Source organism: Geotrypetes seraphini, chromosome 8 (genome assembly GCF_902459505.1).
Source record: "Geotrypetes seraphini chromosome 8, aGeoSer1.1, whole genome shotgun sequence".
NCBI lineage: Eukaryota > Metazoa > Chordata > Amphibia > Gymnophiona > Dermophiidae > Geotrypetes > Geotrypetes seraphini.
Window position 1 is genome coordinate 125,704,097 of NC_047091.1, and position 246,674 is coordinate 125,950,770.

At 45.5% G+C, this 246,674-nt stretch overlaps 1 protein-coding gene across 7 annotated transcripts; it reads left to right on the plus strand.

The window, feature by feature from the left end:
• Positions 1–6,963: 6,963 nt before the first annotated feature.
• On the plus strand, positions 6,964–240,175 carry DAZAP1 (DAZ associated protein 1). Of its 7 annotated transcripts, none has more exons than XM_033953997.1 (13): positions 6,966–7,162; positions 68,357–68,397; positions 92,822–92,988; positions 93,344–93,409; positions 99,265–99,372; positions 129,060–129,108; positions 149,820–149,902; positions 163,904–164,054; positions 164,475–164,504; positions 166,708–166,848; positions 205,937–206,110; positions 206,612–206,678; positions 238,706–238,838. In XM_033953997.1, the coding sequence occupies exons 1-12, from the start codon at positions 7,134–7,136 to the stop codon at positions 206,647–206,649; spliced, it is 1,077 nt and encodes a 358-aa protein (XP_033809888.1). In that variant the 5' UTR covers positions 6,966–7,133; the 3' UTR covers positions 206,650–206,678; positions 238,706–238,838. The 7 variants fall into 7 exon arrangements, with proteins under 7 accessions (XP_033809885.1, XP_033809886.1, XP_033809888.1 ...); XM_033953998.1 differs by having other exon boundaries at positions 206,612–206,688; positions 238,703–238,744; XM_033953996.1 differs by having other exon boundaries at positions 6,967–7,162; positions 238,703–238,845.
• Positions 240,176–246,674: the final 6,499 nt, after the last annotated feature.

Sequence of the window (246,674 nt, forward strand, 5' to 3'; positions counted from 1 at the left end):
CCTCAAAAAATACTCTGATGTCTGGTCACTGAAATATTGCTCCGCTGATGCAATCACCTCTGAGTCACTTGGAAAATTGTCACCATTTCAAACTCTTTTTAAGGTTTGGAAACAGAAAATAGTCAGATGGAGCAAGATCTGGTGAGTAGGGTGGATGGTATATGCACTGAAACTCCACCTGTGTCAAAACATCCATCGTTTTGCAAGTCTTGTGAACAGGTGCATTGTCTTGCAATAATAGAACTCATTTCTGCAACTTCTCTCTCCTTTTTTCTTTCAATACCTCCTTTAATCAGAACAGGAAGTTACAATAGTATTCTATATTAACTGTTTGGCCCCTTGGAAGATAGTAAGTCATTACACCTTCCTGATCCCAAAACACGGTGGCCATGAACATTTCTGCTGACTTTTGGGTCTTGAATTTTTTTGGCTTTGGAGAATCATTGACTAGACCAGGGGTGTCAAAATCCCTCCTCAAGGGCCGTAATCCAGTTGGGTTTTCAGGATTTCCCCAATGAATATGCATGAGATCTATTAGCATACAATGAAAGCAGTGCATGCATATTCATTGGGGGAAATCCTGAAAACCCGACTGGATTGCGGCCCTCGAGGAGAGAATTTGACACCCCTGGCCTAGACTGTTGTTTTGTCTCATGATCATAGCGGTGTGACTATGTTTCATCAAAAGTAACTAGTTGTTCCAAAACGTTGTCACCAGCTCACTGAAAATGCTGTAAAATCAAATTGGAATTGTCCGCTCAATGTCGTTTATCATCAGCATTCAAATATTTGGGCACCCACTTGGCTGACAGCTTCTGTATATACAGCTTCTCATGGATTATACACCCAGCACATTCCCTGGATATCTGTAGTGTCTAAGCAATTGTTGTAGCTGATATTCGCTGATCTGCCAAAATCAGGTCATGGACATGGTCAACATCTTCAGTCTCAAAATCTCCACGCTGAAAGTTTGCACAGCATTTGTCACTCAATATTTGCATCATACATTCATGGATTTCCTTTGGAGTTTTCTTCTGCAAGAATAGGAATTTCATGATAGGCTCAGAATTCCACACTTTTCGTTGACAAGGTTCATTAATGATCTCCAAACAAACTATGTAGGCTACTGTAGAGTCACCAAACTAAGAACCCATTAAATCAAATAGCTTATAGCATTCTTAATGGATCTCAAGTGTTCACAGTCATAGCGCCACTAGATCATGTCCTGGTGTATGACCAAATAGTGAACTATCATCGGTCCATACACTAGTTCACTATTTGGTCATACGCCGGGACATGATCTAGTGGCGCTATGACTGTGAACACTTGAGATCCATTAAGAATGCTATAAGCTATTTGATTTAATGAGTTCTTAGTTTGGTGACTCTACAGCAGCCTACATAGTTTGTTTGGAGAAGTGGGTGCGTAGCACATTAACTTTGAAGAAGAGTTTATTCAATTAATAATCTGAAATAATGTCAAAACAGCATTATGATTCTGCAAATTTGCACTTTGCAAAATAAAATCACACACTTTTCACCTACAGTGGCAAAATAATGCTCAGAATTTAGGAAGTTGGTTTGGCTGAGAACTTTTCAGCTCCCCTTTGTAAATGAGCCTTTAACTGACATTAAATACAGGCAATGTTGAGATAATATGCATAGCCTTGGGAAACTGGTTCCAATACACAGGGACCACCACAGACCATAACGTATCCCTAAAGGTCGAACTGGGAACCTGACAAACAGAAGGCAGTAAACATTGCTGAGAAGAGTGCAATGAACATGATAGGACATATGATAAAATATATTGAAATAGAAGGGAAGTCTCCCTATACAATTCTTAGCTGACACAGTAAAATGGGGAGACAAGACATTTTTTAGATATATTAGTGACAGGAAGAAGTGCAAAAATGGCATTGTGAGACTTAAAGGTGAAGGGGAGAAATATGTTGAATCTGATAAAGAAAAGTCTGAATTGCTTAACAAATATTTCTGTTGTGTTCGTGGACGAAGCGCTTGGAGCGGAGTCGCAGAAGACAAACATGAATAGGGATGGAGGAATGGTAGACCCTGATCGATTTTCAGAGGGTTGTGTTCATGAGGAGCTAGCTAAAATAAAGTTAGACAAAGCAATGGGGCCAGATGGTGTATATCCAAGAGTGCTGAAGGAACTTAGGGAAGTTCTGGTGACTCCGTTGACTGACGTTTTCAATGAGTCTCTAGAGTCGGGAGTGGTACTGGATGACTGGAGAAGGGAGGATGTGGTCCCTCTCCACAAAAGTGGAAGGAAGAAGTAGGGAATTACAGGCCGGTAAATCTGACTTTTGTGGTAAACAAATTAATGGAAACGCTTTTAAAACAGAGAATGGTGAAGTTTCTGGAATCCTATGGATTACAGGACTGGAGCCAACATGGATTCACTAGAGGTAGGTCTTGTCAGACAAATCTGATCAAGTTATTTGACTGGGTGACTAGAGAATTGGACAGAGGGAGAGCACTAGATGTGGTGTACAGTCAAACCTTGGTTTGTGAGTAACACAGTTTGAGAGTGTTTTGCAAGACGAGCAAAACACTTGAGCAAACTTTAACTTGCAAAATGAGCGTTGACTCGATAAACGAGCGCAGTCCACTCCCAAACCCTTACCTCTAGCAGACATAACCAACCCACACCAGCACCACTGCCTTGCCCATGCTGCATCCAGCTCTGCCGGAAACAGAAAGTGCAATCAAAAGGGGATAGAGCTTGGCTGAGGGAATGGATGCAATGGCAGACTGGGATACAGAGAGCGACGAGGAAGACAGGTGCTGGGGGTCCACCGTGGGAGAGAGATCTTCATTGTCCATCTGGAGAGGCAGCGAACAGCAGCAGAGTCCTCCCTGAGAGAATTGGAGGAGCCATGCGGATAGGTTCGAGGCAGCGGTGGAGGTGTTGCCTGCGAATTTCAGAGGTCCCAGAACAGATCCCTGCAGCACTCCACTGTTTATTCTCCTTCGTTGAGAAAAATGACCATGTAACCTACTCTGTTTTCTATCCGATAACCAATTCCTAATCCACAACTGAACTTTGCCACCTATCCCATGACTCTTTAATCTTCTCAGGAGCCTCTCATGAGGAACTTTGTCAAAAGCGTTCTGAAAATCTAGATACACTACATCAACCGAATCACCTTTATCCACGTTTGTCCATACCTTCAAAGAAGTCAAGCAAATTGGTGAGGCAAGATCTCCCTCGGCTGAACCCATGCTGACTCTGTCTCATTAAATCATGTGTCTACATGTTCCACAATTTTATTTTTTATAATTTTTTCCACCATTTTGCCCGGCACTGAAGTCAGGCTTACCGGTCTATAAATTCCTGGATCTCCTCTGGAACCCTTTTTAAAAATTGGCGTAACATTGGCTACCCTCAAATCTTCAGGTACTACAGACGATTTTAGCGACAGGTTACAGATCACTAACAGCAGGTCAGCAATTTCATGTTTAAGTTCTTTTAGTACCCTGGGATATATACCATCTGGTCCAGGTGATTTATCACTTTTTAACTTGTTGATTTGGCTTAGTACATCTTCCAGATTCACCAAGATTTCTTTCAGTTCCTCCGCATCATCACCCTTGAAAACCATTTCCAGTTCAGGTAGATTTCTTACATCTTCTTCCGTAAAGACCGAAACAAATAATTAATTCAGTCTCTCCGCTATGGCCTTATCGTCCCTGAGTGCCCCTTATGCTCCTTGATAATCCAAAAGTCCCACAGATTCCCTCACAGGTTTTCTGCTTCTGATCATATACCTAAAAAAAAATGTTATGAGTTTTTTCCTCTTTTGCAAGTTTCTCTTCATATTCTTTCTTAGCCTTCTTTATCAATGCTTTGCATCTAACTTGCCAGTGTTTGTGTCTCTTCTTATTTTCTTCATTTGGATCCTTTTTCCATTCTTTAAAGGATGTTTTATTTTGCTCTAATAGCCTCTTTCACTTCACCTTTTAACCATATCCAGCTTATGGCCTGCCTCATGTGTTGGGGCATTAACATGCAGCATAAAATTGTTATCCTCTAAGAACTGATGAATTTATGCTATTGCTGAAGACTGCCCATCATGGAGTCTGACGTGGCATTTGGGAGGAGCTGTAGCTGGGGAAATTTTACATGCGGCAGAACCTGACCTGGAGTTTAGCTCAGTTTTACTGTTGGATAGCAATGCAGAAAGGGTCTCCAAAAACTCTCACCACAATTCCATTTAAATTCATGCAAATGCAGTGGATTTGCTATTCCATGGCATGCCCCCCCAAACAAAAAAAATAAATTTAGCTATGCAATTTCCACATAAAATATATGCCAGGGTCCAGGGCAGCATAGAAGAGTTGGTTGAGAAGAGTGGATGTCTACCAACACCTATCTCTCCTACCTAACCGAACACCCTACTCCATCTACCTGCATTGCTCTCTCTAATGGTCTAGCCACTCCTCTCAATTGATATAACGCCCCCCCCCCCATCCAACTTCCATGGCAGTCTGCATCATCCTCCTCCCATTCCCCCAAGCAATATCCCTGGTAGTCTAGTGGCCCTTTACCCACCTCTCTAAAAAAGTCCACTCACTCTTGCCTGGTGGTATGGGCTCTGGTGAACTGGAGGAGAGGGTGGGACGGTACCATTAGACACCAGGGATTATTTTTTTTTAATTGAAGATTTGGGTCCTGGTGGGATGGGTGTGGTACTAGACCAGAGGTAGGCAATTCCAGTCCTCGAGAACCAGAGCCAGGTCAGGTTTTCAGGCTATCCACAATGAATATGTATGAAATGGATTTGCATGCACTGCCTCCTTGATATGCAAATCTATCTCATATTTATTGTGGATAGCCTGAAAACCTGATCTGGAAACGGCTCTTGAGGACCAGAATTGCCTACCCCTGTACTAGGCCATCATTGGAAATTTTGAATTGCTACTAGACTGACAGAACAATTTTTTTAATTGTGGGCCGAGGCAGTGGTGAAGGCCAGTAGACTACCAGGAATATTGTTCAGGGAGCTGGGAGGAGTCGTTGACAGGGTAATTTTACAGTTTTTTTTATTTTTTAAATATCACCCTTTCTGTCAGTGCCTGAGCCAATCACGGCTAATAACCATAGCTATATTTATAAATGCATTGATTTCTGCATGTTGTTATTACCCATACGTTATAAGGATATCCTGAATATCCTAACCAGCAAGTGAATATCACTATTCCTGAGATGCCGAGGTGAGATTTGCCAGGCCAACGAGTGAGATTTTTCAGATAGTATACCCAAGGTATAAATTTAGAATGATTTAAGTGTAGTATTGCTTTGCAAATTAATTGAGGCAGCATTAAATGATATTGGCTTTTCTTTGGATCCTCTAAAATAATAGAGTGGAGAGCAATTTGGGTAAATTTTGGAGCAAGTAGTTAAAAGTATGTACATCAGTTTCTGAGCAGTGTACTTGCAATAAAGGGAAAAGGGGCAGGACAAGAGAAAGGAAGCAGTAGGCAGGAAGATGTGCTCAGATTTATTTTTACTAGTTGGACCACTTGGTTTACTTCTTTAAGGATTCCCTCTTATGAAAGCAGTGACCAAGATCAGTGCACTGGTACTGAAGCTCTGATGATAAGTGACAAAGCTCAAAGAGTGTGAGAGCGACAAAGCTTTCAAATGAGTGTGACACTTGGCATCTCTGCTATTCTGGAGCAAGCAAGTTTGTTTTTTGAAATCCAACTGAACACTTGTGAATTTGCATCATCAAACTGTTCTGGTGGTGTTTGAGATTTACCACCACACCACCAGTTTGTTTACGAAATGTTCTAAATGTACTGTAATATAAAAGCTGTTTTCTATCTGTCACCTACCCTGGCCTTTTAGCTAAGATCAACCTTAGAATCAAACATGGCTTTCAATTGTGCTCTGAGGGGATCTTCAAAAAGTTTCTGCACTTTTATTTTTTAAACACTATTTATTAAATACTTCAAAAACAAATTACATCACTTTTCCATATAATCACCCTGTTTTGTGATACATTTTCCCCAGCATCCTACTAACTTCTTAATGATTGTTTTTGGTTGAGCACATAGCCACTGATGCATCGCTGCTTTCACATCATTGTCACAGGAAAATCTACCTAGTTTAGAGCTTCTTTGAGGGATCCAAAAAGGTGGAAATCAGATGGTGCTAAATATAGACTATATTCTGGATGTTTCATGACTTCCCATTTCAATTTTCTAAGTGTTTCAAATTGGGCTGCAGTGTTGGGGGGTGCATTAGGGAACAAATATCTAAGCGCTTACACTTATGCTCCTCTGTCAGTTACTTTGGCACCCCCCTAGCACCCACTTTATGGAAATGAAGGCTGTCATGAATTAGGGAATATGCAGATCCAACACTGACATTCAGCTTTTCTGCCATCTGATCAACTGTAATTCTTCTGTTTTTGTGAATCAGTTTCAGGGTTCTTTCTTCATTCTGCAAGGTAGTGGCTTTTGCTGGACGTCCAGAACGCTCTGCATCAGTAACATTTGTACGGCCATTTTCAAACATTTCTATCCACTCATAGACGACTCTACGAGAGAGAACTTTGTCCCCGTATTGAGCATACATGCGGCGATGAATTTCTGCTCCCAGTACACCTTCTGCCCACAAAAAACGTACGACAGATCGTTGTTCCTCTTTGGTGCAAACTGTAAGTTTAGCAGCCATCTTCAACACAACACACTAACAGCTCTCCTGCTATCTGCAAGGGCAGCCGGCTCGCCTGACTGACTAGTCACAAGACATTCTACCACACGCCCTCTTACCACGTCTCCCGCCCCATCCATTTACCGAAACTTTTTTGAAGAACCCTCGTACAATTTCATCACAGCTCTTTCCAGTGACATCGTCTGGCACTGCATTTCCCAGGTGCACCGCGAAAGGCTACACGCTGCTGTGCGCGTTGACATCACAGCCCCATGGCTGGGAGACCCCGTAGCACGCCGGCGCGGTGCCGTTAGGCTGGCGCTGCCGTTGCGCAGATTCAGTTGGTGAGGGCGCGCGCGGGAGGCGGGTGGACCGACGGACGGGGTTGCGGCGGTGACCGTGACCTTCCCAGACCACGGCGGGGCCTAGAGCAGCCATACCCCGCCGCCATGAACAGCGTGGGAGGAGACGAGGTCGGGTGAGTGTCGGCGGGGGTTGGGTTTGAGTCCCTGGCCGCCCTTGCTTAGAGTTAGGGAGTGGGGGCCTGACGGCTAATCGGCGTGGTCTAGGGTATGTAGCGGATGGTGACGGGAAATGGATGGGGCCTGGGGGTATGGAGTGCAGAATGGGTTTGAGAAGGTGAGTGTTCGGCAGTTGGAGGTAGGCATTTGGGCAACGAGGTCCTAGTGGTGCAGATGCTGATGTTGGGCGAGGAGTTCGGGAACGGGCCTAGATTGCCCTTGCGTATAGTAGGGATCATTGGGCAAGGGGTTGATTGGGCTCGGGATCTGGGCCTTAGGTGGTGAGGATGGAGTTGGGAGTGAGCTCCGGGATGCCCTTACTTAAAGGAGGGGTAATGTTTGGGATCGGAGCATTGTATGGTGGGGGTTGGGATTTTGCTACCGGCTGCACTTGTTTAAAATGGAGGGAGGTTTGGGCTCGGATCCTTGGGTGGTGGAGTGATTTCAGACTCCGGGCTGCTCTTACTTGGAGGTGGGGAGAGCTGGACGTCGTTGAGGGACGCGGGACTTGACTTGGATTCCTTTGCTTAGAGTATGGAGTAGTGGGGTAGGGGAGAAGTTTGGGAACGGGTTCTGATCTCCCCACCCCCCCTCATTTGCAGTAGGAGGGACTTTGTGGGCAGGAACCTTTTAATATTCTTTTTCCTTGTACACCCCCCCTCCCCCCCCCCTGTAGTCTGCTGGTTTTCTTCCAGTTTGTTTCTTTGTGTTTCTCTTTCAACGGAACTGTATTACTTTTGTTGCTTGCTCAAGTAAGATCTCAGTTCTACAGAGTGCACCTTTTGTAGGTTGTAGCTCTCAGAGGAATCACAAAGAAATGATCAATGGCAAGCCCCCTACTTAGAGTATTAATGTGCTCCAAAAAAAGCTGTTGACTTTAATCAGATGTCAAGTTTGAGTCTTGATAAATGAAGAAAATGAAATGCTAATACTACTTCCACTTATCATTTCTATAACACTACTAAACATAGAGCTCAAAATAGCTTACAATCTAGTCAAGACAAACTGGACAAGAAGCTCTGCTCTGGACACTGCTCTGGTGGGGGAATTACAGAGGGAATAAGACAGGTATTGATTTTTAGTAGGTGGGTTGGAATTTGGATTTGGGAAAGCAACTTGTGAATTGAATCTTGTGAATATTGCCTGTTAGGCCTTATTTCAAGTATTTCAAATGTGAATGTTTGAAGCATATAGGTAAAAAAGATTAAACAAAATATTTATCTGAATAGTACCGTTTGCTGTACTGTTGTAGAAATATTATATTAGGTCTGTTGAAGAAACCAAGCTGAAACTGTCAGCTGTTTATATTTTAAACCTATACTTGTGAACAAAGTTTATTTTTTCCTGATTGAAGGCTATGGGATTTATTATGGTATGTTGCAGAATATTGATGGTAGGTAAAGATAAAAAGAATAGCTCATGTAGTCTTCTCAGCAGGAATTTTGTCCTCTGAATAGATGTGCATGCATATTTTCAGGTGGAATGGAGGAGTAGCAGGCTGAGCACCAAGGAAGCCAGATAATCCCCTGCCACTCCTTGTGATCTTGGGCAGGTCACTTACTCATCCAGTACTTCAGATACAGACGTACACACAACGATAATCCTGAAATGTACAAATTAACACTGAACAGAAATGTATATGAAAAAAATGTGGTTGAATATGTGTAGGAGCTCTCCTATCCTGAACTTAAGCATCAGTGCAATCTTAGTTTTAGGCTGCTACTTGGCTTGTAAGTCAATGATATATAATTATAGGGCACCCTTCTAAGCAATAATGTGCTTAACTAGGGTCCAAATAAACCTTATGTGCACAGCACTCAAAATTATATATAAAGTGATAATTCCATATCTTTCTGCTAGAAAATAGTACTAATCTAACGCAGCTCTTCACAACTGATAGTCCTTCACTCCAAAAGCAATTCAATTAACAAAGTTCTCAGAACTCAACACATCCAAATTTAGTTAAAGTATTGCATTGAGGGTTATGGAAAACACTAACTTTTTTAAATCAATGCTTTATTGAAATTTTAAACATATAATAACGATACTTCACACTATAGCAACTTACAAAAGACATACCCCAAAAACAGAAGCCCAATCCCCCACCCCCCTAAATCTGTCCTCCCCCCCAAAAAAAACAACAAAACAACAGGCATATAGGACAATACTGGAGCTTGACACATATTCCCAGATGACCTCAAAGCATTCTCCTTCTACTTTCCCACTCTCCAAGCACTATACATATCCCAAATTTTATGATAGAAGCAGCATTTTCTTGCACCTAGCTGTAAGTTTACACTTCAATTGTATCTGATCAAGCCTCTTTAACAACCTCTCGTGGTCAGATAACTTTGCTGAGCATCACAGGTATGCCAGCGCCAGTCGAGCCACTGTGAATATAAAAATTGCCAATCTGTGTTTGTATTTATCATACCATTTATCATATCATCCGGAGGTGATTTATTCAATAAACAAGAAGCAAGTAATTCTGGAAAATGTTTCCCTGTGATACACACCAAAAGTTTACTCACCATATGCCAAAAGCCCTGCACCAAGGGACATTCCCACCAAATATGCTTGAAATCGCCTCATTGAAAACACTAACTTGAATGGTGCTACATGAGAACTTCTGTTGAAGACTTGCTTAAATAAGAACATAAGAATAGCCTTACTGGGTCAGACCAATGGTCCCTCAAGCCTAGTAGCTCATTCTCACGGTGACCAATCCAGGTCACTAATACCTGGCCAAAACTCAAGGAGTAGCAATATTCCATGATATCAATCCAGGGCAAGCAGTGGCTTCCTCCATGTCTTTCTCAAAAACAAACTATGGACTTTTCCTCCAGGAACTTGTCCAAACCTTTCTTAAAACCAGCTACGCTATCCGCTCTTACCACAACCTCTGGCAATGCATTCCAGAGCTTAATTATTCTCCGAGTGAAAATTTTGTTTCCTCATATTGGTTTTAAAAGTATTTCCCTGTAACTTCGAGTGTCCCCTACTCTTTGTAATTTTTGACAGAGTGAAAAATCGATCCACTTGTACCCGTTCTACTCCACTCAGGATTTTGTAGACTTCAATCGTATCTCCCCTCAGCCATCTCTTTTCCAAACTGAAGAGCCCTAACCGTTTTACTCTTTCCTTATACGAGAGAAGTACCATCCCTTTTTTCATCTTGGTCACTCTTCTTTGAACCTTTTCTAGCGCCATTATATCTTTCTTGAGATAAGGAGACCAGAATTGAACGCAATACTCCACAAGAGGTCGCACAAGAGGTCGCACCATGGAGTGATACAGGAGCAGTATAACATTCTTAGTCTTGTTTAACCATCCCTTTTTTAATTCCTAGCATCCTGTTTGCTTTTTTGGCCGCCACTGCACATTGGGCGGAAGGTTTCATCATATTGTCTACAATGACACCCAGATCCTTTTCTTGGGTGCTAATTCCCAAGGTGGACCCTACAGTCCAGTAACTGTGATTCAAGTTATTCTTCCAAATGTACATCACTTTGCATTTGTCCACATTAAATTTTATCTGCAATTTGGACTCCCAGTCTTCCAATTTCCTAAGGTCCGCCTGCAATTTTTCACACTCCGCATGCGTTTTAACAACTTTGAACATCTGTTTAGTGTCATCTGCAATTTAATCACCTCACTCGTCCCAATTTACAGATCATTTATAAATAAGTTAAATAGCATCGGTCCTAATACATACCTCTGCGGCACTCCACTATTTACTCTCCTCCATTGAGAAAAATGACCATTTAACCTCTTCCCTCTGTTTTCTATCCGATAGCCAATTCCTAATCCACAACTGAACTTTGCCACCTATCCCATGACACTTTAATTTTCTCAGGAGCCTCTTGTGAGAAACTTTATCAAAAGCTTCCTCAAAATCTAGATACACTACATCAGGGATGTCCAATGTTGGTCCTCGAGGGCCGCAATCCAGTCGGGTTTTCAGGATTTCCCCAATGAATATGCATGAGATCTATGTGCATGCACTGCTTTCAATGCATATTCATTGGGGAAATCCTGAAAACCCGACTGGAGGACCGACATTGGACACCCCTGCACTACATCAACCGGCTCACCTTTATCTACATGTTTATTTACACCTTCAAAGAAGTCAAGCAAATTAGTGAGGCATGATCGCCCTTGTTTGAACCCATGCTGACTCTGTCTCATTAAATCATGTTTGTCTACGTGTTCCTCAATTTTATTTTTTATGATAGTTTCTACCATTTTGCCCAGCACTGTAGCATGAAAACTCTGCAATGATAAAATTATTTTATTCTAGTCACAATGGTCAACATTGACTCCCATCTTCATGCACAATTATTGGTGTTTAATGCTGTCAAATCAACATGATCCCAATAGAAAGCTCACATCTTTCTTAATTCTATAAAATAGTGTTCCACTCAATTTCCTCATTAAAGCCATAGTGTCTAAGAATGGGTTTAAAAAAAATTCCAAAATGTAGAGATCTTGATCATCACCCCTTAAAAGTTTGATCGTATTGATGATGCTGTGAAATAAATGGAGCTATAAGTGTATGGTTATTTATAGTAGCTCTTGTGTTTAGGGAATCTAATTCTCACAAATCACTGTGCAGCCAACAAAGTTTTTGACTTAGTATATCACATCACAAATGAAGTATAGTAATCACGTGTGTGTTAGAGAGTGTTGAGTGAGTTCTCCGTAATATCCAAATAAACCTTTATGGTGTGCTCGTTATCACATGGAAGGGTGCTTTATGATTATGTATTAGTGACATATAGACTGCAGTTTGGCTCAAACACTAGTTGCATCACTTTATATGAGAGCTGCTCTACATATTTATTCACCTTTTTTCATATATATTTCTGTTTGTATATCAAGATTGTTTTGTGATAGTTTGTGCATTAATCCTGAGTTTGAGGTATGTTGTTTTTTAGCTACAAATTTAACTACGTAAGCATTGCCATTATAATGAGACAGCTGAAGGTTCATAATGCCCAGTATCGTGTTTTTTTCAGCAGTGGCCAATCTAAGTCACAAGAACATTAAACTTAAGAATAAGCCTTCTTGGGACAGGAAAATACAACTGCTTTAATGAAGAGTGCCACCTACTGTGCCTGAATGTAACTTTACTTGAGTTTAGTACTGAAAAAGACATGAGTTTAATTAAGGATTGAACCCTGGTCCCGTGTTCTGTTATGAGTTTTATCATCATTGTTATGGTTTATACTGCAGCAGAATCAGATGGTTCCGTCATTTCATCTGTGAGTTCATGCTTACCGTATTTTCACGCATATAACGCGCGCGTTATACGCGTTTTTACCTACCGCGCATACCCCTCGCGCGTTATATGCGTGAGCGCGGTATACGAAAGTTTTAAAACATAGTTCCCACCCCGCCCGACGCCCGATTCACCCCCCCAGCAGGACCACTCGCACCCCCACCCCCGAACGACCACTCGCACGCGCTCCCACCCGCACCCGCATCCACGATCGGAGCAAGAGGGAGCCCAAGCCCTCTTGCCCGGCCGACTCCCCGACGTCCGATACATCCCCCCCCCCCCCGGCAGGACCACTCGCACCCCCACCCCGAAGGACCGCCGACTTCCCGACAATATCGGGCCAGAAGGGAGCCCAAACCCTCCTGGCCACGGCGACCCCCTAACCCCACCCCGCACTACATTACGGGCAGGAGGGATCCCAGGCCCTCCTGCCCTCGACGCAAACCCCCCTCCCCCCCAACGACCGTCCCCCCCAAGAACCTCCGACCGCCCCCCAGCCGACCCGCGATCCCCCTGGCGACCCCCACGACCCCCCCACCCCCCTTCCCCGTACCTTTGGTAGTTGGCCGGACAGACGGGAGCCAAACCCGCCTGTCCGGCAGGCAGCCAACGAAGGAATGAGGCCGGATTGGCCCATCCATCCTAAAGCTCCGCCTACTGGTGGGGCCTAAGGCGCGTGGGCCAATCAGAATAGGCCCTGGAGCCTTAGGTCCCACCTGGGGGCGCGGCCTGAGGCACATGGGCCCAACCCGACCATGTGCCTCAGGCCGCGCCCCCAGGTGGGACCTAAGGCTCCAGGGCCTATTCTGATTGGCCCACGCGCCTTAGGCCCCACCAGTAGGCGGAGCTTTAGGATGGATGGGCCAATCCGGCCTCATTCCTTCGTTGGCTGCCTGCCGGACAGGCGGGTTTGGCTCCCGTCTGTCCGGCCAACTACCAAAGGTACGGGGAAGGGGGGTGGGGGGGTCGTGGGGGTCGCCAGGGGGATCGCGGGTCGGCTGGGGGGCGGTCGGAGGTTCTTGGGGGGGACGGTCGTTGGGGGGGGAGGGGGGTTTGCGTCGAGGACAGGAGGGCCTGGGATCCCTCCTGCCCGTAATGTAGTGCGGGGTGGGGTTAGGGGGTCGCCGTGGCCAGGAGGGTTTGGGCTCCCTTCTGGCCCAACTACCAAAGGTACGGGGAAGGGGGGTGGGGGGGGTCGTGGGGGTCGCCAGGGGGGGTCGCGGGTCGGCTGGGGGGGCGGTCGGAGGGTCTTGGGGGGGGCGGGCGTTGGGGGGGGGGGGGTTTGCGTCGAGGGCAGGAGGGCCTGGGATCCCTCCTGCCCGTAATGTAGTGCGGGGTGGGGTTAGGGGGTCGCCGTGGCCAGGAGGGTTTGGGCTCCCTCCTGGCCCGATATTGTTGGGGAATCGGCGGTCCTTCGGGGGGAGGGATGTATCGGACGTCGGGGGGGGGCATCAGGCTTTCAGGATGGGGACAGACCTTCAAGGGGGGACAGTGCACGGAAGTCAGGGGGGGTGAACGGAGAGTCGGGACAGCGCACGGAAAGTCAGGGCGGGCGAAAGGAGCGTCGAGCAGCATGCGTGGTATACCCGTGAGCGCGGTATACCAAAGTTTTTGTACATATCATCGTGGTTTCTGCGCGCTATACCCGTGTGCGCGTTTTATACGGGTGCGCGTTATTTGCGTGAAAATACGGTAGTGTTGCAGGCTTCCACTTTCTGTATCTCAAAGATTTGCATCAGAAATTAAAAAAAGTTTCTTAAAACATACCTATTTCAGATAGTGTATGAATGTTGATTCTTTGAATCTTGAAGGTAATGGTGGCCAAGGTGTGGCATTGGAGATGCTGACAATTGTGAATGTATTAAAGAAGTAACCTTCTCCTTTCTTCTTTTCTATTTGAAATTGTAGTTAATCTTTTACTTATATTAATTATAAATTTATTTTTTATTGTAAATCACCTTGATGGCATGTCTGTATGGCAGTATTAAATAAAAATGAAACTTGAGCATGATGACCTAGTTGAGAAGCAGAAGTATGTTACTATTCACAAGATTGGGAGCAAGCGGGAAGGTGAAAATACATACTAGGTAAACATTAGTGATGACCAAGAACCACTGAAAGGCAGAATAATGCAATACCTAATCATATCCATTTAATATGCAAAAAACATACATCCAAGCTTAAACATCTATAATAATAAAACCCTAGAGCGCGCATGCGCTCTTGAAACTGCGTGATTCCTGGCGCCGTGAGGTGTGCTTCTGTGGCAGTATTCTATTTGACACCTCACGGCGCTTGCAGGGGCTAGAGGCGTGCAACTGTGCAGCTGTGTCAGCGCGGTCAACTTCAGGCGCGTTTGGCGGTTTATCGGACCGGCAGGAGAGTGGTGGTTGTGGTGGTGGTTTAGGGGCTGGAGAGTGTCGGTTCCGGTGCTGAAAATGGTACAATCCTATACATAAGTGCGTCTGTGCCTGGGAGTCCCTGCAGATGAATAAGCGCAGACTAATGTCACTCAGAAGAATGCAAGCACCCAGTCAACTACTCCCTACAGAAAACCAAATTCAACACGTAGATTTCAGGTCCCCTCTTTTGCTATTCTGCGCAAGTTACAAAAGAGCTCTTAGCTTTAGTAGTAGTCAATACTCATGCGCTTGGTTGTCCGTGCACATTCTGGGGAAATACACACGCCCGCCTCACACTACAAGAGAAAACTGTCCGCGATCGTCCTACAAAGGGAAACATGCAAAGCTTAACAAGAATAAAACCGATTCATACAAGCGCCACACACAGAAGAACTCAGAGCCGGAAACTGGGCTGTACCACCCACTCCCCTTAGGGGCGAACCGACAAAAGCCATAGCAGCTCGGAAGCTCCAGCTCGGATTATATTCTCACTTCGGCACGTGCAGGGCTGAAAGGTCATGTAAAAGCTCAGGCCCTGCTCTCAGGTGTGGTCTGCTGGATTTGTCCTAGAGCCCGAAGGTTAACGAGCATGAATTGCATGTAGCCGGCAGTGAGGCCTCTTCTGCACCGCACCGTCCTGTGCTGACAGCTCCTGCTGCTGGGAAATCGGGAAGGGGAGCTACAGGATTCGCTTCCGAGGCCACAACAACGGCCCTAGCTCTGATTTTCGCTTCTGGCATCTACAGTACACGCTTTCTCACACATGCATACTCAAACCATACTCTCACTTTCTTATATCCTATATAATAAAACTCTAGGCGTGCAAGTGCACTTAGGGTTTCGTGTTCCCTGCCTCTGTGGTGTGTGATTCGTGGCCGGATTCTATTTTAGAACGCAGCGGCAGGGAACACTCTGGAGCTTCCCCCCTCACTCACTGCGAAAGAAACCGCTGTCGCCACCGCCGTTCCTTCTGCTCCCCTCTTTGGGAGTGTGCAGTGCAGGCCGTACACGTGGACCCGAAGGCGCACCGAGAGTGTAACGGGGTTCGTGGGCAGCTGAACGCAGTCTCCGGGCGGCCACAGCCTCAGCAAACGCCGGTCTTCCTCCCAGCTCGCGTCCAGAGCCTTTCCGCCCCCAGCGAGAGGTTGAGTGTCGTCGTCTTCGCCTCCCCTCCCCCCCTCCCCGGCGCACCCGATCCCCCGTTGAACCTCCCATCCGACCCTCCAACCGCGGTCTTTCTGACTCTCTTAGTCCCTTGCCGCTGCCCCCCTTCCCTTCCCATGGTCCCAACAAACCTCTTGACTATAGCAGCGGCCGCAGCACACTAAACACGCTTCGTGGCCTTCTACTGCATTGATTTGCTCTGCCAGTGATGCGGCAGAGGGAATCGCGGGCAGGAGAAGGCAGCGTGTTTAGAGTGCTGCAGCTGCTGCTCGAGCCGGGAGGTTTCTGGTCATCTCGCGATGGGAGGGTAAGTGGGGTCGGCTGCACTTCGGCAGTAATGGGGGGGTGGGGGGAGATGAAAACATGCTGCTCAAGGGTTCTACTGCACAGGGGGATGGGAGGGAGGGATAGAAAAATGATAGGTTCTACTGTACAGGGGGGAAGGGAGGGAGGCAGGCAGGCATGCTGGCTGGATTTTGGGGTGGGGGGGCACTGAGGGCACTAAAGACATAGGAGGCACTAAAGGACATAGGAAGGAGGCACTAAGGTCATAGGAGGCACTGAGGGCACTAAGGTCATAGGCATTGAGGGCACTAAGGACATAGGAAGGGGCATTAAGGACATAGGAAGGAGGCAATGAAGGCACTAAGGACATAAGATGGGACACTAAGGACAGGAAGGAGGCACTGGGGGCATAGGATGGGACACTAAGGACATAGGAAGGGGGCACTGAGGACATAGGAGGCATTGAAGGCACTAAGGACATAGGAAGGGGCACTGAGGTCACTAAGGACATAGGATGGGACACTAAGGACATAGGAAGGTGGCACTGGGGGCACTAAGGACATAAGATGGGACACTAAGGACATAGGAAGGGGTCACAGAGAGTCAGGCAGGCATGGCACAACAGAGAAATACAGGCAGGCAGGGGGCCAGGGAGACAAAGACAAAAAGAAAGACAGACAGGGGGCCAGGGAGAGACACAGACAGAAAGAATGACAGACAGCGTACACGGAGAGAGAGAGACAAAGAAAAAAAAAGATAGACATCTACTCTAGCACCCGTTAATGTAACGGGCTTAAACACTAGTTTCATATATTTCTCCAACTACAAACAACATTAGGCTGCTTACAGCACATTAAGGGAACATTGTTCTGTACCATTAATTTTTTTTATTACTATTAACTCCCTCCCTTTCCCCCATATTCTTCCTACTCTCCTCTTTCCAAAAGAGGAGAAAAGCCATGACTTTTTAAGGCCTAATGAGATTTGGCTCTTGCATCAACCTCGTCCTCTTCTACCAGACTTGTCCACCTTTGTATACATGTACAATATCAATGACTACAAAAACAAATATCTGAACATAATTCAGATTAGAACAGGTTTCTGACAATGCTTCCCAATCCCCGTCCTCCCCCTCCATCTAATTAACAGCCCTCTTGTTTCCATTTTGCCATTTAAGGTAGGTTGCTCTTTCCAGTTGAGATTTTGCATCTAGCAGCTACAAGACACAATGAGAACTGCCCTCTTGTCTGCTCCCCATTCCATATATTCATAATTCAGTAAGCATAGAGAGGTTAAAAAAAGTGCAATCAGTCCAGATATTTTTTTGAATCTCCACTTCTGTTTGATGCCAAAAAAGGTTGCAAAATAGGCCCTTTCTTGACATGCCATTAAACCTGGGGCTGCTGCTGCTCCTAGTTGTGATAATCTGGGCTGTATATTCAAATATAAACCTAGATTTTTGTGCCAAAAAAATGGCCCCCCAAAAGGGAGTCTGTTATATTTGATTCCTCCCCTCTCAGACCCATCACAAGCCTCCCTGGGCCTACCTTAAGCCCTGCTGATCCGATGGTGAGCAAAGGGTAAGAGTGATCCTCCTAAAATGGTCATTTAAGTTTAAGTTGGATTTATTAGCTACTTTTCATAAAAAATTAACCCGAAGTGGTTACAATAAATTGAATTGTACACAGGCTCACAATCTAACATTTGGTACCTGGGGTAATAGTGTGTTAAGTGACTTGCTTAGAGTCACAAAGAGCATGTCGGGATTGAACGCTCAACCTCAGGGTGCTGAGGCAGCAGCTCTAACCACTAGCCCTCCCCTCCACTCAACAGTAACCTCACAAGACTGCCATGGGTTTGGTTTATATTTGAGTCAACCGTCCTCGCCCGCCCCCCCAGTTTATATTTGGATGGGTTTATATTTGAGTACCGTAGTATATACTTGAATATAAGCTGAGGTTTTTGGGCTGAAAAAGGCCTAAAAATGGGTTTCTCGGCTTACATTCGGGCCATTGCCTACCCACCCCCATCCCGGCCGAATCTAAACACCCCGCGTACCCCCTATTCCTCGGCGGCTTCGCAGTGGGCGAGACAGGAGGAATCCCTTCTGCCTCCTGTGCCTGCCAAAATTGGCCATCCCCACCTCCCCCATGTACCTTTTGGGTCCCATGTAGCCAGCTGGTGCACAGAGCAGGTGTTATCTTCCTGCCCTCCTCCATTTGAAGCCGCTGGCTGATTCCACCTCCCCCGTGTTCCTTTCGGGTCCCTTGTAGCCAGCCGGTGCACGGAGCGGGAGCAATCTTCTGGTTCTCCTGCTCATTCTTGAGAACTCGTAGCAGCCAATCAGCCAGCGGCTCGAATGGAGTGGCAGAGAGAGAGTGAGGGGGGACAGGGTGCAGAGCCTGGCAAGGAGGGAAGGGGGCTGGGTGCAGATCCTGGCATGGCACTTGAATATTAAGTTCCTGTCTTATATTCGAGTCAACCATTTTCCTCCTTTTTGGGGGGGAAAAATGGGTGTCTCAACTTATATTTGAGTATATATGGTACTTTGCTTCCCAGAGCTTATACTGGGCTGTAACAGTATGTAGTTGCAAGTCGTGGAAATATTTCAAGCACAGAAAACCTTCAATGCCATGCTGAAAAGAGAATGAAGACCCCATCAGTTCTAAGAAAAAAGTAAAAACATTTTTTTGCTCTCGTTGATGGACTTAATTTGATGAAGGATAGTCCCCAATAAAAGAAATGCTGAAACAGGATACTTTGTCACATGCATATAAGTGACCCTTGTTGGTTTAAAGCTGATTTTGGACTTCTAGTTTAGCAGATTTGTTTTTGTAACATTAATTGGGTCTTGCTTATTACAGATTTTGGATAGTTAATATATAGGGGAATTATTTATACAGTAAAAACATTAAACTTCAGTGTGTGCACTTTTCACAGGATAATAATGGCAATGGAGCTGTTATGAGTAGTTCATTTCTGATCAGTTTTATATTATGTAGCTCCAGATCCATGACAGTGGCCTTGTTTACTGAACATCCTCTCCTTCAAGTGTAATCATTTACAGTATATACTCCACCTGCATATAATTTTGTTTCTTGGGATTAGTTTTTTTGTATTTTGCACTAGTGATGGAAATACTGCAATATGAGTGACAGAGACATTATCCCAGGACAAGCAGGCAGGTATTCTCACAAGTGGGTGATGTAATCCAACGGAGCCCCAATGCGGACGTCTCACAAGCAGTCTTGCTTGACGAAACTCGAAGTTTCGAGTCGCCCGCACCACACATGCACGAGTGCCTTCCCGCCCAGTGCAGGGCGCGTCTCCTCAGTTCTTACTTTTCTGCGGAGCCATCTTCGACTCTCTGCGTGAAGTTTTTCACTTGTGCCTTCTGAAGTCCACGGTTTGGGTTCTTTTTCTCTTAATCGCTGATTTTCGTCGTACTTTTATTGTTTTTCAAAAAAAAAAAAAAAAAAATTATTTCATCCGTTCGACCGGGCAGGCCATGTGGCCGCAGCCCCGTGGCTTCGATTTGCGGCGGAGCTTTTCTGGTCTATGTCCCGGCCTGCTACTGGTTTTAAAAATTGTTCCAAGTGCCAGCACGCGATTTCACTGACGGACCCTCATCGACGCTGTCTTCGGTGTCTTGGGCCTCAACACCTTCTGAAATCGTGCCGGCCTTGCTCAACACTTACTGCCCGTGCTTTCAAGTGTCGTTGCATCTTGTGGGAGCAGCTATACAGCATGGATCTTCGAGGGAGTTTTCATCTTCGAAGGGCCCTTCACCATCGGCCTCTCCCGAGGCTCCCCAGGCTTCCACATCTTCTGCTCCGAGCCTCATCAAACCGGCCTCGTTTGTACCGGCTCTTTCTTCGACACAGGCTGCGGTGCCTTCCTCTGTCTCTTCAGGTCAGATAGCGCAGCAGCCCATTCCCCCGGTGGTGCTTAAAGTGCCCAAGGCTTCTAAGTCCAAGCAGTCTCACACTGCCTCGAGGGAGCACGACGCTGTACAGGTGGTCCCGTTGGTGACGCGGATCCATCCTTGCCGGCTTCGTTCCAGACCTTGCTTGAGAAGCAATTCATTCAGCTCTTCACCACGATGGGGCCTAAGCTTCTCTCTCAAATCCAGCCTTGGCACGCGGAGGCCTCCCGCGAGGTCGAGCCGCCTCCAGTGCCTCAACCGTACGCACACTCTCTACAGGGAGCAGAGTCTCTGCGAGTGTCTGGTCTGACATTGATGAATGCATCACAAGGAGCAGAGTCTTTGCCCATGCCTCCATTGGAACCGATTCACTCGATGCAAGGAGTAGAGTCTTTGCGAGTGCCTCTATTGGAACCGATTCACTCGATGCATGGACTCGAGTCTTTGCGAGTGCCTCGTGGTTCTTCTAGTCAACCACCTCTGCTTCGATCCACCGCTTCCAGCCCCATCCACTCTCTGGGGGCCTCAGCGAAGACACATTCGCCTCGTTTATCGAGGCCTGCTTCGAGGCACGACTCGAATCATCGATCGAGGCATTCTTCGAAGCACTCCTCCAGGCATGCCTCACCTCATCGGAAGCAGCCTTTTCTTCAGTATTCTCCACTGTCTACTTCACCTCCTCTGATGCCGGATCTCGAGGACACGGTGGGGTTTTTTTCTCCAGCTCGATCCCCGTCCTCATTGGATCAGGAGTCCTCGAGTCCCTCTCGAGGCCCTGTTTTGGCTGACCAGCTGTCTTTTTCTTCTTTTCTCCGTCAGATGGCAGCTGATTTGGACATTCAACTGGACACTGGGTCCAAATTCTCAAAGGAGTATCTCGAGACAATGCATCTCCCTCAACCTCCTGCTGAATTCCTCAAACTTCCTCTTCATAAGCTGTTGGATCATATCTTTGTCCGCTGTCTGGAGACTCCGTATTCCATCCCCGCTGTTCCAGGAAAATTGAATGCCAGATACCGCACGGTTCATCATAAGGGGTTTGACGGTGCCCAGTTATCGCATCAATCCCTTTTAGTGGAGTCTTCATTGAAGCGGTCTCACCCCTCTCAGGTATATGCCTCTGTTCCACCTGGCAGGGAGGGCAAGACGATGGACAGGTTTGGCAGGCGAATTTACCAGAACTCTATGATGACATCCAGAGTTCTCAACTACAATTTTCATTTTATTAAATATTTTGAGTTTTTCTTGTCCGTCCATCCCAAGTTCATGGTCTACTTGGATCCTCGGGCCCATTTTGAATTCCAAGAAGTTCTGGCCTCATTGTCCCAACTCCGGTTGCAACTGATGCAGTCCTCATACGATGCCTTTGAGTTGTCTGCTCGGGCTACTGCTTGCTCGGTGGCCATGCGACGGCTTGCGTGGCTCCGGACCATCGACATGGACCCCAATCTGCAGGACAGGCTGGCTAATGTCCCGTGTGCTTGTACCAACCTCTTCGATGAGTCCATTGAGGCGGCGACCAAGAAGCTTTCAGACCACGAGAAGTCTTTCCAATCGATTCTCTGTCCGAAGTCCAAGCCAGCTCCTCCTCGGCCTTCACGCCCGCCTTTGATCTACCAGTGGCGTTTCCCACCTAAACAGGCTCCTGCCATCTGTCAGCCTGTTAAAGAGGCAGCATCCACAGAAGCAGCAACAAAAGCCTCAGCCGTCTGCTGTCCCTAAGGCTCCTCAGCCTTTTTGACTGTCTCTCTCAAAGCATAACGTCATTCGTTCTGCCTTTCCCCGTTTTTCCCCCTATCGGAGGTCGTCTCCATCATTTTTACCACCGATGAACGACTATCACCTCCGACCTCTGGGTCCTTTCCATCGTAAGGGAGGGATACTCTCTTCAGTTCCATCAAGTTCCTCTGGAACATCCTCCAAGAGAGTATCCTTCCTCCTCTGCCCAGACAGCCCTTCTTCTTCAGGAAGCTCAGGCTTTGCTGCAGCTCCGGGCTGTTGAGCCGGTTCCTTTGGCTCAACAGAACAAGGGTTTTTACTCCCGGTACTTCCTTGTTCCGAAGAAGACGGGCGATCTGTGTCCTATTTTGGATCTCAGGGTGCTCAACAAATATCTGGTCAAAGAAAAGTTTTGCATGCTGACCCTGGCATCTCTGTATCCCCTCTTCGAGCAGAACGACTGGTTATGCTCTCTGGATCTCAAGGAGGCCTACACTCACATTCCCATTCATCCGGCCTCCCGTCAATACCTCAGATTTCGGGTGGGACATTTTCATCTTCAATACCGAGTGCTCCCTTTCGGCCTGGCCTTGTCTCCCAGAGTTTTCACCAAGTGTCTGATTGTGGTGGCCACAGCGCTCAGGAACCATGGTCTTCAGGTGTTTCCCTACCTGGACGACTGGCTCATAAAGAATTCCACGTATCAGGGAGTCATCCTGGCGACTCAGCGCACTATCTGGATCCTGCAGAGTCTGGGGTTCGAGATCAACTTTCCAAAATCACATCTGCAACTTTCCCAGACTCTTCCCTTCATCGGAGCTGTTCTGGATACTACCCAACTCAGAGCGTTCTTACCTCCACAACGTCTGGAAGCTCTTCTCCGCCTCTGTCATTCAGTGTCCTCTCGCCCGTCCATCTCGGCGAGACTCATGATGGTTCTTCTGGGCCACATGGCCTCTACAGTACACGTGACTCCTTTTGCCAGACTTCACCTCGGAATTCCTCAGTGGACCCTGGCATCTCAATGGACACAGGTTTCCGACCCTCTGACTCGACACATCCAGGTCACTCCTGCTCTGACACAGTCTCTTTGCTGGTGGATGCTCTCTTCCAATCTATCCAGAGGCTTAATGTTTCACACGCCTCCCCATCAGAAGGTTCTCACGACCAACTCTTCGACTTGCGCTTGGGGGGCTCATCTAGATGGTCTTCGCACTTAAGGCTATTGGACCAGTACAGATCGCCAGTGCCACATCAATCTCCTGGAACTCAGGGCGATTTTCAATGCTCTCAATGCTTTTCAACATCTGTTTCACAACCGTGTTGTCCTCATTCGCACAGACAATCAAGTCGCCATGTATTATCCCAGGACAAGCAGGCATGATATTCTCACACATGGGTGACGTCATCTACGGAGCCCCGGCGCGGACAGCTTTTCAAGCAAACTTGATAGAAGTTTCAAGTTTGCATACTGCACCACGCATGTGCTAGCCTTCTTGCCCACTAGAGGGCGCATCTCCACCTCGTGGTCCTCAGTTCAATTTCATCCGCGGAGCCAGAAGCCCTGTGGATAATTGTGCTTGTATTTTGCCTTCTGTCGCCGCGGCTGTGTGCGGAATTTCGACGCGGTCGCTGCGTTTTCTGTGTTTTCTTTCTTTGTTTTCTTCTTTTCTCAAAAAAAAAAATAAATTTATTTTCGTCCGTTCGCTCCGGGGGCTCCCGGTAGCCGTGGCCGAGGAACCTCGGTTGTTCCCGGCCTTGTTTTGGGCCCATGTCCCGGCCCGTAACGGGATTTAAGAAGTGTGGTAGGTGTGACCGGCTTTTGTCGATCACTGACCCTCACAGGTGCTGCCTTAGGTGCTTGGGGCCCCAACACCCGACAGCATCGTGCCCTAAGTGTGCCACCTTCCAGAAACGGGCCCTTACACGTCGCAAGGCCCGTATGGCGGATCTGTTTGCCGTCGAGACCCCGACGGGGAAGGCCTCGAGCTCGGCCTCGGCTCCGGCCCCGACCTCGGCCTCGACCTCGGCATCGGGTCCCTCGGCTACCTCGAAGCCGGTTGCCTCGCAGAAACAAGCCTCGGGTAAGTCTCCGCTTCCTTCCTCAGTTTCAGGATCGACCAGGAAGCCATCCTCGGGCTCTTCGTCGGCGGGACCGTCGACCTCTGCCCAACCCAAGGTGTCTAAGGGGATAGCCCCGAGGGAATACTCGAGACCGAGGTCGCCCTCTGAGGAGCATCCCCAGGTGTTGCCGCCGGGTCTGATGATCCCGGCATTCCAGGACTTGCTCCGAGCGTTAATTTCCTCGGAGTTGTCCGGGGCCATTGAGACCCTGCAGCAGGCTTCGGCCTCGACGCCTTCGGTCTCCGCGGCCCCGCAGTTGGCGACCTCGGCCTCGGGCACCGGCCTTTCAGCGGCCGAAGCTCCCTCGGCCTCGACCTCGACGCTCCCCTCGGACCCGACCTCGATGAGACAGCCTGAGGTTAGTGTGCGTCCCCGAGACAAGCAGCGCCGGGTATGCCGGATTTCCTCGTCCTCGTCCGCGAGGTCTTCCCGGGGTTCCTCGCCCTCGAGCAAGCCTCGGGCGAAGCACCGCCTGAAGAAGGCCAAACGGTCTCGGGCCTCGCCTCGTAGGCGTCGTCGGTCGACGCCGCCCGAGGGCGGGGCTTTGCGGGTCGAGGAACTCCGCCTCGACAACCCCGATCTCTTGCGGTCCCCGTTCCGGGAGAGTTCCCGAGCCTCCTCGCCGGGGCGGAAGGGACGGGCCTCCATACCCCGTACCCCGGGGGGTTCCCCCAAGGGGTCTTTCAGGCGGGATGTGTCCCCAACCCCTTCGAGGTCACGGGACCGTGCCTCGTGGGGATCGGGATCCGGTGTGGAGATGAGGTATTCTCGCCAAGCCTCTCCTTTCGGCTCCGTTGGGAAGTCTCGGACACCCTCTCCGCCCGCACGGACATCTTCTTTTTCAAAATTTGTCCATGACATGGCGAAGGCTCTGGGGGTGGACCTGTTAGCGGGGTCACACTATACAAAAGAATTTTTGGAGGAGCAGGATCTTCCTGCCCCTCCGCGGGAATCCCCCCGCTTGCCGCTGAACAAGGTCCTCCTTCAGACCTTGCTGCGGAACCTTGAGACCCCTCTTACAGTTGCGGTAGTGCCCACCAAGATGGAATCAAAATACCGGACACTTCCCCCTAAAGGTTTTGACAAGGGGCAGCTCTCCCATCAGTCGCTCCTGGTGGAGTCGGCTCTCAAGCGTTCGCAGCCTTCTAGGGTCTCTGCTGCGGTCCCCCCTGGGAGAGAGGGTCGGACCCTCGATAAATTCGGCCGTCGTCTATATGCTAATTCCCAGATGGCCACGAGGGTCCTCAACTATGCTTTCGCCTATTCTTCTTACCTCAGATCAATGGTGAAGGATCTGCTAGACTTTCAGGGGGTGATCCCGGATTCGCACAGGGATAGGTTTGCCACTTTTGTGTCAAACCTGTCCCAACTGCGTCTCTATCTGTTTCATGTGGTATATGACGCATTTGAGCTTGCCTCGAGGGTATCGGCATGTGCGGTAGCCATGCGCCGGTTGGCGTGGCTGCGTACCCTCGAGATGGACCCCAACCTGCAGGAGCGATTGGCCAATCTACCCTGCGTCGGGTCGGAGTTATTCGACGACTCCTTGGAGGCGGCTACCAAGCGGCTTTCTGACCAAGAGCGTTCTCTAGCGTCTCTGGTGCGCCCGAAGCCTAAGCCGTCGCCTCAGAGACCATTTAGACAGCCACCTAGGCGGTATCCTCAAAAATCGACACCGGCCTTTTCGAGACCTCCACCCCGACGTCCACCCCAACAGGGTAGGGGGGGTCCCTCCAAGCCCGCTGCGCAGGGGGCATCCAAGCCAGCGCCGTCCTTTTGACGGGATGGGCGGCTGGGGGCTGGCCCCCGCCGCGATGTCGTCCAACCCCCTTCCCATCGGGGGTCGGCTCACGGCTTTTGCCAGGGCTTGGTCAGGGATTACGTCAGACGCATGGGTGCTCCGGACCGTCTCAGAGGGCTATTCACTCAACTTCTCCAGGCAGCCTCCAGACATGCCTCCCGGGGCGTGCCCGCCCAATCGGAGCCAGCTGGCCCTTCTCCGAGACGAAGCCAGGGCCTTGTTGAGCCTCCGGGCAGTCGAATTGGTTCCCCGCGATCAGAAGGGCAGGGGGTTTTACTCCCGTTACTTTTTGGTCCCAAAGAAGACCGGGGACTTGCGCCCCATTTTGGACCTCCGGAAGCTCAACAAGTTCCTGGTCAGGGAGAAGTTCCGTATGTTATCGCTTCCGATCCTGTATCCCCTATTGGACGAGGGGGACTGGATGTGCTCCCTAGATTTAAAGGAAGCGTACACCCATGTTCCGGTACATCCCAACTTTCGGAAGTTTTTAAGATTTCAAGTCGGGGAGTTGCACCTGCAGTACCGAGTACTACCCTTCGGTCTGGCTTCATCCCCTCGGGTGTTCACGAAGTGTATGGTGGTGGTCGCGGCTGCTCTACGCTCCCGGGGGTTACAGGTCTTTCCCTATCTGGACGATTGGCTGATCAAGGCCCCGACCAGGGAAGGAGTTATTTCAGCGACCCAACAGACTATCACGCTTCTTCAGGGTCTAGGGTTCGAGGTGAACTTTCCCAAGTCTCACTTGCGCCCGACTCAGTCCCTCCAGTTTATAGGAGCCGTGCTGGGCACTGTTCTCCTCCGTGCCTTCCTCCCTTCTCCACGGCTGGAGGCACTGCTTCACTTGGGCCGGCAGGTTTCGCAACTGCAGGTAGTGTCGGCTCAACGCATGATGGTGCTTTTGGGGCACATGGCATCTACGGTCCAAGTGACCCCATTTGCCCGGTTGCATCTGAGGATACCTCAGTGGACTTTGGCCTCGCAATGGCGTCAGGACCGCGACCCAGTATCTCGACGCTTGACTGTGACTCCGTCTTTCAGACGCTCGCTCCGTTGGTGGACCAACTCTACCAATCTGTCCGGGGGCTTGCTCTTTCGCGTTCCTCCGCATCGCAAGGTCCTGACGACGGACTCTTCGGAATATGCGTGGGGGGCTCATCTCGACGGTCTTCGAACGCAGGGCCTATGGTCGGCTGCGGATCGACGATGTCACATCAACGTGCTGGAGCTTCGTGCCATTTTTCTGGCTGCTCGGGCCTTCTGTCATCTCCTGCGAGATCAAGTGGTGCTCGTCCGGACAGACAACCAAGTGGCCATGTATTACGTCAACAAGCAGGGGGGGACCGGCTCGTGGCCTCTGTGCCAGGAAGCCCTGCGCCTTTGGAAATGGGCTGTCTCTCAGAACATATTCTTCCGTGCGGTTTACATTCAAGGAGAGATGAATTGTCTGGCAGACAAACTCAGTCGTCTGCTGCAACCGCACGAGTGGTCACTGAACTCCCGGGTGTTGCGCGAGGTCTTCGACCGTTGGGGATTGCCTCAGGTGGATCTGTTTGCCTCGCCCGAGACTCACAAACTGCCCCTTTACTGCTCTCGGATGTACTCCCGGGATCGTCTCGAGGCCGATGCCTTTCTTCTTGACTGGGAAGGGAGGTTCCTTTATGCGTTCCCTCCTTTTCCTCTGATCTTGAGAACGTTGGTGCATCTCAAATCGACGGGAGCCACTATGATTCTCATTGCTCCTCGGTGGCCCAGACAACATTGGTTTTCCCTGCTGCTTCAACTCAGCAACAGGGAACCTCTGCTTCTGCCGGTCTTTCCCTCTCTGCTTTCTCAGAGTCGGGGTTCGCTGTTACATCCCAATCTTCAGTCCTTACATCTGACGGCTTGGTTCCTTTCTCCCTGACTTCGGTCCCGGTCTCTCAGCCAGTGCGGGAGATTTTGGAGGCCTCGCGGAAGGTCTCGACTAGGCTGTGTTATTCCCAGAAGTGGACCAGATTTTCATCCTGGTGCTTCTCGAATCATCTGGACCCGATTTCGGTTCCCGTGTCTTCGGTGCTGGACTATCTGTTGCATCTGTCGAATTCTGGTCTGAAGACGACTTCCGTTAGAGTGCATCTCAGTGCCATTGCAGCGTTTCATCGGCATCTCGAGGGGCGTTCCCTCTCTTTGCATCCTCTGGTATCTCGTTTCATGAGGGGCCTTGTGAACGTTCATCCTCCTCTGAAACCTCCTCCTGTGGTGTGGGATCTTAATGTGGTCTTGGCTCACCTGATGAAACCCCCTTTTGAGCCGATCGACAAATCTTCTCTTAAGTTTCTCACTTGGAAAGTGGTCTTCTTGATTGCACTCACGTCCGCCCGTAGGATTAGTGAGTTGCAAGCTTTGGTTGCGGACCCTCCTTTCACGGTGTTTCATCATGACAAGGTGGTTCTTCGCACCCATCCCAAATTTCTACCTAAGGTTGTCTCTGATTTCCACCTCAATCAGTCTATTGTTCTTCCGGTGTTTTTTCCGAAGCCCCACTCTCATCCTGGTGAGGCGGCGCTTCACTCGCTTGACTGTAAGAGGGCGTTGGCTTTTTATCTCCAACGTACTAAGTCTCATCGGAAGGTTCCTCAATTGTTTTTGTCCTTTGATCCTAATCGGGTAGGACATCCGGTTTCCAAGCGTACCTTGTCCAACTGGTTAGCTGCTTGTATCTCTTTTTGCTACGCTCAGGCTGGTCTCCCGCTCTTGGGTCGAGTCACGGGGCATAAGGTCCGGGTGATGGCAGCTTCGGTTGCTTTCCTCCGATCCACTCCTATGGAGGACATATGTAAAGCTGCCACCTGGTCTTCGGTTCATACGTTCACCTCCCACTACTGCCTGGACACCTTGTCCAGAAGCGACGGCCGGTTTGGCCAGTCGGTGTTACGTAACCTATTTTCCTAAATTGCCATCCTCCCACCTGCCCTTTTTTCTGGTTGGCTTGGAGGTCACCCATGTGTGAGAATATCATGCCTGCTTGTCCTGGGATAAAGCACAGTTACTTACCGTAACAGGTGTTATCCAGGGACAGCAGGCATATATTCTCACAACCCGCCCACCTCCCCGGGGATGGCTTTCTTTGCTTGATATGGAACTGAGGACCACGAGGTGGAGATGCGCCCTCTAGTGGGCAAGAAGGCTAGCACATGCGTGGTGCAGTGTGCAAACTTGAAACTTCTATCAAGTTTGCTTGAAAAGCTGTCCGCGCCGGGGCTCCGTAGATGACGTCACCCATGTGTGAGAATATATGCCTGCTGTCCCTGGATAACACCTGTTACGGTAAGTAACTGTGCTTTATGTCAACAAGCAGGGAGGCACGGGATCGGCCTCCCTCTGTCAGGAAGCTCTGAAAGTTTGGGATTGGGGGCGGACAATGCCTTAGCGGACAACTTGAGTCGTCTTCTGCAGCCTCACGAGTGGACTCTCCATTCCACGCCCCTTCATCACATTTTCTCTCTGTGGAGAACGCCTCAGATAGACCTCTTTGCAGCCCCCCACAACTTCAAACTGCCTCAGTTCTGCTCCAGGATCTACACTCCTCATTGCCTCGAGGCAGATGCTTTTCTTCTGGACTGGACAAATCTTTCTATATGCGTTTCCTCCATTTCCTCTCATTCAAAAGACTCTAGTCAAGCTGAAGTCCGACCATGCCACCATGATTCTGATTGCTCCTCGGTGGCCCAGATAGTCTTGGTACTCCCTTCTACTTCAACACAGCAGCAGGGAGCCCTTCCTTCTGCCAGTGTTTCCAACACTTGCTACACAGCATCAGGGATCTCTGCTTCATCCCAACCTGCAGTCTCTCCACCTGACAGCTTGGTTCCTCTCAACGTAACTCCTCTCCAGTTTTCACAACCTGTGAGTGATGTTTTGAAAGTTTCACGGAAGCCTGCTACTAGTCAATGCTATACCCAAAAATGGACTAGATTCTCTATTTGGTGTTTTTCTCATCATCAAGAGCCTCAACATTCCTCTTTATCTTCTGTTTTGGACTATCTTTTGCACCTTTCTCATTCTGGCCTCAAGTCTACATCGATACGAGTCCCTCTTAGTGCAATTGCTGCTTTCCATCAGCCGCTTCAAGGGAAACCTCTCTCTGCTTATCCTGTGGTTTCCAGATTCATGAAAGGACTTTTCCATATCAATCCTCCTCTCAATCCGCCTTCTGTGGTTTGGGACCTCAATATTGTTCTTTCTCAACTTATGAAACCTCCATTTGAACCTATTGACAAGGCTCATCTGAAGTATCTCACTTGGAAAGTTGTGTTTCTCATTGGCCTCACTTCTGCTCGTCGAGTTAGTGAGCTTCAAGTATTGGTTGCGGATCCACCTTTTACAGTGTTCCATCATGACAAGGTGGTTCTTCGCACTCATCCAAAATTCCTTCCTAAAATTGTCTCGGAATTTCATCTCAATCAATCCATTGTTCTTCCAGTGTTCTTTCCAAAGCCTCATTCTCATCCTGGAGAATCAGCTCTTCATACTCTGGATTGCAAGCGTGCTTTGGCTTTCTATCTGGAACACACCAAACCGCACAGAACTGCTCCGCAACTTTTCATCTCCTTTGATCCGAACAAGTTGGGACGTCCTATCTCTAAGCGTACCATCTCCAACTCGATGGCGGCTTGTAACTCTTTCTGCTATGCCCAGGCTGGATTGCCCCTTCACAATAAAGTCACAACCCATAAGGTCAGAGCAATGGCAGCTTCTGTAGCTTTCCTCAGATCTACACCTATTGAGGAAATTTGTAGAGCTGCTACATTGTCCACAGTTCATACCTTCACTTCTCACTATTGTCTGGATGCTTTCTTCAGACGGAATGGACAGTTTGGCCAAACAGTATTACAAAATTTATTCTCCTAAGTTGCCAACTCTCCCACCATCCCACTTTGGTTAGCTTGGAGGTCACCCACTTGTGAGAATACTTGCCTGCTTGTCCTGGGATAAAGCACAGTTACTTACCGTAGCAGTTGTTATCCAGGGACAGCAGGCAGCTATTCTCACATCCCACCCACCTCCCCTGGGTTGGCTTCTCTGCTAGCTATCTGAACTGAGGAGACGCACCCTGCACTGGGCGGGAAGGCAGTCACGCATGCGCGGTGCGGGCGACTCGAAACTTCGAGTTTCTTCAAGCAAAACTGCTTGTGAGACGTCCACATCGGGGCTCCGTTGGATCACGTCACCCACTCCTGAGAATAGCTGCCTGCTGTCCCTGGATAACAACTGTTAAGGTAAGTAACTGTGCTTTTTGAGCCTATTAATATGCTTGGATACATAAATTGGTATTATCCCAGGACAAGCAGGCAGCATATTCTTACAAATAGGTGACATCATCCATGGAGCCCAGTTTGGATAGTGTTAAAGTGTATTGTCATTTTAAACTTTTAGCAAAGCTTTGAGACTGCCCGCACTGCACAATTGCGAGTATCTTCCCACCTTATGCTAGCTTGCGAGGTAATCAGTTTTTCATTTTCTGTGGAGTGAAGATGTATCTGGAATACATTCTGTCAAGTTTGCCTTCCCTCTTCCATTTTTCATTTATACTTACCACTGTTTTCTTTTTAACTTTGTGGCCATACTCTTTCGTATCAAACCTTTATCCTGTTTTTAATTTTGGGCTTATTGCAATTTTCTACCTTCCCCCTTACCGAGGGTATCGACAGGTTTTTGGCATAACTTTAACTCGACGCTCAATTCTAACCTTGTTTTTCAAGGGTTCTTCCTACCTGTCATAGTTTTTTCTTCACAATACAATCTTTATATATTTTTTCTGTCTGAAAATGCTAAACTAAACCTTAGGCTTATATACCGCATCTTCTCTATAATAATAGAGCTTGACACGGTTTACAAAAAATTAGAAAAGAGAACAAGTACAATATGAATTTGGAATAGTATGGAGAGGAGTGGAATTTACAACTTTCAAAATAGCCAAGTTTTCAGATGTTTTCAAAATACAGTCAAACTTGGTTTACGAGTGCTGCGGTTTGCGAGTATTTTGCAATACGAGCAAAAGATTTGTAAAATCTGTGCCTCGGAAACCGAGCTTACCTCGATTTGCGAGCCTCCCCCCCCCCCTGTGATCCGGCATCCCCCACTCACCCACCTACCCGCCCAAACACAATCGCTTGCCCTGCTCTGACACCAGCTGTCATCTCCGAAGCTTGTCTCTTTCTTGGGGTTACCAATGCTTCGTCACCCTGCTGCACCTTAGTATCAGCTTCATAGCACACAGTACTGGTGTGTCTACTCCAGCCGGAGCTATACTATGGAATGATAGCCCCAAGCTGCATTGATGCCCTTCCCATCTACATCGGTACCTGCCTAGCTTAAATATAGCTTCCCTAGCAACAGCAGCAGATGAATCCAGAGACCAGTGGGATAGCTCACATCTACCAGCAGGCGGAGATAGAGAAACTGATTAACAGGTGGTCCTATTGGCTGGCACTCCTCCTGTTTATCCAGTATTCTCTATCTCCCAGCAGGAAAAGGTCGCTATTCAACTAGCTCCTGAATTCTGGCTGTGACTGGAACTTTATTTTCTCCTGTTGAGGTTTCTCTTCAGTGAGACTGCCATTCTGTTTCTCCTGTTGAGGTTTCTCTTCAGTGAGACTGCCATTCTGTTTCTCCTGTTGAGGTTTCTCTTCAGTGAGCTGGCAATGCTATTTCTCCTGTTGAGATTTTCTCTTCAGTGAGACAGGGGTGTCTGGCTGAACGGTGCCGGCTTTAGGGGTTACACCTGGGCCCCCCCAGGTCCCTGCCTCACCCTCCCTCCATTGCTAGAGGGTCTGACTGGGTCTCAATTTTTTTCTTCTTTCCCTTCTCTGTAAAAAAAAAAAAAAAAAAAAGAGACCACAGTTGCTACATTCTGCCATGCTTTTGCTGCAAACTGGCTTCAACCGGCCCTAACAACTAGCTTGTGAGTATGTCTGGCTTTTACGGTTGTTTGAACTTCAGGTTCTGTTTGGGAGTCTTAGTACTGTGGGTTCGGTCATCGTACATTTAAGGTATGGATATTTTATTGAGGCTAAGTTTTATGACTAGAAATCCGTGGAGGGAGCCGGGACTTCCCGCCCTTTGCATGCACGCGCTTGGTTTCCTTGTTGGTTACAGCGCGGCAGTAGCAATGCAATTTCATGCTCGTACTTGTTCTCATTGTTGGGTTTCAGTGCAGCAGTAGTCCTGTTTATTCTGAGGCTCTCTTTCATCGGTGTTTGTCACGGCCATGTGCTGCTGATTGTGCAGGTGCCGGTTTATAGCAGCATGAGATGGGACATGTTTTTTCCGGCGCTGTGGGCCGTCGTTTTGGTTATTCCCTGAGTCTGATTTTATTTCTATGCAAGCCGCGGCAGGGTAAATTTTGCGGGGCTTGAATCCAATTATGTTTCTAGGAGCGTTGATGCAGCGGCCACGTGTCAGTGAGAATCCGGCGTGCGCTTGGGTCTCCGGCGATGGCGGGAGAGCTGCAGCGTTCCGGTAGTTTGTTTCCAGCTGACTTTGGTCAGGGTATGCCGGGGCTTCTCTCCTTTCCGGGTTCAGACAAGTTGTATGTGTTTCACCAGCTTTGGGACAAGCTTGGGCAGATTTATATGTCTATGTCTGTGTTCCTGCTGTACTCCCTTGAAGGAAGCTGCTTGTTTAATCGGACTCTGGGGTTAGCACTCAAGGGGTTTACCAGAGAGACTCTGCCCTGTGCTGGGTCACCGTATGTCGCCCCAGTCTCGGTTTGTTTCCGGACTGGGGTGACATACGGCAACTCACGGCACTATGAGATCAGCAGTAAGATTGTGCCCTGTATTTCACACAGGTATCTCATTGTCTCTCTTGGGGTCCCTGCAGATTGAGCCTTTGTCTGTTGGTAACTGTCCTTATTTGGGCCTCTGTGTTGAGCTGCATGTGTCTAGTAGTGGCACAGGATATTTATGCTTAAAGGTAGTACAAACAGTTTCCAAGTTCGGGCTGTCTCTATGGGCATAATGACACTGCGCATCTTCCTGCGGCCAGGACTCTCTTTCTCTATTTCTGAGGGAGCCTGGACTTCAGATTTCCATGCTTATCACGCTGGTTTCTCCTGTCACCATTTTCTCATGGCACATGCTAGACGGGCCCCCCGACCAGACAGGAAGGGCTGTACAGCTCCTTTTAACCAGGAGCCAGTTTCCTATTCTATCAAACCCGCGGAGGATCACGCGCTATATGGCTGTTAGCCTCATCCCTGAAGCTCTCATTAGCGATGTGAGCTTTGTCTGATACCTGTAAGGATGCTGTTGTTTTCCACAAGGCGGTAGATGCAGCATCTTGATTGAGTCTAGTACGTATTCACTTTAAAGGACATACGTATTTTGCTCATGTTGCATGGGGTTAGTACTGTTTTCATGGTTCCAGTATATTCCTCTTTACATTGTGAAACTTGAATTTTCCTAGGAGAATCTTCTTGCAGATCCTACAGTCTCATCCTGCCATTCCCTGACCTTCTGCACTTCATTCTGAGGGGATCTTGACTTCTTTCAATGACTCTTCAGGCTTTCTCATGAGGGAGAAGACGCTTTAATGTCAGGTCAGGGGGCTGTGAAGATTTTTCAGGATGCTTGCATCTTTGCATCCTCCTCAGGTTTCCAGTTCGTTCTTGGAGTCTCTATGTTTTGTGTTTCCCTTTTCAGTGTTACTGGTCCTCAGGACAGTTCTTGTAGTTCTTTGGGAACTAAGGGACGTTGTTCCACTTACTGCATGGTGCCCGAGACGGGGGCATTGGGCAGGCTGGATCCCATTCTTCTGAATTAGTTTCTCGGGGTTACACATTTCTGCAGACAACATGGTAGTATATTTACATTTTCTCTATGGACTCCGAATCGGCACTTGGTTTGCCTGCCTCCCTTGGAGCAGCGCGTTCGGTTTTGGCACATGCCAAAGCCTACCCAAGGCTTCACGAACGTTTTAGGTGATGTGGGCGATGGTACCGTTTTGTTGCTACCAGGCGATTCATCTAATTTCTTCTTGACTGCCTGCTTGATTCGGACGACTTCCAGTCGGGCCATTTGACTGACACGAAAAGGGTGGTATCTTTTCCTCAGTTCTTTACACGTGCATCTTCGAATTTGCACAGCGCTCTTTTCTCCTGTACTATTTATAGGTATATCGGGGTAATGTTTTTATTCATATAGGAGAGACATGTGTTTCTTTCCGGAGACTTGGGCGTGAGGTCTCGGTCTCAGATTGGTATTCTTCTTCGCTTACCATGACCAAGAGTATGGGATTCTGTACAGTTTCTGTGATCCCAATTGCTGACTCCACTGGGAACTTCGGCTTGCTTTCCCCTTCTTACGCTACAGCAGTCGCTTTTGTTCCGGTGGTTCCCGGTATCCCAGGGCTCCAATTATTTGGTATGCTCCTCCTGCATCGCTCTGTATGATTTGGTGGCTCAGCGCGATTTCTCTTTTCAAGGCATGCCTCGGTCTTTGCTGGACTAGCTCATGACCACCGACCATCCCGGGCTGTCGGGTTGGGGAGCTCGGTGGCTTCCATCCTCAGCTCCAGGAGTCTGGTCTTCAGAGGCGACTCGGTACTTGTTCATTCTTCGATTCTTGAGCAGGGTCAGGCTACCTTTCTGGAGCTTTCAGATCACTCTTCCGGATTGCCGCTGAGGGTCCTTTTGGTCATTATTAGGATGGGGGTATTTCTCTACAGCTTGGGCAGTAGGTGTTGTACTCAGTTGGCAGGTGAAGTTGGTCTGCTTCAATGGGTGGACTCTCATCTTCGTCTTCTGTTGGCAGATCCTTTTATGGATCAGGATAAGAGTTTGGATAGACTTTCTCTCCGCGGAATCTGAGCATGGCCCATTTCTTATATGTTACAGTGTACAGCGCTGTGTACACTCTGGAAAGTGTGCATGTTAGTAATAGTGTAATCTTCTGCATCCTGGATATTGAGATTTGTGGCTCAGGCGTTCTAGCTCTTTTTATGGATGTGAGATCTCCTTGATCTAGACCTCATGGCCTCGTCTCTCAATTCTAAGCTTCCTAGCTTCTTCGGCGGGCCCAGGGAGTGGGAGTTAGAGGGGGTAGCTGCATGGCTCCTTTCTCGCCTCTGCCTTCTCTTTTTCAGTGTTTTCCGCTGGCTGATGATGGCTTGGATTTGCCATCTCGAGCTCGCTTTCCAGGCACAGTATTTGTAGAATCTCTGGATTGGCGGCGCCATCCTTACTATGCGGATTTGATGAGTCTTTCGACAGCCGGACTAAGAAGTTTCCTGGTATCTCCGGCTTTGCTCGCCTAGGGTCCGATCAACATGGATATTTGTACTACTTTAGTATTACGACCTAGTTTTTTGAAAAATCTTGGTTGACGTGTAAGGATTATGCGAAGCAGGTTGTTTCTTCTCTTATCCAGGTGCTACGGACGTCTTCTCCTGTGGCTTCTGCTTCCTTTTGGAGGTTTTTCCTTTCTTGGGTGCTTCTTAACGTTTGAAACACTCCAGAGTTTCTTTTTGGCACAAGTGTATTGCCGAGGGCTTAGCTTTCAATTCCCTTCAGCTTCTAGTGCCATTCTTGGCTTGTTACAAGGGCTAGGTATATTGCTCTTCGCTTACTTCTCAGCTTCATGTAGTTCAGTTCCTAAACAGAGTGCGGTATATTCATGCGCCTCTTAGAAAGTCCGGTTTGGAGTACGATCTTCACGTACTTCTTCTCAGTTTACCGAAGGCTTCATTTCATCCTTGTCTTTTGGGACTCTAAAGGGCTGTGCCGTTGAACATGGGGTTTCTTGTGGCCATGGCTTCAGCTCTGCAGTTTTCTATGTTGCAGGCCTTGTTCAACGGGGATTCCTATTTCTGATTTCCGAAATATGGGGTATCAGTTTGGATGGTACCACTATTTCTTTCTAGGGGGGTGTCATCCTTTCTTTTATGTCATGCTCTCTTTTCCTTCCTTCTTCCTGGGAGGAGAAATTGGGAGCAGTGCTTTTATTCACTGCATTTTTTGATACGTACGTAGTGTTCTCTGCGAGCTCGGTTTCTAACGACTTTTAGTTGTTTATATCTCCTTTTTGTATTCTTCACGGGACGCCTCAAACGTATGGCGGCGTCCGAAGCCTCTATCGCTCAATGGGGCCAGGAGGACATTCTTTATGCTTGCTTGCTGGCAGGGAAGCGGTTGGCGAAAAAACTTCATGATCATTCCGCCGGAGCGATGGCTACTTCTTGGGCTTGGCCCAGAGGTTTTTTCCTTGGAGGAGATTTGTCTCGCGGCTAATTGGTCTTCCGAGAGTGCTTTCTCTCCGCATTTCTGCTTGGATGTGGGGGCACATGTGGTAGGGGCGTTTTGTGCTTCGGTTGTTGCGGAGGCGGCATTTGCTTCCCACCAAGATTGAGGATTGCTTTGCTACATCCCATTGGTCTCTGGATTCATCTGCTGCTGTTGCTAGGGAAGGAAAAATTATGTTCTTACCTGTTAATTTTCTTTCCCTTAGACGCAGCAGATGAATCCAGAGCCCCACCCTTTCTGGATATTGTCTCTCGTTTTTTTCTTTTGCAACTTTCGCAGTTTGTTATTATGGCAGGTTGTTTTCTGTATTATTGCATTTTGAGATTTGTTATGGGAAATAAGTTTTTTACATGCTATGCCTATTGATGATTACGGATGCTTGGGCAAGGAGCTATACTGGATAAACAGGAGGAGTGCCAGCCGATAGGACCACCTGTTAATCAGTTTCTCTATCTCCGCCTGCTGGTAGATGTGAGCTATCCCATTGGTCTCTGAATTCATCTGCTGCGTCTAAGGGAAAGAAAATTAACAGGTAAGAACATAATTTTTCCTTTTTGAGACCTTCTGGTATCAGATATTGCTTCCTCTCTGTTTAGCCAATATACCGAGCCAATATGCTCGGTACTGATTATTTCTCGGTACCGTCATTTTTCTCAGTATTGATGAATCAATCCTACATAATAGAGGAACCTACTGCAGCCCAGGCGCAGATCACCTCCTGAAGGATTGTCTTTCACGCAATTAATCCGGCAGATTAGGAAAGCTTTACCTGTTAAATTGGAAGCAAGCTCTGATCTGAGACTGGTACTGTTTTTTTCCATAAGATGTTCCTCGGTACCGTTCCTATTAGATACCTAACGGTCCTTCCTTTAGATCAGGGGTACCTACACTTTTTTGGGCGTCGGCATCAGGTAAGTCCCCTCTTTCTTCAGGGTCTGTGCCGGCAAGGAAGCCAACCTCGGAGTCTCCGGCCGTCCATGGTCGGAGTGCTCTTCCTCCGGCCTCGTCGAAACAGTCTAAGCCCTCCAATCATGCTTCCGCCTCAAGGGAATACTCATCCTCGAGGTCACCCTCGGTGGAATGCACTGCTGTGCCTGACTTGCCCGCTGTGGTTTCGGCACCGGGGTTCCAGGATATGCTTCCAGCCTTAATATCCTTGGAGCTTTCCTCAGCTTTGGCCCACTTGACTCTGGCCTCAACCTCGCGAGCGATGGACCAGCCTGAGCGTTGCGTCGAGGCCTTTTCCTCTTCAGATTCTTTGTCTTGGACCTCGAGGAGTTCCTCACCCTCGGGCTGCCCTAAGTCGAAGTGCAGGTTGGAGCGTGCCCCGACCCTGTCTCGCCACTTGGCGAAGCGACCCCAGGACTCCCCTCCGAGACGGGGCTGGTCCCCGGGCGTTCACTCTACCGAGGTTCTCCGGGCCTCGGAGTTGTCCTTGTCCAACCCTCGGTTGTTCAAGTCGCCACTCAGGGAGGCCCCAGTTTCGGGTAGGTCCCCTTCTTTTTCCCAAGACATTGCTCCTCGGTGCCAGGGGGCCTCGGTGCCTCGACCCTGCCGGCGCCTCGAGTGTCCTCGAGGTGCCGGTAGTCCTCGACCCTGCCGCGTTCTTTTAGTGGAGCATCCTGGGGCTCGGGGCAGGGGGACACTGATCTGCCTCCTCATTACTCTAGGGAGGCTTCTCCTTCCTTCTCGGCAGCGCCTCGGTTTCGTTCGACCACCCTCCGTGAGGGTCGGTCGGATAGTCGTCCGTCCTCTTTCACGAGGACATGGGGATGGCGCTCCACCTCAACCTCCAATCTGTCTCCAAATACACAAAGGAGTTCTTGGAGGAGTTGGACCAGCCTTGTCCTCCTCGGGAATCCCTGTGGCTTCCTTTGAATCCGGTGCTGCGCCAAACTTTCATCCGGAATTTGGAAACCCCCCTATGCGGTCCCGGCCATCCCATCCAAAATGGAGTCGAAGTACAGGACCGTCCCTTGTCCGGGGTTTTAAAAGGCACAACTTTCCCACCAGTCCTTGCTGGTGGAGTTTTCCCTAAAGAAGTCTCACCCCTCCAGGGTCTCGGCAGCGGTGCCGCTTGGCCGGGAGGGGAGGACGATGGACAAATTTGGCAGGCGGCTCTACCAAAATTCTATGATGGCCAATCGGGTCTTGAACTATAACTTCACCTTTACCTCATACCTTAAGGTGCTGATCAAGTCCTTGCCCGCCTTTCAGGGTGACTTGCCCGCCTCCCATCAGGCGGATTTTGGGTGCCTGGTGGACTCCCTTTCGCAGCTGCGTATGCACCTGTTTCATGCGGCTTACGATGCTTTTGAACTGTCCTCCCGGGTCTCCGCCTTTGTGGTAGCCATGCGCCGTTTGGCGTGGCTCCACATTGTGGACATGGACCCTAACCTCCAGGATCGTCTGGCGAATCTTCCCTGTTTGGGGAATGAGCTTTTCGACGACTCAATCGAGGCAGCCACTAAGCGCCTCTCGGAGCATGAGCGATCCTTCACTTCTTTGGTGCGGCCCAAGCCGAAGCTCACTCCTCCTAAGGCTTATCGGCTGCCGCCCCGGCAGTACCTGCAGAAGTCTACAACGGCCTTTTCTCGCCCACCTCCTCGCCGCCAGCAACAGCAGCGGGCTCCTAAGCCTCAGACCCCTGCGGTGTCTAAGCACACGCCGTCTTTTTGATGGGCTGAGCGGGTGGGGGCTGGCCCCCTCCGCGCTGAACGCCCCTTTGCCTATCGGGGGCCGTCTTAAGGATTTCTACCCGAGTTGGACCCGCATAACCTCGGACGCATGGGTCCTCACCGTTATGAGAGAGGGGTATTCACTGAACTTCCGGGAGTTACTGCAAGACAGTCCTCCCGGCGGGTCTCTTTCGAATCGTGCGCAGCTTCCCTTGCTCCTTCTGGAGGCTCAGGCTCTCCTTCACCTACTTGCAGTGGAGGAGGTTCCCCCTTGTCAGCGGGGGGCGGGGGTTTTACTCCTGGTACTTCCTGGTCTCCAAAAAGACCAGGGATCTCCAGCCTATCCTGGACCTCAGGAAGCTGAACAAATTTCTTGTTCGGGAGAAGTTCCGGATGCTCTCGCTTCCCGTTCTGTATCCCTTGCTGGACGAGCGAGTCTGGTTATGTTCCCTCGATCTGAAAGAAGCTTACACTCACGTTCCGGTGCATCCAGCTTGTCGCCGGTTCCTTCGCTTTCAGGTGGGGGACCTGCATCTTCAATACAGGGTCCTCCCGTTCGGGCTGGCTTCATCCCCACGAGTCTTCACAAAGTGTCTCATGGTGGTGGCTGCGGTCCCAGGGTCTCCAAGTCTTCCTGTACCTCGACGACTGGCTGATCAAAGTCCCGTCGAGGGAGGGGGTTATTTCAGCGACCCGTCGGACTATTATATTCCTTCAGAGCCTGGGGTTCAAGGTAAACTTCCCAAAGTCCCAGTTGTGTCCCTCTCAGTCTCTACAGTTCATCGGGGCCGTGCTGGACACGGTTCACCTCCGATCATTCCTGCCTCCCTCTCGGCAGGCCATGCTCGTGCGGCTGAGCCGGCAGGTTTCCCTGCGGACTTCGGTCTCGGCCAAGCAGATGATGGTCCTCTTGGGACACATGGCCTCCATTGTACATGTCACGCCATTCGCGAGGCTGCATCTGAGGGTACCCCAGTGGACTCTGGTCTCTCAGTGGCGACAGGATCGGGATCCCGCTTCTCATCTCATTGCGGTGACTCCTTCCTTGGCACGATCGCTCCGTTGGTGGACCAACTCTTCCAATCTTTCCAGAGGGTTGCTCTTTCTCGCTCTTCCGCATCACAAGGTCCTGACGACGGACTCCTCGGCGTATGCTTGGGGGGGCACATCTCGACGGGCTGCGTATGCAGGGCCTTTGGTCGAGTGCGGACCGTCGTTGCCACATCAACTTGTTGGAGCTTCGGGCCATTTACAATGCCATGGTGGCCTTCCGCCATTTGCTTCGGGATTAGGTGGTCCTGGTACGCACGGACAACCAGGTGGCAATGTATTACGTCAACAAGCAGGGGGGTACGGGTTCCCTACCCTTCTGCAAGGAGGCTCTTCGTCTTTGGGATTGGGCATTCCGCCGCAACATCTTTCTTCGTACGGTCTACATCCAGGCGAACACAACTGCCTGGTAGACAAGTTATGTCGCCTCCTGCAGCCGCACGAATGGTCTCTCCATTCCCAGACTCTACGTCAGGTATTTCTTCGGTGGGGGACTCGGCAGATAGAACTCTTCACCTCGCCCTTCAATTACAAGTTGCCTCTTTTCTGCTCCAGGGTGTTCTACCCGGATCGGCTCGAGGCCGATGCGTTCGTCTTGGATTGGACGGGCAGGTTCCTGTATGTGTTTCCTCCCTTTCCGTTGATTCTGAGGACGCTTGTCCATCTCAAGTTGACCCACGCCACCATGATTCTGATCGCTCCTCGGTGGCCTCGACAGCCGTGGTTTTCCCTGTTTCTTCATCAGGGATCTTCTGCTTCTGCCTGTGTTTCCTTCTCTGCTGTCTCAGAGTCGGGGTTCGCTGTTGCATCCCAATCTGCAGTCTCTGCATCTGACGGCTTGGTTCCTTTCCACCTGACTCCTTCCCTTGAGTTGTCCCAGTCGGTGTTCTGGAAGCTTCTAGGAAAGCTTCCACTAGACAGTATTATGCCCAGAAGTGGACTAGATTCGCCACGTGGTGTGCTGTGAATCGGGTGGAACCCTCGTCTGCTTCTTTATCATCGGTTTTGGATTATTTGCTTCATTTGTCTAGGTCTGGTCTCAAGACCAATTCTGTTCATGTACATCTTAGTGCGATTGCCGCCTTCCATCGGCAGCTTGATGGGAAGTCGTTCGTTTCATGCGGGTCTTTTGAATGTCCATCCTCCTCTCAAGCCTCCCCCTGTGGTTTGGGATCTCAATGTGGTTCTCGCTCAGTTGATGAAACCCCTCTTTGAGCCCATGGATAAAGCTCATCTGAAGTTCTTTACTTGGAAGGTGATCTTCCTGCTTGCCCTCAAGTCTACTCACAGGGTTAGTGAGCTGCAGGCTTTGGTTGCGGACCCACCTTTTACTGTTTTTCATCATGACAAGGTGGTTCTGTGCACTCATCTCAAGTTCTTGCCTAAGGTGGTGTCAGATTTTCATCTTAATCAGCCCATTGTCCTTCCGGTGTTCTTCCCTAAGCCACATTCTCATCCTGGTGAGGTGGCGCTTCACACTCTTGATTGGAAGCGGGCGTTGGCTTTCTATCTCCAACGAACCCGGTCTAATCGGATGGTTCCTCAACTTTTCTTGTCTTTTGATCCTAATCGGTTGGGACGTCCTGTTTCCAAGCGCACCTTGTCCAACTGGTTGGCTGCTTGTATTTCCTTCTGCTACGCTCAGGCTGGTCTCTCGCTGCATGGTTGGGTCAAGGGACATAAAATCCAAGCGATGGCGGCTTCTGTCGCTTTCCTCAGGTCCACGCCAATTGAGGAGATCTGCAAGGCTGCCACTTGGTCTTCGATTCATACCTTCACCTCACACTACTGTCTGGATACTTTGTCCAGGAGCGACGGCTGATTTGTCCAGTCGGTTTTGCGTAATCTGTTTTCCTAAATTGCCAACTTCCCTCCGTCCCTTTTTTGGTTAGCTTGGCGGTCACCCACATGTAGAGAATATGCTTGCTGCTTGTCCTGGGATAAAGCATAGTTACTTACCGTAACAGGTGTTATCCCAGGACAAGCAGGCAGGTATTCTCACTAGTGGGTGAAGTCATCCGATGGAGCCCCGATGCGGAAAAGTAAGATGACGTCACCCACTAGTGAGAATAGCTGCCTGCTGTCCCTGGATAACAACTGTTAACGGTAAGTAACATTGCTTTATCCAGGGACAGCAGGCAGATATTCTCGCAACCCTCCCACCTCCCCGGGGTTGGCTTCTTTGCTAGCTATCTGAACTAAAGACCACGAGGAGGGGATGCGCCCTCTAGTGGAGCGGGAAGGCACACACATGCGTGGTGCAGCATCAGCAAACTTGAAATCTTCAATCAAGTTTGCTTGAAAAGCTGTCCGCGTCGGGGCTCCGTGGATGACGTCACCCACATGTAGAGAATATCTGCCTGCTGTCCCTAGATAACACCTGTTACGGTAAGTAACTGTGCTTTTTCTGGGTCACATGGCTTCAACTGTCCATGTTACACATCTGGCAAGGCTACATCTTCACAATCTGCAGTGGACCCTGGCTTCTCAGTGGTCTCAAGCGACGGATCATCTCTCACAACATATATCTGTGACATCATCTCTTCTGCAGTCGCTTCAATGGTGGATGACCTCTTTCAATCTCTCCAGAGGTCTTCTTTTTCACTAACCCCATCATCACAAGGTCATCACGACACATGCTTCCCCTTATGGTTCGGGAGCTCATATGGACGATCTGCAGACTCAGGGTTTCTGGACCGCCTGGGAGTGGAAGCCCACCCACCTACCCGAATTGACTTCTTCACTTGGACATAGAACTGACGACCTCATGAGCTAGCGGGCGAGAAGGCACTTGTACATGCCCAGTGCGGTCAATCTCAAAGCTTAGTCGATTTAGAAGACTGCGCTCGTTTGTGCATAGTATTTTGTTGTGTTTTTTTCACAATTCTTAAGCTTGTGGTTCATAACAGTACCGGACCCTGGAAGAAGGTTGTTTCACGACCAAAACACTACCTGTGTTGGGTTTATACCTCAAATTATATACTGTGTTTGTGTTTTATATTTTGTTACTTTCAACACCTTGTTCCAATAAAAGTTTTTATTAAGATCATCAGTTCCACAGTTTTTTTTTTTGCCTTTTGCACCAATAAAAATGGTGCATGGTCTTGCACTATGAGCCATGTGGAGAAATAGTCTGCAGAAGAAAAAATGGGGAGGGTTGATGTACAAGCCTTAAATATCCAGCATTCGTTATTCTACTGCGACAGACACTCTGTTCCTGAACCTATGGGTAGTCGATCTCTTTTCATGAGAATTCTTGTAGAGAACCTTGTTAGGAATTCTTTTGCTCTACCTCCTATCCTTCTGGGCTGTCCTCCAATTCCTCAATTGTCTCTACAACTGAGATGGGCCTGGAGGCACAAAAGGTTTCCTTGAAAGTATTTCCTTGAAAGTGTTGGCTCAGCACTGAGCCGGCAGGGGAAGCCCTGAAGCTGCGGTGGATTGGGGAGTCATGCTGGCACTGATTGGCAGGCAGAGAGTGCAACAAAAAAATTTGACAGGAGGGATAGGGAGGCGCTGTATCTAGCGATTGCTCTTCCAAACCAGGACTTTCTATACATTTGGACTTTTTATGTGGATTTTATGTGAATTTATGTGTATTATAATTGAGTTGATTTATACAAATAAAGTTTAAAGGTTGACATGGTCTATCCCACTACCCACTTGCTCTTCTGTTGTTTGGCTTTACATGGGGTTTATGTTCCCTATTTTTTGCTCTGTATCTGCTAAAATTGCTACTGCAGTGGCCATCTTGGATTTACGATTTGTGAATGTATCTGCTGCTGAATACCTCAATTTTGCTTAAAAGCAGGTGTGATGGACTCTTCAGTCCAGACTAGATTGGATTTATGCCAAGTTTGCAGTGGATGTCTGAGGATTGTTCGTGTTCCATGTGGCGTGTGTGTGGGGAGAATAGGAACCACAGGCTTAGTCTCCTCTGGTCTCTGGGGGGGGGGGGGGGTTAATGCACAGTTGGTGCAAGGGCTGCTCCTGGTGGAATTCTGTGTAACCTCCCAAATCAGAATTTGTGCAGAATTGTGCACACACAGAATTCCTCCTATCCCGTGCAGAATCTTAGACGGTATCAACTGTTGGATCGCAGTATCGGCAGCAATTCACACCCAGAAGTCTCTTCGCGGCAGAGAGGAGGCTTCTGGGTTAGTGACAGGCAACATATGTGAATTGCTGCCGATATTGCGACCTGATGAAGCAAGCCTTAGGGCAGGAAGAAAAGCTGTTGGCACGGGGAGAGGGGTGAGAGGAAGGAACGTTGGCAGGGGGGGATAGGGGTGAAAGGAAGGAACGTTAGAAAGGGGGGAAAGGGGTGAGAGGAAGGAACTTTGGTGGGGGGAGGGGATTGAGAAGAAGGAACTTTGGCGGTGGGGGAGGGGGTGAGAGGTAGGAACTTTGGTGGCTGGGGGACAGGGATGAGAGGAAGGAACTTTGGCGGCTGGGGGGGTGAGAGGAAGGAATGTTGGTGGTAGGGGGAGGGGAGGGAAGGGGTGGGGTGAGAGGAAGTAATGTTGCCGGTATGGGGGAGGGAAGGGGTGTGGTGAGTAGAAGGAACGTTGCTGGCATGGGGGTGGGGTGAGAGGAAGGAATGTTGCCAGCTTGGGGAGACATGCATGGTGAGGGGTGAGGATGAAATGTTCACATGATGATGGAGAGGAGGAAGGAATAAATAGTGCATGGAGGGGCATAGAGAGGGTTGACCCAGGGCACAAGGCAAGGGGAGTGAGAGATGGTAGACAGTGGGAAAGAAACAGAAATGTTGGATACGGCAGTGGGAAGGGAGAGAATGCTATATGGGGGAAGGATGCAAGGAGTGAGAGAGGTGTTGGACATGGGATGGGAGGGAGGGAGAAATACATGGGAGTTCGAAGGGGAGGAGGAGATTTTGGATCCAGGAGCAGAATGGAAAGATGCCTGGGAATGGGTAGTGAGGGTATAAAGTGGGAGAAATGCTGGACCATGGGGGAGAGTGATGGAGGGAAGAGAGAGAGAGATGTCAGGCTACGAGGGTGGGGAGAGGAAGGAAGAGGGAGCAGATGTTGGGTTATAAGGGTGGAGGATGGAATATGCTGAGAATGGTAGAATCCTGAGGGGGAGGAGAGGGTGACAATGAAACAGAAAGGATAAATATTACAGAGGGTAGAAATATGACAATGGGGGGTACGTTGAAGATGAAATGGAGGGCTTAGGAAGGAATGAGATGGGGAATGGGGTATTTGCTCTGTAATATGAAGACTAGCATTTGGTAAAATGTTTTGGGCCTTAAAGGCAATCAGCCTTTCTTAATTTTTGTGTGTGCATATTTTTGCAATCCGCTTTGGATAAAGGCAGACTAGAAATAAAGATAAACTAAACTAAAAGATGGAAATTTGATAGGTAGCAAAAAAGCCAAAATGAGGTAGAAAAGAGCTAAAAATGAAATGATGAATATGTCAGAGGCAGGTGTAGTGAGGTAATAGGAGAGAGGAGAAAAGACAAATGGGTAGCAGCCACTTGAAGGGCTCGGCTGATATACAGGCCTCCTTCACAGATGGAAGAAGTGGACAAATTTAATAGACATTCAGAATATATCTAAAAAAAAGGGGGAAGTTTTACTAATAGGTGATTTTAACATGCCGGATGTTGATTGGAGTATCCCTATTGCAGGGTCTTCTAGAAGAAGGGAGATCCTGGATTCTCTGCAAGGAGAACTGTTCCAGCAGTTGGTAATAGAACCCACGCATGATGGGATCATATTGGGCTTAGTGCTTACAAACGGGGAAAGTGTTTCTCATGTTACACTGGGTGGTCATCTGGCATCCAGTGATCACTGCATGGTACGGTTTAATATTAAGATGGGTATAGGGGGGAGGGCTCATTCAAAAGTAAAGGTACTAGACTAAAAAAAAAAAAAACTTGTTCAGATGGGGGATTATGTCAAGGAATTATCTGTATGGTAATGTCTAAAAAGAGGAGAAATGCAGTGGGCAGAACTGAAAGGAGTTATTGTAAGGGTGCTGTGGTTCTCAAAAGTAGTAGCTGAGAAGGTAAGGAATAAGAGGTTAGCGTTCATAAACCACAAAACATCGCAGAAAGAGGAAGACAGGAAAAAATATCTAGAAAAGTTAAGAGAAGCTAGTTGAAGTCACGAAAGCAAAGATACAGATGGAAGAAAAAATAGCTGACACAGTAAAACAGGGATATAAAACATTTTTTTAGATATAACAGTGATAGGAAGAAGTACAAAAGTGGCATTGTGAGACTCAAAAGTGAAGAGGAGGAATATGTAGAAGCTGATAAAGAAAAGGCTGAATTGCTTAACAAATATTTCTGTTCTGTGTTCACGGCTGAAGATCCGGGAGAAGACAAATGTGAATAGGGATGGTGGAGTGGTAGACCCCGATCGATTTTCAGAGGGTTTTTGTTTGTGAGGAGCTAGCTAAATTACTGAACAGGGGCAAACCTCTGCTTGTTAAGTAAAATCGTAGAACATGGTTTTAGGACAGCTCCAGGATTACATTGAGACAAGCAGGTTTCCGCAAATGCCATAGTAAGGAAACGCTTATGGCTTGTTTTCTTAGTGAAACATTAGAGATCCTGGATAATGGATATCTGGCTCTGGCGATATCGCTAGACTTGACGGCAGCATTCGACCTAGTGGATCATGATCTTTTATTCAGAAGACTATATGACATAAGGGGTTATTCACCACGGTATTGAAATGGTTCATATCATACCTACAATTTAGGACCTTTTTCAGTCAAAGGAAAAAAAGGAATCTCAAGAACTTTTCAGTTATTATGCGGGGTACCACAGAGATCAGCTTTGTCCCCAATACTATTTAACATCATTATTTCTCCATTGATCTCGGTTATTCAAGAGTTGGGATTCCGAGTATACTGTTATGCAGATGATATTTTGTGGGTGGCTAAAATTAACTCATCTTACATAGATCTGAACCCTATCGCAGATGGTTTAGTGCTTATCAATGAATGGATTAATAATCAGAGGTTAATCTTGAATGTTGAAAAATGTACATCTTGCTGTATTACAGATCACTCTCCTCAACCAAAAGAGGAAATTTACATCTTAGGACAGAGAATTCCTCTAGTCTCAACCTTTAAATATTTAGGAGTAACAATTGACTATCAAATGATTTTTGATTGCCAAGTCTCTAATCATGTTTTTATACCATGAGAAGGTTATGGTCAATTAGGGGACTATTTTTGGAACATAATTTGCATACTTTTATCCTTGCTTTACTGATCTCCAAGTTGGATTATTAAAATAATATATACATGAGCATTACTAAAAGTAATCTAAAGAGATTACAAATAATTCAAAATACTGCGATTGAAATACTGGGCTTTAAAAAGAAATTCGACAGGGTTACTTACACCTTTATATCTAAAATTCCTTTGGTTGCCAATTCATTCTAGGATACAATTCAAAATACTAACTCTACTTCATCAGGTCCTGTATCATCAGCAACCTGAATGTTTACGTTATCTAATAGATTAGAAGTAATCACAAAGGCATTCAAAACTAGGCTTAAGACCTACTTTAAGGAGTCATTTGGAACTGACGTATCCTTATCAGATATTTCCCATATTTATTGATTGAACTTGATTCAGCGGCATGACTCTTAGAGCGTGTGATGGATAGTGGAATTTGGGTTAATATGGAAACTTTTTTTTTTTTACTCCTACACAACCTCAACTACCATGATCCCATCTCCCCAGCACTCCGCGCTGAACACTGGCTCCCAATTAACCAACGCTGTGCATTCAAGGCCCTGGCAATAGCACACAAAAGAATTTATGCCACCACCCCCTCCTACATAAAATCCGGCAGTGCAAGGTGATCTGGTGGAACTTGTCCACTTATGGTAGGAGGGAATAACTTTATTTCTTTCCTATGCTTTTCATGTTCTTACGCTGTTGCACAGGCCTTTATGGCGTCCCCTTATTTCATGACAAATGCTACTCTGCTCCGATTCTTTTTGTAGCTGCGCAGCATGCAGGCTCTCTTTTCAGATCTGGCCCATAAGTGAGGAAGTCTGCGTGGTGATGCTGGCGAATATTGTATTGGATATATTTCCATTGGATTGATAACGCCTCACTCTTGGCAACCTGTTATTGCAGTGGTGTCCCAGATGGCCTCTTTTCCGGTTTCTATTCAAGAAGTTTGTCACATGATCTCACTAATCCTGATTGACCCTCCCTGATCCCCCCACATACTTAATCTATTAACCATGTATTCTCCATGGACATGCCTAGGCTAACTCTTGTAAACCGCCTAGAACTGAAAGGTATTGGGATAGACGGCATCAATTTAATATGATATAATAATGAAGGGGTGACAATCATGGATTCAATGACTTGGCAGTTAGTTCCATCTAGGATTTTTCTTTGGGTTTGGGTTCTTGCTGTTGTAGGTGGCGAAGTGCAGCTCATTGGCCTTTGGGCGGCGGAGGCATTTCTAGCTTTCATATAGTGCGCTTTTCCTTTTAGGGACATATGGGTTGGACAAGTTCCTTTCCGTCCCCTCCATCCTGCCTATATTTTCCGGTATAGGCCGGGTGGGCTCTTTTATTCTCCTATTGGTCTCATATCTTTCACCGCTAAAGCTAAATTTTGCGCAGAGAAGTTATTTTCTTGTCTCCCTCTGCTAGCTCTTTAGGACTTCTCGAAAATGGACTTTGGACTTTATTCGGGTTGATCACAATTTGAATACACTTTTCCTCTCACAGATTCTTTCTGGGGGGCACCGTATATTTCAAGATTCCTACATTGGGTCAACTGGGAGAATTCTCTTAAACACTCAATCTCAAATATAATTGCTTACATATTCCTGTGTGGTCACCGTATCTGCGGTATCTTCGCTTTGAACCCCTTGGCCAGGTGCTATCGCTTTCGGCGGATGCCATTTGTCCTAGCAATGGCTCCAAGGACGGGTTCAGAGGTGATGGTAGTGGTTGTGGCGTTTCGTCGCAACATGGGGACTCAAATACATCCTTCATCGTCCAGTTAATTCAGGTGCCTTCCAGGCAAGTCAGTTTGGTGGTGACACAAATGAGTGATTTATCTATTTCAATCTTTGAATTCCCAACATGACTCTCTTGTCCTGTGATAATCATTGGACCATCTTGTAGGGTTATTCGACATGCAGGGTGACCACTTCCAGTCTCAGGTTTGTCTTTTTTCTTCAGTCACTCAGACCGAGAGTATAGGATTATATACAGGTTCTAGAATCCATGTTGGCATTTCTGAAAATGGGGCCTTCGGCTGGATTTCACGTCAGCATGCTGCAGCTGTGGCTTCTGTGCTGGTAGAAGGCCGGTGTAGGAGGCTGCACCCATAGTGTCTAATGGACTCCTTATCCATAGTTCAGTATAAGTTGGTGGCTCAGCGAAATGATTTTTTCAAAGGTGTGCCACAATTGTCCCCCCCATGGTAATCTGAGTTTCAACAATTGTCAATGGGCCATCTTATAGTCACCAAGGTTTCCAGTCTTTGTAGTTAGGAGGCTCAGTTCCTTCCAGGCTCAGCGTTAGGAATCTAGTCTCAGTAAGAGGCTCAGTGTTCACTTGCTCTTCTGGAATTATGGACGTTCAGTGTAGCGCTTCCAGGGTTTCAGGCTATCCTTCAATGAGGGAATTGTAGGATAGTGTCTTAGCGGTTGCATTTTTATTCAGCCGCCGCAGAAGTGTGCGGATTCTTTGGTTGCTGTTCAACGCAATGGTCCTGTTTCAGTAGGTGGTACCTTATCTTCCTGTTCTCTCAATGACTCGCATTGCGAGATCAAAAACAAAAAGAAAATACATTTCACATGTTTCTACATACTTACTCAGCAAGGGTCTTCTACGTCCCGGGCATTGCGAACTCTCCGCTCAGGAGCTCCAGCTTCTTGTGTAGAGATAACATCTCTTTGAACTATACTTCCTCACCTTATATTGAAATGCCAGCTTTTCACTTCTTCAACGGGCTCAATGAGTGGGAGTCCGAGGGAGTCAGAGTGTGTAGCTGCGTTCGCTCTTTTCTGACCTCTGGGTACTCTTCTTTAAGTGTTTCCCTTGAACAATGCTTGCATACTTCCTTCTCATGGCTCACTTTCACAAAATGATGATATTCGTAGCTCTGGTTTTGCCGCACCGTCCATGGTATGCGGGTCGGAGGGGTTTGTTGGTGGGCGAGCCGTTGTAGTTCTCAGTATCTTCGGGTTTGTTCACCCAGGTATTCATCGACATGAACATTTGTCTCACTGTCGTATTCAGGCCTTGCTCTTCGTCACAGCCGAGGCGTACAAATTATTTCTCCTTTATTCCAGGCAAAACAGATGTCTATATCTGCGGCTTACACTAGTGTCTGGAGGGGTTCTTTTGAGTCTTAGGCAGTTCTGGTATTTAGCCCTTCTATACTTCTATATTTCTATGTCTTGTGTTTTCTTTTTTCATCAAGGGTGTGACCACGAGCTTAGCGTTTACTTCCCTTCTTTGGTTGGCGACCTATCATGTTTTAAGCAGACAGGTGTCTCATTCTTCGCTTCCTTATCAGTCAGCTGTAGTTCGGTTCCTGATAATAGTACAGCATATTCATTCATCGGTGTTGATACCCTATTTAGGGTAGACACTTAAGATAGTTATTCAAAATTTCAAACACATACCCAGTGTTCTCCCTAGAGCCTTTTAGCCGGGCGCTCCGCCCAGCTAATTTAGATGACCGCCCAGCTGTCATTTAAGTCGCAAATCCTGCTACTCCCGCTCAAACATTAAAAAACAAACAAACAACAAAACCTCACCGGTTTAGGGATTCCCCGGGCTGACTCAGCACAGCCTGAAGAGTCGTCAGAAGTTCAATGTTTGACTCCTGCCTCAGCCTGACTTTTTTAATATTGCAGAGCGGTGCACAGGCGGTGTACTGTGGCTTCGATTCCACAGCTGACTCCTTACATGTGGGCGCTTTAAGCGCGCAGGCCACCACACCATTGCACTCATCGGCGGGGCCACTGCAAGCATTGGAGACCCCAGAGGACAAATAGGCTTACGTGAGCCACTTTCACTTGAGCAACTGGTGTAGAACGTGTGCGGGCAGCGTGAGAGTTTGCAGCATTTGTGCGCCAACGGGGAGCTTTTGTATGGGGGAAAGTCTGAGTATCCTGAACAACTCCGCCTGGTATGAGGAACGTAGAGCCATGGAGTTTCTGGCCTCGGTGGGTCGCCATTTTTGCATGGGCACGCTGCTAAGCCGGCATAGTTTGCAGTCTCGCCTACAGAGCTCCGAGAGCATGAGCCTAAGGCTGGGAGATAGGGATGTGAGGAGGGGAGCTTACAACTTGCTGCTTTTACTTGCTTTGGGCCTTCTTCGCTGCCGGGTCCTGCCTACTTTTTGTTTCCGCGAAGGCAGGACCCGGCAGCGAGGAAGGCCCGAAACAAGCAAGAGCAGCTAGTTGTAAGCTTCCCTCCTCACTTCTCTATCTCCCGCCTTAGCCTGTAAAGAATTGTGAATGCTGCGCTGCGGGAGGGGGAGGAGAAGAAATGCTGCACTCAGTGCACTGTGGCCAATTGGAGGGGGGAGAGAAAGAGAAATGATGCTGCTGGCTCTGCAGGGGGGAAAGAAATGCTGGCACTACGGAGGAGGGGGGAAGAAATGCTGCAGTGTGGCCAAGTGGAGGGGGGAGAGAAATGCTGCAGCAGCACCCAATGGAGGGAAGAGAAATGCTGCTGCACCCAACTGGGGGGGAGAGGGAAATAGGGAGGGATGGAGAAAGAAGACCAGGGAAGGGAGAGGAGAGGAAAGAGAGATTCCAAGACCATGGGAGGGAAAGGAAAGGAGATACCAGACCATGGAGGGAAGGGAGAGATATCAGGGCATATAAGGGGGAGGGGGGAAGAAACAGATGCCAGACCAGGGGGAAGGATGGAAGGAGAGGAAAGAAATGTCAGGGCATGGAGGGAGGGAAGGGAAACTACTTAGTTTCCTTAAGGAAACAAATGCCAGACCACAGGGAAAGGAAGGAAAGGAGGTCTCAGAGAAAAGAGAGATGCCAGGGCATGGGGGGAGGGAAGGGAATGAGATAGAGATGCCAGACCATGGGATGGAGTGGGAAGTAAGGAAAGGAGAAGAGATATGCTAGAGCATAGTGGAGGGGGTGGAGACAGAAAAAAGGAGATGGGGTGAAGCTGAAATGAATCATGTACAAAGGATATACAGTTTATTGAAGGACATAAAAAGAGGGAACATGCCATATGGAAGAGAGAGAGGGTGGACAGTAGATGGAAGGGATGGGTAGAGAGAGGGCAGAGGCTGGGTGGAAGGGGCAAAGAGAGAGGGCAGATAGATGTTGCATGGAAGGGATAAAGGACAAATGCTGTATAGAAAGAAGAGAGTGATGAGAAGATGAAGCAGAAACGAAAAAAGGTAAAAAAAAATTTTGTTGCTTTACGTATAGATAAAAGTTTATAAATAGGAAATGGAAATGAAGCAATTTTTATGGGGACTAAACCCCCTTTCCTCAGGTCAGGACAGGATACCATAATAACAGTATACTGTACTGTCTTGAAGAAAGATTTGGCCTCTGAAAGCTAATTGAAAAATGGATTAGTCCAATAAAATTGTATTTTCTTATTTCTCATTATTTGTTTTACTTCTATTTGTTAATTTGTAAAGTGGTGATTATGTATCAGGTTTTTTTTCAAATTTACATCTACTGTCTATATTTTGCACAGTATTAGGGGACATGTGTCACTGTTTCTGGGTGTTGCATTGTATGCAGTCTGATTTCTTGGCGTTTTCAGTTTAACTTTTGTCTACATATTTCTATTTTTAGTTTGTGATTATTCCATATTGGGCGAGTGTGTTTCTGTGTTCTTTGTGTATGAAAAGGACATGGTTTTCTGTTAGCATTGACTGTACAAAATCAATTGCCTGTGCAGGATTAGGCTTATTTAGATTTACAATTCGTGTGATGTTCTAGTGCTCACTGCAATGTTTAAGATGCTGCCTTTTCCTAGGTGCACCCTTGTTGTGTGACTCGTGGATTATTGCTAAATATAACTTTTTTTTATATAGAGGAGGGGGTTGTTAAAAAAATAATCAGCACTGGCTGTCATATATACTAGGTACGCCACTGGATTTAATGACCCTATTCTAACCACCAAATTTCCCTGTCCCGTCCCACCCCACCCAGCTACTTTATCATGCCACCCATGGAGAGAGATGGGGTGGGGGCAGTTGGGAAGAGAAAGGGAGAGAAGTTGGATCTGGGGATGGAAGGGAGGTAGGGAAAAATTTTAGGCCTGTGGATGGAAGGCAGAGAGATGCAGCATCTCTCTTTTTTTCCCCCTCCATCTCATTGTTCAGCATCAAAGGGGGAGGGAAGAAGAAAAACAGAAAAGAGAGGGAGCAAAATGTTGGACCATGGGGATAGATGAGGAGAGATGGACCCATGGGAGGGCAGGAGGGATGAGAAAAGGGACAGGGAGTTATAGCCTGACCAGTGGGGAGAGGGATGAGATTCTGAAAGTGGTGAGCCATTTGGATGAGGTCAAAACGGAGATGACAAGATGAGAGAGAGCAGTGAGTGGTAGAAATGTGATAATGGGGAGTAGAAAGAAAGAAATAGGAGGCTGGGAAAGGAGTGAGATGGGAAATGGGAGAGCTAGGGACTGAGAGAAGATGGAGAATTGAGAGGTAGTTGAACATTTAAAATGAAGAAAGGCGAGAAAGAAGGCAAGATTTGCATGGACAGAGGCAGAAAAGAAAAAGTTAAGAAAGCTGAAAAGAAAAAATCAATACATTGGAGACAGGCATAAGAAGGAAATGGAACAAGAGAAGAGGAGAAAATAATAGACAGCAGACACTGGAAAGAGAACTAGTTGAAGATAGACAAAAAGCAGAAAGAGAAACTGAGACCAAGAGGATGGAAAAACAAAATATCCAGACAACAAGGTAGAAAAAAATGTTTTATTTTGGGATATGTGCATCACAATTATTTTTATATTCAGTGGCGTAGTCATATACTGTACAGCTGATTTGGGGGAAGGACTGGAGCCCCAAATTAGTAGATGGGCACCAAAGTTTCTCCCCGCCTGAGTGCAATTTGCAAATACTATAGAGCTATTGGGGATCCCCAAGCTCTGCCACCTGAAGACATCTTCCTCCAGTCTGACAACCCAAAATCTCCAAGCTTTACAGCCAGTGGCAATATCCTCAAGCTGCCACTGCTTTCAAGCATGCATGAAAGCCAAGGTGGGGAGGGAAGGGAGGAGGGAAGGCAGCAGCTCTGCAATATTGCTGCCACCTGCAGAACTTGAGAAGTTGGAGAGGGAGGAAGTGGCCGTCAGTTGGTGAGATTTGAGAATCCCTACTAGCTACAGCAGGGGAGATGTTCATTTTGAGGGAGCCTAAGCTCAAAGTGGGAGGCTCAAAAAAACAGTAATATTTACCCTGACTGAACGATCCTCCACATGCATCGATGACAGCTGATGCAGCATCCCTGCTCTGATGAGGCTCACCTCTGAAGAGGCTCACCGTAGCTGTAATAGAAGTGAATGGGAAAACCAGGAGTGTGCATCCCTGCTCATCAGAGTGGAGATGCGGAAGCCTGTGGCGGCTTCCACTGTCAGCGGTGTACATGGAGGATCACTCAGTCAGGGTAAGTATTACTGCTTTTTGGGGTTCCTCTCCACAGTGTTCTTTTAATGAAGGTTTATTACACTGCACAACAAAGTTTTTGCTTCCTGAACACTGCTGGGTGTTTCTTATAGAATTTTGGGTGCTGATCATGAATATTACATCAAAAATTACCCATCACGTACCATTTCAGAGAAATCTTCAATTTTGTCGTGATTTTTTCTTATATTTGGATGCAAACAATTTTTTCTCCCATAAGTGTCTTATCAACAACGGTTTGTGCCGCCTGGGTATGTCCATGCATAAAATCTAGCCAGGTTGGAAGCTGTTTTATGGAAGATGACATCCTGGGCATGTCTGGGCAGGTCTGAACGAGCTTGCGCTGTCTCACCATGCTATAATGGTGGCTTCCATACACCGATCCTGCTCATTTGGTTAATATAGATAGTCCGTGTGTGTATATAGTATCAGTATAGTAAAGTATAGTAGTATAGTAGCTGTAGCAATATAACAGTAAGTAAGCTTGATGCTATAGACGTTTTGGTGTCGGGCAATATGTCTCGTCGACACATTCTGCTATATCTGTGGGGAATATACACTTACGCCTCAGAGACGTTCGATGACTGCCCTTGTAAAGAAAGCCTATCATCTGTATTTTGGCTGCAAAATAGGTGATCAAGACAAGCAATGGGCGCCTCACATTTGCTGTGCGACATGTGCTGTTAGTCTGAGAGCCTGGCTCAGAGGTACTCGAAAGACGATGCCATTTGCTGTTCCGATGATATGGCGAGAACAGAAAGACCATGTGACGGACTGTTATTTCTGTTTGACTAATGTGTCTGGTTTCTCTGCCAAAAACAAGAAGTCAATTGAATATCCTAATCTGCCTTCAGCAATGAGACCCATGCCACATGATGACAGTCTTCCAGTTCCGAAACCACCAGAGGATTGGACCTTAGACGAACCAGATGAAGAAACTGCAGTGCAGGGTTCTAACAGTGACATTGACCCGGATTTTGAACCATCCTCATCAGGCGATCCACATCTGATAACACAGTCCGAATTGAACGATTTGGTCAGAGATTTGGGTCTGTCAAAAGCAAAAGCTGAGCTGCTAGGTTCGAGACTGCAGGAATGGTGTTTGCTATCACCAGGTACGAAAATTTCTGTGTTTCGAGACCGGCATCATGATATAACCAAATTTTTTGCACAAGTCGACAGTCTCTGTTTCTGTTGTGACATTGAAGGATTGTTCTCGGTCTTTGGTTGTGATCACAACCCGGAAGAGTGGCGTCTTTTCATTGATTCGTCAATGTTAAGCCTGAAAGCTGTTCTGTTGCACAATGGCAACGTTTATCCTTCAGTACCTGTTGGCTATGCAGCACATATGAAAGAAACATATGAGAATATGGAAATGTTACTAAAGTATGTCCAGTATACCAGGTATAACTGGAATATCTGTGGAGACCTCAAAGTCGTTGCTCTGTTACTAGGACTGCAGCTTGGCTATACAAAGTACTGCTGTTTCATCTGCGAATGGGACAGCCGAGACAGAGAGTCGCACTATTCTAGAAAGAACTGGCCACTCCGTAAAAAGTTAGTTCCAGGACAGAAAAATGTAGCACATGAATCGCTTGTTGACCCGACAAAGATATTTTTGCCTCCTCTTCACATTAAACTGGGACTCATGAAGAATTTTGTGAAAGCAATGAACAAGGAAGGGGAAGGTTTTCGTTATTTAAGACAGATGTTCCCAAGAATAACTGATGCCAAGATCAAAGAGGGTATTTTTGTTGGCCCCCAGATCAGACATGTTATGAGTGACAAGCGATTTGAAGATCTGTTAGTTGGGCCGGAAAAAATTGGCTGGAAAGCCTTGAAAGACGTTGTTGACAATTTTCTGGGCAATTACAGAGCCCCAAACTACATTCAGCTGGTAGACAAACTTCTCAAAGCATACAAGAGAATGAAGTGCAATATGTCACTCAAGATTCATTTCCTCCATTCACACTTGGACTTCTTCCCCGCAAATCTCGGTGCTGTGAGTGACGAGCACGGTGAAAGGTTTCATCAAGACATAGCTACGATGGAGAAACGATACCAGGGCAATTGGAATCCGTCAATGCTTGCCGACTATTGTTGGATGCTACAACGTGATGCACCAGACACTGAATATAAAAGAAACTCGGGAGCAAAACACTTTTAATTCTGTTTCATTTAGTCGCTTGTGCGAAACGTAAACTTGACTATATATTTTATTGTCAGTAAACATAAAAATGTCTATTTCTCATAGTTCTTACGTGATGCAGTAAAACCAAAACCATATTTGAGCATACCAAGTTGGTACCTGTCATAATCACCAAAAACTTTTCAGGAATCAAGACTTAACCAAAAAATTGTTGTGCAGTGTTATTAGATACGTACATCTTCTATATTAGTGATTGCAAATTTGGGACCTGCTCGGCCTTTTTTTTTTTTTTTTTTTGCTCATGAGCTAGTGTTAGTTTATCCCAGGACAAGCAGGCAGCATATTCTTGACTGATGGGTGACGGCACCGACGGAGCCCCGGTACGGACAATTTTAGAGTGATTGCACTCTAAGAACTTGGAAAGTTCTAGTAGGCCGCACCGCGCACGCGCGAGTGCCTTCCCGCCCGACAGAGGCGCGCGGTCCCCAGTTTCTTAGTTTCCGCGGAGCTAAGAAGTCGCATTTTTCAACGGCTGTTGAAAACTTTTCTTATTCGCCTTCCCGCTCGCGAAACCTTTTTGGGAAAATTTTTTTCTTTATTTCTTTTCTTTTTTTCTAAAAAAAAAAAACAAAAACCCAGAGTATTTTTCGTTATTTTTCTTCATTTCGGTTTTGCCCCGGCGGGGCCTGCTGCCACCATCGAGGCCTCGGCCTTCGATTTGGCAGAAGCCGTTTTTACATTCATGCCCTCCCAGCCAGGTTTTAAAAAGTGCCAGCGGTGTGCACGGCCTATATCCCTCACGGACCCGCACAACTGGTGCTTACTGTGCCTAGGTCCTGAGCATCAGGCTTCCACCTGCACCCGCTGTGCCAAGTTAAAAAAACGTACCTTAAAAAATCGCCAGATACAGCAGCGCTTGCTTTTCGGTGCCGATATGTCCGATCCTGCGGCATTGACACCGGTATCGGCCCCATCTCAGTCGGCACCCACTTCGTCGACACCGCGCTAAGAAGCCTTCCCCGCTGGAGCGCCCTCCGGTCTCGATTGCAGCGAGCCCAGTCCTGCCGACCGTGAGGCGCCAGCGGAAGCGCTCCGCCCCTATCGAGGTGAGTCCCTCGACTTCGGGCTCCTCATCTCCGGGTCGTCGAGCGGCACCGCAGGTACCGCAAGAGAAAAAGGCGGTACCGGTGCCTTCTTTGGATGAGCGCATTGCAGCCGTCCTACAGGTGCAGCTCAAGGAGCAGTTACAGCAACTCCTTCCTGCTCTATTGGCACCAAGCCTTCCAGTCCCATTCCGGTCTGAGCCACTGGTACCGGCAGTGGAGCAACCTCTATTGTCTGCATCCACTGCTTCGGTACCGGTGCACTCTGCCTCATCGATATCGATGCCACTCCTCGCACCGGAACCGAGGGCCCAACATCAATCGGTGCAGACTTCAGCACCGTTACAGTCGGTAACATCACCCGGTACCGTATCTATGCGGTCTGGTAAGTCGGCTTTGCAAATCCCGACACCTAGAACCCTCTACTCCGGAGTCTCGAGACCGTAGCTCCCATATTAGGGACCCTGATCTGTGGGGTGACTCCGAAGAGCCTTTTCTTTCTGAGGGTGAGTGTTCCTCGGATGTGGATGATCCTGCTGCTCCAGATCCATCCTCAAAACAGGATTCTACATCATTCACTTCCTTCCTGAAAGAGATGTGTGAATCTCTTTCCATTCCTTTGGAGGCTGAGTCTAAAAAATCCAAGGCCTTCCTTGATGCCCTTGACTTCGATCAGCCTCCAAAGGAATTTTTGAAACTCCCTCTTCATGACATCCTGAGGGAAACTTTCTATAAGAACCTAGAGACTCCTTTGACCATCCCAGGAGCTCCCCGTAAATTAGATTCATTATATAAAGTAATCCCTATTCCTGGATTCGATAAACCATAGCTTCCACATGAATCTCTGCTTGTGGAATCTACACTTAAGAAGTCCACGGGAGCCAGTGTATATGCTTCTGTCCCTCCTGGCAGAGAGGGCAAAGCCATGGACAAATTCGGTAAGAGGTTATACCAGAATGCAATGTTAGCTAATAGATCTGGTAATTATGCTTTTCACTTTTCTTTTTATCTCAAGCATCTCCTTACCACCATGGCTTCCTTTGAAAGGTACCTTCCTCAGCGGAAACGACAGGCTTTCCACCACTGCTCGTCTTCTCTTTTCCAACTCCGTAAATTTATGGTAAGATCAATTTATGACACGTTTGAGCTTACCACTAGAGCCACGGCCATGTCTGTCGCCATGCGCCGCCTTGCCTGGCTTAGAGTATCCGAGCTTGATGTCAACCATCAAGATCGGTTGGCTAATGCCCCATGCCTGGGGGATGAGCTCTTTGGGGAATCCATGGACTCGACCACCCAAAAGCTCTCCGCCCATGAGACTCGATGGGACACTCTGCTCAAAACGAAAAAGAAAGCTCCACCGGCACGACCTTTCAGACAGCAGTCGGCCTATCAACGCCGTTATGTGGCTCGTCCATTGCCATCAGCTCCCCAGCAACCTAGGCGTCAACGTCAGCAACAACGACAGACTCCTAGGCCACAGCAACAGCAACCTGTGAAGCCACCTCCACAGCAAAAATCTACGCAGCCCTTTTGACTTGATTCTCCAGGGCATAGCCAGCGTCCAAACATCTACCCACCTACCTCAACCTATAGGTGGCCGTCTCACTTTTTTCCTCAGCCGGTGGGAAGTTATCACTTCGGACCAATGGGTCCTCAACATAATCCGCCATGGCTACTCTCTCAACTTTCAGACCCTGCCTGCCCAAAGTCTACCAAGAGAGTCTGCTTCGAACACTCCTCAGTCTTCCCTCCTTCTCCAGGAGGTTCAATCCCTCCTCCTTTTGAACGCCATAGAGGAAGTTCCTCTAGATCAAAAGGGACAGGGATTCTACTCCCGTTACTTTTTAGTCCCCAAAAAAACAGGAGGTCTCAGACCAATTCTAGATCTTCGCGATCTCAACAAATGCTTAGTCAAAGAAAAATTCAAGATGCTTTCTTTAGCCACTTTCTACCCTCTTTTAAATCAAGACGACTGGCTATGCTCCCTCGATCTCAAAGAGGCATACACTCACATACCGGTCAATCTGACCTCCAGACAGTACCTCCGTTTCATGATCAATCACTGTCATTACCAATACAAGGTGCTGCCCTTCGGCCTTGCCTCCTCTCCAAGAGTGTTCACCAAATGTCTGATTGTGGTGGCGGCCTTTTTACGCTCTCACCACCTTCAGGTCTTTCCTTACCTGGACGATTGGTTGATAAAGGCCAATTCATCTCAGACAGTACTCCTGGCCACCAACCAAACCATCCTGTTTCTCCAACTTCTGGGGTTCGAGATCAATCTACCCAAATCTCATCTCATCCCCACTCAGAGACTTCAATTCATTGGAGCGGTGTTAGACACAGTCCTCATGAGAGCGTTCCTGCCGTCCAACCGTCTTCAAACTCTTCAGTCTCTATGTCAGCAGGTGCTTCCACAACGTTCCATCTCTGCCAAGCAAATGATGATACTCTTGGGTCACATGGCCTCCACAGTTCATGTCACACCCTTTGCACGTCTTCACCTGCGCACTCCTCAATGGACCCTAGCTACCCAGTGGTCCCAAGCGACGGATCCCTGCTCACGACACATATCTGTGACATCGTCTCTTCGTCAGTCTCTACAATGGTGGTTGATATCCTCAAATCTCTCCAGAGGTCTTCTGTTCCATCTACCTCCTCATCAACTTGTCATCACCACCGACGCCTCCCCTTATGCCTGGGGAGCTCATTTGAACGAATTCCAAACTCAAGGTCTTTGGACAGCCCAGGAAATGAAGCGTCACATCAATTTCCTGGAACTCAGAGTGATGTTTTATGCCCTCAAAGCCTTCCAACATCTTCTCTTTCTTCAAGTCCTCCTGCTGTGCACAGACAATCAAGTTGCGATGTACTACATCAACAAGCAGGGGGGGACAGGCTCTCGCCTCTTGTGCCAGGAAGCCCAGAAGATTTGGGCTTGGGCCACAGATCACCGACTTTTTCTGAAAGCTATCTACATTCAGGGAGAACAGAATTCTTTAGCTGACAAGCTCAGCAGAATTCTTCAGCCTCACGAGTGGACACTCGATCCTTTAACTCTACAGTCCATCTTCGCTCAGTGGGGCACTCCTCAGATAGACCTCTTTGCAGCTCCTCACAATCACCAGCTGCCCCTATTCTGCTCCAGACTCTACTCTCCTCACCGTCTGGCAGCGGATGCATTTCTCCTCGATTGGTCCAATCTGTTCCTGTACGCTTTCCCTCCTCTGCCTCTCATGTTGCGAACCTTGTTCAAGCTCAAGAGGGAAAGAGCCACCATGATTCTGATTGCTCCACGGTGGCCCAGGCAACATTGGTTCTCCCTTCTACTTCAACTCAGTGCCAGGGAGCCTTTTCTTCTTCCGCTGTTTCCTTCTCTGCTTACGCAACATCAGGAGACACTTCTGCATCCCAACCTTCCGTCTCTGCACCTGACAGCTTGGTTTCTCTCGGGCTGACTTCTCATGATACTTCTTTGTCTCAGCCCGTTCGTTCCATTCTGGATGCCTCCAGGAAACCGGCCACTCTGCAATGTTACCATCAGAAGTGGACACGATTTTCTTCCTGGTGTCTTCTTCATCAACATGATCCCACTTCCCTTGCTGTGGAGACTTTGTTGGATTATCTACTTTCTTTGTCTGACTCTGGCCTTAAGTCTACTTCCATCAGAGTCCACCTTAGTGCTATTGCTGCTTTTCATGAGCCAGTTCATGGAAAACTTCTCTCGGCTCATCCCTTGGTGTCCAGATTCATGCGGGGTCTTTTCAATGTGAAACCACCTCTTAAAGCCCCTCCTGTAATCTGGGATCTCAATGTGGTTCTTTCCGCCTTAATGAAGCCTCCATTTTAACCTTTGGCTACCACTCCTTTCAAGTTTCTCACTTGGAAAGTACTTTTCCTTATTGCTCTTACCTCTGCCAGGAGGGTCAGTGAGCTACATGCACTAGTTGCAGATCCACCTTTTATGGTCTTTCATCATGACAAGGTGGTTCTGCGTACACATCCAAAGTTTCTCTCTAAGGTTGTCTCTGAATTCCATCTCAACCAATCTATTGTTCTGCCTGTCTTCTTTCCGAAACCTCACTCTCATTCTGGAGAACAGGCTCTACATACTTTGGACTGTAAGAGGGCTCTAGCTTACTATTTAGAGCGTACTAAGCCCCACAGATCAGCTCCCCAACTCTTTCTGTCCTTTGATCCGAATAAATTGGGACGTCTGTTTCTAAACGTACGTTGTCTAATTGGCTGGCAGCGTGCATTTCATTCTGTTATGCTCAGACCGGACTGATACTGGAGGGTTCTGTCACGGCCCATAGAGTTCGAGCTATGGCAGCATCTGTAGCTTTCCTCCGTTCCACTCCTATTGAGGAAATCTGCAAGGCTGCTACTTGGTCCTCAGTTCATACTTTTACATCTCACTATTGTCTGGATGCTTTCTCCAGACGGGATGGACACTTCGGCCAATCTGTTTTGCAAAATTTGTTTTCCTAATGGCCAACCTTCCCTTCATCCCTCTTTTCAGTCAAGAATATGCTGCCTGCTTGTCCTGGGATAAAGCACAGTTACTTACCGTAACAGGTGTTATCCAGGGACAGCAGGCAGATATTCTTGCGTCCCACCCACCTCCCCGGGTTGGCTTCTTAGCTGGCTTATCCTAACTGGGGACCGCGCGCCTCTGTCGGGCGGGAAGGCACTCGCGCGTGAGCGGTGCGGCCTACTAGAACTTTCCAAGTTCTTAGAGTGCAATCACTCTAAAATTGTCCGTACCGGGGCTCCGTCGGTGCCGTCACCCATCAGTCAAGAATATCTGCCTGCTGTCCCTGGATAACACCTGTTACGGTAAGTAACTGTGCTATTTGTGCGGCCACAGAAAATTTTTTTTCGTCCAATGCGGCCCAGGGAAACCAAAAAGTTGGACACCCCTGCCCTACTCCTTCACCGTGAGCAGGGATGGGTAATTTGCATAGCACCATATTTGCACCACCAAATTTCCCCATCCTGCCCCACCCGGCTACTTTTTCGTGCCACCCAGCTGGAAAAAATTTCTAGAGAGAACACTGCATACCGTTTGAGCCTTTGTCTTCTGACGCTGTAACGGAGGGGCATTGCAGACAGTGTTTCATGTGGCCATGACTCCATTTAGGTGAGTTTCTCCATTGTAGGCCTTCTTCAGGGATCCTTTTTTTATTTATTACAGATTCTGGGGTATTGGTTAGTATAGTGCCATTGTTTCTTCCTCAGGTGATCTCTTCATTGCATTTCAGTCGCTCTCCCTATTCCTTCCTGCTTTCTGGGAGGAGGACTGGAGGGGCGCGTGCTTCTCTTCATGGTGCTTCTTAGAACTTTGACTCTTCCTCTTTGTCTTCTTCGCGAGACACAACAAAGCTTTGGGAGCGTCCAAAGCACCTATCGCTTGAGGACTCAAGGGGATCTTGGCTTCCGCTTTCTGTATGGCAGGGAAGCAGTTCTCGCATGAGCTTCATGCACTTTCACCTCGATCACTGCCACCTTCTTGGATTGAGTCCAGAGGTTTTCCTTAGCAGCCATTTGTCCATGCTTATAAGAAGGCATTTTATACGCATGCCATTAAGAAGGCATTTTATAAGCATGGTGCGATTGAGGATGTCTGAGACTGCACAAGCTACTTTTGGTGCTTTAGTCATTACAGAGGCAGGGTTTGCTTCCCACCCAGATTGAGGATTGCTTTGCTACATCCCACTAGTCTCTGGATTCATCTGCTGCTGTTGCAAAGGAAGGAAAAATTAAGCTCTTACCTGTTAATTTTCTTTCCTTTAGACACAGCAGATGAATCCAGAGTCCCACTCTTTCTACATATTGCAGTTCGGTTTATCTTTTGCGAGTTTCAGAGGTTTTGTTATAGTTGGTAGTTGTATTCTGTATTATTACCTTTGGACTTTATTATGGGAAAGGAGTTTTTTTACATGCTAAGCGGATTACAAGTTCCAGATGCTTGGGCAAGGAGCAATATTGGTGACACAGGAGGAGTGCCAGCCAAGAGGACCACCTGTTAATCAGTTTCTCTATCTCCACCTGCTGGTAGATGTGTGTTATCCCACTAGTCTCTGGATTTATCTGCTGCGTCTAAAGGAAAGAAAATTAACAGGTAAGAACATAATTTTTCCTTCTAATGTCTGGAGTGGATTATATAGCTGATCAGTATGATTGTTCCGGTACATAGATGAAAGCGTGTGGACAAAGGAACTCAGATGAATGTGCGCAGGACATCAGTGCGTCGGATTAAAAGTTAAATTTAAAGTGCTCCGAGGGTGTGTGGGGGGGGTGGAACCCCCCACAGTTTACTTAGAAGTGTTGGTGCTGTCATGGGGGGGGTCTGGTGGGGGGAACCCCCCATTACAGAGGAAACTGTAATTTTCCCCTGTTTTAGGGAAAAATTAGTTTCCTCTCTAAGTGGGGGAGTCCCCCCCATGGTAGTGCCAACACTTCTAAGTAAAGTGGGGGGTCCCCACCCCACTCGGAGCGCTTTAAATTTAACTTTTAATCTGGCGCGCTGACGTCCTGCACGCATTTGTCTGAGCTCCTTTGTCTGCTTGCGATTGTCTGGTGCACTTTAGTCCTGTAACCAATTGTTCCAGAGTTGTAAGCAAAATGTCTGCTTATTCAATTTCCGCCCACAGGATGCTATGGATTAGACAGTGGGCAGGGTTTCCTCCTCCAAGGTGACCTTAAGTAAATTACCATTAAAGGGGCATTTATTATTTTGGAAAGGTCTAGATTATTTTATGAACAGTGTGCAGGCCGTCGGAGCAGTAAGAAGAAACAGATTAAAGGAAAATATGTTACTTCGTCCATAGCTCTTGAGACTTCACCTCTAGTTTGAAGTTGAATTTAAATTTAATGTTGGTTCCCTGAAGCAGTACCGAAACGTGGCATTAAGGAACCAGTGAATTTCTTAAGTTAAGTCTCATTAATTTCAATACATTTTGAAGTCATTAATAAGAGAGGTTGCTCTATGCCTTCAGGAGTTTGTGACAATATAATGAATTACTATTAGTAACAATTCAAATTCGTAATGAACACTGTGATGATTGGGTGGTGAGGCGGAGTCTTCTGCCTTCATGTCTCTGAGCAGAGTTCGATTTGGAGTTCTAACATTAATTTTGGTTAATTTTTTTGACCTTTCAGAGTGACTTTTTTCAAGGTTTGCATCAGGATTTTTAGTCACTCAAAAGCCAAGTAGTTGAGCCCATTGCCCCTATAGTGTCTTAGCCAGAGGGATTAGGCATCCCTCTGGTCATCCTTTGTCATAGAGGTATTGGGGGGGGGGGGGGGAAGAGTAGGCTTCCCTCCTGCCAGATGTGTTGGGGATTGTTGGTCTCATGGTGGGAGGGTCGGCAGGGTTCTGCTGCACAGGGGGATGGGAGGGAGGGATAGAAAAATGCTGAGCAAGGGGATGGGTGAGAGGGTTGACAGGGGGATGGGAGGAAGGATAGAAAGTATAGAATGACACGGGGAAAAATTCTGTCCCCGTCACTGCCCTGTCCCCGGACCACCATCCTCCGTCCCCGTCCCCCGTCTCCGCCATCCCTTCACTGTCCCATCCCTCCATCCCCTTCACCGCCCCATCCCCGTAGTATCCATAGAAACCTCAGTACTGCAATTTTTAGCTTATTCCTTTCTTATAAATCAAAGTTTTGGCTGCTGAACTAGAGAAAGAGATGTTCAGCTGGCAGGGCTTTGTTTATAAATTTTTATCAACACAACTAATATACTACTTTATCCTAAAGCAAAAAAAAAAAAAAAAAAAAGGAAATAAATAGAAATTTTTTCTACCTTTGTTGTCTGGTTTCTGATTTCCTCATCTTTTCATTCAATTCCTTCCATCCATTGTCTTCTCTCAGCGTCTTCCATTTGCTCTGTTACTGTGCCTCTCCCTTCACCCCCCCCCAATTGGTCTGGCACTCATCTTCTTCCCTCTGCTCCCCCCATAGTCTGGCATCTCTGTCTTCTCCATTTCCCTTCCAGCGTCTTCTCTCCACTCTCTCTTCCCCATTTCCCTTCCAGCGTTTTCTCCCCACTCTCTTCCCCATTTCCCTTCCAGCGTCTTCTCCCCACTCTCTCTTCCCCATTTCCCTTCCAGTGTCTTCTCCCCACTCTCTCTTCCCCATTTCCCTTCCAGCGTCTTCTCCCCACTCTCTCTTCCCCATTTCCCTTCCAGCGTCTTCTCCCCACTCTCTCTTCCCCATTTCCCTTCCAGCGTCTTCTCCCCACTCTCTCTTCCCCATTTCCCTTCCAGCGTCTTCTCCCCACTCTCTCTTCCCCATTTCCCTTCCAGCGTCTTCAAGTTTCAAGTTTATTTACAATTTGATTAATCGCCTATTCCAAATTCTAAGCGATGTACAAATCAGCAAAATACATAGTTAAAATATACATAAAATAAATATACATAACTAACAAGGGACTAAGTTTGCAAAACATAATAAAAGAACTCATTTACGAACACAATGAAACAATAGGTAAGGCAGGGAAAGAAATACAATCTAAGTAATAAGAGTCAACAATTAGAGGTTAAGCACAACAGGAAGGGAAAGACAAAACTGAATTGAAGGTCTAAAAATAAACAGAAGAGCAGTAGGCAAATCAATTAAGTATTGAATGCATCTTTAAAAAGAAAACTCAAGTTTGCTCTTAAACTTTTCCAAGTTCTTTTCCTCTCAAGTAAAGTGGGAGTGAATTCCAAGTCTGAGGCACCGTAATAGTAAAGATAAATTGCCGTTGAGTATTGATAATTTTAAGTGAAGGAATGACCAATAAATGTTGGTCATTTGATCTCAATAATCTAGAAGAATTATATGGTATCAATGCTTTATAAATAAAAGCTGGAGTTTTAAATAAGAGAGATTTGAATGTAAGCAGACATAATTTATATAAAATACGATGAGACACTGGAAGCCAATGAGCTTTTTGAAGTAGAGGTGTCACATGATCAAACTTATTTGCTTTCATAATTAGTTTAATGGAAGCATTCTGGATTATCTGCAATCGCCTAATTTCCTTTTGAGCCATTCTCTTAAATAATGCATTGCTGTACCACTCCCAGTACCCTTCGCGTGGTCCAACAGCTCCCTCCCGCCTCGCAGTGACCCTTTTTTTTTTCTCACCGTTTCGGTGGGTTACCCGCGGCTAGCCATGGGTAACAACCACTGTGTCATTCTCTAATTGTAAGATGCTGTGCAAGGGGATGGGTGAGAGGGGAGGAAAGATGCTGCAAATGTGTGTGTGTGTGTGTGTGTGGGGGGGGGGGGGGGCGAAAGTGTTGACAGCAAATCGGGCAGCACTATTGTCAGGTATGGAGTCTTGGAGTGTCGGGGCCATTTGGGAGGAGCTTCGGAGGTTGATCTAACTAGAGCTTATTTTTGGGGTAGGGCTTATATTAGGAGCACCTTTAGGCAGATAGCTAATGTACTGTATTTCTGAAGGATATGAAAATACTTTATTGTATAGTTCATGCTTAACCAAAGTTTTATTTTCTTGTTTATTACAGAAAGCTCTTTGTAGGGGGCCTAGACTGGAGCACAACACAAGGTGAGTTGTATATGCTGAAGAGAAAAAGACATGTTAATACCAAAATGGAAAAAAAAAACTTTGGAGGGGCTAGTTCACTGGCAGCACTGCCAGTGTACCTGAACAAGGCTTACCGATTCATGGGCCAGCGTGGCTTTTGATGTAGTCGAAGCAGTGCACAATCCCCAAGAAAGGGGAGGAACATAGTAACGCCTAAAGTTATGATCATAAGTTTATATAACCCTGGCAGAATTTGTAAGATGTGTACCACTTGTGGAAAATAGGAGTGATCTTGCAAAACACTATTCTTTAATTTAGAAATATTAAGGTGAAGCTATTTATCATACCAGAATTGTGTGTTCTTTAGTAATCATAATAATCAAACTCTCACAGATTGCCTCAGTCAAAAGTTTACATACCCTTGAATATTTGGGCTGGTAATATACACTCAGATTGACACACACAGATTGAGATGGCAATGAAAGGTAACTATCCACACCTGTGTCTTGTTTAATTGTAATTAGTGTCTGTGTATAAATAGCCAGTGAGCATCTTAGCTTGTGAGAAACCTGTGTGCATTTCATCCACGGTTCCACTTGTTTTGCTGGTTACTGAAGCATGGGGAAAACAAAAGAACTGCCAAAGGATCTGCCAGGAAAAGTAGTTCAACTTCATAAATTAGGAGGAGGATATAAAAAGTTATCCAAAGATTTAAAAATGTCAATCAGTACTTGCAAACTCTGATCAAGAAGTAGAAATTCATACCAAGTCATGGTCAGGTACTTGCAAACTCTGATCAAGAAGTAGAAATTCATACCAAGTCATGGTCAGGTAGATCAAGAAAGATCTTGGACACAATTGCCATAAAACTTTGTAGGGATGCAAATAACCCACAACAACTTCTGAAACAGTGGTGTGGTTGTTTTAGCATGCACAAAAAGGAGATACTTAAACAAAAATGGGCTGTGTGGTAGAGTTGCCAGGAAAAACCCCATTGCTGTAACACCACAAAACAGCCCACATATCTCTGCATAAGTATCGAAACATTCAAGGTAAGGACAGGTTGTTCACCCTCTCCAAGGTAGGGAGAACGAGAGGGCACTCTCTAAAATTGAAAGGGGATAGATTCCGTACGAATGTAAGGAAGTTCTTCTTCACTCAGAGAGTGGTAGAAAACTGGATCGCTCTTCCGGAGTCTGTCGGGGAGGGGAAACACCCTCCAGGGATTCAAGACAAAGTTAGACAAGTTCCTGCTGAACCAGAACGTATGCAGGTAGGGCTAGTCTCAGGGCGCTGGTCTTTGATCAAGGGCCGCCACGTGAGCGGACTGCTGGGCACGATGGACCACTAGTCTGACCCTACAGTGGCAGTTCTTATGTTCTTACATGAGGGGAATTTAGAAATAGAAGTGAAAGGGGAATGGTGGGAAGTAGTTGGGGATGAATTGTAAGCATGATGTATGCAAGTAGAATTCTTTTAATTCTGGAAGTGGTGTGTCAGACATCCACTTAACAATATACATGTCTGACTATGGGCAACAATAGTGAAACATGGGATGGCTCATCTCCACCACCTTTAGGATCTGTTTATTCAAGCTTTCCTATTCCTAAGTGTTCTCCAGAATGATTCTGACCATCTTCACCTTTCCCTTCTGATCTGAAGGATACAACTGGAAAGGAACATTTTAATCTAGAGAGAGTTCTTGTCTCAGTGCTTGCTAACACCAGCCCAGTCTGATTTTCAGTTTATTCACAAGGAGCATGATAGGAGATGGAGACATTATATGCAAATGTACTTCATACCTGTTTATTATCTTGAAGACCTAACCAACTTGATGTGTCCCAAGCACTGGGTTGAGAACCCTGCTTTAGTGGCACACATTGAATCTGTCAATATGCAAACCCTTTCGTTCTTTCACATGCCAGTGACCCATCAGCAGTGGTAGTCTTAATCCCAGTATTGATTCTGGAAAATTAATTCATGAGAGTAGGTGGAAAGTAGCTACGTTTTGAAGAAATGCCACTCCTAGCTGCCAACCTCTATTGGACAGTGAGCATGAGCAAGTGGCTGCAGTTTTATAGGGCATCCCACAATACTAGAGTATGTTATCACCATTGAAAGGGCACAGTCTATCTAATATGACCTCATTTTTAATGGTTAAAAAAAAATCATGTAAGCCAAGGAAGTGATGCCATCGCTTGAAATTGCAGCCTAAGTTGTTTGCTTCAGGCAGCCCCCTTTAATAATCATCTGAGATCAGCATCCCTGGGGGGTATTTTATCTACACCTGAGTGTCCACATTTTCTGGAGAGTGGACTGTAATTGTGAGCATGAGCATTAGTCTTAACAAAGTGGATTTAACCACATTTGCTTACATGGGAGGGTTGGCATTGAGCTGCGTGGCAGGCCCAATATGGCAGTGGTCCTGCATTCATCTCAACTAGCAGAAACTTCTTTGCCTTCTTTCTAGTTCTCCAAATCTGGAAATCAGCCCAAGGGGAGGTATGACCCTCTCACAGAGCTCAACTAGTGGTTTTATGAAATAAAAGTGGATCTTAAGGCAGTATGGGAGGAGATAATGCTGGGAGTGGATGATCGTAGTGAGATGAATGAACTTGGACATAGAATTAAGAAGGTGAAATCGCTCTTCAATGAACATATGGAGGTTATCAGGCTGCTGGATAATTGCATGCAGGAGTCCTGAGTAATGATCCTGATACTTGCAGACATAGGAGCCAAGTTTTCAAAATTATTGGGGGTGATATACCCAACAAAAATCATCCCCTCCATACTGTTGAGGAGTTTGCTTAATATTGGGGGTGCTTAAGCAACCGCAGAGCTGACTCCTATGCTCAAAGATAAATTAGAAGATTTGAAAAATTGAAGTTAGCGCCAAAATCTCTCTATGGCGTGCCGGAGGTGCTGATTAATGCAGACTGTCTCTCAAATAGCAGACAGTCACAGAGGGCAGGCTTCCACTTTTCAGTTTGACAGAGTATACCAGGTGCTGAGGGCACCGAATAATCGCAAGCCCCGTGACATAATGATATACTTCACTAGCTACAAATTAAAAGAACAAGTGCTCCAAAAGATTAAGGCACTGGTAACTTTTAAATGGGACTTTGTTACATCCACTCCCGATTCTGTACAAATAGTGTTAAATCCCAACCCATGAACCGAGTCTTGCAGAAGTGACCCTCGCAGCTTTCAGCACCTTCCACATTGCAGTGTAGTTTAGTATCCCCTTCAGTTTTTTTCCTTCTGCAAGTGAACTGTGCAGAGGTGTTTCTGATAGCTCTATTAGATTTTCCTTTTTTTCATCGAAAATTTGTTCTTTCAGTGCCTTCAGTTCCTTGAGACCCCCTTATTCAGGGGATCTCTGCCTAGGGAAGGATGCAGGTTCATAGGACAAGCTTTGGGTAGACTTGTGGGGCTAACCTGCTGTGTGCCACTTCAGAGCTCAGGGTCCATTCACCTGGGAGCCAGCTTGCCTTCTTTTTTGTTTTTTTATAAAGGCTTAAGGCATTAGGGATATCTTGAAAACTTGACTGGCTGGGGGTGCCCAAGGACAGGTTTAAGAACCACTGGTCTAGAAAGCAGAGCCAATTGTTCTTCTCCAGTAGAGATTATAGGGTTCCCAGAGAGACCATGCAACATGGCTGGGGGATCCCCAGAAGAGCTTTAAGAACCACTGCTCTAGATCTCAAAGAAGTGTACACTTCCAATCTTACCTGCTCACAGGAAATAGCTTTGCTTTCAAGTGGGCTCTCACCACTTCCAGTACAAAGTCTTATTCTTCAGCCTGGTGTCAGCACTGAGAGTGTTCATGAATTTCTTGGTAGTAGCTGCAACCCTTCGCTCGTGGGGGTTTCATGTGTTTCCTTATCTAGACTGGTTGATCAAGATCTCATCTCAACAAGCTTAGTATGCCATCAACTTGACAATTCATCTATTGGAATTTTTGCAGTGGGCTACTAGAATTCACATTTCCAACCAACGCAGACCTTAGACTTTATATAAGCCATTTTAGACAGTACTCAAGGTTGAGCTTTTCTACCTCAACGGAGTCAACAATCTTATCCATCTGTCAGAAAGTCTCTGCCCTATGCATTATTGTACGACAGATGTTACTTCCTTGTCATCAACAGCAGATGAATCCAGAGACTAGTGGATTACGTCCATCAACCAGCAGGTGGAGATAGAGAGAACTGAGTTGTCCTCAGCCTTCTTGGATGTACAGCCTCCTGGCCAACCTGTATTCTCTATCTCCCACAGGCTGATGGATGTGTTCTTCACAGCTCCTGGCTTCTGCTTGTGGATTTTGGTCCAGGCCTAGATATTTCAAGATGAGGGGTGTCTGGCTGAGTGGTGCCAGCTTTAGGAGTTACACCTGGGCCCTCCCAGGTCCCTGCCTCACCCTCTTCTGGGATACACCTGTTCACCGCAGGTCCCTTTCCCTATTTGCCATTGTGACTTGGTTACTTCTCTTTTCCCACGTTAAAAAAAAACAAAACAAACCAACCACAAAGTCACTTGTGAGGAGTACCGGCTTTCCACAGAGCTTGGGCTCCCTTGCTTCTGCCAGCATATGTTCCTGCTCCTTTAGTTGCCCTTCATTGTTGATGTCGGGCGAGTGTTTCTTTCCTTTCACGGGGTCCGGTTTTCAGTGCGGTAGCGTTTTGGGCTCCTGCAGGTGCTGGCAAGGGGCTTGGTTAAGCGGTCTAACCCAGCTCCGCCATAATTCAGGTGCTCAGATGGGCTGTCTTCGCTCCTCTATAGAGAGCTCCAGCGGGAGAGGTGTGTGGACTTTTCCTGTGCGGGTGAGTGGCGGCTGCTTTTTCCCTCAGGCGTTGGCAGCCATTTTGGTTTGCCTGCAACGGCCGCATGGAGCACGTTTGGTCCGCTGTTCACTGAGGTGTTCAGGCTGCTTTCCGATAGTGTTCCTGCCGGATTGCTGTGACAGTTCTCCTTTCTCGGCGTACTCGATATGCAGTAGTCGGGACACTGGATCGAGTGCTCTGGGGAGCCTACAGTCTTCCTTCCAGTCTTCTTTGCCGGTAGTTTATAGAAACATAGAAACATAGAAAGATGACGGCAGAAAAGGGCTATAGCCCATCAAGTCTGCCCACTCTACTGACCCACCCCATTAAGTCTGAGTACTAATGACCTAGTCCCTTAACTCGACCCTCGTAAGGATCCTGTCTTCGGCGCGCTGCAGCAGCGGTTGTGCCTATGTGCCTTGAACACGCCACATAGTTTTCCTGTCATATAGCTGGTTTTCTTCTTCGGTGGGGAGTTGCTTCCGCTTTTTATGCCCTCCCTGTATTTTATACCGGGATGGAAGTTTGATTTTGACTTTTATTATTCTTTACTGTTTTGAAAGCGAGGGTGATATATTTCCTTTCTCCTGTGGTGGTCAGGTGCCGTTTCCAAGTCTGTGTGTGGGTTCACCGGTGGCTGGGGATATTTCTTTGTGGGTATGGCCTCCTGCATGTTCTGCCCTTTTGCTGCTCCGCTCCACTCCTTTTCGGTGGTGGGCTGTGTGAGCCTGTGGCTGATTTTTTGTGGTACTGTGGGTATCATAGTATGGGCAGGAACCTGCTATATTGCCGGTCTTATAGGAAGATCTTTGCCTAGTCTGGCCTTGGTTGGCTCGCTTTCTTTTGGTTTTGGCGGTTGAAGCTGGGGCTGATGGCAGTAAGTGCCGAGTTGTCCTGGTGTGGGGTTCGTTAGTAGGGGCGCCATTTGGGGTAGGTTACGGTGCCCGGGACCGCGGTGTGTGTCTTTCCGCTGAATGCGTTGCGGTGCTCGGTTTGCTGGTTTTCCCTTTTCTGTTAACACGGTCAATGGGCCGGTTTCCACCTGTAGTTGCTATATTTCAGGGCTTTCTACCTAGCGCATCTCTGGCTGCTTCTGGGGACATGGCTATTTCACTGTCCTTGCGGTGATTGGCAGAGATGCCTTGTTCAAGTGCGGGGTATGTGGCTTCCTCTTACTGGCACAACACTTGTCGCTTGACGCGGGCGAGGCTGCTTGTGCCTATACTATGGGTTTGGCCTTCCCTTTGGTATTTGTTGCTTGTGGCACTGTTAGGGGGATCCTATATTTTTCCTCTTTTCTTTCAGTCGCGTAGTCCACATTTATTTGGGGCACGCTGAGGTCCTGTTTCTGCAGTTGCACCCGCTTAGATTCTGTTTTACGTTGTGTGAGCTCGCATTTCATATCTATGGCTCTCGGCGCCTTGCCTTATACTCTTCCCTTTAGTCTTTTTCACATGATTGACAGTGTCTCTCATTTGCCTATGGGCTTGTTCTTTATGTTTCCAGCCTATTTTCCTTTGGGTCTTGGGGTGGTGCATGAGATGTCCCTATGTGCTGGTTTCATGTTCGCTATGTTCAGCATTTCACCCTTTCTCTGGAGGCTCCTATATGGACTTTTGGGTTCTAGAGCCTTTTCAGGCTAGCCTATCAGCTTGGCACAGCTATATCACGGCCTCCAGCTGTAGACATGCCAGTATATCTCAAAGTCGCCTAACTGAATGGGCGGTTAATCTGGCCGCCTGGCACAGGCGGGGTGACTCTGTGACGAGACCAGACCATGTCATCATGGGAGAGGGGACATTGAAGGTACCTGTTTCAGTGTACCCTCGTACGACTCTATGCCTCGTTTGCAGGTTGCACCAACTATTTTAACTTCCTTTGCTGGGCGCCGTTAGGCTTTGGGGTGTTCTGTCACCCTCCTCTTCTTTGCGATACAAAAAAAAAAAATAATAATAAATGAATGAATAAATAAATATACTAAGTTTTTCCCTCCTGTCCTTTGGCAGTTTTCTAGAGGTCATTGTTCCCCTATAGAGGACACCGAGATTGTTTCTCTTCTCTCGCATTGTCACAGGCCTCTGTCTTTTTTGATTCTGGCTAGTGGCATGTTCATGCATACTTGTCCGGCATTTTTTCCCCTCTTGGGGTTTGGTTTAGGTTTGGTTGTTATCTCTGAATCTCCTTTCTCTTCTTCCCTTGGGGTTTGGTGCTTTGGTTGTGCCTAGCCTTCCCTTTTTCCTGCACTTGCGGTTGTTTCTTTCTGGCTGACTTATTTCTCTGTTTGTGTGACTGGGGCTCGAATGGCAGCAGTTTATGGCTGGTTTGTCTCCTAGCCAGTTGTTCAGCGGCCACTGATGTTTATCTACCCTGGTGCACATGTGGTGCAACGGGGACTTAGTGGTGAGCAGTGCACTTTTTAGTCCACTGTCTGGAAACCACTTTCCCGTTCCTCCTTTTTCTATGGGTAGAGTCTCCTGTGCCACACTAGGTATGGTACCTCCTTTCTCCCTATTCTGATGCGAAGGGGTTTCTCTTGCGGATGAGTCTCCTGTGCCGCTCTTTTGGGGTAAGAAGAGGATTCTCTTTTTGTCTCCTGTATTCTGTTTTAAGGATTCCTGTTGTGCCGGCTGGCGCTGGGATACCTGTTATGAGGGGTGCATGTAAGATTTGGCTTCTCCTGTCTTGTGGCTGGCTTGCACGCCCTAGACACGGTTGGTCGGGGAGGCGGTCGCTCTGGATGTTGCTCCATTCAGTGGCTGTAGCTATTTGTTTCGATCTATCTTGGGGATCTTCTTACTGTCTTACCCTACTGGTCTGGTTTGCCATTATACTCTGTTTTTCAAATTTATTCTTCACATTAAATATGGGTTCATGCGTTTTGCTCGATTTTTCTTCATTATTGCTCGAGGCTTGCCCTTGGTGGCCTGCACTGGGGTGGACAGCTTGCTCCTCTATGAGTTTTATGATGGCTCTTTGGTGTGGGCACTCTCAGGTGGTCTGGTGTATTGCTTGGGTCTGACTACGTTCTCTGTCTCTCTCCAGGGGCAGTCGCCGCCATCACTGTCACTTTGGGCATTATCTGTGGGACTGTTGCAATCATCATGGGAATGGCCTGCATGGGTACTGACGGCCAATGCAGGGGACAAGGTTGATCTTGTTCACTCTTCTGCAGCGGTTGACCTCCGTTTATTCTTTCCGTGCCTTCTTGGTGGACTCATCTTTCTTTCTTCATTTTATGGATTTCTGGTCCTTGAGGCTAGCTAACTCTCCCTTTTCTCTGGGGTTTGGGTCGGTTGACCTTGGTATCCGCTTACCTATTTCTCTTACCTTGTTTTCTGTAGCCCATCCTGTGGTGAGGGTGGTTCTTCCAGACTTTCTCTTTACCTCTAGTTTGTCTCACTTGTTGGTTACCTCTGATGAGTGAGGTTTCTCTGTCTACATGTGGTCCCTTCCTTGCTGGACTGTTTTTTTTTTTTTTTTTTGCAACGTAGCCCATGTAGGTGGACTTTATTCTATGCTCTCACGACGCATATGATCTAGTTAGTCTGTAAGGCTCTCCTTGGAACTGTGTTTGTTTCTCTCCAGTAGTTTTGACTATTCACATTTCCGTTGATTTGGTTCCCCTATGTCCCTCTGGCTTTCTTTGTGATTTCTAGAGTCTGACTTGGCGCCCTTTGGTGGGCCTCAGCTGCTAGAGGGGAGAGCCTGGCTTCATCCATGCCTCTTCTGTAGCTTTCTATGTGTGGGTGTGTGAGTCCTTTCCTCTTTTTGGTGAGGATTTCTTCTTTCATGGTTCTGCAGTTTGACTCTTTTCGGAGTGCTCTTGGTTTACTACTTTGAGATGGCTTTACTTTGGGTTGTGACCCTTCTCTCTTTGTGTTTCCATACTCTATGCCCTACACCCTTGCAAAGGGATGGGGGTCTGTTATAGTGAGTTTTTTCATGAATGTCATGGCTTTCCAGTAGGCTCGGGACCTTGCGGGCATAGCGGATTCATTCATCTGTAGTTGTTTGGGAGTTCTTAGGTGTCCCCTCAGTTTGGTACTCTACACTCCTGTTCATAGTGGGTCTCAGCTGCTGTGGTTTCCTCAGCATTGTGCTATTAGCTCCTGTTTGCACCTGCTCACATGTATTCTGAGCTTAACCCCTGACTGCTTGTGGGGTTTCTTCACTCTTTCCTTTCCTTGACCTTCTGCTGCAGATCGGGCATTGGAGGGGCGGTTTTCTCCATTTCTTGGTTGTTCTTTGTATATACACAGTGATGGTCTGGGTGTGGAGCTTCTTTTGCCATGACCGTCAGTAGGTTGACAGTGTTGCGGTGATGTTTGTTTCCCTCCCTACGCTAGGACTGCTTTGCTACATCCCACTAGTCTCTGGATTCATCTGCTGTTGATGACAAGGAAAGAAAAATTATGTTCTTACCTGTTAATTTTCTTTCCTTTAGTCACAGCAGATGAATACAGAGCCCCACCCTGTTTCAGTATTCGTGGCTCTGCACGGGATTTGGCACTGTCTTTTGTGCTGGAGTTGCCTTTTGCGTTCTTTGAGTATTGGTTTTTTGTGTTTCATATGTGTGGGAAAAGAGTTTTCTTATGTTTGAGTTTGTTTTTGGATGCTCTGAGATGACCTATACTGGTTGGCCAGGAGGCTGTACATCCAAGAAGGCTGAGGACAACTCAGTTCTCTCTATCTCCACCTGCTGGTTGATGGACGTAATCCACTAGTCTCTGGATTCATCTGCTGTGACTAAAGGAAATAAAATTAACAGGTAAGAACATAATTTTTCCATCTTCTGGGTCACACAGCCTCGACAGTTCATGTCATTCTGCATGTCTATACCTTGGAGTTTCCCAATGGACTCTCTTCTCCCAGTTGTCACAAGCCATCAGATCGCTCTCTTCAGTACTACAGGTGACTTCAGACCTTCATCAATCCCTCCAGTGGTGGATGCTTCCATCCAATCTCTCTTTAGCCTTCTCTTATCCCAGGACAAGCAGGCAGCATATTCTCATGTATGGGTGACATCATCCGTGGAGCCCCGATGCAGACAGCTGTAAAAGCATTTTGCTTGAAGAACTCTAGAAAGTTTGCGACTGACCGCACTGTGCTTGCATGAGTGCCTTACTGCCCGGCGCACATATCCTCAGTTATCATTTTTCTGCGGAGCTGTGAAGTCCTACTTCGAACGTTCTGTTTTTTTCCTCAGTGCCTTCTTACCGTGGAATTCTTTCCTGTCGGGATCTTTTCAATTTTTCTTCTTTCTTCTATTTCTATAATAAAATAATCTTCTTTTCATTCCTTTTTTTGGCCGTTCTCAATGACAGGGCCTTGTCCTCCACCTCAGCCTTAGGACTTTGATTTGGCTGAGGCGGTGTTTCCGTCCATGTCCCGCCTGTTAACTGGCTTCAAGCAGTGTAGCAGGTGTCAGTGCAAGATTTCACTAACGGATCTCCACAAGTAGTGTATCCAGGGTCTGGGCCCAGACCCCTGTGTGGAATCTTGTTCACGCTGTGCCACGCTACAGAAAAGGTCCATCAAGAACCGTCTTCTATAGCAGAAGCATATCTTCGGTGTCATGGATGCTTCTTCGGTACCTTAGACATCGGTAAAACTATCGACATCCATGAGGTACTGGTGTCCAAGTCGGTGTCGCCATCCCAGTCAGGTAAGCCAGCCAATAAGCCACCAGCTTCCCAGACAGGGTCTCAGGCCATGAAGGTATAGAGTCCATTTGTACCAGCCACTCAAGACCTCTGATGCAACTCACCTCCAAGTCTAGAGAAGCATTGTTCTTCGATGTCTTCCTCTTCGGAGTGAGCCGCGGTACCAGTGATACTGGCATCCACCTCCCAGGTATCAGTGCAGGCTTTTAAAGAGAAGCTGAATGCTCTTTTTCAGTTAGAGTTTGAGAACATGTTTTCGATGCTCACTCTGATGTCGGCTCCTCTGGTACTGGTGCAGCATGAGCATTGCTCCATGCCAACTGAAGGTACCATGGTTGCCCCATCAGTACCGCTTCCAACAATATTGATCCTCGTCATCGAGCCATGCTTTTCGACACCGGTCTCCCCCGAAGCGTTATTCTTCACCTTCACCGAAGCATTGGCGCAGGATTTCCTCCAAGTCTTGGGGGGTTGATGGCAGCTTCCCTAGACATAGTGAGGTGGGCATGGGCCCACATGTGTCATCTTCAGTATGCTCTGCTCCAGAGGTGGTTGCCCCAGAGGCACAGTTTGGATCTCCCTGTTCCTCTGGGAGGTTTGGCGCGCTGCAATCTTCTGTTGGTGGCTCCAGACCTCTCATCTTGTTCAGGGGACAAGTCTGGATCAACCAAAGTGGACGGTGCTTCTCACGGATGCCAGTCTCCTCGGTTGGGGAGCTCAGTGTCTAGATTACTCAGCTCAGAGCACTTGGTCCACAGAGGAGGTGTCCTGGTTAATCAATGTTCATTCCACTGGGGGTAAGGCAGCTTCTTGGCCTGAGTCTTCGCTACTGCCTCAAGTGGACATTTGTGAGGCTGTGGTTTGGTCTTCCTTGCATTCATTGGTCAGACACTACCGGGTAGACGTTCAGGCGCCTCTCGTAACATGGATGTTAGTAGCTAGTTGTGTGACGAGTTCCGAGGGGAGTGATGAGCATAAAAAAAAAGGAGGGAGAAAATCAAAGTTAAGTGTGCTAAAACTAAATAGGCACAGTTGGTATAGGCCAAAAGGTCTTTGGGCTAGATGTACTAGTGTCAGCGATTGTCGCTAAACCGTTTTCACAGCTTTAGCGACGATAGCTTTTACCGACCTGATGCACAAAACGATTCACTGCGTGTTTTTTCCCCTCGATCACCCATTTTCCGATCCAGCTATGCAAATTAGCTAATATCCCATGCAAAGTAGCCAAGCACTAACATTGCTTGGCTATTGTAAGCTCTTTCGAGCAGGGACTGTTTTCTTACTCTTTGTGACTCTGTACAGCTCTGTGTATGTCTGGTAGCGCTATAGAAATAATTAATAGTAATAGTATGCAAAAAAACAGGGGTTTTAGCTATTGGAAAAAAACGACTGGTCTAGACCTGTCAGTAACTATGTTGCTGACAGGTATGCCTGGGTTTGTTTGTTTTGGTTTTTTTTTCTTCAATGGCACTAATATTTTGTATGTTACACATGCAAAATATCTATTCCATTAAAAAAAGAAAAAATGCCCCTCCCCAACGACTCCAAACAAATGCTGCACTGGGAATTCTCCCCCCCCCCCAACGAGAGAGAATTGGCAGAAGGGATGCCCACTCCCCAATTCAGAAAACTTCCCCAACCCCCCTCCCCCCAGTACATGTGCTAGTCATTGGGAGCTGGAGAGAAGCACATCCGTCCATCTCCATGCTCTGCCCATGTGAAATTATGGGCCTACCCCTCCCTGGTGCACCATGTGATGCATGGGGAGGAGCCTAAGGCCCTGATTGACTCAGACGTCTGAACCAATCTGGGTCTTAGGCTCCTCCCTCTATCCCATGTAATGCACAGGGAAGGGCCTAAGGTCTGATGTCTGAGCCAATCAGAACCTTAGGCTCCTCCATGTGCATCACATGGTTCACTGGGGAGGGGAAGGCTTGTCATTTTCCTTGGGCAGGGCTTGGAGCTGGACGAATGTGCTTCCCTCCAGCTCTTAACGTCTAGCAAAGGTACATGGGGGGTGGGATGTTCGGGGGGAGCATCCGGTGGCAGGAGGTGGGCATGGTAGTGGATGGTTTTGGGAGGGGGGGATTGGTGGTGCAAGGATCCAGGACTGGGTGGAAGTATGGCATGGGGGTATTCGGCCAATCAGGAGGGGAGAAGGCATCCCTTCTGCCATTTTTGCTGCCATAGGGGCTGTCACGGTTCTGGTTTGTGGGGGCGGTGCGGTATTGGGGAGGGTTTTCAGTGTGAGGGAGGGTTGATTTTTAATGGGGCAGATTGCCATTTAAATAAAAAAAGAAGTCCTAACAGCAGTGACTGGAGGCTGTTTCCCATGTTACTGCTGTTGGGGCTCTGTGCATGTGCCAATCGTTTACTGAGCGATTGATCTGTCAGGTTTGCATGCAAATGATTTGCACCTCTGTGCAAATCATTTGCATGCAAACTTGGTAGTGCATCGATCGCTGTTCCACAGTCGGCCAGAGAATCGGCCAACAGCGATCATGTTGGTATTACTGACTGACTTTAGTGCATCTAGCCCTTTATCCCAGGACAAGCAGGCAGGTATTCTCACTAGTGGGTGATGTCATCCGACAGAGCCCCGATACGGACATCTTGCAAGCATGTCTTGCTTGAAGAAACTCAGAAGTTTCGAGATGCCCGCACCGCGCATGCGCCAGTGCCTTCCTGCCCGATGTACCGGGCGTGTCTCCTCAGTTCTTTTCTTTCCGCGGAGCTGAGAAGTTCTCTTCATTCTGCGCTGACTGAATTTCAGTTTTTCTTTGCCTTTTTTACCCGCGTTTTAGTTTTTTCTTTGAATTTCTTTCATTTTTACTTTCTTTTAAAAAAAAAAAAGTTAAAATTATTTCTTCCGGCGGTTCGGCCGGGCCGGCCTCGTGGCTGCGGCCTACCGCTTTCGACCTTGCAGCGTCGATTTTCCGGCCTATGTCCCGGCCAATCACCGGTTTTAAAAAGTGCAGCAAGTGCCAGCGTGCGATTTCGTTGACGGACCCGCATCGACGCTGCCTGCAGTGTCTTGGTCCGGAACACGTTCCGAAATCGTGCCGGCCTTGTTCCACGCTCAGTGCGCGCTCGTTTAAGAGGCGTTGCTTGCTTTGGGAGTCGATGTTCAAGATGGAGACTGCCAAGGATCTGTCTGCTTCTACGTCTGCTGAGGTTTCGCTGGTTCGCTCGAAACCTGCATCGACGACTCCTGCATCCAGCATCGTGAAGCCGGCATCGTTTACACTGGCTACGGCTTCAACTTCAGCATCGGCGCCTGCCCCCGTCTCTTCGGTTCAGGTACCGCCTTCCACCGTCCCTCCCGTGGTCATCAAAGTGCCTAAAGCTAACAAGCAGAAGCACTTGGCCACGAAGGAACGCGAAGACCGTGCAGGAGGACCCCCTTTCGGTGCGGATCCCTCCATATCGGCTTCGCTTCGATCCCTGCTAGAAGCTCAGTTTGTCGAGCTTATGCGGACCATGGGACCCCGGCTTATCGCCAACATTCAAGGTGACCTCCCGGCACCGGTTTCAGGGGGCGGTCCGCCCCCTCCCCCTCCTCCTCGTCGTTCGATCTCGCTGCTCGACGAGGGGGATCGGCGGAGGGCGGCAGAATCCTCCAGAAGGGCTTCCCTTCCTGATATGCCACCTTTAGAGCCCATCACACCTCCACGACAACAGGGTGCTGGGGCGGCCCCTGATAATCGGAGTCCTGGGCATACTGCATCGCAGGAGGAGTTCTTCCGCACTCCATACCAGACTTGGGTGGCCCTGCGTGAGTCCGCATCCTTACCACCTCTGCGATCCACCGCATCGAGCCCCATTCATTCTTTAGAGGCTTCAGGGGATCGTACGATGCACAGAAGATCTCGCTCCCCATCCCGTCACCGGGAGGGGCATCGATCTCGACACTCTTCTCGACACTCCTCACGCCATTCAGAGGTGTCTCCGCAGAAAAAGATGCAGCGTTTGGGATACTCATCGTCGGATGTATCCCAGCCGGAGGGACCAGAGTATGAGGAACCATCTACCTCTTATTCTCCATGCCGGTCTCACCTCTCCCTGGACCCGGAGGCTTCCACTTCGTCTAGTCCATCTCGTCGGCCGGCATTGGCAGACCAACTGTCTTTCTCATCTTTTCTCCGACAGATGGCGGATGACTTGGATGTGACTTTGGACACTGGGTCTAAATATTCTAAAGAGTATTTGGATACTATGCATTTGCCTCACCCTCCGGCGGAGACTCTTCGGCTTCCTTTGCATAAATTGCTGGACCAGACTTTCATGCGCTGTTTTTTTTTTTTTTTTTTTTTTTAGATTTAAGATTTTATTGAACAAAATGTAAACAGTACACAGGCAGCATGCCAACAGCAAAAGTACATCGCCCATATAAAATAACATAACCCCCCCTCCCCCCCACCGAGTGATACAGTATAAGCCTAAAACAAAGGAAGATAAAAATGAAAACAAGAATAGTTCACAGAAAGCCCCGCCAGGAGCCATAACGTGACCACTGACGATGAAACGTACCACAGGAATCATTATTTAAAGCAGTCAGTTTAGACATCAGGTAAATTTGGTCAATCTTATGTAACAGTTCAGTACGAGAAGGCAAAGAGTCACGCTTCCAATAAGTAGCCACAGTAAGTCTAGCAGCCGTAGCGACTAGGGCCACAAAATGATTCTGATCCACATCCAAACTCCCCAAAGGACAGTTAAGTAAAAATATTTCCATACGTAATAGAATGGGTAGGCGTAATACATCAATCATTAGTCGTTGAACCATCTTCCAAAAAGGTACAATCTTAACACAATCCCACCAAATATGCCCAAAAGTGCCCAGACACCCACAGTTACGCCAGCAGTGTCCATCTCCACAATGATAGAAACGGTGCACCTTTTCTGGCGTAAGGTACCACTGAAATAGCATCTTATACCCCTGTTCAACTAAGGGGGATGCCAAGGAGACCCTCAACAATGTACCATAAAGGCAGTCCCATTGTTGATAATCAAAGGCCTTCCCCAGCAAAAGTTCCCAACGATGTTCATATGTGCGGGCCTGTGGCCTAGTGTATAAAAGAGCCCTATAAAGACGTGAAATAAGGCCCGCCCCAAATCCCATCCTAAAAACTTGAAGAAAAGCAGAGTCTGCTCCTTCCCACTCAGGGATCACCCTCTTTACCATAAAATCCCGAAGTTGGACATAGGCGAAAAAATCCGTCGAGGGGAGGTCATAGATAGATTGCAAGGCAGCAAAGGGTACCAATTGTCCACCCACTATCAGCTGACCTAGGACCCTAAGTCCCTCCATTTCCCAACGCCGAAAAATCACAGTATCTCTAGCAGGCAGAAATTCAGGGGCAAATCTAATGGGAGTAGCATAGAAATAGCGCTGACGCGGGAACCAAGCTCGTCGAACCCGGCTCCACGCATGCAAAGTACACTCCATCCCATAAGATGTCCCAGTCTGTAGTTCCCGAAGGATATCAATAGGCAGCCATGGCACTGCTGCCAATGGGTAGGTAGGTTGTAAAGCCTGTTCCAGAGAGACCCAGCGCTGGGTGGGATATGCCCAATGAAACAGTCCCTGCAGTTGGGATGCATAATAATATGTAGAAAAATCAGGGACACCCATTCCCCCGTGTAACCTGTCCCAATACATACGTTCCCTCCGCACCCTAGGGGGTTTACGTGTCCAGATATAAGCAAAGGCCCGCCGTTGTAGCCTAAGCAAGAACCGTTTAGGAATTGAGAGAGGCAGGCAGGAGAACAGATATAAAAAAAACGAGGCAGCACATTCATACGCAAAGCACTAATCCTACCCATCCAAGACAATCTCAATCCCTCCCATCGATCCAGATCAGCAAACACAGTTCGTAGCAACGGAGGGTAATTCAATTCAAAAAGGTCAGAGAGTCTTCGAGATATACGCACACCGAGGTATTTAATGGATTTAGCCGCCCATCGAAACGAAAAAGTAGCACGTAAGTCCGTAACCAACAAGTCCGGAAGGGAAACATTAAGCAATTCAGATTTTTCAATGTTAATTTTAAAGCCAGCCACCACACCAAACATAGTCAAAACACGAAGCACCTCCGTCAAAGAACGATGTGGGTGGGTCAAGGTAAACAAAATATCATCAGCATATAGTAAGATCTTATGTTCTTCGTCACCCACCACAATCCCTTGAATATCAGCATTCGCACGTATAGCAGCTGCTAAAGGTTCCATAACCAACGCGAAAATCAGCGGTGACAAAGGGCACCCTTGCCTAGTCCCTCTACGAATCATAAAATTAGCAGTATATCTTCCATTAACCCTTAAACAAGCCTCCGGAGCAGCATATAATAAGGTCACCCAATGTAGAAAAGCACCCGAAATGCCCATCTTCTTCAAAGCTGCTAACATAAACGGCCAATAAACCCTATCAAAGGCCTTTTCAGCGTCAACTGATAACAAGACAGCTGGAACAGAATCCTGATGGGCCACTCCAATAAGATCTAACACTCTTCGAATATTATCACCAGGTTGCCTCCCTGAAATAAAACCACACTGATCTCCATGAACTAGGAATGGCAAAAAACGTTGCAACCGGACTGCCAAAATACGGGTAAACAGCTTATAATCAACTCCTAACAACGAAATAGGGCGGTAAGACCCACAAAGGAGGGGATCTCTCCCAGGTTTAAGAAGAAGAGAGACCGCGGCCTGACGAAACGAATATGGCAAACAATCCCCTTCCAAAAAAGAATTAAACAATCTAGTCAGAGGAGCGACTACATGGGCCTCCATTTTCTTATAAAACAGGGGCGAAAAGCCATCAACACCCGGAGCTTTGGAAGCAGCCAAATGACGTATAGCCGCCACCACCTCAGCGGGTTGTATAGGGGAAGAGAGCCACTCCGCATCAACTTCCGCCAAACAAGGCAAGGTGACGTTAGATAGAAAAGCGTCTATCTCCCCCCCCGTGGCTTCAATTTCCGGAGTGTACAGAGTCCGGTAGAAGGATAGAAAAGCCTGATGGATGGCCCCGTCATCTGCACAAAGCTGACCCGATTCGTTACGAATCCGAGTTATGGAATGTTGTGCCTGAGTTTGCTTGATCTGTGTAGCTAACAAGCGACCCGCCCTACCACCCCATTCGAAAAACCGTTGTTTCCGTCTCTGTAGGGCCCAAGCCATGCCCTCTAAATCAAGTTCCTGTAAATCCCTCCGGCACTCCGTCAGCGCTACCCCCCCAGCCACCGACGGAGCTCTCTTATGAGCAGTCTCCAGGCGTCGAAGGCGGGACACCAGCTCTAATCTGCGAGCCACTCGACATTGATTACGATACGACCCTCTCGAAATACAACAACCCCGAAGGGTGGCCTTAAAACTTTCCCATAGAATCGCAACATCAATGCCAGCCACGTCATTAAAAACAAAAAATTCCTTGACATCTGCCTCTAATAAAGTCAGGGTATTGGGATCCTTCAACAAAGAGTCATTCATACGCCACAAACGACGACCAGCTCCAACCTGTCCAACCTGTAACTCCAGAGTCAAGGGTGCATGATCTGACCACACCCGGGGTTCAATACTGGAGGCCAGGGCTCGAGGCAGAGCAATACGAGGCAGCATCCACATATCAATTCTAGTATATGAATCATGTTTCGATGAATAAAAGGTGTAATCCCGCGTGCTAGGGTGTAAATAACGCCACACATCTATCAAATCCTGCCTACGCAGGAAGCGCAGAAGAGCCCTTCTGTCGCCTCTAGCATAGCGGATGGAAGAATTGGAATTATCCTCCTGAGGATAGCAGGTAAGATTAAAGTCTCCACCTACAAGGAGAGTACCTTCTACATGATCTAACAGCACTCGTTCCAACAACGTAAAGAAGGCCCCCTGACCAACATTTGGGGCATAGACATTCAGCAAACTATATAAGGTGCCATCCAACTCAGCCTTGACCAGTATGTAGCGGCCCTCAATATCCCGCACCACCTCTCTCAATTCCACCTGGACACGTTTATGAATTAAAATACCCACCCCCTGGGTCTTTTTCCGGACTTTATTAGAAGAAAGGAAAACATGTGGATAGCTATGGTGTGTAAGCAATTTCTCATAATGAGATTGAAAATGGGTCTCCTGAATAAATCCAACCGCACTATTCAGGCGGCTCATTTCTTTAAATAACAAGCGTCGTTTTTGTGGAGAGTTCAGACCATGTACATTATAAGACAGCAAAGTAAGTTTATCCATTTATACTAGAGAAGAAAAAGCACTTCATCACCAAATCAATACCCTGTTTCAAAGCAGCCAAATCAACCAACCCCTGCAATCGCAACCATAAAGAAAGCATTATACAAACACACTTCCACACAATCAAACAAAAAAGCACTCGGTCACAACCCTTCCCAACACCAACTCCCCACCCTCCCCCCAACCCCCCAACAGTACCCCACATGGTCCAGCCACCAAAGCACCTGGCAACCACGGTACAGGAAGTGTAGAGAAACAGTTCACAAAAGGACCCCCAGAACAAGCCCTATAAACAACCTTCGCGACAGAAGCCGCTCAACTAAGAGAAGAAGAAACATACACAGCACAGGATTTCAGAAGCATATCTCACAAATACAAATGTTCAAATAGATGAGGACGTGGCCGCTTCCAAAGGGCGACGGGCTGCAGCCGACCGAGCCACTCTCTGCCATCCCAACCCTCTTCCTGATTTGGGTACTGGTGACCTCTGAGGGAGTGGAGCCATTTCTGAAGCTGTCATCAAACCTGCCTCCACCATTCGAGACTGAACTTCCGCCACAGATATTGCAGTGTGGTTCTTGCCTGCATGTGTAAAAGCCAGTCCGATAGGATAAATCCATCTATATCGAACATTGCGCTCCTGCAAAATACGGGTACAGTCTCTATATGTGCGCCGGCGGGCCAGGGTTGCTGGAGCTACATCAGGATAGACATCAATGTCCGCTTCTTCCCATTTAACAGTTCCTCCAGAGCGCCTTACCGCCCTAAGCACATGTTCTTTATCCATATAACGATGGAAACAGGCCACAACATCACGAGGGCGGTTCACATCACGAGGGCCAGGGATGCGGTGAGCCCTATCCAGCAATGGTTTTCCCACTTCCACAGGCAAACCAGCGGACTCTAGTGCCTGTATACATATATGATCAATCACCTCCATACAGCGAGAGTCAGAAACAGTGTCAGGCACACCCCGAAAGCGAAGGTTGCACCGTCTGGAGCGATTCTCCAGATCTTCCAGCTTTAGGGTGCTCACATCAGCTTTTTCCTCCAGCGCTGCAATCCTGTCTCTTAACTGTGTTATTTCAGAGCCATGTGCCTCCACTGCAACCTCTGTCTCTCCCACTCGATTCCCGATTTCACCCACCTCACGTTTTAGCTCAGCAACAACAGCATGGATATCAGCTCGAACTGCAGAGATCTCAGATTTCAATTCCTGGAACCAGCCACGCATCTCCAGCTGTAAAGTCGGCAACGTTGCATCAGCATGTGAGCCCTCCGCAGCCGCGGTCGGGTCGGGCGCCATTTTAGAGCCAGTCTTAGGAGGCCCATTCGGGATCGGTGAAGAAAATGCTTTAATATCGGTTTGTTTTTTCCGCGTCGCCATCGAGACGCAGCAAAGCAGCTACACAGTCAAGCTGAGGAGAATAAACAGTGCAGGCACGCGAAATCGCGCGAAGATAGCCGAAATCAGCACGGGGGTCCGCGGAGCTATCTCTCTAGGCTGCCATCAGCCACGATGACGTCACTTCCCTCTTTCATGCGCTGTTTTGAGACACCGTATTCCATACCTGCGGTTCCCAGTAAGCTGGATGCTCGATACCGCATCGTTCACCACAAGGGGTTTGAGGGGGCTCAACTTTCTCATCAGTCCCTTCTGGTCGAGTCTTCTCTCAAGCGTTCTCACCCTTCCCAGGTCTACGCTTCCGTGCCTCCGGGCAGGGAGGGGAGAACGATGGACAAGTTTGGTAGACGTGTCTACCAAAACGCGATGATGGCGACTCGAGTGCTCAATTACAATTTTTTCTTCTCATCATATTTGGATTTCTTCTTGCCGGTACTCCGCAAGTTCACACCTTTCATCGATGCTCAGGCTCGTTTCCAGTTTGAGGAGGTGGTGGCGACCCTGTCCCAGTTGCGGCTGCAGCTGATGCAATCCTCCTACGATGCCTTCGAGCTCTCGGCACGTGCTGCGGCCTGTTCAGTCGCCATGCGTCGCCTGGCCTGGCTTCGCACTATTGATATGGATCCGAACCTCCAAGACAGACTGGCTAATGTGCCTTGTGCGGGAGCGGATCTGTTCGATGAGTCTATCGAGACTGTTACTAAAAAGCTTTCAGACCATGAGAAGTCTTTTCAGTCTATTCTGCGCCCTAAACCGAAGCCTCAGCAGTCTCGTCCCTCTAGACCGCCTCAAATCTACCAGAGGCGTTATCAACCGAGGCAGGCTCCCCAAGCGAGACAGCCTGCGAAGAGGCAGCCTCCACAGAAGACTCAACAGAAGCCTCAGATGCCGGCTGCACCCAAGGCTACTCATCCTTTTTGACTCTCTTCCAGGGAGCATAACCGACGTTCTGTCTTCCCCTGTTTTTCCCATAGGGGGTCGACTCCACCATTTTTATCATCGATGGGAGTCGATCACCTCGGACCTTTGGGTCCTTACCATCGTAAGAGAGGGATACTCTCTTCATTTCCAACGGGTCCCCCCGGACCACCCGCCAAGAGAGTATCCTTCCAACTCGACGCAGACCACTCTTCTTCTACAGGAGGCGCAGGCTCTGCTTCGGCTGCGAGCCGTCGAGCCGGTGCCAGTAGATCAGCAAAACCGGGGGTTCTACTCCCGGTACTTCTTGGTTCTGAAGAAGACGGGCGATCTGCGTCCCATTTTGGACCTTCGAGTCCTCAACAAGTTTTTGGTCAAGGAGCGGTTCCGCATGCTGACCCTTGCTTCTCTCTACCCCCTACTCGAGCAGAACGATTGGTTATGCTCTCTGGATCTCAAGGAGGCCTACACTCACATCCCGATACATCCGGCCTCCCGCAAGTTTCTCAGATTTCGGGTGGGACATCTACATCTGCAGTATCGAGTGCTTCCATTCGGCCTTTCCTCGTCTCCCAGAGTCTTCACGAAGTGTCTGGTGGTGGTGGCCGCGGCACTCCGGAACATGGGTCTCCAGGTGTTTCCATACCTCGACGACTGGCTCATCAAGGCGCCGTCGGCTCCAAAGGTCATTTCGGCGACCTTGACTACAATTTCTTTTCTGCAGAGTCTGGGCTTCGAGATCAACTTCCCCAAATCACATCTTCAGCCCACCCAGTCTCTCCCCTTTATCGGGGCTGTTCTGGATACCATTCAACTTCGAGCATTCCTTCCTCCTCAACGCATGGATGCTCTCCTTCTACTCTGCCAGTCGGTGTCTTCTCGCCCGTCCATCTCGGCGAGACACATGATGGTCCTCTTGGGCCACATGGCCTCTACAGTTCATGTGACGCCTTTTGCCAGACTACATCTCAGAATTCCTCAATGGACCCTGGCATCTCAATGGACTCAGGTGTCCGACCCGTTGTCCCGTCACATTGTCGTCACTCCTGCTCTACGGCAGTCTCTTCTCTGGTGGATGACCTCTTCGAATCTATCCAGAGGTTTGCTGTTTCACTCTCTTCCCCACCAGAAAGTTCTCACGACCGATTCATCGAACTATGCATGGGGGGCCCATCTGGATGGTCTACGAACTCAGGGGTTCTGGACCCCTGCGGAACGACTCCATCAAATCAATCTTCTGGAGCTCAGAGCCATCTTCAATGCTCTCCAAGCTTTTCAGCATCTGCTTCACGACATGGTGGTCCTTATTCGCACAGACAATCAGGTCGCCATGTATTATGTCAACAAGCAAGGGGGCACGGGCTCGGCCCCTCTTTGTCAGGAAGCTCTTCGAGTCTGGGATTGGGCGGTTCGCCACAACACCTTCCTCAGAGCTGTCTACATTCAGGGGAAAGACAACGTCTTGGCAGACAAATTGAGTCGTCTTCTCCAGCCTCACGCTCCATTCCAAACCCCTTCATCAGATCTTCGCTCAGTGGGGAACGCCTCAGATAGACCTCTTTGCAGCCCCCCACAACTTCAAACTGCCTCAGTTTTGCTCCAGGATCTACACTCCTCTCCGCCTCGAGGCAGATGCCTTTCTACTGGAATGGGGGAATCGCTTCCTATATGCGTTTCCTCCCTTTCCTCTCATTCAGAAGACTCTGGTCAAGTTGAGATCAGACCATGCCACCATGATTCTGATTGCTCCTCGGTGGCCCAGACAACCTTGGTACTCCCTTCTACTTCAACTCAGCAGCAGGGAGCCAGTACTTCTTCCAGTGTTTCCTTCACTACTTACTCAACATCAAGGTTCACTACTTCATCCCAACCTGCAGTCTCTTCATCTGACAGCTTGGTTCCTTTCAACATAACTCCTCACCAGTTCTCTCAAGCAGTGAGGGAGGTCTTGGAGGCTTCCAGGAAGCCTGCCACTCGACAATGCTATTCCCAAAAATGGACTAGATTCTCTTCCTGGTGTATTTCCAATGCCACGGAACCTCAGCGAGCTTCCCTATCTTCTGTATTGGACTATCTTCTACACCTGTCCCAGTCTGGTCTCAAGTCTACCTCTATACGAGTCCACCTGAGTGCTATTGCGGCTTTTCATCAGCCTCTACAGGGGAAACCTTTGTCTGCTCATCCTGTGGTTTCCAAATTTATGAAAGGGCTTTTTCATGTCAACCCTCCTATCAAACCTCCTCCTGTGGTTTGGGATCTCAATGTTGTCCTGTCTCATCTTATGAAGCCTCCGTTTGAACCTCTCAACACGGCTCCACTTAAGTATCTCACCTGGAAGGTGGTTTTTTCTGGTGGCCCTCACGTCAGCTCGTCGGGTCAGTGAGCTTCAGGCCCTAGTGGCGGATCCACCGTTCACTGTATTCCATCATGACAAGGTGGTTCTCCGTACTCATCCAAAATTCTTGCCTAAAGTGGTCTCTGAATTTCACATCAACCAATCCATCGTGCTTCCAGTGTTTTTTCCAAAGCCTCATTCTCATCCTGGGGAATCTGCTTTGCACACTCTGGACTGTAAACGTGCTCTAGCTTTCTACTTGGATCGCACAAAGCCACACAGAAATGCTCCTCAACTTTTCGTCTCCTTTGATCCAAACAAGTTGGGATGACCTGTATCGAAGCGCACCATCTCTAACTGGATGGCGGCTTGTATCTCTTCCTGCTATGCCCAGGCTGGATTATCCCTTCCCTGTAAGGTCACAGCCCATAAGGTCAGAGCAATGGCAGCCTCTGTAGCCTTCCTCAGATCGACACCGATTGAGGAGATATGTAAGGCTGCCACTTGGTCCTCGGTTCATACATTCACCTCTCATTATTGTCTGGATACTTTCTCCAGACGGGATGGACAGTTTGGCCAAACAGTGTTACAAAATTTGTTCTCTTAAGTTGCCAACTCTCCCACCATCCCATTGGGGTTAGCTTGGAGGTCACCCACTAGTGAGAATACCTGCCTGCTTGTCCTGGGATAAAGCAATGTTACTTACCGTAACAGTTGTTATCCAGGGACAGCAGGCAGCTATTCTCATGTCCCACCCACCTCCCCTGGGTTGGCTTCTCAGGCTAGCTACCTGAACTGAGGAGACACGCCCGGTACATCGGGCGGGAAGGCACTGGCGCATGCGCGGTGCGGGCATCTCGAAACTTCTGAGTTTCTTCAAGCAAGACATGCTTGCAAGATGTCCGTATCGGGGCTCTGTCGGATGACATCACCCACTAGTGAGAATAGCTGCCTGCTGTCCCTGGATAACAACTGTTACGGTAAGTAACATTGCTTTATCTGCCAACAATTTAAAACTGTATCAATCATACATAATTAATTTTATTATTTTTTTTTATAGAAACTCTCCGTGGCTACTTTTCCCAGTATGGAGAAGTTGTTGATTGTGTAATAATGAAAGATAAAACAACAAACCAGTCACGAGGGTTTGGCTTTGTGAAATTTAAAGATCCTAATTGTGTTGGAACAGTTTTGGCCAGCAGGCCGCACACACTGGATGGCCGAAATGTAAGTCGCTTTTTCTTGTATTACTGGATGACTCATTGAGATTTTAGAGTTGTATGTCTTGGGATATTATGATTGCCAACTGATAGTTATAGAGAAAAAAATATTTCTGGAGTTGATTACACTTTGCATCACAACCAATAGTGTTTTGGGTAATAGATGCAGCTATCTTTAACTGTTGATGGGATTTGTACCAGATTAGATTTATTTTGGAACAGATAAGGTATCCTTTTTGTGATTGAAATAAATGGGCATAGGGTCTTAAATGTTACGATTGCATGACAGAGAATAAACTTGAGCAGCTGCTTTTAAATCTTCTTTAGACATTCAGTGCTGACAGATTTCAGTCTTCTTGCAGATTGATCCAAAGCCTTGTACACCAAGGGGAATGCAACCAGAGCGAACACGGCCCAGGGATGGATGGGTAAGAGTTGGTACACTAATGGGCAAAGAAAATTGAACTGCTGCTTATAATATACCTTCTAGTGCAATAGGTGTGTCATTCTGGACAAGTGGCTAATTTCCCCATAGCTGTGAGCCTTGCAGAAGAAATCCACTCCAGGTTTTTTTCTTTATCCCTCCTATTTCACAGAGAGCTGTGCTGCAACCTATAGGTTTTTTTTCCTTGCACACGAGCCTGAAGGAGTGTTTTTGTTCTGTCCTGTTCTGCTTCTTTATTTTAGTCATTTTTTTTCCAGCTCTTTTCTTCAGTTTTTGGTGCTAAGAGCTTCCCAGTTCGAGAGTTCAGCTCTGCCTGCAAGGAGAAGAAGCAGACTGCGGTCTGTAGCTGACAGGCCAAAGTTTATTAAAACTCTTTATATACAACTTTTAGGCTGCAAATAAGATCAAAGTGGTTTACAAAATAATTCAAAGTAATGAAAATGAGCTCCATTAAAAATAGAAGGAAAAAAAATCAAACCCACACAATTAAAATAAATAACTTAATCCTTACATAATAAATAACTTAATCCTTACATAATAAATAACTTAATCCTTACATACTTTGTATGCAGATATAACAAAGGATTTCAGTTAGGTGAACATGGGAAAGCTAATTGCAGTGTTCTCCCCAGAAATTTTTTTCAGCTGGGTGGCATGAAAAAATTGCCGGGTGGGGCGGGATGGGGAAATTTGGTGGTGGGGAAAATTAAATTTGTATTATTTTTATTAATTATTATTATTATTTTCCAATGCTCAATATGACTCCCTTTTTTAAGGGTTGACACTTAGGCAGTGTTCCAGTAGCATTTAAGCCAACCTTGTAAAAAAGTAATGCAGATCCTTTTATTCCAAATAACTACTAGCCAGTATCAAACCTTCCATTTCTTTCAAAGCTACCGTACTTGAGAGAGTGATATTCAACCATCTTCAAACTCATGTTGAATCAGTTAATGCTTTGCATCCCTGGCAATATTGGTTTTTGTTTATGACATAGCACAGAGACAGTAGTTCCTGCAAGCTGCAATAGCAATTCTGCCACAGCAAATGCACTGAAGCCCATAGGAATTGAATGAACTTTGGTGAATTTGCCATGGGAGAATTACTACTGTGGCCTTGTAAAAGAGGCTCTTACTGCGTGAACTCCATTGTCACCTAGACCAGTGTTTTTCAACTTTTTCAAGTCAAGTACCCCCTAAGTCTAACAAATACCAACCAAGTACCCCAGCACAAGCTCTATCCCTTACCCCACCCCCATTTATAATTAGTACTAATTGTAATGCAATTTCTTCCATTCATACACAATATAATCTTAATAATTCACAATGGTAACCACAAATTAAAAAAAAAAAAAACACCACAAAAAAAAACACAAAGCACACTGTATGCAGAGAAAATGATAATTATCATTTATATTTGTTTTATTTTTCAAAGCGGTCAAGGCAGATGACTAAAATATCTAATGTCACCTCAGTAACAACTATAGTGCAAAATATAGATAGCAGATTATAAATTCTCAAAACTGACACATTTCGATCACTAAATTGGAAATAAAATCATTTTTCCTACTTTTGTTGTCTGGTGATTTCATGAGTCTCTGGTTGCACTTCCTTTTGACTGTGCATCCAATATTTCTTTCTTTCTGCTTCCTGCATGCTTCCCCTCCTCGGACCTCATTCCTTACTCAACCAACATCTCTCTCTGTCCCTCCATGAGTCTAACTTTCCTTCCTCTCTCCTCTACCCCTATTGTCAACATGTCTCCCTTTCTCTCCCTCCTCTGTTATGATCTTGCATCTCTCTGTTCTTCCTTAGGGTCTCTCCCCCCCTCACGTCTCTTCTCTGTCTGCACCTCCCAGAGTCCAGCATCTGCATCTGCCTCATGTCATAGAAAGATGATGGCAGATAAAGACCAAATGGCCCATCCAGTCTGCCCCTTTGGTCCAGGCCTCTGTCTCTCTGTTGCTTACAAATACCCTCCATTCCCAGCATTTGTTCTCCTTTCTTCCAGGTCTTTCTCTGACTCTCTCTCTCTACTTCCTTCCTTCCTCCTTGATCCAGAATCTTTCCACCTCTCTGCAATCTCTTTCTCTCTTCACTCTATACACCCCCAAGTTCAACATCTGCCCCCCCCCCCCCCCCTTTGTTTCAGGTTTCTCCCTCTATGTTCCTAACTTTTCGAGTCCTTCCACCTTTGTTTCAGGTCTTTCTGTATCTCTCACTCTCACTGTCTTCCACCTCCCCAGGACCTGGTATATGCATATCTCTCTCCTCGGTTCAGGGTGTTTCCCCTCTCTGCAGTCTCTTTCTCTCCCTCTATACCCCTCTAGTCCAGCATCAGCCCTGTCTTCCCCCTCCTTTTTGGTTTGTCTACTTTCCCACCCCTCCTCAAGGTCCTTTTCTATCTCTCTGTCTCCTACTCTTCCTCTCCCCAGTCCCCTAATGTCCAGATCCAGCGTCTCTGAAAAGTTTTTTTAAAAGTTACTGACAAATTCATATGCCCTTTCCCCTGTAATATCAACCATAAACCCCCCCCACCCCCAAACCCACTCACATTCTTCTTTCTGAAACTCCCCGAGCATGGAAACATAACCAATTGTACCACAAAATCACCCTATACTGAGCAACAGACGCTCCTCTGAGCTCTTAACTCCTGCGCTGTAGTGTCCAACTTCTTTTTGATTTGAGTCATGGTTGCCAAATACAAACTGTTTATACACTGCACATATCACAAAGAGGCTATTCTTTTGTTTTTATGCAATTCAAAAAGACATGGGGTATACACACAACATCCCCCATTTGGGAAAAGAATAAAGTATAGTATACTTCCAATCCAAGCAAAACATAACTACCCCCCCCACACACACCAAAAAAAAAGAGGAGCTCATGGAGTGGGGGAAGAGAGCTTATCTGCACTGTGAGAGGATAACTTACATGGATTGGCAGGTTCAACTCTAGAGAGGCTGTCCTGCAGAATTAAATAAAGGGGGGTGACTGACATTTTCACTGCCATAGCTCCTCCTCCTCCTCAATTATCTTCCACTCGACCCCTCTACATACAAAATAATAAAAAGGAGGGGGGGGGGGTTGAACAGAATTAAAATAAATGCAGGATCGGACTTAGAAGTCAGGTGCCCATCAGTCTGCCTTAGGAGACCTGCATTCCGTCTTCAGCTCATCTCCCTCTCCCTTACAACTTTCTTTTTGGCTTCCCTATGCTGCGAATTTTGACTTTTTATTTTTAACCAAAACTGGTGGGAGATGGGAAAAAAAGACTGTACAAGAAAAATCTCTCCTGGCGAGGCAGTTAGTTACAACAGGATCTGAATTGCCAGCGCATTCTCTCATTACACGAAGGCTGTCACCGCTCAGGGAAGGAAACACAGACGGTACAGTCGGCGGCAGCACGTGCACACACACAGACACCTACACACACCTCTCACATTGATGAAAGCTACTGGTAATAAATAAATAAATAACCCACCGGTTCCCCTCCAAACCTCCTCCCTCACTCTTCAGGCTCCTACCCCAGCTGTTGGCCATCTGCTCCAGGACCTCTTTACTCCACGGGTTGTAAATTAAGTGCTTCCAGTCGACGCGGGTCTGTCCAAAGGTTTATTGCTCTCCTCTTTGGCCATGGCGGGCTTGCTAGTGTTGGCGTTCTTCCCGTACCGACGGCGGCACAGCTCTTTCTCAAAGTTGAAGCTCCTGCCGCGGCACCGGAATTTTCATTGGCTCAGCTAGGGCACAACAGACCAATCACAAACGACCTCAGAGTTCTAATGTCGTTTGTGATTGATCTGTTGTGCTGCAGCTGAACTAATGAAAAAAAACCCTCAGCAATAGGCGGTCTGGACCCAGCCAAAAAGTAGCCCAATAAAGCGGAGAGATTTGTGAGCTCTTGTAATGAGAACTGCTGTAGCTAGTATTGTCCCGTCAACTAGATTTTGAAGGGTAGTTGTGGTTTCAGTATTTAACAAGTGCCGTTCCAGACTGTCTGTCTGAAATTCACAGCCGGGTGCTCACTTAAATTAGCTGTGTACTTGGAGCAATGGAGGGTTAAGTGACTTGCCCAGGATCACAAGGAACCACTGTGCTAAGCATAAGGCCACTCCTCCACTTGTTAGTTGCCCTTATTTACTATCAATAATTTAAGGCAGTGAAAAATTATCAAACAAGTTGTACACATTATGGCACAGTTACATATTAATAGATAGCATAGGATATCAGTGCAGGTGACAGTCAGATGAGTGTTAATAGTTTCTCATCTGTCTGTGTCACCTCCATTTATATCCTATGCTATCTATTAACATGTTAACTGTGCCATAATGTGTACTACTTGTTTGAATATTTTTCACTGCCTTATTTATTTAAAACATTTATATCCCGCATATCACAAAATCTATGCGGTTTACAAAAAAGACATACATAGCAAATTAAAACACACAGTATTAGACTTGTACAAAAAAAATACTCCAATCTAGGAAGAGAAGGCCTTTTGAAACAAATGTGCCTTTGAAACCTTGCAAAACTTTACAAGTGAAGATAAACATCAAACTAACTCTGGCAAATCATTCCTACAGCGGTAGTCCTGCCACCAAAGAATGCCTGCAACCTTCTAGATTTGTCACATCTGACGAATCAAAGGTACAACTAACAGCTGCTGATCCTGTGAACATAAACTCTGCAGGCATATAAGGGACCAAAAGATCAGGAAACGCAGTGCAAATTGCAATGTACTACCCTATATACCAACACCAACAGTTTAAACTGAATTCTCCATAACACTGGAAACCAATGCATTAGATGAATTTGTTCAGAAAGGCAGTAAATAAATCCCATTTAATATTTTAAATGCCTGTTTACCAACTAGCAGATTTGATGACATAGGGGAAGGGTTTTTGTTTTTTTTTTTGATTTAAGTTTTTTATTGATTTTTTCATTTAACAACAAGTGTCATAAATTTTCATACAATTATCTTAATAATACACCTTTTTTTTTTTTTTTTTTTTGTTTTTTGAAATGTCTCCTTTATTACATGCAACCAAGCAAAATATGGAAAATGACATAATCAACATAAGAATTGCCATACTGGGACAAACCAAAGGTCTATCAAGCCCAGTATCCTGTTTCCAAAAGTGGCCAACCCAAGTCCCAAGCACCTAGTTAGATCCCAAGTAGCAAAACAGATTCTATATATCCTATGAATAAGCAGTGGATTTCTACAAGCCTTCTTAAAAATGGCCTATGGCTTCTCTTTTTGGAAATTATCCAAACAATATTTAACTAGAGGAAAAAAAGATAAATCATATACAAATCATTGTAAGAATGACCAACTCGAAGGCATATACTGCTGACAGGCTTGTACGTTTAGGTCATATGATTTAACATGAGTACTTTTTTTCAGATTGAGAGAGACTGTTGACATTCACAATAAAGCTACGATTTAGCATATGTGATGATGATATACATTTTAAATCAATTTTAATTTATTGCTGATTAGCAACATTATCAAATAAAGATGATACTTGATAATGTGATCAATAGCAATGATCCAAAATGAACTTAAACTGTATATCATTTGGATATATACAATATCCTCCATAGCTTGCCAAAATTAATCCAATAATCCTCAAATATAAATAGTGCAGAATGCAGAACTCTGTGATATACCAGATGAAAACATTATCCAGTTAGAAGTCTCCACCTGAACATACCTGCTATTTGTATGTGTGTAATGAGTATTGTTACTATATTCATATGCTATTGAACATCATCAGTAAATGGATTAATTTTTTTTAATTACATGGAATAATAAGGCTTTATCCTCCTTTTGATGCAGAAAGGATCAAAGAGTGACAGTAATAAATCAAATAAAATTTTTGTTGGTGGCATCCCTCACAACTGTGGTGAAACTGAGCTCAGGGAATACTTCAAACGATTTGGAGTGGTGAGTTATTGCTGTTTGTCTTCTAAAAATAGATTATTTTCCCTCTCTTGTAAAATTGTAATCTTTTTGCTCTAATTAAAGTTGTAGTAGAAGAGCTTTTTTTTTTTTTTCCAAAATTCTTTATTCATTTTTCCATCTTACATCAAAAATACAATATTACATCATTGTAAACATTACTTGTATTTCTTTTAACATCATCTTAAAAACATACATTTAAACCCTCCCCTGACACCCTTCCCACAAATATTTTAATCAAAAATATCATAGGAGCTTTTGAGACTATGGAGAACCCTTGTTCAGGCATGTCTGCAAGACTGAAGGAATGAAGTACAGTAAAACCTTGGATAGCGAGCAATGCGGTTTGCGAGTGTTTTGCAAGATGAGTAAGACACTTTCTTAATTTTAACTTACTAAATGAGCGTTGTCTCGCTAAACAAGCGCGTGTCACATACAATCACATCACAAGCATATCACATACGTCCCCCCCTCCTAAATAAACCCCTAATAGCCTGTAGCAAAGAAGAGCTCAGGGTGTGCGTCAAAGATCGGTTGGGATTGGTTGGCTGAATGATGGGCGACCTCCAGCCCATGTGCTTAGAGTAGGGTGCTGCCCCCACTTCTAGGTCCATGTGACCCAGGCCACCTATTAGAGGCGGTAGAGCCGTGGAAGAGAGACAATGGCAGACTAGGATACAGAGAGCGACGAGGAGTCTCGGAGGAAGCCACTGTCCGCACTCCGAGTGGGAGCCCGAGCGCTGGGGGTCCTCCGGGAGGGAGAGACCTTCGTTGTCCGCCTGGAGAGGCAGCGAACAGCGGCAGAATCCTTCCCAAGAGAACTGGAGGAGCCACACTGATAGGTCTGGTGGCCGAGGCAGCAGCGGAGGCATCGCCTGTGCACTTTGGAGGAGCCGAGAGCAGGGCTTGGTGCCGCTCTGCTTCTGCCTGGATAATTCATTCATTGGGACTGTGATAGGTGAAGAGCCGCAGCACAGATCTTCTGCAGAGCTTTTAGTGTACAATATTAGGAATCGGAAGGTTCCACGTGGTCCATATTTGGTACCCATCTCCTTTGCTTCTGTGTAATGAGCATTGGGCTAATGAGATTCCTTGGCTTGGAGCATCATTCCCCTTAAAAGAGCTTTTCTTTCTGGCTGGTGGAAAGATACAACTCTGGTAATTGAGATGAGTTTTTGGGATGTGGAACGAATCGTCAGTTTCCATTAATTCCTATACAGAAATTCGCTTTGATATGCAAGCACTTTGGATACGAGCATGCATCTAGAACGAATTATGCTCGCCAACTAAGGTACCACTGTATTTGTTTAGAGAATGAGAGATGGAAATTGCACAGTAGAAGTCTTCAAAACATGACAAATAGAGATTGGCTTAGAATCAGTTATATCCACCACAAGTATTAGAAATATTCTGAACAAGAAGTTAAGGTAATAATTCAGTATCAAGAGCTGTCATAGTCATCTAACAGTACTTAATCCATCATTTTTTAATGTAATAGATATGGAATATTTTTTTCTCACTTGAGTGCAGCTACTACAGATTTCCTTACACTGGAAGCACTTCAGTTTTGTGCAGCACATTTCTGTTTTTGTAAACTACCTAGATCAGATATGGGGAAACTACAACCCGCGGGCCATATCCGGCCCTCTAATTGCGAGCCCTACATACATAGAACATGACGGCAGAAAAGGGCCGGCAGCCCAACAAGTCTGCCCAATCAGGATCCCTCCCACCCTCGAGAAACTATCCTCTGTTATACCTTTGTAGAGACCCATTTGCTTGTCCCATCGTCCCTTGAAGTCTAGCGTGCTATTGGCCTCGACCACCTGACGTAGAAGACCATTCCATCTATCAATCACCCTCTCGGTGAAGAAGTATCTCCTGGTGTCCCTATGAAATCTTCCTCCCCTAAGTTTTAGCGGATGTTCTCTTGTCACCGTGGGACCCGTAAGAGTAAAGATTTCTTCTTCCTCCTTGATGTGGCCCGTTATGTATTTGAAGGTTTCTATCATGTCCCCCCTTTCTATGCGCTCCTCAAGCGAGTATAAGCGTAGCCTGCTCAGACAATCTTCATATGGAAGATTTTTGAGTCCTGAGACCATCCTTGTGGCCGTTCTCTGAACCAAGTCAATTCTCTTCACATCCTTTTGGTAGTGTGGCCTCCAAAACTGGACGCAATACTCCAGATATGGTCTCACTATGGATCTGTATAACGGCATTATAACTTCAGGCTTTCGGCTGATAAAGCTTCTTCTGATGCAGCCGAGCATTTGTCTAGCCTTTGCTGAGGCTTTCTCCACTTGATTTGAAGTCTTCATGTCTTCACGGATGATTACTCCCAAGTCCCTTTCTGCTTCAGTTCTTGTTAGTTTTTCTCCATTTAAGGTGTAAGTATTGCAAGGATTCCCGCTACCAAGATGCATCACCTTACATTTTTGGCGTTGAAATTTAGTTGCCAAGTACTGGCCCATTGTTCGAGTAAAAGTAGGTCATGCTCCATAGTGTTTCGTGTGGATGCGCAGTTAGGTTCTGTTGCCCGGCCAACCATGTTACACAGTTTAGCGTCGTTGGCGAATAACGTAATTTTGCCTCTAAGTCCTTGAGTCAGATCACTTACAAAGATGTTAAATAGCATCGGTCCCAAGACTAAGCCTTGAGGTGCTCCACTGGTTACTCTTGACATTTCTGAGAGAGTACCGTTTACCATCACCCTTTGAAGTCTGCCGCTGAGCCAATCTTCTACCCATGCATTCTGCGTTTCTCCTAGTCCCAACGCGTTCATCTTGTTCAATAACCTGCGGTGTGGAACACTGTCAAAAGCTTTACTGAAGTCCAAGTACACGATGTCAAGGGACTCATCCCCGTCCAGTTTTTTTGTTACCCAGTCAAAGAACCCTATCAGGACCTACCCTTTGTAAAGCCATGTTGGTGGGGGTCCCTTAATTTTTCCTCGTCCAGAAATGTGTCTAATCTGTTTTTAATCATCGTTTCCATTAGTTTACACACTATTGATGGAGACTTACCGGTCTGTAATTCTCAGCCTCTGATTTACATCCCTTCTTGTGAAGCGGAATAATGTTGGCAATTTTCCAGTCCAAGAGAACTCTTCCCTTGCTAAGGGAAAGATTGAAAATATCAGCTAACGGCTCCACCAGGACATCCCTCAATTCTTGAAGCACTCAGGGGTGTAGATTATCTGGGCCCATAGCGTTGTTAACCTTTAGTTTTGACAGTTCTTGGTAGATTCAAATTCCCGGCATGGATCCTTCAAGCTCCCTTTTGTCTGTAGCTGAGGTCCAGATCCTGGTGCTTCACAAGTGAAGACTGAGCAGAAGTAGTTATTGAGCAGCTCTGCTTTGTCTGCGTCCGAGTCTGCGAAATTACCGTCGGGTTTCTTTATGCGCTCAATGCCGTTTGTGTTCTTCTTCCTGTCATTGACATACTTAAAAAAGGATTTATCCCCCTTTTTAACCTGCCTAGCTATATTTTCTTCCATCCAGAGTTTGTCTTCCCTGACCGACGTTTTGACTTTCCTAGATTTCGCCAAGTATGTTTCTTTTGCTTCCGGTAGTTGTGACTGTTTGTAGATCACGGAAGCTTTTTTCTTTTGTTTTACTAATTCTGAAATCTCCTTGGAGAACCACTGTGGTTTAATTTTGCTGCGTCGTTTGCTCACGGTTTTTATATATATGTTGGTTGCTTCTTGTAGGGTTGATTTTAGGTCCGACCATAGTACCTCCACACTGTCCGTCTTGTTTTGGGTTTGAAGTTTTTTGCGGACATAGTCTCCCATGCTCTGAAAGTCAGTTCTTTTAAAGTTTAGAACCTTAGTCGATGTATTTGATCTAGTGGCTTCTTTTTTCAGATGGAACCACACCATGTTATGGTCGCTGGAGCCTAAGGTTTCTCCCACCGCTAATTCCGTGACACTGTCTCCTTTGGTGAGTAACAGGTCCAGGATTGCCCGATCCCTGGTGGGTTCTAGTATCATCTGCTTGAGGCTTGCTCCTCGCAAAGAGTCTAGTAGCCTCTTGCTGCTGCTGGTTGTAGCATTAAGTTTGTCCCAGTCTACATCAGGCATATTAAAGTCTCCCAACAGCACTGTTTCCCCGCGCAGCGTGATGTTCTCAATGTCTTCAACTAGTCCGTCGTCTGCATCATCCCCTTGCCTTGGTGGTCTATGTACAACACCAAGATATAGGCATTTATTAGTGCCCCTGGCAAGGTTCACCCAGAGGGATTCTCCCTTGTATTTGATGTCTGTGATTGTTGTAACCTTAATGTCTTCTTTAATGTATAGAGCTCCTCCTCCGGAATTCCCTCTGCCACATCACTGATGATGTCATCAGTAACGCGACACAGGGAAGGTCCCGAAGAGAGAAGGCCGTGAAGCAGCCTGTTTAGAGTGTTGCTGGCCTGACACTGCTCTGGAGGGAGGTCTGTAGGGCTTGCAGTTGACGGGGTTTGGATGGGAGGGAAGGATGGAGGATCAGCGGGGGTTCGGCTGCGTGGCAGGGACAGGTGCTCAAGGGTTCTGCTGCACAAGGGATGGGAGGGAGGGAAGGATGGAAGCTGGGCAAGGGTTCTGCTGCATGAGGGATGGGACGGAGAGAGGGAGGAAAGGATAGAAGCTGGGCAAGGGTTCTGCTGCACAGGGGGATGGGAGGGATGAAGGGATAGAAAGATGCTCTTGGTCCAGCTCCTCTGTCAAATTTAAGAACCCATTGTGGCCCACAAGTCAAAAAGTTTGCCCACCCCTGACCTAGATAGTAACACTAATAAATTTGTAACTTGTAACTTATACTCTTATTTCCATTCGTAAGGCTTTCTACTAAGGAACAACTGGGAGGTTTGTTTGTATTTTTTTTTTTGGTTTCAAAATGCTATTAAGTTTCTCAAAAGAAAACATCCAGGAACTCAATACAATGTAAAGTGGGCCACACAAGTTTATCCTTCTCCATTAATGACTGATTCTCCTCCAGTTTCCGCATTCCAGGCAGCTGCTGCCTGTTCATAGTCAAATGTGATCAAGTTAATCAAGTTCATTGTATAAAAGGATATACTAGCTGGTGTAGTCCATGAAGAGGAAAAGAGTTCCACCACAGAATCCACCGCTGCCTCATTGATGGTCTCTCGAGCCAATGAGCACACATAGTGGAGTACCCGAGCATAAGCCAGCCAAGCTCAGTTGTCCAAATGTGAATCCTCCAGAGTACATCTCACCATCTTCATTTAATACATCTCTCACAGGTACTGCTTGGATAAGTCTAGATCCAAGTCCAAATTCCCCTGGAGGGGAAGTAGGCAGGTAGAACGGGGAGATATCCAAAGTTGTTTACAAATCCAATGCCATGCTTGTCTCGTAGATTTCAAAATCTGATGCTGTTGAGCAGGTAACATCCGATGACGTACTTTAGCATGCAGATAATACAACAAATGGGACAGAGCCACAATTTGCTGTTCCAACACCAAGGAAGGTATAGAACGAGTAGTCTTTAGTCCAGTCCACTACAACGTGGCTTGTGGTGTTTGCAACGCTGATTGAAAAGCTTGCAAATGTGTATTAGAGCGGAAATGTCTGTAGGACATAAAACCATTTGGGAAATAAAACCATTTTATAAAGCGCTATATTCCACCTCAAACTCAATGGCAATTTGTCCACATTGCAAATAAATCTAATTTCTGCATTAACACAGTGTAATTTTCCTTATAGGCATCAGCCACCTGTGCAGGAACATATACACCCAGATATCGCATTCTATGAATAACCTTCTTAAAAAGAAAGGGAGAATTCCAGTCCTCAAACTCATATTCCCCACCCATTGCTAGGGCTTCAGTTTTATCAAGATTTAAGGTGAACCCGGAAAGCTTCCCATGCCACTGTAGCAGTTCCAACAGGCGCATCAGTGAGGAGGGGGCTGGGACACACAGATCATCAAATCATCCACAAAGGCCAAACAAGTAACAGTCTCCGTCCCTACTTTTATACCACTAATCCCCCAATTAGAACAAATTTGTGCTAGTAGAGGCTCTTAAGGATAAAATAAAGAGCATGGGGGATAGGGGGCAACACTGCCTCGTTGCGCTCCCCAACCCAAAGGGGTCCATAACATCCCATATACTAAAATATTGGACTGGGGAGATTCATACAACATCCGTACCATATCCATCCCCATTCCATAGTGCTCCAAAAGGCAAAACAAATAGTCCTAATGCACACAATCAAATGCCTTGCGCACATCCAAACTCACCAAAAGACCCCTCTGATTCCTTGTAGCTGCACGTCCCAACACCACCATAACCCTTCTCACATTCCAAACTGCTTGTCCCTCCTGCACAAACTCCATCTGGTCAGTGTGAATAAGCCTAGAGGAGCCAAGTACTGGTCCAAAATTTTGCCAACACCTCAAAGTTAATTAAAGATATTGGCCTATAAGATTCCAAAAGAGAGGGGTCCTTTCCAGGCTTAGGCAGAACGATAATGGTGGATAAATTAGCATGGAGAGGAAAGGACCTCCTCTGTAGGACCCCATCAAAATAGGTCTTTATCCCAGGACAAGCAGGCAGCATATTCTTGACTGATGGGTGACGGCACCAACGGAGCCCCGGTACGGACAATTTTAGAGTGATTGCACTCTAAGAACTTGGAAAGTTCCAGTAGCCCACACCGCGCATGCGCGAGTGCCTTCCCGCCCGACAGAGGCGCGCGGGTCCCCAGTTTCTTAGTTTCCGTGGAGCTAAGAAGTCGCATTTTTCAACGGCTGTTGAAATTTTTTCTTATACGCCTTCCCGCTCGCGAAACCTTTTTGGGAGTTTTTTCCCTTCTTTCTTTTCTTTTTCTAAAAAAAAAAAAACCTAGAGTTTATTTCTTTATTTTTTTCTTCATTTCGGTCCCCATCACAGTCGGCACCCACTTCGTCGACACCGCGCAATACTGCGCCGGCGTCGCAACATCCAGGTAAGCCGGCTAAGAAGCCTTCCCCGCTGGAGCGTCCTCCGGTCTCGATTGCAGCGAGCCCAGTCCTGCCGACCGTGAGGCGCCCGTGGAAGCGCTCCGCCCCTATCAAGGTGAGTCCCTCGACCTCGGGCTCCTCATCTTCGGGGCGTTGAGCAGCACCGCAGGTACCGCAAAAGAAAAAGGCGGTACCGGTGCCCTCTTTGGATGAGCGCATTGCAGCCGTCCTACAAACGCAGCTCAAGGAGCAGTTGCAACAACTCCTTCCTGCTCTATTGGCACCGAACCTTCCGGTCCCGGTCCGGTCTGAGCCGCCGGTACCGGCAGTGGAGCAACCTTTATTGTCTGCGTCCACTGTCTCGGTACCGGTTCACTCGCCCTAATTGATATCGATGCCAGTTCTTGCACCGGAACCGAGAGCCCAGCCTCAGTCGGTGCAGACTTCGGCACCGCTGCAGTCTGTAACATCTCCTGGTACTGTATCTATGAGGTCGGGTAAGTCGGCACACAAATCCCGACACCTAGAACCCTCTACTCCGGAGTCTCGAGACCGTAGCTCCCATATTAGGGACCCTGATCTGTGGGGTGACTCCGAAGAGCCTTTTCTTTCTGAGGGTGAGTGTTCCTCGGATGAGGATGATCCTGTTATTCCTGATCCATCCTCCAAACATGATTCCACGTCTTTCACTTCTTTCCTGAAGGACATGTGCGAATCTCTCTCTATTCCTTTGGAGGCTGAGTCTAAAAAATCCAAGGCCTTTCTTGATGCCCTTGACTTTGACCAGCCTCCAAAGGAATTTTTGAAACTCCCTCTTCATGACATCTTGAGGGAAACTTTTTATAAAAATTTAGAGACTCCTTTGACTATCCCAGGAGCTCCCCGTAAATTGGATTCATTATATAAAGTGATTCCTATTCCTGGATTCGATAAGCCACAGCTTCCACATGAATCACTGCTTGTGGAATCTACGCTTAAGAAGTCTGTGGGAGCTAGTGTATATGCTTCTGTCCCTCCTGGCAGAGAAGGTAAAGCCATGGACAAATTCGGTAAGCGGTTATACCAGAATGCAATGCTAGCTAATAGATCTGGTAATTATGCTTTTCACTTTTCTTTTTATCTTAAGCATCTCCTTACCACCATGGCTTCCTTTGAAAAGTACCTTCCTGAGCGGAAACGACAGGCTTTCCACCAATGCTCGTCTTCTCTTTTCCAACTCCGTAAATTTATGGTAAGATCCATTTACGATACCTTCGAACTTACCTCCAGAGCAACGGCCATGTCTGTGGCTATGCGCCGCCTTGCCTGGCTTAGAGTATCCAAGCTTGATGTCAACCATCAAGATCGGTTGGCTAATGCTCCATGCCTGGGGGATGAGCTTTTTGTGGAATCCATGGACTCGACCACCCAAAAGCTCTCCGGCCATGAGACACGCTGGGATACTCTCCTCAAAACAAAAAAGAAGACTCCACCGGCACGGCCTTTCAGACAGCAGTCGGCCTACCAACGCCGTTATGTGGCTCGTCCATTGCCATCAGCTCCCCAGCAAACTAGGCGTCAACGTCAACAACAACGTCAGACTCCTAGACCAACACAGCAACAACCTGTGAAGCCGCCTCCACAGCAAAAACCTACGCAGCCCTTTTGACTTAATTCTTCAGGGCATAGCCAGCGTCCAAACATCTACCCACCTACCTCAACCTATAGGTGGCCGTCTCACTTTCTTTCTCAGCCGGTGGGAAGTTATCACTTCGGACCAATGGGTCCTCAACATCATCCGCCACGGCTACTCTCTCAACTTTCAGACCCTTCCGGCCCAAAGTCTACCAAAAGAGTCTGCTTTGAACACTCCTCAGTCTTCCCTCCTTCTTCAGGAGGTTCAATCCCTCCTCCTTCTGAACGCTATAGAGGAAGTTCCTCTGGATCAAAAGGGGGGCAGGGATTCTACTCCCGTTACTTTCTAGTCCCTAAAAAAACAGGATATCTCAGACCAATTCTAGATCTTCGCGATCTCAACAAATGCTTGGTCAAGGAAAAATTCAAAATGCTTTCTCTGGCCACTCTTTACCCTCTTCTCGATCACGGCGACTGGCTATGCTACCTCGATCTCAAAGGAGCATACACTCACATACCAGTCAATCTGGCCTCCAGACAGTATCTCCGCTTCATGATCAATCATTGTCATTACCAATACAAGGTGCTACCCTTCGGTCTTGCCTCCTCTCCAAGAGTGTTCACCAAATGCCTGATTGTGGTGGCTGCCTTTCTACGCTCTCACCACCTTCAGGTCTTTCCTTACCTGGACGACTGGTTAATCAAGGCCATTTCATCTCATTCAGTACTCCTGGCCACCAACCAGACCATCCTTTTTCTACAACTCCTGGGATTCGAGATCAATCTACCCAAATCTCATCTTATACCCACGCAAAGACTTCAATTCATTGGAGCGGTGTTGGACACAGTCCTCATGAGAGCGTTCTTGCCGTCCAACCGTCTTCAAACTCTTCAATATCTTTGTCAGCAGGTGCTTCCACAACGTTCCATCTCTGCCAAGCAAATGATACTCTTGGGTCACATGGCCTCGACAGTTCATGTCACCCCCCTTGCACGTCTTCACTGCGCACTCCTCAATGGACCCTAGCTACCCAGTGGTCCCAAGCGACGGATCCTTGCTCACGACACATATCTGTGACATCATCTCTTCGTCAATCTCTTCAATGGTGGTTGATATCCTCAAAATCTCTCCAGAGGTCTTCTGTTCCATCTACCTCCTCATCAACTTGTCATCACCACCGACGCCTCCCCTTATTTCTGGGGAGCTCATTTGAACGAATTTCAAACTCAAGGACTTTGGACAGTCCAGGAAATGAAGCACCACATCAATTTCCTGGAACTCAGAGCGATGTTTTATGCCCTCAAGGCCTTCCAACATCTTCTCTTTCCTCAGGTTCTTCTACTGTGCACAGACAATCAAGTTGCGATGTACTACATCAACAAACAGGGTGGGACAGGCTCTCGCCTCTTGTGCCAGGAAGCCCAGAAGATTTGGTCTTGGGCCACAGCTCGCCACTTATTCCTGAAAGCTATCTACATTCAGGGGGAACAGAATTCCTTAGCGGACAAACTCAGCAGAATTCTCCAGCCCCACGAATGGACTCACGAATGGACTCTCGATCCTTTGACTCTCCAGTCCATTTTCGCTCAATGGGGCACTCTCAGGTGGACCTCTTTGCAGCTCCTCATAATCATCAGCTGCCCCACTTCTGCTCCAGACTCTACTCTCCTCACCGTCTGGCAGCGGATGCATTTCTCCTAGATTGGTCCAATCTGTTCCTGTATTCTTTCCCTCCTCTGCCGCTCATGTTACGAACCTTGTTCAAGCTCAAGAGGGAACGAGCCACCATGATTCTGATTGCTCCACGGTGGCCCAGGCAGCATTGGTTCTCCCTTCTGCTTCAACTCAGTTCCAGGGAACCTTTTCTTCTTCCACTGTTTCCTTCTCTGCTTACGCAGCATCAGGAAACCCTTCTGCATCCCAACCTCCAGTCTCTGCACCTGACAGCTTGGTATCTCTTGGGCTGACTCCACATAATCATCTTCTGTCTCAGCCCGTTCGGTCTATTCTGGATGCTTCCAGGAAACCGGCCACTCTGCAATGTTACCATCAGAAGTGGGCACGGTTTTCTTCTTGGTGTATTCTTCATCATCATGATCCCACTTCCCTTGCTGTGGAGACCTTGTTGGATTATCTTCTTTCCTTATCTGACTCTGGTCTCAAGTCTACGTCCATCAGAGTCCACCTCAGTGCTATTGCTGCTTTTCATGAGCCAGTTCAGGGGAAACTTCTCTCAGCTCATCCTTTAGTGTCCAGATTCATGTGGGGTCTTTTTCATGTGAAACCACCTCTTAAGCCCCCTCCTGTGATCTGGGATCTCAATTTGGTTCTGTCTGCTCTAATGAAGCCTCCATTTGAACCCTTGGCTACCGCCACTTTCAAGTTTCTTACTTGGAAGGTACTTTTTCTTATTGCGCTCACCTCTGCCAGGAGGGTCAGTGAGCTCCATGCACTAGTTGCTGATCCACCTTTCACAGTCTTCCATCATGACAAGGTGGTTCTGCGTACACATCCAAAGTTTCTTCCTAAGGTTGTCTCTGAATTCCATCTCAACCAATCCATTGTTCTAGTTTCAAGTTTCATAATGATTTGATTTATCGCTTTATCCAAATTCTAAGCGATTAACATATTGATAAAATTACAATGTAAGGGAATAATACAATAAATAAGACTGACAAAATTATTAACAAATTTGATAAGACAAGAAACATAAGGGAGGAGATGGGAAAGAATTACCTGTTTTCTTTCCGAAACCTCACTCTCATTCTGGAGAACAGGCTCTTCATTCTTTGGACTATAAGCGGGCTTTAGCTTACTATTTAGACCGTACTAAGCCCCACAGATCATCACCCCAACTCTTTCTGTCCTTTGAATTGGGACGTCCTGTTTCTAAACGTACGCTGTCAAATTGGCTCGCAGCGTGCATTTCATTCTGTTATGCTCAGTCCGGACTGCCACTGGAAGGTTCTGTCACGGCCCATAGAGTGAGAGCTATGGCAGTATCTGTAGCTTTCCTCCGTTCCACTCCTATTGAGGAAATCTGCAAGGCTGCTACTTGGTCCTCAGTTCATACTTTTACATCTCATTATTGTCTGGATGCATTCTCCAGACGGGATGGACACTTCGGCCAATCTGTTTTGCAAAATTTGTTTTCCTAATGGCCAACCTTCCCTCCATCCCTCTTTTTGTTAGCTTGGAGGTCACCCATCAGTCAAGAATATGCTGCCTGCTTGTCCTGGGATAAAGCACAGTTACTTACCGTAACAGGTGTTATCCAGGGACAGCAGGCAGATATTCTTGCGTCCCACCCACCTCCCCGGGTTGGCTTCTTAGCTGGCTTATCCTAACTGGGGACCGCGCGCCTCTGTCGGGCGGGAAGGCACGTGCGCGGTGCGGCCTACTGGAACTTTCCAAGTTCTTAGAGTGCAATCACTCTAAAATTGTCCGTACCGGGGCTCCGTCGGTGCCGTCACCCATCAATCAAGAATATCTGCCTGCTGTCCCTGGATAACACCTGTTACGGTAAGTAACTGTGCTTTAGGGGTAAATTTGGCCATCTGGCCTTGGAGCTTTGCTTAAAGGGGCCTGCCAAATAACCTCTCTAATTTTATTGCCTGTCAATGGTGCATGCAAACCATTGTGCCGTCTCATGCAGAACTGGGACTTTTAGCGAGGTCACATAAACCACAACCAGTTCAGGGGGATTGCTCTAGACTGGTATAAACATTTATTAATACTTAGCAAACAAGGCCCCAATCTGCTGACTATCTGTAACCACTTTAGTGTCATGATGCAAAGCATTGCACAATTGAGGATCCCCTCGCAGACTAGTCAAGCTCGCTAATATAGTGCCCTTTTGATTTCCAAATCTAAAAAATCGATGTTTGTAATAATAATCCAACCAAAGGGAACACTCATGCACCTTGGAATTTAAAGCCATTCGAGCAGCCTACAAGTTCTGTCGTGCCACAACAGTACGCCTCCCAAGCCACAACCGCTTGCATCGATCTACCTGCCTTTCCAGATACAAAACCTCTCTTGCATACTCCCTATGTTTATGGGCCACATATGCAATGGTCTCTACCTGAAGGACCACCATGGCAGTCTCCCAGAGCAGCAAAGGATTCGCCACATACTGTGCATTATCCGTGACAAACTGTTGCAATTTAGTCACCAGCAGTGACTGAAAGTGGGAATCCCAATAACGGCCTGGAAAATGCCATCCCCTACGTGTCCCTTGTAAGACCCCCCCTGTAAATCTATCCAAATCAGATCATGATCCGAAAAGGTTGGGCTACCGATATGTGATTTGCTAATTCTAGGGAAAAACTCACTCACCAGAATATAGTCAATGCGAGACATAGATTGATGTTCCCGGGCTATATGAGTAAAGTCAAAATCTAACAGATAATGGACCCGTCAGACATCCACCAACTGTAAAAGCTTACAGAATACTGCCATCCCTTTTGCTGCCCGAGCATCCCCTGATGAGGAGGGACTCGGCCGGCCCATCTCCGGGTCCATTATGGCATTAGTCACCCAGAACTACTAGAGGCAAGTGCAGGTAAGGTCCACATACCACTACCACATCTTGAAAACCTGCATGTCAAAGACATTGGGAGTGTAAAGATTCAATACTACCAAATCTGATCCCTGAAGGTTAAGATGGACCAAAACAAACTGACCCCTAGGGTCTCGTTTCGTAGCCACAATAATGCCAGTAATGCTTTACTAGTCGAAATTGCTACACCTGCACCATGAGTGGTTCCCGAAGCATATATAACTTCACCAACCCACTGACATTGCATCTTCTTTTTTTTTTTTTTTTTTTCATAAATCTTTATTCATTTTTGAATCTTACAGCAAGTTAATTAAACATAATAAAAACAATTTTCACATATCACTTGTATTTACAATCAAAAAAACTTGTATGATACAATAAATACCCCCTTTTTATCAATATTTCTATTTCATATGATATACATTTCCCACCCCAACCCCACATATATACTATCCATGTGCTAAGATATCTGATCATTAGAGTAATTAGTCAATGGCCCCCATATTTTTTTAAAATTATGAATATTCCCTTGTAACGCTATCATCTTTTCCATCTTATATGTGTGACAAACTGAATTCCACCAAAATGTATAGTGAGGTACGTTTCCTGTATGCCCACAATATGCACTTCCTGCCTGCACAACTCTTGCAAGATCTTAAAGCGGCTAATTAAGGGAATGAATCCCTGCTACATTCCAAGATCCAACTTTTATGTCGGCCAAATTTTACCTGAGTAAAAGATCTGTCAATGAAAACTACAATACTCCACTGAAACGGGAGCTGATGCCCAGCCTTCACCAGCCCTCCCTGCCATCTCCACCTCAGGCACACGTTCAAACACTCCGTAGCATCCTGAAACCCACATACCTCCAACAGTCCCATACTATATACTAAGCCCTCTACACATAGCAACTGTCCAAACTCATGCCTCAATAACCCCTCAATTTGCAAAAAAACCCCAATATTCTTGAGAGATCAACCAACAGCACTTACCTACCCCCACTTATCCAGGCACTCACTTGTTACCACTCAGACATATATTGTACCATACAGCCCACATATGTTCATCCACCATAACCCTCCCCCAAAGCCTGTACAGAAAACCCCCAGAAAGTTAAAAAAAACAAAAAAAAACCCCACCAACACAAAAGAAAAGAAAATGAGCGCTTATGGGAAAGAGACATTCACTGCCACCTGAGCCAGTTGCCAACAATATAGGAAGCACCCAATAAAGACAAGTCTACAGCCCTGCTTAGGGTACGGGGGTCAATCGAAAGAGTCTGAATAAAGTCCATAGCCCCCGGAAACGTCCTAAAACAAAAAACAAAAACAACTTCACTTGACCAGCATGATCCACCCACAATTTGACAGGGTACAACAACGCAAACTTTACATGCTTATCAACGAGCAGCTTGCATGCTGGAGCAAAAGCTTTCCGTTGAGCCTGGGCCAATGTAGAAGAATCTGGAAAACACAGAATTCGCTTGTTATAGGTAAGCAACTTCCCTGAATACAAAGCAGATAAGATAGCCTGTTTATGTGTAAAGTTTAAAATCTTGAAGATTACTGAACTGAGGCACTCCCCTGCTGTTTTCCGCGGTCTGATACGATGGGCCTGCTCCACGTGGAAAGACCTGCTTTGCTCACTCAATTGTAATTCCTGCAGGTTTCCAGAAAACCCCGCAATTGTAATTCCAGGTTTCCAGAAAACCCCGCAATGCATTGTCAGCCACAGATTCTGGAATGCAAGTCTTCAATTCAGATTATTCCTGCGTGACCTATTTTCCAGGTCGTCAACTTTCTGTTTCAAAGCTGCAATGCGCTTTTTGTAATTGTTCTTGCGCGTTAGCCTGGTCCTGTACCCGATCCTCCAGGTCACTTAGTATGCTGCTGATGTTCCATGCATTCAAGCTCTATAGAATCCCAACTGCTCATGTGCTGCCTCCACTTGATCTTGTGTACTCTGTAATTTTGACTCCATTGCAGATTCCACGGCCGCATTAACTTTAGTAATCATTTCAGCGGACCATGCCGAGCTCTTTGTCAGGCTCATCCCCAGCAGCATTGGCCATCTTAGCTGCAGCCTCACGCAGATGATCACGGTCTTTCTTTTGCGATCGATTGGAGTTGGTCGCCTCTGGATCACTTGCAACATTTCATCAAGGAAGAACTACTACGGTAACAAAATCTCCAGATCTAACAACCGTGGGCCGTTCCGGGAGGGGGGTGAGGACGAGAGAAGGCTGTGCCGGATTGGGAGGGGGGGGCAAGGGCCGTGCTGCATACATGCAGCATTTTTTTATTTTTTTTTAAACGCTGATGGCAGGAGGGAGTTGGTATCCTTCCTGCTTTTTTCTCTGGGGGGGGGGGGGGGCGCGGCAGAGCAGGGCAGGCAGGAGAGATCGGGGCCTGGGGGGTGTTGGGCAGATCTCTCTTGCCTGCTCCCAGACTCTCCTGGTCTCTGCCGCCGTTCTCCACAGGGTAGGCCCGCTTTAAAACCACGGGCTTGCACTGCAGGGAACGGCGGTAGACAGCAGGAGAGTCTGGGAGCAGGCAAGAGAGATCTGGGCTGGGCTGAGCCCTGACAGCAGTGAGAGGAGGTTGTTTAATATCTGGCGCTCCATATCCTCCAAAAATGACTCCATCATACTCCCCTCCTCTCCATCTGCTGACGATTTAGTTAAATTTTTCAACGAGAAAGTCACTACCTTATGACGCTCGTTCCCACCAACACCCTCCTACAACTCCCTGGTGCCCACCAACTCCAACCCTACACTAACCATCGCCAACCATATCCCAGTAGACAGATCCTGGACCGCCTTCGAGCTCGTATCAGATTCCCAGGTCGCTAAACTCTGCCTCAAGTTGAAATCCTGCAACTGCACCTTGGATCCTTTCCCCTCCTACCTATACGAGAAAGTTCCCACTCAAGCCATCTCATCTCTCACCAAACTTATAAATTCTGCCCTACTTTCAGGCCTATTTTCTGCTGAAATGGGACACATCGCCTTATTCACAACTACTGAAAAAAGCTGAACTAGAACCCTCCACACCATCCAGCTATCGCCCATTATCCCAGGACAAGCAGGCAGGTATTCTCACTAGTGGGTGATGTCATCCGACAGAGCCCCGATACGGACATCTTGCAAGCATGTCTTGCTTGAAGAAACTCAGAAGTTTCGAGATGCCCGCACCGCGCATGCGCCAGTGCCTTCCCGCCCGATGTACCGGGCGCGTCTCCTCAGTTCTTTTCTTTCCGCGGAGCTGAGAAGTTCTCTTCAATTCTGCGCTGACTGAAATTTCAGTATTTTGCCTTCTTTCCCCCTCGTTTTATTGTTTTACTTACTTTCTTTGACTTTTATTTCTATTTAAAAAAAAAAAAAAAAAAAGTTACAATTATTTCGTCCGGCGGTTCGGCCGGGCCGGCCTCGTGGCTGCGACCTAGCTCCTTCGACCTAGCAACGTCACTTTTCTGGCCTATGTCCCGGCCTATCACCGGTTTTAAAAAGTGCAGCAAGTGCCAGCGTGCGATTTCGTTGACGGACCCACACCGGCGCTGTCTTCAGTGTCTTGGTCCAGAACACGTTCCGAAATCGTGCCGGCCTTGTTCCACGCTCACAGCGCGCTCTTTTAAACGGCGCTGCTTACTTTGGGAGTCCATGTTTAAGATGGAGTCTTCTAAGGAGCCATCTGCTTCGACCTCGACAGATGTTTCACCGGTCTGTTCGAAGCCTGCATCTGCGACTCATGCATCGAGCATCGTGAAGCCAGCATCGTTCACACCGGCTTCTGCATCGAGTTCAGCATCGGTTCCTGCTCCCGTCTCCTCGGTTCAGGTACCGCCTTCCACTGTTCCTCCCGTGGTCATAAAAGTGCCCAAAGCTACCAAGCAGAAGCACTCGACCACGAAGGAACGCGATGACCGTGCAGGAGGACCCCCTTTCGGTGCGGATCCCTCCATATCGGCATCGCTTAAATCCCTGCTCGAAGCTCAATTTGTTGAGCTCATGCGGACGATGGGACCGAGGCTTATCGCTAATATTCAGGGCGATACTACGGTCCCGGTCCCGGAGAGCGGTCCGCCCCCTCCTCCTCCTCCTCGTCGTTCGATTTCTCTGCTCGACGAGGGGGAGCGGCGGAGGGCGGCAGAACCCACTAGGCGGGCTTCCCTTTCTGACATGCCGCCTTTAGAGCCCATTACACCTCCACGTCACCAGGGTACTACATCGGCCCCTGATAATCGGAGTCCTGGGCATACTGCATCGCAGGAGGAGTTCTTTCGCACTCCATACCAGACTTGGGTGGCACTGCGTGAGTCGGCATCGTTGCCTCCCATGCGCTCCACTGCATCGAGTCCAATCCATTCCTTCGAGGCTTCAAGGGATCGATCGATGCATCGAAGATCACGTTCCCCATCCCGGCATCGGGAGGGGCATCGATCTCGACATTCTTCTAGACACTCCTCGCGTCATTCAGAGGTGTCTCCACAGAAGAAAATGCAGCGTATGGGATACTCATCCTCAGATTTATCCCAGCCAGAGGGACCGGAGTATGAAGAACCATCTACCTCATACTCTCCATGCCGCTCCCAGCTCTCCCTGGAACCGGAGGCTTCCACGTCTTCTAGTCCGTCTCGCCGGCCGGCCTTGGCGGACCAACTTTCCTTTTCATCCTTTCTCAGACAGATGGCGGATGACTTGGATGTGACCTTAGATACTGGGTCGAAGTACTCTAAGGAGTATCTGGACACCATGCATTTACCTCATCCTCCGGCGGAGACACTTCGGCTTCCCCTGCATAAGTTACTTGACCAGACTCTCATGCGGTGTTTGGAGACACCGTATTCCATACCTGCGGTACCTAGCAAGTTGGATGCTCGATACCGCATCGTGCACCACAAGGGGTTTGAGGGAGCTCAACTCTCTCATCAGTCCCTCCTAGTCGAGTCTTCCCTTAAACGTTCGCACCCCTCCCAAGTCTACGCTTCCGTGCCTCCTGGCAGGGAAGGGAGAACGATGGATAAGTTTGGTAGACGTATCTATCAAAATTCAATGATGGCGACTCGAGTCCTCAATTACAATTTTTTCTTCTCGTCCTATTTGGATTTTTTCTTGCCGGTACTCCGCAAGTTCACACCTTTCATCGATGCTGAGGCTCGGTTTGAGTTTGAGGAGGTGGTGGCGACCCTGTCCCAGTTGCGCCTCCAATTGATGCAATCCTCCTATGATGCTTTCGAGCTCTCGGCTCGTGCTGCGGCCTGCTCGGTCGCCATGCGTCGACTGGCTTGGCTTCGCACCATTGATATGGATCCGAATCTCCAAGACAGACTTGCAAATGTGCCTTGTGCGGGAGCGGATCTGTTCGATGAGTCTGTCGAGACTGTTACTAAAAAACTGTCAGACCACGAAAAATCTTTCCAGTCTATCATGAGGCCTAAGCCTAAACCACAACAGTCTCGTCCTTCTAGACCGCCTATAATCTACCAAAGGCGTTATCAACCGAGGCAGGCCCCTCCTGCGAGACAGCCTGCAAAGCGACAGCCGCCTCAGAAGACTCAGCAAAAGCCTCAGATGCCGGCTGCTCCCAAGGCTACTCAGCCTTTTTGACTCTCCTCCAGGGAGCATAACCGATCTCGTTCTGTCTACCCCATATTTTCCCATAGGGGGTCGCCTCCATCATTTTTGTCATCGATGGGAGGCGATCACCACGGACCTCTGGGTCCTCTCCATCGTAAGAGAGGGATACTCTCTTCATTTCCAACGGGTCCCCCCGGACCATCCTCCAAGAGAGTATCCTTCCAACTCCACACAGACCGCTCTTCTTCTCCAGGAAGCTCAGGCTTTGCTCCGGCTTCGGGCCGTCGAGCCGGTACCGGTGGATCAACAAAACCAGGGGTTTTACTCCCGGTACTTCCTGGTCCCGAAGAAGACGGGCGATCTGCGTCCCATTTTGGACCTTCGGGTCCTCAACAAGTTTTTGGTCAGGGAACGGTTCCGCATGCTGACCCTTGCCTCTCTTTATCCCCTAATCGAGCAGAACGATTGGTTATGCTCTCTGGATCTCAAGGAGGCCTACACTCACATCCCGATTCATCCGGCCTCCCGCAAGTTCCTCAGATTCCGGGTGGGACATCTGCATCTGCAGTATCGAGTGCTTCCCTTCGGCCTATCTTCGTCGCCCAGAGTCTTCACGAAGTGTCTGGTAGTGGTGGCCGCTGCACTCCGGAACATGGGTCTCCAGGTGTTCCCATACCTCGACGACTGGCTCATCAAGGCCCCGTCCGCTCCCAAGGTCATTTCGGCGACCTTGACTACCATTTGTTTTTTGCAGAGCTTGGGCTTCGAGATCAACTTTCCAAAGTCCCATCTTCAGCCCACCCAGTCTCTCCCCTTCATAGGGGCTGTCCTGGATACCATTCAACTTCGAGCATTCCTTCCTCCTCCACGCTTACATGCTCTCCTTCTACTCTGCCAGTCAGTGTCTTCTCGCCAATCCATCTCAGCGAGACACATGATGGTCCTTTTAGGCCACATGGCATCTACAGTTCATGTGACGCCTTTTGCCAGACTACATCTCAGGATCCCTCAATGGACTCTGGCATCTCAGTGGACTCAGGTGTCCGACCCGTTATCTCGTCACATTGTGGTCACTCCTGCTCTACGGCAGTCTCTTCTCTGGTGGATGACCTCTTCGAATCTATCCAGAGGTTTGCTGTTTCATTCTCCTCCCCATCAGAAAGTTCTAACGACCGATTCATCGAACTATGCATGGGGGGCCCATCTGGATGGTCTTCGCACTCAGGGGTTCTGGACCAGTGCGGAACGACTCCATCAAATCAATCTTCTGGAGCTCAGGGCCATCTTCAATGCTCTCCAAGCTTTTCAACATCTGCTTCACGACATGGTGGTCCTTATTCGCACAGACAATCAGGTCGCCATGTATTATGTCAACAAACAAGGGGGCACGGGCTCGGCCCCTCTTTGTCAGGAAGCTCTTCGAGTCTGGGATTGGGCGGTTCGCCACAACACCTTCCTCAGAGCAGTCTACATTCAGGGGAAGGACAACGTCTTGGCAGACAAATTGAGTCGTCTACTTCAACCTCACGAATGGACGCTCCACTCCGACCCCCTTCATCAGATCTTTGCTCAGTGGGGGACACCTCAGATAGACCTCTTTGCAGCCCCCCCACAACTTCAAGCTGCCTCAATTTTGCTCCAGGATCTACACTCCTCATCGCCTAGAGGCAGATGCTTTTCTGCTGGATTGGAGCAAACGTTTCCTATATGCGTTTCCTCCTTTTCCTCTCATTCAAAAGACTCTAGTCAAATTGAGATTAGACCATGCCACCATGATTCTGATTGCTCCTCGGTGGCCCAGACAACCTTGGTTCTCCCTTCTACTTCAACTCAGCAGCAGGGAGCCAGTACTTCTTCCAGTGTTTCCTTCACTACTCACTCAACATCAAGGTTCACTACTTCATCCCAATCTGCAGTCCCTCCACCTGACAGCTTGGTTCCTTTCAACATAACTCCTCACCAGTTCTCTCAAGCAGTGAGGGAGGTCTTGGAGGCTTCCAGGAAGCCTGCTACTCGACAATGCTATTCCCAAAAATGGACTAGATTCTCTTCCTGGTGTATTTCCAATGCCACGGAACCTCAGCGAGCTTCCCTATCTTCTGTATTGGATTATCTTCTACACCTGTCCCAGTCTGGCCTCAAGTCTACCTCTATACGAGTCCACCTGAGTGCTATTGCGGCTTTCCATCAGCCTCTACAAGGGAAACCTTTGTCTGCTCATCCTCTGGTTTCCAAATTTATGAAAGGACTTTTTCATGTCAACCCTCCTCTCAAACCTCCTCCTGTGGTTTGGGATCTCAATGTTGTCCTGTCTCATCTTATGAAGCCTCCGTTTGAACCTCTCAACACGGCTCCACTCAAGTATCTCACCTGGAAGGTGGTTTTTCTAGTGGCCCTCACGTCAGCTCGTCGGGTCAGTGAGCTTCAGGCCCTAGTGGCGGATCCACCGTTCACCGTATTCCATCATGACAAGGTGGTTCTCCGTACTCATCCAAAATTCTTACCTAAAGTGGTCTCTGAATTTCACATCAACCAATCCATCGTGCTTCCGGTGTTCTTTCCAAAGCCTCATTCTCATCCTGGGGAATCTGCTTTGCACACTCTGGACTGTAAACGTGCTCTAGCTTTCTACTTGGATCGCACAAAGCCACACAGAACTGCTCCTCAACTTTTCGTCTCCTTTGATCCAAACAAGTTGGGACGACCGGTATCGAAGCGCACCATCTCCAACTGGATGGCGGCTTGTATCTCTTCCTGCTATGCCCAGGCTGGATTATCCCTTCCCTGTAAGGTCACAGCCCATAAGGTCAGAGCAATGGCAGCCTCTGTAGCCTTCCTCAGATCAACACCGATTGAGGAGATTTGTAAGGCTGCCACTTGGTCCTCGGTTCATACATTCACCTCTCATTATTGTCTGGATACTTTCTCCAGACGGGATGGACAGTTTGGCCAAACAGTGTTACAAAATTTGTTCTCTTAAGTTGCCAACTCTCCCACCATCCCATTGGGGTTAGCTTGGAGGTCACCCACTAGTGAGAATACCTGCCTGCTTGTCCTGGGATAAAGCAATGTTACTTACCGTAACAGTTGTTATCCAGGGACAGCAGGCAGCTATTCTCACGTCCCACCCACCTCCCCTGGGTTGGCTTCTCAGGCTAGCTACCTGAACTGAGGAGACGCGCCCGGTACATCGGGCGGGAAGGCACTGGCGCATGCGCGGTGCGGGCATCTCGAAACTTCTGAGTTTCTTCAAGCAAGACATGCTTGCAAGATGTCCGTATCGGGGCTCTGTCGGATGACATCACCCACTAGTGAGAATAGCTGCCTGCTGTCCCTGGATAACAACTGTTACGGTAAGTAACATTGCTATAGCAAACATCCCTCTCCTGACCAAGATGCTGGAGTCCCTCATATCTACCCAACTCTCATCCTATCTTGAGAGATTCTCCATTCTCCTACCCTACCAACATGGCTTCAGACCCAACTTCAGCACCGAATCCCTACTGGCCTCATTAATCTCAAAGGTCCAACAACTTCACTCTTGCAATAAGTTCGCTGTTCTTCTTCAATTCGACCTTTCTGCAGCTTTCGACATTGTCCATTATGATATACTAATTCTCCAACTCTCTGAAATTGACATAAACTCAACAGTCTTAGATTGGTTCTCAAAATTCTTACGTTCCCGCTCCTACTCCATTAACATGAATGGCTCCTCGTCCCTCCCTTGGAAACCGATCTGTGGAGTTCCTCAGGATTCTCCTCTATCCCTGATTCTTTTCAATATTTATATATCCTCCCTGAAACTCCTCCAACTATCCCCCTTGGAAACACTTACGCTGATGACATCCTTGTCCTCCTCGAGACCGACTCTAATCTCACCAATCTCTCTGAGAACATCTCTTCATATATTTCGAACCTCCAATCCTGGGCCTTAAGAACATAAGTAGTCGCCTCCGCCGGGGCAGACCAGAGGTCCATCCCGCCCAGCGGTCCGCTCACGCGGCGGCCCATCAGGCATATTGCCTGAGCAGCGGTCCCTGACTAATTTTATACCTACCTCTACACTTATCTCTAAACCTTCCACTGCTCTTATCTGTACCCCTCAATCCCTTTGTCCTCCAGAAACCTATCCAGGTCTTCCTTGAAACCCTGTACTGTGCTATTTCCTATCACGGCCTCCGGAAGGGTGTTCCATGTGTCCACCACCCTCTGTGTGAAAAAGAATTTCCTTGCGTTTGTTCTAAACCTGTCCCCCTTCAATTTCATCGAGTGACCCCTTGTTCTTGTGGTTTCTTTCAAATTGAAAAATCTGTCCTTGTCAACCTTTTCGATGCCCCTCAGGATCAAAGGTCTCTATCATATCTCCTCTGAGTCTCCGCTTTTCCAGGGAGAACAGCCCCAGCTTCTTCAGTCTGTCAGTGTATGTAAGGTTTTCCATACCCTTAATCAGTTTAGTTGCTCTTCTCTGGACTCCCTCAAGCATTGCCATGTCCTTTTTGAGGTACGGTGACCAGTACTGTACACAGTATTCCAGATGCGGGCGCACCATAGCCCGGTACAGTGGCAGGATGACTTCCTTCGTTCTGGTCGAGATACCCTTCTTAATGATACCTAACATTTGGTTTGCTTTCCTCGAGGCTGTGGCGCACTGTGCTGACGCCTTCAATGTCGTGTCTACCATCACTCCCAGGTCTCTTTCCAGCTTACTGACCCCTAGCATTGATCCCCCCATTTTGTAAGTGAACATCGGGTTCCTTCTCCCTATATGCATGACCTTGCATTTCCCTACGTTGAAGCTCATTTGCCACTTTTTCGCCCATTCTTCCAGTGTCATAAGATCCCTTTGGAGATCCTCGCAATCTACCGTGGTTTCAACCTTGCTGAATAGTTTGGTGTCATCTGCGAATTTGATGACCTCACATTTTGTTCCCGCCTCCAGGTCGTCAATGAATATGTTAAACAGGAGCGGTCCCAGCACTGACCCTTGAGGAACCCCGCTCGTGACCCCTTGCCAGTCCGAGTAGTGGCCCTTTACACCAATCCTCTGCTTCCTGTCTGCCAGCCAGTTTTTGATCCATCGGTGGACCTCCCCTCGCACCCCGTGATTCCATAGTTTCCTGAGCAACCGCTCATGTGGTACCTTATCGAAGGCTTTCTGGAAGTCTAGGTAAATTATGTCTATGGGTTCACCTTTGTCCACCTGGCTATTTACCCCCTCAAAGAAGTACAACAAGTTTGTGAGGCACGACCTACCCTTGCAGAACCCATGCTGGCTCGACCTTAGCTGTCCATTTTTTTCGATATGATCACAGATGCCGTCCTTAATCAGCGCCTCCATCATCTTTCCCGGGACCGATGTGAGGCTCACCGGCCTATAGTTTCCCGGGTCGCCCCTTGAACCCTTCTTGAAGATGGGCGTGACATTAGCTATTTTCCAGTCCTCCGGGATCTCTCCAGTTTTTAGGGATAGGTTGCATATTTGCTGAAGTGTCTCTGCTATTTCATTCCTTAATTCCTTGAGCACCCTTGGGTGAATGCTGTCTGGACCTGGCGACTTGTCGCTCTTTAGCTTGTCTATCTGCCTGAGGACATCCTCCTGGCTCACCTCTAGTTGGACCAGCATGCTATCTTGATCTCCATTTTCTATTTCCTCTGGTTCCGGAATGTAGGATGTGTCCTCCCTCGTGAAGACCGACGTAAAGAAGTCGTTTAACTTGTCAGCTATTTCTTTTTCCTCCCTCACTACTCCCTTTCTATCCCCATCATCCAAGGGCCCCACTTCCTCCCTCGCTGGTTGCTTTCCCTTTACGTACCTGAAGAATGATTAGAAATTTTTTGCCTCTCCCGCTAGTCTCTCTTCACCGTACAAATGAAACTAAACGAGACCAAAACAAAACTACTTTGGCTTGGCCCAAAATTAGATCAGTTACCCACCCTCATCCCACTATCCTTTGGTACCACATTGCAGCTTGAGCACTCAAGCAAAGTTCTGGGCATCATCATTGATTCTACACTGTCCTTCAACGACCACCTTAACTCCCTAGTAAAAAAATGCTTTTTCAATCTTCACTTGTTAAGGAAAGTGAGATCTTGCTTCCATCAACAACACTTTGCTGTCCTCATACAAGCCATCATTCTTTCCAGACTGGATTACTGTAATTCCATCTACTTAAGCCTAACAAAGAAAAGCCTTCATAGATTTCAACGGATTCAGAACACCGCGGCTAAACTAATCATCGCAAAAAGCAAATTTGACCACGTCTCCCTGCTTATGTCTAAGCTTCACTGGCTCCCAGTAATCCTTAGGGTCCACTACAAATGTGCCTGCCTAACCTTCAAATCTCTACATGGAATCCTTCCTCCCCTTTTTCCACTATCCTAGAACTCCTCGAATCCCAACACCACCAGATCCACTCAAAAATTCAAACTATCCTTCCTCTCTTTAAAAGGCATATCCCATTCAGGAAAATTAGGGACATCCATCGTCTTCAGGATCACCGAACTATGGAACAGCTTTACTGCCCCGCTTCGGAGTCTAGCCTCCCTCCAACTCTTCCGAAAACATTTGAAAACTTGGTTTTACTCTAAAATATAATTGACCTCTCCCTATTCAATATACTAAGTCCCTCTAAACTTTCTCTTTACTAAGTCCTTCTACTTTCATTGGAGTTCCTTCTATATCTATTCCTATAAACCGTGTCGAGCTCTACTTCTGTGGAGATGATGCGGTATACAAACTTAAGGTTTAGTTTACTTTAGTTTCCTTCCCGAATGAGCCTCCCGTCAGACCAGGAAGTTGCATTATAAGGAGGAGCCCTGCAGCGGGAAGGCTGTGAGCACCATTGAGCAGGCTTGTGTAGAGATTGACTCGCTCTTCTACAAGGTATGTGCCAGCAGAAGGGAGGGAGGTTATGCAGGCTGGGCCCGCCAGACTTGCAAGGGAGAATTCTTCCTGTCTGTGCTCCTGAAGTTCATGCCCTACCTGGACCCCAGAGCACAGTTTGAGTACCAGGAGGTCCTGGCCTCGTTGTCCCAACTCCGGCTCCAACTGATGCAGTCCTCCTACGATGCCTTCGAGCTCTCGGCTCGTGCCACGGCATGCGCGGTGGCTATGCGCCGGCTGGTGTGGCTTAGGACCATCGACATGGACCCCAATCTCCAGGACAGGCTTGCCAATGTGCCATGCGCTGGTACCAACTTCTTTGACAAATCCATTGAGGCAGCTACCAAGAAGCTCTTGGACCACGAAAAGTCTTTCCAGGCCATCCTGCGTCCGAAGCCCAAGCCTGCTCCTCCTCGTCCATCACGCCCACCGTTAATTTACCAGCGGCGTTACCCACCTAAACAGGCCCCGTCCATCCATCAGCCTGTTAAGAGACCACATCCTCAGAAGCAACAGCAGAAGCCACATTCGTCTGCTGTCCCTAAGGCTCCTCAGCCCTTTTGACTGTCTCAAAGAGGGCATAACCTCTGTCGTTCTGCTGTTTTCCAGTTTACCACCAATTGGAGGTCGTCTCCATCACTTTCATCATCGATGGACGACAATTACCTCCGACCTTTGGGTCCTCTCCATCGTCAGGGAGGGATACTCCCTGCAATTCCATCAAGTTCCCCCGGAACATCCTCCAAGAGAGTATCCTTCCAACTTGACCCAGACCACCCTTCTTCTTCAGGAAGCTCAGGCCCTACTACAGCTGGGAGCTGTCGAGCCAGTCCCTTTGGCCCAACAGAACAAGGGTTTTTACTCCCAGTACTTCCTTGTGCCGAAGAAGACGGGCAACCTGCGCCCCATTTTGGATCTCAGGGCCCTCAACAAGTTCCTGATCAAAGAAAAGTTTCACATGCTGACCCTGGCATCTCTGTATCCCCTCCTCGAGCAGGACGACTGGTTATGCTTTCTGGATCTCAAGGAGGCCTACACTCACATTCCCATTCACCCGGCCTCACGTCAATACCTCAGATTCAGGGTGGGACATCTTCATCTTCAATACCGAGTGCTCCCCTTCGGCCTAGCCTCGTCACCCAGAGTCTTCATCAAGTGCCTGGTAGTGGTGGCCACAGCGTTCAGGAACCATGGCCTCCAGGTGTTCCCCTACCTGGACGACTGGCTCATCAAGGATTCCACGTCTCAGGGAGTCGTCCTCGCGACCCAGAAGACGATTTGGCTACTACAACATCTGGGGTTCGAGATAAACTTCCCGAAATCCCATCTACAACCTTCCCAGACCCTTCCCTTCATCGGAGCTGTTCTGGATACTACCCAACTCAGAGCGTTCCTCCCTCCCGAACGTCTGGAAGCTCTCCTCCATTCTTGCCACTTGGTGTCCTCTCGCCCGTCCATGTCGGTGAGACACATGATGGTCCTCCTGGGCCACATGGCCTCTACAGTTCATGTGACTTCCTTTGCCAGACTTCACCTCAGGATTCTCCAGTGGACCCTGGTGTCTCAGTGGACGCAGATATCTGACCCTCTGTCTCAACACATCCAGGTCACTCTTGCTCTACAACAGTCTCTTCGCTGGTGGATGCTATCCTCCAATCTATCCAGAGGTTTGTTGTTCCAAACGCCCCCCCACCAGAAAGTCCTCATGACTGACTCGTCCACTTATGCCTGGGGAGCTCATCTGGACGGTCTCCGCACCCAGGGTTATTGGTCCAGCATGGACCGCCAGCACCACATCAATCTCCTGGAACTCAGAGTGATTTTCAGTGCCCTCAACACTTTCCAGCACCTGCTTCAGGACAAGGTGGTCCTCATTTGCACGGACAACCAAGTCGCCATGTATTATGTCAACAAGCAGGTGGGCACGGGATCGGCCTCCTTCTTCCAGGAAGCTCTGAAAGTTTGGGATTGGGTGATTCGCCACAACACCTTCCTCAAAGCTGTATACATTCAGGAAGCGGACAATGCCTTGGCGGACAACTTGAGTCGTCTGCTGCAACCTCACGAGTGGACCCTCCACTCAACGCCCCTCCATCACATCTTTTCTCAGTGGGGAACCCCTCAGATTGACCTCTTCGCAGCCCCCCACAACTTCAAACAGCCTCAATTCTGCTCCAGGATCTACACTCTTCATCACCTTGAGGCAGATGCTTTTCTTCTGGATTGGACGAATCTCTTTCTATATGCATTTCCTCCATTTCCTCTCACCCAGAAGACTCTAGTCAAACTCAAGTCAGTCCATGCCACCATGATCCTGATTGCTCCACGGTGGCCCAGACAACCTTGGTACTCCCTTCTACTTCAACTCAGCAGCAGGGAGCCCTTCCTTCTACCAGTGTTTCCATCACTGCTTACACAGCATCAGGGATCTCTACTTCATCCCATCCTGCATTCTCTACACCTGACAGCTTGGTTCCTCTCAATGTAACCCCTCTCCAGTTTTCTCAACCTGTGAGAGATGTCCTGGAAGCTTCAAGGAAGCCCACTACTAGACAATGCTACCACCAAAAGTGGACTAGATTTTCTGCTTGGTGTTTTTCTCATCATCATGAGCCACAACACTCCTCCTTGTCTTCAGTTTTGGACTATCTTTTGCAGCTTTCTCACTCTGGTCTCAAGTCCACATCGATACGAGTCCATCTTAGTGCAATTGCTGCTTTCCATCAGCCCCTTCAAGGGGCTTCCAGATTCATGAAAGGACTCTTCCATGTCAATCCTCCCCTCAAATCGCCTCCAGTGGTTTGGGACCTCAATGTGGTTCTTTCTCAGCTTATGAAACCTCCATTTGAACCTCTTCACAAGGCTCATCTGAAGTACCTCACTTGGAAAGTGGTGTTTCTCATTGGCCTCACTTCGGCCCACCGAGTTAGTGAGCTACAAGCATTGGTTGCGGATCCACCTTTCACAATATTCCACCATGACAAGGTGGTCCTTCGCACTCATCCAAAATTCCTCCCCAAAGTGGTCTCGGAATTTCATCTAAATCAATCCATTGTTCTTCCAGTGTTTTTTCCAAAGCCTCATTCTCATCCTGGAGAATCAGCTCTTCATACTCTGGACTGTAAACGTACCTTGGCTTTCTACCTGGAACGCACCAAGCCACACAGAACTGCTCCTCAACTTTTCATCTCCTTTGATCCGAACAAGTTGGGACGTCCCATCTCTAAGCGTCCCATCTTCAACTGGATGGCGGCTTGTATCTCCTTCTGCTATGCCCAGGCTGGATTACCCCTTCCCAGCAAAGTCACAGCCCATAAGGTCAGAGCAATGGCAGCCTCTGTAGCCTTCCTCAGATTGACCCCGATTGAGGAGATTTGTAAGGCTGCCACTTGGTGCTCGGTTCACACCTTCACTTCTCATTATTGTCTGGATACCTTCTCCAGACGGGATGGACAGTTTGGCCAAACAGTATTACAAAATTTATTCTCCTAAGTTGCCAACTCTCCCACCATCCCATTGTGGTTAGCTTGGAGGTCACCCATTAGTGAGAATACCTGCCTTCTTGTCCTGGGATAAAACAATGTTACTTATCGTAACAGTTGTTATCCAGGACAGCAGGCAGCTATTCTCACGTCCCACCCACCTCCCCTTGGTTGGCTTCTCTGCTATCTATCTGAACTGAGGAGACGCGCCCTGGTCTGGGCGGGAAAGCACTCGCGCATGTGCAATGTGGGCGTCTCGAAACTTTGAGTTTCTTCAAGCAAAAAAATGCTTGTGAGGCGTCCACATCGGGGCTCCGTTGGATCATGTCTCCCATTAGTGAGAATAGCTGCCTGCTGTCCCTGGATAACAACTGTTACGGTAAGTAACATTGCTTTATAGCCTAAGGGGGAATTTCTTTTTTTTGGGGGGGGGGGGGGAGGGAGTCTCCAAATGTGAAACTTTAAAGGTTTCTGCAGCCAGAACCAGGGTCCCCACCTCTAAAACCCCTTTCCTTACAATTGTTTGTTTTGTATCATATCTGAAGAATGTCATAATCTTGTTGTTGGCCATGATCATTGCTGAGATTTTCTTCTCTTTTCCAGGTCACTGAAGTTGTAATGATCTATGATGCAGAGAAACAGAGGCCTCGAGGTAAAGACTGATTCTGTTTGTCCTTAAATTCCTACTCCTATTCAGATGGCAAATTATTTTACACCATCTAAAAAACTTGTAAAGTTTGTTGCCTTGGTGAAGAATCTATATAGTATTCCGACTTGTTCAATAGACTTTTCATCCAGCCCAATGGGGAGTCCCCACTTCTGTCTTGCTAGGGTTTTTCATATAAATTCCTAATATTTCCATATTTTGAGATATTTTTCCCCATTTTTGAGATGTTTTGTGAAAATTCATCTTTTTTTTTCTAATTAGGTTTGCTTTCATCTTGCAACATATGTTTGCATTCTTCTAATCTGCTTCATGCTTGCCATGGTATTGCTGTTTGTGCTCTTGTCTGGCTATGTCTGTTTATGGTTAGACCCTTTGATATGTCTGCTTGCACTGGTTTCACAGCAGGAGATTAATTGATATAAATTGCATTTTTTTTTTTTTTTTTTTTTTACAATTTGGCTGGAGGGAAATGTTGCAGCTTCTTAAGGATCTAGTTCTGGTGCATTGCAAATAGTACTTGCAGAGCACTTACACACTGGCCCATGAAGCCACATTGGCATGGACAGCTTGTGCTTCCACTCTACCCTGTAGTATCTCCCATTGTGCTATGTACTGGCACAAACAGCACATGCTCCAGCTTACATAATGAAGAAATAAAATATGCTTGCTGTATGTTCTCTTTTTTTTTTTTTTTTTTTACTGTTTCAAATAGGCTTTTTTTGTATGAAAGTTGTGGAGAAACTTGTTTCTAAACCACTTATGTAGTAGCCCAAGGCAGTATATAGAATAAACACAGAAGAGAATAAAAACAAAGCATAACAAGAATAAAAACATTTCTAGTGCAATGTATCTAGTAGTCCTGAGCGCTAAGGTTATGCATCTGAACCTGCAAGTTGATTGTAGAATGCGGTCAATCATCTTTTGTACTTTACCTTCTTCCTATGGAGCTTCTCTTCCTCCCCCCAAAAAAACCTCAGAATTTTCTCTGAATGCAAGTTGTTCAGAAGTTTCTGCTCTGCGGTTTTATTATTTTCAGGCATTTTCTTCTAAGTGTTCATTTGGAGGCTTGGTGCCTAGAGGTTCTCACTTGTTTGGACCTCTGCCTGGGAGAAGACACAGACTTGCGCTACAGATGTCTGCTGCCAGCAGGTTCAGCCCTTGGGGACATCTGGCTAGCCAGCCTGCTTTTGTATTTTTTAAGCTCAGGGGCCATCCCCTGTATAGCTGTTTGCATCTCTGATTTATCTGGAGCTTGAATGCAGGCTATTTGCTCTGTCCCTGCTTGGCCAGGCTTAACAGTGACCTGGCTGCATGATTTTCTCCCCCTTTGCGGCATGAGTTTTTCCGGGTCTATGTGGCAGGGGGAAAAATTTTTTTTGGGGGTAAGGGGAAGTCTCCAAATGGTTTTAAAGGTTTCTGCAGCCAGAACTAGGGTCCCCACCTCTAAAACCCCTTTCCTTACAATTGGACTTCAGGGAAGTCCCCACAGACTGTTTTTGGTGTGATTTTTATGGACTGCAGCCATCTTGGATTTTAAACTATCTTTTTTTTCTATAGCCTCCATCTTCCTCAAAGCCCCTCAAATTTATTTACAATCAACAGGGATAGACACCTCAAGCCTTCCTACCCCTATATCATACCAGTTTTGCTCTGGATAGCTGGCCAAGGAATGTCCATGTCTTGTGTGCGGCAGAGCATGTGGGGGAGGGGCAGGAGCTTTGGGCTTAGCTTCCTCTGAATCCTCCAAGGTTAGGGATTCACAGGAGGTACATTACCAAGGGAAGAGACACTTTCCAGAATCCTCTGAAGGTACATTGCCCAAGTACAGACACATGGTTGTAGTGGAGCCCAGGAGGACTAGAAGAGGGGTTCCTTTCGGGGTCTTTAAAGACCCCCAGTACAAGGCTTCACTCCAGACTTTGTGAGCCTTATGTGGAATGCTTTTTTGAACTGCTGAGGGTCCTTAGTGTCTGCTTTCAGTATGATGGAGGTGTTGGCGCAGGGGAACTCCCCTCAGAATGTGCCCTGTCCACATGAGGATACAGTTGGACCAGGAGGTTCAGTCTGACATAGACTGGGAAGATGGAAAGTCCGATTCCATGCCACTATTTTCCTAGGATGTAGTTTTGCTGGCAGAGTCTGGTTCTTTGCATGAGAGCAGCAGTCAAGAAGCGGTAGAGGCCCTGGACCTCACAGTGTGCTGGCTGTTCAAAGCCTTTGCGCTCTCGGGCATTATTTCTGTCTTGCTATGAGAATTGAAGCTGAAAGTTCCTTCAGCCCCTTTATTACAGTGCTCAATTACGCGTGGCTCAGTTGCCCAATGGTGTTCTTTCCCTCACATTCAGACTTCACAAAGCTGCTCATGGACCACTGGGAGTTGCCAGAAGAGTCCCTGTGAGTAGCTAAGACTATGGCCAAACTTTACTTGATTGCTCCAGATTTCCAGCACCTGTTTGTTCAGCTGAAGGTGGATTTGCTGGTGATGCAGGCCACCAGATGAACCTCTTTGCCTAATGAAGGAGGTGTGATGTTAAAGGATACTTGAGACCATAATGTGGATGTGGTACTCAAGAGGCAATTTGAAGCTTTGGCCATAGCGATTAAGGCAGCAGCTTCAGCTTCCTTTGTGGCACATGCTTGCCACACCTGTCTGTCTCAAGTCTTGGCCTCGGAGGATGACTAAGATCCCCCAAATGCTCCTATCTGGGGTGAATTATATAACGGATGCTCTGTATGATAGCATAGGCTGACATCTTGCTCATTATTCTGCTGATATCTCTGCTCTGTCTTGTCTCCGCACCCCCGGACCAGCAGCGGCAGGCTAGAGAAAGGAGGTAATGAGTCCCAGCAGATACGCGAAGTCAGGAGTCCTGGCATACGTGACAGCCAGCAGGAAGTTTCAAGTCAGCTGGCGCTGGAGCCTCTCTTCCTGCCCAGTGTGTGAGATCGAGTACAGACCACGGGCCGCAAAATAGGACCTGGGGGGCCGCATGTGGCCCACAAGTTTTAGACCGCTGCTCTAAAGCCACTTTGAGCATGCTTCCCTTTCAACGGTAGATGCTATTTGACAAGGGTCTGGATGACCTGATGGCCAGCATTACGGACTGTCACCCTAAAACTTTACCGGACAGCAGAACCTGGACGGCTCGAGGTCCGGGGATGTGGAAATTTGAGGATCTTGAAGATTCCATCCTTATGCCAAGCGACACAGAAGTCCTTTCAGGAGTCACAGCAGAGGTTTAGCGAGGGCAGGAGACAGCAAGCCTCTGGCTGTCATCCCTCCCCAACCTCCAGGAAAGCACAATGACGCCAGTACAGGGTCTAAGGATCCCCCAGATAGAGGGCAGTCTGTCAGCTTTTTGGTCAGTTTGGGCTCAGATTGGCGCAGACAATTAGGTCCTAGAAGTTGTTCAAGGAGGTTACAAAATTGAGTTTTGTGCCTTGCTTCCAGACCTTTTTGTAGATTCGCCAGCCAGCTAGAGAGGGCCCTCTGAGTCCAGACAATGATGCAAAGGCTACTGGATCTTCGTATCATAGAGCCAGTCCCGGACAAAAATTTGGGCTCGGGCAGATATTCCATATACTTCATAATGCCACAAAAAGGCTAAGATGACTGTAGGCCAATTCTTGACCTTAAGTTGGTCAGTGCTGCACTGAAAATGCCACACTTTCGCATGGAGACTGTTTAGTCGGTCATAGCGGCAGTGGCACCGGTAGAAATTTCTTGACTCCCTTGACAACTCCACATTCCCATTTTTCCGGCTCACAGAAGATATTTGCGGTTTCATATGCTGGAGCAGTGTTTCCAATTTTTTGTGCTCTCCTTCAGCCTAGCAACAGCACCTCACACCTTTACCCAAGGTCATGGTGGTGATAGCAGCACACCTCCACAAGGCAGGTGTTCATGTACACCCATATTTGAATGATTGGCTAAGCAATGCCCTGTCCAAGGAGGAAGGAGAATGGGCAGTTTCAAGAGTGGGCCAACTCCTCCAGGACCTGGGATGGATAGTCAACTACAAGAAGGTTCAACTAGAGCAGACTCGCCTGGAGTACCTGGGAATTTTGTTTTACACAGCCTTGGACCAGGTTTTTCTTCTAGAGCCACGCAGACTAAAGCTCCAGAAGCAGATTTTGAACCTGCTTCAAAGTCTGACTCCCATGGCGTGGCGTTATCTGCAGTTCCTGGGGTTGATGGCAGCCATAGGCTGGTTTCATGGGCGAGAGCACACATGAGACTTCTCCAAGACTCTTGCTGGTCTCCTCAGACGGATTCACTTCAGCAACCGCTTCCATGATTACCAGAAGTGAGGAACAGCCTGCAGTGGTGGCTGCAGACAGCTTCCCTCTTGAGGGGCATGCCTCTCCACATCTCCTCCTAGGATTTACTAACGATCGATGCCAGCCTTTATGGTTGGGGAGGTCATTGCAACAGACACCCAGTTCAGGGTCATTAGTCACTGGCTCAGCAAAAATTGTCTATAAATCGCTTAGAACTCAGAACCATTCAGCTAGCACTGCAGGCACTGGAGGAGGTTCTGGAAGGCAAGACAGTATTTTCTCAGACTGCTGCAGCAGCGGTGGCCTGTGTCATAGTAAATTATATCAGATAAAGACCTCTGTCCATCAAACATATTCATTCTCAAGGCAACAAACCAGTAATTATTCATTCTACTTGCTAAGTTTAAGTATAAGGTGGACAGGGAGAGATGGCAGAGGGGGTAGAAGGGGAATAGGAAAAGATGGATTTGGGGGAGGATGGAGGGGGCAGGAGAGGGAGAGGAGGACAGAGGGGCAGGAGAGGGAGAGATGGGGAAAGGTGGAAGAGATATGGACTTGGGGCCAGAAGGGGGGAGGGAGAGATGCCAGACTTGGGAGGAGGGAGTAGAAGGGCAGAAAGGATAGATGTTGGGCTTGAAGGAGAGAGAAAGAAAGAAGAAGGAAATGCTGGGTTACAAGGGTGGAGTAAAGGACAAAGGAGGGTGATGTTAATGGTGTATCTATGTGGGAGAGTTGTTAAGGAGATGAGTGAGAGGAGAATGAGTACAGAAGGTAGAAATGTGGTAATGGGGAACAGATAAAAAGGAATAGGAGATGGGAAATGTGAAAGCTAGGGGATAAGAGAAGGGGATAGAAAGTTGATTAGATTAAAAGTGAAAAGGAATAAAACAAAGAGTTACATTTGAGTGGATAAGAGGCAAAAAAGAGAAAAATGGAAGAGAGCACTTTAAGAGAAAGAAACATAAGAACAGCTATACTGGATCAGACCAATATGTAAGCCGCATAGACATTCTCTATTCAATAAGTGGGATAGTAAATTCTATAATAAACAGTATTGGTTTTGTGAGTTAACACCCCTTCTCTCTCTCTCTCTGCCCCCTCCGCAAAGAAAGAAATCCCAATGAAAGTGTTCCTATCTTTGACATATTGCCTTGGTTAAATAAAATGTTTAAAAAGCTGTGCCATTGAAATCGAATCAAAAAATCAATTCAACAGGGTGAATTGAATCATGTTGAAAATTTTTTCCCTGAATTGGGTAGCACTAATGTTTACTCCCCAAATGCATCACTCTGCACTTCACATTAAAATTTTAACTGCCAGACAGACCATTCTTCCAATTGCAGATCTTTTCTCATGTCTTCTATTCCCTCTGGTGTGTCAACTCTATTGCAAATCTTTGTGTCACCTGCAAAAAATAACACTTTTCTTTCTAAACCTTCAGAAATATCACTCAGAAATATATCGAAGAGAACAGGCCCCCATACTGATCCTTGAGGCACACCACTACTCACTTTTCTTTCCTTCGAGCAGATTCCATTCACCACCACTCATTGTCTGTTTATCAACCAATTTCTAATCACTTTAGTTCCTAACTTTAGCCTACTAAGTTTATTGATAAGCTTCCTATGAAGAACTGTGTCAAAGGCTTTGCTGAAATCCAGGTAGACTTTTTGTTCTGACCAGTCAACAGGCAGAGAGGCACCACAAGCGTCTCATTACACCTAGAAGTTAAACTCTTTTTTCAGTGGGCAGTAGCTCATTTGTAGGCTTTCTTGGCTGAGCACATATTGGGAGTGGAAAATGTGTAGGTCAATTTGCTCAGTCAGCAGGCTCTCAACCTGGCATTCAATTCAATTCTATTCCATTGTTTGGCGGTGGGGGGCATCCACAGATGAATCTGACGGTCTCAGCAATAAACACAAAATTTTTACAGCCATAGATTTGAGCCCAGAAGCACAGGTGGGACCATGGCCGGAGAAGAGGCTCATATGCATTTCCCCCCCCCCCCTCCCATGGCCCATGATAGGTCAAGTTATTCGCAGGATTGCGAGTCATCTGGAATTGGTAGTCCTAGAGGTGACCTAGTTCACCTCAGGAGAGATGAAGGGCTCAGACTGCCAATCCAAGTGGATCTTCTCACTCAAGGACCAGTTCTTACTGAGAATCCGGAACACTTTGTGCTTACAGCATGGCTCTTGAGCAGGTGGCCTTCTGATGAGCAAGGGTTACTTTGAGGTAATAAGAACATAAGCAATGCCTCCACTGGGTCAGACCTGATGTCCATCGTGCACAGCAATCCGCTCACATGGCGGCCCAACAGGTCCAGGACCTGTGCAGTAATCCTCTATCTATACCCCTCTATCCCCTTTTCCAACAGGAAATTGTCCAATCCTTTCTTGAACCCCAGGATCATACTCAGCGCATTCCAGGTGTTCACCACACGTTGGGTAAAGAAGAACTTCCTAGCATTCGTTTTGAATCTGTCCCCTTTCAGCTTTTCTGAATGCACTCTTTTATTTTCCGAAAGTTTGAAGAATCTGCAAAGAGCTAAGAAGTCGTTGATGGTAGCAGCCTATTCCATGGCCTGGAAGTCTTTTCAGCACTGGTGTGCTGTAGATGATGTAGAGCTCATACGAGCTCCAATTTCGGTAGTCCTGGACTTTTTGCGAAAGGGACTTCAGAAGGGTCTATTGGTTGGATTGCTGAAAGTGCAGATAGCATGCTCGGGTGAAAGAGGCGCTCTGTCCTTGCACCCAGATATCGCCCAGTTCATTAAAGGGTGCATCTCCCTTTCTCTTTCTGGAATCTTAACACCATCATATAGGGTCTCAGTAGAGCCTTTGGATCCTATGGTTAAGATGGTGTTTTTAGTGGCAATTACGTCGGTGAGACGAGTTTCCGAGTTACAAGCTCTGTCCTACAAGAAACTGTTCCTTAAGATTATGGGAGCAGGGCTTTCCTTATGCGCTGTTTCGTCCCTTCTTTCCAAAAGTATTCTTGTCCTTCCACATCAGTCAGGAAGTCCGTTCTCTGCTTTTTCACCCTACAGGCTCTAAGCAAAAGGATAAAACATTGCATTTACTGGATGTCAAGTGAGTACCTCGAAGTTTCTCCTTTTGTATCACCTTTTTGTTCTGATTAGTGTTACCAAGAAAGGGAGGCCAATGTCTAAAGCCCTTATTTCTAGATGGATTAAAATGGCCATTTCTTCCACGTATGTGGGCTGCAGTAAGCAGCTGCCAATCACTTTTAAAGCACACACTCCACTAGAGGAGTTGCTACCTCATGGGTAGAGACTTGGGCGGTTTTGCCTGAGGAAATCTGTAGAGCAGCTACTTGGTCTACCCTTCATACCTTTTACCAGGTTCTATCGGGTGAATATAGCAGCCAAGAAGAACACTGCTTTTGGTCTTTCATTTTGAAAGCAGGCTCAGCAGACCCGTCCTAGACTCCGGGAACTGCTTTGGTACATCCCTAACTTTCAGGACCACTAGACACATTGCACTAGAAAGAAAGATTAGGTTCTTACCTCAATAATCTTCTTTCTTGTAGACCATTTGTAAACAGGGAAAAGGGATTTGGAGTGGACCTTTATACCGCTTTTTTGTAGTTTACAACCACATTCAAAGCAGTTTACAAGTCCCAATCCCTTTATCTTTCCCAGTTTACATACAGATACTTAAGCATTTTCCCTATCTGTCTTGATCAGTGGTCTCAAACTTGTGGCCCGCCAGGTACTATTTTGAGGTCCTTGGTGTGTTTATCATAATCACAAAAGTAAAATAAAACAGTTTCTTGATCATATGTCTCTTTAGCTATAAATTACAATATTATTAAAACTTAGCCAAAAGGAAAGATTTATAAACTATAAAGAGCTTTACCTCATGCAAAATTGTCATCCTCTATAATAAAACCTTAAGCGCGCATGCACACTTAAGAGACCGTGAATTCCTGACGGCATGCTGTGTCCTTCCGTGGCCGCATTCTATTTGCAGCGCATGCCCCATGCACTGCAAATAGAATACGGCCATGGAAGGACACAGCTTGAGGTGCGTGCACCGGCTTGGAGCAGCTTGCAGCAGCGCCCCCACCCCCTCCCCGAAAGTAAGAGGGCGGTGACCTGGTCTGTGGCACCCCGCAGCACATCCCCTGCGGGGAGGCAGAGTGGGGCTCACAGGTGCAGGTTGTGCCAGAGGAGATCGGATCATTCCTTCTGCTCCCCTCCTTGGAGTGTGCAGTATGGGCCGTGCATGTGGACCCGGAAAAGCAGATGCAGCGCGGTGCTGGCTCCGCCACCACTCGTGCACCAAGAGTGGAACGGGGTTCCTGAGCAGCTGAGCACAGTCTCCTGGTGGTTCATCCTGCCAGCCCGCAGCCATCGCGCAGTCCCAAGATACCAACAGAGACGCGGGGCAGGCAAACAAGGAGAGCGATAGAGCAAGGGTCGGAGGGTAAATAGGGGTAACTGGAGCCTATAGCATCTCCTCCTCTGCGCAGTCACTCACACAGGGAAACAGAACAAGGCACCTGGGGATGCCGCCTCCCCAGGCCCGCCTCCATGCGCACGCGCCGCCTTCCCCCCCAACCTCTTACTCCTTTTCATGCAAACCGGTGACTCGAGTGGTAGGAACGTCGCCAGCAAACACAGCTTTCAGTCCGGAGCGCTGAGCACGGCTCGCGGGGTTACATCACCGCGCCAGGCAGAGACGTATAAGAAAGCGGGGGCAGGGAAGAAGGTGAAGGGAAACGGGGGTGTGGTGCCATGTGGGCGAGAAGGGCGACGTGGACATCGAGGAGGTGTGCTGGTGATTCATACCAGCAGAGGGTGTGACAGCGGCTGTTCATTCATGAAGAATGGAGCTTAGTGCGTGTAGAGGAGAATTCTCCCATAAGAAACCATAATACAGCTTTTTAAGACAGAGAGAATATTATAAGAAGTGCTGGTAAGAAGTGGAGGGGGAGAGGGAAAGAGGACTGCTTTGAGGGAGGGGTGTGCTGGGGGGCAGACAGCAATCATGCTTTGCTTTGGGAGGGAGGGAGGGGAAACAGAAAGGGGCTACATAGAGACAGGCAGACATGGTACAACAGAGAAATACAGGGACAGGGGGAGGTAAAAGAAAGGGAGAAGGCCTGCTGCTGGACAGGGGGGAGGCAAAATGAAGGGAGAAGGGCTGCTGGACAGTGGGAGCAGTGAAGGGGTGCTGCTGGACAGGGGGAGCAGGCAAGAGGTGGTGGTGGACAGCCAAGGAAAAAGAGACAGAAAAAAGAAAGAAAGACAGACAGCGGCCAAGGAGAGAAAGAAAGAAAGAAAGACAGACACACACATCTATTCTAGCACCCGTTAATGTTAACGGGATTAAAGACTAGTTTCTTTAATAAGACATTAACTGTTTTTTTCTGAGGCCCTCAAGTATCTACAAATCTAAAATGTGGCCCTGTCTAATGTATATGGGGCATGGAGGATTAAGTAACTTGCCCAGGGTCACAAGGAGTAACGCAGGGTTTGAACCCATATCCTCATGGTGCTGAGGCTGTAGTTCTAACCAGTATGCCACACTCTCCTCTGAAGCCCTGTCCTGGCAGTGGTCTTTGCTTGCCTTCTGCCTTAAGATCAGTCTGAATTTGGAAAATTCTCTGTCTCTCAGATGAACTGAGGATATATATTTATAAAAATAAATAAATAAAAGGAAAACATTCAAGATCGTAAAGTAAGCTTTAAGTCTCTGCTTGCTAGCAGGCAATGTGAGTAGCTATGAGCTCTGTATAAGATTAGTGCTGGTTGCACACATTTTTGTATCTGGTTTGAGCAGATACTTGAATGTGTAATCATGTTAATTGATATGTTTGTTACAGAGCAGAACAGAATTGTAGTGTCAGATTTTTCCCCGTTTCCTTCCTTCTGGTTATGTCTTTCATTACAGTGGTACTTGATTGCTTTTGTACAAACTGAGGGGGCAGGAGCAGTTTCCTGGAAAGGAGGCGGAGTTTAAATGATGATTGACAGCATTCTGCAAGCAATTTGTGGGTTCAGATGCATAACCCTAGCATTTAGGACCACTATACACATCTACAAGAAAGATTATTGAGGTAAGAGCCTAATCTTTCTATATGCAGCATTTTATACAATAAAACAAGATAAATCCAAATATCTCCTTCTATCATAAGACATATGGCATTTCATAATTTAGTGAACCAATCAACATTGCATCTTTATTATATATCACCCTGCATTATTGGGCACACCTATCTTCCACCTATTAATAATATTCCTTATTGTCTGCCATACCAGGCTGAATAAGTGGGTGTTTATACCCCTGTCAGCAGATGAAGCCAGAGAAAAATAGCTCAGAGCTGACTTCATATCCCTTATAAGTGACTGGTGCAGCCTTCAGCTTCTCGGTATTTCTTTGCTCTAGAAGATAGTTCAGCCATATGGCCTACTCCAGCAACTTATGAGTAAGGCATTCCAAGATCTGTAGGCCCAGATTCCCAGTGAATCATAGACTGAGTTCAGAGAACTCTGTAAGCAACAGTTCTTTATGGTTCATTCCAAGTTTCTAAGTTTAATAGTTTCTTGATATACTCTCTCCCACCCCCTTGGCAGCAGATTCGGAGGCTGAGTTCACACACCAGTGGTTCCAGTACTGGGTGGTGCCTTACTTTTGGGGTCTGACAGCAGGAGTTAGACTGTACCATAATTCCTAGACTGCTGCTCTGTGTCAGATTTGGACACTTGGAGAGGATATTATTTGAAATGATCAAACCGTAACCCCTCTACTGGTTTCCAATATGTCTTGATATGATATGGTGGTGACGGTCTGCAGATAAATCATAGCAGTTCAGTGTGTCATCTGGTGCATCTGGTCTGGTTCGGAAACAGGCAGGCAAATAGATCAAGAGGACAGGTGATAACTGTAAAAGTTAGCACACTGCAAGAAGCAAATCCGGAGGGTTTCCCAGATTGAACTATGTCCCTTGTGCTGCACATGAAATAAAACCTGATAAGCACTTCTCTGTTGATGGGATCAGTAGTCATTTTGCTGCTTTGCATGAGTAATTCACAAAGCCAGCCAGGTCTTTTAGCTCCCTCTCCCCTTTTGATAAGGAAATGGAGAAGTTTGTGAAAGCTTCATATCAACCCTCAGGGATGGCAAAGCCTACACAACACAACCTCTTACAAGACCTACTCCCAAGTTTTTTTAAAAATTTGCACACGGTACTTGAGATTAACCAAATTTAAATCAATAAATAAGGTGAATAATCAGTTTCTGGGGAATAACCTGTGATTTAAGGCTTTCACCTGGGTATATCCCACAGACAACGTGCACCATGAAGCGCATTGTGGGTCTTACCCAAAAACATCATTTATATCACCATTATTTTTATTTTTGCAATCATTCAAAAGTGCCCTGTGCAATAAAAACTTTTAAAACATGTAATATAAGTGTCACTGTGATTCTTTAAGAACATAAATCAAAGTTGCAACCACCAATCAAAAATGTTGCTTTAACTTATCTTGGAGAGAATAGCAGCCGTTCAATTCATCTAGGGTGCCTTAGCTGAATACCCTACAGAGACCCCCTGTTTCATGTCCTTCCTCAGGGGCGAGCTCAGAAGTTCAACCTGTTGCCATCAAGAGAACCGCTATCTCCAGAGTTCTGTGACTAAAGAAAAACTCAATGTGAACACGTTTAAAACCAGGAAGATTCCTGGGCAACACCTCGTGAAACGTAATAACGACATGAATGACATTCACTGCTTGCAATCAATTTATGAAACATAATGACATCATGAATGACAAATCCACTGCTTGCAATCAAGACCTCTCAGTGTCCAGATTTCCCCAAGAATGGTCTTTCTTGGATAATAGCTTCAACCCACATTTGTTTTTCTTAGTTCAAATGACTTTCAGGGTGATCTCCTGTAGCCCAGGTCACAAGATCTCTCTCCATCTCTTGTGGCTGAAAAGGGCAAAATCAGCACCTTTAGGTTCTACTAGGGTTAGCAGAAGCACATCCATGAATGAATTCTTTCACATTCTCTATAGCCTTGGTTGCTGAGAGAATAAGGCAGCATAGTAGGGATATTTGGTGTTAGGTGTTATACTCTTTGGTGTGAAAGAGGAACATATAGTAGACTTAAGTTGGAATCTGAAGCTTCTCTGAGTTTAGTTTCTCCAGAGACAAGCAGGGGATATGCAGGCACACTTGTTGGTGGAGTCTTCTGACTGAGCCTGTATGCTGGTGCTCTCCTCTAGCTAGGTAAGCTTTTGGCTTATTGGAAACGTGCAGGAATCCCTACACCTAGAGCCCCTCCCCTCTGCTGTCAGTTTTTTCTTCGACCTTTCCTGTCAGGTCACAGCTCTCCCTTCTCCTCAGAAACCCCCTCCCCCGATATAGCATATAGATCAAATTTCCTGGGTTAGAAATAATTAGTATTTCCTTTCTCCCTTAGCACTTGAGATAAGGGGGACAGAACAATTTCCACCTTGATTTTTTTTGACAGACAAAGAAAGAGCAACAAACAGAAGAACCCTTTCGATGGCATTGAGAAGGAGAAGGGATTCTATCTCCCAAAGGAGAAAGGACGTCTGCTGAGGGTTGAAAGAAGACTTTTGGAGGATGATCCGGAGGAGTATCCCTCTCGAATTACTGTTAGTACCCAGGGGTCTGTGGTAATCAATTCTCAGCAAGGATATTAGAGTTGAAGCTGTTCTCCAATGGGTTGAGAGAGAGACTGAGATAGAGGAACAGCGGCTATGCTCTCGAGAAGCACGTCAAAAAGTCAGCAGGCTTTTGGGGGGCTGCTACCTGAGTTTTCTGAGGGCGCTGTTTCCCCTGGACAGAGAAAACGTGGGTTTTACCCCTGGTATTTTCTCATCCTGAAGAAGATGGGAGGTCTTCGTCCAATCTTGGACCTCAGGGGTCTCAACAAGTTTCTAGTGAAGGAAAAGTTTGAAGTTATCCCTGGCAACTTTATATCCCCTCTTAGATCGCAACGACTGGCTATGGTCTCTGGATTTGAAAGAAGCCTACACTCACATTCCAGTGCATTCAGCTTCCAGGCGATTCCTCCGTTTCCAGGTGGCTCATCACCATTATCAATACAAAGTAATAGGGATGAAGGAGTAATAGACCCTGATCGATTTTCAGAGGTTTTTGTTCATGAGGAGCTAGCTAAAATAAATGTAGACAAAGCGATGGGGCCGGATGGTGTACATCCGAGGGTGCTGAAGGAACTTAGGGAAGTTCTTTCGGCACAGTTGACTGACCTTTTCAACGAGTCTCTAGCGTCTGGAGTGGTACCAGAGATTGGAGAAGGGCGGATGTGGTCCTGCCACACAAAAGTGAAAGTAAGGAAGAAATAGGGAATTACAAGCAGTTAAGTTTGATTTCTGTGGTAAGCAAATTAATGGAAATGCTTTTAAAACAGAGAATGGTCAAGTTTCTGGAATCCTGTGGATTACAGGACCAGAGGCAACATGGATTCACTAGAGATAGGTCTTGTCAGACAAATCTGATCAATTTCTTTGACTGGATGAATAGAGAATTGGATAGAGGATGTGCGCTAGATGTGGTGTATTTAGATTTAGCAAAGCCTTTGACAGTGTTCCACACAGATGTCTAATAAATAAACTGTGCCCTTGGGATGGGTCCCAAAGTGATGGGCTGGGTCAGGAACTGGTTGAGTGGAAGGCGACAGAGGGTAGTGATCAATGGAGATTGCTCTGAGGATATGGATGTTACCAGTGGTGTGCCTTAAGGTTCTGTTCTTGGGCCTGTTCTTTTTAACATTTTTATAAACTATATTGCTGAAGAGTTGTCGGGTAATATTTGCCTCTTTGCGAATGATACAAAAATCTGCAATAGAGTAGACACGCCAGATGGTGTGAATAACATGAAGAAAGACCTGGCGAAGCTTGGGAAGAATGGTCTGAAATTTGGCAGCTAAAATTTAATGCTAAGAAATGCAGGGGCATGAATTTGGGCTGCAAAAAGAGAGAATGGTACAGTTTAGGGAGTGAAGAACTTATGTGCACGACGGAAGAGCGGGACTTGGGTGTGATTATGTTGATTTTGATTAATGAATTTTATATCCCCTACCTTGTATTTTTTCCTGACTATTCTTTCTATAATATTTTGTAGTTCAAATCCCTTTTTCCCTTTTTTCTTGTTTGTGAAGTTTGTGAATAGTCTGGTTTGATTTTAAATCTCTGTTAAATATTGTATTACTTTTTAATATTGTAATTTTTAATGTTTATTATTTATGTTCATCGCTTTGAAGTATGATTAAGCGATTAATCAAAAACACTAATAAACTTGAAACTTGATTGTATGTGATGATCTTAAGGTGGCCAGACAGGTGGAAAAGGTGATGGCAAAAGCTAGAAGGATGCTAGGTTGCATAGGGAGAGGTATTTACAGTAGGAAAAAAAGAGGTATTGATACCCCTGTATAAGACTCTGGTGAAACCTCATTTATAATATTGTGTACAATTCTGGAGACCACATCTTCAAAAAGATATAAAACGGATGGAGTCGGTCCAGAGGAAGGCTACTAAAATGGTGTGTGATCTTCGTTATAAGGTGTATAGGGATGGACTTGAACATCTCAATCTGTATACTTTGGAGGAAAGGCAGGAGAGGGGAGATATGATAGAGACGTTTAAATACCTACTTAATATAAATGTGCATGAGTCAAGTCTTCTTTCATTTGAAAGGAAACTCTGTAATGTGAGGGCATAGGATGAAGTTTAGAGGTGATAGGTTCTGGAATAATCTGAGGAAATACTTTTTTATGGAAAGGGTAGATGCATGGAACAGTCTCTCGGAAGAGGTGGTGGAAAGAGAGACTGTGTCTGAATTCAGTAGAGCCTGCGATAGGCATGTAGGATCGCTCGGAGAGAGAAAGAGATAATGGGTACTGTGGATGGGCAGACTAGATGGGCCATTTGACCTTTATCTGCCATCATGTTTCTAGTTTTCTATGTTTCCTTTGGCCTTGCATCCTCTCCCAGAGTATTCACCAAGTGCTTGGTTGTAGTAACAGCAGCACTATGGTCTTGGGCCTCCAAGTCTTTCCTTATCTAGACAACTGGCTGATCAGTGATTCTACCTTTCAAGGGGTGTCAGTAGCAACTTGCACGACAATTCTCTTCCTTCAACAGTTAAGTTTCAAAATCAATTTTTTCAAATCCCAATTTCAACCATCTCAGACTCTACAATTCATAGGAGCTGTGCTCGACCCTATTCATCTCAGGACATTTCTACCGCAGCAAAGACAAGACAATTTGATTCAGCTTTGCACGATCAATCTCAGATAGACAAATGATGATACTCCTGGGCCACATGGCGGACATCACCTACATGTGAGAATATCTGCCTGCTATCCCTGGATAACACTTGTTACAGTAAGTAACTGTGCTATAAGAGCACTAAATCTAAGCGGAGGGACAAAGCCCCTCTAAACATTTGTCTGCCTATTCTCCAGCCTGAACCTCCTGCTCAGACTCCATGGAGGCTGTCTCTTCCTTTTTCATACTTCTTCAGAAATTCATGCAGGATAGTCTTCTTCCCACCCTCCTCCATTGTTAGAAAGCCAGCAATGTTTAGCCTGTGTTCAACAACCTCAATGTTCAAATCCTGTAGCAACACCTCCAGAGGTAACTTGGGCTCCATGTACTCCTATTTGCTATTCTCCAGTACAGGACCCTCATTCTCCTCAAGCTTGGTCAGAGCCAGATATACTTCCAGCTGTGGATCCTGACGTTTCTCCTCTACCATCAGATTCCTATGGAGGAATTTTATTATCCACAATTTTTGCAGAAGGTTTCTTTGCTGCTGAGCCTCAGGTAGTAAAGATTTCCAGGCTATTCTCCAATCCTGCAAAACTCAGAGCAATTCAATATGCTCTTCAAACGTTTCAGAGCAGTTTTTTCCGATCAAGTCCTCCTAGTTCGCACGGACAACCAAGTAGCGATGTATTACATCAATAAGCAAGGAGGAGCAGGTTCTCACCTTCTATGTCAGGAAGCCAAATACATTTGGAATTGCTCGCAACATATTTCTCAAAGCTGTGCATGTACAAGGATCTCGGAACACTCTAGCCGACAAACTCAGCAGATGAACTTCGGCCACACGAGTGGACTCTTTCTACTCCAAAGTGTTACGCCACATTTTTTCACTATGGGGAACTCCTCAGATAGATCTGTTTGTTTCTCCACACAATCAGAAATTACCTCTGTACTGTTCTAGGCAGTATTCTCCTCAACATCTAGAGGCAGATGCTTTTCTTCTGGATTGGATGGACAAGTTCCTATATTTTTTCCTCCAATCCCTCTTATTCTCAAAACATTGGTCCAACTCAAGGCTCAATCAGTCACCGTGATCCTCATAGCTCCTCAGTGGCTCAGACAACCTTGGTACTCCCTTCTACTTCAGCTGTGTGCCAGGGATCCAATCCCCTTGAAGATCTTCCATCTCTGCTCACTCAGTCAAGGGTCTCTTTTACATCCCAATCTGAAATCACTGCACTTCACAGCTTGGTACTTCTTGGAAGATCCTGATCTCTTTGATGCTGTACGAGCCATTATAGCTGCTTCCAGAAGAATTTCTACCCGGCAGTGCCATCAACAGAAGTGGACTCGTTTCTATATGTGGTGTGGTCTCCACCAGCAAGATGCTCCATTGTCATATTTGTCGTCAGTGCTGGATTATCTTTTGCATCTTTCCAATTCTGGACTAAAAACTACTTCGGTCAGAGTTCACCTCAGTGCTGTTAGTACTTCCCACCTTCCTGTCAACAATAAATCTCTGGCTTTTCATCCTCTTGTTTCCAGGTTTATGAAAGGACTTTTCAATTAAAAACCTCCACTCAAGCCACCTCCAGTTGTTTGGGAACTTAATGTGGTACTTAACAACTTGGATGGAAACGCCATTTGAACCAATGACTTCTTCTCATCTCAAGTTTTTACACTTGGAATGTAATCTTCTTAATTGCTCTCACATCTACCCGTAGAGTGAGTGAACTCCAAGCCTTGGTATCTGACCCACCATGCACAGTTTGTCATCATGATAAGGTGGCCCTCCGCACTCATCCTAAATGTCTTCCAAAAGTGGTCACAAAATTTCATCTCAATCAATCTATGCTACCAGTATTCTTTCCAAAGCCTCATTCTCATCCTGGAGAAACACCTCTTAACACATTGGACTGTAAATGTGCCTTAGCTTACTACATACAAAAGACTAAGCCACACAGGACATCACTTCAACTGTTCATCCTTTGAGCCTAACAGATTGGGAAAGCCTGTAATCAAAGGGACTATTTCTACATAGCTGGTGGCCTGTATATCTTTTTGCTACGCACAGGCTGAACTGCAGTTCGATGGACGTGTAATAGTACACAAAGTCCAAGCTATGGCAGCATCAGTAGCTTTCTTACGTTCCACTCCCATTGATGAAATTTGCAAAGCAACTACTTGGTCCTCAATCCATACGTTCACATCTCACTACTGTCTAGAATCCTATTCCAAACAAGATGGCCATTTCAGCCAAGCAGTATTACAGAATGTATTTTCTTCTTAATGGCAAACTCTCCCTCCATCCCATTATCTTCAGCTAGGGAATCCTACATGTGAGAATATGCTGCCTGCTTGTTCAAGGATAAAGCACAGTTACTTACCATAACAGGTGTTATACGGGGACAGCAGGTAGATATTCTCACATCCCTCCCACTTCTCCTGGTTGGCTTCTTAGTTTGCTTACCGAACTGAGGTACCATGGACCTACATCAGATGGGAAGGTACTTGAGCATGCGTGGTGCGGGCAGTCGCAAAGTTTCTTAAAACTTAGTGACAGTTCACTTTCAATGCTGTCCATTCCAAGTTCTGTGGATGTCATCACCCACATGTGAGAATATCTGCCTGCTGTCCCCAGATAAGACTTGTTAACGGTAAGTAACTGTGCTTTATAAGGGGAGTGAAGTCAGGTCTGAGCTTTTATCCTTCTGGTTCTATCTGCTGGCAGGGGATATAACACACACACATGGATTGGTCTGGCAGGACTCAAGGAAAGGAAATTTAACAGGTAAGTCCATATAAAATAACTAACCATACAGTCCAACAAACCAGAAATCTGCCAGAGAAGCTAAGAAACTGGGCACCTCAAAACTGCTAATCCCTCAAAAGGACCTGTTTTTAACTGTTTCTGAAAACAATTTGGCTGCAGCCTAATATCAGTTGTTAACTTATTCCAAAGAGAAAGGGAGCGAAAGGGCAGCCATGGGGAAAAGCACTTGGCTCACATCTTTTGATTTCCTTGCCACTTTGTTGGTATGAATAGCAGATAAGACCTTGTGATTTGAGCAAGTGATGCAAACCTTATCAATTTCTTCCTTTAAATAGGGAGGCCCATTCTGACATAATGCAAAAAAAGAAATCACTCAATTTCACTTATAAGCAAGTTTGGAGCCAATGTAAAAAAATAAAGCAGTGAAACAGACGCTCTGTAAGAAAGGAACAGTATCTTTTATTTAAAGAAACATGTTGCACCTGGTGTTTGCAGAGGCTACACTTGTGAACTGCTCTGTCTTGTTGCATGATTTCCTGCTTTCTTAAGCTTCCATACCCATGTGGTGTACAATGCCTCATGTTTTGCCCAGAACTTTGGAATCCTTGGAGCTGCTCTGGTTCCCTGTCATGTTACATGCTGCAGAATAGTTTGCCATCTGAGCTTTCATTTCTCTTCTGACTTCATTATCAAGGAATATGAACATCACTCCATATTTATTAAGCTTTTAAGTCTCTCTTCCTTGTTTGTTTTTTTTTAATTAGACATATTTACATCCTTAGGGCCATATTTAAGTGTTTCATAGTAAAGTACAGTAATGTTAAGTATTTTCTTTTCTCTGTGACTTGTTCCACTGTGATTAACAATCTCTCTTTAGATTTCTCTTCTTTAGGTATTTGATAAGCAATATCACACAGGTACAGGCCAGTTCCAGAGGCAGAGAAGGGGACGGGCTTTGTCTTCCAGTGCAGGTGTAAACGAAGCTTCAGCATTTGTTCTTTTTTTTTTTCTCCATGACAGTTTTTGTATACCTTTGGGTCTTTGTTTAAACAGAAATATGTACGTGTAACCTTCACCAGTTTAAGATCAGATGTGTAAAGTTTTTTTTAAATGCAGCGAGAAGTTTCTGTATTGATGTTGTATCTTTTAATCAATGTAAGGTAGCTAAATGCTGAAGAAATTTGAAGGCCAGTGCCTTGATTATTGGTGTAGTGTGCCCAGAGGTAGTTGCAAGGGCACATTCTTTCATTAACTTTCATGTCACTCCTCCAGGGCAATGGGCTACAGCAGTTCTATCTTCCTATGGTGCTGAATGACCCTAGGGAGTAAGAACTCTTCATCTCATGGTGATTATGGTAAATTTTATGTCCTTCACTCAAATTCTTATCACTCCCACTCTGCAAATTTCCCGTTACCTCACGTATCAAGGAGTGGCTCCTTTGTATCTGTGATTATACAGTTGAGAAGTTAGGAACCTGTGTTTGACAGAGTGCAGTGGAATGCTGCTCTCCCTGATCATATTCCAATAGAACTTCGTTTACACTGCTGGACTCATGTCTGGGAAATGGAAAAGGTTTTTCTCTCTCGTTTCCTTAGTTCTTTTGACACTTTCTTTCAGTGTTGTCTCTTTCTCTTATTGCTGACAGCAGAATTTGAACTGCTGGAATTGATTTTGGCCTGTATCTTTGTGTATTTTTATAGAATCCTCTCCATAGGCCTCTTTGAGCTTACCCAACCTAGTTGGATAAGTTTAGAGACACTAATTGTTAGAAGTACTGTATTTCTGTTTAACGCTTTAGAGCAATATATGGCTGCTGTCAGCACTACCTGCAAAGGAAATTGCCAACCAAGGGGGAACTGTGGACTTTCAGAAAAGCTGTTTTTTCTTGGAGAGAATTTGAGTTACATATGCAGATCTTGGATGAGCTTGACTTATTTTTTTCATTCATCAAGTTGTAAGTTTTCCTTTAATCTGAGCTGTTATTTTGTAAGGCAGATTCCGGGTGGCGCAAAATACCAGACATGGCACCCCCTCAAAAAATATCCCCGGGCTTGTTTCCTACAACCATCACCAGCTTTATTGCAGATTTGATTGAGGCTAGATGGGTTGTGTTATGTTTATCCAACCCCCTCAGGATGGTAAGACCCATCTTGAATGCCCTTTGGGAATATTGTGACTGGAGGTCTCTTTCCAGCTTTTTATTGTAGCTACTGCTCCCAAGGTTAATGATGTTGTATAGCTTATATCTGAAAGCCTTCTTGAACCCTTGGTCTGCCCTTAATACTGTTCATCATCCTGTTTTGTGTCACAACACCCTGCTACCTTGATTCACTCTTCGTCGTTGGCTAGGTTTTGGATTTATAACTTTCGAGGACGAACAATCAGTGGACCAGGCTGTCAACATGCATTTTCACGACATCATGGGCAAAAAAGTGTGTAGTTGTAGTTTTATTTTATCTTAAGATGAAACCAAGTCTGGGGCATCTGTGGATTTCACTGGCAGTCTATAGTAGAATTGAGGGTTCAGATAATTTGGGCTGTTACTTATAATGTAATATGTTTGGGGTGAGATAAAAAGGGAAGGAGTCTTTAATTGCTTATTGCAGAGGCTCCTGTGGCAGAGATTACTGGATTCTAATTAAAATTTGAGCAGACTATGTGTGTACTGTGACTTCAGGTTTTAAGGGCTTTAGAGATGGCTATTTTTTGTGAGAAGCATATTTTTTCTATGTTTCCAGCAAAATCTACAAAGCTGCCTAAGATTTGGTTTAACGTACCACTCCTTCAGATGTGTATTTCAGGCCAAAATTGTTGTGCTAACTTACCACACAGAGGCTCAGAACTATTGCATGATACAGTTCAAACCAGAAACAAAAAAATATCATGAATACATCTCGAAGGATTGGTAGTAATATTTTTAATTGGGTCACTTACTGTGAAACTTTAGTACAAACCCACAAACTCTTAGTATTAAACCACCATACAGTTAAGTGACCTCCTGTTCATACTGTGTTGTCAGGTCAAGAGGGTGAAAATTTCTTTGTCTTCCTGTTCTCAAATGATTTTTACCCTTCTGGAAATGCCAGTGTATACTGGATAAAGGAAAGCCAAGAGCAGAAAGGGAATAAAGGGGAGTGTGTGTGTTTTTAATTGCCACCATTTTTTTTAAAATCATAACTGAGTGGTAATGTATCCCCACTGAAAACAATGCACAAAATCCCTTAATACATAGGCATTTAATATTGCTGTCCTGTGCCTTGCACGTACAACTGTAAGTCATGTTTGGCAGCAGCAATGTTACTAAAAGTCAATAAAGATATTGCACACTGGCATAGAATTGCTATATAATATGCATTGTATGGTTCTTCTCTTGATAAAGCTGTTTGCTGCAGTGTATAATGTCATTTCTGTAACTCTTCCTGACAATACTAAGGAGCAATTTACAGAATTTCAAAAATGCTGAGTGTTACTATTTTATAGCTACTGCTTAGATGTACTGTTTTGCACCAGAAATGTTTAATATAAAACATTTTCACTCCCAAATTTTACACAGGATTTCTCAGCCACTGTGTTAATATGCGCACACTTGAAGCACACAGATGCTTTTACGAAAGAAACAACTCCTGAAATTGATGTGCTTTATTAGTAAACTGTTTTTATCAGCACTTCTTATGATCCCTTTGGGAAGGTATACATCAACACCCCTATATGTGATAAGTGGCAATTCTGTTGTAAAGACATAGGATTCAGTACTGAAGCTGGTGTCATTCATCTATCTTTCAACTCCTCTCCTTCACCAGTGGAAAATAGCTCCCTCTTCAGTTTTTCCTTTTGCAAGCAAACTGAGAAAGTGTGTTCCAATCAGCTCTGCTTTCTTTTTATTATTTTTGGGTCCTTTTGTCTGTCCTTTTTTTCTGCATGGCTTTGGTGCATGGGGGGTCTTCTTCTTGGGCTTACTCTGCCAGGGAAAGAACACAGACCCACAAGGGTAGGCTGATGCTCGCAAACCAATCTCTTGGAGTACCTGTGGAGTCAGCCTGATTTGTCATCCTTTGAAAGCTGCGAGTCTGTTCCCCTGGGAGCTTGCTTGCCTTCTGATTCAGCGCAGGCTGTGGGGCCTCTATAAACAACCCTTTGGGTGTTAGGGAGCCAGCTGTGAATTATCTCCCCCCAACACGCCATATTGATTTTCAGGGTTTGGAGTTTTTGGTCATAGTCATCCTGATTGGCAGACAGAAAATTTCCAGTGGTGGATTTGTTTTCAGCCGTCTGAGGCAGAAATCCTTTCCCTGCAGGCAGGCTGCTGCTGCAAACTGACAAGGACCAGAAGCCACAGTGAGTACTCCCTTTATTCCCTAGGGGGAAAATCGAGGGCGGGGAGTGTCAGAAAAGGTACATTTGAGGGTTTATTGGGTTATTAAGGTTCCTCTGCCTCCAAAACACTTTTTCAATGTTTTTTTGCATTTTAGGAAAGCTTCTACAGGCCATTTTTGCTATTATTTACTGGTTGTGGCCATTTTGGATTTTTATCTATCTTTTTTTTTAAAGCTTTCTTCTGCCTTAAAACCCCTCATTTTGTCCAAGGATCTTCTGCAATGGATTCCCCAGGTCAATCTGCCCCCATTTCATGCTTTTTTTTTTGCCAGCTTTGTCAGTAGACAAGCGGTCATGTTCCACGTGCCGCAGGGCGTAGGAGGAATGGGTGGGAGCTTCGGGCTCAGCCTCGCAGTCCTCTAGGGTGGGAGAATTCCAAAAAGCCTGGCCAACAGGTTAGAGATCCTATTCAGAAGTAGCACAACAAGGGTGTGAAACGCAAGCACATGGAGGTGGTGGAGGTCCAGCTACCCCAGAGAGGGGTCCTTAGGGGTTTTCAGGCTTTGTCAGTCTCTTGTAGAAAACCTATTTGATGGACCCGGGGAGCACTGTGTTGCCTGTGAATGCGCCAGCACTGATACAGGGAGAGATCCATTCAAAAAAGGCTTCCCCATCCCGGAACAAGCCAGCTCCGAGCATCAGTGACTACACAAGAGCAGTACTGGGAGGACTGGAAGTCCCTTTTCATTCTTTTATTAAGGATCTAAGAACATAAGAATTGCCGCTGCTGGGTCAGACTAGTGGTCCATCATGCCCAGCAGTCCGCTCACGCGGCGGCCCTCTGGTCAAAGACCAGCGCCCTAACTGAGACTAGCCCTACCTAAATTAGTTCTGGTTCAGCAGGAACTTTTCTAACTTTGTCTTGAATCCCTGGAGGGTGTTTTCTCCTATGACAGACTCTGGAAGAGCGTTCCAGTTTTCTACCACTCTCTGGGTGAAGAAGAACTTCCTTATGGGAGGGTGTAGATGGGTTGGAGTAAGTCTTAACAGAGATTTCGGCAGTTGGAACCCAAGCACAGTACCGGGTAAAGCTTTGGATTCTTGCCCAGAAATAACTAAGAAGAAAAAATTAAAAAAACAAAAAAAAATTAAATTGAATCAGGTTGGGCAGACTGGATGGACCATTCGGATCTTTATCTGCCGTCATCTACTATGTTACTATATCTTACATTCGTACAGAATCTGTCCCCTTTCAATTTTAGAGAGTTCTCCCTACCTTGGAGAGAGTGGACAACCTGTCCTTATCTACTAAGTCTATTCCCTTCAGTACTTTGAATGTTTCGATCATGTCGCCTCACAATCTCCTCTATCTGGGTCCAGAGATCAGGAGGCTGTGGCTGCTACTGGTCAAAGTAACGACCTATCAGTGTTCCATCTTTTCAAGTACATCATTTCAGACACACTCTGTGAGATGAAGTTGGACCCTCAACAGCCCTCCACCTTCCAGTTATGAGTGGTACAAATGTGTAGGCTACCTTATTTCTGGCACATCCAAACATCACTGACCAGTGGGAGTCTCCTGAAGGCTCCATAAAGGTAGCAAAGGCTATATCTATTCTATGGCTCCAGACTTCTAACAGAGGTGTTTGCTGCCGAAGGTGTATTCTTCGTTAGTTCAAATGACCAAGCGTACCTCCCTTCCTAGTGAGGGAGGGGTGATGCTGAAGGACACACAGGATCGCAAGGTGGATGTGATCTTTAAGAGAATGTTTGAAGTGCTGGCTTTAGGAACATAACATAAGAATTGTCATACTGGGACAGTCCAAAGGTTCATAAAGCCCTGAATTCTGTTTCCAACAATGGCCAATCCAGATCACCTCGTACCTGGCAAAATCCCAAGGAGTAAAACAGATTTTATGCTGCATATCCTAAATAAGTAGTGGATTTCCTAAGCCATCTCAATAATGACTTATGGACATCTCTTTTAGGAAATTATCCAAACCGTTTTTTAAATGCTTCTATGCTAACTGATTTCACCACTTTCTCCAGCAAAGAATTCAAGAGTTTAATTACATACTGAGGAAAGAAACCTTTTCTCTTGTTTGTTTTAAATCTGCTACTTAGTAGCTTCATCGTATGCCTCCTAGTCCTAGTAATTTTGGAAAAAATAAACAAGCGATTCACATCTACCCTTTCCACTCCACTCAGTATTTTATAGACCGCTATCATATCTCCCCAGAGCCCTCTCCTTCAAGCTGAAGAGCCCTAGCCACTTTAGCCTTTCCTCATAGGGAAGTCGTCCCATCCCGTTTATCATTTTTGTCGCTCTTTCTATATCTTTTCTAATTCTGCTAATTTCCCTAACTTCCTCCCAGTCCACCTCTTCCTTGATTTTCTGCATTAAACTTGTTTAGCAGGTCAGAGAAATAATCCCCCTCACATTCACCAATCTTAAGTACTACAATGTCAGAGTAAGGAGCACTCCTAAGAATCTGCTCAAGATGAGCTCGGTCCATTTCTTGGACTTAGAGAGCACCCTTCATTGCAGCTTTGAGTAATTCAAAGGCATCATAACATTTTCATCTTTGTTTTCCATTCTTTTCCTGATAATTTCTAGCAATCTATTTGCTTTCTTAGCTGCTGCCATTCACTGAGCTGAGGGTTTCAATGTATCTTCAATGATGACACCCAGCTCTTTCCTAGGCAGTGACTCCTACCGTGGAACCCTGCATCACATAGCTATAGTTCTGGTTCCACTTTCCCACATGCATCACTTTGCACTTGCTCACATTAAACATCATCTGCCATTTTGATACTCAGTCTCACAAGATCCTTTTGCAATTTAAAAACTTGAACACCTTTGTGTCATCAGCAAATTTAATTATCTTACTAGTTATTCTCATCTCTAGATCTTTAATAAATATGTTTAAAAAACAGCGGTCTCAGCAAAGACCCATGGGGACTGGACTCAATTGTGGTCACACTAGAAGTTCCCTGGGTGATGGGGCATATGCATACTCTCCAGGATTCCTTTCCCTCCAGGTGGTCCCCCCCAATGGCATTCTCTACAGATGCAGCTTCCCTGGTTATGGGGGGCAAGGAACAGCTTATGTTGGCTCCGGGGAGATGCCCCTCAATCACCTAATGGGTGACACGACTGACACCAGCCTGAGTGGCTGGGAGGCCTACTGCTGTGATCACTCATTCCAGGACAGGTGGACGCCATCAGAAAGTAAGTGGTTCATAAATCATCTGGAACTGAGAGCTATTCATTTGGTGTTGAAAGTACTAGATACTTTCATGACAAGAAAAGCAGTCAGAGTATTTTCTGACAATGCCACCATGGTAGCTTATGTGAATAGACAGGAAGGTACCAGAAGTGCCCCATTACACCTCTAGACACAGATGATCAGATGGGCGGAGGTTCACTTACAGGAGCTCTCAGCAGTCCATGTGGCAGGAGTTGAGAACATTCAATCCAGCTACTTAAGCAGGCAGACGTTGGATCCAGGGGAGTGGTCCCTGTCCCAGGGAATGTTCAGCCTCATTGTGCAGTGCTGGGGAAGACTGGAAATGGATCTCATGGCCTTGGCCAAGAACGCAAAAGTGGATCGCTTCTATAGTCAAAGAGCCGAACCAGGAAGCACAGGGCTGGACACCCCTGGTTCAACCCTGGCCTACAGAGAAACTACTCTGTGTTCCCATTGTGGGCCATGTTAGACTGGATCATCCACAGAGTTGCGAGCCATCAAGGTCTGGTAATACTGTTAGTTCCAGACTAGCCTCATCTGCCTTGGTATGCGGATCTGGTGCGACTACAAAGAGACAGGTGTCTCAAGCAGCTGGTTCATCTGGGATTCCTCAATCGGAGCCCTATTCCCATGGAGAATCCAGAGCGCTTTGACTTTTGGGCATGGCTCTTGAGTGCTCAGCTCTAACTCATAAGGGTTATAACATGCTCTTAGCTTTACCCTTCTCCTCCACTGCCAATTCCAGAGTTCGTTGCTTTCATCTAGCTGCCCCCTATGCCTGGAATAAATTTCTCAAGTTTGTCCATCAAACCCTTTCCCTTGTTTAAAAGCAGACTGAAAATACACCTTTTTGATATCCCCTTCAATCCTTAACCCTACTCCTCTGTCCTCCAACCCAACCAGCTGATTAACCATTCCCCTTAATTGTATCCATGACATCCTATTTGTCTGTCTTGGCTGTTTAGATTGTAAGCACTTTTGAGCAGGGGCTGTTCTCTTCTTTGTGACTCTGTGCAGCACTGCGTGCGTCTGGTAGTGCTATAAAAATAGTAGCTGTAGGTTACGCAGAGGTAGTCGTTACGACTCTCCTTAGAGCAAAGAAACTTTCAACATTTGCGGCTTACGGTAAAACCTGGAAATCTTTCCAGCTCTGGTGCACTAAAGAGCAGGTAGAGCTTTGTCAGGCACCAATTCTGGTGATCTTGGCATCAAGCCGGACTTGATAAAGGCATAGCGGTCACATCTCTCAAAGTATAGGTGGCAGGCCTCGTGCTTTCGGGCTCCTCATCCAGACATCACTCAATTCTTCAAGGGGACTGCTCAGATTGCAACCTCCATTGGGCTGGCCTTTCCCATTATGGAACTTAATGTTGTTCTGAAGGATCTCTCTCAAGCTCCGTACAAGCCTTTGCAACATGCATCCCTTTTGAACCTTACAGTCAATACGGTATTTCTGGTGGCCATTATCATAGCAAGGCAAATCTTGGAATTGCAGGCTCTCTTGCAGAGAACCTTTTCTCAGGTTTACAGAGTCTGGTGTTTCTCTGCAAACAGTTCCTTCCTTTCTTCCGAAGGTGGTCTCAGCTTTTCACATCATTCAAGAGATTCATTTGCCTGCTTTTTACCCTACAGACAAGATTTGGAGATGCTGGATGTGCAAAGAGTCCTGCTTCACTACTTGGAGAGCACCAATGATGCTCATCTATCCAAACATCATTTTATGCTGATCAGCTAATCAAGACGAGGCAGGCCAGCCTCCATGGCTTTAATTGCAGATGGATTCACATGGCAATTTTTTCTTCATATATTGCCTATGGAAAACTGCCACCTATCTCTACTACAGCACATTCGACTAGAAATATTGTTGCTTCCAAGCTGTTTCGCCCAATGAAATCTGTAGAGCATCTACTTGGTCTAGGCTCTATATGTTTACAAGGTTCTACAGAGTGGATATGGTGGCCCAAAAGGATGCTGCATTTGGGTCCTTGGTGCTGCAGGCAGGCTCATCTGTCCCTCCCTAGACGTCTGGCACTGCTTTGGTACATCAGCTTCAGTACAGAATCCTGTCTTTGCAACAGAATTGAAGGTTAGGTTCTTACCTTGGTAATCTTCTTTCTGTTAGAAGACATAGGGTTCTGTACAGCCCGCCCTGTGCAGACTTCTGATTCGCCTGAGTGGCTGGGGGCCCACTCCTGTGATCACTTGCTCCAGGGCAGGTGGATGCCATTGGAAAGCGATGAAAGTATTCCCTGACAGTGCCTTGGACATTGCTGTTGTCTATCATGGAATGACTTCTGTCATTTGGATGAGCGAAACAAACACCCCCCCGCCCCCCAAAAAAAAAAAAATTAAAAAAAAACAAACTACGGGAGTATGAATAGCGCTATTCTTAACCTTCAGGGGAGTTTATTCAATAGTGCTAGTTGCGCATAGCAGGTTGATTCCTAGATACTCCTGAGTTCGTGTTAATTATTGTTTCATCATGACTTACAGAGCAGAACAGAAATGTAGTTTGTCTCTGAAGTTCCCCGTGCCCCTTCATTTCTTTTCTTCTGTTTCAGTGGAGTTCAATTGCCCTGGTACTTACTCAAGAGGGAGCTATTCTCCACTGCTGAAGGGGAGGGGTTGAAAGATATGAGTTCGCGTCTATAGAGCAACAGCTTCAGTATAGAATCTTATGTCTTCTAACAGAAAGATTACCGAGGTTTGAAGCCCAAACTTACCATTGGAGAGAACTTGTGGCTAAGGGAAGTGCTGAAATCCTCCTCAGACACTAAAAACTCAAAAAGGGAGAAAAAAGATTCTGTATTGGGACATGTCATTATTTTTTTCAAACTTTACAAACTACTAGTGACTAAATTATATAGTTTTGCATGTTGAATCTAAAGCTATCTTCAGAAACTGCTTAAAGTGAGTCATGCATCAAATCGCAGTTGAAATATGTAGAAATGAAGTAATATTTATTTAAATATACAAATAGTCTGAACTACATCTGTAACCACATAATTGTCTTTGAAATGTCATTTATGCAGTTAGTTTAATGTTTAACAAAATCCAGCAAAGAGGGCCATATCTTGTTTTCTTCTGTTTTGGCTCATGGGCTCCCTGCCTGACTATCTAATTCCTAATATAAAGTTCTTCCACTCCTGATAGTACACATGACCAGCAGCCTCTGTTGTCATTTTTAAATATCTTTCTATGGACTTGGTTTGTGATGGCCAGTCTGAAACCACCATAGGCTTGCTCAGAAATGCCTTGAACTCTGCTGTTGTCATGGTACAGGAGTCTCAGAGACACTCCAGAGCTCCAGTCAAGTAACTGGGTGAGAGTAGTTACCTCAGTATTGATGGATAGAGTTTCCTGGGTCTCACCCTGTCTCCAAGTTGTTGTCTTATCTTCTTCACCTTTGATCTTCAATATCTTCTCCACTGCTCCTCTTCATTGCACAACATAACTTGCAGAACAGATTTGCTGTAACCATACAAAACTGACCATCTCACTGTAGGCATTACTCTCTTCCTTGCCTCTTCACACTGTTCTTTCAACAGTTGCAGCTGGAAGAGGAGATACCTGTGACCTTATTTTTATATTGAACCAATTTACCATGTAAACCCCAACATAGAAGTCTACAATCGTTCTTAAGTTTTTCAGATTCTTTCCTTTCGGATTATGCTTAGAAATCCATATTCTCATGAACCTTAGAGCTATTATAATAATAATAATAACTTTATTCTTCTATACCGCCACAATCTTGCGACTTCTAGGCGGTTTACAATCAAGCGTGCTGGACATTCAGCGAAATACAATAAGTAGATATTCAGAGGAAATACAGAGATCAGAGACCTCAGGAGGCAATAGTATAGAAATACAATTTGCTGAGCGAAAATGTAATATGTACATTTTAGTAGGTAATGTCCGACAGGACCTGTTGGGGATAAATAGCAATGTAAAGTTACGATAAGATTATATTTATAACAGTGCTGTAAGTTCAGGTGGAATAGGGAGGGGGGAGGGAGAGGGAGAGCGGGTCAATTGTTTAGGTATTTCTGGAACAGTTATGTTTTTAGGCGTTTCCTGAATTCCCCGTATGTAGTGGGCGAAAGCAGTTGGTCTAGGTCTTTGCCCCATAGGATTGCTTGGTGAGAGTGAAGGTGTTCGTGGTGTTTTTTCATTTTGCAGCCTCTAACTGGAGAGAAAATGAGTTTTGGGTGTGTGTTTCTCTTGAGTTTGTTATTAGAAAATGCGAAAAGGTCCGTTATGTACTTGGGGGTCAGGCCGTATAGTACTTTGAAGCAGAGGCAGGCAAATTTAAACCTTACTCGGGCTTCCGTTGGTAGCCAGTGCAGCTGCCGATAGTAGGGTGTCACGTGGTCGAATTTCTTCAGCCCGAAGATAAGTCTGACCGCAGCATTTTGCATTATTTGGAGACGTCTCATATTCTTTTGTGAGATTGCTAGATAGGCGATGTTGCAGTAGTCAAGCTGACTCAGTATGAGGGATTGCACTAGGATTCTGAATGTTGACGTATCGAAGTATGATTTAATGGTTCTGAGTTTCCAGAGAGTAAGGAAACCTTTTCTGAATAGGGAATCCACTTGTTCCTTCATTGTTAGACATTGGTCTAGAATAACACCTAGTATTTTCATGGTGGGCTGAATAGGGTAGTTGAGTTTATTGATGCATAGTGGGGTTTTATTGTCAAGCGGGTGAGGGGAGGCAACGAAGAATTTTATTTTTTCTGGGTTGAGCTTGAGCTTGAAATCTGTCATCCATTGTTCCATCTCATTTTTGGCATCGGATGCCTTGGAAATGGTTTCCGAGATGGAGTTGGCGAATGGGATGATGATCGTAAAGTCATCTGTGTAGCTGAATAGTTTTATTCCTAGTTGGGTTAGTTTCACACCTAATGAGGACATGTAGATATTGAAAAGCAGTGGGGAAAGCGGTGACCCTTATGGCACTCCGGATGAGTGTTATGAGCCGTCTGCTATGTGACACAGGTCCTATTTCCAACAGATCCAGATCCTTAGGCAAGACACCTGTCCTAATGGTAGTTACAATTCTATAGCCATAACTTTGATCTGTACGTAAGTCTTCGATCACTTTATTGCTGAGCTGAGGAAGATAGGGCCAACAGATCGTAGTAAAATCAGGATTTATTTCCAGTTCAGTAGCAAAATTCTACATTTTTTCAAGGACCTGCCCATTTTTTGTTGCTTAATGTCTTGCCTTCTAAAGCAGTCACCAAGTGTCTGGTAGCTCGCCTTTGAGCAGGTTACAGATAATTCACACCAGCTTCCTTTGTAGCTTTTCTTCAACATAATGCATCACTCTTTCCTTTAAACCAATGTTTACAGGAACCACCTTCAATAGCTTGAAGAGTTCTGTCTGCTCCTCTTTCTTTCGGGCATGTACAGCACTGCGTATGCCTTTCAGCACTATATAAGTGATAAGTAGCCAAACAACTTGAGTCTTCCCTTTAGTTGCTTTTACAGGAACAAAATGCCACAAATATGTGCTGCCTCGCCATGCAAACTGTGTAATACCTGGATATATTTAGCCATTCTCTTCTGCCTTTAACATGGTCCTGTTATCATGACCATCAAAGAAAATGCAACCAATGCCATTCTGCAGTTCCTCCTCAAACTGTATATCCTTTTTTTTCATATTTCTCACCCGAGTCTTCTTTACCTTGTTGTGATCAGTCACCAAAGCAGTGTCCAAGTGAGTGATGAGTCCTGCATCAGTCCAGGCAGCAGTAGCAATCTCTGCTGTCTCTCTGTCCAGTATGGTGTCTTAAACTGGCAAGTGATATGTTTATTTTTGGGGTTTTTTTTTTTGTAAATCGTTATTCATTTTACATCTTACAACAAGTGTAACAATTAAATAACAGTTGAAATTGAATATATCACTTGAATCATATTCAACATTAAAACATTAAAATTTTAACCCAATCCCTCCCAACCCAACCATAACCTATGCATTCACAAACCTCATATACAATATTCTTTATTATTATTGATCTAAATATTTAAATGATATGTTGGTTATAACCTCTGTATTATATTTTGGCCTCTTCCTAGCTCTAGAGCAGGGGTGTCCAACCTGCAGCCCCGTGAAGTATTTTGTGAGGCCCCGGTCGAGGGTGATGTAGTGTTTTCCTCTGCTGCTCCCGGGTGTTTACCGTCTTGCTGGCTCCCTCCTCTGTCTTGCTGTCTTTGCGTGTTTGTGCAGCCCCAGAAAAAATTTTCGGCCAATGCGGCCCAGGGAAGCCAAAAGATTGAACATCCCTGCTCTAGAGCAATAGGAGCTTCCTCCATTGGTTCTTCTGCCACGCCATCCAAATCTCCATTTTCCACTAAGCACAGATCTCTCCATATGTACTTCCAATACACTTCCAGGTAAACCTGACTAAACTTAACATGCCAGTGTAAATTCGAAAGTTCTCTGTAATGTCGCTATCTGAATACAGTCTCTTCCCTTGTAAACCGCTTAGAAATGTGTATGGTGGTATATAAAAATAAAAGTTATTATTATTATCATCTTACTCTTCTGTTCTTTTTGCACTATTTATTCTCCATTTTTCTTCATCCTCTTTTCTTTTTGCCTGTTTGTCTTCTGTAATTCTTGCCTTCAGGTCTCAGGGAGATCAACTGGTCCAATATGATGACATTCAACACTCCCAACTTTCTCTCTTTGACTTTTTATAAAGGCTAACTCAATCACAGGACTCTTCTCTCTGCTGCATTCACAAAAGTATGTGTATGCCACTGACACAGGCAGAATTGCATCCCACATCAGTACAACTCTATTTCACAATTGCAGATGTGTGTCGAGCTTCTTTATAAATCTGTCTTTCTCTTCCAGTTTTGCTCTGTCCAGCTTGTTTCCACCTAGATTTCAAATTTGCTTTAATCCTAACACGCTGTTTATAATGGGATCACTGATTTTAGATTTGCTTTATATCACTGAGCAAGTAGTCCAGTTGTTGGGTCATTGACTAGTTCCATCAGTGCTATAATTTTGTTGGTCTTGATCACAGATGTCTCTCAAATACAACCCATATATAATGAGATCCCTGTAGTTCATCTACAAGTAATTCTTTGCCTGAACTCACCAAATGATGTAAATGAGTCCAAACTTGCAGTCATTTTTACTTTTGGACATTTTCAATATTAGATTATTGCTATGACAAAGCTATATTGAAAACCTGTGAATGAGAAAATGAAACTAATGTGTTAGTGTCAGTATGGGTAAATAAGTAAGATAAATTGATAAGTGAGACCAAAAGGCATTAATATGCAATGCAAACACACAAAACCTATTATCAGAGCACTTAAAACAGATTTCAGTAATTTGTGTATTTTTGCATAATTTCCTAGAAATTCACGGTAGGTAAGTGAATAATATATTACACAAAATTTAAGCTATTTGTTGATTTTTTTTTTTCCATATGACACTGTATAATTTTTTCACTAGTACTTTTTAAAATTGACATCTCCAAAACTGGCACACCCTAATTCTATATGCAGTGCATGCAGCAGAAAGCAGGGCCCAGATGGCTATGCCCTACATACTGCAGATTCCAAAGTTGGGGGGGTCTCTTGCTGTTTCTAGGAAACAAAGGCACATTCAAGAGCCACTGGTGTTTCTTAATGATTGAGATGCCCATGTGCTGGTCTAGATCTGAGTTTTCAGGCAGTGGTAACTTTTTTTTTTTTTAGCCCTGGAGGTACACCACTGTGCCATGCCACTTTAGGAAACAAGCACACAGTATTCTGTCATCTTTAGGCCCCTTAGAGCTAGTAGCAAATACAGTTGAATTTTATTACTGATCCTGCCATATTGATTAAACAAGTTTATAACTCAGTTTAAGTGTTTATATGGTACAGCCTTCCTTTCATACAGATATGCAAAAAAGAAAAAAGCCCAGTCTGCCCTTTTATATTGATGGTGTCCTGTTTGCTCTGATAGGAATGGGAGGTTTAGAAGAGTACTTCTGAGATTTATATTCCTAGCACATTTAAAATGGGCCAAAAATTAAAATGAGTTCACAGCTGAGATTAGTAAGATCATGAGTCAGTCACTCCACACAGTGCTTTGGATAGGAATGTGTTTGTTTTCTGAGTTGCTAACCTACAACACAGTATGAAAATTTGCTTCTTATTGACTCAAAACTGTACAGTTTTTGTATTACTTTGCATGTGTTTATTTTTTTTGTTAGATATAATATAAGATTCTCTTACCACATCCATTCCCTCTGACATTATTTTCAAGTTAATTAAATTGAGATTCTTTAAGCATTAGCGTGGGGAAGGTAAGTCTTTATCTTCCATTTAGATATTTAAATAAAATCAAAGTAGAAAAAGACAGAGTATATTTTTAAAAAGCCTGTGTTTCTCAGGTATGAGAGAAGCTGACTATGCAGGTAATAGGGTGGCTCTACAAATGACTTCAAGATGCAACTGCACACTTATATCCTTTTTAGATAGAAACATCCCTAGCTAAATCATTGTTGAAGTATCCAAAGATATTCTGAGGGGAAAAGGGCATTTGATTGCCGTACAATATGCCAGCAGCTCTTAAGAGGTGCTGCAGTTTTATTAAGAATTTTTTTTCAAGAGTGGGTTTAAAATCTTTTTTGTATGATCAAGTATATGAACAGGGCTTCTGGTGTCTTATAGTTGCTAACTATTGTACCTGAGAAACATTTTATTAAATCTTACTGGCCTAAATAAGTTTTAAATTAAGTATTTAGTTTTAAGTCTTAAGGTACTTAAGTGTAGTATTAACTATATGGAAATATGGGGCGGGGGGAGGGATGCATTGGCAAGTGACTCCCTCCTGAATATATCCTCTGTCTTTTAGGTTGAAGTGAAGCGAGCAGAACCTCGAGATAGCAAAAGCCAAACTCCAGGCCAGCAAGGAGCCAGCCAGTGGGGAGGCAGGGCCATGCCAAATGCCAATGGTTGGCCAGGGCAGCCTGCTCCGCCTTGGCAACCAGGATTTGGCCCACAGGGTAATGTTTTTACTGCAATCTGAATATTACTTTATATGGACAGAGCCTGTATTAATCTTTCAAGCCACTGAAGAACTTTCTTTAAACATAAGATTATAAAGGCATTCTATTTTATTGTGAAGCAGTCCAGAATTGCTGTTTCCTCTCTAGCCCTTAAGGCTTTGTTCCCCACTGCATCTGTTGCTGAGCTAACTGGTCGTCTTTCCTGCAAATTCCACTGCTTGGTTCTGCAGCTGGGACTAGGTCATGGGGAACTGGAGACAACAAGCAGATGCTTCTGAAGGGTGAACCCAAACTTTTTGTGTGGCTTTTTTTTTTTCATTTCCATCCTTTGATTAGACCTTTGTCCAGAAGACAAACTTGAGCTGACAGCGGTTAGTTTTTCTCTTAACAGTTCCATAAATTGTTCTTTCTTTTTAGGAATGTGGATGCCAGCAGCACAGCCCATCGGTAAGTACTATAGGACCCTGGGAAAGCCTTAAATGAACATGGTGTCTTCATTTATCATAGTTCCAGTGTGTGAGTTTTGGGTTGTTTTTGTTTTGTTGTTTTTTTGAGGGGCGGGGGGTTATTTACACTTAATCATTTAAATTATTATTACAAACAACTCACCAAAGTCTACACCAGTGAATTGCAAACTGTGTGCCACGGTGAGATTCCAGGTGTGCCGCCAAGGATCAAGTCACTTTCGGTGTTGGCTCCTCTCCGCCCCCACATGAACCTCATCTCATTTTCCATGATCTCAGGGCCATGTCTGGAGGGCCTCCAAGCATGTGCAGATGATGTGATGATGTTGTGTGCAACGTTATCATGTCTACGTCTGAGCATGCTTGGAGGCCTTCCAGACATGGCCCTGAGATCAGGGAAAATGAGACAAAATTCGCATGGGGTGGAGTGAGGGGCAGTGTTGTGGGTGTGCCACAGAAAACATTTGTTCCTTAGTATGCCAGAGCAAAAAAAAAAGTTTGCAGGACACTGGTCTACACAAACAAGAAAAATGAATGACCATTGAGGTTTTCCTTTGTTGTGTTTGACCAAATTTAAGAGACTGGGCAGAAGGGAAAAATCTCTACTTAAGTACTGCATATACTCGAATATAAAGACGAGGTACCCTTTTTTCCCCAAAAAGGAGGAAAAAAAAGTTGGCTTGAGTATAAGGGGGGGGGGGAGTGTTTCATATTCATGTGCCCTGCCAGGATCTGCACTCAGCTCCCATCACTCCATGCTAGGCTCTGCACTAGAGACTGACATGGGGACAAATTTTTCCCCATTACCGCAGGAACTCAATTTTCTCGTCCCCTCCCCATGAGTTTTGTCACTGTCCCTGTCTCTGCCCCATTCCTGTAAGCTCTGCCTTAACCGCACAAGCCTCAAACACTTATGATTTTAAATTGTTTGAGGCTTGTGCAGATGAGGCCAGAACTTGCAGGGACAAGAAAAGACTTGCCGGGATGGGAAAATGAGTTCCCACGGGCACATGGGAAAAAATATCCCCACATCATTCTCTACTCTGCACCCAACCCCCCTCACTCTCTGCCCTGCCAAACTCTCCATCCTGTCCCCCCTCCCTCCTTCCCTGCTAGGTTCTGCACCCTGTCCCACCTCCCTGCCCTGTACCCTGTTCCCCCTCTCTCCCACCTCCCTGCTCTGTACCTTGTCCCCCCTCTCTCCCGATGTCCTGCAGGCCTCCTCTGAGCCTGCTGTATGACCTGGTGGTCCAGTGGTAGGCCGGGACTGGAGGGATCCCTCCTGTCCCAGCCAACTCTTGATAAATTTTTATGTCCCTCCCGCCTCCCCCATGTACCTTTTTGAATTCCTTGTGGTGTACCAGGCAGGAGCGAGCTTTCTGCACTCCTGCCTCATGCAGAGTCCCTCCCTGAATGGCTGCCTTGAGTTCTCGCAGCCCAGTGGTGTACCAGGCATGAGCAAACTTTTTGCACTCCTGCCCGGCCCTGACCCACTCCCTAAATGGCTGCTGCCAGTTCTCACAAGTCCAACTGGTGGCAGCCATTCAGCGAGCGGCTCTGCGCCGGGCAGGAGCACCAAAAGCTCACTACTGCCTGGTACACTGCTAGACTGCAAGAACTTGCGGCAGCCATTCAGAGGGGCTCAGTGTGGGGAAGGAGCACGGAAAGCTCACTCTTGTCTAGTACACCAGGAATTCAAAAAGGTATGCGGGGGGAGGTGGGAGGGAGGTAAAAAAATTGTCAGTTGGCCAAGACAGGAGACTGGAGGGATCCCTCCTGTCCCGGCCCACCAGGTCATATGGCAGGCCGGCAAAGGCCTGCAACAAGTTCGGGAGGGGGGGCGAGTGAGTGCTGATTTGAATATAAGACTAGACACCCCCCCCCCCCCCCATTTTTGGGCCCAAAAATCTCATATTCGAGCATATATGGTATATAATAACCAAACATTTTTCCCTGGTGTCTAAGATAAAAGTAAAGGGAGAGGCCGAGGATCTTTCTTCAAAGCATCAATTTGAATCATAAATAGCTTCGAATACATTTCCAGCAATTTTATTTTTAGATTACAGGTGGCAGTTCTAACAGGGCCTCAGTTTTGTACTGTTCTGTACCCCTACACTGGCTAGAATCTATGAACCTGATCTGCACTGAGTATGTAAGCTAATTATTTTATTATTGAATGTCTTTAGGTGGGTTTGGACCACCTGCAGGCCGAGGACCACCACCCCCACCCCCACCACAATTTACTTCCTACCTAGTTTCAACGCCACCAGGTGGATTTGCTCCACCACAAGGCTTTCCTCAGGGCTACGGCACCCCTCCACCATTCAGTAAGTGCCCTTAACAGCAGAGGACCTCTCTGCTCTGTATGTTTGTTCTTAAGATGTGCATAGTTTTTTAGTAAATCGGGGGGTAATTTCTGCCTGATTTTTAATGAAGTGGTTTTCTGCTGAGTTTTGTTTATCCCAGGACAAGCAGGCAGCATATTCTCACTGATGGGTGATGTCACCGACGGAGCCCCAGCACAGACACTTGAAAAGTGAATCGCAATTTCAAGTTTTATAAAGTTCACGATCAGTCCGCACCGTGCATAAGCGAGTGTCTTCCTGCCCGACGTAGGCGTACGGTCCCTCAGTTTCTTAGTTTCCGTGGAGCTAAGAAGACGCGGTCAATGGCTGTTGAAATTTTTTTGCCTTCCCGCTCTTGTGTTTCTGACTTTTTCAGTCAGTTTCGTGTTTCTTTATTCTTTGTCTTTTTACCTCTGTTGGGGGGAGGAAAAAAATATTTTTTCCGTTTCGTGTGTTTGGCCCGGTGGGACCTATTGTACCACCTTGGTCTCCAACTTCGATTTGGCTGAGGCGGTCTTTCCGTCAATGTCACGCCTGCAGACAGGATTTTAAAAGTGTGGTCACTGTGCTCGGCCCATATCTGTGACTGACCCACATCGCTAGTGTCTCCAGTGTTTGGGACCGGAGCACCACCCAGAAACTTGTACTCAGTGTTTTTCTCTTCAGAAGAGGACTTTGAAAACTGCCGCCTTCAACAGAAGTTATTGTTCGGTGTCACTATGGAGAAGGAGCTGACATCACTACTGACACCAGCAGCACCAACCAAGACGACACTGTGTATATCGACACCGGCGGAAACATCTCCGATGGCGCAACCTTCTGTAGATAAGCCAGCTAAGAAGCCTTCACTTACCCTATCTGGGACTCGGGTCAAAGTAGCATTGAGTTGAGTCATGCCGACCTCGAAAAAGTCCCATAAGTGCCAGGACCCAATTTCGGTGAATGCCTTGACATCAGCATCCTTATCGCTGGACCAGAGTATAGCACCAGTGGTACCGGCTAAGAAGCAAATGGTGCCGGTGCTCTCCCTAAAGCAAAAGATTGACAATTTGCTTCAGGAGGAATTGGGTGAGCATTTTCAGATGCTGGTGCTGACTCAAATTATGGCCACTTCGACACCGACTGTCCAAGCTAGGTCGACACCAGCTCTCCAGGTGACAGTTCAGTCTGAGCCTATAGCAATGCCGACCAAACCTCACATTGATGCTCCACCTGTGTTGGGACCATTGACTGGGAGTCAATTGATCTCACTCTACGGCACCAGTCGTCTTCGACTCAAACATCTAGAGAGGCAACCGGGTTCAGTCCCGGAAGGCCTCTCATAAGATGAAGCATATTGAGTCTTCGGCACAGTCCTCATTCTATTCAGGATTCAGACTTATTGGAAAACTCGGAGCAAGAACAACTCTTGTCTGATGATGAGGATTCTGATAGTTCAGATTTAGCTCAGCATCAACCTGCTGCTTTTTCTGAAAGGCCCTCTTTTTCAAGGTTTCTCCGGCAAATGTCTGAGGACCTTTCCATTTCATTGGAGGCGGACTCCAAGTATAGTAAACAGTTCTTGGAGGCTCTAGACTGTGACCAACCACCAAAAGAACTACTAAAGCTTCCTCTTCATGATATTTTGCTTGAGATTTTCTACAAAAATCTGGTAACTCCGCTTTCTGTTCTTGTGGCTCCTAGAAAGCTTGACTCATTATATAGAGTGGTTCCTATTCCTGGGTTTGATAAACCTCAGCTTTTTCATGAGTCTCTTCTGGTAGAATTAACCTTAAAAAGACTGCAGGGGCTAGTGTCTATGCGTCTGTACCACCGGGCAGAGAAGGTAAAGCAATGGACAAATTTGGTAAACGCCGTTACCAAAATGCAATGTTGGCGAACCGAGCTGGAAACTATAATTTCCATTTTTTCTTCTACCTTAAAACATCTGGTTAAGCAGTTTTTCAAAAATATATTATTCCTTCACATAAAACTCAAATTTTTCAAAATCTTATGGCTACAGTTTTGCAATTGAGGAAGTATATGGTTCATTCTACCTATGATACATTCAAGCTTACCTATGAGATGCCTTACCTGGCTTCGTGTCTCCGAGTTTGATGTCAACCACCAAGATCGTTTGGCTAACGGTCTGTGTCTTGAAGATAAACTTTTTGGACCATCCATGGACACTGCTACTCAAAAATTGTCTGCCCATGAAACCAGGTGGGACTTTGCTCAAACCACCTTCTAGAGCTTTCCAGCCTGCTTCATCGTATCGATACAGATATACTGCTAAACCTGCTCCTCTTCAATCTAGGAAGCAAAAGCAGCAACCACATCAACCTAAACAGAGGCTGCTCAACAAAAACCTACACAGCCTTTTTGACGTGTTCCTCAAGGGCATAGCCAATGTTCCCATTCTCAAATCTCTACCTCAGATGATCGGAGGACAACTTCAATATTACATCAACCGGTAGGAGCTCATCACTACAGATCTTTGGGTTCTAGATATCTTTCGTCAGGGGTATGCTCTCCACTTTCATACCTTTCCTCCAGATCATTCTCCAAGAGAATCTATTTCGGACCCTGCACAGTCTACTCTTCTCATTCAGGAGATTCAATCTATCCTTCTTCTAAATGCCATCGAAGAAGTTCCTCTTTCTCAGCAGAATCAGGGATTCTACTTCCAATATTTCTTAATTCTGAAGAAGATGGGAGGTATATGACCCATTCTGGATCTCGGAGAGCTCAACAAATTTCTAGTCAAAGAGAAATTTTGGATGCTCTCCCTTGCCCTTCTTTATCCGCTTCTGGATCAGAATGATTGGCTATGCTCTCTGGATCGCAAGGAAGCCTACACACATATACCAATTTATCAGGCTTATCGCAAATACCTTCGTTTTCAAGTAAATGGATGTCATTATCAGTACAAGGTTCTTCCTTTTGGCCTGGAATCTTCAACCATGGTTTTTACAAAGTGCCTGATTGTTTTGGTCGCATATCTCCGATCCCACAGTCTTCAAGTCTTTCCTTATCTGGACGACTGGCTGATCAAAGCTGTTTCATCGCAGAAAGTGGTTCTAGCAACATCTAAGACCATTTCATTCCTACAAGCTTTGGGATTCGAAATCAATTTCCCAAAGTCTTACCTAGTTCCGACTTTACGTCTCCAATTCATTGGGGTTATCCTCGATACTACTCTCCTGAGAGCATTTCTCCCTCCAAATCACCTGGACACTCTTTTCATCCTCTGTCAACAGATGTTGACGATACACACCATCTCAGTGAGACACATGATGGTTCTCCTAGGCCAGTGATTCCCAACCCTGTCCTGGAGGAACACCAGGCCAATCGGGTTTTCAGGCTAGCCCTAATGAATATGCATGAGAGAGATTTGCATATGATGGAAGTGATAGGCATGCAAATTTGCTTCATGCATATTCATTAGGGCTAGCCTGAAAACCCAATTGGCCTGGTGTTCCTCCAGGACAGGGTTGGGAACCACTGTCCTAGGCCACATGGCTTCCACAGTTCATGTAAACACCACTGGCAAGGCTGCATCTTCGTATTCCTCATTGCACCCTTGCTTCTCAGTGGTCTCAAATGACAGATCATTTATCACAACATATATACTACTATTAATTATTTCTATAGTGCTACCAGACGCATGCAGCACTGTACAGAGTCACAAAGAGTAAGAAAACAGTCCCTGCTTGAAAGAGCTTACAATCTAAACAGGCAAGACAGACAAACAGGATGTCATGGATACAGTTAAGGGGAACGGATAATCAGCTGGCTGGGTTGGAGAGCAGAGGAGTAGGGTTAAGGATTGAAAGTTATATCAAAAAGGTGGGCTTTCGGTCTGCTTTTAAACAAGGGAATAGGCTTGACGGACAAACTCGGGTAATTTATTCCAAGCATAGGGGGCAGCTAGATGAAAGGAACAAAGTCTGGAATTGGCAGTAGAGGAGAAGGGTAACTGTACTTTATCCCAGGACAAGCTGGCAGCACACTCTCACATGTGGGAACTCCATAGCTTACAAGAATGGGATGGAGGGAGAGTTGGCCATTAGGGAAATACATTTTTCAATATTGCTTGGCCGAAGTGACCAATCCCGTCTGGAATAAGATTCCAGACAATAGTGTGACATGAATGTATGAACTGAGGACCAAATAGCAGCTTTACAGATTTCATCAATAGGAGTGGAGTGTACAAAAGCAACTGAAGCTGCCATAGCTCGGACTGTATGAGCTGTGACTCGACGCTCCAGTTGGAGCCCAGCCTGAGCATAACAGAAGGCTATATCAGCCACCAATCATGTAGAAGTCATTCTCTTGGATACAGGATGTCACAACTTGTTAGGATCAAAGGAGACAAAAAGTTGAGGGGAAGTTCTACATGGCTGAGTTCTCTGCAAGTAGTAAGCTAACGCTGTTTGCAGTCTAGAGTGTGAAGAGCCGTCTCACCAGGATGAGAATGAGGCTTAGGGAAAAACACTGGAAGTTCAATAGATTGATTGTCACATTATCTCTTCAACAGTCGCTTTAATGGTGGATGACCTCTTCCAATCTATCCAGAGGTCTACTTTTTCATTTGCCCCTCCACCAGAAGGTGATAATGACGGACACATCTCTTTATGCTTGGGGGCACACCTGGATGGCCTTCAAACTCAAGGTCATTGGTCTGCCAGGGAGCGCAGATTTCACATCAGTTTCAACACCTCTTGAGTCCTCAAGTCCTCCTCCTTCAAATAGCAACATAAACAAACAAGGAGGAACGGGCTCTCTCCTGTTATGTCAGGAAGCCCAGAAAATCTGGCTTTGGGTGACAGCTCGCAATCTTTTCTTAAAGGCTGTTTACATTCAGGGGGAGAAGAATTCCCTAGCAGACAACCTCAGCAGAATTCTTCAACCTCACGAATGGACTTTCAACTCTGTAGCTCTTTATCCACTCTTTGCTCAGTGGGGCACTCCAGCTCCCCATAATCACAAGCTGCCCCAATTCTGTTCCAGACTATACTCTCCTCACCATCTGGAAGCAGATGTATTTCTTCTGAACTGGACGAACATGTTTCTTTACACATTTCCACCCACTCCTCTCATTTTAAAGACTCTATTCAAACTCAAATGAGAATCAGCCACCATGATTCTTATTGCTCCTCAGTGGTCCAAGCAGCATTGGTTCTCCCTTTTACTTCAATTCAGCTCCAGGAAGCCAATTCCTCTGCCAATCTTTCCTACTCGGCTTACTCAGAATCAAGGATCTCTTCTACATCCCAACCTGCAATCGTTAACACCTGACAGCTTGGTTTCTCTCGGGCTAAATCCATGAGAGTTACATCTTTCCAGCCTGTCCGCAATATTATTGACGCCTCCGGGAAACCAGCCACATAACAATGTTATCAACAAAAGTAGACTAGGTTTTCTTCCTGGTGTCTTCTTCACCATCATTACGATCCAACTTCCTTGTCAGTGGAACTGGTGTTAGATTATCTACTTCATCTATCTGACTCTGGACTCATCTATTAGAGTCCCTCTCAGTGCTATGACAGCTTTTCACTTGTCAGTTGAGGGAAAACCTCTTACTGCTCATCCATTGGTCTCCAAGTTCATGAAGGGACTTTTCAATGTGAAACCATCTCTCAAACCTCCACCTGTAGTCTGGGACCTTAATGTGGTTCTTTCCAGGTTGATGAAGCCTCCTTTTGAACCAATGGCCACAGCTCATCTCAAGTTTCGCGCTCACTTCTGCTAGAAGATTTACAAGCCTTTGTGGTAGATCCACCCTTTACAGTTTTTCACCATGATACAGTGGTTCTACGCACACATACTAAGTTTCTTCTGAAAGTTGTGACGGAGTTTCATTTAAATCAGTCAATTGTTCTTCCAGTTTTTTTTTCTCTAAGCCCTCATTCTCATTCAGGAGAAACGGCACTCTATACTCTGGACTGTAAGCATACTTTGGTCTATTTTATCGATAGGACAAAGCCACATAGAACATCTCTTCAACTTTTCGTCTCATTTGATCCTAATAATTTGGGGCATCTTATTTCTAAGAGAACGATTTCCAACTTGCTGGCTGCCTGTATGTCGTTCTGCTATGCTCAGACTGGACTGCACCTGGAGAGTTGTGTCACAGCCCACAAAATTAGAGCTATGGCAGCTTCTGTAGCTTTCCTCAGATTTACTTCAATTGAGGAAATCTGTAAAGCTGCCACCTGGTCCTCATTTCATACCTTCACTTCTCACTATTGTCTTTCTCCAGACGGGATGGGCACTTCGGCCAATCTGTATTACAAAATTAATTTTCCTAAAGGCCAACTTTCCCGCCATCCCATTCTAGTTAGCTTGGTGGTCACCCATTAGTGAAAATATGCTGCCTGCTTGTCCTGGGATAAAGCACAGTTACTTACCGTAACAGGTGTTATCCAGGGACAGCAGGCGGATATTCTTACAACCCTCCCACCTCCCCTGGTTGGCTTCTTAGCTGGCTTATCTTAACTGAAGGACCGCACGCCTATGTCGGCCGGGAAGGCGCTCACCCATGTGCGGTGAACTTTCTAAAATTGAAGTTGCGATTCACTTTTCAAGTTCCGTGCCGGGGCTCCGTTGGTGACGTCATCCATCAGTGAGAATATCTGCCTGCTGTCCCTGGATAACACCTGTTATCCCAAGACAAGCAGGCAGGTATTCTCACATATGGGTGACGTCATCCGACGGAGCCCCGATGTGGACGCCTCACAAGCAGACTTGCTTGAAGAAACTAGAAGTAACTGTTTTGCTGCTATTGTTCTGCAGTTTTTTTGTGTGGTCTGGTTCTGTGTTCTGCAGCCATTGCTCTTATGGGCCTTGTATGTCCTACCTTCTGTTCTTCATTCTGGAGTCTGCCTATAGATAATTGTATTTCTTGTACAATCCTGCTCTATTCCTGGACAATGGGTTATGCCTCTATAGTCGCTAGATAGCTTGTAGATGGCATCATTTACATAATGCTTTCAGTCCCTCCTCTCCTACCTCAGTACTGCCACCAGGACTACAGTTGCATTCCTAGAAGTTAGACAGTAGGAGCTTGTCTCTTCTGCTTGTGTTTATTTTTCTTTAAACTCAGTCTTCTTTATCGTCCCTTCAAACTGGCACAGACGGATGGGTTTACGCACCTCTGCCAGCAGATGGAAGCTGAGAATACACTGAATTCTTACAGTACAAGTTTGCTGTGCAGTCCCTCAATGAGTCAGTCTGTTCTCTGTCTCCACCAGGTGACTGTGAAGTCTTCTAAATTTAGGTCTTGGCAGGATCTGTTGAAAAGGTTAGGTAGTGGTCTTTTTTTATCTACCCCTGTTTCTGGTTGGAATGAGCTGGGGCCCTGCGGAATCATTACCACCTCAGGGGGGGGGTGTTACGGTTGGTAGAGTCCCTCCCCCCCATTTCCCCCACCTCCCCTTGTTTTCTTTAGAATAGCCTCAACTGTATGCCTTGCCATGGTCAGGCGAAGACTACAGTTTTGAGTGCCTGTGGGGTCTGCTCCTTTTTACTTTAAAAAAAGAAAACAAATACAGTCAAGAGGCAGTGCTTTATTCTCTGTGCAGGTTCCAATCTGCTGCTGGTTTCATTTCACCTGCCTCGAGGTTAATATGCACAATTCTAATAAACAGAAGTGTGCAGTGTGTATCCACCGAGGGCTTAATGTGGCCGGCCTTAGTTGTGTTTGCTTGCGGCCAAAAGGAGAACCCTCACCAGCTTTGGAGCCAGCCGGCTCAAGGGTTTCCTCAACAGTTGCAGTGGGTACATGGGAAGTGGGGAGGCCCATGGTTTCCTCGCCACTGACAATGCTGGGGTTTCCCCAGCCATTGAGGGGGAAGACTGGGCTTTCCTTTCCACCGAAGGTACTGGGGATTCCTTTACCACGCCTTTTCTTTTTTCGGGCCTCTTCAGTACACCTGGCCTCGGGATTGCCTTTTTTGGCGGGCTTTTCTTTGGCAGGAAACTCCACCAGTTTTGCTAAGTCTTTTCAGGAGCTCCTGCCTAGATTGGAGAAGCAAGAACAAGTCTTGCAGGCCTCTTCCTCTGCTGGGGAGTGTGCTTCTGTCCCATCTGTGGGTTTTTCCCTGGATTTTGTTCTCACCATGTACAAGATGCATTGCATGCACGCAGCTGGTGGCCCTGTCCTCTCTTCAGTGACTTTGTCCTTATCCGGGGAATGGTCTTCGTCGGTGCCTGCACCCTCTCCACCTTCCCCCCCCCTAAGCAGTTGTGTGTTTCGTGGGAGGACGATGAGTTTCAGGATGATGATTTGTCTCCTGATGAGGATCTGGGTCTCTCTGGGGATCTGCATGGCCCTCCGGGGAGGGGGGTATGTGTGGAAGATGTGGATGGCTGGCTGAGCCACCTGTAGAGGAGGATTTGTCTGTGTTGCAAATTTTTCACCAGGAAGAGCTCCAAGAGCTTATTCTTCAGGTGTCCTCTGTCTTGCATTTTGAGGAGGACACCAAAGAGGTTCCACGGGTGGTGGATTCTCTTAAGGGGATTCGGACAGCTTCCCATTCCTTTCTCATGCATCAGGATCTCATGGATATTGTGCATGTTCAGTGGAAGACTCTGGATGCCCCTTTTCAACTGACGTGGTCCATGTCTTGACTTTTTCCTATTCCGGAGCCTGATAAGGATGCTTTTCGGTCTTGATGCTGTGGTTTTGGCCATTGCCAAGAGACATACTATTCTGGTGAAGGGAGGTTCAGCCCAGACGGACCCCCAGGACCAGAGGATGGAGTCCCTTAAGCAGAGTTTTGATATGGTGGCTCTGGCGGTCCAGGCCGCGATTTCTGGTGATCTGGTGGCCAGGGCCTGTTTCCGTTGTACCAAGCATGTATTGGATTGGGAGTCTAATGACTGGTCGCTGGTAGATCAGGAGGTTGCTAAAATTAAGCTGGGCTCTTCTTATCTTTCAGATGCCAAGTATTACTTGTTGGGTGCTTCTGCTAAGTCTGTGGCCTTGGGGTGGCGATTAGACATTTCTTATGGCTTCGTGGTTGATCGTCAGACATGACCTCCAAATACAAGCTTAGTAAGTTTCCTTTTACGGGTTCTTTTCTCTTTGGGGAGGAATTAGACAAGTTGGTTCAAAATTTTGCAGACTCCAAGGTGGCCCGTTTACCAGAAGACAGACCTTGCCAGTCAGATAGAGGGGGTCTGGGTCGAAGTGGTCTTCGAGAGTTTCACAAGTATAGACCTGATCAGGAGGCTGGGACTCCTCCCGCTCCTCTGCCACTAAACTTGCACAATGACAGTGTTTGGGTCCTTCCCCCGGTTCAGGTGGGTTCCCACTTATGAGAGTTTTACCAGGGGTGGGCCAAGATCACGACGGATCAGTGGGTTCTGTAGGTGATTCAAGACAGATATGTTCTCAAGTTCGACTGGCCCTTGCCAGATCTTTTTCTCTCTTCCCTTGTCAAGCCTCTTGGAAGACGCAGACATTTTGTCAGACTTTTCAGAGGTTGCTAGAGCTCAAGGCAGTTGCTAAGTGGCTGACCTTGTTCAAAGTCTCTTATTTGACACTATCCAGTTGCTAAGTGCCTGCCCTTGTTCACTGCTTCTTATAGGACACCATCCAGTTGCTAAGTGCTTTCAATGTTAAGGGACGAGTGCAATATTCAAGCCCTCTCCTTTACCTTTATGCTAGTTCCATCCCGGTATGCTAAGTCTGTCTAGTCCTCTCACTACATAGTTGTCTAGATCCTCTTCTTGTTTAGATGCCAACCCAAAAGCTCACCAAAGATCTCACCAACCTCTCACCATGAAGCCATCCTCGCGGTTCTTTCTCCTACTCTGCTTTTCCCTCAACACCACCCTCTGCGTAATATCTCCCTCTCCCGATCTTCTCAATTCCGCGAATACCAATAATATCTGCCCTGGTCTCAAAATCCCCACGCTGATTCGCACTAGACCACATCCTACCAAAAAAAAACCCCGAAGAATCAACCATGCTTCTTTAAAGTTTGTTTCCCCTGCCAATCTCCCCAACCTTGCCTCTGACTCGCTCACCCCAGTCCCAACACTTTACTGCAATGCAAGATCCGCTTGCAACAAGATTCAAATTCTGAAGGACCTACTCGAGGATTCTGACCCTGGTTTCCTATGCATCACGGAATCATGGATTAAAAAAGATGACCTATTTACACAAAATGAACTCTGCTCCCATGGCTACCAAGGTCTCTTCTCATCCAGATCTAACCGTAAATGAGGTGGCCTGGCAATTCTCTACAAATCCTTTTTTCGATGTTCAGCTCCTCGAAAGGGGTAGCCACACCTCACTAGAATGTCAACGATGAACTTCACCCTCACCCATTGGGCATCATGCTCCTATACCGCCTACCTACCCCTTGGAACAATTCCTCCGAACTCGTCCTTGAGACCATAACAAACGCCTTCCTCAAGTTCCAAAGATTACTGATCATTGGAGATATCAATCTCCACCTAGACAACATCACCAGCAAGGATACGATTGAAATTATTAGCTTCCTCATCTCCCTTGGCCTCCCCCCCCCGCACCATCCCCATGAAAAGGGGCACACACTAGACCTCATTAGCTTCCTCGATCTTACCGCTCACAAGACGTCAGTTGACAACACTCGCTGGGAACATGTCCCCTGGTCTGACCACTTCCTAGGGGCTTTCTGTCTCCCCATCTTTATGTCGCACCTTGGGGCTCCACCCCGCACTTCCAACCCCATTACCTTCCGCAAAAAAATCACAAGTGATCTGTTCTGGTCTAAATTTCTCAATCTATTCTCATCTGCCCCTAAGCCTACAGATTCAGGTACTAACTGGCATAACTGGGTCGCTCTCTCCGAATCCACCTACCTTTCCCTCGCCCCTCTCTCCACTAAATCCATCTCCTACCCCTGCAAGGCCCCTTGGTACCTCCCATATCACAGAGAGCTAAAACAGAAGTGTCGAGCTCTGGAGCACATATGGAAAAAATCAAAATGTCCCATAGACAGACAGACCTGGAGAGTCAATATCAAGCTGTACAATACAGCGCTAAAAAAAGCAAGAAAGAACTTCTATGGTGACAAAATCTCCAGGTCCAACAATCTGAGCAGTACACTATTCAACATCTGGAGCTCCCTAACCTCCAAAAGAGACTCCACCGTGCTCTCCTCCTCTCCCTCAGCCGACGTTCTAGAAAAATTCTTCAATGATAAGGTTTCTACCTTGAGATGCTCCTTCAGTCTCCTACAACTCCCTGGTGCCCACCGATTCCATTCCCACCCTAACGGTCTCCAACCGTATCCCATCTGACAGATCCTGGACTACCTTTGAGCGCGTATCTGAATCCCTGGTCCTCAATCTCTGCCTCAAACTGAAATCCTGTAACTGTTCCTTGGACCCATTCCCCTCCTACCTATATGAGAACATTCCCGCACAGGCCATCTCTTCTATCACCAATCTCATAAACTCCGCCCTTCAGTCGGGCCATTTCTCCCCAGAAATGGGTCATATTGCCTTGACCCCACTACTGAAAAAATCTGACCTTGACCCTTCCATACCATCCAGCTATCGCCCAATTGCAAATATCCCTCTCCTAACCTAGAGTCCATCATTTCTACCCAACTCTCATCATACTTAGAGAGATTCTCTATTCTTCTACCCTATCAATATGGCTTTCGTCCCAACTTCAGCACCGAATCCCTACTATCCTCCCTGATGTCAAGGGTTCAACAACTTCACTCTCGAAACAAGTTCGCTGTCCTCCTACAATTTGACCTTTCCGCTGCTTTCGACGTCCACCATGATATTCTTGTTTACCAACTCTCTGAGATAGGCATCAACTCCACAGGCCTAGACTGGTTCTCTAAAGTCCTACGTTCTCATTCTTATATTGTCATGAATGGCACCTCATCCTCCCCCTGGAAACTGAATTGTGGAGTCCCACAAGGCTCTCCCCTATCTCCTATCCTTTTCAATATCTATATGTCCTCCCTAAAACTCCTCCACCTATCCCCCCTAGAAACAATTTACACTTATGCCGATGACATCCTCGTCCTCCTCGAGACCGATTCGAACCTCACCAACCTGTCTAAGAACATATCCTCTTGTATAATGAACCTACAATCCTGGGCCCTCACTGTGCAAATGAAATTGAATGAGTCCAAAACAAGACTACTTTGGCTCGGCCCAAAACTAGACCACCTACCCACCTCCATCCCACTTCCCTCTGGCTCCTCTCTGCAGCTTGAGTTCACGAGCAATGTCTTGGGCATCATCATTGGTTCCACATTGTCCTTCAATGACCACCTCCAATCCTTGGTTAAAAAAAAAAAAAAGCTTTTTCAGCCTTCACATGCTGAAGAAAGTTAGATCCTGCTTCCATCAAAAACATTTTATCCTCCTTGTCCAATCCATCATCCTTTCCAGATTGGACTATTGCAACTCTATCTACTTAAGCCTAACTAAGAAAAACCTCCACAGACTTCAGCGGATTCAGAATGCCGCGGCCAAGCTCATCTTTGCTAAAAATAAATTTGACCATGTCTCCCCGCTCCTGGCCAAACTTCATTGGCTTCCAATAATCGCCAGGGTCCACTATAAATGCGCCTGTTTAGCTTTCAAAATCCTACACGGTATCCTCCCTCCCTTTATCCCTCTTTCTTGGAATTCCTCAAACCCTAATACCACCAGACCCTCCCACAAATTAAAACTATCCTTCTCCTCACTAAAAGGCATTTCCCACACAGGAAATCACTGAGCTCTGGAACAACCTTACCTCCCCTCTTCGGAACTTGAGCTCTCTCCAAGTTTTCCGCAAACATCTGAAAACCTGGCTTTTCTCAAAAATGTAAGCCTCTCTCCAACTTAGGTATCAAAAACTCTTATATCTGGCATCCCAAGTCCTCTAAATATTCTTCACACTTCTACCTCTAATCCTTTGTTGTAGTTCCTTCCTATTTCATCTACTGTAAACCGCGCTGAGCTCTACGAACGTGGAGATGATGCAGTATACAAACCTAAGGATTAGATTAGATTAGATTTCTGTACCTCCTTCAGAGATTCACACTGGGAGGTATTTCATTTACTTTGTGGTGCCCAAGAAAGAGGGGTCTTTTCAGCCAATTCTAGATCTGAAAGGTATGATGAACAGGGCGCTCTGGGTCCCTTCTTTTCACTTGAAGACCCTGAAGTCTGTGATCTTAGCAGTACAGCCCATGGAATTTCTGACTTCTCTCGACCTGACTGAGGCCTATCTTCATATTCCCATTCGGGACTCCCATCAGTGATTCCTTTGCTTTGTGATTTTGGGACAGCACTATCAATTCTTTGCGCTTCTGTTCGATCTAGCCATGGCCCGCAAACTTTCACCAAGGCTATGGTAGTGGTGGTTGCAGCCTTGCCACAAGGAGGGCATCTTGGTTCATCCTTATCTGAACGACTGGTTGATTTGTGTAAAGTTTTTTCAGGAGAGCTCCCGAGTCACAGCCTGGGTCGTGGAGTTGCTGTAATTTTTGGCCTGGGTGGTCAACCTTTCCAAGAGTCGTTTGACTGTCTCAACACCTGGAGTATCTCAGAGTTCTCTTTAACACTTCTCTGGGGAGGATGTTCCTTCCCAAGGCCCGAGTGCAGTAGTTTCAGTTGCAAATTTGCTCCCTGATGGGTTCTCGTGGTCCCCAGGCGCACAAGTTTCTTCAGGTCTTGGGGTCGGTGGCAGCTTCCTTGGAGGTAGTCCGGTTGGCTCAGGCTCACATGCACCCCCTTTAGTATGCTGTTCAGTGGTGGGCTCTGCAGGTTTATGAGCAGGACACTCTGCTTTCTCTTGCGGGATTGTTCGTCGCAGCCTGTGCTGGTGGCTTCGCTTCTCCAATCTGGTTCAGGGGGTGAGTCTGGATCAGTCCCAGTGGATAGTTCTTATGGACGCCAGGCTCCTTGGCTGTGGAGCCCAATGTCTCGGTCGTTCAGCTCAGGGCAGCTGGTCACTGGTGGAGGCCTCCTGGTCGATCAACGTTCTAGAGACCAGGCCCTTTCGGTTAGCGTTAGCAGCTTTCCAGATACTGGAGGGCAAAGTAGTGCAGGTTCTCTCCGACAATGCCAAGGCAGTAGCTTATGTCAGTTGTCAGGGGTGAACCAAGAGTCATCTGGTAGCGCAAGAAGTGGCTCTGCTCATGGAATGGTAGAAGTTCAACTTCTAGGCATCTCAGCTTCCCATATAGTGAGAGTGGACAATATCCAAGCGGATTTCCTCAGCAGTCATGTTCTGGATCCTGGTGAGTGGTGCCTTGGGATAGAGGCCTTTAATCTGATAGTTCGCTCGTGGGGTTGGCTGATGATGGACCTTATAGCCACGTGGTTCAATGTCAAGGTATGGTGGTTCTTCAGTTGGGGGTCGGGATTGTCAGGACGAGGGACTTAATGCTCTGGTGCAGGAGTGGCCAACGAGCGGCCTGTTGTATGTCTCTCTTCCATGGCCTTAAGTGGGCAGAGTTCTTCACGTTGCGCAACACCAGGGTTATCCTGGTAGCTCCAGATTAGCCCAGGCACCCATGGTACATGGATCTGGTTCGTCTGCTCATGGCAGATTCCTTTCCTCTGCCATTCTCCAGTGATCTGCTGACTCGGGGTCCTATTCCCATGTTCAATCCAGGCCCCTTTTGTCTTATGGCTTGGCTTTGAAAGGGAACACCTAAGCAAGAAAGGTTATTCAGATAAAGTGGTTTTTACTCTTTTGACATCTCAACACTTTTCAACGTCTCGGGCTTATGTGCGCATTTGATGCCTCTTTGAGGCCTGGTGTTCACTTGGATGGTTGTTCCTTTGCATGCATCCCTGCCACTCATTTTGGAGTTTTTGCAGCATGGCCTGAAGCGTGGTCTTGCCTGGTCCTTACTGAGAGTTCAGGTAGCGGCCTTGTCCTCTTTTAGAAGTCTTGTGTGTGGTCGCCAGTTGTCATATCTTCCTGATGTGTTCCGCTTCTTGAGGGTGACAAAGTTGATTGACCTTCAGTTCCAGCTTGGGATCTTAATCTGGTGCTTTCGGTGTTGATTCATCCACCATTTGATCCTCTTGGCTCCTGCACTCTGAAAGATCTAATTTTTAAGACAGTTTTTCTGGTAGCCATTTCCTCAGCTAGGACAACTAGTCAGCTAGTCAGTGTTGCAAGCATTTTCTTATCGTGCACCCTTCTTGGAGTCCTCGAAGAAACAAGTGGTGCTGAGGCTGGTTCCTTCTTTTCTTCCTATGGTTATTTTCCCTTTTCATGTAATCAGGCAGTTGCACTTCCAGTTTTGCGTAGCCGGTAAAGCATGACATAGTAACCCGCCAAAATGGAGAGGAAAAAAAAATGGTCGCCGCGGGTACAGGGACAAGGCCATTCACCACCCCATGGAGCAGTGAATGGCCTTGTCCCCACAGTTAAGTGAGGGAACTCGCACAAATTACTTACCACCCCTCGCGATCACGCAGTCCAGCAGCCCCCTCCCTCCTTCCTTTCAAACACCATGGTCCGGGCATCTCCCTCACCTTCGTTGCCGATTTTCATTGTCTCTGAGCGTGCCGGCACGAGCCTTTAAACAAGTTGCGCACGGCTGCCTGAAACTTCTCATCTGACACAACTGGAAACAGAAAGTTGTGTCAGAGGAGAAGTTTCGAGCAGCTGCACACAACTTGAGAAGAAGGCTTGGGCTGCTCAAAGACAATGGAAATCGGCAGCGAAGGTGAGGGGAAGGGAGGGAGGTGCCCGGATTGTGGTGATTGGGAGGGAGGGGGCTGCTGGTCCGCATAAAGGGTGCTTAAGGGAAATGGGGGGGAGAGGGGTGAGAAGAACACGCTGAAGGGAAATGGGGAGGAGAGAGTGGGGAGAAGACGTTGAAGGAAAGTGGGTAGGGGAGAGAGTGGAACAGATGCTGAAGGAAAGTGGGTAGGGGAGAGAGTGGAACAGATGCTGAAGGAAAGTGGGTAGGGAAGAGAGTTGAACAGATGCTGAAGGGAAGTGCAGAGGAGAGAGGGGAGCACATGTTGGATTGGGGGAACAGATACCAGATCTAAAGCGGACAAGTCCTCCAAAGTTCTATGCAGGATTTGGCTCCTGCCATGTAGGACGGGTTTTCCCTGGAATTTATTAATGTGATATATCAGGCTTATTTGGCAAAGAAAATGGCTCCTTCCATGTCTCTCCAGCATCCACGCCAGGTATGAAACCCAGTCTCCCTGACGTGTCCCACATTGTTTTGCCGGCTGATTATGCAGATATCATGGATGCCCTGAGAATGCCTTTACTCATGCAGGCTGGCACTGCTACCACGGGGGATGTTGCAGCGCTCGTGGATCTCCAGGATCTGAATCCAGTTGAAACCCCAGATCTCAGTGACGAACCATGGTGCGGAGATTTTTCAAACCCACAAACCTGGTTGATTTGTTATCTGAGTCCCTTCAGGAGATGAAGTTGGAAGTTGGCCAGTCTGCTTCTGCAGAGTGCTGGCTTATGAGTAGTGAGAAATCGCAGTCTGCCTCTCTCCCTGATCATCCGGACTTTGTCAAGATGCTCACAGACACTTGGGAGATGCCTGATGGTCCCTTGAAATGTGCCAGAGCCATGTCCCAGCTCTACCTGATGGTGGATGCCTTTAACCAGCACTTTGTGTCCCCAAGATTCCTCAGTGGTGCAGGTCACTAAGCATACTTCTCTCCCATGATGGTGGGGTAGTACTGAAGGATGCTGAAGACTGCAGAGTGGATTTTGTCCTCAAGCGCCTCTTTGACTAGGCGGCTGTCAGGCTGAAGGCAGTGGCGGCTTCTTTTGTGGCCAGAGCTTATTTGAAGCTCCGCTATGATCCTGACACTATTGTGATCCAGGATCTCCCCTTTCTGATCTCTGAGGTGGATTATATAGCGGTGCTATCAGTATTTTTGAGATTAAGAAATTTCCCAGTTCTCCAGTCTTTGCTATCTTGGGATGCCATGACATATTCAGAGTGTTTAGCAAACTGTCAGCGTACTCCAACTCGGCACCTAGGATGTTGCAGATCTGTCAGGTGTCCGGTGATTAGTCCTCTAAGACAACCTTGAGCGGGTTGCCCTTCAGAGAGCAATCATTGTTTGCAAAAGTTTGAATGTCCTTATGGCCAGTTTGCAGTACTGTAAACCCAAGTCCCTGTCAGATAATAGCCCCCCCCCCCCCCCCCCCCAGGAGATCGAGTCATCCTAGCTTTCGGCCCTTGGAGTTTCCCAGCGCCAGCCGTTCACAGGGAGCTGTCTGGCTACGATTTTTAAGAAACAGTTCTGAAGCCAAGCTGCTAACTGTTCTTCCACAGATCAAGGGGCGGCTCTTGGTTTTTTGGGACAGAATGAAAGGCCATGTTGGGTCTTGAAGGTTCTTCAGGACGTCTGCAAGCTCAAGTTTCATCTGACTCTGGCAGAGCTTTTTCTGGATTCCCTGGCGGGGAGGCTGGAAAAGGCTGCCCAGATGGAAGCCATCCAGAGGTTGTTGGACATTATGGCCATAAAGCCCATTCCAGAGCGCAACTCGGGCTCCAGCAGATTCTCTATATACTTCATTGTGCCAAAGAGAAGCTCCAAAGACTGGAGCTGATCCTGGACCTCAAAGTAGTCAATGCATCCCTCAAGATTCCGCGTTTCAGGATGGAAACAGTACGCTCAGTGATCGCCTCGGTGGTTCCAGGAGAATTCTTAGCTTCTCTGGACCTGACAGAGGCCTATCTCCATATTCCCATCTTTACGGTACTCAGGAGGTACTTGAGGTTCCACATCTGCAGCAGCATTACCAGTTTGTGGCACTGCCCTTCGGGCTGGCGCTGAACCGCCCAAAACCTTCATCAAGGTGATGGTGGTGGTAGATCTTCCATGAATCCTAGGAGTTCTGGTCCGCCCGTATCTGGACAACTGGAGTCTAAGGGGCGTCAGATGGTTTACCAAGTTGTCCAGCTGCTTCAGTGCCTGGGCTGGGTGATCAGCTTCTGAAATAGTCACCTGGAGCCAATGCAGGACTTGGAATACTTGGGAGTTAATTTCCACAGGAGACTGAACAAGGTGTTCCTGCCCACATTGTGCCAGGAGAAGCTTTGCTGGTTAATCAGGGACTTCCAGACAGTCGGGACCGGAGTGGCCAGACAGTATCTTCAAGTCCTGGGACTAAGGTAGCAACAATTGATGTAGTTCTTGGGTTAGAGCCCACTTCTGCCCACTACAGGATGTGCTTTTCTCCCGCTGGAGATCGCAATGGGACCTGGTGCATGCCTGACCCCTGAACTGCAGAGACTTGGCACAGTCTAGCCTGGTAACTGCATCCCCTTTTCCTGTCCAGGGGATTTCCCCTCCAGATAGCTGAGTGGGTGATTCTGGGATCGAATGCCTGTCTTCAGCTGGGGTGCTGTTGGTCTGGACAGTCCGGTTCAGGGCCAGTTGTCCCCTCCAAGAAGAAGTGGTCGATCAATCGCCTGGAGCTTCAGATGCTTCAGCTAGCTCTCCTCCACTTTGGGTGTCTTCTCCAGAAGCGGGCCATGTGCGGGGGTTTTTTTTTTGGTACAATGCCATGGCGGTGATTTACGTCAATTGCCACAGGGGGGCACTAGGAGTGTGAGTCTGAGCACGGAGGCACAACTTCTCTTTCAGTGGGTGGAAAATCAACTCACGCTTTCAGCTGCACACGTAGCCGGGGTAGACAACGTCTAGGCAGATTATCTCGGTTGCCAGACTAGGGAATGGTCCCTATTCCAGAGAGCATTCAACTGCATAGTAGAGTGCTAGGGTTGTCCTACGTTTGACCTCATGGCATCAGCGGCCAACAAGAAAACAAATTAATTCTTCATCCGCTTTTACAAAACCGGCAGCAAAAGCTAGGACATGCTGGTACAACTTTGGCCGCTGGAGGGCCATCTTTGTGTTGCCTCCGTGGCCCATGATCGGACATCTGCTGAGATGGATCACAGCTCACAGAGGTCAGGTGATTCTCGTAGTGTCTGACTAGCCGAGGCATCCGTGGTACGCTGACCTGCTTTGTCTGCAGCTGGATTAGGGCCTCAGACTTTCTTGTCACCCTCATCTGCTTATGCAGAGCCCCATTGCACTTAAAGATCCAGACCGCTTTGGTATTATGACCTGGCTATTGAGTGCAGAACTTTAATCTGAAAGGGCTATTCTTCAGCTGTAATTGCTACTCTTCTAAGCAGCAGGAAGAAGTAATCTGTGGTGGCCTATGTGAAAGCTTAGAGATGTTATAAGGTATGGTACGTCCAGAAAACCAAAGATCCGTCGATGCCCTGAATACTGGAGTACCTTAAGGACAGGCTGGTGAAGGGTCTGGCTGTTGCTTCTCTTAGGGTCTAGATTACCAGTCTCTCCTGTCTGGGTCCTAAGCATCTGAAAGTCTACTTGGCCACCCATGCGGATATCATCTGGTTTTTGAGAGGTGCACTGTGGCTTTGGCCTCTGCTGTGGCTACCCTGTCCAACTTGGATTCTCAACCTAGTTCTCCAGTCTCTGACTCGTCCACCTTATGAACTTCTGGAGCAAGCTTCTTTAATGAATATCACTATCAAGACTGTGTTCCTCGTGGCCATTACTTCAGCCCACAGGGTCTCTGAGCTTTAGGCTTTATCCTGCCGGGATCCTTTTCTTAGGATCGCAGATTCCAGCGTGTATCTGCGCACTGTTTCCTCCTTCCTTCTGAAGGTGGTCTCAGCCTTCCACATTAACCTTCCTTTAATCCTTCTGGTTTGAGGGAGTAGGATTGGCTATTGCAGTCGCTGGATGTGTGCAGGATCTTGCTGCTGTACCTGGAGGTCATGAACAAGTTCTGGGTCTCTGACCATCTATTCCTATTGGTGGGTCCTGTCTGTAAGGGCAGGCCGGCTTTGAAAGCCACCATTTCCAGATGAATCTGTAAGGCTATTTCTTCGCCTACATTACAGCCGGAAAGAAGGTGAGGGCTTATACTAGAGGCATTTCCTCCACTTGCGTAGAATCGTTGGCAATCTTCTTAGAGGTGATTTGCAGGACTGCAACCTGGTCCTCTTTGCATACTTTCACCAAGTTTTACAGGATTGATGTGGCAGCCAAGCAGTATGCAGCTTTTGGTTCTTCTATTTTGGCAGCAGGCTCATCAGTCCCACCCTGATTCTACGGGACTGCCTTGCTACGTCCCACTTGTCCAGGAATAGAGTGGGATTGGATTGTACAAGAACAAAAGATTAGGTTCTTACCTTTGCTCATCTTTCTTGTAAATGCATGCTCTATTACTGTAACCCACCCTGGGAGTTGCTGATTCGCCAATTTGTCTGACTTTACAAGTACTGGTAAGCTGGACTTCTGATTTACTGACCAGCCTTTTTAAGAGTACCATCTGAATATATTTAGCACTTTGCCTTGGAGGTCTCTAGTTCTCATGCCCCGTTCCATTGCTTTCAGGTTTATACTATTTAATGACTTGTTTCAATTGATTGATTGATTGTTATGACATTTCATGTTATGAGCAGATTAGACATATTTGTCATGGAGTGTTCCTATACCCCCTGCCTTTTATCTATGACCCTTTTGCATGCACTGGAGTCCTGGGGCAGTCTTGAGGTAGGAGAGGAGGGACTGAAAACATATTGTAAATTATGCTACCTACAAGTTGGTCGCTTTGAGAGGATCCGTTGGGGCGGGGTTTATAGTCTGTGTTTGTCTAATTGGCAGTTCGAAGATCTTCAAGCCTGGTCATTTTGGAGCTATTCTGAAGCAGAAAATCCTTTTCCTCCATTCAGCTGCAGTGAAAAGTGCTGACAGGCAGGCACTTCTGAGACTGAATACACCTCCATTATTTCCTATGGGAACTTCAGGGGTGGTCTGTGAAACTCTAAAACTTATTGTTGAGAGTTTCTGAGGGTAGGATTCAGGTTTCCCATCTCCCCAAATCGCTATTTTTTATTTTCAGATTTTGTTTATTTTTGCAGTTTTTGGTGTAAATTCGCTGGCGGAGGCCATCTTGGATTTGTATCTATCTTTTTTTCAAAGTTTTATTTCTGCCTCAAAACCCCTCGATTTGATTAAAAATCATTTGGGATGGACTCCCCAGCCCCTAATCTGTCAAATATGTGCATTGATTGTACCTGATTGGCGCTGGATCAGCGACCGTATGCCGTGTGATGTAGTGCACTAGGAGGGAGGGGGGGTGGGAGCTTCAGGCTTCGCCTCATTCAGATCCTCCAGGGCTGGGGAGCCGGCCTGGGTCCGTGATTTCAGAAAAATATCTCGCCCAGAGGTAGTTCTGGAGTTTGATGCCAAGCACCTGGGTTCCGAGTCTGAGGACTCCTTTGGCAGAGTATGAGTGCCTCAGCAGGAGCCCTACAGTGACCCAGGTGTGAATTTTCACTGGATTTTTTTTTAATTTTTGGCTCCGGAAAGTGTATTCTTTGAACCCAGCTCATTGGATGCAGCCGGCGGGCGTGTCACTTTTTTGTAAACTAGTTGTGCAAGTGGCAGGGATCCCTTTTCAGGAGCCCTCTCATTGGGCTTTGGCAGAGCTCAATTGCATAATGCCATATGGATATTATGCTGCTTTTGTCTCCTGACACTGCTTTTATTTTGGATCCGGCTGATGCCCCCTTGCTGTGACTAGTCAGCATGATTGCCATGAGAGTCCAGATTTGGGTGAGGACTCCTCTGTCAGCAGACCTTCTAAGCATGTCTTTGTCCACCATTTTATTGCTGGGGTTCTTAAAGAGCAATAAATTGGAATTGCCTCTTTCCATGTCAGTGTTCAGTCATGGATAAGATGACCATACATCCCATTTTGAACGGGACCGTTCTGTTTTTAGATCCCTTGTCCTGTTGTCCCCACACACAGCTTCGGGATGCTGAAATGTCCCGGGGACAATGGGACAGGCGATCGCTTCCCCTCCCTCCCTGCCACGCCAAAGCCAACCTCCCTCCAATGCCCGATTCAACTCCACCCCGGTCCGCTGCCGCTGCTTTCCAGCCTCCCTCCCTCCAGCGCCGATTCAAACCTCTCCTCCCCCGTTCCACCACCGCCACTTGCCGCCCAGAAGCCTTCTTCCCGACGGGCCAGTGATTTGATGGCCCGGAACTTCCCCTCTGACGTCAGAATTGACGTCAGGAAGAAGACTTCTGGGCGGCAAGCAACAGCGGCGAACCAGGGGGGTGGTGGTTTAAATCGGTGCTGGAGGGAAGCTGGCATGCAGTGGCGGCGGACTGGGGGGGGGGGTTTGAATCGGGCACTGGAGGGAGGGAAGGAAGGAGGCTGGCTTTGGCGCGGTAAAGAGGTAGGTTGGCTTTGGCGCGGGAGGGAGGAAGGTTTGCAGGATGGTTTCAGGGGAGGGGGTGGGACAAAGGTTGGAAGGCAGTGAGGGGGACATTGGAAGAAGGGAGGAAGGAAGGAGAGAAAGAGGCAGAGAAAGGGGGGGTTGTAAACAGAAAGACTAGAGAGAGAATGTCTTGGACCAAAGGGGAAAGATAGGAGGCAGATGCAGGACTTTGGGAGGTGCAGACAGAGGGGGAGAGACCCTGAGAAAGAGCAGAGAGAGGCAAGATCATAACAGAGGAGGGAGAGAGAGGGAGACCTGGAACAAAGGAGAACTGACACTGGATCTGGGGGCACTAAGGACTTGGGAATGGGCACTAAGGACGTTTGAAGGAGGCACTGGGGACACTAAGGACATGGGAAGGAGGCACTGTGGACACTAAGGACATGGGAAGGAGGCACTGGGGGCACTAAGGATGCAGGAAGGGACACTAAGGACATAGGAAGGCAGGAGGGAGGGAATAGAAAGGGACAATTGGGCCTGAGTGCAGAAAGAAAGAAATGAAAGAAAGGATGCACAGTTAGAAGGAAACACAATCAGAGACTCATGAAATCACCAGACAGCAAAAGTAGGAAAAATGATTTTATTTTCAATTTAGTGATCAAAATGTCAGTTTTGAGAATTTATATCTGCTGTCTATATTTTGCACTATATTTGTCTATTTTTCTATAGTTACTGAGGTAACATTGCATATTTTAAAGTCATCTGCCTTGACATCTTTGAAAACCCCCCAAATATAAATGATAATTAACATTTTCTCTGCATATAGTATGCTTTGTGGGTTTTTTTTTAATGTTATGGTTACCATTATGAATTAATAAGATATGTGTACATGAAAAATGAATGGAAGAAATTAGGGGCGGGATTGGGGGAAGGACTAGGGCAGGTTGGGGGACGGGACTGACAATTAATAGATGTCTTATTTTGATGAAAAAAAATAAATGGTCACGTTAGTCACGGTCCGTTCTAATGTGCAGTCCTCTTTTTTTATTTTTTTCCCATCTCATTCACACCTTCTTGGTCTTTGGTTACAGAACAATAGGATGCTCAGGCTGCTTTTTACGGCTCTTTCAAGCTATGTTTAAGCTTTCTCTGCTGGCTTCTGCTTTTCAGCAGTTTTGAGCAACCTAAGGTGGATTCTGCCATGACGCAGGATACCTAGTGATGGAGGAATAGTGCTTAAGGACTCGCAGGATCACACAGTGGATATTATATATATATATATATATATATATATATATATATATTTTAAAACCTTTTTGAAATGATTTCTTCAGGCATCAAGACGACAGCAGACGCTTTTGTGGTGCTTCCCTGTCACATGAGATTGCATAGGGAAGTGAATGTCTTTCCCCAGCTAGTGCTGGACAGGATGGGTTGTGGAGCAGATGCCCTTTCTGATCTCATTTGAGTTCTTACCGCTTATGCGGTGTCTGCATGCTGATGTCTTTGGATTCATCCTTGGACTGGGTTAAGGCCTCCAAGGCCACTTTAAGCAGATTTCCTTTTAAGAGTCAGCTTCTTTTTGGGACAGGTCTGGATGATCTCGTGTCCGGTGTTGCCACCCTAAGTCTCTCCCTGTGAACAAGTCTCACCAGCCTTTGGGAAGGGACAGTAGTAATTTGCAACCCTCCTAACATTTTTGTCAAGAGATCCTCAGGCTCTTCCTCCTAGGGATATAGTCCCTGTGACAGCGCTTCCAATTCCAGCCATCCTCGGACCTCTGAATGTCAGGCAGCTACTGTTCCTAAACAGCCTTCCAGAGGGGCTGCCTTGCTCAGTCTTACTAGAAGTGGACTTTTGCATGTCCTTGGATAAATGGGTGCTGGACATCATTCAGAAGGAGCACAAAATTGATTTCTTTTGCTTGCGTCCAAATTTGTTTCTTGACTCGCCAGCAGGTTGGCCGGAAACATAGTCGAAGGTCTGTACTACTTTGCAGCATCTCTTTCACATCTGAGCACTAAAACCAGAACATGAATTGGGCTTCGGTGAATACTCTTTATACTTCATCGTGCCAAAGAATGGTTCAGAGGACTGGAGGTCCATTCTAGATCTCAAGACGATCAGTTACTTCCTGTGAATTCCTTATTTCCAAATGGTCATTGCTGCTGTCTCTCCTAGGGAGTTTCTAGTGTCCTTGTATCTTATGGAGGCATTCCACTATTTCCGAGCATCGCATGTTTCTGTATTTCCATGTTCTGCGACAGCATTTCCAGTCTATGGTGTTTCTTTTTGGGCTCGCCACAGCTTCCCGCACTTTCCCTAAGATGATTGTACTTGTAGCAGTTCTTGTACAATCCTACTTTATTCTGGGACCAGTGGGTTATTTCCATCTACCTGCCAGGACTTTGTAGGAAGCCTCAAACTTCAGAGACTTAAGCACCTCTCCCTCTTACCTCATCACTGGTCCTGTGAGCATCAGTTTTCCTTCCTACAAGCCAGGCTGTAGGAGCTTGTCTTTTCTGCTCATGTTTTATTTCATGTAGTTTGTCTTTGCATTCACAATTTTTGCCCTTGTGCTGCGGAGGTTCTCTGCGGGAACATCTCTGACTGCGGGAGATTGCAGACCTTTGGAAAAGTCTGTTTCTGGGGGGATTCTATGTTTCAGTAAACTCTCTGGACAGCCTGCATACCAGATGGGGCTCAGGGACCATTTCCTTGGGAGATTGCTCACCCCAGGTTCGTCCGCTAATGGGTTAGAGCACAGGCTACATGGCTTTGTGGAGGTGCACCAGGTGTCTGTGCAGCGTTCCAAGGGTGGCAGAAGTACCTGGCTGTGGAGGTCAGGCCGGTGGGGCAGTCAGAAGATTCAAAATCCAACTTTCCAGCTCTTTGAGGCAGAGGGTCTCCCTGTGAGCTGTTTCAGCTCTGACAGCATTCATTAATCACTGCATGGTATGGTTTAATATTAAGATGGGTATAGATCAGGTTTCAGGTTTATTTAAAAATTTGATATACCGCCTTATTAAAATTCAAAGCGGTTTTACATAATATTAAAAAAAAGTTAAGAGCGTACGTTAAAAACAAATTACAAATAATACTACAAGCAATTGTAAGGGCGACAAACCTTTTTGTGAAGTAAGTAAGAGGAAAAGAAGGCTGCTTTGGTTCTCAAAAGTAGTAGCTGAGAAGGTAAGGAATAAGCTTTCATAAACTACAAAAAATAGCAGAAAGAGGAAGACAGGCAAAAATATCTGGAAAAGTTAAGAGAGACTGGGGGAGACAAGACATTTTTTTAAGATATATTAGTGATAGGAAGAAGTGCAAAAGTGCCATTGTGAGACTCAAAGGTGAAGGAGAGGAATATGTAGAACATAAGAAAAGCTGACAAGAAGTATGGGGTTGGGTACAGAGCTTGACAGGGAGAATTTGGTTCATAATGGTTTTGTTTCTTTTCCTCCTCTAAATCTAGGGTGTGTCTTATGGTCAGGTGCATATTATGTAGCAAAAAAATATGGTTTGTTGTATAAATGAGAGCCTGGAATCAACACTCGTGGAGGGGCATTTTTGAAAGGATGTCCAAGTCAGATTAGATACTTCCAGCTCATAACATTCAAAACAGACATCTATCTTACTGTTTGAAAATGCACGAGTTGGACATCAGTGTGCTGAGAAGCTGATAAAGAAAAGGCCGAATTGCTTAACAAATATTTATGTTCTGTGTTCATGGCTGAAGTGTTGGGAGTGGGACCGCAGAAGACAAACGTGAACATAAGCATCACCTCTTCCGAATCAGACCATAGGTCCATCATGCCCAGCAGTCCACTCCTGCGGCGGCCCCCCAGGTCAATGACCTGTAAGTGATCTATTACTCTAAAGCATTTTGTACTGTATAGTAACCCTCTAATTGTACCCTTCAGTCCCCTTTTCCTTCAGGGATGGAGGAGTAATAGACCCTGATCAATTTTCAGAGGGTTGTGTTCGTGAGGAGCTAGCTAAAATAAAGGTAGACAAAGCAATAGGGCCGTATGGTGTACATCCAAAGGTGCTGAAAGAACTTAGGAAAGTTCTGGTACCTCCACTGACTGACTGACCGACATTTTCAATGAGTCTCTAGAGTTGGGAGTGGTACCGGAGGACTGGAGAAGGGCGGATGTGGTCCCTCTCCACAAAAGTGGAAGTAAGGAAGAAGTAGGGAATTACAGGACGGTAAGTCTGACTTCTGTGGTAAGCAAATTAATGGAAATTTCTGGAATCCTGTGGATTACAGGACCCAGAGGCAACATGTATTCATAGAGGTAGTTCTTGTCAGATAAATCTGATCAAGTTCTTTGACTGGGTGACCAGAGAATTAGATAGAGGATGTGCGCTAGATGTAGTGTATTTAGATTTTAGCAAAGCCTTTGACAATGTTCCACACAGACGTCTAATAAATAAACTGAGTGCCCTTGGGATAGATCCCAAAGTGACGGGCTGGATCAGGAACTGGTTGAGTGGAAGGCGACAGAGGGTAGTGATCAATGGAGATCACTCTGAGGAAAGGGGTGTTACCAGTGGTGTGCCTCAGGATTCTGTTCTTGGACTTTTTAACATTTTTATAAATGATATTGTCGGGTAAGATTTGCCTCTTTGTGGATGATACCAAAATCTGCACTAGAGTAGACACGCCGGATGGTGTGAATAACATGAAGAAAGACCTGACAAAGCTTGAAGAATGGTCTGAAATTTGGCAGCTAAAATTTAATGCTAAGAAATGCAAGGTCATGCATTTGGGCTGCAAAATCTAGAGGGAACGGTACAGTTTAGGACAGTGGTCTCAAACTCAAATCATTTGCAGGGCCACATTTTGAATTTGTAGGCGCTTGGAGGGCCTCAGAAAAAAAGTTAATGTCTTTTTTTTTTTTTAATTTAATCATTTATCACAAATTCAACAATATAAACTCATTGAACAAAACAAAAGTTTTCCCAATTTACAATTATAAAGAAAAATAAATACTTCTTTTACAAATTTAAATACATAAAACTTTTGAATAGTCCTTATTAGAGGGAGAAACAATTCACATAACCATTGGGAATGGAAAATCAAAGAATTAAAAATAACAAAAATCGAATTAGTAGCTCATCTACTTTCTTAATTCAGACCGGTAAATTGGGATCAGTTGGGACTTTGCATTGCCACTCCTTTACCTTCCAAAAAAAAACCCGGCAATTGGGAAGGTTCATAAAAAACTTAAATATTCTTATCCAAGTAAATTACGCATTTACAAGGATAACACAATTGAAATTTCGCCCCCAATGACTTAACATTATCTTTCAGTTCTAGGAATCATTTCCTTCTTGTTTGTGTTGTTCTAGAGACATCTGAAAATATAGAAATCTTTCTATCCATAAAGGAGACTTCTTTAAGCTTAAAAATTAGGCGAAGAAGCACTTTCTTGTCTTGTAGAAATACAAAGGTCACTAGAAGCGTTGTACGAACTACCACGTCATCTTCTGAGGTCTCCAATATTCTAGATATATCTATAGGACTTGACAAATCTGCATTAGGTTGATCGACGTCTGAAGGGGAGGGTTTTTGTTAACAGAAATAGGTATAAAGAATATTTTATGTAGAGGTGGAAGTCCATCATCAGGGTACTTAAAGACTTCTTTCAAAAATTTATAGAACAGGTCTTTTGGGCACATTATAAGTGTTTTGGGAAATTCAAAATTCTTAAGTTCAACTGTTTAGTATAATTCTCCATATTTTCTTCAAAAGCACCAATTTGTCCTTAACAACTGATGTACAAGTAGACTGGACTACCTGCACTGAATGTTCCAAAGTTTTAACTTTCAAATCCTCTTCAAACTTCTGCATTTTCACAGTTTGATTCTGCACAAGTGGTAGGATTTCCAGACATACCTTATGGAGGGAGTCCAATGCTATCCAAATAGATTCCAAAGTAATTTCAGCAGGCCTCTCGAGGGGTTGAAGAGATGGCAATTCCCCTCGCACTGCTGAGATTCCTGTAGCCTCCTTCGGTATAGTAGGTCCGGCTGTGGAGTCTTAGAGAGCCAGCAAGCCCGATAGCTCCACAGCCAGCGTGACTTCCGTTGTTTGCATTGCAGCCCACATTCCCCTTTCACCCGGCGGCGAAGAAGACATTGGTCCCGCGGGGCTGAGCAAGATTTTGCTCCATAGGTCCGATACTTCCTTCGCATCAGACAAAGCAGGAACGCCCCAAGACAAAGAAGAGAAGAAGCCGGTAATCGCTCCCTGTCGCATCAAGGTAGGCTCTGGCAGTCGAGCCACCGTTGCTCTACCTCTTCTTGTAGGCATAGTTTTTAAGCTCCAAGAGCTTATTAAGAAAAAATCAATGTTGGACAGGAGCTCCAATCCTTGTGTCTGACTACCAAGACACCATCTTGTTTCTTCCTCTCTTTTGTGATTATGATAAATATACCAAGGGCCTCAAAATAGTACCTGGCGGGCCGCGAGTTTGAGACCACTGGTTTAGGAGGTGAAGAATTTATGTGCATAACAGAAGAGTTGAACCTGGGCGTGATTATATGTGATGATTTTAAGGTGGCCAAACAGGTTGAAAAGGTGATGGCGAAAGCTAGAAGAATGCTAGGTTGCATAGGGAGAAGTATGGCCAGTAGGAAAAAGGAGGTATTGATGCCTCTGTATAAGACTCTGGTGAGACCGCATTTAGAATATTGTGTACAATTATGGTGGCCACACCTTCAAAAAGATATAAAAAGGCTGGAGTCGGTCCAGAGGAAGGCTACTAAAATGGTGTGTGGTCTTCATGATAAGGCTTATGGGGACAAACTTAAAACTCTCAATCTGTATACTTTGGAGAAAAGGCGGGAGAGGGGAGATATGATAGAGACGTTTGAATACATGAGTCGAGTCTCTTTCATTTGAAAGGAAACTCTGCAATGAGAGGGCATAGGATGAAGTTAAGAAGTGAATAATCTGAGGAAATACTTTTTTACAAAAGGGTGGTAGATACGTGGAACAGTCTCCCAGAAGAAGTGGTGGAAACAGAGACTGTCTGAATTCAAGAGGGCCTGGGATAGACACGTGGGATATCTCAGAGAGAAAGAGATAATGGTTACTGTGGATGGGCATACTAGATGGGCCATGTTTCTATGTTTTCCTGTTAGCACATGGTTCCGTGAGTACAGGCTGATAGCCTGAATCAGCGATTTGGGGGGTTCTTAAAAAGGGGATTTTGGGTAGTTTCCCCACATGTCCTACTCCTCCCTACCCCTGAAATCCTAAAATTGCCATTTTTGAGGATTCTTTGTGGTTTTCCCGAGTTATTTTAAAGTAAAAATCAGCACCTGTGGTGGCCATCTTGGATTTTTTCTGATTTGATTTTAAAGTTATTTTTTATACTTACAAGTTTCGTTTTTGAAAGAAAATCACATAGATGACCTCCCCAGGACAGGATGTGATGTATTCATGCCTCATTTGTGATGGATGGCTGTCGGATGCACAGCCATTTTCCACTTGTGCTGCAGCCTGCGAAGGGTGCGAGGCTTGCCCGGATTTGATGCCTTCAATCTTCATTCCAGTGAAAATGGCTTCGGGGGCCCTGGGAGTGTGCAGGCGATGTTTTGGTGAAACGTAAGCTTGTCTCAGTAGATAAACCTTGTAAATCCTCTACAGTCCAAAACTAGTGCGCAGGGATTTGGCTCCCATCGTAGAGGATGGGTTTTCCCTGGAGTTTGTTAATATGCGTATACTTGGTTAGAAAGTCTCTGCCTGTTTTCCCTTCCGCCGGACTCCCTGCCGGTCACAGGGGCCCCTGCTCCGGTGGTCAGTGTCTTTTCTTCTGCCTCCCCTTGGGGGTGCCGGCAGGTATGCCAGTAGTACCCACAGTTATGCCAGATACACTTCCATGCCTCTGCTTTCACAGGAGAGCACCACGGCGGCCGCAGATCTGGCGGATCCCGGATCAGTGCTGAGTTGTGGGAGGATCCCACTGTCGCAGATTTTTGAAGCACACACATCTTGCAGATTTCATCTCTAAATCTCTTCAGGAACTTAAGCTGCAGTCTGAGTAGCCTGTAGAATGTTCTCATGAGTGACCAGAGAAGATAATCCTCCTCTCTTCTTGATCATCCTGACCTCATTTGGATCCTTACGGGCATCTGGGAAACTTCTGAGGGTCCCTTGAAATGTGCTCGCATCATGTTGTGGCTTTATCCCATGGCGGATGCCTTTAACAAGTACTTTGTTTTCCTGAAGGTGGATTCCTTGGTGGCGCAGGTCACCAAGCACAATTCTCTCCCCAGTGACAGGGGAATAGTCTGAAGGATGTTCAGAACCGACATGTAGATTGTGTCCTTAAGCATCTATTTGATTCAGCTGCTACTGGTTTTAAGGCATCATTGGCCTCTTTTCGTGCCATGATCCTGACACTGTAGTGCATCATGACTTAGATTTTATAATCTCAGGAATGGATTATATGGCTGATGCCTTGTGTGACATCTTTAAAGTCTTTGCTAAGCTTTCCGCCTATTCCATTTTGGCTCGCAGGATGCTCTGGAAGCAGCAATGGTCTGGCAATTCATCTTCTAAAGCGACCTTGAGCTGGTTGCCCTTTAAGCAATAGCTGCTGATCAGCCAGGATCTGGATGACTTGAGAGCCTGTGTACAGGATCATAGGCCCAAGTCATTGCCTATGAATAGATCCTGCCTTTCCAGATGTTCAGGGCATCCTGATTTTAGTCCTTTCAGGCATTCTCGTCAGTGCTCAGGCCCTTCTGTGGGCCAGTGGTCCTTCTCGTCCGCCAGACTGCGCAGAAATTCTCCTTACTTCAATCGGGACTCTGATCTACTTTCTACTCATAGTAACGCTGAATGTGAGGCTACTTTTATCAGCTCCTGAGTCCTATGGAATACCCTTGGAGCCGTCCCCTCCGCCACCTAGAAGAAGATCCCCTCCTGAAGGGCTCTCTTTCACTAAATACATTAGGCATCTGGGTAAAGAGCTTCCTGTAAAATTAGAAGCAGACACTGAACCCAGAGCCGAACTCCTGGAGGTGTTAGATTTTGATGAGCTTCCCAATGAACTCTTAAAACTACCACTTCACAACCTTCTTAAAGAGGCACTTCTAAAAAAATTGGGAACTCCACTATCAGTGACTATAGCTCCTAGAAGGTTAGATTCTCTTTATAGGATTATCTCATGTTCAAGTTTTGATAAACCACAACTCCTACATCAGTCGTTGGCAGAATCCACCCTCAAAAAGTCTTCTAGTTCAGAGTTTACACTACAGCTCCTCCAGGTCGTGAAGGCAGAACTATGGACAAGTTTGGCCATCGCCTATATCAAAATTTGATGTTATCCAACAGAGTATTAAACTACGATGTCTTCATGTCTTTTTATTTCAAACAGTTGATTAAAAAGCTAGCAGTATTTGAGCAGTACATTCCATCTTCCTGAGTTCAAACATATCAATCATAGTCTACTGCAAACCAGGAAGTATATGACTCGTACTTCTTTTGATACATTCAAGCTTTCATCCAGAGTTTCAGCCATGGCCATAGCTATGAGGAGACTTGCCTGGTTATGGGTCTCCAATATGGATATAAACCTTCAAGACCGCTTGGCCAGCATACCGTGCATGGGAGAAGAGCTTTTTGGAGAGAAAATCGAAACTGCCACACAGAAACTTACCCAGCATGAGCAGAGTTGGAATACTCTTAACAAACCAGAAGTCTCAATCTGCTAAGCCTGCTCAGAAGTTGCCGTCTTACCCTTATAAGAGATAGTATCCAGCCACCTCCTCTTCTGCTATACCACCACCTTAGAAGAGACAGCAGAAATCTCAGAAGCAACAACCATCAACTATTCAGAAGCCAGCTCAGTCTTTTTGACCTGTTTCTAGAGAGCATAGTCTATATAACACCTTTACAGCCTCTTCCTCTTCCCATCGGAGGACATCTCCAATCATTTTACCTACGATGGACACTCATTACCAACGACTCATGTGTCCTAAAAGTCATGAGGGTTACTCTCTTCATTTTGAATCCATTCCTCCAACCCATCCTCCAAGAGTCCTCTTTTACATCTCAGCAGACGTCCCTTCTTCAGGAAATAGACGCGTTACTCCAATTCAACATCATAGAAGTCCCCCGGCTCAGAAAAATCAAGGGTTCTACTCCAGGTACTTCCTAATTCCAAAGAAGATATGAGGTCTGTTACCAATTCTCGACCTCCAAAATCTCAACAAATATGTATCAAGGGAAAAATTCTGCATGTTTCTCGCAACATTATTTCCCCTTCTAGATCAAAACGAATGGCTATGCTCTTTAGACCTCAAAGAGGCTTACACACGCATTTCCATCCAACCAGACCACAGGAAATTTTTCCGTTTCCAGATAGCTCACCAGCATTATCAGTACAAAGTTCTGCTGTTCGGCCTAGCTTCTTCTCCAAGAGTATTCACAAAATGTCTAGTGGTATTAGCAGCAACTCTCCGTACTTATGGTCTCCAAGTATTTCCTTATCTAGACGATTGGCTAATAAAAGCCATATCTCCTCAAGCAGTTTGCTTGGCAACTAAACTGACCATTGCTTTTCTTCAGCAACTCGGATTCAAAGTCAACTTTCCAGTCTCAACTACAACCATCACAGCATCTCCAATTTATAGGAGCCATTTTAGATCCAATTAGTTACGAGCTTACCTCCCTCAACAGAGACAAGACACTTTAATTCATCTTTGCAATAAAGTCTCTACTCTGCAAAAAATTCCAGACAGATAGATGCGCTCATAGGCCACATGGCATCCACAGTCCATGTGACTACATTCGTTCAACTACATCTCAGAGTGCCCCAGTGGTGGTCTCAAGCCTTTGACCCCCCTGTCCAAGAAGGTCACAGTCACTTCACCACTTCAAAAATCTCTTCAGTGGTGGATGAACACCATCAATTTTTCCAAGGGTCTCCTTTTTCAGGTTTCCCCACATCAGAAAGTCTTCACCACGGATATGTCCATGTATGCATGAGGGGATCACCTGGAGAGTCTCAAGACACAAGGTTACTAAAATTTGTAAGAAAAATCATTGCACATCAACCTTCTAGAATTAAAAGCCATTTGAAATGTTCTCATCACTTTTCAGAATACTCTGTCCAACCATGTTATTCTAGTTTGAACGGACAATCAAGTTGCGATGTATTACATCAACAACAAACAGGGCGGTACAGGCTCTCTACTTCTTTGTCGGGAAGCCCAACACATTTGGAACTGGGCGATTTCTCGCAACATATTTCTAAAGGCTGTATATGTTCAAGCGAAACAGAATGTCCTGTCTGACAAACTCAGCAGATTCCTCCAGCCACACGAGTGGACCCTCAACTCCAGAGTACTTCATCATGTTTTCCAGTCATGGGGAACTCCTCAGATAGACTTGTTTGCATCTCTCCTCAATCACAAGATGCCTCAATTTTGCTCCAGACAATACTCACTGCAACCAATGTCTTGAGGTAGATGCATTTCTTCTGGATTGGACGAACAAGTTCCTTTATGCATTTCCACCAATCCCTCTAGTTCTGAAAACCGTGGTCAAATTCAAGAGAGAATCAGCCACCATGATCCTAATAGCTCCTCCGTGTCCTAGACAACCGTGGTTCTCCCTTCTACTTCAGCTGACTGTCAAGAATCCGATTCCATTACATATTTTTCCATCTCTACTTACTCAGCGTCACGATCCATGTTACATCCCAGTCTGCAATCTCTATACTTTGACAGCTCAGTACCTTTCGGTATAACTTCAACAGATTTTCATTTCTCTGATCCTTTTCAAGCTATTATTGCTGTGTCCAGAAAACCATCTACCCAGTAATGCTATCAACAAAAGTGAACACGTTTTGCTTCCTGGTGTTCTCTTCATCACCAATAACCTTCTTCCTCTTCACTTCCTTCAGTTCTGGATTACCTTCTCCATCTTTCCACTTCTAAACTAAACTAAACTAAACCTTTCTGGCCTCAAAACCACTTCGGTCAGAGTACACCTCGTTGCTTTTAGTGCTTTCCATGCTCCTGTCAACGATAAACCTCTGGCCATTCATCCCTGGGTTTCCAGGTTTATGAAAGGACTTTTAAATAATAATACATTTATTTTTATATACCGTCATACCTGAGAGTTCTAAGCGGTTCACAACAATTAGATAAGATACAAACAGTACAAGTTATTTAAAAAGACAGCAATTGAAGGCATCTAGTGGAAGAAATACATAAAATATAAAATACATGCAGTTTAAATACATAAAATGTAAAGTGCATGCAGCATAAAAGAATGCGGAGAATTTTACAAAGCAAGATAAAAATATTAAGTATTAAGACTCTAGCCTATTGAATAATTGAGTTTTTATCAGTTTTCTAAAATCCAGGTAAGAAGAGGCTTCTAGCACAAACCGGGCAAGCCAAATATTTAATTTAGCTGCCTGAAAGGCAAAGATCCTTTCACAAAACCTTTTATACTGGCAAAATTTTACTGAGGGATAGGCAAACAGATATAATCTTCGAGAGCTCTTGTTTGTATAACTCAGATTAAAATAAGGGTTTAGGTAACTCGGAAGCATACCAAATGTTATTTTATAACAGAAACATGAAAACTTGAACTGAACTCGGGATTAAAATGGCAGCCAATGGAGCTTTTGATAGGAGGGGGTGATATGTTATTTCTTTAGGCCATAAATAAGACGGACAAACATCCTCTGAAACCGCCTCCATTTGTCTGGAATCTTAATGTTGTCCTTGCTAAATTGATGAAACCACCCTTTGAGCCATTAGAGTCTACCCAAAAGTTGCTTCGTTGGAAAGTAATTTTCTTGATCGCAATCACTTCTGTTCATCGAGTCAGCGAACTTCAAGCATTGGTTTTTGACCCACTGTATACAGTATTTCGCCATAAGGTGATTCTTCGCATTCATCCTAAATTCCTTCCAAAAGTGGTCACAGAATTTCATCTGAATCAATCCATTGTGCTTCCAGTCTTCTTTCCAAAGCCTCATTCTCATCCTGGAGAAGCAGCTCTTCATACATTGAACTGTAAGCATGTCTTAGCGTACAACCTACAAAGGACTAAGTCACACATGTCTTCACCTCAATGGTTCATCTCATTTTATCCCAACAAACTAGGCCAACCTGTCACCAATAGAACTATTTTCACATGGCTAGCAGCCTGTATTTCCTTCTGCTATGATCTGGCTGGGTAGTGCGTTTCTTCTTGAGCCACACAGTCGTCAAACTTCAGCAGCTGATCATAGATCTCCTGAACCTTCCAGCTCCCATGCCCTGGCATTATCTGCAGGTGCTGGGAGTACATGACAGGCTCTTTGGAGGCATTCCCCTGAGCCAGTGTGCACATAGAAACATGATGGCAGATAAAGGCTAAATGGCCCATCAGCAATAACAATTATCACTTCCTCTCAAAGAGATCCCACGTGCCTATCCCAGGCTTTCTTGAATTCAGACACAGTCTCTGTCTCCATCACCTCTTCCGGGAGACTGTTCCACGCATCTACCACCCGTTCTGTAAAGTATTTCCTTAGATTACTCCTGAGCCTTTCACCCCTTAACTTCATCCTATGCCCTCTCATTGCAGATGCACCCCCTAAAGGAGTCCCTCCTCTTTGGTGGTCTCCACAGTGTCCTCTGTTTCATATGCCGCCATCCTGGGCAGAACCAGTGTGCAGAAGTCTGTGCTGGGGGCTTCAGTAAGAGACTCTCAGGGCAAGTTTCTTCAGATCCTAGAGTGGTTAACTCTTATAATGGACCCCAGCTTGTGGGGTTTGGGTGATCACTGCAGGGGCTGCTGCAATTCAGGGACAGTGGTCTCATCAGTGGTGTTGGTCAACCAATCATTTGGAACTTCAGGTGATTCGCCTAGCATTACTCACTTCCAGTTCACTCTGAATGGCACAGCGGTGCGAGTATTCTCAGATAATGCCACGGGAGTGGTGTATATAATTCCTCAAGGGGACACAAGAAGACTCCCTTGGGCCAGGAGGCTTGCATGCTGTTTTCGCTGGGCAGTTACGTTTTCTGTCTCTCTCGATGGCAGACGTGGCGAGAGTATACAGACTTCCTCGGTCAACAAGTCCTAGATCCAGAAGCATGGTACCTCTCATGGACAGCATTGGGGTCGGCCCCAGATGGACTTGATGGTGTCAGTAGAGAACTCAAGGATCAGGTGCTTCTTCAGTCAATGAATAGAGTGTGGAAACTTAGGTCTGGACAGTAACCCTGCCAGCTCACGAGCTCCTTTGTATCCCCTCCGTGGCCTCCACCGAATGGTGATACATCCCAGCTTCATGATTCGAATTGCTCTGGATCAGTCGTCTTGTCAGTGATTTGCGAATTTCGTCAGTCTTCAGTGGGACAGGAAGCTCAACCTCCCTCTCCCTGGCAACCTTCAGGGAACGGTCAGGGTCTGGTTCCCAAGGAGACCCATAGCACTTTGGTCCTCCAGTATGGCTTTTGAGCGCTCAGCCTTGCTGAGGCACGGTTATTTGGAGGAGGTCCTCTCGACACCCTTGAAGTCCAAGAAACCCTAACCTATGGCTTCTTTTGCTTCCGCCAGGAATGCTTCCCGACAGTAGTGTGCAGGGCTGTGGAGTCGGTAGATAAATCCTTCAACTCTGACTCCTCAGTTTCTGGTACCCACGACTTCGACTCTGGGTACCCAAAATTGTCTCTGACTACACAGCCCTGGTTTTATCTATATGTTTTGAAATCGGTGCTGTGGAGTCAGTAGATAAATCCTTCTACTCCGACTCCTCAGTTTCTTGTACCCACGACTCTGACTCCAGGTACCCAAAATTGTCCTGACTCCTCGACCCCGACTCCACAGCCCTAGTAGTGTGCTAAGGACCGGGTGGAGTTTGAGTGAGCTCCCATTTCAGTGGTCCTGGCCTTTCTTCAGACAGGCTTAAATAAGGGTTTAGCGGAGGCCTCCTTTAAAGTTCTGGTAGCAGGCTTTTCATGCCTCAGGGCACGTAGGGGTTCTAGTTCGCTTCCTGCTCATCCTGATGTGACCAAGTTTCTGCGAAGTGTGCTTCGTTTGCGCCATCCCTTGCATCATCCTTTCCCTTCATGGAATCTTACCATCATTCTACCAGGCCTTGTGGAAGCCTATTTGAGGCTGCCATTCTTCTGGATCTGATGCTCAGACTTTCTTTCTGGTCGCCTTTCTCTGCATGGTGTATTTTGGAGCTTCTAGGTTTCTCATGCTGAGATCTTTTTTCTGTTTTTCAGACGCTGGAGTTGTTCTCCATACTGTACCTTCCTTTCTACCAATGGTGGTTTCTGCTCTCCATGTCACCCATGGATCGTATGTCTGCGTTTTGTTCCACAGGCTCAGAGCACAAGGATCGGGTCTTACTCAAGTTGGACATCAATAGAGTCTTGCTCCATTTTTGGAGAGGACTTATTTTCGGATATCTGATCTCTTTGTCCTGACTGCTCCACCTCAGTGTAGTTGTCTGGCGTCTATGGCCTCAAACGTCCAATGGATTTGTATGGCCATTTCCATGGTTTATGTCACCCAGGGCAATCTGCCGCTGATTTATTTTTAGGCCCACTTTGCTAGAAGTGTTGCTACTTTGTCTGTGGAGTCCTGAGTGTTTTCTACAAATGAAATGAAGCAGATGCATTTCTTCTAGATTGGACGAACAATGGCAGCTCTTTGGTCCTCTCTTCCTACCTTTATTCTTTTTTTTCTGGGTGGATGTGGCAGCTCACTCTGCCACTTTTGGGACCTCGGTGTTGTGGGCAGGCTCTTCTGTCTTTCCTTAGACACTGCCATTGCTTTGGTACGTCATCTAGCGTACTGAATCCGGAAGGGACGTAACAGAATGGAAGATTGTTTTCACCTTCGATAATCTTCTTTCTGTTAGTCCCTGGAGGATTCAATACGGCCCGCTCTCTGTTCTGCATCGCTTGCTTTCTTTTGCCTCGGTTTTTCTCACAGGCTTGAGGATCTTCAAGGTCCTGTGAGTATGCATATTACCAAAGGCTGCTTCATGTGGGTGCTTGTTGCACACAGGTTAGTTCTACATTATTTTTTAATGTTTTTTTGTGTTGCCTTTGTGCATGTTATTGCTTGTTTTCATGTTTTGCAGACCAATTCACAAATTGTTTATATTGCTGGGGAGCTTCCCCAGACTCCTTTCCTTGTCATGGATTTGTTAGGTATGTTGCTTGGCTTTGAGACTGAACTACAGGGGGTTTTACTAAGGTGGGAGGAGCATGTGCCCAGAAAAGTGTTAGGATTTCTGTCACTCCTGGATTGTGGGAAGGGATTGAACACCTAGTGTACTGAATCCTCCAAGGACTAACAGAAAGAAGATTATCAAAGGTGAAAACCTAATCTTCCAACAAAATCTCAGCCTTTTAAAACAGTGTGCATTGTATTGTTTTATTGAAACCCTTAGAGAAATATACATATTGAGCTACTCGGTACAGCTCTACAGAATAGTGATATGACTGCCACCAAAATTAGGACCACACTGGGTGACATTTTAAAACAGTTCAATCACATTTTTTGATTGTCTGGTATGTTCCATTCTAAGGAGCTCACAACTTGGTGTACTGCCCTGTCCTATCTATAGAATAAGGTTTGTATGTCTTTTCTGTAGCTGTAAGTATGCACTCTGTATATTGTGTGTTAGGCTTTTGTGCCTTGCCCCTTATCTTTAGCAGCAGGGTATTGTACTCTGAAAGGGACACTAGAAGTATTGTTGAAGCTCTTGCCAGCCTAGTGAAGTCTTGCTGCCTCTGCAGTAGAGAAAGATATTATGATTCTACCTTGTAATTAATTTAGTGTATTTTATTCTCAGGTTTTGGCTATGGTGCTCCACCGCCTCCACCTGATCAGTTTGCCCCCACTGGAGTTCCTCCTCCAGCTGCAACTCCTGGAGCAACACCTTTGGCTTTTCCTCAAGCATCTCAGCAAGCTCAGGATATGAACAAACCCCCAACAGCTCAGCCAGAGTTTCCCTTTAGTCAATATGGTACGTATTTATCAGAAAAAAGATGTAATGGAATGTGTCCATCCCAGCTTGTTTTCTGAAATTTTGTTTGTTGTTGTTGTTGTGTTTTTTTAACTGGGAGCAAGGGATGTCTGACATGGCCTCCTGTGGAACACATCTGCGCTAACAACAGGAGCTCTGGATGTTCCGCTTCAAAGGGGTCAAATATGAAAAACCAGTTTGGTAGTAATTCACAGCTAGCCCCCTTTCAGTTACTGTAGTGTGTTGTGATCTGGTTCTGCTTGGGCACTTAATGTGATCCAGCCAAATCTGCCCCTCCCCCTTCCAAAAAAACAACAACACAACATTGGCTCCCTGAGACCAAGAGTACTGTGTCCTATTGCTGGGACAGTGTTCTTTCCTCTCTTGATGGGTTGGGGAAACAATAGCATCACAGCCTGAAGTGGGTGTTCATGGTGGGCGTTTGTAGTGCATGCCTAATCCATTCCCACATAAAAAGCCTGAAGAAATCACTCTTTCTAGGAAATGCCTGCTTTGTGAAATTATCCGAATGGATTTGATCTCTAAGTTGCCAAGAAGGCCAAAAAAGGTAAGAGACGGTAGGTAGAATTAGATCATCCTTTCTAGCTCACCACTGGTGACCATTATCTGTTGTCTTAGAATAGTGAGCTGGTGTACACTGAAATGCTGCAGGAAGTTCTGCCACCTTTGGCAGATTGTGGCTTTTAGGGTGCTGGGGTTGTTTTGGATGGGGGACCATTGCTGTGGGTGAATTGATAGGCTTCAAGAAGTTGGCAGAGTATTCTTATGGCCGCTTCTGTTTGCTGCTGTCATAAATAAATGCCTTTGAAGATATAGTTGTTGGTTTTAAAGCCAATTGACCATTTAGAGAGCTTGTGTAGGGTAAACAGCTAGACTTGCCATTTAATTTGCAGGATGTAATCCCACTACCTTTCTGATTGTTTAATCATTTTGTGAGTTCTCAGTCCCTATAACAGTTTTATTTACTGGAATTGATTACACATTTGATACTGTGTAGCTTTAGATGAAAATTTTGAATATAAAGTCAGGGCATTTGTGACTGTAAGGACCCTCTGAAAATCTAGATTCAGACAATATGTGTGCTCCTTAAAATTACCCTGTAAGGACACACTTGTGTTTCCTACAACATTCTGAACCAAAACATTTTGAAGATGTTTTATTAAAGGCATCCTCCATCTGTCACTTAGATACTTGTTAAGAGTTATTTCTTGATCATCTGCTAAAGTTTCAACAGAATAAAGTGGCATTCAACCAGTATAAGACAGTGACCTCATCTTTTATTACAGACAGACAGCTTTTTTGTTTAAAGTCTTCCTTTATAGTAGCTGAGGATATATGCAAGGTAGTAACAGATGGTCATTGATATAAATTAACTACTACCTTATTGTCCCATGAAACTAGTCCAGATGCTTGGAGAAAAATTATGGAAAGGTAAAACAGAGCAAGAAGGTTTCCAAGTAAGAGTTAGCTCTGCCATTCCTTTTGTTCCTAGGTGTAACATTTGGTTGTACTCCCTCCTCCATCACCACCACTGAAGGGGCCCTGGTAAGGGAAGAGCTGACCCCTGTCTGTATTCTTCCTTTTCACTGTTTTTCTCCAAGTGTCTAGACTGCTCTGGGGGGGCTCAAGAAAATTAGCAGGTAAAAACTAATTTCTCCTTTTTCTCTATGGTCATATATAAAAATTCTGCTTACATGGGAAGTTGGTGTAAACGCCCAGGCGCTACACAGCTCTATAATTTGAGTACCACACTAAGCATTTTCCTTTACCGCATTGATGAAAAGAGCCCATTAACAAATTCTGTTAAATTAATGCTTTTCTTTAAGTTTTCAAATGCAAAATGAAATACACCATCATTTTTTAGCAAAAAGGTTACCATTTTTGTTGCTGTATAACTTTTTTTAAAATAAAAGAAAAAGCAACAAGTTGTGTAATTGGAGACTTTGCCAAATGTCACATACAGATAGAATTACCCTTTATACCTTGTATCAAAAAAGGTTTCAATGCCAGTCTTTTAGCCCTCAGAGACGCCACCAGAAGATCACATTATCATATCTTCTGGCTTTACGCACCTGATCGTCATTGGGTCAATATATGGTGTGTATATCAATTTCTTATTTTTTAATTAATTTAATTTATTTTAAAACAATAAATAGTTTTAAAGAATATTTTATATGAATTAAATACTTAGCTTAACTGGTGGTTGGTGGTTAGCAAGGGATTAATGAGCCAACATGTTTCACCCGTAGAGGGGGTTTCCTCAGGGCTACTATCCCTACAATAAGAAAACCTTATTTTAGTAGGAGAAACGCTAAGTATAAATATCAACAGCATGCACACTATAAATATTAACCATACGTGCCTACCTTTTTAGTACCGATTCTTCACGACATGACCACCCAATCTAAGTCTTTTTAAGATGGCTGCGGCGTGGCAAAAATCAACCTTAAATCTCCCTAAACCCGGAAGTGAGGTGTGGAGGGGAGGGGCCAATTGCCCAATCCCTTGCATCACCCCAAGGCCGGAGGGGCTTTTACACTAAGTGTCAATCAATATTTCCTAACTCCCATTAAATTTTAGGGGAGGGTTTCACAGAACTCCCAGGGAAAAATCACAGAAGAGATGACCATTCCAATTCAAGGTTTAACCCATGAGGAATCACAGTATCTAGGCGGTATATCCACCTTTGCTCCAGATAATTTAATTTAGCCTCCAAATCCCCCTCCATTCCTTGATATTCAAAGTTTCAATCACCCTCCACCTAATATGGGCCACCAATTAAAAAGGTAGGCACGTATGGTTAATATTTATAGTGTGCAAGCTGTTGATATTTATACTTAGCGTTTCTCCTACTAAAATAAGGTTTTCTTATTGTAGGGATAGTAGCCCTGAGGAAACCCCCTCTACGGGTGAAACATGTTGGCTCATTAATCCCTTGCTAACCACCAACCACCAGTTAAGCTAAGTATTTAATTCATATAAAATATTCTTTAAAACTATTTATTGTTTTAAAATAAATTAAATTAATTAAAAAATAAGAAATTGATATACACACCATATATTGACCCAATGACGATCAGGTGCGTAAAGCCAGAAGATATGATAATGTGATCTTCTGGTGGCGTCTCTGAGGGCTAAAAGACTGGCATTGAAACCTTTTTTGATACAAGGTATAAAGGGTGAACTAACTGTATCACCTTGGATAAACCATTGGTATTCTCTTCCTTGTAAAAAAAAATTTTTCGTTCTATATAAGCCAGATACACCATCATACAGATAGAAGACATATAAGTCTCAGTTGATTCCTTATTTTACAATAAGCAGTGGAGGAGATGCTGTTTTGTTTGGAAATTTGTTGCTTGGACTCCGTTCTTTGTAAATATAGTTTGCAGCTTGTGTAGTGCCAGTATATCTTGCCTTCCCTGGTACACTGTAGCAGGCTCTCAAGGGATTTGTCACCCTGTTCCCCCCTCATTTCGCACAACATGGACAGTCTGAGCAGGAATTTAGTGAAGATTGAGCTGGTTTCTCAGTATGTGCTCATGGCTTTTCAAGGATGGGGTTTTCTGAGGGAATGAAGGAGGTGATACAATGTGGAGAAGATGGGCTCATGCCTTGACCTATTTTGATTTTGCTGGTACAAGGATGATCTAATTGTGATAAATGTTTGATTTGCATTTTGTAGATGTACAAATAGAAATGTGTCGACAGTATTTTGGTCACCTAATCAGGAGTGGTTTATTATATGATCTAAGAGATGGCATTCCCAAATGATTTGATGTTATGTGATTGAGCGATGATAATGATCAGTCTGCCAGATTTCACTAGGGCTGCTGTGTTTCCAGCAGTTGCAGTACAGAGACGTTTGTAGCTTTGGAATTAGGATCTTGAAAATATTTGTTAGCCTTGCAAATATACCAACTCTCCCCTAGTGCTAAGCCGAGTTGAATTAACTTATAGTGATATGAGAAAGATCACCTCTCCTGATTTCCCATACTATTGTGTATATCACACTTTGTGGTTGGTTTCAAATCTTTATACAAAATGTAATACTAGATAAAGGGGACTGGAGTAAACACAAAACAGTGTTTACAGTACTTTTATTGAAGGAACAGTTATCCAACATATGTATCGCTCATGTGAAAAAGTAACTGCCCCCTAAATTTAATCACTGGTTATGCCACTTTTAGCAGTAATTGTAACCAAACACTTCCTATAATTTTATGTCATTCCTGTTGAAGAATCTAGCCTACTCTTCTTTGCAGAACTGTTTTTAGTCAGATAAAATTTGTAGGCTTTTTTTATACATGAACTGCTTGTTTCAAGTCCTGTTAGGTTAAAGTTAGGACTTTGACTAGGCCAGTCCAAAACTTAATTGTGTTTCTCCTCAGCCATTCAGGTGTAGACTTGCTTTTGTGTTTTGGATCATAGACTTGCTGTATAACTCGGTTACCCTTCAGCTTCAGCCCATTTACAGATAACCAAACATCCTCCAAAATAATTTCTTTGATACAGTACAGAATTCATAGTTTTTCAATAATATCAAGTTCTCCGTCATCAATGGAATCCTGGGTGCTGGATTTGTTCTTTAGTTTGGAAATATCTGAAAAGACAATTCTGAGCTTTTTATTTGGGGAGGAGGGGTCTTATGTTGCCTCAGACTTGTTCCTTTTTTCTGTCCTAAACTTCCACCAAATACACTCCTTATTCATCCATTCATTCAAACAACTGCCTTTATGAAGAGATTCACTCTAGGCAGTGTACAGCCAGTACAATTCATTATAAAACTGATATAATTTTAACAGCCTAACAGTAGTAAAAAGACCAAATATAAAGAAATACGAGTGAAGTAAACATTACATTACATTACATTTGTGATTTCTATTCCGCCTGTGCCTTGCGGTTCTAAGCGGATTACAGTTAAAAGAGATCAGGACATTACCGAGAGAATTACATTACAACGATTTAAGTAAATTACATGTTGTGGTATAGAAATACAAGTATAAGATATCTGGATTTATCGATAAAATAACTTGACAGGGTTCAAATAGTTACAAGGTTCAGTGGGGAAAACAATATAGGCAACTGAAGAAAGATACCTAACTTTGAAAGAATCAATTAAGTGGATACCTAAGGGAGATGCTTATTTAGGAGAAGGTTAAATGGATACCTAAGGGAGATGCTTATTTATGAGTTTGGATATTTTTGGTAAATGAGGTTCAAGGGGATGACTAGTGTGTTATTTGCTGGGGAGAGTGCATGTGTGATTGGGGAGGGGAATATTAAGTAAGGACGTGTTTTTTGAAAAGAAATGTTTTGATTTCTTTCCGAAACACTTTGATGTCTGTTGTTTTGATCATCAGTTTGGTGATGGTGGGGTCAATTTTCGCTGCCTGAGTTGCTAGAAGGCTGTCGTAAAGTTTCTTACGTCGGGTACCATTATGAGGGGGGAAGGTGAAAAGATTCTGAGTTCTTCTTGATCTGGGTAGTCGGTAGCGGCAAAGACGGTTGTGGGGCCATACCATGGGTTACTTTGAAAAGTAAGCAGTAGAGTTTGAATTGAGTTCTTGCTTTTATCGGAAGCCAGTGAGAGTCTACATAGGAGGGTGTGACGTGGTCGAATTTGCTGAGCGAGTAGATGAGTCTGATAGCTATGTTCTGAATGGTCTGTAGTTGTTTTATCATAGTATTTGGGCAAGGTAGGTAGAGGCTGTTGCAGTAATCTAAGGAGCTGAGTATGAGGGATTGTACAATGATCTTGAAGTGTTCTTTGGAAAATAATTTTCTTATTTTTCTTAGGTTTCGCATGGTGAAGAATGCTTTTTTTATGGTTTTGTGTATTTGTGTTTGCATTGTGCAGCCTCTGTCTAGGTATGTTCCCAGAATTTTGAGAGTATTCTGTATTGGATATTTGATTGTGTTTACATCTAGTTCTGTTAGGGATGGTTTTTGTTCCTTCTCTAGTAGTAGGAATTTGGTTTTCTCCGCATTCAGTTTTAACTTGTGGTTCGTCATCCATTTTTCTACAGTTTCCAATGTTGTTTTCAGGCGTCCGTTGGAGGTGGGGTCTTGGATGTCGAAGGGGAGGAGGATGGTTATATCATCTGCGTAGCTGAAGGATGTAATGTTTAGGGCATCTAGGACCGTGCCTAGGGATGATGCTATGAAGAGGTTGAAAAGTATGGGCGATAGAGGGGATCCTTGTGGAACTCCGCAGGGATTTGACCATGAGTCGGATAGAAGATCATTTGACTTGACTCTGTATGATCTTGTTTTGAGGAATCCTTGGAACCAGTTGAGAACATTACCTGATATTCCTATGGCATCTAGTATCTGGAGTAGTATGGAATGGTCAACTAAGTCGAATGCTGCTGAAAGATCGAGTTGGATGATTAGTAACTTATTTCCTTTGCTGAGGTGCTGACGGGCTATGTCTAGTAGGGAAACCAGAAGTGTTTCAGTACTGTGATTGGTTCTGAATCCGGATTGAGTAGGGTGTAGGATGTGGTGGTCTTCTAGGTAATTGGCGAGATATTGTGCTACTAGACCCTCTATGAGTTTGACGTATAGAGGTATAGAAGCGATTGGTCTATAATTTGTTGGGCTGTCTATTGGGCCTTTGGGGTCTTTTAGTATGGGAGTAATTATGATTTCGCCAAGTTCTGGGGGAAACTGACCTTCCCTTAGGGTGGTTTGCAGCCATAGCGTGAGACCAGCTGTGAATTTAGTGGACGCTGTAGCTAGTAGATAAGGAGGACAATTGTTCAAATCACATGAAGATTTGCTGTATTTTTTGTACAGCCGGTCTAGGTCTGACCATTGTGTCGTTAGGAAGTCGGTCCAGATCCTATCTGCTGAGGTGACTTCGTCTTTTGTGGGTTTTGTTAGTATCTCTTCTAAGATGTTTCGAGAGTTGTTGAATGTGGATCTGATTGTGATGATTTTGTGTTTGAAATGGTCCGCTAGTTGGGAGGCTGTTGGAGTTTGGTTTCCTAGGGTGGCGAGGTAGGGTTTGGTATCAGTGAGATTTCTGACAAGGTTGAAAAGTTTTTTTGTGTCCGGTTTATCGGTGCCAATGAGTTTGGAGTAGTAGTCTGTTCTTTTTTCCTTCAGTTTGATTTTGAAACATAATAGGACAACCATGAAACAGTTACAAAAATATATTTAGCATTGAAACTCAAATACTGTAAGAGATAATACAATGTCAGCATACATAGGGCTAGATGCACCAAAGTCAAGCAATCGTCACTAAACCTGTTTTCATAGCTTTAACGGCGATCACTTTTACTGACCCAATACACAAAACGGGCCACCAAGTGATTTTCCCTCGATCGCCCATTTTCTGATCCAGTCATGCAAATTAGCTAAAACCCCATATAAAGTAGCCAAGTGATTGATGCATTAACATCGCTTGGCTATTCTCCCCCCCCTCCCAAAAAAAGGGGTTTTAGCAATCAGGAAAAAAATTGTGTTACTGATAGGTCTGCCTGGTTTGTTTGAGTTTTTTCCAATGGCACATATTTTGTCATGTGTTACACACACAAAATATCTGTCCCATAAAAAAAGAAAAAAAGCCCCCCCCCCACCACCACCGATGACAGCCCTCCCCCACGAACCTCAACAAAAGCAGCACGAGAGAAAATTGGTAGGAGGGATGCCCACTCCCTCCTGTCACGCAAATCACCCCTGCACCATGGGAGAGGGGCCTTAGGTGACTGAACTAGTCAGGGCCTTTGGCCCTCCCCGTGCATCACATGATGCACTGGGTAAGGAAAGGCCTGTCATTTAGGACTGGAGGACATGAAGCAGGAGTCTCAGAGCAGAGGGGCAGGACCGGGTGAGGGCATGGCACAGAGGTTTTCAGCCAGGCAGGAGGGAATAAGCATCCCTCCTGACATTTTCTCTGCCATGGGGGGGTTGTTGGGGAGGGCCATCAGCACCGGGCGGGGTTGGGGACTTTTTCCTTTTCTTTTTTTAATGGGGCAGATTGTACATGTGTAATGTGATCACTCATTTTTCCCTTGTAGTTTCTGAGGCTGCTGTCAAAAAACATAAGAGTCGCGTGGGATCTCTCATGGAGAGAAATAGATAATGGTTACTGCAGATAGGCAGATTAGATGGGTCATTTGGCTTTTATCTGCCATCATATTTTTATGTTTCTATCTATGGTCCTCCAGGGAAGGAAGACCATAGATTACTGCACTTCACCCAAGAAGGTAGAAACAAGATAGATATCAAAATACACTCTCCTACCAAGTATAAAGCATATGTTAGTGTCTAGTGACAGTGTACACAGTAAACACAATTAAATGTGTATATATTTGTGCATATCACACTAAACTGCTGAAGATTGTGTTACAAGCATTGAATCCAGCTACACAATGCTGGAAAAAGCTTCAGAACCCCACCTATACCAAGACTAGAAAATTAATCCCCTTGTATTTTAGCATATTTTTAAACTTATTGTTAACTGTGTCGAGCTTCCTCTGGTTGAAGACCCGGTATATAAAGTTTAGTTTAGTAAAGGAACCTCATCGACATAAAAACCTCCACACCCGCAAAAGCTATTGGGCTTTATGCAATACAAATAAATTCCAATCCACAGATCTTTGTGGAAAAATTGTACTTATCTTATGTAGGAAATCAACAACACAGATGGTGGCCAGCGTTTCACCGTCTCAGCTACTTCAGGGTGTACATTAGTTGGAGCCACAGACAAGCAAACTTTCCACATAAATCTGTTAGAACTTAGAACACTTCACTCCCGAGTTCTTATCAGGACAGACAATCCAGTAACCATGTTCTACATTTGAGGGTTAATTGAAAAGTTTCCAGCCTAATCAAGAACATTTTTTGGGGGAAAATGAAATTTATTTTTAACTCAATACATTTGCTCCAATGTTTTTCCATACCTTTCATGCCTTCTGTAAAATATGACACGTCTAAACTGGAAAAATAGGTAGTTATAGCATTTATGACTGCAGAATTTGAAGAAAATTTTTTAAGGTTTGGAAACAGAAAGAAGTCGCATAGGGCCAGATCTGGAGAGTACGGTGAATGAGGAACCACAATTCATGCAATTTCGCATTCAGGATTGTTGATGTGTGAGCCATTGCATTGTCCTGGTGGAAGAGAACTTTCTTGTTGGCCAAATGAGGACATTTTGTCTTGATTTTGGCACTTAAACTTTGTAATAAGCCAGCATAGTATTCGCCATTAATGGTTTTTCTCTTTTTCAGATAGTCAATAAAAATTATCCCATGGAAATGCCAAAAGATGGTCACCATCACCTTCCCAGCCGATGGAGCCATTTTCGCTTTTTTTGGAGTCTGTTCATCTTTTGTAGTCCATTGTTTGGATTGTTTTGTCTCAGAGTATAGTGATGAACCCAAGTCTTATCCATAGTCACAAAACGTCAAAAAAAAGTTGTATTCATTGCGCTTTAAATGTCCAATCAAACTCATTTTTGGTTGACAGTTAGCAAACATGGCAGATGGTGTACACATTCTGATGAAATGCCAGCAGCCTCTGCTATCTCATTTAGGGTCAATCAGCAATCATAGAAACATGATGGCAGATAAAGGCCAAATGGCCCATGTAGTCTGCCCATCCGCAGTAACCATTATCTCTTTCTCTCTCTGAGAGATCCAACGTGCCTATCCCAGGCCCTCTTGAATTCAGACACAGTCTCTGTTTCCACCACCTCTTCCGGAAGACTGTTCCACGCATCTTCCACCTTTTCCGTAAAAAAAGTATTTCCTCAGATTACTCCGGAGCCTATCAACTCTTAACTTCATCCTAGTTTCCTTTCAAATGAAAGAGACTTGATTCATGCATATTTATATTACAGAGATATTTAAACGTCTCTATCATATCTCCCCTCTCCCGCCTTTCCTCCAAAGTATACAGATTGAGATATTTAATTCTGTCCCCATACGCCTTATCACAAAGACTACACGCCATTTTAGTAGCCTTCCTCTGGACCGACTCCATCCTTTTTTATCTCTTTTTGATTCAGTGAACTTCTATCAACCATTTTAGTAGCCTTCCTCTGGACCGACTCCATCCTTTTTTATCTCTTTTTGATTCAGTGAACTTCTATCAACCATTTTGTTGATTGTTAATAATAATAATAACAGTATATATACCGCAATACCGTTAAGTTCTATGCGGTTTACAAAGTTTAAGTGAGGTACAAAACTGATTGAACTTAAGAGGGGTGAAGAAAGAGAGTTAATAGGACAGGAGATTCATTGTTGAGGAGAAAGTGATTAATAGAACGTAGGAGGAATCAATTATAGAGGGTCAGTGGATGAGTGGGTCAGTTGTGTAGGTATTTTAGGAACAGGTGTGTTTTTAGACATTTCCTGAATTCCACATAAGTAGTGGGCGAAAGCAGTTGTTCTAGGTCTTTACCCCACGATGCTGCTTGGTGAGCGAGAAGGTGTTCTTGGTGTTTTTTCAGTTTACAACCTCTAATTGGGGGGGATACGAAGTTGGAATGTGAGCTTCTCTTGTGTCTGTTGGTGGAGAAGGAGAAAAGGTCAGTTATGTATCCAGGGGCAGGCCTTATAGTGCTTTAAAGCAGAAGCAGGCAAATTTAAACTTTATGCGTGCTTCCATCGGTAGCCAATGCAACTGCCGGTAGTAGGGTGACACGTGGTCGAATTTCTTCAGTCCGAATTTCAGTCTGACCGCTGCATTTTGCATTAATTGTAAACATCTCATATTTTTTGGAGAGATGGCTAAGTAGGCGATGTTACAGTAGTCAAGTAGACTTAGTACGAGGGATTGGACCAGGGTTCTGAATGCCGACATATCGAAATAAGCTCTGATGGATCTGAGTTTCCAGAGAGTGAAGAAGCTCTTTCTGATTAAGGAGTCCACCTGGTCTTTCATGGTTAGGCACTGATCCAGAGTTACTCCTTGTATCTTTATGGTGGGGTGGATGGGGTAACTAAGTTCATTGATGCGTAGTGGTGTTTTGGTGTCAAATGGATGTAGTGAAGCAACGAAGAATTTTGTTTTTTCTGAATTAAGTTTGAGCCGGAAGTCTGACATCCATTGTTCCATCACGTTTATGGCTTCTGAAGCTTTGGGTATAGTTTCCGAGATAGTCGGCGAATGGGATGATAATCGTGAAGTCGTCTGCATAACTGAATAGTTTTATCCCCAGCTGAGTTAATTGTGTGCCCAGCGAGGACATGTAGATGTTAAATAGCAATGGGGATAGTGGTGACCCTTGTGGCACACCGGAAGGGTTGCTCCAGGTATCGGAAAGCTCATAATTGAAACGTACCTGATAGGTGCGGGACATAAGGAAGCCATGAAACCAGTTCAACATCTCGTCTCTGATACCAATAGCATCGTAACATTTTCCCGTGGTCTACCAGGTCAAAGGCTGAACTCATGTTGAATTGCTTGACCAGGGCGTTGAGGCCCCTGCTAAACAGTAGGCGCAGGTTGTCTAAAATAGCTGCAATTACTGTCTGTACTAAATAATGGTCTGAAACTGGATTGAGTTTCGTGTAGAAGAGAGAACTGATTAAGATAATCCATCAGTTGGGTGTGTACCAGTCCCTCCATGATTTTTACAATAAATGGAATGGATGCAACCGGTCTGTAGTTGGTTATTAGGGTTGAAGAGTCTTTATGATTTTTTAGAATTGGGGTTATTATTATGTGACCGTTATTAGAGAGGAACTTCCCATTTTTCAGGTTGTGGGCCATGTATTTCAGCAGTGATAGTTTAAATTGTAATGGCGCCGCTTTCATAATTTCTGGGAGGCATGAGTCCAGAGTGCAATAAGATTTAGAGTATTTGTTATATAGTTTGGTGTAATCACTCCATTCTAGGTCCTGAAAGGAGCTCCAGGTCATGTCAGCTGGTATATCATTATCTAGGGTATTGGCTATTTGATGATCACTAGGGCCGTTTGTTGAACAGCGGTTTCTAAGGTTTTTAATTTTTGAATCAAAGTGCAGTTCTAAGTCATTTGCAGAGGGTAACTTAGTGTTGTGTGTGGGTATGGTGTAGCGGGTGGTGTCGAATAAATTCGTGATCAGGTTGAATAGCTCTTTTGTGTTGATTCCTTGCGAATCATTGCAAGATGAGTTGATTTTAGTAGAGTAGAATGCTTTACGTTTGTCTTTTATCATTTGTTTGTAGATTTTTATGTTAGCTCGCCATTTGTTACGGTCTGCTGATTCACCTGTTTTTTTCCAAATTCTTTCCAATTGTCTAACTAGTTGTTTCGTTTTTAGGAGTTCGGTGTCGAACCATTTGTTATATTTGTTTGCATTGCTTTTGCTATTACGTTTAGGGGCAATTTTATCTAGAATGGATGTGCTGGTTATCATCCAGTGGTCCCAGAAATCGATTCCTTCTTCTATCTCCGTTTGCAATTCGTAGTGTGACCAGTATTCTTCTGGATTAATATAGCCTCTTGTGTGGTGTTCTCTTTCTATCATTGGACGTGTTTTAGATTTGCAATGGGATCAGATTAACTTGAAATAGTAAGTAAAATGGTCGGACCAGATATCGTGACACCAGGTGCCTTTCGGTAGAGAGATGACAGGGTCTGGGATTTCCTTTGTGGACATAGCTACCACATCTAAATGATGGCCTTTTTCGTGCGTTTGTGTGGGTAAAGGGAGGTTGTAGTTGAGTAGGGATAGAAAGTGTTTAAACTCTTTCGCGTTTGTGTTGTCCTCTTCTAAGTGTATGTTTATGTCTCCTGTGATGATATTGTAGGAAGGACTAATTGAATTATGTAGGACAAATTCACAGAAGCCTTCATAGAATAATATACAGGATAGGGATTCTTCTAGTTGACAGTTACTAATTTTACAGGCTGAAATTTCTAGTTGGTCAGTCACTTTGGAATCTAGTAATTCGAACTCAAATCCTTCTTTAAGAATGATTGCTAATCCTCCTCCTTTTTTTCCCTGGCGATTTAACGTAAGGATTTTGAAATTGTCTGGTAGGAGGTCAATTATTATTGGATCATCTTCTGATAGTAGCCATGTTTCGGTTAGGAAAAGACAGGCTATCTGTTTGCTAATGATCCAATCGTTAATTAGGAAGGCTTTATTCCTGACAGATCTGGTATTAAGATATGCACAGGGAATAGATGCGGATGTGATAGGTTCAGTAGAGATATTGGTTTTGATGGGTTTTATTTGCCTTATTCTTTTTTTAAGGGTTCGTTGATGTCTTCTTTTATTTGAGATAGCATTAATGTGATTTGTTAAGTTTTCTTGTGGGTTAGAGATGTGTAAGATTGATGGAACAGGGTAGTTGATAGATTGCAATTGTGGGTGGAGTGAATTGGTGCCTTTTGTTGTTTTTGGATGTCCGGAGCGTTCTTCAACAGTGTTTGTCCAGCCACATTTAAACTTGGCAGCCCATGCTTTCACTGTTGAAAATGAAAATGCATCACTATATACTGTGTCTAACTCAGATTTATTTCATTTTGATAGGTGATTTTCCCTTCAAATGAAGGAGTTTTATCAGTTTTATAATTGTTTATAAAGTGGAGAAGTTCACTTCTTAAGGCTGACAAAACAAAACTAAACATCAGACTGACTTAAAAATCTAGCCTTAGATGTTTGTCAATGCTGTCTGCTGGGCAGCTATAGAATTCTGATGTTAATCGTGCTCTTTCTTGGTCAGGCCAGAAACTTTTTAAGTTGACCCTCGTAAACAAGTGAGGAGGATCAGGTTCCCTCCATCTGCTGAGAATTTCTAAGACTTTGGAACCTTGCAATATCACTATCAACTCCTTCAATATATCTTCCAGGTCATGTGAACCACATAACAGACTCACTCAGTCTCAAATTGAACCTTTATGTGTGGGCTCTAGATTCCAAAATAGTTCAGATGCTTTTCAATCATTGGGGAATCCCTGCAATGGATCACATCCCAGGACTCTTATTGTGCTTCATTCACCCAAATTCAGTGGAATTGGGGCTACCTCGGTTTATCTTCCCTTCCCTCTCATTTCCAGAGTTCCTCAGCTAACACTGATCAACACTCATTTTGGTGCCTCAATTTGTTTCTGGGTATATTTGACCTGCTGATTCCAAAAATGCCACTAATTTTCTCCTATCAGCTCTAGTTTTTGAGATACAGAACATGTGCCATATACCACTCTTCTCACCCATTAAAAAATCAGGATATTTTAATGTAGTGCTTAAATTAATGTCTTTTAAGCATGAAGGGGAAACATATTAAAAATTAAAAGAAAAGCTTACAACCTGAAAATTTACTTATTTCATACCAAAAGCATAAGTTTGATACAAACTTTCCAGTCATTCGACACATAAGAAGCTCCTTTTGTAAGACTGCCGAGAGTGGGATCTGCCAGAAGAATGCCGCATAAGATTCCAACAATAATCTGCCATCATGTGTGCATCCCATCTTCCTAGGTATCTGGCTTCCATTGTTTTTATGTCTTGGTGAAATTTTCACCTTGCTCTTTGCTTAAGTTACCAAGGTTCTCTGGAGAATGATGTGAAATGAAAGAGCATATCCTCTACTAATTGTGTATAGTTGTCTGCCTTCTTGTTGCCAAGAAAGTTTTTCACAATAAGAACAAATGAAGACCAGGCACAAGATTCGATTTAATTCATTGATGATATGAAATGTGGGTCATTGATAAGTTGCCTGATCAGTGGACCATCGAAAATTCCTGCCTTCTGTTTTTCCATGGTAAGTCCAGGTAACATATGCGCTATATATTCAGGGCACAAACCGTCTTTATTCAACGCCTTTACAAATTATTTCATCAGGCCTTGCTTTATATGTTGTGGTGGCAGTATGATTCTACAGGAAAAAAATGTATAATTTAAATACATAAATTTTCCATTCAAAACAAGAAATCTTGTTATGACATCCTGATTCTGCAGAAGAGATCTTTTAAATAGCGGTAAAAAATTAATAAATTCAACAATATCTAAGAAACCAGAGCTGATGCAGTCTATCCAATGCAATTTCCTGAATCAGCACCCTAAAAAATCCAAGGTATCAAGAAAAAAAATATTTTTTGTTGTTCTACGTAATCATTGACAGACAATTTTGATTTTTGCATTTTCTAACCCTTTCAAATAGATAAGCCAGTCTTTCTCTGGGCAAGTCATCTGTGTGCTAACACAGTATCAAGGACAGATCTTATACCCTGACCTCAGCAGCTTGTCCCTCAAAGCCTGTAGATTGAATAGTACTTAATAAACACAATTGCATTATCTAAGCAAGTTCAGCAGGTGCTCTTAGCATCCAGCAAACTATCTACACGCAAAATATTGCACTGCAAATGGAGATGTTTTTCCAGTTGGGCTCAGTCACAGAATGAAGACCCCTTTTCATGCTGTCTGAACATTATACTTTCCTACTTGTTTAATCTCTCAGAATTGGGCCTCCAAACCTTTTCAGTTTATGTACCTGTTTGTTTAATTAAATTTGATCTACTCCCTTGTTTGTATATACATCCAGCTGCCATCTCAGCTTGTCATTTCCTTTTCGAGGGAAAATCTCTGGCCATTTTTCCTATTGCCTTCTGCTTTGTAAGAGGACTCGTGACTTTGAAACCATTGGTTAGATCACCACCTCCAGCATGGGACCTCAATATTGTCCTTGCCAGACTCATGGATGATCCTTTTTAGCTGATGGTGTCAGTTCCATTAAAGCATCTTACCTGGAAAACTTTCTTTCTGATTGCCAGCAAGGAGACTTGGTGAACTACAAGCATTAGCTCACTATCCACCCTATACCCTGTTCTTTCATAAAGTTCTTCTCCATACTCATTCTAAGCTTCTACCCTGAGTAGTCTCAAATTTTCATTTAACACAGTCTAGTTTTGCCTATCACCTTTTCTCCATCTCATCCATTGCAAGCAGAGATTTCTCTACATTTGTTGGATGCAAGATAGTGTTAATACATTATCTTTATCACATACAGGACACTTTGCAAATCCTCTCAATATTTAGTTCTTTATGGTACAAACTTTCCTGGAAGACTTATTTCTAAGTAAACACTCACATTGAATCTGACTCTATTTCCTTCCATTTTCTTCTTCAGGACTTACACTTCTGGTCATATTGACCCACATCAACTCAGAGCAAAAGCAACCTCAGAACAGCATCTGTTACAGATACTGTATATCAGTGGTCTCAAACACGCGGCCCAGGGGCCACATGCGGCCTGCCAGATAATATTTTGAGGCCCTCAATATGTTTATCATAATCACAAAAGTAAAATAAAACAGTTTCTTGGTCATATTCTCTTTAGTTATAAAGTACAATATTATTATTAAGACTTAGCCAAAAGGAAAGATTTATAAACTATAAAGCGTTTTACCTCATGGAGGGAGGGTAAGAAGCGTATCAATACTGGGGGGAAAGGGAAAGGGGGCTGCTTTGGGGGGGAGGGGTGTGCTGGGGGGAGACAGAAGGGGCCATGGAGAGATAGGGAGAGGGAAAGGGGGCTGCTTGGGGGGGGAGGTGTGCTGGGGACAGACAGCTTTGCTCTGGGGGGGGAAGACAGAAGGGGCCAAGGAGAGACAGGGAGAGGGAAAGGGGGATGCTTTGGGGGGGAGGTGTGTGCTGGGGGCAGACAGCTTTGCTCGGGGGGGGAGACAGAAGGACACAGACAGCGGCCAAGGAGAGAGAGATAAAGAAACACAGACAGACAGACACATCTATTCAAGCACCCGTTAATGTAACGGGCTTAAAGACTAGTTTCTTTAATAAGACATTAACTATTTTTTCTGCGGCCCTCCAAGTACCTACAAATCCAAAATGAGGCCCTGCAAAGGGTTTGAGTTTGAGACCACTGCTGTATATGCAGAGCAGCCATATGGACTTCAGTTCTCACCTTCTCCAAGCATTACTGCTTGGACCATTTGTTAGCACAAAATGCAGCATTTGAACAAGCAGTCCTCCGCAACCTCTTTGCTTCATAGTATTTTCATTCCTTCATAAGCTTTTTATCTGCCCTTTAAGTATAGTTGGAACACTTCAGCTAGGTATTCACCTCATTGTTCGCCTGCATTTCCTTGCTGATACTATGGAGAAAGCATAGTTGCTTACCTGTAACAGGGATTCTCCATAGATGTTATGGAAATGCAGCCACACTCGCCTCCTCTCCCTTCCTACCAAATTAAAAGTGATGCCAACCTTTGCACTTAAACTCTTATGGACTGAGAGGAGGAATGAGACCGAGGCAGCGAGGGATCCTCTCAGGTGTATGCTTAGATGTATTTTCAGACATCTATGAACTAAAGAAATAGAGGAGAGTGTGGCACAGTGGTTAGAGCTACAGCCTCAGCACCCTGAGGGTGTGGGTTCAAACCCACCCTGCTCCTTGTGACCCTGGGCAAGTCATTTAGTCCCCCCATTGCCCCAAGTACATTAGTTAGTGAGTAGAGAATGACACGGTGACAAAATTCATCACCGTTCCCATCCCCACGGATAACCGCGGGAAAAACCCATGTCATTTTCTAGTGTCTATTTCATCCTCAGTCCTTCTACACCAGCATTCTTCAAAGCAAAGCTTGTGGGTCAGTGGTTGTGGCCATTCATACTCTGGTTCTTCCCTCTCTCCTTAAAGAATGACATGAAGATGGTTTCCCGCGGTTATCCGCGGGACGGGAACGGTGATGAATTTTGTCACCGTGTCATTCTCTATTAGTGAGTTTTCTGGAACAAACAGGGAAAAATGCTCGAATACCTGAATAAATTCATGTAAACCGTTCTGAGCTCCCCCTCAGAGAACAGTATAGAAAACAAAATAAAGAGAAAAAAATAATCTGACATTTGAGGCTCAATTGATTACAGTTTATTAAAACTTAATACCGCTGTATCAAAAATGTCTAGGTGGTTTATATGCACAATAAAAGAAAAGAATGCTATAACTAAAAGAAAGCAAGGACCATGTAGAAGTCTCAGGATTCTTTGAAGAACTGGAGTCTAGGAGCTATATAGCCCAAAAGCTTCCATTAAAAAATGAGTTTTTAATTTAACCTTAAAATTCTTATACGACCCACACTCCCGAATATAAGGAGAAAGTAAATTCCATAATGTGGGAGTTTACCAAAAAAAGGCACTTTCTCAAGTCGCAACTAGAGGAAGCATAAGAACAAATTATCATTGCTAAATAGAAAGTAGTCTCATCATAAAATGCCTTATGTCAGTTAAGATTTAAAATTTCACTTTGTAATCAATTGGAAACCAGTGGGGTAACATGATCCTTTTTACAAATCCCCACCAGGAACCAAATTCTTTCATTTGCAGTGTCTGTAAATGCTTTATCAAATACCTACTACTGCTGGCATAAACAACATTCCCCTAATTCAGTTTAGACATTAGCAAAGCAATTAACAAAAGAGTATTGAGCGCAGTTTCATGAAAATTAGGTTGGAGATCCCAAAGCATATGCAAAACATAAAATCCTGACCGAACCAGAGAGGTGATTTGCTGATTGAAGCACAATTCAACATCAATGACTCCTAGATATTTGAGTCCGATTTTCACCTTTTACCAGCAAGGTAGGCATTGAAGACATGGTAAATGTCCTACGATCCAACAAGCCTTTGTCTTTCCAGCATTTAGGATTAATTGATGCTGTATAAGCTGGCGTGACACAACCTGCAAACAATCCTGAAGAGGAATAAGGTCTAAATCCTGCAGTACTGGCACAATATCTCACTAGTAAAATGTTATCCATGTATCCATAAACACTCATTCCGTAAATATGAAGCAAAAAGAGTCAAACCCTTGTGAAACTCCACATGAGAGGTGATAGGAGGAAGATCTCTCAGTAATACCCTGTACAAAAAAATAATAAACCAACAATCACTGTGATCTATCAAATCAAACAATGCAGCCAGATCTACCAAAAGGTTTCAAAGTTTTATTAAAACTTGATTTAATCGCTTATCTAATTTCTAAATTTGATTTAATCGCTTATCTAATTTCTAAGCGAGTTTACAATATATTAAAAAAAAGCATGAACATAATAAAAATGCCATTAACAATACCATTAATACTTACAAAAAGAAAACAATAATTTCCTAAATGTAAGATAAGAATAGGCTTGAACAATCAGCGGACTCATTCAGGAGTTCAACTTCCCCGCCTGATATTCCAATGTCCTGTCCAACAAAGTCTTATAGCAACAGACCCTTGGGGTAGGAAAGAGGAACATACCTGAATTTCTGGTACATTTTAATGAATTGAATTAGTTTTAGGTAAGATACCAAATAGGAAGGTAATAAACCAAAAAGAGCCTTATAACAGATACACCCAAACTTAAAAAATACTCAGAATTATGTACAAGCTCCCCAAAAATGGACAAAATAAGCCTCCTTAGCTGCTTTTACTCAAAAGGGAATAATAACTCTGCTTCTCGCAGTACATGGGCAGATTTTGCTATTTCCTCCATTTATGCTCAGCCCTTCTAGTATAGCTTTTCAATAGTGAGATACCTGCAATGTACTAAGGACTTCCAGTTAGTAGCGCATACTGCCTGCAAGGATGCTTTGCTGTCTGTTGCTTCCCTAAGCACTGAATTCTGTTCCTGTGCCTGCTTTTCTAGGAATGATTGTTGGAATGTCTGGCAAGAAACCAAAAACTGGTTGCAAATAGCCAAGGTCAATCCCCCAAAGGTTTCTACACCTAGATTCTACTGCACTCACAGTGAAATCCTCCCACACCTTGGAGCAGTGATCAAGATATGTCCACAACAATGGTGCACCCAAGCCCATCATTAAGAAGTTAGCCTCTTTGGGCCTGATTTAAGATTCAAGATGTAGGCCCTTGAGCTACTTGGGTCAGGCCCAGGTCAACCACAAAACTGAAGAAGTGGCAAATGCTTGGGTTAGATGGGTTAGCCACATACATATTTGAAGTCCCTCAATATAACAAAGTTAGGTAGATCAACCACCAAGTCTGTCAAGCTATGAAGAACCAAATCTCAATCCCCTACAGACAATGGAGGACAATAAAACAGCTAGATGGAGTGGGAACAGAAACTATTTTAACCTCTAAAATTTCTGACTAGGCCATCACCTCTCCTCTCTGAGCTATGCTTGAGAATACCATGTACCCATCTGACAGACAGTGTACCAAATAACCCCCCCCCCCCTCGTCATCTCGGTGTTCTTGTGCATTTCCCTGATATCTTTGGAGAGCCCCAGTTACAGGTAAGCAACTACGCTTTTTTCCAGGTCCTGAAGCAGCAAAACTTCTGCACACCATTATACTACCACCATCATGTTTGGCTATTGATATGTTTTTCTTATTGTGGAATGCTGTATTTGCTTTACACCAGACACAATAGAACCTGTATTGTCCAAAGAGTTCCATTTTTGATTCTTATGTCCATAGGACACTATCCCACAAGGCTTGGGAATTATCCAGTTGTGTCTTTGCAAATATTAAATAAGCATTGATGTTACTTTTGGATAGTAGCAGTTTTGGTCGCCTATGAATACTTTTTTAGCTCAGTCTTTGTTGTTGTTGTTTAATTGTGAAGTCATGACGTTAGTTGAGACTTCAGAGATCTGCAGTTTTTTGGGATGTTTTGTGACCTCCCAGATGAGTTGTCACTCTGCACCCAAGGAGTAATTTTGCCACTCCATGGAAGATTCACCCTTTCTCCAGTCTTCTCCATTTGGAGATAATGTTTCAATAAAGTTCCAGAGCCTTGTAACCCTATCAATACTGATACATTTCAACAACTTTTTTTTCTCATCATCTGGACTTTCCTTCAGTGGTGGCAGTTTTCTTGTAGAAATTTTGTAGTGGCTACATCACACTCATGGTAACGTCAATATATAGTGAGATTTCTGGTTGTGTTCACTCAGCTGAGTCTAATTAATTAAATTTGGTCATTTGGTAGAGTAACTAAGGGAAGCAAAGAAATTGACCCTAGAGAATTCACAGAGAAAACAAGTCTAAGAGAAACCAAAAAACACTGTGGAGAGGCGATGTTCCTGAAATTGACTTTATTAAAAAGTACCGTATTTGCCGGCGTATAAGACGACTTTTTAGTACCTTAAAATCCTCCCCAAAGTCGGGGGTCGTCTTATACGCCGGGTACAGTTTACATGCCCTTATTGCGCTGCTCTTCTTCTCCCTACCTTCTCTGCTTGCAGCACAGAGCCGAACGGAAGTCTTCCCGACGTCAGCGCTGATGTCGGAGGGGAGGGAGGGCTTAAAAAAAGCCCTCCCTCCCTCCGACGTCAGCGCTGACGTCGGGAAGACTTCCGTTCGGCTCTGTGCTGCAAGCAGGGCAGATAAGGAGAAGGAGAGTAGCCTCGCGGTTCGAGTGGCTACCAAGGGAGAGGAGCGGCCCGCCCCGCCCTGGGTGCAGCACAGCCGGCCAGGTCCCCTTACTTTTGTGGCACTTCCCCGACCGACCGATAACAGCCCGGGTCCGACAATCCTCCCTGCCCTGTAGCCGCGAATCTAAATACCTTCTTACAGCAGCTGTAAGAAGGTAATTTAGATTCGCGGTTAAGGGCAGGGAGGTTTGTCGGATCGGGGCTGTTGTCTGTCGGTCGGTCGGGGAAGTGCCACAAAAGTAAGGGGACCTGGCCGGCTGTGCTGCACCCGGGGCGGTAGAGAAGGTGTGCGGAAGAAGGGGTCGTCTTATACGGCGAGTATAACACAAAACTCTATTTTTTAGCTAAAAGTTGGGGGGTCGTCTTATACGCCCAGTCGTCCTATACGCCGGCAAATACGGTATATTAAAAAATCAACATAGCAATCCACATAAAAACTTTAAGGACCTAGTCCGCTGAGAGCATTGGACCCAGCACGGTCCGTGTTTCAATAGTAAAGTCTTCCTCAGGGGTCCCTGCTAGTCCTAGGGTAGAAAATACGTGGAAAGGCTAAACAATCCAAAAATACAGATGTGTAGAAACTCCGTATATGACACGCTTCAAAAACCAGATATTGAGAAATAGATTTTTAGCAGGCAGGCTAAGCTTTCAATTTGTCAGTCTCCATTTTCCATGTGTTTCTTTTAAGATCTTAAGGGATGTATGTTCTTTCTTCGTATATGAGGGTTATAAGCTGTTAGTGTGCATACCAGATTACTTCAGATCCTGTGGGTTGTGCCCTTCCACCAGGAGATGGAAATAAGGCCCTGTGTACTTAACCAAATAAGGACATGATGCAGCCTTAACTTCAATATTTCTCTGTCTCCAGCAGATAGAGATAGGCAGACTGTGCAGCTTCTAGATTTGATTCCTGAGCAAGCTCAAAAGCCAGGTGGAGAACTGGGCTTCAGTTAAGTGGAGGAGGGATGGGTGGTACTTCTAGAGGTCTTGAGTTAAAGCAAGTGTTTTCACTCGCACACACACCCCTCACCCCTCCGGCTTGTGTTTGGGGTTTTTTTCCCTGAGTAGAGTTTAAAGTCAACACAAGAAGCCTTTCTACAGTTTACTTTATTATACAGCAATGCAACAGTAGGTGAGATCTTTTATCCACACTGCAGTTTAAGACTGGGGGGGGAGCCATTGTCAACTCCCAGTTTCAGTTTACCTTAGACTTTGGGCCACAAGCCTTTGATGGGGATCACTGTTCTTCAAGGGCATATAGACTAATGCACTAGTCTTGCATAGATGAGTTACCCTTGCACCTGAGGTAATTTTGTGGGGCTGCGCTCAGAATGTAAGCCTCTGTGGAGCATACCAAGCACTGCTTATGGTGGCAGTTGAAGTCCATTCTCTTTTCCTATCTTGATCATGGGAGGAGCCCAAAGATGACCATTTTGCTAGATTGGACAGGAAAAGGCTGTAGTAGGGATTATTTTCAGGCCAACAGCTCACAAGCAAAAAGTATGCAAAGGATATCCTCAAGCATCCACAAAATCTTAGCTGCTAGCCTGATTCTGTTGATTCACTTATCTGCTTCAGAGGTTCCTAGGTTATTATTTAGTAACCTTTGAGCAATACTGTAGGAATCTGAGAAGCAGAGTTTATTCTTTTTTCCCTAGAGCAGACATGGGCAAACTAAGGCCCGTGGGCCATATCCCACCCGTTTAGTTTTTTAATCCAGCCCGCCAAACTTTTTTTTCCCCACAACAAATAAAAAGCTGCAAGCTAGGCGAAGCACCAGAGATAGACCCTGCAGTCCATGCTCTCTGGTTGTAGAGGTTTGCAGACCCAGCTGACACGATCCTTGCATATCTTGGTGCCCAGCTCTGTGGTGCGACTCATTGAGCTAAGGTCGTCAGTCTCTGTGCTGGCGTAGGAGCGGAGAGGCGGCCGCAGTATCTCCATCTCCTCCCCTTCTTGAGTCCGGGGAGCTTCGGCACTCACTGCGGGCACACCTTTCCCTGCTGCCTGGAGCGGAATTCACCTCTTCCCCCCCCCCCACCCTCACTCCTCCCCATTCCGACCACAGCTTTCCATGAGAGGGTTGATGGCGTTCCCGCGTTGTTGATTTGATAGCAACATCTGCATTAAATGTACGACACTCTTAGCTTGCGCTAAAATAGTAGATTTAAAAACAAAATTGGAGAAAATATTTTTTCACTCCATGCATACTTAAGCTCTGAAACTCTTTGCTAGAGCATTTGATAAAGTTAGCATAGCTGGGTTTAAAAAAATAGGTTTGGACAAACTCCTTGAGGAACAGTACATAAACTGTCATAAAACAGAATGGAATCTTGCCTCCCCCGCCCCTGTCGCCCAGCCCCTCTGTCAAATTTAAGAACCCATTATGGCCCATGAATCAAAAAGTTTGCCCACCCCTGCCCTAGATTCTGTATGAGTCTTTCTCTCCAAGCTGCCTTATTCTAAGCATTATGAGGGAGCTAAGAGCATTGACCTTTCCCTCTGCTTTCAAGTCTGGGATACTCAGTAAAGCAGAAACACAGTTAGATGGTGCTGGATAAGTGGAAATTTCAATCATGTTGGCTGCAGTCTATCCTTCAGGGGTCTTTAGGACCAGACTTAGTTCTAAAACATAGGGAATGCACAGTGAATGAAGAATACCAGTTCATAATCCAACTTTTCCAAAGGAAGAACTCTCTAAGTATAATTTCCATATTTCTAGAAGCCGTAGGCATTGTGATCCTCTGGTAATACCTGCCATGGGGAATTCCATATTTATTTATTTATTTAATTTTCAGTCCCATTCTGCCAAGGGATCTCAGAACGGTTTACATGAATTTATTCAGGTACTCAAGCATTATGGTGAATCCAAAAACATTTCAGAGGCTTTCCCTATTCAGGTGAAAATATCTTTTGTTATTCTAAAACAGTGGTCTCAAACTCAGACCCTTTGCAGGGCCACATTTTGGATTTGTAGGTACTTGGAGGGCCGCAGAAAAAATAGTTAATGTTTTATTAAAGAAATGACAACTTTGCATGAGGTAAGTACCTACAAATCCAAAATGTGGATTATCTGAAATTGTCAGAAGCAATTAATTTCAGCGATACACAGTTGAAAGCAGTGCAACGTGCAGAAAATGAAAAACTATCAAAGTATCAGCTGCAAGAGACAAGATTTTGGACCAACTATTTTGAGGCCCTCGGTATTGTTTGAGACCACTGTTCTAAAAGTGTCTCCAGAATTTCAGGCTGGAATATTTATATGTCTTATAGGGACTAGATTTGCTCCCATCAACAAACAAAGAAGCATGACAACCTTGCAGTGGCCAGGACAGCGCACCTCCTGTTTCTTCAAAAGAGATGTTCTTCTATCTCTTATCAGTGTCTCTAAACAAAGTATAGAATATTAAAGTAAAATTTCTTAGTCTAGGACAGTCCGCAGGACAAACCTAGCCAATCAGGTTTTTGGAATACCCATAACAAATATGCAGGAAATAAATTTGTATGCACTATCTGCATTCTGTCACATCTATTTTATGCATGTTTATTATGGGTATTCAAATAACCTAACTGGCTAGGTGCATCCTGACTACTGGATTGATAACCCCTGGTCTAGGGGAATGGAAGGATACCCTTGCAGCCTTGCATTCATGGGGTTGTACAAATGCCAACCCCTAAAGTTAGCCTTTCTGTCTTGATGGAAAGAATGAATCTAAAGATCTGGATGCACTTTTGCAGTTCACAGAAAGTTTTCTGTAGGTATTCCCACCTCTCCTGAGGTAAGGGCAAACAATTCAGACATTTTCATGTCACCCAGGCCCTGCCTTGTAATTCTAATGCTTTTGTCTGGCCCAGGAGACTTGGTGTGTCCGTCTAACTTATTTTGATTTGGTTAACCACTGCATTTTTCTAGAAAAAGATCTGGGTATCATTGTAGACAATACACTGAAACCTTTCACCCAATGTGTGGCGACGGCCAAAAAAGCAAACAAGATGCTTGAAATTATTTAAAAAGGGATGGTTAACCAGACTAAATGTTATAATGCCTCTGTATTGTTCCATGGTGCAACCTTACTTTGAGTAGTGCATTCAATTTTGGTCACCTTATCGCATGAAAGATATAGAAGAACTAGAAAAGGTTCAAAGAAGAGTTACCAAGATAATAAAGGGGATGGAACTCCTCTCGTATGAGGAAAGACTAAAAAGGTTAGGGCTCTTCAGCTTGGAAAAATAGACGGCTGAGGTGAGATATGATTGAAATCTATAAAATCCTGAGTGGTGTAGAACGGGTACAAGTGGATAGATTTTTTTTTCTCTCTGCATCAAAAATTTCATAGACTGGGGGACACTTGATGAAATTACAGGGAAATAATTTAAAAAGAAATAGGAGGAAATGTTTTTTTTTCACTCAGAATAGTTATGCTCTGAAATGTGTAGCCAGAAATTGTGGTAAGAGCGGTTAACATAGCTGGTTTTAAGAAAGGTTTGGATAATTTCCTGGAGGAAAAAAAGTCCATAGTCTTGTTATTGAGATAGAAATGGGGGAAGCCACTGCTTGCCCTGGATCAGTAGTATAGAATATTGCTACTATTTGAGTTTTTGCCAGGTCCTAGTGACCTGGATTGGTCACAATGAAGATGGATTATTGAGCTAAATTAGATTTCCCAGTAAGGCTATTCTTATGACCTTGGTTATGGGGTCAGGTGTCAGAGATTCTTATTTCATTCTCTTTAGAGTTTCACCCTTGAGCAGTTGCACTTCAGATGCATGCAGGAGATCCTTGCTGCACTTCTTTTTTTTTTTTCTTCAAATTCTTTATTTATTTTTTCATTTTACAACAAGTATACAATATTACATCATTTAAAACTTACTGCACTTCAAGTTAGGAAGCAATTTATCTCTACAGTGCACATAACATGATGAATCTTGAGCCATGCTCTCAGAGAGCTGGTTCTCTGTTGCTTCATTATTCTCTCTCATCCTGTGTATGTTCAGAAAGGTTCCAGTAGCATTTTTCTCATGCTTTTAGAAACATCTAATAAGGTCCTTTGTATCAACTCATCTGGCTGTGGTGCAGTTCTCTGAAGGGTATTGCTGTCATATCTATCTGAGTGGGTTGAATCTGGTCCTCAAAGCGCTAGGATTTCTGCCTTTTCAGCCCCTTAATAAAGTGATATCAAAGGTTCTTACTCTCAAAACTGTCTTCCTAGGAGCTGTCTCCTTATCTTGCAGGATTCTGAGTTTAAAATTTTTTAATGCAAATGTTCCTTTCTCCTGTCCTTGTAAGCTATTGTTTCAAAGTCTGACAGGTTTGGGGTTTTTTTGCAGGAACATGATATGACAAAACAGCCTCTAAGACTACTACCTTTAAAGGACAGAAGCATATGTTTTCAGTATTACTATCTGAGGAAGGGCGGTTATATTAAAATCAAACCATAAAGGAGGTAGTCTAACTTTTGGGCAGAGTTAACAGCAGTGACTGTGGTCAACATTTGCAGAGCAGAGAAATGGTCATGTTTTTATACGTTGCAAGGCATTTTTTATTAGGAGTGCGAGCATTAGCTGCTTTTGGGGCCAGACTTATTCTAACAGAAGTTTCACAGTATCATCCAACTTGAGAAGTGCTTTGCTACATTCCATAGCTTATGGGCTGGTCTGATGAGGGCACTAAGGAAGTAGAAATTAGATCTGACATGCTAATTTTTTTTCCTTTAATTGCACCAGACAGTCCAGAGGCCCTCCCAAGTATATCACCAGTTTTAGACTTCTTTAAATTGCTATAGACTTGTTCTTCTCTTGTTGAACAAGAGGAGTAAATTAACTGTTCTCAACATTCAATTTCTTCTAACAGTTTAACTTTTCAAAAGCCTGTTTAATAGTTTGTTAACATGAGTAGCATTAATATGACATTTCAAGAGTCAACAAAAGTCCATTGCTGCTTAGTTTGAAATACTGAAGCACTAAGGCTTCTAGTTGCCCTTATTGGGTAAAGCACATGGGACATTTTTTTTTCTTTGGCTCCATCTGCTGGTAGGTGGGCATAATCCACATGGTGTTGACTTGTCTTATGGAATTGAGAGAAAATTAGCAGATAAGGCCTCATTTCTCCTTTCTGGTCTCTTTCCTCCTCCTCCTCTATCTTCAGCTCAGTCAGAACCAGGGCTGGGGTTTGGCACCATGACCCTTATTTACAGCTATCTGAGATTTTTATCTTGTTTTATAGTTCTATGGACAATTTTCTGGTAGGATGGCTTTTTGATCACTTGGGTAGTCAGATCCCTGTCTGCTTGTACCCCTTGTTCTGCTCAGTTCTCCTTTTCCATCACCTCTGCCTTGGATAGAACTGTGTCTGGGTGCTTTATTGTTTTATAAAGCTTTATTGTACTGAAATCTTATGCAACAATTTTTGGTCACACATACTCTACATACCCATCACCTCACAAACCAGGAAAGTGACACTCATACCAGAATTTGTAATGTCAAGATTACAGTGCCAGATATGACCAGACTTCTCTCCAAACTATATACCATAAACAAACACCTCTACGAACACAAAACAAGATATCTGTCATGAACCCTAATGAAATAATGTAAATACTGGACATGACCAGGCTCTTCTAAATTGTAAATCCTTGAACTCCTGGGGCATATTAGTGATCCATAAATGCTAATGTAATAAGGCTTATCCCAGGACAAGCAGGTAGCATATTCTCACAGATGGGTGATGTCATCCATGGAGCCCAGGTACAGACAGTGCAAAAGTGTACTGTCACTTAAAATGTCTTCAAAAGTCGCAAGACAGGCAACATATTCACCGGTTCATTTTTGCTTGATGTCGGTTTGTGGGACCATCGGTTTTTCACGGAGCTGAGGATTTGGGGTTTTTTGGAGATACTCCAAAGCGTGTCAGTTTTTTCCTTTTATTGTGCCTTCCCTATATTTTTTTTCAGTTATTTTCTTTTAATTTTTCCATTTTCGGTTTTTGGGCTAGGAGCATCAACTTCTTTTTTTTTTTTTGTATAAAATTTACTTGACCTCCCTGGACAACTGAATCCTTTAACTTTGAACCAGTACCCCTTCTGCAGAGAGGCCAGGGGTTCTACTCCAAATACTTCCTCATACCGAAAAAGATCTGCATCCAATTCTAGATCACTGTGCCCTCAAGTATTTGGTGAAAGATAAATTCCAGATGCTTTCTCTGGGAACCCTTTTTCCACTTTTGGACAAGGACAACTGGCTTTGTTCTCTGGATCTCAAAGAAGCATATACACATATTCTAATCCTTCCAGCCTACAGAAAGTATCTTCGCTTTCAGATAGGAACACAACACTTCCAAAACAAGTGCTGCCATTCAGTCTAGCATCAGCACCAAGGGTATTCGCAAAAATATTCAGTTGTAGTGGCTGCAACTATCTGCTCTTATGGCTTTCATGTATTGCCTTATTTCAACGACTGGTTGATCACCTCAAGCTGCTCAGTTATCCATCAACTCAACCATACGTTTCTTGGAACTGCTAGGCTTTGCAGTCAATTACCAAAAGTCTCTGGAATTCATTGGGTTTCTACTGGACACAACTCAGGCTTGTGTTTACCTCCCTCAATTTCCCCGTCCCATCCCCACAAGTTTTGTCACTGTCCTTGCCCTGTTCCTGTAAACTCTGCCTTTAACCACACAACCCTCGAACACTTATGATTTTAAAGTGTTTGAGACTTGTGCAGATGAGGACAGAGCATGCAGGAATGGGGCAGGGACAGGAAAAGAACTTGCAGGGCTGGAAAATGAGTTTCCGTGGGGACGGGAAAAATTTGTCCCCATGCTGGAAAAAGGGATAGAGGGGTATAGATAGAGGATTACTGCACAGGTCCTGGACCTGTTGGGCTGCCGCGTGAGTGGACTGCTGGGCATGATGGACCTCGGGTCTGACCCAGTGGAGGCATTGCTTATGTACAAGACACTACTTCACCTCTTGCAAACACGTGTCTACTCTCCAAACCATCACCTCGAGATAGGTGATGCATCTTTCAGGACACATGGCTTCAACAGTTCATGTAACTCTATTTGCATGTCTTTACCTCAGAAAGCCTCAGTGGACTTTTGCCTCCCAGTAGTCCCAAGCCGCAGCATCAACTATCCCAGAAACTCAGTCATCCCCCCACTATGTCAGTCCCTTCAGTGGTGATTGATACCAACATATCTACCAAGGGACCTACTGTTTCATATTCCTCCGCATCAAAAGATACAGATGTCTCCATGCTAGGATAGGAAGTCCACCTAGACAGTCCTCACACTCAGGGCACTTGGAGTGTTCAAGAAAAAGCTTTCCATATCAATCTTCTAGAGCACAGGTGTCTAAGTCAGTCTTCGAGGGCCGCAATCCAGTCGGGTTTTCAGGATTTCCCCAATGAATATGTATTGCAAATAGATCTCATGCATATTCATTGGGGAAATCCTGAAAACCCGACTGGATTGTGGCCCTCGAGGATGAACTTTGACACCCCTGTTCTAGAACTAGAAGCAATTCACAATGCTCTTCAAACCTTCTAGGATCACCTTCTACACCAAGTAGTACTGATCCAGGCAGGCAATCAAATGGCCATGTACTATGTAAACAAACATGAGGGTACATAGGGTCTTGCCCACTCTGCCGAGAAGCAATACAGATCTGGAATTGGGAATTCCACAAAACATTTTTCTCAAAGCTGTCTACAGGCAAACAAAACACTCAGGCAGACAGATGGAGCAGATTCCTTCAACCTCACAAGTGGTCACTCAACTCAACTGTAAAACATCAGATTATCTCAATTTGGAAAACTCCACAAATAGATTTCTTCAAAACTCCGAATAATCACAAACTTCCTCTCTTCTGTTCCAGACTATATTTCCTCATCTGCAGACAGATGCTTTTCTCCTGAATTGTGCAAACCCATTTCTCTGCATTCCCTCCAATTAATCTGCTAGGAAAGATTCTCTTCAAATTGCAACAGGAACCAGCCACCCTTATCCTCGTAGCGTCGAGGTGGCCAAGATAACCCCTGCTTCCCCCCTTCAGCTCATACATTTTTATCTATATATCACATAAGCCTTTCAGTTCTATGCGGTTTACAAAAGAGGTAAAACTGAGCAAAGTCATTGAGCTGCAACATAATTTGGCAAAAGAGGATTACAGTGGAATTACAAAGGAGATTGGCAATAAAGATTTACAAAGAAGTAGAGCTGACCAGGAACCCATCCCACTAAAAATTTTTCCAACTTTGCTGACTCAAAATGAAGGGTCCCTTCTCCATCCCAATCTACGCTCTCTTAACACTCGCAACAGATAGATAATTTCACTCTCTGCTCCAGTATCAGCCATAATAGATGTTTCCAGGAAACCATTCACACAACGCTGTTACTATTTCAAGTGAACTCATTTTACCCTTTGGTGTTACCAGCAAGCATTACCTCCAAACACGTGTCCTCTGTCATCAGTTCCGTATTATCTTTTATAGCTCTCCAACTCTGGTCTAAAAATAACTTTCAGTAAGGGTGCATCTCAGTTTTATCAGTGCTTTTCATATACCTCGGAACAATAAACCTATGGCTACACACCTGTTTTCCAGGTTCATTAAAGGTCTATTTCATTCTAAACCACCAATCAAACCTCCTCCAGTTGCTTAGGACCTCAATGTACTCACTACTTTAATGAAGCCTTCATTTGAACAACTTCCAACAAAACCCTACTCTTCAAAAAATACATAAAACCTATTTAACATGACCAGTTCCTTCACAAACTCCACCTACCACACTGTCTACCCCTATCAAATCAAAAATGTTTCTAATTACCCAACATGTATCACCTTAAGTTCTCGACAATTCTTATGTAATCCAACTAATTATCTTGTAACCTCCTGACAACTCTTATGTAATCCGCCTTGAACCGCAAAGTAATGGCAGAATAGAAATCACTAATGTAATGTAATACTCTCTCTAGCACCTTACTTGGAAAGTAGGTTTCTTAATCGACATCACTTCTGCGACAAGTCAGTAAACTTCAAGCACTTCTCTCAGATCCACCTTATACAACATTCTATGGTGATAATGTTGTCCTTTGCACACATCCCAAATTTCTTCCTAAAGTAGTTTTGGACTTCCATCTCAACCAGTCTATAGTTCTGCCTGTCTTCTTCCCCAGACTACATTCCCATCCTGGTGAAGCTGCACTTCACACATTGGACTGCAAATGTGCTTTGACTTACTACCTGGATCGGACCAAGCCTCATAGAACTTCCACTCAACTATTCTTGTCATTTAATCCTAACACACTTGGAACTCCTGTAACCAAAAGAACAATTTCTATATGGTTGGCAGACTGTATCATCTCCTGCCATGCTTGGCCTGGGCTACTGCTGGAAGGTCATGTCACATCACATAAAGTTAGAGCAATGGCAACTTTAGTAGCTTATCTACATTCCACTCCCATTGACATCTGTAAAATAGTGACTTGGTCCTTAATGCATTCTTTCACATCCCATTACTGACTGGAGAATAATTCCAGACAGGATAGTTGGTTTGGCCCAGCAGTTCTACAAAATTTGTTCTCTGTTCAGATGCCAACTTCCCTCCATTCCTTCCATATTAGCTAAGGAGTCCCACCTGTGAGAATATCCTGCTTGATTGTTCTGGGATAAAGCACCATTATTTACCGCTAAATAGATGTTATCCAGGACTACAGGCAGCTATCTCACAACCTTCCCACCTCCCCTAGTTGCCTTCTTAGCTTTTTTACTGAATTGATGGTCCCGTGAGCTGATGTTGGGTGGGAAGGTACCAGCGCATGCACGGTATGGTAGTCTTGATACTTTAGCAGAAATTTAAAATGACAGTACACTTTTGCACTGTCTGTACCAGGGCTCTGTGGATGATGTCACCCATCTGTGAGAATATCTGCCTGCTGTTCCTGGATAACACCTGTTACAGGTAAGTAATTATGCTTTATATTTCCAGCCTCAACTGCACACACTGGAATATAAGAAATTGCTGGAATGAATATAAACAGAAAGCTTTAATTTTTGCATGATGTAATCTGGATAAGTGGGTTGGTGCTGATACCCTTTGCCTTGGGGAGAAGTATATTTGGGATGTTTTGAGGGTTAGAAGGGACAGATAAGATTGCATAGCTGTATAGGATCACTAATATTCATGTACACTATAGCCCAAATTCAATTTTAATTTTAGCTTTTTCTTTAGCAGGTTATGGTCAAGACATGAGTGCTTTTGGACAAAGCTTCACTGATGCCAGCCAGCAGCCCCCCTCATACACAGCAGGACCCTCTGCGCCAACATCGGGTGGCCCACCTGCAGGGGGCAGTGGTTTTGGACGAGGACAGAACCATAATGTACAAGGATTTCACCCCTACAGACGCTAGTAAGCGCAGCACCTCAGGGAATTCTGTCCACAGGAGGATATCTGGGAACTTGGGACAATCACCTACTTGATGCGCATGCCCAGATAAAACCATCGTGGCAGGATGGATATTGAAGGAAAGGTTGTTGGTGTTTGGACTGCAGTTTTTCAATCTTTTTTTTTTTTTTTTTCCTTACCCATCAGCAAAGTCACTGGCTCCAATCTACAGGGTTTTAAAACTGTCTGCAGCTTTAAATACACACTTCAGGTTTCCTGGCTCTCTTCGTTTTGTTTTTGAAAAATATTTCCCTGAGCCTTTTTGTTTACCATATATTGTAAACTTTTATGTTGAGAGAAAAATTATACATTTACAGATTGTGAAATTTTTAAGAGAAATTTTCTACTATGTATGCTGGCTTATTTTTTAATTTAAGAACAGGGTTATTGTTGGCACTAGGTGGCGAGGGGGTAGTTAACTTCTTGCTCCTATATCGTTTTGTTTTGGGGGGAGGGGGAGGAGGGATAGAAGGGGTCTGGTCATCCCAGAAATTTTGGGAGTTATGAAAACTCAACCAATTCTACTGATAGTAGTTTTTGCTTTTGTTACTCGACACTAGATGTGATGAGTGCAGGTCTGGACCTCTCCCAGTGGAGAATGCAGCTTCTGCAAGGGGTTGGAGATTTCCCTCAGGTAAAGGCAGTGGTGCACTTTGCACTAACCAGTCATTACCCCTGTTTGAATAAAGAAAAATCCATTTGGATTGCAAATACCCCCTGTCTTTGTGTCCTTGATCATGTAAAATGTACTATTTACATGAAACTATAATGCAACTGTAAGGAACTGAATGACATGGAATCCCCATAGCGGCCAATGAGTCAGTGATGGAACTAGAACTGCTCTTCAGGCTCATTGATTTCAGGTTTGTCCTGGCCATTCTATCTCATTATATTAATCTCTTAATTAGTTGCTTTTAACATTGATTCTGAAGAATAATTGAAATGCTGTTCCTTATTGACAGCTGTTCCTTACATGACAGCTAATAATAAAAGAATGACTCCTAATAATGAAGTAGCAGAAACATGCAAACATAAAATTGCATGCGATAGCCTTCACATGCTGCTTCAATATAAAAATGGAAGTTAGACAAACATAACTATAGTTAGAAAGCTGCTAGTTTTTATTGGACTTAAGAAAACCCTATTTGTGAAATGTCAGCTTTTTTGTGTCCTTCGGTGGCTATATTAGCTCAGAATTGGTGAAAAAAAATCTATTCTCAACTACACTGACTTATTTTTATACAGTCATTTGTATGATGTCTATGCCTCTATCATTTCTAATATTTTGTAAGCCGCAGTGATGCCTAGTTGACATTTGTGGCATACAAGAATCAATTTGGTATGGTATGGTGCTGAGTTTCACCAGCTGGTATAGATGTACTGAAAAGAATGACACGGGGACAATTTGTCCCTGATGTGGAAGGACTGAGGTTGAGATGGACACTAAAGAATGACATGGAATGGTTTCCCACAGTTATCCACAAGGAAAAGGACAAATTTTGTTCCCATGTTATTCTTTAGGGGACTTGATATACTGCCTTTCTGTGTGGTTACAATCAAAGCAGCTTATATATTTTAGACAGGTACCTATTTCCTTTAACAGCTGTGGCATCTGGTTTCCATGCCATTGGGTTCTTGAGCTTTAGATACATTGCTTTGTAAATCAAGCTGAAAAGTAAAGTGACTGCTCAATGGAAAGGTTACACTAGACCACTGTCATTGGCCATCAACATGTTACATTGATATTTTCTAGTAAGCAACCAACTTATGCAAAAAAAATTTTTATAATGCACTAGGTTTTATTTTAATTCTTTTTGAATTGTTTTATTAATAAGGTATATATGATAACACATCTATTGTGTGCATACAATCTTATGATCTCATTCAGGTATAAATTTAGAACCATCATCATTGTAACAGCACGCACAATTAACAAACTTTCTACCTTACTCTTTGAAAGCAGAGTGAAAGGGGATTATAAGTGCCTTATATGTAAAGTGAAGACCTGATTGTTTACTTGTAAATTGACTTTTAAAGATTTCTCTTTGCATAAAGCAATGGGTAGACTGTTCACAAGTACTGGGCCCAACCAGAAAAATGCACTATCCCTGGTTTTTGCCAGATGTGCTTTAGAAGCATGGGGTATGACCATCTTATTCAGTGAATTAAGTGACCTACTAGGAACATATGGGATTGCTGAAGAAAATAGATAAGGTGGTTCAAGTTCAAACATGCTTTCATCTAGAAGTAGCAAACTGCAAAATTCAGTTGATCAGACAGCTAAATTTGACACCACAACTCTAAGGAGAGGCAATGACCTTTCCAACAATTAGACCAATAACTTGCCTACCTGCAGGCTATCTAGGCTGTTCACTACAATATGAACATGTTGACATCTGATTCTAATAAAGCGATCATGGGCAATGCTAAGAAAAGTGGACATATCAGTGTAGTATGAATTGATTATAAGACTTTGATAGTGTCCCACATTCCTTGATAATAAGGATTAGGTTCTTACCTCAATAATCCTCTTTCCTGTAGAACAGCTTACAATTACTTACAGATGGGTTAAGAACCTCAACTCGCAAGTTGCTAGCAGAAGACAAATCAATTTCTTCTCTCTGCCCTTTTTTTCCTCTAGGCAGTGCCCCCTTCTCACTCCATATCAAACAAGAGATAATCCCTAGGAGAGGAAATGAAAACAAGGAAGGGCTTGGGGGAACTCCCTGATCCAGACAAATTTGATCTGTTCTGAAGTAGTAAACAAAAATTAATAAACAACTACCCAACAGGGCAACAAATAATGGTACAGAAAGAAACCACCTGCCTGTGTGCAATCGGCACTAACACTTGTACAGCTTTTAGCAAGGCAAAATGTGCTGATACTGATCTCTGCTCTAATGTGCCTGTATGCAAAGGAATTCTTATTTTTATTCTTCCTTGAGCCAAGCCACTGGATACTCTTCCCAGCCTTCAAGCCAACGTAGACATAACAGACATCTGACAGGGTGGGGCATAAGGAATCGTATGCTGTTCTACAGGAAAGAGGATTATTGAGGTAAGAACCTAATTCATTCTTCCTGTGCAAACAACATACGATTCATTAAGGATGGGATGTACCAGAGCAATCTCTTGAGTCTAGGGTGGGACAGATCAGCCTTTGACCAGCACAGAGGACCCGAAGGCCCCATCCATTTGTACCACCACATCCACTCAGTCTACCTTCCATACCTTTATAAAATTTTACAATGTGGCTGCCTTACAAATTTCATCAGGCAGCACTGCCCTGGACTCTGCCCAAGAAGGTGCCACACTTCCATTAGAGTGAACCTTCACTGCAAATGAAACATAGAAACATGATGGCAGATAATGGCCCATGTAGTCTGCCTATCCGCAGCATCCACTATCTCCTCCCCATTGGCTAAGACTTAATATTTGCATCTCCTCTTCCTATAGGCTAAGGCTCTTTACACCTGCATTGTGAGGTCATAGAACTTTATGGTTATAGAAACATTGCGATGAAAAAGTTAGATTAACCAAAAACAATCAGATCCACACAAGATTAATCAAAGGGAGATTAAATCAATTAAATGAAGGAAAGAATCTCAGAATTGACACTCCAAGGATCATAACAATATCATCCAAACATGGAACTGTGGCATGGGTATCTTTCATCGATCCAAAACCTTCACAGCCAGTGTACACTGAGAAAATAGCCAGGTGCATCCATTGAGAAATAGAAGCTTTAGAGGCTGGTCTGCCCCAATGGCTACACTGGTTCAGCAACTTCAATTCTGTGTCTCCTTATAGACCTCTACAGTTCTTTACTGATGGGTAATAGCTCATCATGACCAGCTGGTGGAGACTGAGACCAAAACTTTGGTATACTACATAATAGCTGTCCCTCCCTATATACCTCAGTCTTCAGCAGGTGTTGTGTGGTTGGTTAGCTGTACCCATCTCCCCTTGTTAGGGCTGTTGGACTTTGTTTAGGACTCCTAGTCCCTGTTTTTGGTGCCGGACTGTCTGAGCTCAGGGGTGTCACATCTGGTGGGTCTTGGGCTGGGTCCCTCCCTCCCCTTCCTCCATTTCCCCCCCCTTCCTCCATCTCCCCCCAAATTTTGTAGAGGTGCCTCAGCGGTAAGCCTTGCCACCAATACAGACAAGGCATACTGCTTGGAGAGCCAGTAGAGTCTGTTCTGTTAAAAAAAAAATATCCTGTGGCAGTACCAGTCTAAAACGGTTCTTTCCCTTTAATTTGCTGTATTTTACTGTATTTTTTCATCTAACTGGCACTTTATTTCAGCCCGGACTTCCCTCGCCACCCACAAAGGGATTTCCCCAGCTGCCGATCCTGATCAGAATCTACTTTAGCAGGCAAATGAAGACAAAACATTTCTTGATAAAGTGATAACTGGTGATAAGACATGGGTCTACAGTTATGATGTGGAAACCAAAGCTCAGTAGACTCAATGGAGAACCAAAGCATTGCCAAGACTGAAAAAAGCTCAGCAAGTTTGATCAAACATCAAAGTGATGTGAACGTTTTTCTTTTTTTTTAACCATGGCAGCGTTCACTATAAATTTCTGCCACAAGAACAAACTCAACCAAAATTACAATCTGAAAGTGTTGAAACGACTCTAAGAGAATCAGGAGGAAGCAGCCTGAACTCTGGAGGGAGCGGTCGTGGTTCCTGCATCATAACAACACTCTCGCTCATGCCACTGTTAAAATTCATGAATTTTGTGAAAAAATGCGATGACGGTTCTTCCCCAGCCACCTTACTCTCATGACTTGGCCCCTGCTGACTTCTTGTTTCCTAAACTTAAATCCACACTGAATGGAAAGCAATTTGACATCATTGAAAACATAAAAACAAAATTTTACACAGCAACTGTTGCCACTCCTGAAGATGCATTTGACTGTTTTCAGAAGTGGATATGATGTTAGGAAAAGTGTATATATAGGGAAGGGGGGAGTACTTTGAAAGGAGCTCAATGGAATAAGTTATAAGATTGTTTAATAAATTTTTATAAAATCAATCCTGGAACTTTTTGAACAGACCTCATATGCTGAGATTATGCATGCCTAGATATGAAGGGGAAGGATAGAAGTGGGGGGGATGTGGTGGGTGAATATATGGAGGGAAGGTGCAGGGCAAGAGGAGTGGGATGGGGAAAAAAGGAAAATGAGGGAAGGGGCAGAGGGGAGGATAGGAGATGGTAAGTAGAATGCTATAGTTATATCTCTACTGATAATGTTCAAAATAATTTTACCTTGTGACATATCAATAGTTAAGACATGATCAATCAAGTGTTTGAATAGAATTTGAACTTGGAGTCTTATTAACATTAAATGTTGAAAAAGCTGCCTTTTTATGGATTGGTGCTAACAGTTGGCCTAAGCTTGTACAAATGCGTTTTGAGGGAAAGGCATTTTTGTTCAATCACAGCAGTCAGGACCTAGAGTACTCATCTATTCCTTCCTTGAGAGAGAATCTCAGATTAAGCAAGAAGTAAAATCTATATTTTTCCATCCATGCAAATTATGACAGATTGGGGGTAGGCCATGCCATTGTATCTTCTCAATTTATTCTCTGAGGACAAGCAGGTATGATATTCTCACATGTGGGTGATGTCATCCAAGGAACCCAGTATGAAAATTGCCAAGTGCACTGTCACTTTAATTTTTTTTAGGCAGTATCCATACTGTGCTCGCTGGTGCCTTCCTGCCTGACATTGGCTGACCAAAGTTTCACTTCATCGTTTTCCACAGAGCTGAGAAGGTGTGTCCAGGATTCACAGCATATCAAACTTTCAGTTTTTGGGTGACTTCTTGTTTTTATTTATTTAGATTTCTATCCTGACCTCCCAACAGCTCAGAACGGATTGCAAAAGGACATTCACAGTGTAGGAAGAGGACATGAAGCTAAAAACAGGGACTACAGAGAACAAAATAACTTTTTGCCATAATTCTTTCTTTATGTTCATTTTTATTAATTTTTCTGTTTTTGGCCTTTGGCCCACTTTAAGCCCTTTTTTTCTCCCCAGGCCCATTAATCATTTTTGGTTTCAATTTTATTTCAGCTCCGAAGCATAAAATTTCTTCCCCGTCTAGCCACACCATTGGGTCATCCCAAGCATCAATTCCTGGAGAATGTTCTTCATTAGATAATGACACGGGGGGGGGGAAATTGTGCCCGTCCCTGCGAGCTCAGTCCCAGCAAAGTGTCTGAGCCCATCCACACAAACCTCAGATAGTTATGATTTTATATTGAATTTATTCAAGTATAAAAAGAAACAATATTCTTTACAATTGTCATTTTATCAATACAAATAATACAGAGCAAGGATTAACAAAACCCCTGTCTCCCGTATCCTTCGCAAATATCCCCTCCACTATTGAGAAAACTGAACATGCCAAATTACTATAGAATGCTACATAGAAAACTCAAGGTAAAAGAATAGTCACACATGGCAGGAATAGTGTTCGGGGAGTGCAACTAGGGCAGTGGTCGACAAACCGCGGCTTGCGAGCCTTATATGGCTCTTTAGCCACTTTAGTGCGGCTCAGCTAGCTAGAGCAGGGGTGCCCAACCTGCTTCCCTTCCCCATAAAGAGGACGCTGAAGCACCGGGCCGACCAACTTTTCGCTACCTGATATCAATTCTGATGTCAGAGAGGAAGTTCCGGGCCAGCCAATCGCTGCCTGGCTGGGCTGGAACTCCCTCTTCGACGTCGGAATTGATGTCGGGTGGCGAAAGTTGGTCGGCCCGGCGCTTTAGCGTCTTCTTTACGGCGAAGGGAAGCAGGGAGAGCTCAGAACTCGGCGGCCTGTTCCCCAATGGCGGTGGTGGCAACCCATTCCCCGGTGGCGGCCTGTTCCCCAATGCCGGTGGCTTGTGGGAGGGCAGAAAGAAAGGGGGTGGCAGGGGGTCATAAAGAAATATCGGAGACAGACGGGGCATGCATGGAGAGAAAGGGGGTATGGAGAGAAAGACAGTAGAGAATGACACGGTGGCGGTTTACCCGCGGCCACCGCATTTTAGCCGCGGGTCACCCGCCGAAAACGGGGAAGAAAACTAGCAGTCGCTGCGGCGACGGGGACAAGGCCATTCACCGCCCGCGGGGCGGTGAATGGTCTTGTCCCCCGCAGTGAGGCATGAAGGATCGCGCGGTCCCCGCAGCTCACACCCGCCCGCCCAATCGATTCCAGTGTCCAGCCAGCTCTCTCCCCTCTCCTCACCCCAGTCCGCAGATCCTCCTCCTCGGCGACCCGCACGCTACCAGAGAGCCGCGCACACCCGCCGCTGCTCAGCCTCGATCTGCTCTGACGCAACCGGAAACAGGAAGTTGCAGCAGAGCAGAAGATCGAACACTGAGTAGCCGCGCGTGTGCGGTTCCCTGGGAAAGCGCGCAGGTTGCCGAAAAAGAAAACCCACAAACCAAGGTGAAGAGAAGGGAGAGAGCCGGCCAAACACCAGGATCGACCGGGCAGGCAGGTAGTGGCCGCGGGGACCGTGCGATCGCTAGTGTTCCCGGCTCAAATTGGAAGGAGGGAGTGAAAGGAAAAAGGCTTATATGGATGCAGCGGGGACGGTGACGGGGCGGTGAATGGGATGGCAGTGGCGGTGACGGGGTGGTGAAAGGGATGGCGGTGACGGGGCGGTGAAGGGATCGGCGGTGACGGGGCGGTGCAGAGGATGGTGGGCCGGTGACGGGGACAGATTTTTTCCCCGTGTCATTCTCTAAAAGACA

What these genes read in the sequence shown, in the direction of transcription:
- DAZAP1 (XM_033953993.1), top strand. Translation starts at nt 7,134, where the DNA reads ATGAACAGCGTGGGAGGAGACGAGGTCGG. An exon ending in AGACTGGAGCACAACACAAG is followed by an intron (nt 68,398 to 92,821) that starts GTGAGTTGTATA and finishes TTTTTTTTATAG; the next exon opens with AAACTCTCCGTGGCTACTTT. An exon ending in ACGACATCATGGGCAAAAAA is followed by an intron (nt 149,903 to 163,903) that starts GTGTGTAGTTGT and finishes TCTGTCTTTTAG; the next exon opens with GTTGAAGTGAAGCGAGCAGA.